At 32.7% G+C, this 288,358-nt stretch overlaps 8 protein-coding genes and 5 long non-coding RNA genes across 13 annotated transcripts; 1 reads left to right on the top strand and 12 right to left on the bottom strand.

Moving 5' to 3' along the window:
- The first annotated feature begins 58,803 nt into the window (after positions 1-58,803).
- Positions 58,804-81,631, top strand: LOC145315636 (uncharacterized). The gene is made up of 4 exons (XR_013878105.1): positions 58,804-58,862; positions 61,378-61,433; positions 67,367-67,427; positions 80,969-81,631. It is a non-coding gene; the product is annotated as an uncharacterized LOC145315636 (long non-coding RNA).
- Positions 81,632-82,827: 1,196 nt separating this feature from the next.
- Positions 82,828-91,629, bottom strand: LOC145328404 (low choriolytic enzyme-like). The gene is made up of 10 exons (XM_080172046.1): positions 91,615-91,629; positions 91,354-91,445; positions 88,996-89,050; positions 88,517-88,597; positions 87,552-87,592; positions 87,006-87,086; positions 84,545-84,627; positions 84,179-84,278; positions 83,664-83,857; positions 82,828-82,979 (listed from the first exon to the last, which is right to left on the bottom strand). Exons 1-10 carry the CDS (start codon positions 91,627-91,629, stop codon positions 82,828-82,830), a joined length of 894 nt encoding a protein of 297 aa, XP_080028172.1.
- Positions 91,630-91,941: 312 nt separating this feature from the next.
- On the bottom strand, positions 91,942-93,140 carry LOC145315574 (uncharacterized). The gene is made up of 3 exons (XR_013878092.1): positions 92,965-93,140; positions 92,449-92,526; positions 91,942-91,984 (listed from the first exon to the last, which is right to left on the bottom strand). It is a non-coding gene; the product is annotated as an uncharacterized LOC145315574 (long non-coding RNA).
- A 7,617-nt stretch (positions 93,141-100,757) lies between these two features.
- On the bottom strand, positions 100,758-102,634 carry LOC145328396 (uncharacterized). The gene is made up of 3 exons (XM_080172035.1): positions 102,523-102,634; positions 101,105-101,280; positions 100,758-100,948 (listed from the first exon to the last, which is right to left on the bottom strand). The coding sequence occupies exons 1-3, from the start codon at positions 102,567-102,569 to the stop codon at positions 100,758-100,760; spliced, it is 414 nt and encodes a 137-aa protein (XP_080028161.1). The 5' UTR covers positions 102,570-102,634.
- Positions 102,635-110,706: 8,072 nt separating this feature from the next.
- Positions 110,707-126,585, bottom strand: LOC145315469 (sarcoplasmic calcium-binding proteins I, III, and IV-like). The gene is made up of 14 exons (XM_080155486.1): positions 126,511-126,585; positions 126,199-126,284; positions 124,618-124,716; positions 123,504-123,580; positions 122,349-122,417; positions 121,787-121,837; positions 120,475-120,567; positions 116,246-116,311; positions 114,264-114,331; positions 113,379-113,427; positions 112,965-113,050; positions 112,232-112,281; positions 111,850-111,958; positions 110,707-111,121 (listed from the first exon to the last, which is right to left on the bottom strand). The coding sequence occupies exons 1-14, from the start codon at positions 126,548-126,550 to the stop codon at positions 111,006-111,008; spliced, it is 1,059 nt and encodes a 352-aa protein (XP_080011612.1). The 5' UTR covers positions 126,551-126,585; the 3' UTR covers positions 110,707-111,005.
- Positions 126,586-129,739: 3,154 nt separating this feature from the next.
- LOC145328386 (uncharacterized) lies at positions 129,740-156,423 on the bottom strand. Its single transcript, XM_080172027.1, has 16 exons — positions 156,370-156,423; positions 146,820-146,883; positions 146,278-146,352; positions 145,897-145,941; positions 144,981-145,082; positions 144,789-144,858; positions 140,861-140,899; positions 140,387-140,451; positions 140,002-140,056; positions 139,185-139,313; positions 138,889-138,937; positions 134,614-134,690; positions 131,448-131,509; positions 131,078-131,136; positions 130,060-130,143; positions 129,740-129,847 (listed from the first exon to the last, which is right to left on the bottom strand). The coding sequence occupies exons 6-16, from the start codon at positions 144,845-144,847 to the stop codon at positions 129,740-129,742; spliced, it is 786 nt and encodes a 261-aa protein (XP_080028153.1). The 5' UTR covers positions 144,848-144,858; positions 144,981-145,082; positions 145,897-145,941; positions 146,278-146,352; positions 146,820-146,883; positions 156,370-156,423.
- A 1,103-nt stretch (positions 156,424-157,526) lies between these two features.
- LOC145315400 (uncharacterized) lies at positions 157,527-159,618 on the bottom strand. The gene is made up of 3 exons (XR_013878076.1): positions 159,511-159,618; positions 158,975-159,094; positions 157,527-157,637 (listed from the first exon to the last, which is right to left on the bottom strand). It is a non-coding gene; the product is annotated as an uncharacterized LOC145315400 (long non-coding RNA).
- A 3,577-nt stretch (positions 159,619-163,195) lies between these two features.
- Positions 163,196-171,825, bottom strand: LOC145328378 (uncharacterized). The gene is made up of 9 exons (XM_080172015.1): positions 171,821-171,825; positions 171,486-171,625; positions 169,005-169,251; positions 168,077-168,186; positions 167,101-167,220; positions 166,567-166,735; positions 164,686-164,814; positions 164,175-164,206; positions 163,196-163,521 (listed from the first exon to the last, which is right to left on the bottom strand). Exons 1-9 carry the CDS (start codon positions 171,823-171,825, stop codon positions 163,196-163,198), a joined length of 1,278 nt encoding a protein of 425 aa, XP_080028141.1.
- A 193-nt stretch (positions 171,826-172,018) lies between these two features.
- Positions 172,019-174,558, bottom strand: LOC145328370 (uncharacterized). Its single transcript, XM_080172004.1, has 3 exons — positions 174,429-174,558; positions 173,708-173,898; positions 172,019-172,114 (listed from the first exon to the last, which is right to left on the bottom strand). The coding sequence occupies exons 1-3, from the start codon at positions 174,541-174,543 to the stop codon at positions 172,019-172,021; spliced, it is 402 nt and encodes a 133-aa protein (XP_080028130.1). The 5' UTR covers positions 174,544-174,558.
- A 2-nt stretch (positions 174,559-174,560) lies between these two features.
- On the bottom strand, positions 174,561-222,365 carry LOC145328362 (uncharacterized). Its single transcript, XM_080171992.1, has 8 exons — positions 222,280-222,365; positions 217,470-217,629; positions 204,027-204,086; positions 203,056-203,163; positions 184,442-185,134; positions 179,863-179,980; positions 175,828-175,950; positions 174,561-174,616 (listed from the first exon to the last, which is right to left on the bottom strand). The coding sequence occupies exons 1-8, from the start codon at positions 222,363-222,365 to the stop codon at positions 174,561-174,563; spliced, it is 1,404 nt and encodes a 467-aa protein (XP_080028118.1).
- On the bottom strand, positions 198,297-202,699 carry LOC145318416 (uncharacterized). The gene is made up of 3 exons (XM_080159725.1): positions 202,694-202,699; positions 201,034-202,476; positions 198,297-200,169 (listed from the first exon to the last, which is right to left on the bottom strand). The coding sequence occupies exons 1-3, from the start codon at positions 202,697-202,699 to the stop codon at positions 200,155-200,157; spliced, it is 1,464 nt and encodes a 487-aa protein (XP_080015851.1). The 3' UTR covers positions 198,297-200,154.
- On the bottom strand, positions 208,034-209,427 carry LOC145315323 (uncharacterized). Its single transcript, XR_013878069.1, has 3 exons — positions 209,317-209,427; positions 208,606-208,787; positions 208,034-208,397 (listed from the first exon to the last, which is right to left on the bottom strand). It is a non-coding gene; the product is annotated as an uncharacterized LOC145315323 (long non-coding RNA).
- Positions 222,366-235,762: 13,397 nt separating the features above from the next.
- On the bottom strand, positions 235,763-249,200 carry LOC145315259 (uncharacterized). Its single transcript, XR_013878009.1, has 3 exons — positions 249,099-249,200; positions 238,282-238,369; positions 235,763-235,871 (listed from the first exon to the last, which is right to left on the bottom strand). It is a non-coding gene; the product is annotated as an uncharacterized LOC145315259 (long non-coding RNA).
- Positions 249,201-288,358: the final 39,158 nt, after the last annotated feature.

The following is a 288,358-nucleotide window of genomic DNA, read 5'->3' as shown; positions in this document are numbered from 1 at the left end:
GGTTGTTAGCCTTAGGGAATTCAACCTTTTACCATTCTAAAAATTATCTGAAAGTCTAAATCTGACAATATGGCAATACAAACCTTTTTACAAAGCATCAAAACGGGTTTAAATTTAAGGCTTATTTCCGACTGACGCGTGGCTGCTGAGCCCTGAATTTTTGTCTTGGAATTTCTGCTGTGGCATTTATTAACACAATGTAGCTGTTGTCATCTAATAAGATATGCACCATTGCACATTTACACAGGTTATACAACTAACATAGCCAGGATATTAACATCCATCAGACAACCAACCCTATGTTTACCTTTATGCTTTATATCAAAGATCTAGAATAAGTTAGAAATGTATCTTTTATCATACAATAAAATATGCACATTTATACAGGTTATACAACTAACATAGCCTTTTGATTGCTTTACCTTTACATCCAAGATCTATTATTTAATAACAAAAAAGTATCTTTTATCATTTAATAAAATGTTAACATCTAACAGACATTTTTTCAATTGATTTTACATAAATTTTTACAAAGGTGGAAGTAGGTTATGCTAAAATTCCGTAAATGTGTGAGTTTTAAGGCTTAAAAACAGTAGTAGAACGCTAATATCCACTAAATAATGTGTATTCCTTATTGAAAAGAACTGTAGTCAAAAAATTCTTTTTAAAGTTAACATAAATGTTGTCGTTTTACTATAGTTTTTAAGCCTTAAAACTCACACCTTTGCGGAATTTAAGCACAACCTACCTCCTCCTTTAAGCTTTTTTTTTTTACATATTTGATTAGACATCAGTATCTTATTTATGTAGCATTCACATAATCATAGACGTCTAGGTATTTAAGTACATGGGTGTTTAACCCCCCCCCCCCCCCCCCGGCCCCCCCCCCTAAAACTTTTAAACCTCTCATTTTACCCCCCTCAAATAAAAAAAAATACATCAGATTACCACCTTTGAAATTCCTCATTTTACCCCTCCTCAAAATAAAAAAAAAGCTTGGACGTGCCTGCACATGATATTCATTATTTAGACAAAATGACGTAATCTGTGTGTAAAATAAGGAAGTGTAAGTCTGATGATGAAAGGATAATTAATTTACATTCTTGTAAATATGTCTAAATCCTATGATGTCATTTTTACACCAGTGTGGATCTAATAACTATGGAAATATAATATTATTTGTTATGCTTCTAAAGGCCTTCAGGAGAATTTTTTAAATTGGGGGGGGGGGGGGGGGGTGGGGAGTGGGAGGGGGTTCGTTGCAACCCTCCACTTGCTACTTATTAAAAAATATACTCTTAAAATTAGGTTTGAGCCGGATATTCGGTTTTGCCGGATGTCCGGCCATTTTCAATATCCGACCGGATACAAGAAATAAAAATTATCCGGATACCGTTTATCCGGCTGATTTCATATGCCGGATATCCGGTAATTTGCCGGATATCGAGCTATTTTCAATATCCTTCAAGTTACTAGATATCCGGCATTAAAAATGGGCCGGATATCCGGTATCCGGTCAACCCTACTTAAAATTTAATATCCATAATTTATAAATCTAATCCTTTTCATTCATTACCTATCTAACTAGAAGCTGACTCTAGATGACTCAACTAACAAAATTGATGGTCATACTTCAACTTTACTGCTAAAATATACTCGGAGGTGTCGGGTTCAAGTCTGGACCATGCCGCGTCATACTAATAACATTAAAAAAGTACCTATTGCTAGTATGTCAGGTGAGTGACACTAATGATGAGTGTAGGGGAAATCCCTTGGCCTTTTTACAGATACAACTCATTAACATGCACTGAACAAAAAAATCCACAAAGGTCCTTAAATACGCAGCTGGACAAAGTGTCTTAAAAATGAGCCATGTGACGTCATAAAAATGAGGTAGATGAGAGGAAAAGTGGGAGAGAAAACCCCTAAAAAAGAGGTGGATGATCCCTCATTTTTATGACGTCACAAGGCTGATTTTTCAGACACTTTGTCCAGCTACTTAAATACTAATCCTTGCAGGGCCTAATTTTGCTGTGCTCAAACCATCTATTGCCCAATAAAATTGTAGGATTTTGTTCTGTAGATACTAATATCTAATTTTGAACGGCCAGACAAAGTCAGTTTTAAAGATGCTTTGCTACTTATACAGATTTTTTTAATATTTCGGACTGAAATTGGATGTCTTCAACCCCCCGTTACTATTTCAAATACTAGCGGCCTCGCCCCTAGCCTCTAGGGGCTTTGCCCCAATAGGTAATTAAAAAATAAAATAAAAAATAAGTACCTTTGGTGCCTAAATCTGCCTAAAAAATAAAAATGGGGGGGGGGATATTTTTTTTTTTTGGGGGGGGGTTGTGGTTATCCTACCCCCCAAGAAAATAGCTTAAACCACCACAGGACCAGTAGGTATATTCCCTGAAGAATAGAATCCAATCGGTTCAGTGGTTACCAAGATCTTAAGGGACAGACAGAAGGACGTACAGACAGAAGGACGTACAGACAGAAGGATGTATAGACAGAAGGATGTATAGACAGACAGACGGACGGACGAACAGACATCAAGCTGCTTAGATAAAAGGTGGATTTTCCTTTAAAAAATCTTGAGGGTAGATATTTTACAAAAAAGTAGAATACGTTTATATTCACGATGCCTAAAAATCACGTGTAGTACGTAAAAGTGAAATATGCATTATAATTTATCATTGCTCAAACATACAAAATTTTCGTTCCTTGCCCGATTAAATTTAGCGATTAAACTGATTTTTATGAAAAACGAATATAATTAGGGTCGGTTTGTCCGTCCGTAACGGATAGATTTTTTCGTTATTTTAGGCATGTTAGAATTGTCCTATCAATTTCAAACTTTGTATGGTGATTCCTGTAGTAGTTAGGTACGATTTAGAAGGCGTAGCAACTCTATAATCATTGCCAAAATGTCCGTACGTCCATTTTAAACATGTTGATTATTTTACTTTTTTAACAACAAATATTTATGTGATCTATTTAAACCTAGTATTAGTGTCGGACTGATTATGACGTAAGAAAAAAAAAATAGCCAATGAGAGGCTATTATTGACCAATGGTAAAATTTATAGTGGCCTCTCATTGGCTAATCTTTTTTCTTACGTCATAATCAGTCCGACACTAATACTAGGTTCGATCTATTTTTCCGATTGATCTGATTTTTTGTATACTGATTCCTGGGAAACAAAGTACAATATTATAAGCGAAGCAACTCTATAATTAATTCCTAAAAATGTTAGTATGTCCATAAACATTATTCTGTATCAAGCAGTTTTTAATAAATCTACTTACAATTTTGCTTCGATTCTTATACATTTATATTCTGATTATATAGTTCTGACACTATACAAGTGTTAATGTCCGTTTGTCCTACCGTTTCTGTGCTTCGCTTTAATGGATGTTGTCATCCTTGTGTTTGTATAAAGTTTATTGTAGTTTTATCTGAACTAAATATTATAGTAACAAGTTCATATCTTTATTTTCATACCCCTTTAATCCACACCCCAAAAATTTTGGCGCTTCGCACCATTTAGTTCGAAGCCCCAGGTTTTTACAAATCAGGTAAAATTTTTGACATTTCAGAGACCTAAATGTCAATTTTTACCTCGCCCCCATAAAATTATGGTTGAGGGTGGAAGGTAAATCTGCCATTCTATACTTGAAACCCTCCCCCCACACCATCGAAAATAAACAGCTTGGACGTCCCTGAAGTACTCTTTATTTTTGGAGAAAATAACATGCGTGGTTTTATTATTAAAATCTCTTGTGATGCATAAAAAATATTCTTTTCATACTAATATTGAAATTATTTTTTGTTTTATAGCCATTATTTAGCTAATGTTTAGAAATATTCATATAAATTTGACTTTTCAAAATCCAAAAATGCATTAATTAGTTAATTGCAAAAGGGTAAGGTATTTTAGCCTATTTTTATATATTATCCTTATAATAGGATGTGTGTTTGTCTGTTTGTCTGTCTGTTTTTCTGTTTGCTTGTAACGAAGGATCTTGCTAACCGCTGAACCGATTGGGTTCTCCTTAACAGGGTAGCTTTTCATAGGTCCCTGGAAGGTTTATAACTATTTTGGGGGAGGGTACCACCACCCTCCCAAGAGAAATCGCCACTAGGAAAAAATTCCCCATCCCTTTTTTTTAACTAAAATTAAATTAAAATTTAGTTTTACTTTTTCTTTTAAAATCTAAAATAATAAATTGAGTTATTAAATTTGACTCTCCCCTCCGTAAGGGCTCCTAGAGTCCTATAGAGTATATAAAACTTTGGGGACTAGAGTAATAAAAAGCCCATTGTCCCCTCCCTCCATTGTTCCTCTTCATGGTGAGTCTTCATTTCCGCTGCAAAATTATTCTTGTTACCACAAAAAAGTGTTTGTCAGTCTGTCTGTTGGTATATATATGGTTGTCTTTTTAGTCCTAGATCTTTGGAATTTCCTTGTAAAATAGCATCAGCTATCAGAGAGATAGGGGACAATGAGCTGTTTATTACACTAGTCCCCAAAGTTTTATAATAACGTTTTATTATTCGTTAGATTAACAACTTTGGGAACTTTAGTGAATTTTTATTGGTTGATTCATTCAAATGTTTCTCAACCACTAATTCTAATCTACAGAAGGGGTAATTTTGTGTATTATCATTGGGAATGTAATTGTAAAGAAACCATTGGCCATTGTCTTATCCCTTTAGAACCCTGACCAGCTATTCAACAATAAGTATTTACGTGAGTATATAAAATCAACTAAACATGAACTTCAATTTGTAAAAATTAAATCAATAGATTGCCTAAAATATGAAAAAATAGTTAGTACCTTCTTAACTGAACTGGTTTTTATCCTCAATAATTTATTTTATAGCTTGCTGCGCTGCTTATAGACAAGTATGATTGTCCTTGTTTAACAAATAAAAAAAAAAACAGAGAACGTAATATATTTTTCATAAAAAAAGAATAATTGAGTGATAAAAAAATTTTCTTGTGAAAAATCAATAATTTTCATTAAAAAAAAGACTTTCTAACATTGTATTTCAAAAAATTATAAAAAGTACCAGAATTATTTAGAATATCAAAAGTGTTTAATAATCAATAAATTAAAAGAAAAAGACAACAAGTTTCAAATTTCAATATATTTTGAATTTATAAAATGATATTATTAGTAGCGAAGCTACTCTCTAATTTGAAATGTCCGTCTGTATGTCTGAAACGTTTTTTGGGAAACGTGATTTTCTCGGCTCCTGTAAAAGATAGACAGCTGAAATTTTTAGTGAAGATTCCCATTATATATGCCCATCTAATATATACATTGTTTTGCCCATCTGTCTGATATTTGGGGTGCTAGATCGATTTCTAGATTTTTACGTTTTCGTGATTTTCTCAACTCGTTTTCAAGTTAGAGGAATCAAGTTCTTAGGGATTAATTATTTTTACATTCTGCATATTTTCACCAAGATTTGTCTATAAATTGGGGTGCTAGATCGATTCCTAGATTTTTAAGGTTTTGTAATTTTCTCTATTCCTTTTCAGTATTGACGGCTGATATTATAAGGGATTGAATTTGCCCATGTTCTACATTTTTCCATCAAGTTTCATTCAGATTTGTTTATTAATTGCGGTGCTAATCGATTCCTAGATTTCATGATTTTAAAGTTTGCGTGATTTTAAAGGTTTCTTGATTTCCCTATTTTATCAAGTTTAATGTTTAATTGGTATGACACTGCTCTATATTAAATTTTCCCCCGGTATCCCTTCATAATTTTTGAGCTTCGCTACTTATGGATGTTGTCAGCCTTGTTTTGTTAAACTCCACTTTAAATAGTTGATAGTTAGATAGAAACAATTTTCAATAGCTTTTAACAAAAAAATACATTAACATAACCAATTAATTTTAATAGTTATTTCCCGTATCGTATTATAAACGGCTTTCCGCGGATATAGAATGTACAATTATAAGATTAAAACTAGTTTTTTTAGCCCCGAGGTGCCGGAGGCACCGGCTAAAAAAACTGGTTTTAATATTATGATTGTACATTTCTATATTCGTAGAAAACTGGATATAATACGATGCTAGACATAGTTTTTACGTATTCATGAGAACCGGTTCCTATCCACCGGATTCAAATGAATACGAGAATATTTATTTCTCGTATCGTATTAAAAATTGCTTTCCGCGGATATAGAATGTACAATTATAAGATTAAAACTAGTTTTTTTAGCCCCGTGGTGCCGAAGGCACCGGCTAAAAAAGCTAGTTTTAATCTTATGATTGTACATTTCTATATTCGTAGAAAACTGGATAAAATACGATGCTAGACATAGTTTTTTTCGTATGGATGAGAACCGGTTCCTATCCACCGGATTCGAATGAAAAAGAATTACAACAATTAGTTTCGTATAAATCAGTTCACATTTGAATCTCAAGGTGGAAACATCTCCAAAGTTGAAGTGAATTAAACCTGTCTATTATATGAGTGTATAATGGAGCTATAAGGTTTAATATTCCCTATACAAATTTACCCCCAACTTATTAAATTTATTTTTAAAGAGAAAGTTATTTGTTTCCTTTTTTTCCAAGCTTGTATTTTTTTCCTCATTTATCTTTTTTTTTTATATAAAATTTTGTTCTAGCTATACACCCCTGCTAATTATTTCACATACCCCTTCCCCACCTCCTCTTTTAAAAAAACCATCCCCCTACCAACATAGACAACCAATATCAAAATGGATCGTGATAGTGAAAACACAAACCCAACGGTGATTACTCTCCAAGCTGAAATAAAATCTCTATCCAGTGAAGTGAAAAAACTATCTAAATCATTACAAGAAACCCAAAATTTAGTTAAAACATTACTAGAAAACGGTAAGGTTAGTGATATATCAGCTGAAGTTAAAAACATTAAACAATTACTTGACATTGACAAAAAGCCAACACCAAATCTAAACCTAAACAGTGACAACCCATCCCCTGATCTTGCCAAAATTGGACGCTCTGTTCATATTGGCAATATAGGTTCTGTCATTGATGTCAACTCCAACACATGGATGTACAAAGACAGCCACTGGGACCAAATTGCAGCTCTATTTGGTAATAATGCTGGAATTGTCAAAATCCAACAGCTGCGCCACAAGCAGTACAATGGAAAGCTTGTCTTTCCAGTCAATGTGTTCTATGCATCTGAAGGACACAGAAAAAGCGCTCTGACAGCTCTGAAATCCCATTGTGAAGCCAATGGAGTTTCCATGCCATCCTGTCAGTTTGCCCTGGCCTCCTATCCAGAACTGCAACACAAGGTTAGGCTTGTGACACAAACATTAAACGAAGCTAAACACCATGGTTTGGTCCAATCCTACTCCATCACAAACTTCACCACAATCAAAGGCGGCATTCTCATTCCCCTTTACCAATTCAAATCACATGGAATCTGGTCAAAAACCAAAGATGCTGCATCTGTGGCAGTGTTCAGTGCTGAGAATGCTCCTGGCATGGCTGATACATTGAAAACAGAAAGAGGCCTTTACCTGAAAGAAGCAATATTCCAACATATTGATGACACTATCCCACAATACCTCCCCCCTCCTCCACCCCCAAAACCAACGCTGAAGGACATGCTGCCAGAATCTATCAAATCTCCTCAATCTAAATCTCCATCTAAACGCTCTATGAATCAGGATTCTCAGGATTTTATTTCAAATAAAATCATGAGAAAAGACTCACAGGTTTCCATCAACACACACACATCCTCCCATCAAAATCAGGATTCTCAGGATTTTATTTCAAATAAAATCATGAGAAAAGACTCACAGGTATCCATCAACACACACACATCCTCCCATCAAAACCACACTCCCCTACCCCCTGCACCTGTAGCACACAGAAATTACAGCCTGCCCCATATAAGTAATACCTTAGAATTCCCCCCCTTCCCCCCTCCAAACTTTCCAACCCCTCTCCTAAATCCCTCATATTGTTTTGATCAAGGAAGTAATTTAAATACAATGGTCTAAACTAAACCCCCAGGAAGAATGTATACAATGCAACTACAAAACATAAACTCTCTACAAGTGTCTTATCCCTGATTGAACTAATGTCTTTTATTGTAGCCTTCTAGTTTCTATGATCAATAAGAACGAAGATTTTCTACAATTAGGCCAACATGTCTGTACATACGTCTGCAATCCTGGCCGTCCGACCGCAAGCAATGGATTACATTTGAAATGTGCTGAACTCAATCTTTTTTTACATCAATTCTACTTATACAATCGTTCTTGAATTTTCAATATATTATTCTAAGAAAAACAAAGAAGTTAATTATCAATTTTTTTAAACAAAGTATTTTGAAAAAGTTACTGCATCTTGCAACAAAGTAAGTATTATAACGCTCAGATCTATGAATTTCTTCTAGTTAGGACTCCGCCTTTAAGAATGTTGTCATCCTTGTGTAATAGTTTTTTTTAGATAGGGGAAACACAAGCCTTTTAATACAATAAATGCGAAGCAGTGACAAGCTAAAAACTTTGTTCATTAACATTTCTCGTTTAACAATTATTAACATAGTAATCTTGATAGTACACCAACTTATTTAATACTAGCGGCTACGCCCCTAGAGGCCTCTAGTGGCACTTAAATGTTTTTTTTTTTATTTAAAATATCTTATTACAGAAATAGTTGGTTTATGTTTCGTTGGAGTCTCTTTTTCGGGAGGGGTAATTTTTTTCTAGGGGCGATTTCTCCTGATAGGGTGGTGGTACCCTCCCCCAAAATAGGTATAAACCTTCCCGGGACTTATGAGAAGCTACCCTGTTAAGGAGAACCCGATCGGTTCAGCGGTAAGCGAGATCCTTTGCTACAAACAGACAGACAAACAGACAGACATCGTTCTACTTTGTATTATAGATATGTAAGGGACCAGAACTATTTAAAGGAAACTTCGCACCTAAAAACAGTTGTATCATTACAAAATTATAAGATAAAGATCGCAGTGGGAGTGTCGAACTATGACGTCGGGGGAAGGTGACAATTGACCAATGAGAGGCCGCTACATATTTTACCACAGTGAATACTGGCTTCTTATTGGTTAGTTGTTGATTTTTTCTGGCGTCATGGTTGGACACTTTTACTGTTTTCTAAGTTAAACCACGGAAAAGGGATCATAAGCACAATTAAACAAAATTTTTAATCTATAAGCACCAACTATTTCTTAATCAAAAGTTAATTTTATTAGTAACACTGCGGAAAAATACAAATATTAATGCACAAAGACAGTATTTATTTTATATTTCAGGGATAAGACACCAGAGTTGCCTTTATTTTAACATTTCAGCATAATTGTAATAAGCTGCTCTCTCTTTAATTGAATGATTAATTCTCAACAGTAAGTTGTTATAGGGAAAAATCTTTCATTTGTTTTTACCTATTTTTGGCCAGAGCCCAAAGCCAAACTTCTATTAGAAATTTGGGCAAATACTTTTCAGAGGTTTTTTTCCTCTGAAACCCCAGTCCCCCATCTCTGTGTTATCAAGCACAACCCCCCCCGTGCCCCCCCCCCCATTCTCTGTTTTATATTAAGCTCTGTAAAAACTTGTATAGTAGTTTAGTGTAAATATTTTTTTATGTCTCTTAAAGAAAATTTTAATATCATTTTTAGCAATGTACGCGGGTTAGGATCTCTATGCACAAACCAAATAGGACATCGAACAAATAGAATCTCCCATAAGATACAAGAACTTGACTTTTCAAGCCAAGGCATTCCCTCCTTATATTGCTTACTTGAAACAAAACTACCGGCAGATAAAAACATACCAAAATTACCAAGGCATTTAAAATTTGTAGGCCAAACTGCAAACAAAAAAGGTGGCATTCTTATTTACATCCATAATAGTCTTGGGTTTGATAATTTTAAAGTTATTTATTCAAAATATGCTGTGTACGTAACAATTAAGATTGGTACTACATTCATTGAAAATATCATTGTATACCTTCCCTGTGAATTAAAGGAATGTTTAGCAGTGTTACATCAAATAGAATTGTTTATTCAGGAAAATTCTATAGAAAACTTTTGTTTCTATGGTGATTTTAATATTTCCGACACTTCACCACACCATCTGACAAAGGCCAAAAGATTAAATAGAATATTAAATAGATTCAACTTGTTTGATTTATCTGAAAAACTAAACTACAACCACGATTATACATGGTGTGCAATCAGAAACGGTAAATTTCATTCTAGCAAAATCGATCATTTTTACTGCAATATTAATATGTTTAATTCAATAAAATTCCAACACAATAGTTTCAGCGATCATAAGCATTGTACTGTGTCTTTTAGAAAGTCCTTTATTTATTGTTCTCCTACATGGAAAAGTCATCTTTTCAAAAAAACAGATTTTGTTGAGCATTTAAAAAAAGAAACTATTTCATTTTTGTATGATTTGTCTGAAATACAACACCTACAAAATACTAAAGAGGTTTATGTTACAAATCCAAACTTATTTGATAATGAAGTGTCATTTGATCATTTAGAATACAAAGAAACCTCAGCATTTTTTGACCTTTTAACACATTTAAAAAAAGCTCATGACAAATTTTTTTCAAAAGACAAGGCAAAAAACTCTATAAAGCTTAAATCGTTTGATGATGAAATTTCTAAACTGTACAAATGTATGAAAAATCAACCCAACATTGACACAGTGGAACAAATACAGAAACTTGTATCAAGTCAACAGGAATATTTTAAGTCTCTTGTGTATTCACAAGCAGAGTTTAAATATTTTCGGAGGCTGCAATATGATGGAGGATACAACAACATGACTTTTAGGCACATACCAAACTTTAAAAAAAACGTCTTATAAAATCAATACAAATGGAGAAACAGTAACATCTCCCCAAAAGTTGGCTGATTTGTTTGCTAACCAACATGCTAAAATTATAAGCCCTGAGTGTGTTCCAAAGTCAACATTGAATAACTTGCTCAATGATTATGATCTTAACATGGAAAAAATTTTTCCTAGAATTAAAAATCTCACTAGTCCATATTCAACTACAAAACAATTCAGGGAGATTATTAATTCTATGAAAAACACAAGTGCGCCAGGAATTTCATCACAACCAAAAGCACTTTTTCTTTTTCTCTTAGATTTATTGCCAACTTTCTTTACTAAAGCATTAAACAAATTATATGATATAGACATTGACAACAGTCCCTTTAGATGGATAAAAGACAGAAATGTCATTTTCATTCCCAAAAAAAACTTTGATCTGACTTTAATTGAACACTTTCGCGCAATAGTACTGTTAGAGATTGTTTACAAAATATTATCTAAAGCCTTAAATAGAAAACTTACGTCATATTTGGACAGAATCGTCCACAGTGGTCAATTTGCCTATGTACCCACAAGATTAATGTCTAATGCAAGTATTAATTTAACTGCCGAAATCAATCACATGGAAAAAGCCCAATCTAATTGCCAAATAATATCATTTGATTTTTCTAAAGCCTTCGACATGGTTTTGGAAGAGGTTTTTAATGTCATTTTATCCTTCATATTCCCTGAAGGCAATTTTGCTCATTGTTTTATTAATTTTACTAATAGGGGTAGATTCAGAGTTGCTGTTAATGGATATTTCTCTAAATGGTTTAAAATTAAAAGGGGCTCGTCACAAGGAGACTCGCCTTCTGGTTCAAAGTTCATTATTGTCAACCATATTTTTATTGCATGCTTAGAAAGTACTAAGATTAAACATATTTATTATAAAATAGGACCCACCCCTGTTAGACCAAAAAGTTTTGCTGATGACACTATTATAAGCACCATTTTAAAAGAAAACAAGGACGTGTTGGAACTTATAAACCTTCTGTCCAAATTAGAAAATAGTATAGGACTGCAAATAAATTTTGACAAAACAAAAATCTTAGTTCAAGGTTCATATCCAAGTGAATTATCAAAATTAGGCCAAATCGTGGAATGCTTTAAACATTTAGGGATATATATTTCCTTTAATCAAACACTAGCTAAAGAAATGACATATAATGAACTTTGTTATAAATTAGAAAAGAAAGCTAAAAGGTTTCCCCTTAAGCCAGGATACAATCTGCTAAAAAGAAGAAATCTATGCTCTGCCCTACTTTCTTCCTCAGCCTATCACATCTACCGAGTTTACAACCCTGACGAGAAAACCCTGCAAAGATTGCAAAAAATTGTGCTGCAATTCCTATGGTCTCAAAGAAAAGAAGATGGTACCATTACTTCAAGAACAAAAATCGCTCGTCCAAGGATTGAATTAGATCTTAGAAGGGGTGGATTAAATTTATTATTACCAAAAAGCCAATCTTTCTCAATATGGATTAATAGTTTTATGAGTTGTCTTAAGTATGCATCTGACCACCCTGACACAAGTATTGGCTTAATTTTCACACACAAACACATGCCTATTAAGTCATTATTAAAGACTTTTAGTTTTCTTACTCTTACTAAATATCAAAAAACTTTCAAAGAACTTTATCCTTGCAAGGGCGGCGATTATTTCGAAAAAGCTTTAGAATTTTTCTACAACCTTGAACATGATAAATCAACATGTCTTTTTTCACCCATTCTGACATCCAATTTTGCAAATATTACTACACCCTTTACTAAAAATGACAAACACATTCTTTCTAATGCAAAAAAATTCACGATAGCTTCAATTTTAGAATGCAAAAAAATTGGTGCCAAAGCTCTATATCTACCAATTCTTGATCTCAATATACATGAATCAATTCATGATCTAATTCTAATTAACAAGTTACAAAAAGTGGTTGATGCGTTCAAGCCCTGCTTCTCTGCTACTAGTTTCAGCCTGCAAAAATCCAAGCTGTTCCTGAACCCACTTAGTTCATTGTTGGTAAAGAACAAGAAACTCTTTTCTTTTCATTTCAAACAAATGTATAAATCTAAAATTGACATAGAATTACCTTCTATAATGACAAGAAAAAGAGACAAACTGTTCTTTCCTGACAAGGAACTTTTTGAAATTACTATTAAGAAACTTTTTAATTTACCAAATTTATTACATTTCAAAAACTTTTATCTAGAACAATTGAATCGCACACTACCAAGCAAAAATAAACTATTTAAATTCAAATTAGTCGATTCAAATATTTGCAACAAATGTAATACAGAAAGCAATACAGATCATGCATTATTCTTTTGTATATTTCCTTCTTATTTTATTCATAAACTAGCTGTCTTTTTAGATATTAAGTATAATAATGGACAACCTCAATTTATTTTTCTAAAAGAAAGCTTTTACCTATTTAATATGTATTATGATGATTTCTCGTTAAATGTATATACTCAACTATCCAATCTTATTTGAGCTGCAAAAGACAAATCACTCAAATTAAGCAAAGAAGACTGTATTTCAAATTGGAATAAAAACAACCTGCATGCCCATACAATTCTCCTAACCCAATTTTCCTTCAAACTGTTACAAAATGCAGGGCAAGAAACTAATTTTATCTCAGATTTTCTTGAGTTTTTAATAACACAGTGATTCCTGTTTTTTTTCTGATTAATTTCCAGCTACTAAGCTATGTTGATGTAAATAAAAGTCTCGTACTATAATATGTAATTCTGTATGTATATGTCTTTTCTTTATGAAATACATATCTTTAAAACAAACAAAGTTTCGTATAAACATTTAACCAGAATTAGGTCACAGAAATAATTTTGTTATTCTTTTTTGTTATTTGTTATCTCTAAAGAATCTAACTTCATTATTTAATCCTAGAAATATCCAAATCTACTTTTAATTTGATAAATCTTAAGTTTGGCAAAATCTACAATCTCTTGTTTAGAAGCCAACCAGTACATAGGCAAACACCATAGCTGGATCTTTAAAAGCGTAGCCGTGGCTGTAGTCGTGGTCAGAGTTACAGCCACCAACCTAATAGCGATCTTTAAATCATATTAACCACGCGTAATCGTGGCCACAAAAAAAAATGCGATCTTTAAATCATATTGACAACGCGTAGTTGTAATCGTAGCGTGGTTAACCACGCTAAAAGTGACCACAGTCTGTTGGTGTGGCTAAAGCGTTGCTAAAGCCACAAAGACAGCTGCTTTTGATAATTTTAACGTAAAACCATTGAAAACGTAAATTATAATTGTTAAATGAATTTATAAATAATTGTACGAGCATGGAATATTTTATTTTAAAACTATCATAAAAATATTTTAATTGTGGTTTTTATAAATAATAAAATAAAAGTAAATTATAAAAGTTAGGATGTAGTTTATTTATATGATGTATAAAATAACGTACAGGCATGGAATGATTAGTTAATATTGAACCGTCACGTACTAATAAAGTATGCTGCCTGTGTTACATAAAGAGACAGTTTTTAGGAAATTAATATGATAAAACTATAAATATACTTAAATTAAATTAAATTCTTTTGGGGATTTATTGCTGCAATATTATTGATAAGGTTGGAATATGATTACATTTTTTAAATTTTAGTAATCGAATGTATTTCTTTATTTATATTGAATTTATTGGACTCTCCCTTTGTCTTGTGTGTAGTGGCTGTCTGTCCAGCCGTGCTGGGCAATTGGCCAGGCGTGCAATGTCGTGCTGTGCCGTGCCCCGGCACGATATAGGCCATACCAGCCGTAGTACCAACTACATTGGATCATGCCCTTAATAATATGTAAATATTACAAACATTTAAAATGTGTTATTAAAATAGTAATTTTGTATAAAATATAATTTCATTTCTTTGATGAAAATAATTAATTTTAGGTGGGCCATAAAAGATTTTAGATATCCATATTTCTAGGATAGCCGGCATTGCATTGCTGTAAAATCATTTAAAAATCCATGTTTTATTAGCAGCACTGTGGCGACGACTACAGCTACAGCTACAACCACAGCTACGCCTACGACAACGACTACAACTACAACTACAGCCATGACTACGGCCACGGCTACAGCCACGCCAACGGCTACACATTTAAAGATCCAGCTCATCTAAAAATTAAACAATAGTTATTAATTACTTTGACCTGTAAAAATGTTATTACATAAGGATGACAACATTCATAAAAGTGAAGCTCTCAAACGGAAGGACAAACGAACATTTGTAGAGTGTCAGAACTGAATTAGCAGAATATAAATGTTTAAGTCTAAACAAAATATTGTGAGCTAAATTTGTTCCAAACTGCTTAAATACAGAATACTGTTTAAGTACATACTAAAATTTTTAGGACTAGATTAAAGAGATGCTTTGCTTATAAAATTGTACCTTGTTGTAATAGGAATCAGTATTTCAAAAATCAAAGAATTGACTGATTACATCATACAAAAATATTATGTCATAAAAGTAAAAAGAAACAGCATGTTTTAAATTGACGTATCGACTTTCTTGTACGCTTCCTAAATTGTTCCTAATTGGTATAGAAATCACCATGCAAAGTTTTAAATCGATAGGACATTTCTAATATGTTTAAATTAACAAAAATAGATAACTGTCCCGGACAGAGGGACAGACCGAGCCTAATTATAGAAAAGCTTCGCTTTAAATTAAAAGACCCCTCTGAAGAAAAAATGCAGGAAATATTTTGAAAACCTACCTAATAAAATCTACCATGAGACTATCAAAGTATCCACTGCTAAAACCTGCTTCAAACCAAGCCAACCATGTTGAAACAACTATGACAAATACCACAGCCACAGAGCCAAGATGATTTTCTGGCTGAGGTGTGCTTTCATTATCGGCGTTCGGTATTTCATCATTGGATGAGGGCAAATTTACTGGAGATATTCTATTGCTTGGTTTTAGACAACCACATTTACCAAGTTTAAATTTCTTTAATTCTCTGAATGATAAGTTCTAATACTACACCAATTATGTTGAAAGAAGCCACCAGATGTCTTTGGGCAAAGTGAAAATTCTCCTTGTATGTTGTTCTTCCAAGTTGATGCAACATGTACATTAACTCCCTCTCATAGCACAATGAATTTTGCATGGCAGTGGTAAGAAATATTGTGCCAGATGACACTGTTACTATTGACAAGTTGATTGGTATAGTCCACACCTCATAATTTAAACTCAATATCAGAAGTGGGCAGATTTCAAACAATAATCTGAACATCTGAAGATGAACTGCAGCAGTTACTACCAAAGCTCTTGGGTAGAGGAATGTCAGCATCGGACAATGAATTGTGCTCGCAACATCAAAGTTTTCAACTACATCTGATTGAAAGGAATCAATAGTAATTGTATAATTAGTTATATGTTCCTCATCATGTATTTGTGTCACATTATCTTCAACATCTTCCAAGATGAAATTACCAGAGATGAGTGATACATATGATAATGAAGCATATACCATATGCCAAGCAATGACAGATTGAACTGTAACTGTAAGAACAGAATACATGGTCTCTGGCATACTGCTGTAATAGCTGTAAGTAAGAGATGCACATGACAAACTTGGTATCATGATTACTGTGTATGCTAACATCCTTAATCCTGCTGGCACTAGTGGAATGTTAACTACACTGAACACTAACAGGCAAACTGTAAGAACTACGTACTTTAAATCCATAACTTTTTTTTGTTATTTTCGGTTGAAAAATTCTCTCTAAACTAAATCATATCTCAGTATTGATATTTAATTTATGTGATATTATTTTATACCTACAGTGTGGACAAAAATTATACATTTGAAATATAAAGTATATTTATTTTTTGTTGTAGTGTGAACAAAAAATATAATTAGGGGTAAATTAATACTAATCCTTATAATAAAGTGACAGTATGTTTGTCTGTTTGTGTGTTTGTATGTTTGTACCGAAGGATCTCGCTAACCGCTGAACCGATCGGGTTCTCCTTATCAGGGTAGCTTCTCATAGGTCCCGGGAAGGTTTATAACTATTTATAACTATACCCCCCCCCCCCAAAAAAAAATCCCCCCCCCCAAATTTTTTTTTACTTTTTCTTTTAAAATCTAAAATAAGAAATTGAATTATTAAATTTGACCCTCTCCTCCTCAAGTGCTCCTAGAGCCCTCTAGGGGGCGTAGCCGCTAGTATGAAATAAGCTACTGATAGTTACAAGCTATGTTTGTTTAGTTTAAAATAATGTTCACAGAATCAATTCGTTAGAAGTTGTAACCTACTGGAAAAAAAACATAAAAAGTAACATGATGTCTATGTTTTTGTTGCTAAAGATCTCGCTAACCAATGGACCTATTTGGTTCTCCTTCAAAGCAAATCATCTGACAGGTCAAGGGAAGGTTGATAAATATTTTAGGAATGGGTACCATCACCAACCCAAGAGAAAATGCCGCTAGAAAATAACTTACCCATTCTCCCCCCAAATAGAAAGCGTTTTTCTTTTAAATACTAAATTTACAGTCCAGGGTCGACTAACCCCTCCCCATATGTCATCGTAGACATCTGCGGGCATAGATGTTAATTATAACAAGGATGACAACATCCATATGAGCGAAGCACTGAAACGGTAGGAAAACGGACATTAACACTTGTATAGTGTCAGAACTGAATAATCATAATATAAATGTATAAGAGTCAAAGCAAAATTGTAAGTAAATTTGTTGAAAAACTGCTTGATTCAAGATAATGTTTATGGACATACTTACATTTTTAGGACTTGATTATAGAGTTGCTTCGCTTACTACATTATACTTTGTTGTCCCAGGAATCAATATACCAAAAATCAGATCAATCGGATGATTAGATCACATAAAATTTAGTTGTTAAAAAAGTAAAAAAATCAACATGTTTAAAAAGGACGTACGGACATTTTGGTGATGATATGGAGTTGCTACGCTTTCTAACTCGTACCTAACTATTAAAGGAATCACCATGCAAAATTTGAAATCGGTAGGACAACTCTAACATACCTAAATTAACGAAAAAAGCTATCCGTTACGGACGTACGGACGGACGGACGTACGGACGGACCGACCCTAATTATAGAAAAGCTTCGCTTTTAAAAATAGTGTCCATTGGTTCATCCATGATTTCTTTGTGATTCTCTACGTATAGATGTTGTCATCCTTTTTAATAGTGAAGCTACTCTATAATTCACTTTGTCTGTCCATTCGTCAGTCTGTAATGCTATAGGGTAAACGTGATTTTCTCGGCTCCTATAAAAGATAGACAGCTGAAATTTTTAGTGAAGATTCCTATGACATCTAATCTATACATTATTTTGTCCATCTGTCTATTAATTTGAGACTAGATTTTCACGTCTTTCTTATTAGCTTAATGCTTTAAAACACCATTAGGTATACATTTTTAAAAGGTGATTTATTTTAGTTTGATGTCTGTTTTTTATGACACTGCTCTGTAGTTAATTTTTTTTTCCGGATGTCCATAACAAAATTGTGAGCTTTGCTACTTATAGATGTTGTCATCCTTATAAAATACATTTTTTTTCATAAAATAGAAGTTATTATTAATTATTATAAAAAGATCAGATCTATAGAAAGAAATTTAAAATACTACTTTAAGAGTCGCACTGTATTACATTGGACTTTTCTTTGAATTCGTATAAAATATAGATTTTTAAACCTGATTAAAAGCTAAATGTTTTTAAAAGCGAAGCTTTTCTATAATTAGGGTCGGCTTTTTTCGTTAATTTAAGCATATTAGAATTGTCCTATCGAATATAAACTTTGCATGGTGATTCCTTTAGTAGTTAGGTACGATTTAGAGAGCGTAGCAACTCTATAATCATTACCAAAATGTCCCACGTCCATTTAAAAATGTTGATTATTTTACTTTTTTAACAAAAATTTTTTATGTGATCTAATTTTACGATTGATCAGATTTTTTGTATACTGATTTCTGGGAAAACAAAGTACAATATTATAAACGAAGCAACTCTATAAATAATTCCTAAAAATGTAAGTATGTCCATACACATTATTCTGTATCAAGCAGTTTTTAACAAATTTACTTACAAATTTGCTTCGACTCTTATACATTTATATTCTGATTATTCAGTTCTGACACTATATAAGTGTTCATGTCCGTTTGTCCTACCGTTTCAGTGCTTCGCTTTTATGAATGTTGTCATCCTTGTGTTTTTTTTTTTAGAAAATATGCTTTTCATATATTTTCCTAGAAAAACCGGCGTTATCCTCTTCAAATTTTTTTTTCTCAATTTTTTTCAATTTTGTACCCCCCGACTACCGACGAACAACTATTTTAGGTTAGGTTAGGTCTTAGGCTAGGGAGCCGAGCGCTGCGGCTAGGCAGGCAAGGGGGCCGAGCGCTGCGGCTAGGCAGGCTAGGGAGCCGAGCGCTGTGGCCAGAGTTCATAGAATAGAATAGAATTTCTAAGAGGATAATACCGAAAAACCATATTAGTCACTTCTATTTATAGAAAAGTTGGATCATGGAAAGAAAACGAAGTAGCGGGTTTTGTTGTATTTTCACAGTAGCTTTTGATAAGTTAAATTAGGTTAGGTAAATGTTAATCCAAAAATTTTATCAACAATACTTTATATCATAGTAGCGGCTTTATCCCCAGCATTTAAGGGACCTATATTTGAAGAAAGTGGAGAAATAAAAAAAAAAAACCACCCAAGGACTATCTATAATACAAAGTAGAACGATGTTTGTCTGTCTGACTGTCCGTCTGGAGCCTAAGATCTTGGTAACCGCTGAACCGAATGGGCTCTACTCTTCAGGGAATATACCTACTGGTGGTTTTAAGCTATTTTCTTGGGGGGTGGGACATCCCAACAACAACCCCAAAAACTAAAAAAACAACCCCCCCAAAAAATTTATTTACATTTTTTGTAAAATCTCAGTAAGGAGAGTTGACTTCCCATTACTTCATAGTGCGAAGCCCCTAAAGGCTAGGGGCGAAGCAAATAGTTATAATAGAAAGGAAAAACAATATTTAAACCTTTAAGATAATTTTCTCGTATTCATTCGAATCCAGTGGATAGGAACCGGTTCTCATCCATACGAAAAAACTATGTCTAGCATCGTATTATAAACGGCTTTCTACGAATATAAAAATGTTCAATCATAAGATTAAAACCAGTTTTTTTAGCCCGTGCCTTCGTTTAGCCCGCGGAAAGCCGTTTATAATACGATGAAATAAATAACAATTATTAGATTTTTATTGGAGGCAGTGATTAATATTAATCTACACAATGGGTAATTTAAATTTGTTTACCATGATTGGGTATATAAATCAATATAACATTGTCTTATCCCTAAAGATCCCTGGAGAAACCTAACCTTGAAATGAGAATTGATTTTAGATAAAAGATGAAGCATATTAAGTTGCCTATACATCACTAATGTCTTATACAGGGATAAAGGGGATAACTAAAGTCATAAAACCAGGAACTTTATAAATATTTATGCTATTGGGGTGGGCTCTAACCCTAACTTAAATAAACCTAAAAAAAGAAGAATCAAAAATACATTTTCTACGTGAAACTAGTTTGTAGTGGTCCAATTGCAATATGAGAGAATTTACTAATTTATTTATTTACTTTACTTTTTGGTTATTGCGCAAAAAATATTTTGACAACCTTTTTCTAAATCCTTGCAATTTCTATCTAACTCGCTGAAAAATTTGCTGAATCTTAGTTTCCGATTGTGTACATAGCACCCTCAGCCTTTCTCAATATTTACTACTAAATAAAAAGGTTCAAACTTCAAAAAAATCAAAATTTTACAAATTAAAATTTTGAATGTACAATATATAAATCGTTTATACATTAAATCGCTTTTCCCTTTGACCGGAGTAGCTGAAAATAGCTTTTGCAATAGTTGAGTTATCTTCTGTACAACTTCGGAGAAGAAATGGTGAATCAATGTTCAGTTGATCCGCTGAAATATATTTGATTTAAAGCCTGTGGGAGGGAAAGGGGATAATAATATTGTAAATTATTTATTCAGTATGGATTCGAAACCGATTAATATCTACTGGATTAGAACTGGTTCTCAGTCCTGCGGAAAAATCATATATAGCATAGTATTTCAGACAATTTCACGGGAATAATAAAATAAAAAAACAATAAAGCTTGTTTTTATCTTATTAATTTTTCATTTTAATATCCGCGGTAAGCTTTCAATGATTTTGTTAATCATAACTAAACAAGGATGACAACATCCATAAAAGCGATGCTTTTAAACTGTATGACGGTCGAACATTAACTCTTGTAGAGTGTCAGAACTGAATTTACAAAATAAAAATATAAAAGTTTTGACAAAATTATACGCATATTTGTTGCAAATATGTTGTTCTTGAAATACAGAATTCTGTTTAAGGACATACTGACATTTTTAGGACTTGATTATAGAGATGCTTCGCTTGTAATCTTTTATCAGTATTCCAAAAATCCAATCAATCGGATGATAACATCACTTAAAAAAATTGTTAATAAAAAGTTAAAAATCAACATGTTTAAAATGGACGTACGTACATTCTGGTAACGATTATAGAGTTGCTACGCTTTCTAAATCGTGCAGGAATCATCATGCAAAGTTTTAAATCGATAGAACACTTCTAATTTGCATAAATTAACGAAAAAGCTCACCATTTCGTAGGGACGGATGTACGGACGGATCGACCCTAATTATAGAAAAGATTCGCTTTTAATAAAGATGTGAGAATAAGTTTTTTGTCCATTGTCCCTTTATCCCTGTTGATATATATCAGTTGTAATATATGATAGATGTCACCTCAAACAAAGCAAATCTCTACACAAAATAATGTGTTTACCAGGAAAGGAGGGGACATAAGTTTTAAATTTTTCTTTTGGGTACTGCAATTGAATTTTAAATGGTGGGTTCCAAATTAGCAGTATCTAAACTATAATTATAAATTTCTAATCCATATTGTCTTATTTCTTTCTTTCTGTAGCCCAGGTCCTTCTAACCGTGATCATCAACATCTGTTGCCAGATTTAGGAATCTGGCAGTTTTGACAGGGTTTTTCCATAGATCTTTAACTGTGAGGCTGGTCGGGTTTTGTTGACAGTTGAATAAATGCGACGTAGTGTGAGAACTGTCACAGTTGGGGCATTTATCCACTATGGAACCAGTCTTATCTATACGGGCCTTGTAACTGTTTAGATAAGTGCTGTATCCAGATCTCAGCTGTGCCAGAGTAGATCTGGTTGTTCTGGGCAGGGAGAGCTCCGTTCTGTTTATCTCTGGAGGACGGGCATTTAGGACCTTGTTGGTGGTGTTGTTGATGACATTTTTCACAGTTTTGGTGTGAATCTGCTTCAACTTGGATTTGTAGTCCTCCTCTGGCAGGTTGGGTCTGGAGATACTCCTTATTTCGTTGCCAAATTTGGACTTCAAGGTCTGTTTCATCTGCCTGGCTGGGGGTGGGGAAATCAGGTCCACTCTATTAGGGTGTCCCGATTTTTGAGTTGCGAGTAGAAATTGCTTGCTCAACATTTCACAATGCTGGCGCACCTGCATAACCTTTGTCTCTGAGTGTAGGTGGTCAGAATCAGACATGGTGTGACAGCCAGTGGCCACTCTGAGGGCTGTGTTCTGGGCTGTCTGGAGGTCTTCCCAGGAGGTTTTGCTGAGGGCTGGTGTCCAGATTGGGCAACAGTAGTTGAGCAAGGATTGACCTGTTGCCTTGTAGGTGTTAACAATGACTTCCTTGTCCTTTCCCCAAGAAGTTCCAGTGAGAGCTTTAAGGATGTTATTCCTGGAATGGATATTGGATTTCAGGTTCTTGGTGTGTTCCCTGAAGGAAAGGAGGCCATCGAAAGTGATCCCAAGGATTTTTGGTTTTTTCACTGTGGGAGCTTTCTCTCCAGCTATTTCAACCCCAAGTTCCATACTTACTTCATTGGAGAATGTAGTAAAAACTGTGGCAGATGATTTTGATGGAGAGATGAACAAATTACGGCTTTTGAACCAGGTGTCCAGGACCGAGAGGTAAGAGTTTATCTCTTTGACAATTGGTTCAATTACCGGGCCAGAGTTGAGAATGTTGCCGTCGTCCGCGTATGTGACGAGTTTGATGTCTCCCGGGGGTTGCGGCATGGAGGCCATGTAAAGGTTAAACAGGACTGGAGACAGGACGCCACCTTGTGGGACACCCTGTTTTACCTTCCTATATTTGCATTTAGAATTTCTAAATACAACATAGGTCTGCCTGCCTCTTAGGTATGCACATAGAAATTTCTTGATGTAGTCATTAAGATGGAGTTGATTGATATCATCAAGGAGGAGCTGGTGATCTACTGTGTCAAATGCCTTGGACAGGTCTATGGCAACTGACACGGTTCTATGTGATGGTTTCTTTCTGTTTAAACCTTTATGTACGTGGTCTATGATTGAAAATAGAGCAGTACATGTGGATCTACCTTTCCTGAAACCGTGTTGGTGGTCAGCAAGTTGGACGGCCTCCGTGACATGGGGGAGGAGTAGAGCTTCGAGAATCTTGATGGCAGGTGACAGTAATGAGACTGGTCTGTAGCTCGGTCCGAGGTTGGATTGCTTGCCTGGTTTCAGTAAAGGTATGATCTTGGCCGTCTTCCAGATGCTTGGGATGATCGATTGCTTCATGCAGTTGTTAAAAATCTCTGTGAGAAACCTGATGCCGTTGGGTCCAAGATGTTTTAAGGTAACAGGTGACAGATCATCCGGGCCAAGAGCTTTTGAGTTCTTGGCTTTCTTGATTGCAGCTAACGTTTGCTCTGGTGTGAAAATAATCTGTTGATGTTTAGATTTTTTCTTCAAGGATCTTAGTGTACGGCGCAGAGCTTGGTTAGGTTTCTTCTTGCATTCTGGAGTGTATTGCCTGTTGAATTAGTCAGCAATTTTCCTGGCGTGAGAGTAAGTTTTGTCATTAAAGCTAATACCTTGGTTGTCTGGTTGATGTGGTTGGTTTCCAAGACTCTTGATGGTTTTCCAGAGTTTCTTGGAACCAGGCTGACAGGTGGCAAGGTGTTCAGTCCACTTCTTCTTTCGATGTTCGTTGATTGTTTTAGTGATTTGTTTGTTCAAATCTTGCAATCTGTTGTCAGCTGGATTAGCTTTTTTGATGTCGTCACGCTGGTTAATAAGTCTAGCAGCTTCTGTTGGGAGAGCATTGAAGGTCTGAGGGATTCTGCCTGCTGGAATGAACTTCTTTGATGCTTTTTGAAGGGTTTTACGGAAAAATTTTTCTGCTTTGTGGACATCACTGACTGGTCTGGCGTTGGTAAAAATATTTTCAGTGAAGGAAGTGAATTTTGGCCAGTCAGCTTTGGAAAAATTTATGTAGGTTTGGTGTTTTGTGTTGGATTTAGAAAGTTCAGCTGTCAGACTTATAGTGATGGGCAGGTGGTCGGAGCTCATCTTATTTTCTACTGTCCAATTCGTTACAGGTATGAGGTTTGACGAGGCTATGCTTACGTCAGGAGCTGTGGATGCTGTGCTGGTAACTCTGGTAGGCATGTCAAGGTTAATGATGGCGCAGTCTTGATTGGCTACAGCATCGGCTAGTTCTTCACCTCTTGTGTCGTTGGTGGCATCTGAATGCCAAAGGATGTTGTGGGCATTAACGTCTCCTAAAATGTAGTAGGAGTCACCGAGACCTGTGAAAAGGTCATTGAGAGGGGGAACATAACCAGTTGTACAGCTGCTCTGTGGTGGTATGTACACATTTCTGATGTAGAGTGGCGAGTCCTTGCTAGGTATAGAGATGGTCAAGGATTCCAAGTGTGGATCCTGTGCAAGTCTTGCTGGAGTTTTTTCGAGATTGAAGCTAACTTCCTTATGAATAAGAAAAGCTAGCCCTCCTCCCTTGTCTTTGCCGCGGTCTTGTCTCACAAATGTGTAGTTTGGTGTTTTCTTTTCTTTAGAAAGACGTGTAAGCTTAGTCTCTTGTATTGCAGCGATGAGGGTCTTGTTCTTCTCCATGTAGTGAAGAAGTTCATCTAGTTTACTCTGGATGCCATTTATATTCCATTGCAATACTTTAGTGTTGTAACCTCTGTTGGGGAGAAGGTTCGCTGTGGGGCGGGGGTTGGGTGGGGGTGGGGGGGAAGAAGGGGGGTTACGTTTACTGGGGGGAGCTTTGAAATGTTTGGGGGAAGATTTAGGGGGTGAAGATATGGGGGGAGAAGATTTAGGGGGTGAAAATTTGGGGGGAAGGGGGGAACCTTTGCAGCATGGTCCAGTCCAGGTTTTTAGTTTTCTCCGTTCGTTGGATGATTTAAGGCCGGAGCATTTGACATGGAGCCATTTGAAGCAGATGGAACATTCTACTGATACTGGTGAAAGCTGTTTGTTGCAGAGTGCGCAGAACCATTTAGGGCCTGGGTTTTGTTCAATTCCAGCTCTGATTAGTAAAAGCCAAATAAGACAGGCTGGTGTCGTCTTATTCTTTGTCAACCATATTAAAAACACTGTTCAGCTGAGGAATGTGCCTCATTGTCGGATTTAATGAAAAACCACTGTTGATGTTGATGATCTCTCCTGAAGGGTGGGAGATTGTGTGTGTTGGTTCTTGGCTCTGCTGCTGCTGCTGATGGTGTTGCTGCTGTAGTAGAGGTGGATGCACGGCGTAGACATGACCAACATAGCACCCATATTGTCTTATCCCTTTAGATCCCGGACAGAAACTATTGTTTTTACCTTCTGAAGTAATCTTTAACAAAGATATTTACAAATTAAAGTCATATATAGTCACAAAAGGAAAACTAATTATAAACAAGGATGACAACATCCATAAATGCATATGTCTATACAAAATTGTTAGTAAATTTGTTGCAAAACTGAGTAAATATATGTTACTGTTTAAGGACATACTGACGTTTTTAGGACTTGATTATAGAGATGCTTCGAATATAATATTGTACCTTGTTGTAATAGGAATCAGTATTCCAAAAATCCAAAACTATTACAGAAATCAGCATGCAAAGTTTGAAATCGATAGGATAATTCTAACATGCCTAAATTAATGAAAAGAGCTAACCGTGACGGATTGACGGACCGACCCTAATTTTAAAAACAAGAATGAGACAATCCTATTAGATATAGTTGTTTATGTTTGTTTGAAGCTTAAGATTTAAATAACTGATAAACTGATTGAGTTCTCCTCTTACATAGGTCTTGTGATTTTGTAAGGCTATTTATTGTTTTAGATTTAAAGCTGAGTACTAATGGTTTTAGGCTATTTTTTCTTAACCCTTTGAATACAGAGCCCATATTGCTCTTTTAACATAATAAGTTTTTAAAAATAAAAAAAAAACTTTTGCTTATTGAATTTTGTTTAATCTTCCAGCTAGGAATTAGCGCTTAAAATTACTGCACTGCTTAAAGAAAATATGTCAAAATAAAGATAACAACATTTATAAAAGCGGAGCTCTAATACTGGACGGTAGGACAAACGAACATTAATACTTGCAGAACTGATATCATTGTAGTCTAAAGTTTTTATGAGGGATGGGAGTTGCTTTAATACCCCTGTCGTGCGCGAACCCTGTGGGGCTACCCAGTACCCAATAAAACCTAACCTTAATTGAACTAAAGTATATTAAACAAACAACAATGCCTGCCTTGTTTTTCATCCTATCCTATTATATAAAGTAGTAAGCTTTTTTTGTCTGCTGAACAGCTGAACCGATATGGTTCTCCTTCACAGTGAAGTTTCCAATAGGTCCAGGAAAGGTTTTTAAATACTTTGGGGGATGGTATCATCACCATCCCAGTAAAAAAATGACGCTCCCCAATTCTCCTAAAACTCAAATCGAAAATTTGGGTGTGGAAAGTCGACTTTACCCCATCTTACCTAAAGTGCCCCTAGAGGCTTCTAAGGATGCAGATAAATCTTAAAATAGGGGGTAAATTTCTTTTGGAATGCCCTCCCCACTTAATAATACTTTCCTGGGGCTTATATACATAGCTTCCTTGTCATGTTAGCGAATTAATATGATAGCGGATATACCTAAATACGCACAGACAGACAGGTACCTCGACATCCCGTTACTTTAATACGTACTAGTTGTCTTGCCCCTTGCCTATAATATAGGGAAAGGTAGAGAAGGGCCGAAAAATAGCCTAAAACAACCTTAAGATATTTGGAAAGCTTCCCTAACAAGTACAATCCCATTCGGTACAGTATTTTCCGAGATCTTTAGCTCAGGACAAAAAACCTTATTGATTCATATAATATGATTTATTGTTACTTTTTTTTATAATTGTGCTTATATATTTTTTGAAGTGCTCTGCGTTTATGAACGTTTTTGTTTTTGTTTAAATAAATTATTGTCTGTATTTTCTTTCCCTCCAAAACTGACATCCTTCCCCTAATCTTTATCAAACAACCACTCTCTCTCGGCCTCAAAGGGGAAAACTTAATTCCAAGATTTTAGTTTTAAAATAATCCGTTAGTCTAGCAATATTTTAAGCTTACAATATTTTATTACATAAATTGACATATAACATATCATGAAATGCAAAAATTTAAACAATTTAATTAAAATTTATTTCAATTAAGAAATTTCTTTGGATAGAATTAATAAAAAAAACTGAGTACACTACGTAGAATTTTCTTTTATTATAGATAGTGAAATATCATCATTTAACATAATGAATAAACATAATTAAACAATACCTATAACATATATATTTAGTTAATTTTTCAATGTGTATGTTGTATTCAAGTCTCTAAGAATATATTTAATAATGTTTATGTTGCGTTCAAGTCTATGTTTATGTTTATGTTTACACTAAAATAGTAAGATAATATGTGATTTCTTTTGGGAAATATTTTTAAACCTTCCAGGACCTAGGAGAACTGTGAAAGTTCAGCGGTTAGCGAGATCCTTCAAATAAACAAATAGACAGAAATACACCCTGCTACTTATTATAAGGATTGTTACTATTCCATTATTTATATTTTTGTTGTGAACTGCGATAATGAACGTTTTTGTTTAAAATAAATTATTGTCTATTTCTTGTTTTACCTTCCATAACAGTATCTCCTCCTCCTTTATCTCTCCATCTATAACTCTTCCCCTTCCCCCCAATCTTCATATTCCAACCACTTTCTCTCCGTCCATCGAACTAAAAAGTTACATCGAAGATTTTAGTTTAAAAACAATCCGCTAGTCTAGCAATTTCTCAAGATTATTATAGTTTATTACATGAGTTTACGTAAATTATGTAATAATGAACAAAAATTCAAATACTTTGTTTTAAATTGATATTAATTAAGAAATTTTATTTTGATAGAAATAATAAACTAAACTGAGTACAATACAGAACATTTTTTTTACAATAATAAATGAAATATCATGTAGTGCACACAGTAGGATTATAAAAGCAAAACTATAATAACTATTGAGGGACTTGCTTATGTCATCTCTAAGTTGACATAGAAATCAAAATTAGAGTGACAATATCCAAAAGTAGCGAAGCTGCAAAATTATGGATATACATCTTGAAAAACGGAGCCATAAAGTGTGTCTTGAAAAAACTTAAATAATATAAAATAGGAAAATGTCAATTTGACAATTGTATCATACAAAAAATTTTGTCAAATAAGTTAAAAATCATCATGTTTAACTGGACATATGGACTTCCTGGCAAAGATTATAGAGTTGGTACGATTTCTGATACATACCTAACTGCTATAGGAATCATTATGCAAAGTTAGAAATCTCTAGTACATTTCATACATGCCTAAATTAATGATTTATTAAGTTGAGTGTTCAAACGTTTCAACACTAATTTTATTCTACAAAAGGGGTAATTTTTTGTATCATAATTGGGGATATACATCAATTTATCTGCCATTGTCTTATCCCTGGTTTATTATACCTTTATTCAACAAATACATCTCCCCTCCCCCCCATTCTACTCTATTCTTTATTTCCCCGACAAAAGTATTTTTTTATTTTAGTTTAAAAATTAACCGCTAGTCTGTACAATTTTACAAAATGGAATTGATTTCAAAGTTATATGTTAGATAAATCTTAATAAAACATTAAAATGTTTGTCTTTATTATCAAAATTTGTTTTTATAAAATTTTTGTAATTTATGTACAGGTTTTTAGTTTAAAGGTGTCCTTTAAAATTAAATCCGACATTCATATCGGCAGGCACAGCTACTAACCATCCTTCTACAAATGGGAACCCATAGGGAATCGTTGTCTGTGTTTGATAAACCTAAACAGGTATACAGAATTGTTGGAGTTATAAATAGTAACCTTGGTAGATAATTCCTCTACAATAATATAGCGCAGCTAGTTTGTAATTGATTCTCGGATCCGTAGGTCCATTTTAAACATGTGTAGTCATTCTATGTTTGTTTTTTCTTTCGATCTGTTGGGTTTCGCTTTTAAGGACCTTCAACGATGCTGCGCAAAATGGTACAAAAAAATTGACGTCATATGATAAAATAACCAATGAGAGGCGAGTATATATTTTACCATTGGTCAATTACAATGTATACTGGCCTCTCATTGGACAACTTTATAGTATGACGTCATTTTTTTGGTACCATTTTGCGCAGCATCACCTTCAACTGCTGGACCATTAGAGTAAAACACTAGAAGGAGAAAGGGTTAAATAACTGTATTACTGTAAGGGTTTAATAACTATTGCAATGACCTTGTGCCGATTCCCAATTGGGTCTTTGAAAATGAAACATTTGTGTCGAGAATATCAACACAGTCAAGTAACAGAAAACATTTTGCTACCAAACGAAAAGGGTAATTGAAAAAAAGGAGGGGGGGGGGTAGATATACCACACTTTTCTGGGATCTTGCTGGGTCAAGTATCAACTGTTGGGAATATCAAAGGATGACTCCATGCAAAATTTGAGCCGGATCCGGCCAAAACCGGCCGTGAATTTTATGAAAAACCGGTTTTTTCCGGTTTTTAGGGGGTATCTGTAAATCGATTCAGCTGGAGCAAAACCGGTTAGAGGTACAAAAAATTTTACTTCACATGAAATTTAGCCAATGCAATTGCCTACAAAATTGTACTTCATCATAAACTTGATTGGACAACTCTTTCCCCTCCTAAATGTTCATTAAAACCTCGGAAACGGCAAAAATCGCCAAAAATCACGCCTTCGGCGGCAAATAACGGCTAAACGGTCAGCCGGAGGCGAATGAAACATAAATAAAGAAATGTCTGCCTCAAAAAGTTGTTCAACATCACAGAGATGCTTGAAGTCTCTAAAACGACTCCTTCCCCTCCTTTAAGGGGAAAAACTGAAAAAACGTGATTTTCAAAAGTATGCCCACTTCGTGGGTGTGGGGGGCACTGAACCCGTCACCCCAGGGTCACCAAATATAAAGTCTAGGCGGCCCACAATGCTGAATTTTCACCAAGTGAAAGTCTTGTGTCATTATCTCTTATGAGAAAAAAGTTATTAATTAATTAAAATTTCAAATTTTAGGCCATTTTTTGCGGTTTTTGGGCCGTCATGCCCAAACGGTTTGAGATAATCTCACGGGACCTTTTGCCCAACCTAAGTCCGGTTATTTGTGAGGTCTAGGAAAAAAAACAGACTTACGCAAAAGATTATAATTATAATCTTTACACAGAAAAATGGCACGAGGTGAGGGTTTGAGGGGGCAAAATGAGCCGACCAGCGATTTTTGACGGCACGCAGCGACGTCGTGCTTTATCAAATCCGGGATTTTTTTTTCTTAGACCTTACAAATAACCAGGCTTAGGTCGGGCAAAAGGTCCCGTGAGATTATCTCAAACCGTTTGGGCGTGGCGGGCCGAAAACAGCAAAAAATGGCCTAAAAATTGACCAGCCTGTCATTTCATCTAAGAAATCCATCAAAAAATCACAATTTGAAATTTTAATTAATTAATAACTTTTTTCTCATAAGAGATAATGACACAAGAGGGATAATCCTAGTTTAGGAGTGGACATACCCGGTATCATGAAAATTAAACCCCCCCCCGGGGGTATGCATCTATTTTGACACCCGGTGTGTATCAAAATGGATACCCCCCGTATGCGTCATTTTAGACCCCCGGTATATGTCAAAATGGACACCCCCCTATATATCAATATGTAGGGGGGTGTCCGTTTAGACATATACCGGGTGTCAAAACCAACACATACAGGGGGGGGGGGTCAAGTCTATTGAGGTCATTCCTCGCGCGAATTTCCTCTAGACTAATAATCATCTTTGACCTCAATTTTATTTCAAATAGGGGAAAGGGTAGGTTGGGAGTGGTTAATACCTTGTTAAGGACTAGATAGAAGTAGCAGGAGGCTCTGATCACATATAAAAGATGATTAAAATGATAAAAGTATAGGATAAAATAGTTTGGCCTTTGTTTATAAGTGTTTGTTATGTGTTTTTTAATGCCTGTATGGTCATATTGTAATTTGGCAAGTCTAAGTTTCCTTAAAACTTGGAGACATCTATGTGTGAATTTTTAAACTAAACAAATATTTTAACTTTTTCTTGATTTTACTCCCAATAGATGTAAGTCCCTAGATAGAGAATTAATACAGACCAATAGGTGAATAAAAAAACGACGGCCTTTTTTGCTGTTTTCAACATTGTTTTAACGTTAAAATCGTCAAATTTAATGCTATTTTTAAGCTAATTTAATAGGTACAGATAAAAACTAGTTTTGAGAGAGTTTATAATGCTGTTTTCTTATTGTTTTTAGTGCCTTTTTTACGAAAGCGATAACTTTTTTCGTATTGCTTCAATATTAATAAAATTTTTTGTGTGTACTAGAAACTACTTAAACTAACTATGTTTAAAATTTCATTGATTTACGATTAAAAACTACCGAGTTAGGGCCATTCAAAGGGGGATCGTGATTTGAGGAGATATTTTTAGTGTCATTTAGTACCTACGGACAAACATCGCATAATTAAAGGATTTTAAAGTTAAAAATCGAGCACAAAGCATAACATAGCGGCGATTTTCATTTGTTTGAGGAATCTACACAAAAATTTTCAGACTCCTATCTTTATTTTATTTGTTTTTTTTGCAAAAAAAAGTTAACGTTAATTTTGTTGAAATTTAATTGATACGAAACGTAAACGTAAATAACCTACGGACAAACATCGCATAATTAAAGGGTTTTAAAGTTAAAAATCGAGCACGAAGCATAAAAGAGCGGCGATTCTAATTTGTTTAAGGAATCTACACAAAACTTTTCAGACTCCTATCTTTATTTTAAATAGTTTTTTTTGAAAGAAAAGTTAACGTTAAAAATGGCTTCGCAACCGATAAATATCCGCTAGATTAGAATCGGTTCTCAGCCATACTGAAATGCATCATATTACAGACAATTTTCTCTCAATTAATAAACCTGTAATGAATAAGGCTAATTATATTAACAGGACTAATTGGTACCCAAACTTTTATAACCATTAGTAACCATTGGACTGTAAGTTATATTTGGTACCCAAAGTTTTATAACCATTAGTAAATTGAACTTTAAATTACATTGGGTACCCAAAGTATTATAACAATTTGTAAACATTGGACTGTATATTACACTTGGTACCCAAAGTTTTATAAACATTAGTAAACATTTCACTGTAAACTACACCTGGTACCCAAAGTTTTATAACTGATATCTTTACACCTAGTCTCATACAGGACTTACTCTAAATACTGGATTTTAAAGAAATATATAAAAGTTTCCTATAAAAAAGTTAAAAGAATTGTATTTAAACTTGTAAAAAAAAGAAAGGGATAATCCTAGTTTAGGAGTGGACATACCCGGTATCCCCCCCTCCCTATCCTGATTTTTTACATCACCACCCGTCAAAAAAAAGATTTTTGTGCTTCGCTACTTGTTGTCATCCTTGTTTTTAATTTTGTTTATCCAATAAAGATATTTGATAAAGATTGTTTGTTTGTGTGTGTGTTTGTGTGTGAGTGTGCGTGTGTGTGTGTGTCTATGTATGTGTGTATATGATAAAGATTTACTAATGGATCTAAAGGGATAAGACAATGGCCGTTAAATTGATGTTCGTACCCATTGATGAAAGACAAAATTACCCCTTGTGTAGATGAAAATTATTGGGTGAAAAATTTGGATACCCATTAATAATTTAAGAGTACTCAAAGTTTTTTGTTGTTATATAATTTTGGGTACCAGTATAATTTAGAGTCCAAAGTCCGGGATTTAAAACTTTGGACAGTAAATTGATGTACGTACCCATTGATGATAGACAAAAATAATATCTTCTGTAGATGTCAATTATTGGTTGGTTAGTTTAGACACTAATATCAGATACTTAAAAGAATCAACCAATGAAAATTTAACAAGAGTACCCAAAGTTTTTTACTAACCTTGTTATATAATTTTGGGTACCAAAGTCCCGATATTTGATGATTGAATAGTCCTATTGAAATAAAATTATTTTACTTTTATTTAAAGGGATTAGTTAAACCTTATCATAAAGAGGATGTCTGTTTGTTTGTTTGTCTGTCTGTACCAAAGGATCTTGCTGAACCGATCGGGTTCTCCTTAACAGGGCCGCTACTCATAGGTCCCGGGAAGGTTTTTAACTATTTTGGGGGAGAGGCCTCTAGGGGCGTGGCCGCTAGTATAAGAAAAATTGATGTACATCCCTTATAATAATAAACAAAATGATCCCTTTTGGTTGAAATATGTGTTTCATTACTGCTAACCAACCAATTAGAATATAATAAAAAGGACAAAGCCCAATCTGTCCTACTTTTGATTCCTGTGACGTCATAAAAATGAGAGATTATCCACCTCTTTTTAAGGGTTTTCTTTCCCACTTCTCCTCTCATCTCCCTCATTTTTATGACGTCATAGGAATCGAAAGTAGGAAAGATTGGGCTTTGTCTAATAAAAGTTTTTTGAGCACATAAATAAAGGAGTATGTATCTAAAACTTTGGGCACCAGTTTAATTTACAGTCCAATGTCCCCTCCCTCCCTGTTTATGATACGGATATACAAAATCATGATAACCGGTGGACCAATTTGTTTTTTTAAATAAAAGAATTTAGATAATCATTTCTTATTTATATAAAATGTAAGGATTTGTGTATGTCTAGGTGTACCGAAGGATCTTGCTAACCATTGAACCGTTATAGTTCTCATTTACAGTGTAGCTTCTCATAGGTCCTGGGAAGGTTTACAACTATTTTGTGTAAGAGTACCACGCACCACTCTTTAAAAAAAACATTTTATTTTCCAAATTCATCTTTTTAAAACTAAAATTCAAATCAGGGGGGAGGGTCAATTTCCCCATCCATCTCAAGTGCCCTTAGAGGCGAAGTCGCTAGTTTATTATAAATTAAAAAGATAAAGTAAAATCTCTTTTTGGAGGGGGGAGGATATGTGTATTTTTTTATTATGTTATTATGTTATGTTTTGATATGAACCTTCCCAGGACCTATGAGAAGCTACACTGTAAAGGAGAAGGATATCGGTTTAGCGGTTATCAAGATCCTTCGGTACACAAAGACAGATATACACTGATTATGTTACTTTTATATAAAGATTTGTTAATTAAGAAAATACTGTTCATAGTTATTTCTCGTATCGTATTATAAATGGCTTTCCGCGGATATAGAATGTACAATTATAAGATTAAAACTAGTTTTTTTAGCCCCGTGGTGCCGAAGGCACCGGCTAAAAAAACTGGTTTTAACTAAAAAAACTAGTTTTAATCTTATGATTGTACATTTCTATATTCGTAGAAAACTGGATATAATACGATGCTAGACATAGTTTTTTCGTATTGATGAGAACTGGTTCATATCCACCGGATTCGAATGAATACGAGAAAAATCTTTATTGAATAAAAAAACCCAATAGGTCCACTGGTTATCAGTATTATAAACAGGGAGGGAGGGGATATTGGACTGTTAATTATACTAGTGCTTAAAGTTTTAAATACATACTCCCTTATTTTTGTATTCAAAAACTTTTGGTACTTTTATAGAAATTGTTTTTAAACAAGGATGACAACATCCATAAAAGCGAAGCTCTGAAACGGTAGGACAAACGGACATTAACACTTGTATAATGTCAGAACTGAATAATCAGAATGCGAATGTATAAGAGTCAAAGCAAAATTGTTAGTAAATTTGTTGAAAAACTGCTTGATACAGGATAATGATTATGGACATACTGACATTTTTAGGACTTGATTATAGAGTTGCTTTGCTTATAATATTGTACTTTGTTGTTCCAGGAATCAGTATACCAAAAATCAGACCAATCGGATAATTAGGTCACATACAAATTTGTTGTTAAAAATGTAAAAAAATTAACATGTTTAAAATGGATGTACGGACATTCTGGTAATGATTATAGAGTTGCTACGCTTTCTAACTAGTACCTAACTATTACAGGAATCCTCATGCAAAATTTGAAATCGATAGGACAATTCTAACATGCCTAAATTAACGGAAAAAGATATTTAAAAAAGTGAAAAAAATCAACATGTTTAAAATAGGCGTACGGACATTTTGGTAATGATTATAGAGTTGCTACGCTTTCTAAATCATACCTAACTACTCAAGGAATCACCATGCAAAATTTGAAATCAATAGGACAATTCTAACATGTCTAAATTAACGAAAAAGCTTTCCGTGACGGACGGATGGACAGATGGACCGACGGACGGACCGACCCTAATTATAGAAAAGCTTCGCTTTTAAATACTCAAAACCAACCCAAAGCTTCAATGAATTAAAGAAACTAAATTGGTCCGCTGATCCTTGCATAGAAAAAAAGTAGGTATATAAAGGGATAAGACAATGTAAAATAAATTAATGTACATGATTCACAAAATTAACCCTTCTTTAGATTACGATTAGTGGTTTAAACTTTGAAAACTCAACTTAATATAAACCAACCAAACAAAATTCTCTCAGGTCCCCAAAACTCTTTAACATTAACATTAAACATTATTAAAAAAAACTTTGGGGACAAGTGTAATAAACAATCCGTTGTCTCATCTCTCTCTGAGAAAAAGAAAGACAGTTAGACATCCTGTTACTTTAATATAAGAATTTATTGCACCAGTAGAAATAGAGAGAGAGGGACAATTGGCTGTTTATTACACTAGTCCCCAAAGTTTTATAATAACATTTTCCTATGACACCAACAAAATTAAGATAGATGGTCAAACATTTACCCCCCCCCCCCCCCCCGGTATGCATCTATTTTGACACCCTGTATGCATCAATTTGGACACCCCGTATGCTTCAATTTAGACCCGGTATGTATCAATTTGGTCACCCCAATTTTTTTGCTTTATTGCAAATAGCTTGCCTCTTTTGTGTCCATCACATGACAAGGGAAGGAGATGGTCCATTTTATTGAGCAGTCTAATCATCTCATAACTCCATTGAGGATGAAGCCTCAGCTATTCCAGGCCAAATTTCAGGCCCTATATATTAGTAACAAAATCTCCCACTAGGAGTCTCAATTTTTAAATAAAACAAGGCACAAACCTACAAACTTTCATCAATGTTAGGTAAAAAAAATGACATATTCTACACCACACACATATTAGAAAACAATTTTATTATACAATAAAGTCAGTTTAATACAAAACAACATATGGATAGTGGCAGTTGTCTAACTATATACCTCCTTATCAATAGAATATCACCTTATTATTCAACCCTTTCCCCTCTTTGAAATAGAATTGGGGTTAAAGATGAATCTCAGTCCAGAGGAAATTCGCGCGTGGAACGACCTCAATGGACACGAGGATTATAAGGGGGGGGGGGGTATCCATTTTGACACTTACCGGGTGTCCAAATTGTTGCATACTAGGGGGGGGGGGGGGGGCTATATGTTTGACCCTTTATCTTTATACCCCGTATCTTTAATTTTAAACCCTGTATGCTTTTATTTTGACCCACTATCCATTGTTCATTACCCATTTGACTGTTTAAGCAAAAAAGTTGAGGTGACCAAATTAATATATACCGGGTCAAAATTGATGCATACCGGGGGGGGGGGGGGGTGTATGTTTGACCCTTTATCTTTTTACCCCCTATCTTTAATTTTGTACCCTGTATGCTTTATTTTTGACCCATTATATATTGTTCATTACCCATTTGTCTGTTTTAAGCAAAAAAAATTGGGGTGACCAAATTAATATATACCGGGTCAAAATTGATGCATACCGGGTGTCAAAATAGATGCATACCCCCGGGGGGGGGGTTTAATTTTCATGATACCGGGTATCTCCACTCCTAAACTAGGATGCTGCCGACACAAGACTTTCACTTGGTGAAAATTCAGCATTGTGGGCCGCCTAGACTTTATATTTGGTGACCCTGGGGTGACGGGTTCAGTGCCCCCCACACCCACGAAGTGGGCATACTTTTGAAAATCACGTTTTTTCAGTTTTTCCCCTTAAAGGAGGGGAAGGAGTCGTTTTAGAGACTTCAAGCATCTCTGTGATGTTGAACAACTTTTTGAGGCAAACATTTCTTTATTTATGTTTCATTCGTCTCCGGCTGACCGTTTAGCCGTTATTTGCCGCCGAAGGCGTGATTTTTGGCGATTTTTGCCGTTTCCGAGGTTTTAATGAACATTTAGGAGGGGAAAGAGTTGTCCAATCAAGTTTATGATGAAGTACAATTTTGTAGGCAATTGCATTGGCTAAATTTCATGTGAAGTAAAATTTTTTGTACCTCTAACCGGTTTTGCTCCAGCTGAATCGATTTACAGATACCCCCTAAAAACCGGAAAAAACCGGTTTTTCATAAAATTCACGGCCGGTTTTGACCGGATCCGGCTCAAATTTTGCATGGAGTCATCCTTTGATATTCCCAACAGTTGATACTTGACCCAGCAAGATCCCAGAAAAGTGTGGTATATCTAGGGGGGGGGGGTGTAGTTATCTGTATATACTTCTATACTATAGACCAGTTGCTGGGCCTAAATGGTTCTCCTTAACAGTAGAGCTGTTCATAGGTCTAGGGAAGGTTTATAGCTATTTTGGGGGAGGGGCGTAGACGATAATATGGAATAAAGGTAACAACTGTTAAGAAGGATTGAGAAATGCTAAGCCATTAGAAAAGATTGCATGTTAGAATCTTAAAATTTAAAATTTGATATATTACTGGCAATTAATATAATTCAACAAGGATGACAACATCCATAAAACACAAACGAACATAAACACTTGTAGAGTGTCAGAACTGAACAAACTGAATATTAATGCATACGTCTATACAAAATTGTAAGTAAATATGTTGCAAAACTGATTAAGGACACTAGCAGCTACGCCCCCTAGAAGCCTCTAGGGGCACTTAAGTTAGAAGGGGGAAAAGTCGACCTCATCCCATATTAAATTTGAGTTTCAAAAGAATAAAAAAAATATTTTTTTGGGGGAGAGGGTTGAAGACACCCTCCCCAAAAATAGTTTAAAACCTTCCCAGGACCCATAAGAAGCTTCACTGTAAAGGAGAACAACATCGGTTCAGCGGTTAGCGAGATCCTTCGTGACAGACAAAAAACGCTTACTACTTTATATAATAGGATACTGGCGCTTTTAGGACTTGATTATAGAGATGCTTCTCTGATAACACTTTACCTTGTTTTAATAGGCATCAGTATTAAAAAAAATCAGATGAATAGGATAATAAAAATATAAAAAATCTGCTTGTTTTAAATGAACGTACGGACCTTCTGGTAACAATTATAGAGTTGCTGAGCTTTCTAAGTGGTACCTAACTGCTATAGGAATCAGCATACAAAGTTTGAAATCGTTAGGACAATTCTAACATGCCTAAATTAACGATAAGAGCAGACTGTAACGAACGGACGGACGGACCGAGCCTAATTATAGAAAAGCTTCGCTTTTAATAATTAACATGCTTCTAACCACAAAGATATACTGCAAAATATCTTTAATTAGGCATATATGAATTTTTTATTGTCCATCTGCCTTTATAAATTGTCTTAATCAAAATTTTAAAAAGTAAGAGGATGTTTTTCTGTCTATCTGTATCAAGATCTCGTTAACCACCATATTAATATTTGCAGTGTAATGTGTTAAATAAGTTTTATAACTGTTTTCGGAGGGAGGGTACCTCAATACTACCAAGATAAACACCCCTAGAAAACATGAGTGTCGTGCCCCCCCCCCCCCCCCCCCATACATTAATTTTTTTTCTAATGTAAGCTTCACTTCACCATGTCGGTTCAGCGGTTAGTGAGATCCTTCGGTACAGACAGAGAGAGATCCTCTTACTTTATTAAAAGTCCTAGAGGCCTCTAAGTGTACTTGAGAATTGGGGGATTTAAATTCGATAACAGATTTAGTTGAGATTGAAAAAGAAAAGTAAAGATTTGTTTTTACTTTTAAAATTTTAGTTTTTAGATTTTTTTATATTCCTTTTTGGTTGGGGGGAGGGAAAATATTTTCTAGATGCGATTTCTCTTAGGAGGGTGGTGGTACCCTCCCCCAAAATATTGACAATTCAAACAATTTTAATCTACAGAAGGGGTATTTGTGATTATCACTAAAATGCACGTACATCAATTTATCATCCATTGTCTTATCCTTTGAGATTTGCCAAGATGGTTATGAAATAATAAGTTGAATTATAAAATAACTAGCGGCTTTGCCCCTATCCTCTAGGGGCTTTGCACTAAAAGATTATTTTTTTTAAAATAAGAAAATATGAAAAATAAAAAAATTGGAGGTGCAACCACTAATTTCGAACAGATTAAACAATAAAAAAAATTTTTTCTTTTCTTTAGGGGGTTGGGGGTGTCCCACTCCCCAAGAAAATAGCCTAAAACCATTACAGGACTAGTAGGTATATTCCCTGAACTGTAGAATCCAATCGTTTCAGTGGTTACTGAGATCTTAAGGGACAGACGGACGGACGGACAAACATACGGACAGATAGACATACGGACGGATATCATTCTACTTTGTATTATATATATTATATATACTTGTATAATGAAAATATAAATTCTCTGTTTTTCAGTATTTTTTAAAAGCAAGGCTTTTCTAAAAAAAGTACGAACGCTACAGTTACCTTTTTTTGTTAATTTATGCATGTTAGAATTTTCCAATTGATTTAAAACATGCTGATTTTTAAACAAAATTCTTTGGAAGATATAATTATCCCATTCATCTGATTTTTGTTACAATGATTCCTAGGAAAACCAGGTAAAATAGTCCTAAAACATAAGCATGTTTAAATCGTTGAATTAATAATTAAGTTTGACACTCTACAAGTTTTCATGTTTGAATTAAAAGCTTCGAATTTCATGTTTTTAAAAGTCGTCTTTACAATTTAAAATTTATAAAGTAGTACTATTTCTTGTCTCTTTGTCTGTTAAGTTTTTTCCTATTAATGAACCGGTTGAGTTCTCTATTTTAGTAAAATGAAATTTTTTTTGTGTTGGGGGGGGGAGGCATAATTTTTTCTATGGTGATATTTCTCTTAGGAGGGTGCAAACCAAAGCCCCCTCCCCTTTTGAGAATCTTCACTGTAAATGAGAACCATATCATTTTAGCAATTTTTGAGACAGACAGACAAACATCCTGTTATTTATGTAAAGATTTATATTGAAAAAACAAAAAAGTAAAAGATTAATCTTAACACTCGAAAAAAAATGTTTATTTAAGGGCTTGACCACACAAAAAAATTGTTTATTTAAATAATTATGTGTAAATAGGTGTTATTAGTTTCAGCCTTAATCTCTTTGCGCAACAATATAATCAATAAATTATTACTTGGATGTTGCATCAAATTTTTATGTACTCTACTAAAGTAATGCTCTCATCTGGCTAACCCCCATCTCCTTCCCTCCTATTGGATGAACGAACTGACCAATAAGTGAGGTTCATATAAGCAACCTAAATTTACGACAATTTTCCCCCTGTTAATATATCCACGTATTGTAAATCCATTGCAACAATTGTTAGATAGAGAGCACCTCCCTCAATGACTAACTCAGTTTACTAATTTCTCAGATTTTTGTAGATTATGACTTTTAGCGTTACTCTTACATAAAAGTAACAGGATGTCTGTCTATCTGGTAAAAAGGATCTCGCTAAACGCTATAACGATTTTGTTTTCCTTTATAGTAAAGTTTCTCATAGGTCCTGGAAAGGTTTATAACAACATTTGAGGAGAGAAAACGCCACTAGAAAAATTAACTGATTTTTTGTATTATTTTACATTATCTTTTCCCCTGTGATATAACCTCCTATTTTTTTCTTTTCTAGCCAGCGACTACGCCCCTTAGAGCAATTTTCTATGGGTGTTTCTTTTAAGAGGGCAGATGTTTTCTCTCCAAAATTGTTTTAAACCTTCTCTGAGGCTATAAGAACCTTCATTGTAAAGAAGAACCATATCGGATCAATGAATAGAGATAACTTTTTTTTATCCTGGCATTTCATTCAGAGAGACATCCTCTTAATTAATTTAGGGATAACTTCCTCGAATTTTAAAAAGCGTAGCTTTTCTATAATTAGGGTCGGTCCGTTCGTCTATAACGGAAAGCTTTTTCATTAATTTAGGCATGTTATAATTGTCCTATCGATTTCAAACTTTGAATGATGATTTCTATAACAGTTAGGTATAATTAGTAGCCACTCTAAAATAGTTACCAGAACGTCCGTGCGTCCATTTTAAACATGTTGAATTTTAACTTTTTTAACAATAAATTTTTATATGATAAAATTATCAGACTGATCTGATTTTTGGAATACTGATTCCTAGGACAACAAAGTATAATGCTATAAGAGAATCATCTCTATAATCAAGTCCTAAAAATGCAAGTATGTCTTTAAACATAATCCTGTATTTAGGCAGTTTTTCAACAAATTTACTTTCAATTTTGTTTTGGCTTTTATACATTTAAATTCAGATTTTTTTGTTCTGTCCTTCCGTTTCAGAGCTTCGCTTTTATAAATGTTGTCATCCTTGTTTAAAATCTGTCCATGCTATGATTCTAATTAATATTTTCATCCTTGTTTTCTAAACACAACACAGCACATTAATTTAGATTTTTTTATTCCTAGTGGCAAATAAAAATTAAGAAACAAGGATGACAACATCCATAAAAGCGAAGCACTGAAACGGTAGGACAAACGGAAAAAGTGTTAGAACTTAATTATCATAATATAAATTTATAAGAGTCAAAGCAAAATTGTAAGTAAATTTGTTGTAAAACTGCTTGATACAGGATAATTTTTATGGACATACTTACATTTTTAGGGCTTGATTATAGAGTTGCTTCGCTTATTACATTATACTTTGTTGTCCAAGGAATCAATATACCAAAAATCAGATCAATCCGATGATTTGATCACATAATAATTTGTTGTTAAAAAAGTAAAAAAATCAACATGTTTAAAATGGACGTACGGACATTTTGGTAATGATTATAGAGTTGCTACGCTTTCTAAATCGTACCTAACTACTTAAGGAATCACCATGCAAAATTTGAAATCGATAGGACAATTTTAACATGCCAAAATTAACGGAAAAAGCTATCCGTTACGGACGTACGGACGGACCGACCCTAATTATAGAAAAGCTTCGCTTTTAAAAAGAAAATATTAATTTTCCCAAATTTACCTAATATTCTAATTTTTATAAAAATTAATTTCAAAGTTTAGGTAACACGAAAAAACTTTAATAAGGAAAACGTGCAAGAAAAAACTTTGAAATTAGTAAAGTGAAAAAATGGTGATTTAGCTTAAAGTGCTTGGCAAGCACAGAAGACCCCCTCTCCCCCTAGGTAAATTTGCATAACCCTAATACAATGGGGCTTATACCTACATAGCCTTTACCCGAAGACTTAACCTTACCTAACTTAAAGTTAAAAAAAACTAAAAAAACTACCCCCCCCCCCCCTTATTGTCAATTTATTCAAAATAAGGGGGGCAGAGGTTCTGTGCTATACTAGGCAGTGTAAGGGAAAGCGCTGAAAAATTCTTTTTAACACAGTAAAAATGTAGAATAAAATTTATTTGCTATTCTGTCAATTAAACAAGTTAAATTGCTTTTTCAAGTCTGTTAACTTAAATAATTATTAAACGAAAAATTTATGTTTTTCGCTTTCTGAAATTGTAAAAAATATGCATCTTTTAAAAATGAATATTATTTGTAATAGAAACAAGGATGAGAACATCCATAAAAGCGAAGCTCTGAAACGTTATTACAGACGAACTTTCTCCCTTGTAGAGTGTCTGAACTGAATATAAGTATGAAATGTAAATTTAAAAGTTTTGACAATATTATACGTATTTTTTTTGCTAAACTTCTTAAATACAGAATTATACAAAAGATTATAGAGTTGCTACGCTTTCTAAGTCGTACCTAACTTCTACAGGAATCACCATGCAAAATTTAAAATCGATAGGACAATTCTAACATGCCTAAATTAACGAAAAAAACTATCCGTTACGTACGGACCGATCCTAATTATAGAAAAGATTCGCTTTTAAAAATAATAGAAAGTACCTAAAGTTTTTTTTGCGAAGGTTTTTAAAACGTTGAGTACCAGTATAATTAATAGTCCAATATCCCCAACCTTCCTGAATAATAAAACGTTGGGTACCAGTGTAATGAACAGTCCAATGTCCTCAACCTTCCTGAATAATAAAACTTTGGGTTCCAGTGTAATTAACAGTCCATTATCCCCAACCTTCCTGAATATTAAAACATTGGGTACCAGTATAATTTTCAGTCCAATGTCCCCAACCTTCCTGAATATTAAAACTTTGGGTACTAGTGTAATTAACAGTCCAATGTCCCCAACCTTCCTGAATAATAAAACATTTGGTACCAGTGTAATTTACAGTCCAAGGCCCCAACCTTGTTGAATATTAAAACATTGGGTACCAGTATAATTTTCAGTCTAATGTCCCCAACCTTCCTGAATATTAAAACTTTGGGTACCTGTGTAATTTACAGTCCAATATCTCCAACCTTCCTGAATATTAAAACATTGGGTACCAGTATAATTTTCAGTCTAATGTCCCCAAACTTCCTGAATATTAAAACTTTGGGTACCTGTGTAATTTACAGTCCAATGTCCCCAACCTTCCTGAATATTAAAGATAAAACGGAAAATCACAAGTTTATGACATCAAAAACTTGGAAGAAAAAATATCTGACAAGAAAAATCAAATGTTCAATTTATCAAGGGAAAAAATGTACAAAGGAGTTAAGAAACAAGGATGAAATCATCCATAGTAACTAATCACATAAATAGACTTTAAAAAATTCGCATTGGTTCAGGGAATGTACAGAGATAATTTCAGATGTCTATCTTTAATAGAAGCAGAGAAATCCATGCTTTCCACTTACAGACGTACAGACGGATGGGCAGAAGACTGAGAAATAGATAGACAGACAAACTGACAAACAGACAGACGGACAGACAGACATACATACATACCTATAGACATACAGAAAGACGGAAAGACAGACTGACAGACAGAAGGACTGATAGACAGACAGACAAACATACAGACAGACTGACAGACTGACTAACTGACAAACAGACAGACGGGCAGGCAGACGGAGAGAGAGAGAGAGAGAGAGAGAGAGACAGACAGACAGACAGACAGACAGACAGACAGACAGACAGACAGACAGACGGACAGACAGACATACATACATACAGAAAGACAGACAGACAGACAGACAGAAGGACTGATAGACAGACAGTCAAACAGACAGACAGACTGACAGACGGACAGACGGACAGACTGACAGACGGACAGACTGACAGACGGACAGACTGACAGACGGACAGACAGACGGACAGACAGACGGACATATAAACAGACAGACAGAAAAACAGACAGACAGACAGACAGACTGACAGACAGACATACGGACAGACAGACATACATACATACAGAAAGACAGACAGACTGACAGAAGGACTGATAGACAGACAGACAGACAGACTGACTGACTGACTGACAAACAGAGAGACGGACAGACATACGGACAGACAGACAGACAGACGGACAGAAGACAAAGAGACAGACAGACCGACGGACAGAAGACAGACAGACATACAGACGAACAGACAGACGGAAAAGGAAGGGGGGTGAAAACACCCTCTCAAAAAATAATTGAAAACCTTCCCAGGACCTATAAAAAGCTTCACTATAATGGAGAACTAATCGGTTCAGCGGTTAGCGAGATCCTTAGGGACAGACGAAAACGCTTACTACTTTATATAACAAACACACAGACAGACAGACGGATTTAGATCAGGGAATCTAAGCATTATACAACAAAATGTAGGACACAGAAAAAGTTGATTTTTAGCATTTTTGTTCCAATGTTATCCGTAATTGCATCTGACAATTACATAATGTAAAAAATGCCAGGGGAATAGGTATACGGCAATAAAGAAGAAATAACCTAGAACATTAGGGAGAAGAAAGGAGGGTAGATTAACGGTCATTTGAGGGAAGGGTTAAATACGACCCTCCACTTTAAGTTAGTTTTGAAAAGAAAAAGTAAATTTAGTATTAGTTTCCTCCCCCTAAAGTGTTAAACTTTTCCTTAACCTATAAGAAGCATCACTATAAAGGAGAACCATATTGGTTCAGCGGTTCTGAAGATCATTTTCTACATACAGACACAATATAAAACGACATTCTTTATATAAAAGAATTTAATTGTCCTCTGCTTCCCTGAAAAAAAATGTTCTATCTATGCAAGTGTTACAACTAATTTTTTTTCTACAACAAATTGCATTTCTTAACCCTGTAGAAAAATCCGCTAAAATAAGTGGTTATCAATTTAAAATCCATATAAAGCGCTTATGCCACTAGAGGCCTCACTCACAGGCACTTAAAGTTAGGGATGTGAAGTCGACCCCCCTTTATTTAATTTTTTTTTATTTTAGGGAGGTGGGGCCTTTTTCCCAGGGGCGTTTCCTCTTGGAACGATTGTGGCACCTTTCACCAAAATTAGTTAAAAATTAGTTAGGACCTATGAGAAACTACATTGTAAGGGAAAACTATATTTATTCAGCGGTTAGCAAGATCCTTCGCTAGAGACAACATTGTTCTGGAAATCGTGCTGTTGTTCCAAAAGGTTTACAAACAGGTTCTGCCACCTGATGGCTTTAGAAATTTGGAGATCAACGTTGATGATGAGAGAAGTGTCAAAACATTTTTTACTAATATTCAATAAAATTAAGACGGTTATTTTTTTGTCTTATGCATAACCCCTGCAGGGCTACCCAGTACTTAATATATAACCTAACCTGACCGAAAGTAACAAACAAACCTATTATTTCCTTTTAGGGAATTCGCCAATGTTATTGTGCAAAGTTTCTATTTTTGCGAGGGTAGAGTGCTTAATTTAACTGTGCTAAATACCAATGTATAAGCACACGGACGGAGGGGTCATTGGTCTCTAAATTACACTGGTACCAAAAGTTTTATAACCTCATATTCTTATTCTTTGGATCAAAGTTTTTGGGTACTTTATTAAATTTTGTTGGTTGATTCTATTATAATAGCTAGCGGTTTCGCTCCTAGCCTCCAGGGGCTTTTTTCCCCATGAGGTAATTAAAAAATAATAATAAAAAAAATTAATAAAAAATTGGAGGTGCACCCACTATTTTCGATTTTTTCAAAAACTTTTTGGGGGATTTTTTTTTTTTTTGGGGGGGGGGTTTGGGGTGTTCCACCCCACAAGGAAATAGCTTAAAACCACCACAGGACCAGTAGGTATACTCCCTGAAGAGTAGAATCCGATCGGTTCAGTGGTTACTGAGATCTTAAGGGACAGACGGACGGACAGACAGACAGACGGACGGACAGACAGACATCGATTTACTTTGTATTATATACTAGAGGCTAGACCCCCAGAAGCATCTAGGAACACTGGTAGGAGGGGGAAAAGTCGAACTCATCCCAAACCTCCAAATCTCCAAAAATAATTGAAAACCTTCCCAGGACCTATAAAAAGCTTCACTATAATGGAGAACTAATCGGTTCAGCGGTTAGCGAGATCCTTAGGGACAGACGAAAACGCTTACTACTTTATATAATAGGATATCAAAACTTTTTAACTTGAAAAGAAGGAGTAATTGGTTTAAGAATAAAGGTACTAAGAAAGAGAGGGAATGTCTGATTGAGCCAATAAATGAATCGCATCGGAGCATACATGAAATCTCATTGGTTGAATTAAACTGAAGTTTTCTAGATTTTTTATTAGAGTTAATTAGAGCTTTTCTTTCAACTTTTACTCGAATCAAGTCCATCACATGAAGTACTGCCTTCATATTGTTGTTTCACATCTATGTTTTATCTGTGCATTAATAATAAATATGCTTCATCTATTGCAATCATTGTAAAATGATAAAAATCCCTTTATGAATTTAAGTTAATAAAATCATATTTTTTTCTTGAGTTTCTATTAAAACAAAAAAAATAATATCTCGGACTTCAAATGTACATGATTTATAATCTTTAATTCGTAATTCGTATCTGTTATAAACATTTGAAATACATAAATTCATAGTTTGTTTCATGTTTACCTCGAAATAAATTATATAAAAATAAAATAATAACAAATAGCAATACAACAGTACGTTCGTTACGTTAGTTTTTTGTCAGCTGGAGGAGTTCCTTTGTCAGATTTACGAAAAAGGGGTTTACACTATAGTTCTTCTCTCCTATTTCTATTGGTTTAAGAGTCAGTACACTAATAAATTTTCCGTTGACTTATCCCTTAAAATCCCTAATAATCACGTAACATAATTTATCTGTGATTTTAATCTAGTTTTTATACAGACAGGGACAAGTATGCTTATATAAAAGTAACAGGATGTTTGTCTGTCTATCTGTAGCTCAAGATCTCGTTAACCGCTGAACTGATATGGTCATCCTTTATAATGGAGATTCCTAGTAGTCAAGGTTTATTTTTTGGGGAAAGGTTCTTCAACTCTTCAAAGAGAAAGCGCCGCTCTAAAAATAATAGCCCCCTCCCTAATTTTTAATTTTTGTTTTTCTTATTAAATATAAAATGGGAAGTGGAGGTCGTCTTTAAGGATGATTGAGATAAACGATAAATTTATAAACAACCCTAACTATAATAAACAAATTACCCCTTCTGTGGATTAAGTTATTGGTTAACCCAATTAGACACAAAATTCAATAAAAAGAGGAAAACTGAATAGAAGTACCCAAATTTAAAACTTTGGGTATCAGTGTTATTTTCTCCCTGAGAATTTATGCAACTTAAATAAGGATTTTAATTCAAAATACTTTTACTTATTTTATAAGTACAATTGCTTGTGTGAAACGTTTTGCAGTAAATAGATTTATACACAATGGTTTAAATGAATTTATTACGAACGATTATTATGTTATGATTTAGAGTAGCTTCGTTGCATTATCTCTTACTGGCGTTGACCCCAACCCCAAATTTTGATACTAGTTTTTTTTTTAAAATTAAACTATTTTTTTTGGGTGGTGGTACCCTCCCCAAAACCTTTCCAGGACCTATGAGAAGCTACCCTGTAAAGGAGAACCTAACCGCTTTAGCGGTTAGCGAGATACTTCGCTACAAATCGATAGACATCCTGTTAATTTAAGGATACAGACAGATGAACCGACAACAAAAAAATAAACATAAATTAATATTTGCAGACAGATGGACAGATATTATGATAAAAAAATAAATAAATATTAGGAGCTACGCTAAAATATAAGAAAAATCAGAAACACTAAACTATGCCCACTAAATTTTTCTAAAAAAAGAGGAGTAAAATATTGTACTGTAAAAATAGACCAACCTAAGAAAAAAAATAACGTTTGATAGCAAACTCTAATTGATAAAAAGAATACTTTTTTTTACATCGGCGATGTTCTGCTTATTAAGTTCTGAAACTCTATCAGAGTGATTGTTCGTTTGTTCTTCCTTTTGCTTCTAGAACTTCGCTTTTATGGATGTTATTATCCTTGTATAATAAATAAAATTTCTGTAAAATTGGAGAATTTTTTTTTTCTTTGGATGAAATTTGTCTTTGTGCTCTCGAAGTGGAAAAGGGTAAAAAGGTAGAAACAAGGATGACAGCATCCATAAGTAGCGAAGCACAAAACAATCCTGGATGGAGACAAGGTGAATTAAAGATGATTTATACGGACAGACATACAAATGGACAGAAATTTGGACAGACAGACAGACATACAGAAAGATGGACAGACAGACAGAAAGACGGACAGACAGACAGACAGACGGACGAAAAGACGGAAAGACAGACAGAAGAAAGACAGACATACAGACAGACAAAGGACAGACGGACAGACAAAGTAAATTATAGAACAGCTACGCTTGACTAAAAAGATGAAATGAAATATATATTATTCTGAAAAAACGCAACACAACAACTAACAATATTTGAGGGCAGCAGAAGAACAGACAGACGGACAGACAAACATTTTGAATTATAGAGTAGCTTCGTGTGACTAAAAAGATGAAATGAAATACATATTCTGAAAGACACGACTACTAACAATATTTGAGGGCAGACAGACGGACAGACAGACAAAGTACATTATAGAGCAGCTACGCTTGACTAAAAAGATGAAATGAAATACATATTCTGAAAGACACGACTCAACTACTAACAATATTTGAGGGCAGCCAGACGAACAGACAGACGGACAGACAGACAAAGTGACTTATAGAATAGCTTTGTGACAAAAAAGATGAAATAAAATACATATTCTGTAAAGACGCGACACAACTACTAACAATATTTGAGGGCAGACAGACGAACAGACAGACGGACAGACAGACAAAGTGACTTATAGAATAGCTTTGTGACTAAAAAGATTAAATGAAATATATATATTCTGTAAAGACGCGACACAACTACTAACAATATTTGAATGGTGGTAATAAAGAGATAAGTAAAATTCCATAAATTATCATACTTATAGTAAAGTAACAGGATGTGTGTTTGTCTGTGTGTCTGTACCAAAGGATCTCGCTAACCGCTGAAACGATCGGGTTCTCATTTACATTGTAGCTTCTCATTGGTTTTATTACCATTTTAGGGAGCGCACACCCACCCTACCAAGAGAAATATCCCCCCCACAAATAAAAAAAAATCCAACCACGTCGGCTTCTGATGGAAGTCGACACTTTAAAGTCAAGTTTAAAAAGAAGAATTGAAACTTTTTGAAGGGAGGGATTGTAACATCCCAAAAATTTAAATATAAATCTTCCCAGGACCTTCGCTTTATTGGTTCAGCCTGATTTTATGCTTCACTTCCTGTTTTATTTTATTACAGCTCATCTACTTACCCCTTTATGTAATACATATGTACATGTACAAATTTGAGGAAAATTTCAAGTAAATATTTCAGTAAAACTACATACAGACATGTCACAAGTATAACTGATAGATAGATACAAACATACAGACATGTCACAAGCATAACTGATAGATAGATACAGACATACAGACATGTCACAAGCATAACTGATAGATAGATACAAACATACAGACATGTCACAAGAATAACTGATAGATAGATACAAACATACAGACATGTCACAAGAATAACTGATAGATAGATACAAACATACAGACATGTCACAAGCATAACTGATAGATAGATACAAACATACAGACATGACACAAGCATAACTGATAGATAAATACAAACATACAGACATGTCACAAGTATAACTGATAGATAAATACAAACATACAGACATGTCACAAGCATAACTGATAGATAGATACAAACATACAGACATGACACAAGCATAACTGATAGATAGATACAAACATACAGACATGTCACAAGTATAACTGATAGATAAATACAAACATACAGACATGTCACAAGCATAACTGATAGATAGATACAAACATACAGACATGTCACAAGTATAACTGATAGATAAATACAAACATACAGACATGTCACAAGTATAACTGATAGATAGATACAAATAATATAATATAACTGATAAATAGATAGATATATATATATATAGATAGATAGATAGAAAGAATGACAGATAGATAGATAGATAGATAGATATAGATACATTGATAGATACATAGATAGATAGATAGATAGATAGATACATAGATAGATACATAGATAGATAGAAAGAATGACAGATAGATAGACAGATAGATAGATATAGATACATTGATAGATACATAGATAGATAGATAGATACATAGATAGAAAGATAGATAGATAGAAAGAATGACAGATAGATAGATAGATAGATAGATATAGATACATTGATAGATACATAGATAGATACATAGATAGATGAAAGAATGACAGATAGATATATAGATAGATGGATGGATTCGCTCAAATTCTCAACTGTTCTTTTTATCAGGGAGTAAGGGAGGGGACAATGGGCAATTAATTCAATATAAGAGTTATCAAAGAAAGGGCATGAAATCCAGTTTAATCCAATAAATTTGTAGGAAATTATAAAGGGATTGTAAATTGAATAATAGATTTCCATAGCGTCATGTAAAGTGAAATCACAACTTGTTTTTGATGAAATATATTGAGGTTTTTTGGTGTGATTTTTATGTTAAAAGATTATTGGACCCGGCCAGCTGCTAGCAAGAATATGACTGCCCCTTTTTATTCTGTTTATTTCCCTTGCCCCTTGCCCCCACCTCCCTTCTCCCTTCTCCCCGTCTGCTACAATCCAAACTAACACAACGAGCGTTTATTTCCCTTCCCCCCACTTCCCTTATCCCTTCTCCCCGTCTGCAATATTCAAAACATACATAACGAGTAGCGGCATTCTATGCGCAAGTCCCCAAACTCAGTCAGAAACTGCTAAATTCTTGCACATTCCCTTTAAGCCAGTCCCCAAAGTCTGAGACTCCTAAAAATTGAATATTCGATCCATTGTCCCCTCCCTTACTCCCTGTCTTTTTATCATTAATTGTAAATCATGTGAAAAAAGGAATTCGTGATAAAAGATAGAAAAGTTTAATATTTATGTCCAACTAAAACAAGGGTGACAACATCCATAACAGCGAAGCTCTAAATTAAGAAGGAAGGACAAACTAACAATAAATCTTGTACATAAGCAGAACTTTTATTTGTAAGCCTAAACAAAATTGTATATAAATTTGTTGCAAAATTGTGTAAATGGACATACTTTTACGTCTAAGATTTGATTAAAGAGATGCCCCACATATAGTATTGTACGTTGTTGTCCTAGGAATCATTATTTAAAAATCAGATGTTTATGATAATTATATCATACAAAAAGTTGTTGTCAAAAAAGTTAAGAATCTGCATGTTTTAAATAGATAAATGCTTAATTGAATTCGATAGGACAATTCTAACATGTAAAATTAACGGAAAGAGCTAACCGTCGAGGACGGACCAACTTTTACTATAGAAAACCTTGGCTTTTAAAAATTATCAGAAGAGGCGAGAAAATTGCGCGAGAGAATCTCTGATAAAAGGAGGAAATTTTTGTGGGCAAATATTTGCTGTGTCTGGTGCGCGCAGCGTGGCGCGGTTACACACAATAGATATAGTGAGTCTAGATGGTTAATCTAGCCCCATACTCCGTCAATCTTAAAAGGGAAATTCAAGTAGACGAAGCACTGGAAAGTGTCATGTGTGACGTCATAAAAATACGTCTAAAAAGGAGGTATGAGGGAAGCATTGGGAAAGGGAACCCCTAAAAAAGAGATTGATAATAGACGCATTTTTATGACACTTTCCAGCGCGATCTAGCAGACAAACACCTTTGTTTATTTCAAGAATAAATGCGACATTATAATCTCCAAAAAGCTAATTTTATCCTAATAAATCAAACTATCTGACTAATTATATATGATTTGTCATTTGATTCACATTATACGAGGAAAGAAATTTTACAAGATATAATATTCCCAAGAAAAGCTATATCCTAATAAATGTGACTATTTAAGATGACTCATTTTGCAAACGAAATAAAAAAAAACTGCCTGTTCGTAACACTATACACTTTAAAAACAATAATATAGCAGTATTGTTCTTCTATTGTTTTCCTATTGGCTGATGTAGAGAGTATGTATCTAGATTTTATCAATTTTAAAAACAAACACAAATAAGGAAGTGAACGATTTTTTGGGGGACGGTACAACTGTACAAATGAAAAAAGGGAAAGGTTTAAAGGGGGAATAAAAAAGAGATGGGGGGAGTAAATGATTTTTTAGCGGTCAGACCAAAGACTTGGAAATTTAAACATTTTAGTTTCTTTACTTCCGTAGGCGATACAACAACTAGATAAAAGTTATCATTCACCTTTTCGTGCTATTTTTTTTATTGAGCTTTAATATAGAATCATAAGTATACATTGAACGATTATGAAACTTAAGTTAACTAAGAATAAGTATTGGGAAGTTGGTATTTCAAAAAATTTTCATTGCAGTTAATAAATTGAATTAAATTTTTAAAATTTTTATGAAAAATGTTTTAAATTTTGCCACGAATATAGAAGTTTTAATTTATTTACCAATAGCATGGGATCTAAATGTATAAGACAATGGATGATAAAATGTTAAAGAATAGTAAGTACACCCCAAATTATGATAAACAAAACTTATCAAAGTCATTAGAAAAAATATATTGGAGGAAAAGTTGAAACACTGTTAGTTTATACAACTCAATCAAGTTTTAATTTTTTTATAATTTTATTCATAGTTTTAAAATAAATCTTTATATTAAAAATATTTATAATTCTAACTTCAAAGATTGTTTAAGATTGACAGATTTCATATTCTTTTAGAAAGGAATTTCGCATAAAATATATATAGACAGAGAATTTTTTAATAAAATTAATTGTAAAAACATAAACAGACAAAAATCCGGGAGATCAAATTGAAATGAAAATTACACTAATACCCAAAGTTGTGCAGAACTACTTCTTATTCATTGGCTCAAAAACTTTGGGAACTTTAATTGAACTTGATTGGTTGGTTGCGGTTTCAAACTTTTCATCAAACAATTTTTTTTTACCGTAGTGGTAATTTTGATTATTATCATTGGAAATATATATAAATTTGTCGTTTTTTTTTGTCTCACCCCTAAAAATTCCTGTTAAAAAAGTTGAGTAAGGTTTTTTTACCTCTATTTTAGCGTTTTCTTTAGGAAAATGGAAGTCATGGCAGGACTAATTTTTTTCCAGTATGGCATCGTATTACAGACAATTTTCCACGAAAATTTAAAAAAAATGATAAATTATTATCAGTTCTGTTGGCATCCGGACCCTCAGGGTTAACAAAAAAGGTTTTGATATTATATTTTTTTATTTTGATATCCGCGGAAAGCTGTCTATACGATACAAAAAATTACTATTCCTATTTAAAAATGATTTTAAAAATGCTATTTTAAATTATTTTGATTTATTGCACTTTTTTGAATAAATATCTTAATCTCTTTTTACGTTTAGTAAATTTTTGTTGTATGCTTTGAAAACCTGAAAGATAAGCCTTACAATTTGAAGACAGTTTGAGTACAATTTTTAGATCTTTTTTTGTTGGATTTCCTTGCTTTTACTTTAAAATTATTCTATCGGATACGCCTCATAATGCTCTCTAGGGGCACTTAGATGAGGGGAGGGGTGTTTGTTGACCCAAGCAAATTTAATTTAGTTTTTAATAGAAAAAGTTAAAAAAAATATTTTTTGGGGATAGCTCTTATTGTTGCTTTTTGGAATATTCCTAATTCCCTATATTTTTTGGCAAGGTGATTAAATACAATTCAGAAAGCAAAGCAACTTTATAACCTTTAAAAGAAAGTCATAATGTGCATTTTAAATATTGTTAAAGGGAGGAGTAGGTTGCGCTAAAAATCCGTAAAGGTTGTGAGTTTTAAGTTGAAAACAGTAGTAGAACGATAAAAATTTATGTTAACTTAACAAAAAAAAAATTCTATAGTTCTATTTCAATAAGAAATACACATATTTAATGAATATTATCGTTCTACTACTATTTTTAAGCCTTAAAACTAACACCTTTACAATTTTTAGCGCAACCTACTCCTCCCTTTGTCAATGTTTTATTTTGAATGTTGTCAACCTTGTTTAATGAAAATGTTGGACTAGAACATATAATTAGGAGCAGAAAAAAATAAATTACATTTTTTAGTCTAGAAAATTTTAAACTTTATCTTATAATTTTGACTTTATCATATTTTTGAATGGCATTTTCAAGTTCATATTTATGTGTCTAAATAAGTTCAAAGCAATATAGATTCAGTTAATACTAGCAGCTAAGCCCCTAGAGGCCCAATAAAGTAGAGGGGGGGGGGGGGGTTGAGTCTACCCTCCCACACTTTCAATTTTAGTCTTAAAAAGAAAAAGAAAAAAATTAATTTTGAAGGGGGTCATTCTTTTCTAGGGGTGATATCTCTTAGGAAGGTGGTTTCTTCCCTTAAATATAGTTATAAATATTCTCAGGATATATGAGAATCTACATTGTGAAGAAATATATCAGTTCAGCAGTTAGGAAGATCCTCCGAATCTTATAAGCAACCAGGATAGGAGGGGACACTAGACTGTAAGTAAAGTTCTTAAAATTTTATATAATAATTTTGTTTATCGTAATTGTGGCTGTACATCAATTTATCGTCCATTGTATTGGCCCTCTATTCAACAATAGTGAAAATTATTTCCTGATATATTTCGCTACTATACTGTACTATAATTTATTGTTCTTTCCTTTCTAACTCGTTTTCAGACAGTTAAGTTAAATTTTTACTATAAATTTAAAGTTTTAGCTTTCATAAATACAACTGAATTAATTATAAGCATAATTTGATTTAAGGGGATATCAAAATTTTGTAATAGCTCCTTTAATTCTATTTATTAAACAAGGATTGCAACATCTGTAGAAGCAAAGTTCAACTAGTTTAGAGTAATATTAAAAGAATAGTTAATATGATATACTTTATAGATTCTTATTTTAAGACTTAATTACATGAATTCTTTATTTAACATTATATGCTTAATCGACCAAGGATTCTTTAATAAAAATAAAAGCGATAAGGCAAGTTTGATACAAATAATCATGTTTGAAATAGACACACGAACTTATGGCTGTACGGACAGACCCTACTTGTATAAAGCTTCGCTTTAAAAATTCAAATAGTACAGAATTAAATTTGTAAGTAAATTGGGAAAAGGATAGAAATAAGAGAAAAAATTATTTTCACAAATATTCATAAATATTCTTAAAATCAAAAAATTTTTTGAACACATTGTTTTATATCACACACGTTATTTTCTTAACTAATCAAATCTTATAAAATGCCATCTAGCCTCTAGGGGAGGGCCTGGGAGGTCTGAAAATAGCTTAATACCATCCTAAGACATATTTTAAGCTCTCCTAAAACGTAACATAACTTTATACAATATAATCAAGCATTCTTAGAATAGTTATCTATCCCATCGTATTATAGACAGCTTTCCGCGGGTTGTAAAATAAAAAAGGCCCAGGATAACAAGACTGGTAATAATTTTATTATTTTATTTACTTTTATTCGATGCTATACATGATGTTTCAGCGGATACTAATCGGTTTCGAATAATCATTATTCAAGAAGAATAATTGTTATTCTCGTATTCATTCGAATACGGTGGATAGGAACCGGTTCTCATCCATGTCTAGCATCGTATTATATCCAGCTTTCTACGAATATAAAAATGTACAATCATAAGATTAAAACCAATTAATAATTGTACATTCTATATCCGCGGAAAGCTGTTTATAATACGATGCGAGAAATAACTTTTCTTTAATCCTAAATTTTGGTGGTAAATTTTATAAATAATTTATATTGTATGTCCCTATCCCTGCAATGTGGACAAGCCTGACGCAATTAAATTCACAGACCTTACTCAGCAGTATGCAATTCAGGGAGACAGGGAGCGATAAGAAAACTAAATATTTGTGTAAATCAGTTTTTTTTATTACGATAGTCCCCACAGTTTTATTATATCGTTTTCATATTTATTAGCTTAAAAACTTTAGGGACTTGGGTTGGATTTTTGATTGTTTAGGTCATTAAGTGGAGTGTCTCAACGTTTCAACCAATAATTGTAATCTACAAAAAGGGTAATTTTATGTATTAACAGTTGGAAATGTATATAAACTTATCAACCAATATTTTATCCCTTTAGATCCCTTATCAGTTATACTTAAAATTGTGATTATTAGAATAGTGTAACAATATAAATATTGATTGGTTAATAGCCAGGTTAAAAGTTACTCAATAATTGGCCCCTTAAACTGCCAATTCCCTAATCCCTGATAGGCAAATACTTATTTTTTTTTTACATTTGACAGACACTTTGATTCTTTACATTTTTCTTCCGTATATATATTTATTTAATAAAATATGAAAATCAATAATAAGTTTAGAAATATGAAATAAGACGATTAAAAAATTATTCTTCAAATCCAAATATTATTGAAATTCAATCAAAACTTTTGCACTCTTTTTACAATGCTTTATTTCTTTACTAGTAGTTGCTCACCTAGCTTTTGCATGTAAAGGGTTAAGGAAAGCAGAAAAATAGCCTAAAACCATCTACATCTACATCTAAAGCTACATTCAAAAAAACCTTACTACTTATATAACAGGAGGATTATTATCTTTGATAAAAAATGGAAAGGAGGAGACAATAAATTTTACTGACCTCTAAACTGCATTGTAAAACTCCCTCTGCTATTTGTTGGCTAAAAATCTTAAATCTAAAATCTTGATTGAGCTGAACTAATTTATCTCAGTTGGGGCTAATTTAGTTTAATATAAATAGGGTAGTAGTAGCGTACCACAAATTATTCCTTTAAATTCCTACTAAAACTTCCTCTAAAGGGTTAGATGAATTAGAGGAATATCCCTTTTTAAAGGACGCCTGCAAGAAATAACACGCTTTAACTGCTGAAAGACTGCCACAAGAAGACCCAATACCCCAAATTTAAAGCCTTCAGCTTCAATAACAAAAAAGTTCTCGGCATTTCAAAATAGCATTTTATGTACAATGGAATTTTTGAAAGATTTCCAATGCTCATAAAAGAAAAAAACAATATTAATTTACGTTGCCTAGACATAAAATTATAACCTTATCTTTGTCAGAAACTTAGATTGCCTGTAACTGATTACATTTTTACAATAAAAACACCACATTTCATAGTCAAAATCTATGAAAAAAATTCGATTTAAATTGCATTTTTAAACGAAAATCATAGCGGAAACAAAGGGGTAAACTAATACAAGCTTAGCTGTGATTGGTTGTTAAGCTGATTCAGCCTTCTGATTGGCTACAGTACATTCGGTACAACGCAAGTAAAACTTATTTTTTTTAATGATTTTGACTATAAAAATGGGTATTTTTATTGTAAAAATATAATAAGTTACTGGAAACCTAAATTTATGACAAAAATAAGCTTATAATTTTGTTTCTAGGCCACGTAGTTTAATTTTAAAGTTTTCAACATGAGCATTGCAATTCTTTCAAAATTTCCATTGTACATAAAATGTCATTTTAAAATGCCTAGAACTTTTTTGTTATAGAAGCTGAAGGCTTAAAAGTTGGGGTATTTGGTCTACTTGTGGCAGTCTTTCAGCAGTTAAAGCGTGGTATTTCTTGCAGGCTTTCTTTAACTGCGAAGCTTTATATAATTAGGGTAGGTCTATAAGTCTATAATTCGCGCGTCGTTCGTCCAGACACGTTAGAAATGTCCTATCGATTTAGAACTTGTTTTATTATCAAATGGTGAATATTTAATTAAAACTTTCAGAAATATCAAAATGAACGGAGATACTACTGGCATGGTTCTCTCACCTATTAAGGTAATTAGTGAATTATAATTCATACTGTCTGTCCGTCCGTCCGTCACTATGTCTGTCTTTATAGGGCAAATGCGATTTCAGGTTCTCTTTATACTAAAAAACATTTGGGTCATGTGAATGAAACGAAGTTGCGGGTTCCGTCGTATTTTCACAGCAGCTTTTGAATAGTTATTTTAGGTTATGTTAGGGGAAGTTAGGTTAGAGCATTTGGCCCCGCAGGGTTAGAGCCCCCCCCCCCGCAGGGACTAGAAAAAGGAGAAAAGCTTTTGTGAAATTATGACGAAACCCGCAACTTCGTTTCCTTCACGTGACTATAACATTTATATATTCAAATGTATTATATTTCGTGATTATTTATCTTAGGTCTAGGTTGCTAACATGGACATAATTTATTGGTCAGTTTGTTCATCCAGTAGGAGGGTTGGGGATGGGGTAGAGTGTAAGGATAGGGGGGTATCGTTATTATAGCCAGCTTCAAGTTTCACTTAATTAGAGTACATGATAATCTGGTATAATATCCCAGTAATAAATATCAACTCTTTTTTATCAGTTTTTCAATTATTTTTCTTTTCTTTCTTGTTTTCCTACAGTTTGATTTAATATTGTAATAACTGCAAGTTGAACTTAAACAAAGCGTTTGATTATCAACATTCCAAAATTTTAGCATCTTCAGAAAACAATAACAACTTCAATATAATATAACCCTTCTCCTTATGATTGTAAGCTACCAAAGTCATAATACTTATACCAGAATTAGAGGAAAGAATATTAAACTTTTATTGTAATATTCTTGTTATATTGTCTGATAAAAACTAAAACCTTTTCTTCATTTAGTGATTTATTGTATTTATTTTATTTTTAGAATATAGATTCTTGCGATGATTAAACATAATGTTAGAGTCTTAAATTTAAATTAAGCATTCTTTATTTAAGTAATTCAGACATCTACTAAGAAAAAATGTTGAATATTAAATTTATTGTTACTCTAAATTTGTAAAGGTCTGTCGGTTGTCTGATTTATTGAGCTTCGCTTCTATGGATGTTGTCATCCTTGTTTAAATGAAACAAAACTGACAGTTCATATTTGCAAAGTATTTCAATATTTTGCTAAACTGGATTAATCAATCATTGAGAAATATCAAAATCACATCTTTTTCCATCAACTACATCATGTCGCTAATACATTCTCAAACAAAAGACCTACTTTTAACTTGGGATAGAGATTAGTTTTCTCTGAAAGTATTAAGGATTGCCCAAAAGACAGTGATAAAATGTGTGTCTGTTTATTACAAAAGGAAACCGTTGAACCGTTATGGTTCTCCCTTAAAATGAAGCTTATTGTACGTCTACAGAAGGTTTTAAACTGGTTTCGGGGAGGTCAACTCCACCCTCCCAAAAAAAATCACTCTAAAAAAATAACCCCCCCCCCCGAAAAAGTTTACTACATAGAGGCCTCTAGGGACGTAACCGTTATCTATCTTTAAAATGATAAATTACAATTATTGGTTATACTACTCTTAATATTTTATTTTTAAAAATCTAATATACTATTAGCTTGTTATTACAGCTTCACTTTCAAACTCATTTACCCTTGTTTGAAGCTCTTTATAGAGCCGAAGTATCTCCTTTTTATATGCACTATAAAGAGCTTCCCATTTTTTTTTCTAAAATCTTAGCCCATTACTTATCTGTGTCTTTGACTTCGACAAGATGGCATTAAGTTTCAGCAAAAAAGGGTCAAAAAAGATAAAGTTTTCCTAATAGATATAGTGGGTCTAGATGCCTAATCAATAAATTAGACCAATAAGAATATAGTGTAGAAACAATCCGGTAAAATAATCACATAAAACGTGTACACATTTTTAGAATAAATCATATGTGGTTAAATAACCAAAAATCTTCTAAAACTTTCTATTTAAGTTGGACAGATTATTGTATCTGACAACCCATCTAGGGTCTTAACTCTACCGTTTTCCTTTCAACTGATATAAAGGGTGTGCAAAAAATGCAGACATTTTTAAAATTGAAATTGCGCGGCTTGTGATAATAGTAGAAAAATGTTACGCATACCGTTAGAACCGCTAAGAAATCTATTTTTTGGCAATACAAGAACAATTACTCTGCTACGTATAGCTACGTGTTAAAATGTCCCAACTGATGTAAAACTTGACTTGCGAGCAAATTTTAAAATATAACTAAAAATTAGAGAAGATATTTTGCAAAAAGAGACGTATTTCTGATTTTCCTTTTATTTTTGCTAAATATATTTGAAACAAGGGTGACAACATCCATGAAAGCGAAGCTTTAAAATCAGAAGGAGGGTCAAATGAACAATAACTCTTGCCAGAACTTAATACGCAGAACATTAATTTGTAAGTCTAAACAAAATTAAATATAAATTTGTTGCAAAATTGCGTAAATACCATAAAAGGACAAACTTACATTTCAGGATGCTTAGCTCATAACTTATTGATCTTGTTTTTGTTATTTAAAAATGATTTAATTTATTGTTTAGGTGATTGTGAACAACCCACCCCGCAAGCCAGCCCCCAAGGATGGAGCATTCGAGGAAAAATATCCAAATTTTAGTTAAAACAAAAACAAATCAAAATTAAAATTACGAATCTACAGTACCAAAGTAAACAATGGTTAATGTATGTTTCTTAAGAATAGTCAATGATAAATGAATGATTTAGAGCCAATACCTGCTAAAAGCTATTTCAAGCTTTAAAAATTGTGTTAGCTTTGAAATAATTCACTCATGGGTATGCTTTTTATTTAAGAAAGATTTAAATTAATAATCTACAACCAAATATTTATTTTTATTCTATTATATAAATTAGTAAGGGTTTTATGTCTGAACCTTAAGATCTTAATACCTACTGAACTGATTGAATTATCTTTTTTTAGGTAGTCTTTTATAGGTACCGTGATGGTTTTAGGCTATTTCATTTTAGGCTTAAATATTGGAATAGTTTTAAGATATTTTACTTGCCCCATTTAAATACAGAGCCCCTAGATAATACGGGCGCAAACGTTAGTAAATAATTAGATATTATTTTTAATTAAAAAAAAACATTATGATTTAAGGTAGAGAAAATGAAGTGTAAATCTATTAATCTTCTTACAAAAAATGTACTAATTTTCCAAGCTTGCTATTAGTAAAACAAATAAGATATATTTTTATGCAAATTTTGAAATTTTGCAATAGTACCATTAGTGTAGAATAACACATATACAGTCACACAGACAATTATATTAAAATATTAAATCTTTAGATATTTAAAAGAACATTATTATTTTAAATCTTAGGTTAGGTAAACAAAAGTTCAGATAAGACTCGTTTGGCTTGGCCTACTACGGCACAAAAGCTGGAATACGTTGAAACAATTGATCATTATTTTATTATCAGATAAACATCCAACCTCTTTTATTCCAAGATAATAAGCAATAATAGTTATTTATCGCATTGTATCATATACAGTTTTCCTCGGATATTAAAATAAAATTTTGATTTCAATATTTGTGGAAAATTGTCTGTAATACTATGTTATACATGATTTTCTAGTATGGCTAAGAACTGGTTCTAATCCAGTGGATAATAATTGCATTGGAAGGCATATTCTGAAATTTTTTGTCTTTTTTTGAGAATACCTACTCCACCCAAAGCACGGGAAGCATATAAAATAATTTATAAGATGTGGTCAATATTTCTGTGTTTATACAACTAATTACTAGCAACAACATTTGTAAAACAGTTTTTTTCTGCCACATTTTTTTCTGTAGTGGCGCAGCTACTCTATAATTTATTAACTGAATCTGTACATAAAAAGGCTAGAAGTCAGTAAAATAACAAACTTTTGCAATAAATGTTGATTAAAGTATAAATGTACATTGTACAAATATAGATGTATAACCCAGACAACTACCTGGAACCAGTGTTGGGAACCATTTTCGTCTACTAGCAAATTTCTTTCTGCTTATTTGTAGCGACTTGGCTCTTTTAATATTTCCAACGTGTTTTGCTGATATGCAAAGACTCAATTGAAAGTCGGCACAAGGTCCATGGGTTGGGAAATACAATTATTTAACTTTCCACTTTTATTGTTTTACTTTAATGATTAAATTATATATATGTATATTATCATACTTGTTATGTAAAATATTTACTAATATTAATGCACAAATATTGCATATATCAACTTTGGCTGACAAATTATATATATATGGATATTATCATTCTTGTTATGTAAAATATTTACTAATATTAATGCACAAATATTGCATATATCAACTTTGGCTGACAAATTATATATATATGGATATTACCATCCTTGTTATGTAAAATGGTTACTAATATTAATGCACAAATATTACATATATCAACTTTAGCTGACAAATTATATATATATGGATATTATCATTCTTGTTATGTAAAATATTTACTAATATTAATGCATAAATATTGCATATATGAACTTTAGCTGACAAATTATATGTATATAAATATTATCATTCTTGTTATGTAAAATATTTACTAATATTAATGCACAAATATTGCATATATCAACTTTGGCTGACAAATTACTTTCTATGTTTTTGCACCTGTAATTTTTCTTAGTGTAGCTACTATATAACTGAAGAATGTCCGTTAGAACGTCAAGTTGTCACATTTGACTGTAACTTTATTCCATTTTTTCTCTTTTTTATGCTTCCTAACATTAAGGGGTTTTTGTAATGCAGAAAAATAACCTAAAACCATCCCAAATCTTTAATCTTAAAAAGTCAATGGCTTTAAAATTTCCCATGACCTATATAAAGCTTTCCTTAAATGATGAACTCATTCGGTTCAGTGTTTGGCAAGATTAATAAAATAAGTATTGCCCCTACTGCATTGTTTATTTGAATCTATTGTTATTTTTTTTATCTTCGCTAATTATTTTTGTTTTTGTTCTTGTTTTTACAATTTTTCATGTAAAATATTCACTTAACACTTACGCAATTTTGTATTTTGGGATCATTTTATGGTGCTGAATCATATTTTAAATTAAATCAAAATTGTACTTTAGAGCAATTTAGCAGCTAAATTAAAGTCTGGAATATGAATGAAAGGTTTTAGGCTATTTTTATACAGGGATAAGACAATGAATGGTTAATTCATAAACATCACCAATTATGACAAACAAAATAAGATAATTGAATGAAAGGTTTGGATATTATTCCTTTTTAACCAAACAAAGAAAATTCAATAGAAGTACCAATAGATTTCTTTATATTAAACTTTGGGTACCAGTCTACTTTACAGTACAATGTTCTCTCCTTCCATGTAATTTAATAGGCAAATAATAAGGTACATAAACATACTCTATCTGCTTCGCCTTTAGGCTCTAGAAGGGGTGTAAGAAAATAGCCTAAACCCAACCACAAGGCAAAAGTACAAAATTATATGACCAGCCATTTCAAAGATCTTTAGCCTCTGAAATAAATGACTTACTACTTTATTGAAGGAAACGTTTCTACTATTGTTATACACTAAGTAATATTTAAAATCTGCTAAGTATCTGGTAAAAAAATATATTTGCAGATTTAGTACACTTTTGAGGCATGATTTTGACAAATGTTCATCTTATCACTTATCATTTTTGCGCCTAACAACCCGAACTAAACAGAAAGGGTTGGAAGCCGCAGCCAGCTGCTTAGAAATATTAGATATCAAATTTTTTACGAGAGAGCCTCTTGAGTGAAAGTGGGAAAGGTGGGAAGGGGTCATTTTTTCTAGGGCGACTTCTCTTGAAAAGATTGTTTTAAATAAATATATCCATCAAAATAGTTATAAACCTTCCTGTTACTATGAAATGTTTCACCTTTAAAGGGGAACATATCGGTTCAGTGGTTGCTACACTCAAAAAATATCCTTTTACTTTTATAAATTAAATAAACCTGTTATCATCAAAGTAACCAGCTGCCATGCACATTAGCTGTTTTAAATATTCTCCAGCTGCCAGCGGCTGCGTATCCCTTACAGGCACGCGGTGTTTGTCAACACAAATGTCAAAATTAAATACGCTTTACTTTCAAGCATCAAGCTTAATTTATTATAATAAAACTATCCGGTACAGCTTCGAAACCGATTAATATCCGCTGGATTAGAACTACGAATATTAAAATAAAAATAATAAAATTGAAACTGATTTTGTTAGCCCGAGCATTTGGACCCTCGGGGCTACCAAAACTGGTTGTAATCATATAATCTTACAATTTATCATTTTACTTTTCGCGGAAAGCTTTCTATAATATGATGCGATATTATTTATTTATGATATAAACTAATAGAACGTCTGTCTACCTTGTCATTGAAACAACCTGGTAAAAAAGGATGTGCTCTTTAGGGAAGCTTTATGTATTTTTTTCGTATAATTCTTTATTAATGATAGACAAGCTTTTTACAGACAAACAAACAGAAAAAAGGAAAAGTACAGACAGACAATTAACATACGCAAAAACTCAACAATGTATAGGCATAGACAGACAGTAATTTAGACAGACAGACAGACATATCATCAGGAATAGACAGCATTAAAAATTTGATATAAAACATCAGACAAACTAACAAACAAACTTACACACAGACAAACAGACAACACTGACAAACAAACTTACATACACACACACACACACACATACACACACACACACACATACACAAACACACAGACAAACAGACAGACATTAGAATACTTAAAGAATGCAAATGGATAATTTCTTGGACAAGAAATGTCAGTTTTCTGGCAATCCATCATGTACACAGCAGCGCTGGGAATACTTTTCAAATAGATAAAGTAAATTAGATACTTACGAAGAGTTTCACACCTAGATTCTTTCGTTGGGGAGGAAGTAGGGTAGAAAAGTAGCATCAAGGCATCCAGTAATTGGAATACTTTTAAAATAGAGATAGTAAATTAGATAATTACTACAAGCTGCGCCCCTAGATTATATTCGTTGGGGAGAAAGTGGGGTAGAAAAATAGCATTGAACCATCGAAAGATTTAAATTTACACTTCCCTGGGAATACTTTTTAAATAGAGATAGTAAATTAGATAAAGATTAAAAGTTAGGACCCTAAAAATAGCATTAAACCATATCAAGACCTAAATTTACACAGCGCTGGGAATACTTTTTAACTAGAGATAGTAAATTAGATACTTGCTGGATTCTATTTGGGGGAGAAAGTAGGCTAGAAAAATAGCATTAAACCAAACCGAGACCTAAATTTACATAGCGCTGGGAATACTTTTTAAAATAGAGATAGTAAAATAGATGCTAAGAGTTGCACCTCTAACATATTTTCAAAAAAGAGAAAATTAGACATAAGTAAAATAGCATAAAACCACCCTAAGACCCAAATTAAACAGCTTTGAAACCTATTATTTACTATTCAATAAAAATATTAGCAATAAATATTACCTACTTTTAGCCCCTTAGTAGGCTCAAATTCTGTATGCAGGGATCTCCCCTAAACCTTATTTTAACCTGACCTAACCTAAACAAGGCATCTTTTTTTAAATAAAATGTCTGTTTTGCGGTCTAGATTCAGTAAAAGGGAAACCACCCATACTATTTCTCTATTTTTGCTATCTCTAAGATCTTATATACCTCAAACGGCTGGGCACTCATGTAAGAATGAATATAAGACATATGGATATTATGAAAGGGGAATTTTTGTCGTCAATTTAGGTTGATTAAATAGTCTCAGATATTAGTAAATACGTTTCTCCATGGTCAGGAGACTGGGGATGCTTTAAAGTAAAGGGGTTGGGGGGTAACTTTAAATTAGCCAGCTGACAGAAACATTTTGTTAGGGTATGCGAGAATCTCTTACAATATCCAATAATGTAAGATAAACAGAACAATTTTTCTTTGCACTTCTGGTGTTAGATGTGTGTGCTTGTTTAAAGCTATGAAAAATTCTTCAACCTCTTCAAATTGTTTTTACTTTTTAATGCGTACTAAAACTTTTTACTTTAAAAGTAAATTTTTAAGTGTCATGTCATTTTATCTGATATAATTAGATTTAATTTTTTTTAATAACCTCTCGGAAGGTATTTTTTTCATGGGTGCTTTCCTTTGTGGAGGTGTACCTTCACCCAAAAAAGTATAAAACGTTCATAAAAAAGCTTCAGTGTAAAGGGGAACCATGTCGGTACAGCAGTTAACGAGATTTTAAGCTACATAAAGACACACTCTAATTTTAAATTCTCAATAAACGTTTCCTTTTATATTTGAAAAATCATGTATAGCATTGTTTAACAGCCATTTTCGCGAATAATAAAATAAAAATCATCAAATAAATACCCTCGGGTCTATGAAAACTGGTATTAATCTATGAATTTTTCATTTTAATATCCGTGGCAAGCTGTCTATAATACGATGCGTTAAATAGCTATTCTATTTAGAAGGCATATAAAATTAAATTGAAATTAGATATTTTATTTATGGATGTAGGACACAATGTTTCTGATTGAGCTGATGAAACAGAAGAAGGAGAAGGAAATCAGATTAGCCAGGGTAAGCCGTTTCATTTCCGCCGGATTAAAACCAGTTCTGCCTGAGCATAAACTAAAAAATCATGTATAGAATCGTATTATAGAGAATTTCCCATAATAATCACAAGGAAGGACAACTTAACAATAACTCTTGTAGAGTGTCAGAACTTAGCATTATACAAAAACTTAGCTTTCTGACTTTATATGTAACACGCAATTTAGTGTCTAAATCTTATAAACACTTTTTAAAAGCGAAGCTTTTCTATAATTAGGGTCGATCCGTCCGTAACGGTTAGCTCTTTTCGTTAATTTAAACAGGTTAGAACTGTCCTATCGATTTCAAACTTTGCATGATGATTTCTATAACAGTTAGGTACTATTTAGAAGATTAGCAACTCTAATCCTTACCAGAAAGTTCGTTTGTCCTTCCATTTCAGAGCTTCGCTTTTATGGATGTTGTCATCCTTGTTTTTTTATATAATACAATACATGTTATTTCTTACTTGGATTAGCTTTAAATTTCAAGTTTGCATTCAACATTTTTTCTCGGGGCTTTTACACATTATAGTGATAGATTTAAGTGCATAAACAAGAAACATATTTTTATTAGCGGGGTAGCTTAGATTATAGCTTAAAACCATCCCGGGACCCATGTAAAGCTTCGATTAAACGAAGAACTCAATCGGTTCAGTGGTTACCAAAAGAAATCTTAAGCAACAGACAAAAAAACCTAACTACTTACAACTAAGAAAGTATCTGAGTTAAAAAAAAAGACTTTAATGGATAATCATAAATGGGGCTTGACCCACCCATTCAATAAATAGCCTTAATCCTGCCTTGTATTAATTTTTCTCTGTAAATTATGTACTAATTGGTCCAGCCGTTTGCAAGATTTTAATGGACAAACACTCTTCCTTTTAATCCTATTATATATTATATAAAGAAGTTAGATTTTTTGTACGTTAAGATCTGGCTAACAACACAAACTAATGAATTCTCCATTTTAAAGAAGTTTCACTTAGGTCCCTGGGTGGATTTAGGCTATTTTGTATTGCCGCAACTTCTTTATTGCAAAATACAAAGCTAAAGAGTAGCGGCGCTACTATTAAAAATTTTGCGACTCAAGGCCACCGTTTGCAAGTTCATTAATTAGTTCAACTTCTCAACTAGCTAAACTCTAAAAATATAGATAAAAATTCTGAAAAATTGAAAATATCTGCAAAAAAATGTTTATTATTTTCACAAAACCTGTTTTACAACATATTATGTACGGGATAATAAAAATTTAAGATACTTAATCGTAACTCCTATGCAAAGAAGAAAATGTCTGAAGAATAAAATCTTGATAACGACAGAATACTTGTAGGCTACAGTGTAGCCTTAATTTTAACGTAAACAGTACTTGCTGGTACTAGATCAGAACCGGTTTTTATTAAACTTAACCGAAGGATATCTTTTGCGTAAGAAATAGCTGAAACAAAATTTAGTTTAAAATTAATTAACTAATTGTCTCTTAATTTTTATATATAACTACATTTATTCTCTTAGAAAAAATAGTTATGTTAAAAATATCATTTCGTAATATAAAAATAATTTTAACAACAGGATTATTTTACTTTCTAATAAAATATTTTCAATTATTTTATGGTCAAGGCATAAACTTTTAAAAATCATTTGAAGTTTTAAAATTGTGAATGACACAATACCCACATACTTTATTAAAAATCTCTCAGTAATAATTATTTTAGATCAATGTGATCTTACTTTAAATACATCATGAATATAGTGTACATTTCCCGCGAGAAACACAATTATCAAATGCATATACAAATTGTATGTAAAATTGTCTTAGTTTAGGAGAATCATTTTTACAATCCTTGAAACTGCCCCTACGGAAATTTATTATGATATCTTTCAGGATTTTAACCAAAATTATGGACAACTCTTTTTCGGCAAATTTTTTTGCCAAATATTGGAAGAAACTATTTTTAAAACTTATATAAAGGTAACAAGATGTCTTTGTTTGACTGTTTGTACCGAAGGATCTTGCTAACTACTAAACCGATATGGCTTTCCTTATCAATGTAGGAACTATTTCGAGGAGGTATCGTCATCCTCCTAAAAGAATTAGGCCATAGACAAAAATCATCCCAAAATTTTGTTCACTTTTTTTTCTTTTCAAAACTAAAATTGAAATTTTTGGGTCAAATTCCTCTCCTTCCTCCCACCTCAAGTGCCCCTAAAGGCCTCTAGGGGCGTAGCCGCTAGTATGAAATAAATTGATGTGATTAACTTGTTGGCAAGACATGACAAGTATCATATACTTAAGATATATGTATGCCGACATGAAATACTACAAATAAAGAGCAGCTACGCTACTAGAAAAGACAAACAGCCGGATGGCATAAAAATGTTTGTGGGCTAAAAACTATCCAGGGTTGTTTAAAAAGTATTTTTTAAAAATTAACACAGTCATGCCTGAGTAAGTTTTTTTCTGCATCAAATACTTGTTCTATGAAGCTTAGGTTTCCTTAGTAGATTTGAATATTATTTATTGTCTATTTTGAATGAATCAATTATATGAAAGTAACCTGATTTCTGTCTGTCTCTGTGTACAGGATCTCACTAACCGCTGAACCAATATGGTTCTCCTTTATTATGTAGCTTCTCATAAGTTCTGGAAAGATTCTTAACTATTTTGGAGGAGGGTACCATCACCATTGCCACGCAGGGTTAGAGCCCCTCGCAGTGCAGTGGTAGAAATAGGATAAAATCTACTGTGAAAATACGACGAAACCCGCTACTTCGTTTTCTTTCCACAATCCGAAAGGTCTGCATGTCTATTAAGTAACTATGAGTTGCTACTCTTAAACTAATATACGCATATGATTAATAAGTTTATTTGATAGGATTGCTTTTATGGATGTTGACATCCTTGTTTTGCAATGCAATTTTATTGTAGACATGTAAGGTCAAACATTTTTTTGTGAGACTTTAAGACTATCAAGTTACCATTAATTATTCTATTTCAGTTTCCTTCAGTTTTATATAAATGCGTATTAAAATACAAGGATGACACCATCCATAAAAGCGAAGCTCTGAGAAACGGTAGGACAAACGAACATTAACACTTGTAAAGTGTCATATCTGAATATACAAAATATAAACATATAAATTTTGACAAAATTGTACGTAAATTTGTTACAAAACTTCTTTAATACAGAAACCTGTTTAAGGACTTACTGACATTTTTAAGAAGTGATTATAGAGATGTTTCGCTTATAATAGTGTGCCTTATTGTAAAAAAGATAAAAATCAACATATTTTAAACGGGCCTATGTACATACTGGTAAAGATTATAGAGTTGCTACGCTTTCTAAATCGTACCTAACTACTACAGGAATCATTATGAGAAGTTTGACATAGATAGAACAGTTCTAACATGTCTAAATTAACGAAAATAGCTAACCGTTACGAACGTATAAACGGACGGACAGATGGACGGACCGACCCTAGTTATAGAAAAGCTTCGCTTTTATCCAAATGTCACATGAATATTTTTTTCATTATACTCTGTATGATAAATGGGGAAATTGGACTGTAAATTAATTTAGTACCCAAAGTTTTTTAACATGTAATGTAATTCATTGGCTCTTAAAGGTTTGGGTACTTTTATAAAATTTTAATCTAACCTAGTAAAGTCCAAACTTTTCATCCAATAAATTGGATCTACATAATTAAAGGGGTAATTTTGAAATCATCATTAGGTCAATGATGTACTATATAAATTAATCGTCAATTGTCATATCCCTTAAGATTTATGTACAATTTTGTCAAAAACTTATGTATTACTCTTTTGCATATTTATGACACTCTACAAGCGTTATTGTTCGTCGGTCATACAGCTTCAGAGATTCGCTTTTATGGATGTTGTCATCCTTGTTTTACTTGATATCGCAACTTAGATTTAATATTACGGAATGTTTGAATGTACTTAAAATACTAATCAGGGCTTTATCGATAGGTTTTTCAACTTTTTACTGATAGTTAATCCTTTTAATTAAGTCATATTATCTGTCAGTTTGTTCTAAAAGATCTAGCTAATAGCTATTCCGATATGACTCTCCTTTACAAGGAGGCTTCACGACTGAGAATCATTAGATTGAACATATAAACTTCTGTCAACTATCCCTGTATGACTGAGAATCATTAGATTGAACATATAAACTTCTGTTAACTATCCCTGTATGACTGAGAATCATTAGATTGAACATATAAACTTCTGTTAACTACCCCTGTATGACTGAGGATCATTAGATTGAACATATAAACTTCTGTTAACTACCCCTGTATGACTGATGATCATTAGATTGATCATATAAACTTCTGTCAACTATCCCTTTATGACTGAGGATCATTAGATTGAACATATAAACTTCTGTTAACTATCCCTGTATGACTGAGGATCATTATATTGAACATATAAACTTCTGTTAACTATCCCTGTATGACTGAGGATCATTAGATTGAACATATAAACTTCTGTTAACTATCCCTGTATGAGTGAGAATCATTAGATTGAACATATAAACTTCTGTCAACTATCCCTGTATGACTGATGATCATTAGATTGAACATATAAACTTCTGTTAACTATCCCTGTATGACTGATGATCATTAGATTGAACATATAAACTTCTGTCAACTATCCCTTTATGACTGATGATCATTAGATTGAACATATAAACTTCTGTCAACTATCCCTGTATGACTGATGATCATTAGATCAAACATATAAACTTCTGTTAACTATCCCTGTATGACTGAGAATCATTAGATTGAACATATAAACTTCTGTTAACTATTCCTGTATGACTGAGGATCATTAGATTGAACATATAAACTTCTGTTAACTATCCCTGTATGACTGAGGATCATTAGATTGAACATATAAACTTCTGTTAACTATTCCTGTATGACTGAGGATCATTAGATTAAACATATAAACTTCTGTTAACTATCCCTGTATGACTGAGAATCATTAGATTGAACATATAAACTTCTGTTAACTATTCCTGTATGACTGAGGATCATTAGATTGAACATATAAATTTCTGTCAACTATCCCTTTATGACTGATGATCATTAGATTGAACATATAAACTTCTGTTAACTATCCCTGTATGACTGAGGATCATTAGATTGAACATATAAACTTCTGTTAACTATTCCTGTATGACTGAGGATCATTAGATTGAACATATAAATTTCTGTCAACTATCCCTATATGACTGAGGATCATTAGATTGAACATATAAACTTCTGTTAACTATCCCTGTATGACTGAGAATCATTAGATTGAACATATAAACTTCTGTTAACTATTCCTGTATGACTGAGAATCATTAGATTGAACATATAAACTTCTGTCAACTATCCATGTATGACTGAGAATCATTAGATTGAACATATAAACTTCTGTTAACTATCCATGTATGACTGAGAATCATTAGATTGAACATATAAACTTCTGTTAACTATCCCTGTATGACTGAGAATCATTAGATTATACATATAAACTTCTGTTAACTATCCCTGTATGACTGAGAATCATTAGATTGAACATATAAACTTCTGTTAACTATCCCTGTATGACAGAGAATCATTAGATTGAACATATAAACTTCTGTTAACTATCCCTGTATGACTGAGGATTATTAGATTGAACATATAAACTTCTGTCAACTATCCCTGTATGACTGAGAATCATTAGATTGAACATATAAACTTCTGTCAACTATCCCTGTACGACTGAGGATTATTAGATTGAACATACAAACTTCTGTTAACTATCCCTGTATGACTGAGGATCATTAGATTGAACATATAAACTTCTGTTAACTATCCCTGTATGACTGAGGATCATTAGATTGAACATATAAACTTCTGTTAACTATCCCTGTATGACTGAGGATCATTAGATTGAACATATAAACTTCTGTTAACTATCCCTGTATGAGTGAGAATCATTAGATTGAACATATAAACTTCTGTCAACTATCCCTGTACGACTGAGGATTATTAGATTGAACATACAAACTTCTGTTAACTATCCCTGTATGACTGAGGATCATTAGATTGAACATATAAACTTCTGTTAACTATCCCTGTATGACTGAGGATCATTAGATTGAACATATAAACTTCTGTCAACTATCCCTGTATGACTGAGAATCATTAGATTGAACATATAAACTTCTGCTAACTATTCCTGTATGACTGAGAATCATTAGATTGAACATATAAACTTCTGTCAACTATCCCTATATGACTGAGGATCATTAGATTGAACATATAAACTTCTGTTAACTATCCCTGTATGACTGAGAATCATTAGATTGGACATATAAACTTCTGTCAACTATCTCTGTATGACTAAGAATCATTAAATTGAACATATAAACTGCAAAATAAAGTGAAAATTGCGTCATTATGTGCAGATAATGTGCAGATTAAAATGTCATCCTACTACATACCAGGGAGGGAGGGGACAGTGGGCTGTAAATTGTACTTGTCCTCAAAGTTTAATAAACAATTTCTTTTATTTATAGAATTTATTGGGTTGTACAAAATAGTAGTGTTAAACCTTATATTCAATAATCTAAATCTACAGAGAAGGTCTTATTTTTCTCATAATGTGGGTTGTACATCAATTTGATGTTCATTGTCTTATCCCTTAAGATCGCTGTCCAATGCCTAAAGCCTATACAGTAAATCTCCTACTTTTTAAAATTCTCTGTATTACTTTATCTGCTTTTCATTTCCTTATATGCATTGATGTTTGCTAAGTATTCTTAAAACACATATTACTTTTGCAGTTACTTTATAATTAAGGAATTGCAGTACACATCCAACGATTTCTATATCTCTTTTTTTCTTTCTCTTTATCTTTCTTTTCTTTCTTTTCTTCTCTCTATCTATCTATCCCATTTCTTTCTCTTTCTTTGTTTCTTTTTCTCCCTCTCTTTCTCTATCTCTTTCTCTATCTAATTATCTATCTCTTTCTCTATCTCTTTATATTTATCTATCTCATTCTCTATCTCATTCTCTATCTCTTTCTCTATCTCTTTCTCTATCTCTTTCTTTATCTCTTTCTCAATCTCTTTCTCTATCTCTTTCTCTATCTAATTATCTATCTCTTTCTCTATCTCTTTCTCTATCTCTTTCTCTATCTCTTTTTCTATCTCTTTCTCTATCTCTTTCTCTATCTCTTTCTCTATCTCTTTCTCTATCTCTTTCTCTATCTCTTTCTCTATCTCTTTCTCTATCTCTTTCTCTATCTCTTTCTCTATCTCTTTCTCTATCTCTTTCTCTATCTCTTTCTCTATCTCTTTCTCTATCTCTTTCTTTATCTCTTTCTCAATCTCTTTCTCTATCTCATTCTCTATCTCTTTCTCTATCTCTTTCTCTATCTCTTTCTTTATCTCTTTCTCTATCTCTTTCTCTATCTCTTTCTCTATCTCTTTCTCTATCTCTTTCTCTATCTCTTTCTCTATCTCTTTCTCTATCTCTTTCTCTATCTCTTTCTCTATCTCTTTCTCTATCTCTTTCTCTATCTCTTTCTCTATCTCTTTCTCTATCTCTTTCTCTATCTCTTTCTCTATCTCTTTCTCTATCTCTTTCTCTATCTCTTTCTCTATCTCTTTCTCTATCTCTATCTCTTTCTCTTTCTCTATCTCTATCTCTTTCTCTATCTCTTTCTCTATCCCTTTCTCTATCTCTTTCTCTATCTCTTTCTCTATCTCTTTCTCTATCTCTTTCTCTATCTCTTTCTCTATCTCTTTCTCTATCTCTTTCTCTATCTCTTTCTCTATCTCTTTCTCTATCTCTTTCTCTATCTCTTTCTCTATCTCTTTCTCTATCTCTTTCTCTATCTCTTTCTCTATCTCTTTCTCTATCTCTTTCTCTATCTCTTTCTCTATCTCTTTCTCTATCTCTTTCTCTATCTCTTTCTCTATCTCTTTCTCTATCTCTTTCTCTATCTCTTTCTCTTTCTCTTTCTCTATCTCTATCTCTTTCTCTTTCTCTTTCTCTATCCCTTTCTCTATCTCTTTCTCTATCTCTTTCTCTATCTCTTTCTCTATCTCTTTCTCTATCTCTTTCTCTATCTCTTTCTCTATCTCTTTCTCTATCTCTTTCTCTATCTCTTTCTCTATCTCTTTCTCTATCTCTTTCTCTATCTCTTTCTCTATCTCTTTCTCTATCTCTTTCTCTATCTCTTTCTCTATCTCTTTCTCTATCTCTTTTTCTATCTCTTTCTCTATCTCTTTCTCTATCTCTTTCTCTATCTCTTTCTCTATCTCTTTCTCTATCTCTTTCTCTATCTCTTTCTCTATCTCTTTCTCTATCTCTTTCTCTATCTCTTTCTCTATCTCTTTCTCTATCTCTTTCTCTATCTCTTTCTCTATCTCTTTCTCTATCTCTTTCTCTATCTCTTTCTCTATCTCTTTCTCTATATCTTTCTCTATCTCTTTCTCTATCTCTTTTTCTATCTCTTTCTCTATCTCTTTTTCTATCTCTTTCTCTATCTCTTTCTCTATCTCTATCTCTTTCTCTATCTATTTCTCTATCTCTTTCTCTATCTCTTTCTCTATCTCTTTCTCTATCTCTTTCTCTATCTCTTTCTCTTTCTCTATCTCTTTCTCTATCATTATCTCTTTCTCTTTCTCGTTCTCTATCTATATGTCTTCGATTTAACTCTATTCTTAAGTACTTTGCTTTTGTGAAAATATATCTCTAATCCTTAAGTAAAAGAAGCATAAAAATTCCTCTATCTTTGTTAGCTTGCAATGAGCCGTCGTTACTGTGTATGTAATTTGGGAAAATTGAAAAAGTAAATAGTTTGAAAAAAAACTTACAACATTTTTAATAAAAAAGTAAAGTTAAATACAGTAGGAATAGATAAATTGCTGTAAACTTTCATTTATGATCAACAAAATAACCTCTTCTTTAAATTAGAATCATTGTTGGAAAAGTATGGACATTGCAGGTTTGTATAAACCAATCAAAAGTCCCTAAAGGTGATAAGCTAACAAATAAAAATAAAACTTTGGGGACCAGTGTAATTTACAGTCCAGTTTTACCTTCTTCCTTGTGTAAAAATGAAATTTAGCAACAATTAACTATTCCCTTAGTGCTTTAGTATAATTGAAAAAGACATATTTTGTTGTAATTTCTCCACAAATAGTTTACAAATTACTAAGGATTATTTCAAGCTCACTTCCTTCAAATGTATTATATGTCATGGAGGAAGGGGACATTGGGCTGTTTATTACACTAGTCCCCAAAGTTTTATAATGGGGTTGTCTTATTCGTTGGATTATAAACTTTAGGAATTTGATTAGTTGGTTCATTAAGTTGAGTGTCCAAACGTTTCAACCACTAATTGTAATCTAGAGAATGGGTGTATCATCATTGGGGATGTACATTCGTTTATCGGCTATTGTCTTATCCCTTTAGATCACTGATTATATGCCCATAGAGTTGAAAAATTAGAATTTTATCATCCTAACGATTCAGCTATTACATGATGATTCCTGTAATAGTTAGGAACAGTTTAGAAGTTATAGAAACTCTCTATATCAGAAAGTTGTATGTCAGTTTTAAAATAAATCTTTTGGCAAAATTATTTTATTTGATTTTTTATCATATAGTCCCTTTCGTGGCAACGCCGCTCAAGGGGCGATTCGTCGTATTTTTAAAATGGCTTTTTATAGGTTATTTTAGGTCAGGTTAGGTTATATTGGGTTAGTTGATTGCCCCAAAGGGTTAGGCAATTGGCCCCGCAGGTTAGAGCCCCCCGCAGGGGCTAGAAATAGGAGAAAAGTTACTGTGAAAAATACGAAGAATCGCCCCTTAAGGTGCGTTGCCACGAAAGTGACTATACCAATATTTCCTTTTATATTTAAATCGTTTTTACACTATGTATGGTTATATTTGTTCGTGTTTATGTCTTATTCGTTGAGCTTCCACTCTTATGGATGTTGTCATCCTTGTTTAAATTCATGCTTTGATCCATTAAAGTTGCTAATTTTATAATTAATTTAATATTCAAATATCTTTTTCTATGAAGGGTTTTTCTTAACTTTTAAGTAAAATATCTTTAAAAATACTTAGCTATTGTGTTTTCTAATTCACCCTTTTGACACGTATTCAATTTTCGTTGATTCACTGTCATTTATTTCAATAACTCAAGTCATATGCATAAACGAGCATAGTCTAAAAGTAGCATTTTATACAGAAAATACATAATAAATATATTTTTTATCGAATCCGTTTTTAATAGTTAATATACGTTTAATCAAGTGCTATTGTGAATTCAAAACACTACCATTTAGAGTAAAATCGTTTATGTTTGTTAGTTTGTTAAAATCTCGCTAACAAATGAACCGATTGGGTTTTCCATTTTAGAGAAGCGTTAAATAAGTCTTAGGTTGATTTTAAGTTTTTTTAATTTGTGGAATCAAAATAATTTTCTTATAAATATTTTTCAAGAATCTTAATAGAAATATTAAAAGTGCATACATATTTATATAATATTGATTTTAATTTTAATCAAAGATGTAAATTTTTATAAAACCATCCTAATAATATAAAATATCCAAGGTATAATACAAAGTAGTAAGTTTTTTTTGTCTAAATCTAACCATTTCGAAAAGTACTGGTCCAAATAGGTTGTTTTTGTAAGGGATTTAATTGTCTTTGGTTGGTTTTAGGCTATTTTTCTGACTTCCACTTGTGACTATAGGGGAAAAGAACTTAGTTACGAATAAAGTAAAATTCTAACCATTTTCTTGTACTTTCTATGAGCTATACTTTCATGAAGGTTATATCCTTGTTTTAATTGAAAGTACTCTTGTTACACAATATACATGGCCTAATAAGTCGTCCTCTGGGAGTAATAAAGTGCATAATTATTGTGGGTAGAAATGATAATTTACAAAGAATTTTCAGTACAAATGTATGCGTCTACGGAAATATGAGAATGGTAAATTGGTAATTTATATTTACATATTTTTCTTTCTCGTTTCATAATACCGCTTCTATTCTTATAAATAAGGCGCTTTCACCTAAACCTATTTCTTAATTATCGAAGACCTTAACATAACCTAATAAAAAAAAAATATTTTTTTGTTTGAAATTTTTTTTTATGAAAATTAATTTGTTATCCATATGCGACATGAGGAAAACAATTCTTAATAACAAAATAGAAGGGGAGGACAAAATTTCACTGTAAATTTCCATTGTACTAACGGTTTTAAAACGTTGGTTATATTGATATCTTGATTTGTTGCTTAAACCAGCAGTTTATATTATTTTAAACTATTACTTTTAACGTCCAATGTATAATATATAAATCAGTCTATTTAATAAATTTTAAAAGCAGGTTTAAGTTTAAGGCTTGTACATAGGTTCCGCTCAACTGCCGAGCCCCGGTGATATTTATTGTTTGTTAGTAGGCAGATTAGAATTTGTAACAACCTTCAGACAAGAATAATATTTAGGCACAATTAATTGTCCAAGCATTTTTGTCAAATACTTGGGAAGTTCTTTGTCAAATTGTTAGAAACCTGAGCTTTAGTTCTTAGTAGCGCAGTTAATCTATAACTAGGGCCCATGTGTAAGTACGTCATTTAGCATCAACATGGATGGCTTAGCTAAATTCATAAAAGCAAACCTAATCAAAGCAGACGGTCACACAAACAAACAATAAAAAACCTTGATAACATTGTGCCTTATAGTTCTAGGAATCATCAATGCAATAATTAAATAAATAGAGTAATTATATCAAGTACATTTTTTACTCCAAAAAGCATGATATTCTTAAAGTTATTATAGAGTTCCTACGTTTTCTAAATTGTACCAAACTGTTACAGGAATCAAAGTTTTACAGAGCTGGATCTTTAAATCATTTCAAGGGTGCGCCAAATCGGGATGCGCCGAATTTCAGCCAATCACAGCGCGGCATTTCGTAAAATGCTGTGCTCTCATTGGTGGAAAGTTGTCTCATCCCGATTTGGCGCACCATTGAAATGATTTAAAGATCCAGCTCTGTTATCTTAATATGCTACTTAAGAGCATAGTTATCCTTGTTTTCTCTTATAAATATTTTCAATTTTGCTATTCTCCATAGCAAAGGAAAATTTACAAGAATTTAAATAGTTTTTTTTTATCTTTTCATGGGAGTAACGTAATGAGTTAAACCAAGCATGCACAACATTCAGAATAGATAATGAGTTGAATCACATAAAATAAGGATGACAACATCCATAAAAGCAAAGCATAAATTATACATAGAAAAGAACTAAATCAGAGTAACATCATTATATCTACTATTTAGGAGGTTAACAAAACTGGTATTAATTTTATGAATTTTATTCTAATATTTGAGGAAAATTGTCTGTGATACGATGCTATACATGATTTTTCAGTGCCGCTGGGAGCCTGTTCTAATCAAGCGTTTATTAATCGTTTTCGAAGCCATACTGGAAATATTTTTAAAATACTATTACAAAAATATTTCATTAATTTATAGATTATGATTATTGGGAACAAGAAAAATGTGTAAATTAATTAATGTGCCATTGTCTTATCCATCCTTCTTTGTACAATTATCGGGAAGGAGGGGATAATTGAGTGTAAATTATACTTGTACCCAAAGTTTTTTTTTATCAAGATCTCTCTGGCTAAATTCTAGCTGTGTCTAAACTTTTTACCAATAATTAAATCAAATTAATATTTTTGTCTATTATCCAACGTCTTATTCCTTAAGATCCCTGATAATTCTCGAAAAGTACTTTCTCCACGTAACGTACTCTGACAAAGAACAATTAAAATAACTGAACATTAATTTGTAAATTGATATTATTGCTATTCTGCTTAATTAAGCTTGAATTTTGAACTCAGGAAATATAAAGCTTATATTTTTTGTTTGTTAGCTTTAAATATTAGATAAATTTTTAAATAAATCAAATTATAAATGGTAACTTTACAAAGTGCCTAAAAATCAGCCTTGTGACGTCACAAAAATGAGAGATTATCCATAACTTTCTTAGGTGTTTTCTTTCTCACTTCTCCTCTCATTTCCCTCATTTTTAGGACGTCATATGGCTGATTTTTCAAACACTTTGTAAAGTTACTTATAAATGTCCTAATTATTGCCGTTTTGAACTTAACAAAGCATTTGAAAGTAATTATATCAGTGAATAATTTAGGGTCTACTTTTATACAGTACATATTTTGGGGGTCTTTGATACTAAAATGTAGGAAAACAAAGATAATTTAAAATAAAATATATAACAAAGCTTTAAGAACAGTACTTTTTACCAATTTAACTAAAGGGATAAGACAATGGACGATAAATTAATGTATATCCACAATTAAGATGAATAAAATTACCACTTCTGTAGATTAAAATTATTTGGTTAGTTTGAACCAACCAATTTAAATTTAATGAAAGTACTCAAAGTTAATAAATACCCACGGTTATACTTTTTTTTTCAGGACCAGAAAATCCAGGCCATGGCCCTTGAGCAGAAGCGTAGGAAGGAACAACAGCAGAGTTTGAGGCTTCATTGATAACACCTGACAGACAACCAGCTCGTAGTTTCTAGAGGCTTATATCTGTGGTGTTACAGTATGGTAGCAGGCTATCCAAGTCAGAAATGTTATTGTAATACTTCTGTTACACATGTCTTTAGGAATCATATTTAAATTTGTAATTTGCTGGGAGAGAGGGAGGGGACATTTGGCTGTTTATTACACTGGTCCCCAAAGTTTTATGATAACGTTTTCTTATTCGATAGCGTAACAACTTTGGGGACTTTTATTTAATTTTGGTTGGTTGGGTCATTAAGTTGAATGTCTCCTACAAAATCTACAAAAGGGGAACTTTTTGTGTATCATAATTTTGGATGTACATCAATTTATCGGCCTTTGTCTTATCCCTTTAATTCCCTGGTAATTTGTAAGGAGAAAGGGAAAAGTAATTAGGTTTTAATAAAGTAGACAATTTTAACCCTTTATCCCTGTTTATTTTGTAAATATTGTAAATAAATTAAAATTATGATGATCATGTTTATAAAGTATTAATATTTACTAATTACTTATATGTGCTTAGAGATTAGATTTATACATTTATTTTCGTAATAAACATTTTTTTTCAATTAGGTTTTTCTCATTTTATCCAATCAGATTCACCCTACTCTTTCTATTAATGTCGTGCATCTGACATAGCAGCAGTAGGAACCACTTTTAGATGCTTTAGTTATAACGTCGAGATTCTAACCAATAAACACCCTGACGACGAGCGGATGCGCTTTATGTTGAGACTGCATTCTGTATCTGTATTTTTAACTAATAAAAACATTTGATTGAAATAATTTATTTAAAATTTTTAAAACATATTTGATTCAATAACAACAATCATAAAAATGTAAAATTTTAAGGTTTACAAACAAATATCTAATGAAAAAATTTGGTCTGTAAAGGAAATAAATGCCTTTTTAAAACGTTTTTTTTTATATTCACTAATAGTTAACATTTAACAAATTTTCACAACTTCTGTTTTTCTTATTTTTTTTTATTGATAAAATCATTTTTTTACTATAATTTGTTTTATGGCTTGGAACAAAATAAACCCCAAGAGCATCGAGAACATTCGCCTACAAAATTATTTAGGATAAACATTTATGTTAATTGGTTAGAATTGTCTAATTGGATTAAAACCTTATATTCAAATTTGGTTAATTAAGAAATACAACTATTCTATAAAGGCTTGTATAGTGATTACTATACCAACTAGGCATGACATTTACATACTTTAGTCGTATAGTAATCAATATAATAGTAAGACTTCTAATGTTAATGACCGATTTAATATTGTGTATAATGCAAAGATTCAAACTTTAAAGGATGTTGTAATACCTAAAAATGTTCGTCCGTCTGTAAGAGACAATATTGGTAAAAAATGCATTTCTCAGCAACTATTCAAGATAAGCAGTTGATTTTTTCTTTTCCTATACCAATGATCATTCAGTATAAAACTTAATTGTCCGTCACTTAGTCATGTAACAAAGAAAAAAATTATGCAAAAAGATTTTGTGATTTTTAATTTTCAGATATACACAGATTGACCCACGTATATTTAGAAATATGGGCTGCAGAATCAGATGCTAAAAAACACTTTTTTGTGGGTCAATCTGTATTTATTTTTCATGACACTGAATATCAGCTCTACAGTGCCTTTTTTCCTCGCTACTTTTAATGTTGTCATCCTTGTTTTTGTATGATTTATTCATCGTATCAAAGACAACATTCCACGGATGTTAAAATGGAAAAAAATGGTCTTAATCCAGCGGATATTAATCGGTTTCAAAGCCAAACTGAAAATATTTATCCTTTCCTTTGCATTGGCCATCAAACAGGCAAAAACCTCCACAGAAACTTGAACATTTATTCTCTATAACTGGGACATACTTGTATGCACAATACTCGTTCTCGTTACATTCAGAATCTTAAATTAAAATCCTTATAATAAAGTAACAGGATGTGTGTCTGTGAGTCTTTATGCACCGAAGGATCTTGCTAACCGCTGAACCGATCGGGTTCTCCTTAACAGGGTAGCTTCTCATAGGTCCCGGGAAGGTTTATAAATATTTTGGGGGAGGGTACCACCACCCTCCCAAGAGAATTCGCCCCCAGAAAAAAATTTGCCCCAACCCAAAAACTTTTTTTTACTTTTTCTTTTGAAATCTAAAATAATAAATTGGGTTATCAAATTCGACTCTCTCCTCCTCTAGTGCCCCTAGAGGCATCTAGGGGAGCCAATATTAGACCGTAAAGCGATTTCTTGATTGTTTAGTTCAAACTAAGCGTGTCCAAACTTTTCCATCAATAATTTGGATCATTATTGTTAATTGTCTTTAAGAAATGTACAACAATGTTCATTAGTTTATCCCTTAAGAGCCATTAGATTACACAAGATTCTAGAAATCTAATAGATCTTAAGGGATAAGACAATGGACGATAAATTTACATCCCCAATGATTATAAACAAATTATCCCTTTTGTAGCTCATAATTATTAAAAGAATAGTACACAGACTTTTTAAGCCAACGAATTCGTTAAAGTGTTAATTAAACCAGTTTTATTTACAGTCAAATCTTCTCTCCCTCCATGAAAAAAATCCACAAATTACCTTCTACACAACTAGAACACACCCCTCCTGAACAGTGTTTAAGACATTCCTGATCAGCCAGGCAAAAAGATCCCTCTGGTAGCCTGGTCCGACATTCTGAGACTAGGGGAGCGCAGTATTCGTTGATACCACATTGTTCGTCTGAACTGCAGGAGGCCTTGTAGTCTCGGAATGGCGAGCATTTGTACATTTTTCTAGAATTTAAAAAAGCATTAATTTCGTGGATAAATAGCTGTCAAATGACCAAAAATTATAATTTTGTTTTTAAATCTATTCAAACTAAAATTTAAAACAACCAATTACATTTAGTAATATGAGGGAGGACACAGAAAAAATTCTAAACCCATTAAAGGACTTTACTTTAGAAAGTAGGCTAAAACCAACTCTGGATATATAAAAAGATCATTTAAAAGTCCTTTACAGAAATGTATTTTATTTTAATGAAACTCTGGGTTTACTGTCAGACTATCGGTCAAACGGAGGTTCGTATATTCAATGATAATGGAGAAACTTACCTAATTTTAGTTTTATCAGTATCACTTAAATCATTCTTGAACCCAATATCATCAACATTTACAGAGGATGACTTGGGGATAATGGTTCGAAGCTCTTTGTCTAAAATAAATATTTTTTGTTGTTCAAGTATAAGCATTGCTCAATTTAACCCATTTACCCTTGATAGAAATTTATCTTTAATATTTTAATTTTTTCAGTGGCTTTAATAGAAGGGTTTTTCAGTTTTTTTTTCTCTTTGGAGGTTACTTTCAAAAACTAGTTATAAACCTTTCCTATATTTAAAAGAAGCGGTTATTGAGATCTTCAGCTGCATACATATATACATCATGTTACTTTTAAATAAGAAAAAAGTAAATTTTTCTTACCATCTCTATTTTTGACAAATGCTCTAGAACTGTAATGCATAATAGATTTATAATCATATTCCTCCCCATAACCAGTTGTCCATCTAAAATAAAATAAAATAAAAAGCTACTCTATAAGTGATGTAGTGTCTGTATGTCTGCTCTAGAGCTATAATGCATAATGGATTTATAATCATATTCCTCTCCTCATCCAGTTGTATTTCTAAAATAAGAGCGCCGGGGTTTTTGTAGTTGTTAAAAATTGGGAGTTTCTGTGTAGTAAAAGTTGTCGTAAATATAGGTATTAAATAAAAAAGATTAGTTACAAAGCTAATCTATAATTCACATAATGTCTGTTTGTCCATTTGTCCGTCTGTCTGCTCTAGAGCTGTAATGCATAATAGATTTATAATTATACTCCTCCCCAAATCCAGATGTCATTTAATATAAAAATCAGCTACTTAGCTACTTTGTATTGTACTCAGAAAACGTCTTTCTGTCTGTCAAGAATTGGATAAAAATAGCATCGAAGCAACCCTACAAGTCTGTACTTGACTCTCTAGTGGGTTTCTATTTGATTTAGTACATTCATTCTATAATATAGAAAAGTAAGTTTTTTTTTAGTCTAAAGCTAAAGCATAATCATAAATAGTATTTCTTAGGATTTCTTTGCTTGGGTAAATTATACTTTAAAAATTATTTTAGCGTATAATTTGAAGCATATGTCAAAACACATATATCGTAAAAAAAATTAAGATTGCAATGAATTACATAAATATAATAAATAAGAGGGTTTGTCTGTTTAATACGGTATTGAGTTTGCTGTTTGACGAACTATAGGGCCATGTTTACCATCTAGATATACTATATCTATTTTTGAAGCATAATTTGTAGTTTTTCTATTCTAGTATAATACGTATTTCATCTGGATCAATTAGTTTTCACAGAAAAAAAAAGTTAATTATTCCTCTCCCCGTCAAATATTTAGAAATTATACAAACTCTGGGATAGTGGGATAAGATAATAGATAGATAATTAATATTCTCCCCATACTTTTATGTGAAACTGTATCGGGAGTTTTTGAGGGAGTTAAAATGATAGGTTTCAAAGGTCTGTTTGGGTCAATCTAATGTTTTTAAAAAATGGGATAAAACGAGAAGAATTTAAGTTTGAGGGGGGTTAACAGCTCTATAATCTCACCCTTGTCTGTAGATTCATTTGTCATTTTCCCCTCTCTCTTCCCTGAAGAAACTATTAGTACATTACATATAGGGCTAGACTAATACTCAGAGTTTTAAGGAAAAGGTATGTTGTTTTAAAAATGTAATTAAAGTTTTTAATTGGTATCTACTGTCAATTGTATGCAAGGATCTAAAGGGACATGGCAATGGATATGGAATTAATGAGCAACCCAATTGCAATAGACAAAATTACCCCTTTTGTAGATACTATTTCTTAAAAACTTTGAACATCATCAAGTTACAATAAAATAAAAATTCCCAAATATTGAATAAGAGGACGTGTTATGTGAATTTGAATTTTGAGGACCAGTGTAATTTAAAGTTCCACGTCTCCTACCTCCCTATAGATGTCTATTAAAACTGTATAAGAGCAAATATGCTGATTACTTTATTCCTGCTAGCCAACCAAGGTCAAGAACACTATAATGCAACTATGTCTATCATTAAGCCCTGAATATTTTCATAATTTTAAACATTTCAAAAATTATTTATCATCTATTATCTAACATTTTTTTCTATCTATCTATCTATCTATCTATCTATCTATCTATCTATCTATCTATCTATCTATGTATCTATCTATCTATCTATCTATCTATCTATCTATCTATCTATCTATGTATCTATATATCTATCTATCTATCTATCTATCTATCTATCTATCTATCTATCTATCTATCTATCTATCTATCTATCTATATATCTATCTATCTATCTATCTATCTATATATCTATCTATCTATCTATCTATCTATCTATCTATCTATCTATCTATCTATCTATCTATCTATCTATCTATCTATCTATCTATCTATCTATCTATCTATCTATCTATCTATCTATCTATCTATCTATCTATCTATCTATCTATCTATCTATCTATCTATCTATCTATCTATCTATCTATCTATATATCTATCTATCTATCTATCTATCTATCTATCTATCTATCTATCTATCTATCTATCTATCTATCTATCTATCTATCTATCTATCTATCTATCTATCTATCTATCTATCTATCTATCTATCTATCTATCTATCTATCTATCTATCTATCTATCTATCTATCTATCTATCTATCTATCTATCTATCTATCTATCTATCTATCTATCTATCTATCTATCTATCTATCTATCTATCTATCTATCTATCTATCTATCTATCTATCTATCTATCTATCTATCTATCTATCTATCTATCTATCTATCTATCTATCTATCTATCTATGTGTGTATACCTATAAGTATCAAACTGAGCATGATACTCCGGGCTGATATTATCCCACATTATTTTAATAAATTCATCTCTATCACTCCTGTATTGTGTTTAAACAGTTCAATTTAAGATTAAGAATTAATTAACAAGGATTACAATTCCATAATCACAAAGCTTTAATCGAAATTTTAAAAATTTTAATTTTTTTTTACAGATAAAAAATGTAAAGCAGGGCTTGACAGCCGCTTGTAAGCCTTACAATTTTTAGCTGGAAGTCTAAACCTGATCTTTGAAAGCATCCAAACGGATTTAGATTTGTAATATTAGACCCGGCTAACGCGCGGCTACCGATCCCGGAGTTAAAGGACACATAACTTACTAACAAAAACTGGCTAAAATATCAATAAGGTTTAATGATTTTTAGATTTATTAAAAGTAATTTATCGCATCTTATTATAGACAGCTTTCTGCGTATATTCATATTGATATTAATGAAAAATTAATACAGATTAAAACCAGTTTTGTTAATTCCTAGGGGCCAAATTTTATTTAATTAGAACTGTTCCTGCTATGTTCATGATAAAATCCAAGGGTATGCATCATCTCATGCTAAAAATAGAAAAACAAATATGACAATAAATATTTCCTTTTATAATTAGAACGAGGATGACAACATCCATAAAAGTGAAGCACTGAAACGATTGGACAAACGGACATTAACACTTGTGAACTGAATAATCAGAATATAAATTTATAAGAGTCGAAGCAAAATTGCTTGATACAGGATAATGTTTATGGACATACTTACGTTTTTAGGACTTGATTATAGAGTTTCTTTGCTTATAATATTGTACTTTGTTGTCCTAGGAATCGGCATACCAAAAATCAGATCAATCGGATAATTAGATCACATAAAAATTTGTTGTTAAAAAAAGTAAAAAAAATCAACATGTTTAAAATGGACGTACGGACATTCTGGTAATGATTATAGAGTTGCTACGCTTTCTAAATCGTACCTAACTACTACAGGAATCACCATGCAAAGTTTGAAATCGATAGAATAATTCTAACATGCCTAAATTAACATAAAAAGCTATCCGTTACAGACGGACGGACCGACCCTAATTATAGAAAAGCTTCGATTTAAAAAAAAACTAAAAGTGTACAATAATACAGGGTGAGTTAAAATAAACTACGCTTTCTCATTTTCAACACAACAAAAATAAAAAAAAATAAATGTAAATCCGTGTTGTCTGTTAAAAGGTACATTTGACTTATTGTACATTTTTTATATCTACTAAAAATACAACGCATTTTAGAGCTAAAATATTTCAGAAAATGTGTATGATTTAAAAAAAAATATTTAGATTTTTTACTTTTACAGAGAACATTTTCAATTCAATTGAAAAACAAAAAATGCAAAATATGTTCTATAATATTTGGCTAGAATTAAATTTGTAGCGATCTCCCTCCAATCAAGCAGGGTTTCAGTGCTCAAAAGTCACTTTAAGGGAAACCACCTACATTGTTTACCTTCACATGTCCAATGCTTGTGGCACATTTGCCCAGCAGGATGGACTGTGCCACTGGGAAGGGGAAATACGCAACTCCCACCTGCAATCAATCAATCACTTAACATATTCTTTAAAATATTCAATTTATAAATAAACATTATGGAATATAATATAATAAGTAATTAGAAATGTGCAGAAGAAAAAAATAAAATAAAAAATCAGCAGAATTAATCCCTCAATTAAAGTGACAGGATGTCTGTATGTGTGTTGCGAACTTGTGTATGGTTCTATTTATCGTGGAAGGATTACACCTATTTTGTGGAAGGGTACCTCCAACCTTCCAAGAGAATTCTCCCCAAGAGAATAAAACCCCAAAAATTCTTTATACTTCATTCCCCTCACCTCCATACCTTCAATTTTCACCTCGGGGGGGGGGGGGGGGGGGGGGGGCTGAGGGATAGCTGTATTATATACAATACCAAAAAATAAATATTATACCTTACTAGAACATCCACCTGTCTTCTCAAAGGTCACGTAGACAACCTCATCTTTCCTAAAACATCAATGTTTTTAATAATTTTAAAAACAAAAGGTTGTATTTAAATACTGGCGGCTACGACCCCTAGAGGCCTCTAAGGGCACTTGAGGAGGGGGAATCAAACTCCTACACATTTTTATTTTATTTTAAAAGTGTCTATTTTGATTAAGCTATTTATCTCTATACAATAATAAAATTTTGGGTACCAGAATAAATTAAAGCCCATATCCTCTCCCTCCGTGTAAATAAGGAAAATAAAGAAATGTTATATCTATCTATCTGTATGCAATTATAAAACTTTGGGTACCAGTATTAATTAAAGCCCATATCATCTCCCTTCGTGTAAATAAGGAAAATAAAGAAATTATAAATCTATTTATTTGTATGTAGCAATAAAACTTTGGGTACCAGTGTAAATCAAAGCCCATATCCTCTCCCTCCGTGTAAATAAGGAAAATAAAGAAATGGTATATCTATGTATCTGTATATAAAAATAAAACTTTAGGTACCAATGTAATTTACAGTCCAATGTCCTCTCTCTCCCTATGAATAAGGAAAAGAATAATATATATAGCAATTTATTTTTATAAAATCATAAAACACTCAAAGCCACAATCTCCATTAGAAATAAATCAAAGAATTTAAAGAGCAGCAACATTGAACGTTTTATATTTGAACAATAATCCTTATATTTTGTAGCCTTATCCTTATATAAAAATAACAGGATGTTCTTCTGTCCGTCATAGTGTATTAAAGGATTGCCAATATAATTTTCCTTTAAAGTTCAGCGTCCTATATGTCAAGGGTAGGTTCGTAATTATATTATGGGAGATTACCCCCAGCCTCTAAATAAAAACCGCCCCCCAAGAATAATTCCTACGATTTTTAAGAACTTATTTTGAATATTAAGTGTTCCTTAAGGCTTTTAGGGGCCTAGCCGCTGGTTATTACATATATTTAGCTAAAGAAATCATTCTGAAGGTTTTTATTTTCTTATTTGCGGACAAATGTCAAGAACATCATTAGATAAATATATAAAAGTTTTTTTTATCTTATTATATAAAGTAGTAAGCATTTTTTGTCTGTCCCGAAGGATCTCGCTAACCGCTGAACCGATACTGTGCTCCTTTACATTGAAGCTTCTTATAGGTCCTGGGAAGGTTTAAAACTATTTTTGGGGAGGGTGTCCTAACCTCCCTCCCCCCAAAAAATATTTTTTTTTACTCTTTTGAAACTCAAATTTAAAAGGGGATGAGGTCGACATTTTCCCCTCCTACCTTAAGTTCCCCTAGTGGCTTCTAGGGGCGTAGTCACTAGTCATTAATAATACATGTCGTTGTTTGTGAATATTAATGAAGGTGATAACATAATGTACAAAAATTCCAGAACCAACTATTATTCACTATAAGATTTAGAAGCGGAATTGCATTTGAATTTGATAAATTGCCCCCCATGCAATTTTATACAAACGCCTTCATAACAAGAATGAGGCAATCCATTGCAATACTGGATGCAAATTAATTAATCATTTTAAAATATAATTACACAGATAGAGCATTCAAGAAGTGGACATAATTTAAAGAGAGTGGACTTTGGATTGGAAATTATAATGTTACCCAATCTATAATACAAAGTAGAACGATGTCTGTCTGTTTGTTTGTCTGTTTGTTTGTAGCAAAGGATCTCGCTAACCGCTGAACCGATCGGGTTCTCCTTTACATGGTAGCTTCTCATAGGTCCAGGGAAGGTTTATAACTATTTTCTAGGGGGATGGGACACCCCAAACCCCCCTAAAAATGAAAAATACCCCCCCCCCAAAAAAAAAAAAAAAAAATTCTCCCCCCCAAATTTTTATTTTATTTTTCATTTTAATTCTAAAATACGAAAAATTGGTTTGATCAAACCTCTTGGGGCAGAGCCCCTAGAGGCTAGGGGCGAAGCCGCTAGTGATTTATAAACAAGATATCTTATTTGGTGGCAAAAAAAAATCTTGAAATCTTGAATTTTGGTGGAAATTAGCAATTCAATGAAAGGTCAAGAACGTGCTATAACACAGCATTTCATTACAACACTATTATCAGAGATCTTTAGAGAAAAGACAATTGACAATGAAATGACATACATCCCTACATGATGATAAGCAAAATTACCCCTTCTTTATATTGAAATTATTGAAAATTAAATAAAAGTACCCAAAGTAAGCGAATAAATAATAAAACTTTAGATAATAATGTATTTTACAGCCCAATGTCTCCTCCCTCACTGCTATTTATGGAAATATTTATACTTGGTACAAATTTTCAAATATCAAAACTAACCTTTCTTGCCATTTAATACATTCATCAAATTCTGAATTATAATAATTGATTGAATCTTGAATGATGGTTTGCTCCTCCTCGTCAAAACCGTCCTTGTTATTTGACCAATAGTAATGGATATAATATATACTTCGATATATTGACAGGGGAAAATTTGTCGTTACTGATATGGATCTTAATCATTGGTCAGTTCGTTCATCAAGTATGCGGGGAGGGGATGGGGTAAAGAGGTGGATGTGGGGTATCGTTATTTAGTATTACTTTATCAGAGTACATTAAATTCGTTGCAACTTCCAAGTTTTAATAAATTGATTTCAATAGTACGCTCAATCAATGCTTATCGTACATTTGAAGGGATCTTAAGAGATAAGACAATGAAAAGTTATTACACTACTTGTTTGTAACCAAGTTTTTCAGCTAAAGTAATAGATAAAATGGTTATAAAATCTTGAACTTTTTTGTAAATCAATAAAATTAAAAGAGACAATGTCTATAAGTAGCACAGAATCCACAAAAAAAGGGTAATTTTGTTCTTTGCATCAAAATTTGGCCAAAATGTCCAAAATCCTAAAATCCGCTATTGTTCATCCCTTGATCATGAAAGGAATTTTTCCCCCAGGCCACAGAAATCCTAAATCAAATCAGTATTAAATTAGTATTATCAGAATTAAACCTATAACCAAAATCATTCTTATTCTAGCTCTGTCTGTCTGTGTGTACTAAAGGATCTCCATAACTGCTGAACCGATATGATTCTCCTTTACAGTGTAGCTTCTTAGGAGTCCCAGGTAGGTTAAAAGTAGTTATGGGGAGTGTACCACCAAATTTCCAAGAGAAATCGTCCCTAGAAAAAATATTCACAAAAAATATTCTTTTAAAGGTTTATAGAAAATATAGGGGAGATATTTTGTGTATATAAGTTTTAGAAAAACCAATAGAATATTTAGGACATGCAGTCAATTAGCCAACCAACACAAAACTTTTGTTATAGATACTTAAAAAGCTTAACTTAGCCCCCGAAAAATTATAGCATTAAAATTTACTATAGAAAATAGAATAGTTTCATTTTGTTTAATTTAGAATAATAAGCTGTACCTGTAGAGCCAAGACCATTTCTGAGCAAGCCAAGATTGGGTACTGTATCACATTCTATCTCTTCTATTTTTATTTTATCTAATAACAGGATAAGGATAGTGATTTTTTTTCTTTTACGTTGCTCATTACAATACACAATTAGGACTTCCAGACAAAGGTCCTACAATCAAAGAGTTTGTTGTATATTTAATATTACTCCACTTAATTAAATATGTTCAGCTCATATAAAGACGCACTTAGATCCTTGAAAGGTCGCTTAGTCAAAGATAAACTCGTTTATTAGCGACTACTCCTCTATCTTCAAGGAGCTATTTATTCGTAGGGTTATAGAGGGGCTAGAAAAACAGAAAATCTTAAATCTGAAAAAATAGCCAAAACATCTAAGGCTCTATGTGAAGCTTACCTAAAATAGAGGACCCAATCGATTCAGTAGTTAATGAGATCTTAAGTTTCAGACAAAAAAACCTTACTACTTTAAACATTAGAATATAAAATTTTATAATCCTTATCCGTTACCTTTATTTTCATTTTTATCTTTAACATTGTCTTTATTGTTATTCTTATCACTCTTTTCATCATTTAATTTGAGATCATTTTCATCACCACCATTATGATTATGATTATCATTGTTAATTATTTTGTCTTCATCACTCTCGAGATTTAATGCTTCACTAGATTCAGCGGGAGTTTCATTACTGTCACAATTTGTGGGATTAGGCAAAATTTTAAAAAAATTAACAAGCAGTTTAATATCTTTAAGAACTACCCAGGTTGCTCTTAGTATAGGTAGAATTTTTTTTTGTATTGTAGAAATTATACAAAACATACAAAAGTACTATTGTATAAATTTTTTAAAAATTTTGTACAGTAAATTTTTTTTGGCAAAGTCCCCTTGTACATGTTGTATCAATTTTGTATACAATAGTATATTTTCTGTTTTTTTTTATTAATTAGTATATTTTTTTTTGTATATGTTGTACACTTTTTTTTTATTTTCGTACTAATACCATTTTCCTGATTGTATATCTTGTATTCATTTTTTGTACAATAGTATTTATTTCAAAAATTTGGCAGAGTCCAAACAATTTTTACTTTACTGAATATTTTAATATGTATACTAAAGTAACAAAAATAATTAGGTTATAATTTGTGGATTTAAAACAGTTTTTTGTTTCATGCTTATTATATTAATTTTTTTATACAATAGTACAAAGTTTTGGAAATTTGGCTAAGTCCAAATTTTAGGACTTTGCCTAAAAATGAACATAGTATTTATTGTATAATTTTTTTTGTATGATAGTATATTTCAAAAATATTTTCCAATATTCCAATATTTTGACTCTAACAAAATTTTAAAAATGTATACAATTGGACAACCAAAAACATACAATAACCTAAATTTTGATAAGTTGCAAAACTGAGGACTTAGGAAATATTTTTAAAAACATTTTTTGAACATAAAAAAAAATTTAGAATTTGACAAAAAAATTGTTTAATTCTACAATTTTAATTTTATTTGTGAGTACAAATTTTTTTAAGTAAAAAATTTTGGGACTTAGCCTGATAATTGAAAAAGTGTACAACATATACAAAAATTAAATATGTTACTATTAAACATAAAAGTACTATTGTAGACAAAATTGATACAACATGTACAAGAAAAAGATTAAGGGACTTAGCCAAAAAAAAGGACAGTACAAAATTACAAAAAATAATACAATAGTACTTTTGTATATTTTGTATAATTTTCATAATAAAAAAAAATTCTACCTGATATAGTTCAAATTTTTGTTGCTAGGTGTCTTTCACTTTTTAGAAATTTTTGTTTTTTTTAAATATTGTCTAACTCTACAATTTCAATTATGTTTCTTGGTTTTTTCTAAGTACAAAAATGGACTGTACAAAATTACAAAAAAATAATACAATAGTACTTATTTATGTTTTGTATAATTTTCATAATACAAAAAAATTCTACCTATACTAAGAACAACCTGGAAAGACTTTTAATCTTATTATATAAAGTAGTAACGATTTTTTTGCCTAAAGCTTAAGATTACATAGACTACTGAACTGATTGAATTCTCCTTTTAAGAGAAGGTTCACATAGGTCCTGTAATGGTTTTATGATATCTTATTTTTAGATTTAAGCCCCTAGATGGTAGAGGCTATTTTTATGTTTCCTTATTACACTAAAAGGGGGGCAGCTGCACATAGACGTCCAAGGGGGGAGGGGGGGGGGGGTGGCAATGGGGTGATTACCCCCCCAAAATGAATTTGGGGGTCACCCCCAAAATTTTGGATTTTCAATTTTTACCCCCCCCCCCCCAAAAAAAAATACCTCTATAAAATAAAGATTACCCCCCCCCCAAAATTTGTATTTTTAAAATTTTACCCCCCCAAATAAAAAAGCTTGAACGCCCCTGCTGCAAGTGAATAATAACAAGGATGACAACAGCCATAAAAGCTAGGCTCTGAAACGGTAGGACAGACGAACATTAACCCTTATAGAGTGTCACAACTTTATTTACAAAATAGAAATATAAAAGTTTTGAAAAAAATATATGTATATTTGTTGCAAAACTTATTAAAATACAGAATTCTGTTTAAGGACATACTGGCATTTTTAGGACTTGATTACAGAATTGCTTTGCTTGAAATCTTGGTACCTTATTGTAATAGGAATCAGTACTCCAAAAATCATATCTATCTGATGATTATATAACATAAATATTTGTTGTTAAAAAAGTTAAAAATCACAATGTTTAAAATGGACATACGGACATTCTGGTAACGATTATAGAGTTGCTACGCTTTCTAAATCGTACCTCCGCAGGTATCATTTTGAAAAGTTTAAAATCAATAGGACTATTATAACTTGCCTAAATTAACATAAAAAGCTATCTGTTACGTACGGACGGATGTATGGACTGACGCTAAATATAGAAAAGCTTCTCTTTTAAAAAGATATACATAGAGAAATATAAAAGAAGAATTCTATTATATAAAGCAGTAAGGCTTTATGTTCTGAAACTTAAGATCTCAATAACTACTGATCAGGCTTTCTATTTCAGGTAAGCCTAATATTTGTCTTGTGATGGTTTTAGGCTATTTTATTTTAAGTCTTAGATTGGTTTTATGCTATTCTATTTTAAGTTTTGGGAAGGTTTTAGGCTTTTTCTCTCCCCTTTAAATACAGAGCCACAAGATTCTAGGGGCGTAACTGCTAGTATTATATAATGGGTTATTATTAAATGGATTTTACACCAGATTATCATGTACTTTAATAAAGTGAAACTTGTTGCTGGCTAAAAGAACAAACAAAGAACCCACTTTACCACACCCCTCCCCTCCTACTGGAAGAACAAACTATCAAATAAATGATATTCAAGTTGTGAACCATCCAATGAAAATTCAATAAAAGTACCCAAAGTTGTTAGGCAAACAAACAATACTAAGACTTTGGGGACTAGTGTAAAAAACAGCCCAAAGTCCCCTCCCTCCCTGTGTATAAAATTGTGGCGAGCTGGCTTTTATTCACTTTTCAATGCACATTTTAAATGGATTGTAACAATTTTCTACCTTATATAGTTAAAATTTTCGCCGCTATATGTCTCTTACTTTTTAGAAAAACTTTATTTTTTTGGGGTTTTTTTAAATATATGGTTGTTTAAAAATGCAAGAAGTAAATCTTATTTAAATTTGTTTCCCTTTTAATTGTTTTTTTTCAATATTTTGAAATATTTTGATTTTAATAGTTACAAAATTTAAACTATAGAGGTAAGTCAATCAAATCTAGTTAAGAGTTAAGTCAAGTCATGATAGAGTTGAAAAATAAAATTATGAAGTACTCTTATTATGCTAAAACAGAGTTAAACACATGGAAATATATCCCTTAACTCAATAATATTTTTTGAGGAAATATAATTCTGTTCAAACTGTCTGGATGGCATCACATAAAAATTACAAAATTGGTAGTACTTTTGGATAGAAATGTTAACAATTTGGGCTTACTTTTGCATCCCTTCGTATCAATTTTTTAAATGTCGTACGAAATTTGCAAGGGGTCCTAAATTTTTTCTTTTAAATTTGTCGTAGACATTTTTTGTGCTTTGTACTAATTTTTATTCGTATCAATTTTTACCGCCTCGTACTAATTTTCTAACCCACTGGATCACGGCCGAAAAATGGTTTTTGTATATAATATATGTCTCTAGTACTAACAAAATTTCTCGTACCCTCGTAAGAATTATTGCATAACGATGGTATACTTTCGTAGAACCAACAAATTTTCTATACTATAGTATAACAAAATTGATACAATTTTAGAGTAAGACCATATATACAATTGTAAACAAAATGATATACGAAAAAAAATTTCCACCTATACAACCTTTAAACCGTTCATTAGTCTGTAATCCTGTAAAAGTAACAAGATGTCCATCTGTGTGTGTGTGTGCATCTCGCTAATCACTGGACCGATATGGTTCTCCTTTATAATGGTCCTGGGAAGGTTAATAATTATTTTTGGCACGGGTAACTCAACTTTTCTAAGTAAAATAAACCCTGCAAAAAGATACAATCCCAATAATATGTTTTTAACTGAAAAATTGAATGTAGAGTGGAGGGTAAACCTTTTTCCTAAAGTGCCCCTAGAGGCCCTAACTGCTTTTGAACTGCTTTTAGACATTGCTAACCTGTTGATCTTTTGTTTAAGCTGAATTAATTAATCAATTTGCTTTAATCATAAACTTTTTTCAACTACATGCATATTTCTAAAACTTTTATTGAAATGCCTAATCGCCAAATGCCTGGTATTATTGATAAAATTATTTTCATCACTTTCTCTTGTGCTTGGCTCTGTGACAGTTTTTCTGTCAAACAAAGCTTGGTCATTTGTAACACACCCAGGAATAGAGGGATGGGGACAATGATCTGTAAATTTTACTAGTCCCCAAAGTTTTATCTAAGATTGGTTGGTTCAAACTAGAAGTGTCCAAACTGTCCAACCAATTTTTTAATCAAAAGTAGGGTTAATTTTGTTTATAATAATTGGGGATGTATGTACATGAAATTATAGTCCATACATTTTGGGATCTGTAATTGAATTTCACTAATAATTTTGATCTATACAAGAGGTTTATCATTTGGGAAGCATATAAAAGATTACGCCCATTGTCTTATCCCTTAAGATCCCTGTTTTAGAAATGACCATATCCCTAGTAGTTGATGTAGTAGTAGCAGTAGTGGTAGAAATATCCGGAGTAATATACTCATATTCTGTTGATACTTCTGATTTAGCAGTTACATCTGAAATTAAAATAATATTTTTAGTAGCGAAGCTACTCTATAATTCACTTTGTCCGTCCGTCAGTCAGTCAGTCCGTCAGTCAGTCCGTCAGTCCGTAACGCTATGGGGGAAATGGGATTTACTCAGCTCCTATAAAAGATAGAATTCTGAAATTTTTTGACAACATTCCTATCATTAAGGAGCACAATTAACTATAAAACATCACTGGCGGTCGGACGGCTTTTTAGCAGGTTTTAGGCTATTTTTAGATTTTCCACATTTTCCCCCATATCTTTGGTGTTTATGGTCCGATTTTCAAAATTCTTTCAGTTAAAGATATCAAAATTAAATTTTCCGTCGTTTGGAGAAAACAACAATAACGGTCAGACTGCCTTTTTGCAGGTTTTTAGCTATTTTTACATTTTCCACAATATCTTTGGTGTTTATAAACCGATTTTCAAAATTTTTTCAGTTATAGATATCAAAATCAAATTTCCCGTCGTTTGAAGAAAACAACTATGAAGGTCAGACTGCCTTTTTTGCAGGTTTTTGGCTATTTTATATTTTTTTTACATTTTCCCCCATATCTTTGGTGTTTTTAGTCCAATTTTCAAATTTTTTTCAGTTAAAGATGTTAAAATTAAATTTCCCGTCGTTTGAAGAAAACAACAATAATGGTCAGACTGCCTTTTTGCAGGGTTTTGGCTATTTTCAAATTTTTTATATTTTTCCCAAATATCTTTGGTGTTTATGATCCGATTTTCAAAATTTTTTCTGTTTTAGATATCAAAATTAAATTTCCCGTTGTTTGAAGAAAACAACCATGACGGTCATTCCCATCCACGAAATTTTGTGCTTCGCTACTTATGGATGTTGTCATCCTTGTTTCACTATGGCTTCGAAACCGAATAATATTCGCTGAATTAGAACCGGTTCTCAGCCATACAGAAAAGTTTTGTATAGCATCGCATTATATCCAGTTTTCTAAGAAAATTTAAATGTAAAAATGTAATATTAAAACCAGTTTTTTTAGCCCCAAGATCCACGGAAACTATTCCAGTATCGCTTCGAAACCTATTAATATCCGTTAAATTAGAAACGGTTTTTATAGCAACGCATTATATCCAGTTTTCTACGAATATAATTGTACATTTTTATAACTACAGAGAGCCGTTTATAAAACTTTGCGATAAATAACTATTTCAGTATGATTTCGAAACCTATATGTCCACTGGATTAGAACAGGTTCATAAACATACTGAAAAAGGTTCCTATAACTTTTTATGTTATTCTACGATACAACTAATAACTATTATGTTTGAAAATACTTTTCCTTCCCCCTTCATGTGAATTAATTCATGCATATAAATTTCTTTTGGTAATGAAAAATTATAAAGTTTAACCTAGGGTAGGGTAGGGTCAATGACAATAAAATTGATCCTTAACCCAGAAGGGGACATATTGGGCTGTTTATTACACTTATCCCCAAAGTTTTATAATAATGTTTTCTTATTCGTTGGCTCATCAACTTTGGGGACTTTAATTGGAATTTTATTGTGTCCAAACGTGTTCAAAACGTTTAAAAGTAATCTACAGAAGGGGTAATTTTGTGATGTAATCATTTGGAATGTACATCAATTTATCGGCCATTATCCTATCCCTGTAGACCTGAGTTTGAAGCCCTTTTTATCACTTTACCATTCACCCTTGAAAATCATATACTTTGCATGAGTGGAAGTAAAATACTTTAGAAGCGTAGCATCTCTACATGGAGTTGCGTGTACAGGATTTCAGTGTGGGGGGGGGGGGTCAAAAGCTTCAGGAGAAGAAGAAGAACAGTCGAAAGCTGCTGGTCTTTCAAATTTTAATTTTAATGGGGATGTGGAGTGGACACCTTCCTTCTATCGCCCCTGGTTACATGTCAATCATTTTGTTACGATTTCTTACAAATTTTGTATTATCTTAATAAATGACAATATAGTAAGTTACTAAAATGTAAATTTTAAGATTAGTATTTTCTTCTCTTTAAATTACATAATTGTTCTTGTTATATATTATTTTTCTATTCAACTATTGTATTTTATACCTTTTCAAATTTTTTAAAAGTTTTTATCTAAAACGTAAGGGTAGATTTTTGGCAATTGTTTACATATTCATTTTAATATGACAAATTGTTTTTCTATATCAAATTTACATGGAGGGAAGGGACATTGGACTCTAAATAAACAAACTCACAATGCCAATAAACAGGTTCTGCCTGTTGGTGGCTTAAAAATTGATTTATAATTGGATTGTACATAGATTCTAATAAAAATAAAGATGATTTTGTTTACATTCCATTATTGTTCATTGTCTTATCCCAAAAGATATGATTCTTTTTGTAAATTTTTTTTTAATATACCAGAATTAATCTTAAACTATGATTCCTAGGATAATAAGTAATAATGTTAGCTTTAAATGGATGTTTGTTCTATATCACTGCTAACACAAAAAGCATTTTCATACTCAGGGTTTTGTCATTGGAGTGTATTTTTTTGGATCAAATTTTGATTTAAAGGGGGGTGTCGGCACTCCCCTTCAGGACTGCAAGGTTACCTTTAAATTTATCAATATTTAACAAATCCACAAAAGGATTAAGTCCGGCCTCAGGCCTCACTGTACTTCTATACTTCTGTCTCTTTATTTCTTCTGGTGTTAATGGACCTGGGTCAGTTGGATACTTAAATTTATAATTTCATCAAGATTTGTCCACTCAATCTTAAAATTAAACAATTATAAGTTTTAAAAACTATTGTCACTTTGTCAGGCAAATGAAAATAACCAAACTATGGAGGGTTGTCTTGGTTTTTAAACAGGTACAACTCATTCATAGATGTCCAAAGAGGGGGTGGGTGGGGGATAAGGCAGTGTTCACCCATTAAATTTTTAAACCCCGCATTTCAATAAACTTGTATGCCCACAGTGAGATCTTGAAGACAAAGGATCTATAATCAAATAACCCTTCCGTTAACAGTTATTATTTTTAAGTATCCATCCCTAATGTCGTCGTTGATAATGATAACAGCTGATTATCATTGTACTCATCAAATCTGACGGTGCTCTGGTAAGGCTTTGTTTTGGGGGCACTTGTTGTTATTGGCACTTTGTAATTAAAATAACTAGGCTTTGAATTGTCTTTTAGTAACGAGGATGTTTTAAAGTCTGATCCCGTATCTGAAAACAGTAAAATTAGTATTTTTGTGATTTAAGATCTCAAATAAATTAAACTTTATAACTGAAAAACCAATGAAATTGTATTATTAGTGCATTAGTATTTAATTCTTTGTTTGCATTACCTTTATTGGCAAGTTTTAGGCTGTTTTATTATACCTGAACTGATATTATTTGGCTGGTTAATCTGATACTTAGTCTCATTGAGTAGTCCATAGATCATACTAATGATGACGTCAGACTTTCTATCCACTAGCCTCGGCTGTGTCATTGATTTAGTTCTGTTTGTATCCGCTAGTCGTCGCTCCACTGGCGTACTCGTACAAATATTTAGACTAGATAAATAATATAAATCAAATGTTAGTTTTAAAATAATTTTACTATTTTTTCACTGCACATAACAACTCGAAATATACTTGGGCAAAGTATATATTTCTATGTTAGCTTTTTTAATTTTTCTGAACAGTTTTTAGTCTATTTTTGTTAGTAAAATCTTTCCAACCCTCTTTTCAATCAATAACCTACGTTCTAAAGGCGAAAATTAGGCCAAAAAAATATATTTTTTTAGAGTTTAACAAATTTTGGGAGATAATTTATTGCTTGTAAAATCTAACAAAATATGTAAAATCTAACAAAATATGTAAAATCATTGAAAATCTTCGCTTAAGAAATGAAAGAAGTTAAGAGTTACCAAGCATGAATATTTAATTATTCAAGGGTTAGGAAAACACCTTAAATATTGTTAGGAATAAAAGGATGAACAGATGTGAATAATATTCATGGGGAAAACGGAAAGGAATGAAACGGACAAAATACAAAAGTTAATACTAGCTCGAATCTACTTCATAAGCATAAGCAGAAGGGGGGTGTAGAATTTCAACACTCCCTATAAATTAAAAATTTGGGAAGACCGTCTCAAGGCTTGGCAACAATCTGCTGAAGCACTTTCTAGAATGAATCTAACCATGCATATTGACATCCCTCTTACTGAATTATTTACAAAACAAAACCAAAACCTTTAACCCTTTAAAATGTTTAAAGAAACAAGGCCGTTGAGAAATCATTGAAAGGAAATTTTAAAAAGACAAGGACAGAAAAACTGTTTATGATTATTAAATTTATGTGCTACTTTATCTCGGTAACAATAACAGCATACTTAGATGAAAGGGAAAGGACTGCAGATATAAAAGTAATCTTCATTTCATTCTATCACATAGCATTTGTTATCTACATAAGACATAAATTCACTAAAAAATTTGTTGTTGATTACCATATCGTCCTTGTACTTGCCATATTTTTAATTCATTTTGAAAATAAAGGATGTGGAGGTTTCAGTGATCTTAGACACTTTGAGGTAAACATTTAAAAAACAAACCTGTCACAAACAAAAAGAATGAATAATGCCAATTTTATTTCCTTCATTTTTTCTCATTATTATCTCACCCTTTAGCAGGGTAAATATTCTTTAATAACTTAAGTAGTAGCATAGAAAATCACATTTCCCTCCACATCTTTACGTACTGACGGACGTACAGTAAAAGATAATTATTGAGTAGGTTCACTTCTTAAAAACAAACCTGTTACAAGAAAGAAGAATAAATAATGCCACTTTTATTTCCTTCATTTTTTCTCATATTTATTTCACCCTTTAACAGGGCAAATATTCTTTCTACACTAAAGGAATCATTTCAATCTGAAAAAAAATATTTCTAAAATATTATTAAGATTATTGTTGACTAAGATTTATTTCGGTATATGTAAAGCTAATTAACAGAACAAGGTGTTCTGACAGGATGTCTGTTGGATGTGTTTTTCTTTTTAAAACTAAAATATAAAACGGAGAGTCAACCCTTCCCTTAGGTGCCCCTAGAGGCGTCTAGGGGGCGTAGCCGCTAGTTCTTATATGAAAGTAATAGAATGTCTGTGTCTGGTGTGGGGGGCGGGGTTACGACATCCCCATTTAAAGATTTTTGGTTTACAACAAATAAAAAATGTTATGTAGTACCCCATCCACCTCTTGAAGCAAAACCTTAGGGCTATGAGCAAAGTCTCCTCATATATAAAAATTTTATTGGCCTGATTGATAGTTAGTTTATTTCAACAAAAATTTACATTTCAATAAATACTTATTCACATAAAAAATACATTAATGAATTGAAAAAAAGCAAAACTGTGGGAAATATATGTATAATTGTTTATTGGTTAACCATATACAAAAACTTTATACATATACTTGATACATATATTACATGATTTGTGTTTAAAATTTCAGAGACTAATTAGAATAGTCCAATCATTAAACAAGGATATATGTATTTTGTGGTTGTTTTATCAGGATTAGTCTGGTACCCAAAGTTTTTTCAATGGCTTAAAAACTTTGGGTACTTCCATCATATTTTGAGCTACGAGACAATAAGGTGGTATTAATAACTAGCGGGTACGCCACTAGATGCCTCTAGGGGCACTTGAGGTGAAAAAGTAAAAAAGCGGCGATTTCTCTTCGGAGGGTTCTAGTAACCTCCCCCAAAATGGTTATAAACCTTCCCAGGAACTATGTATACAGACCTTTCTATACGCACAGGCATACATCCTGTTACTTTTATAAAAGGATATTACAAAATCAGTCTGTACCATATACGTCTAATATGAATGTACATATTTGTAAGCAAATAAGGAAGTGAACTGTATTTGACCAACTATGTATTCAAGATTACTTAATCTAGTTTTAACAGCTAAGGAGTTGATAATAGTTCTCTTCTCTTAAAATGTGCGAACTCAGGGTTAGTATTCTAAATAAATAACCACATGTCCATTTTATGAAATTTATTCTGAATAAGCAAGGTCATAAAAAAGCCATACTCAGTGTTTTATTGCCAGTTACTTTTCTGTTTTTTTTTCATAGAGGCCTCTAGGTACACTTGAGCGAGGGGAGAGGGATGGAAGTAAGTCGACCCTCCAATTTAAATTTTAGTTTTAAAAAGAAGATTAATTACATAATCATTTTTTTTTTCGAGAGAGAAAGGAGAGGAGATGGGGCTTTATTTTCTAGGGGCGATAATATTACATTAGTATTCCCATTCACTGAACTGTGGAGAGCTTAATGATAAGTGTTTAAGACATTTAGTGGCTAATAGTTAATGTTTTACAGTTCAACTTTGCAAAATAAGTGTATTTTGTTTTACGTTAGAATTTCAATTAATTAATCCTATAATATAAAGCAGTAAGCTTTTTTTGTCTTTAACGAAGGATCTCATTAACTGCTGAACTAAGATGGTTATACTTTACAGTAATGCTTTTTATGGGTCATGAGATGGTTTTTGGCTATTTTATTTTTATAAAGAAATCTTGTATGGTTTTGGGCTATTTTTCTGCCTTTCCATACCCCATCGAATAAAGAGCCACTATATTCTAGGGAGTGCAGCCCCTAGTATATTTAAAGTAGAGACAATTCTTGTAAAACCTTCTTAAATTCTTTGTGAAAGTATATTCTTTAATTATATTTTTTCAATATGATTTGAAGGATGATTTATTTACTTGCATAAACATTTGCATTTTTTGAACGCATTAAAAACTGCTAAAGGTTAAGTTGTGTGTTCATATAGTGCAATTTATATAATTGCTTGAGGAAAAAACATTATGAAACGTATAGTATTACCAAAGGGGCCAGTGGCGTGCGAATCGAAGGGGGCATTTGGGGCAATCGCCCCCCCCTAGCGACCAAAACGCCCCCCCCCCCCCTGCCCCCCCCCTAGCCACCGCCCCCCCTGCCCCCCCCTAAATGTTGAAAAATGCCCCATTTTGCCCCCCCCCCCTGGTCAACAAAAATGCCCCTTTTTGCCCCCTACCCTACAAAAAGCAAAACTATCCCAGTTTCCAAAAAAAAAGATCAAGAAATACTCAAAAAAAAAAAATTTGGCGCTTCGCGCCAAGCAACAGTTACTATTTATTTAACCTTACCAAATTTTTTAATTAGTGTAGAAATTAGGTTATAAACTTTTTTCACTGAACATAACAAACCAGGTAATAGGAAGTATTTTATTCCCCGGGGCACTTTGATTTAGGGGGGGGCAAAATTTTAGAAAATCTTCAAAATGCCCCCCCCTAGACAAAGTGCTTCGCACGCCACTGAAAGGGGCCAGTAAAAAACTTTAACTCTTATATAAACTTATTGTTTAATTACATCATCAAGAAGTTAATTATCCTTTTGAAATATAAATCTTTTAAACGACACAAATTTTTATCTAAAATAGGTCTGTATTCAATTACAGACATGAAATGTATTTTTTATTAACAAGACTTTTTCTTTATATAACTTTTCTTTCTATAGCAAAGCTACTCTTTAATCTAAAATGTGTATTTGTCCGTCTATCTATCTGTCAGCTGCAGAAATGAAAATTAAAAGAGAAATGTTAATTCTCAGATAGATATATAATACGTAAAAATATTTCCCTGACGTAACTGGACGTAAGTGTCTCAAAAATCAGCCATGTGACGTCATAAAAAAACTTACTCCTTGATCAATAAGCATCTACACTAAATTGAACTTTGTCAGCCCGTCTAATAATTAATTACACTGCATGTAGAAGAAAAATAAGAACCGTAGGGAAGTGTAATCAGTCTTCACCCCTCTTAATTTTTGACAGGGGTTGAAAAAAAAACACTTTTCTTCACACCATTGTTATTATATTCCAAAGTTGAACAACGATGAATTTTATTGTCCTTATTTAGTTAAAATTTGAGTTTAATGATGTCAACAAAATGTGTTTTACTTTTATTTAATTTAGGTCTTTTTCTTTTTTAATTAACCCAAGTCATTGTTGTAACAAGGATGACAACATCCATAAAAGCGAAGCTCTGAAACGGTAGGACAAACGGACATTAACACTTGTATAATGTCAGAACTGAATAATCAGAATGCGAATGTATAAGAGTCAAAGCAAAATTGGAAGTAAATTTGTTGAAAAACTGCTTGATACAGGATAATGATTATGGACATACATACATACATTTTTAGGACTTGATTATAGAGTTGCTTCGCTTATAAAATTGTACTTTGTTGTCCCAGGAATCAGTATACCAAAAATCAGACCGATCGGATAATTAGGTCACATACAAATTTGTTGTTAAAAATGTAAAAAAAATCAACATGTTTAAAATGGACGTACGGACATTCTGTTAATGATTATAGAGTTGCTACGCTTTCTAACTCGTACCTTACTATTACAGGAATCACCATGCAAAATTTGAAATCGATAGGACAATTCTAACATGCCTAAATTAACGAAAAAAAGCTATTTAAAAAAGTAAAAGAATCAACATGTTTAAAATGGACGTACGGACATTTTGGTAATGATTATAGAGTTGCTACGCTTTCTAAATCGTACCTAACTACTAAAGGAATTACCATGCAAAATTTGAAATCGATAGGACAATTCTAACATGTCTAAATTAACGAAAAAAGCTATCCGTGACGGACGGACGGACGGACGTACGGACGGACGTACGGACGGACGGACGGACCGACCCTAATTATAGAAAAGCTTCGCTTTTAAAAAATGAATTTCTCTAGATAAAAATGTTGTCTTACTTTCTCAGGGAGTGGGGGGACATTGGTCTGTTAATTATGCAACTACCAACAGATTTTGGGGTACTTTAATTAAGTTTTTATTGGTTTGTTAATGAAGTTGATTGTCCAAACCTTTCTTAAAACAATAATTTTAATATACAAAAGGAGTAATTTTATTGATCATCATTGGGGATTGACATTGAATTATCGTTCATTGTGTTATACCTTAAGTCCCTGCCTTTTCCTCCGACTTTCTTAATTTAAAAAATGACGTCTTTAGGTTTATTTTAAGTATTTTAAGATACTCAGCTATTGAAAAACTATAGCCCTTACCAGCTGTTAAAACTTAAAAAAATTATGACGTTCGTTCTTATCATTATAAAATTAAATTATTGGTATTAATTTCGAAAGTAAGTCATCAAATTAAAGTTTTCATAGTTATTAAACATAGCTAGTGACCTTGCCCTTAGCATTAGATATAAAATAGCCTAAAACCATCCCTTTATTTATATAAAGCTTTTGTAATATGTAGAACTAAATTGAACTGTTGTACACACATAAATTAAAGGACAGACTAAAACATTATATGATATAATATCACATCAATTTTAACTTTCATTTGAAACACACAAAATCACATAATAATGTACCATTAGATAACTTTATACATATTTCCATATGGTCTCGTAACTGATTAGTATCCGCTGGATTAGAACCGATTCTCAGTCATACTGAAAAATCATGTATAGCATCATAAAATTTTCCACGAAAATATATATCATAAAATTAATTCCAATTTTGTTCATTTTAGAATTTTTCATTTTAATATCCACGGAAAGTTGTCTATAACACGATGCAATAAATAACTATTAAAATCACAAACATATAAAGTGTACGCAAGACGCGCGTACATACGCAACTGTTTCCGTAACGTGCGTAGCGCTTACGTTCATTCAAGTTGCTACGCCGCGCCGTCTAAGCGTTTATAAGATTTTAATACTTATTTAGGGATAGAAACATTGAATGTCAAAAATAAAATATTTATTATATTGAATGTGTAATCCTTATTAAAAATCAGCCGTCTATCTGTCTGTCTGTGTGTAGCAAATGATCTCTTTAACCGCTGAACCTTTATGGTTCTTCTTTGCATAAAGGTCCAGGGAAGGTTTCTAAATATTTGGGCTCCTAAGAGAAATCTCTCGTGAAAAAAATCCTCCTCTCCCCCGCTCCCCCCCCCCCCCCCCCCCAAAAAAAAAATGAAGTTAAGTATCGACCTATCCAAAATTTCTTGTTTATGTTTATCCCTTGCTTAGATATAAATAGGATGACTTGCTTTTTTTATGGGTTGTACTCTCTTCAAAATAAGCTGTTTCCAAACTTTTCAACCAATATTTAACTATACAAAATGGGTAACTGTGAATGTGCATTAATGTATAGTCCATTGTCTTATCCCTTAGGATCCCAAATTTGATTGGAGCTGATTTAGCCTCCAATTTTAGCCTAAAACTTGCCTACTACATGTATAATATTGCCCTAGGAGCACATTTCTACTTATAATATGAGAACATACTTCTTGTTGATATGTATAAACATCTACCTATTAAGGATTAAAACAAGATAATAAGAGCAGATTCTAATAGAGATTTCAGTATCAATATAACAATAAAGTTTCTGCCTTTGATAGTTTCAACTTCTGCTGTGACAGATCTAATTAAGGATTCAATTATATGATAAGTAGTTTCAGGAAATACTTCTACGATTTTAACAAGGAAAATTTTGTAACAGAGTAGCGAAACTGTTTCATAAGAATTTTCATGCTTATTAGTAGAATTTTTAATGGTAGATTTTTTATAATAGATGGTTTAAGGAATAAATTTATGTAAGTTAAATAAATCTCACATGTAGATATAAAAAATACTGTTTTGCTTAACAATTTCGCAATTTTAGCTTAGTTGCAAATTACATATATAAGGATTAATCGAGCATATAAGCTATAATTAAAAGTCTGATTTAATATAATTACTTCTATCTGTTACTAGTGGCTGCGCCCTTTCAGATTGAGGATCTGTAATTCTAAAGTGGAAAGTGAGTGTGCAGAAAAATATTTAGAATCCATACCAAAAATATATTTTTAACATAAAACAGCTCAAAAACATCCCGGAAACTGTTTAGAATTGTTTGTGAACTGTGTTTGTTTAGAATTGAAAAATTCTTTTTGTTTCAATATTTATTTGGACACCCAGAATCTAAAACTTTCACTAAACGTTATGACAAACTTACAATTCTGTAATTCTTAATCTAACATAAAGTTTTTAGTCACTTTACTTATAATTCAAAGTGTAAATTATAGTTTAATTCAAATATCTATCTAAACATCCTATTCCTGTAGATATGACACTTTAACTATTAGGACATACTAATAATTATATCCTTTCACGTGTAATATCTTGATTTTATGTCCAGAGGGTAAATTTAAGCTTAAATCTACTATTTATTTGGACACCATGTGTATATTTAAAACTTTCACTCTTATGACACAGTATATAATAATTATGTCATGCTTATAATCACAGCACACGTAAGTAACTACTAACCATATTACGACAATACCGCTTGGTAATGATAGATTTACAATGTTTTAGAATGCTTGATAAAGAGGTAAAGTGTCAAAATACATGCTTATAATCACACATGTAGCTAACTACTAACCATATTACGACAATACCGCTTAGAAATAATAGATTTACAATGTTTTAGAATGCTTGATAAAGAGGTAGGGGGTCAAAATACATATGTTTCTTTGTTATAATCACACATGTAACTAACTACTAACCATATTACGACAATACCGCTTGGAAATAATAGATATACAAAGTTTTAGAATGCTTTGATAGTAGGTAGGGTGTCAAAATACATATGTTTCTTTGTTATAATCACACATGTAACTAACTACTAACCATATTACGACAATACCGCTTGGAAATAATAGATAAACAATGTTTTGGAATGCTTGATAAAGAGGTAGAGTGTCGAAATACCAACGTTTCATTTCTTATAATCACACATGTAACTAACTACTAACCATATTACAACAATACCGCTTGGAAATAATAGATTTACAATGTTTTAGAATGCATGATAAAGAAGTAGTTGGAAATTCTTACATTATATTTCTTATAATCACTACACATGTAACTATAACTACTAACCATACTACGACAATACCGCTTGGGAACTATAGATAATAATGTTTTAGAATGCTTGATAAAGAGGCAAAGGGTCGAAATACGTACGTTCCAACTTTTATAATCACAGCACATGTAACTAACTACTAACCATATTACGACAATACCGCTTGAAATAATAGATAAATAATGTTTTAGAATGTTTGATAAAGCGGTGAAGGGTAGAAATTCTTACGTTATATATCATATATATAGCGACAATGCTCCTAGCATGTATGCTTAAAATAGCCTAAAATCATCCTCAAAATAGGATAAAAGAATAGCTTTAAACAAACTAGATATCTTTACAAATCTTACTTAAAATAGACAACTTAATTGGTTCAGTTGTTAGCAACAAATAAAACCTTACTACTTTATATATAGGATTCTTAATGGAACGATAAAGCAATTGCTATAATTAATTTAATTATTAGGTTTCAGACAATCTATTCAATTATGTTACCTTCTACTACTACTTAGCTTTATAGGAAAATTTTTAACGATTTGATTACAATACAGCATAAAATTATCAAATCTTAATCTTAATCAATATATATTATAAGTCAAGCCATTATCCAAATATATAAGAAACAGGATGTCTTTAGCTAACCACTGTACTGGAAAGTTTCTCCTTTACAGTAAATCTTCTTACAGGTCTATTTTGGAGGGGGTACCCCCGACTTTCCAATATCCAAGGCAAAACAAAATGTGCTTATTAAGAGGAACACTTTCTTTCTTTACCATATGTGGAAAACAGATTTAAATGTCCCGTACATACAAAAAAAAACAAGGATAGTTAAGTCCACTAATAGAACAGCAACATAAGGTTAATATATATTTGATAAAAAAAAGGGGTGTTAATGATAATACATTAAGACACAGGAACTATATGTACTATTTTCTAAGGAATTGTGACAGAAAAACATACTTCAGTTTTAGAGTAGCTGCGCTAAAAAAAAATATTTTACATATACATTGAACATACGCTTTATCATTGATAAACATATTTGTTGAAAATATTTATAATAAAATTGATTTGCTTTTATATAATATATTTAGTCAATCTTATAAAATTACATATACAGCGACCGAAGAATGTAACGAAATTTAACAATTAAGTAAACTTTGTTTGTATTTATAATAAATACCAAAATATTCCTTGCCCTTACTTGAAAACAATCAATATTAAAAATTTATCAATTCGAACGAATAAACCCAAGTTAAAAAGTAGCTAAGTTTCTTAAAATTATTATTTACAAATTATAAATAGTTATATGCTAGATATAAATTGAATAAACTGCAGTTTAATTCTTTTCCAAAGTTTCTTGAAACTGTTTTTCATTTTCTGGGCATCCAAGCATTTCTTCATCATGGTGCCATCATTGTCTAGATAGATAGATAGATAAATAGATAGATAGATAGATAGATAGATAGATAGATAGATAGATAAATAGATAGATAGATAGATAGATAGATAGATAGATAGATAGATAGATAGATAGATAGATAGATAGATAGATAGATAGATAGATAGATAGATAGATAGATAGATAGTTAGATAGATAGATAGATAGATAGATAGATAGATAGTTAGATAGATAGATAGATAGATAGATAGATAGATAGATAGATAGATAGATAGATAGATAGATAGATAGATAGATAGATAGATAGATAGATAAATAGATAGATAGATAGATAGATAGATAGATAGATAGATAGATAGTTAGATAGATAGATAGATAGATAGATAGATAGATAGATAGATAGTTAGATAGTTAGATAGATAGATAGATAGATATATATATAGATAGATAAATAGATAGATAGATAGATAGATAGATAGATAGATAGATAGATAGATAGATAGATAGATAGATAGATAGATAGATAGATAGATAGATAGATAGATAGATAGATAGATAGATAGATAGATAGATAGATAGATAGATAGATAGATAGATAGATAGATAGATAGATAGATAGCTAGATAGATAGATAGATAGATAGATAGATAGATAGATAGATAGATAGATAGATAGATAGATAGATAGATAGATAGATAGATAGATAGATAGAACGATGAATGAATAGATAAATCTAATACTCTATACCTTCAGTCTTTGCTGTAGGAAGTTCATTGTTCATAAGATCATCATTCTTAAGAGTCTCGTATATTTCAATCATTTCATCTACAGATCTCGGTCCTTCCTCGTTCATTTCCTGAAGGGATAATTTGATTACTTTTAACTAATATTTTTTTTAATGAACCAGCTTTATAGTTGTCTATCTTTAACACAATTAAAATAATAGGACGAACCAACCCTCCCCTTCCCCTTGGAATAAGGTTACAGCCCAACATAATCTAATAAAGATCCCAGAGGATGCTTGATAAAAAAAATGGCTGAATTGGTTAAGATTTTATTGATTCAGTTTTACTGCAACTGTCTGTCAAGATATTTTTGTAAATCATATCAATTTAAATGTACAATCTACCTGTTGAGTTGGTCCACTTCTAAATTCCAGGACTCCGTTTACAAAGTTACCTTATTATTATAGGCTATATTTTTACTCTACAGGTAAGAAATAAGATTAAAACCCTATCCTCTAAAGCTCCATCGCAGGGCGCTAAACCTGTAGTAACTTATAACTAGCGAATATTATACCTAGTGTCTCCTTACACTTATCCTAATCGAACAAAAAAATAAACGTGAAAGACATGTTTTATAAAGTTTGTTCGTGGTCCTTTGTGATGTGCAGAAAACTGCTAATAAAAAGAAATAATTATCAAACTGCAGAGAGGCTTTTGACGCAATAAACAAATTTCTTTGTTTTTGTTTTACATAATTATTATTTTTCAAGGTGTTATTGACGATCGGGCATACCTTGATACCTTTTCAGTTTAGAGACAGCATATAGTGGCACCAAAAATATGACGTCATACAATAAAGTTGACCAATGAGAGGCCAGTATACACTGCAAATGACCAATATTAGAATTTAAACTGGCCTCTCATTGGTTATTTTATCATATGACGTCATCTTTTTGGTGCCACTTTACGCTGTCTCCTCATTTTACCCCCCGCAATTTTTTTCCAATGCACTAGATTTCCCAATTAAACCATGAAACCCCTTCTTATTTAACCGTCAAAAAACTGGGACGTCCTCATATTTTATCTATGTTAAATTACTGTTAAATTAAATATCAAAAGTAAAAATATAGCTCCTGCCTAAATCAGCTGGGTTATCCGATAGATAATACTCTTCGAATAATCCAACAAATGTGGAAAAATCTATTGGATCCATCGAATACTGTTGGTAGAATAAATTATCTTATTACAGAATTTAGTAAGATATCGCTTTTTACAGAAAACAAGGATGAAAACATCCATAAGTAGAAAAGCACAAAATAATAAAGTTTGGATAAACAGTCAGTATAAAGAATTACGAAACCTTTATTTACAAGAAAATGTATGTCTTTTGTAGAATGATCAATAGAACAACGGCCCAAATAAATTATATACTCAATGCTCATTTGTTTTTATATTGAATATCACGTTTCCTCAATACCGTTTCTTAAGGACAGGCGGACGGACTTTTCAATTAATTTAGTGGTTTTGCTCCTAACAAGATAATTTTCCTGTGTAAAAATTCTAAAAGCTTGTTGTGCGTCTTTCTCTTTGATTCCAAATTCTGAAATTTTAAAAATAATAAGTTAGACTGGTACCCAAAGTTTAAAATACACGAAATCTTATTTTTGGTTGGCTTAAAAACTGTGGGGTCTTTTATAAAATCGTTATTTGGTTATATATATAAACCTTCAAACCTGATTTTATTCAGAAGGGTGACTTATGTTTAGTTATTTTGGGGGTGTACACATACTCCATTGTTTTATTCATGATAATTTTTTGCCTATTGCCCCATCTCTATATAATTTTTTTAATGATACCATTACCAATAAATATAATAGATCTAGATCCATAATTAGAAAATTGGACTCAATAAGAACACAGTTTAGGAACTATTTGTCCACATTATTGGTTAAAGCTGAATTTCTAATGATATAATGTTAGCTTTATATCATTCTATAACTTCCTCGCTCATATTAATATAATTAAGCATACGTTAATTAATTCAAATAGACTACTTTATTACTTTATTTCGTACTAGTGCTACGCCCATAGCCTCTAGGGGCTTTGCCGAAAGAGGTATTAAAAAATATTAAGTACCTCTGGTGCTGCCACCACTAATTTCAAATTAATTTTTTTTAAAGAATTGAGTGAGATTTTTTTTGGGGGGGGGGGCCGGGGGGGTTGGGGGTGTCCTACCCCCAAGAAAATAGCCTATAACCACCACAGGACCAATAGGTATATTTCCTGAAGAGTAGAATCCAATAGGTTCAGTGGATCTTAAGGGACTGACGGACGGACAGACATCAAGCTACTTTGTATTATAGATAAATTTCTTTTTGAGATGCACAAATTATTTTGTCTCACGGTCCATGAAGGGTAATACACCTAATACTGTACCTGACAAAACATATTGAAACTCTTCAAAATCAATCCATCCATCCCCAGTTCTGTCTAACAGATCAAACCTACGGACAATCAAACAAGGATGCGAACAACTAATAAACTGCGAAGGTTGACTTATTTAGAGGTCAGACAATCGGAAACTGAAAAATATAGAATGTCAACGCATTTTATATTCGATATTCTAAAGTATTATTTCTCCAAAATTACTTTAATGCATGATTCTTGGTGCATATTTACATTTTTGAATTAAAGGTTTTAATAACATTTATAAAAGCTAAAAATTATCATCCTTAAAATTAACTGGTAATGTTTTAGATTTGTCAATCTTTCTTAATCGTTGAAAATTGCACGAATAGTAGCTTTAAATCTAAAGGACAATTCTAACATACTTAAATTAACGATAAGAGTTATCTGATACGGATGGACGTAGCTAGGTATAATAAAGCTTCACTATTTAAAATCTATTATAAAAGACTTTAAACTTAAATAAAAGGAAAAATGGTAAAAATTAAACTTTCTACAAAACCCAGGGTGGTATAGGGACACTGTTTTAACATATTCTGATTTGTTGAAATAATAACTTTAGTACTTTTAGTTCATTTTGATTGTTTTCTAAAGCGAAGCTTTTCTATAATTAGGGTCAGTCCGTCCATACGTCCGTCCGTCTGAAATAGATAGCTTTTTTCGTTAATTTAGGCATGTTAGAATTGTCCTATTGATTTCAAACTTTGCATGGTGATTCCTGTAGTAGTTAGGTACGATTTAGAAAGCGTAGCAACTCTATAATCATTACCAGAATATCCGTACGTCCATTTGAAATATGTTGATTTTTTACTTTTTTAACAACAAATCTTTATGTGATCTAATTATCCGTTTGATCTTATTTTTGGTATACTGATTCCTGGGACCACAAAGTACAATATTATAAGCGAAGCAACTCTATAATCAAGTCCTAAAAATGTAAGTGTGTCCATAAACATTATCCTGTATCAAGCAGTTTTTCAACAAATTTACTTACAATTTTGCTTCGAATATTATACATTTATATTCTAATTATTAATATAACACTATACAAGTGTTAATGTCTGTTTGTCCCACCATTTCAGTGCTTCGATTTTATGGATGTTGTCATCCTTTTTTTTTTACTAACTTGCAGAGTCCAAATATGTTATCAAATAATTGTTTTCTACAGAAGAAGTAAGTTTGTTTACCATCATTGGGTAATGGGTATGTATATCAATTTTTCGTCTATTGTCTTATCCTTAAGATCTCTGAAAAAAACTTTAACTTGAAGATTAATTATAATGGATTTAAACATGCTGAATAATGTATTTAATGTGGGTCAGACCGTTTAAATCCCACAAATGTTTAAACTTTTAGATTGATTATATTCAATAAATAGTTTTAATCTTTCAATAGGTCTGTTCATCTGTACAATTTAATGGTTAGATAGACTTTTTTGTACTAATTGGAAAAAAAGTATAACAACAGACATCGTTCGTTCTTATATAAAAGTAAAAGGATGTCTATGTATCTTTCTGGCTGCTTCTTTCTTTGTACTGAAAGATCTAGCTAACCACTGAACCGATATGGTTATTATTTACAGTGAAGTGTCTCATAGGTCAAGGAACGGTTTATAAATAATTTATTATTAATAGGATCTTACACCAGATTATCTTGTACTCTATTTTAACTATTTTGGGTAACACCCTCCTAAGAGAAATAGCCCCTAGAAAAAAAACCATTCTCCAAAAAAATACTTTTTCTTCTAAAGTGAAGGGTCGACTGCCGCACCCCTCCCGTCTCCCTCAAGTACTTCTTTTGGCCTCAAGGGGCGTAGCCGCTAGTAAGAATTAAAAAATAACAGCAAATTTCATCTCATTTTCAATTTTAGCAGCCAAATAAATAATATACCTTCTATGAGGGACAAACAGACAGTAAGACAAAGTGAGTTATAGAGTAGCAAAGTAAAATACCTGAAAACCAAGTACTCATGTAGCCAGTGGGGTAAAATAGTATCCATATAGTCAAGCATACAATCTCTAAATATATAGATATTAGCCTGTCCCGGATTTGAAAAATTTTGTTAAAATTTTTGCCCCCAGCCATAATATAGTTGATTTATGCAAAATATTGACCCATGCAAAATATTTTTTCTGTAATGCAAAAATTGCGATGGTACAAGCACTGCAAAGTTTTTAAAATTTGCAAAAAAGACCTGTTTTTAAAGCTCTTGTACCATCTCAATTTTAAAGATTTTTACAAAATTTCAATTCTAGTGTGTCTATATAAACCTGAAATTTACCAAAAAAAATGGGGGCAGTCTCAATTCTAACATATAATGGAAGAAGGTGTAGCAAGTAATTTTCCAAAGTAAAAATTGCCAGATTTCATTCATAAATAATGGGGTTGGGCTGGAATCGATAGATACAGATATCCGGCTGATTCATAATTCTGGATATCAAGTATTTAGGGTTATATTGACACACTAGAATTGAAATTTCGTAAAAATCTTTAAAATTGAGATGTTACAAACTTTTTAAAATCTGCAAAAAGACCATTTTTAAAGCTTTTGTTTCATCTCAATTTTAAAGATTTTTATGAAATTTCAATTCTAGTGTGTCAATATAACCCTAAATACTTGATATCCAGAATTATAGATCAGCCGGATATCTGTATCCATCCAATCCGGCCTAACCCTATTACTTGTGTATGAAATCTGGCAATTTTTACTTTGAAAGATTACTTGCTACACCTTTGTCCTTCATATGTTAGAATTGAGACTGCCCCCATTTTTTTTGGTAAATTTCAGGTTTATTTCGACACACTAGAATTGAAATTTTTAAAAATTGAGATGGTACAAGAGCTTTAAAAACAGGTCTTTTTGCAAATTTTAAAAATTTTGCAGTGCTTGTACCATCGCAATTTTTGCATTACAGAAAAAATATTTTGCATGGGTCATTATTTTGCATAAATCAACCATATTATGGCTGGGGGCAAAAATTTTAACAAAATTTTTCTAAAACGGGACAGGGTAATAGATATAATAATTATATTAGTGGACTATGTACAAGCTTCTCTGAAAACTAGATATTTACACAGTGGGGTAAAATAGTATCCATATAGTCAAGCATACAATCTCTAAATATATAGATATAATAATTATATATGTGGACTATGGACAAGCTTCTCTGAAAAATATTTACATATAATCAATATAGATATTAAACAGATACTAATTACTTTTACAAAAATTTATATGCTAAAAATCACGAAACTTATCTGAGTTGAAAATGAAGGAAAATATTGAACATAAACATAATAAATAAATATTTATTAAACATTAAAAATATTGTAATCGAAAGGACAATTTTAGCATATCTAAATCAACAGCAGAGTTTACCGCTACGTACCTACCCTAATTATAGAAAAGCTTCGCTTTAAAAAATAAACAAACAAAAATCCTATTCAAAGTGAAATCCACAATATTTAAAGAAAACATATCTGTAGTTCTTACAATAGCAAACCAAAATAAATATTATCAAAAATTTAGAATTTGAAAACATCTATATATTTATATCTTGCATTTAAAACAAGTAGAAACTTGTCCATATAAGGTAAATGTAAATAAAATACAAAATTGATTGGAATAATTGTAATGTACATTCAGAAATTCATTACAAGACAACCCTTATTACCTCTCACGAGATTGTTTAGTCCTTTGACACTGTACATAATTATTATATGAATGATCTGTCCTTAAATTTTTTTTTTTCTTCATATTCAATTAATACCTATAAAATATTACACCCAATATCTCTTTTATAGCCAGTGAAAAAAACAAAGAAAAACTGCCTCTTGAATCCGGAAAAAGTTAGCTGCAACTCAAATATGTTGGATTTTCTAAACTAAAAATAATAACATGAAACAGTAGATGTTTAAGAAATATAAATGGGTGCTTTCCCTTCAAGTGCATGTTAAGACCTGAAACTCCCCTCCCTTTTTATTAAAAAATGTAATTTGTCAAAAAAGGTTGAGTGATTAATCTTTAAAAAAAAGTTTTTGGTATGGATGTTGTTAACTTTGTTAGTTTTAGTCTTAGTTTACAATCTTATTATCTTATAATATATTTTTAGAAACTGTCGAATCATTTTCTGTTATTAGATTCTGAAATTAATCGTTAAAGTCCGACGCTCCTAATTTAATGTCTAATGGCTCAATTAATTTTGTTAAGAAGCCTTAAGTGTTTTAACTTATTGGCCTTAAATAAGCACTGAGTACAAAACTAACAATCACAAAAGTTATAATATTTAATTACTGATTTCAATTATATAATTCATTATCAAAATTATTAAATTTATTGCCTCTTATATTATTCATTTAATTTTCTATACATAACTCAAAATTATATTTAAAAATAATCTTTTTTTTATATTTTTATATTTAAAACAGCAAATATTAATTAAATGAAGCTGATTTAATTTATTTTTAATTGAAGCTTAGACATCTAATGGCAAATTTCAAAACTATTTAGACAATAAAAGCAAGTTCAGCATTGCATTTATTTTGCAAACAAATACATAAATATTGTTTACATAATAATAATTTGACTAAGTATTTTTTATTATTATACATTCAGGAGAGGTTATTTCACCCAAAGAAAGACAATTTTGCCTCCAACATTTACCTCAGTCAAGAAATACACTCCTTGGCAAAATCCTGTGCACGCCAAGAACCCCCATATTCCTCAAATTATCTTTTTTCTTAATAAAAAGATTTTAAGAGAGGTGTAGTAAGGCTTAACTTACAGATGATGAAATTATAACCAAATATTTTTTTACTTTTGACATTAATCTTTATATGTGATATAATTATCCTATAAATCTGATTTTTGGAATATTGATTCCTAGAATAACAACGTACAGTATTATATAGCGAAGCATCTCTATAATTAAGTTATAAAATTGTAAGTATGTTCTTTTAACAGTATCCTGTATTTCACAGTTTTGCAACAAATTTATGCGCAATTTTGTTTAAACTTTTATATTGACATTCTGTTTATTCAGTTATCACACTCTAAAAGAGTTAATGTTTGTTTGTCCTACCATTTTAAAGCTTCTATTCTATGGATGTTGTCATCCTTTTTTTAAGTCATTCCTAGTTACAATCTTTATTATTAGAAACTGTCGAACCATTTCAATTTTTTTTCTCGATTCTGAAATTAATCGACCCTTTTAATTTATTGTCCTCTGTCACAAGATAAAGCCGTAAGTATGTTGACTTAATGGCCTTCAATAAAATCAAACTTCTATCAAACTTCTCAAAACTACAACTTAATCCGTGATAAAATTTGATTTAAATCATATATTGAATTATCAAAATTATTTGATATGTTTCCTCTCAATATTATTTAGTTTTCTACAAATAACTCAAAATTGTGTTTAAAAATGCATTTTTTATGTTTACAAAAATAAACTAGCAAAAATTAAATAAAATGAAGCTGATTTAATTTATTTTTAATTGAAGCCTAGACATCTAATGGCAAATTTCAAAACTAATAAGACAATAAAAGCAAGTTCAGCATTGCATTTATTTTGCAAACGAATACATAATTTTTGTTTACAAAATAATAATTTGATTAAGTATTTTTAATTATTATACATTCAAGAGTGGAGGTTATTTCATCAAAAGAAAGAAAATTTTGCCTCTAAGATGACGGTTATGTTTCAGTTTTTTTAAATGAGCAATGTCGATGAGCGTGCAAAAGGGGTGTGTAAACATCCTATTAATAAAATCTAATTTGGGCAGAAATACACCCCTCTGTCACAACCCTGTGTACGCCAGTGAGTGGCTAGACACCCATACCCCCTCAAATTTTTTTGTTAAATGAAAACATTATAAGGATAATGATTTTAAGAGGTAAGGTGTAGGAATAAGGTATAACCAACAAGCAAAATAAATCCAAAATAATATTTGGGGGGCAAATGGAGAGGTCGTCAATTTTACGATGTGTTTCCCCCAAACGACAGCTAAAAAACACGTATAGGTTTCGTGATTTTCTTCCGAATTAATTTCGTTATTGGTATGAGCTGGGTAAGGTGTAGTAAGGCTTAACCTACAGAGGATGAAGTTCTTCTGTCATAAAGAAAACACCGAACATCTTAGTTATAGAGTAGAAGCAAAACTTCTCAACAATTTAACTTACTCATCCACTACGTTGGTGGCCAAAGCATTGAGATCATGGCTTTCCACACCCAACTTTTGTCCGTCACTCTTCAACTTCTTGTAATCCAGAAATCTAAAATAGTTATTTCTCGTATTCATTCGAATCCGGTGGATAGGAACCGGTTCTAATCCATACGAAAAAACTATGTATAGCACCGTATTATATCCAGCTTTCTACGAATATAAAAATGTACAATGATAAGATTTAAACTAGTTTTTTTAGCCGGTGCCTCCGGCACATCGGGGCTAAAAAAAAAAACTAGTTTTAATCTTATAATTGTACATTTTATATCCGCGGAAAGCCGTTTATAATACGATGCGAGAAATAACTATTATCGCATCTTATAATAGACAGCTTTCAGCGAATATTAAAATGAATAATCATGAGATTTAAATAAGTTTTGACAACGAGGTGACGAGGGCCCGGCGTAACAAAACTGATTTTAATTTCATAATATATTTAATATTTGTGAAAATTGTCTGTAATACGATACTTTGTATGATTATTCATTATGACTGAGAACCGGTTCTAATCCAGCTGATATGAACCGCTTTCGAAACCTTACTAAAAGATTGTTAAAAGTTCCTTAAATGAATTAAAAATTAAGAAAAAAGTTTTTTAAAGTTGGCAAATATTGATAACAATTTATATTAAAAATGATCAACTGAATATTAAAAATGATCAACTGAATATTGATTGCCCATTTACTTCCTAATTTCCGAAGTTGTACGACATATAACCCAACTATTGCAAAAGCTATTTTCAGCTTACATTAATAAAGTAAGTTTTAATTTGTGAAAACAAAGCTATTTGTACATTACACATTCAAAATTTTAATTTTTCAAACTTTGATTTTTTCAGGGGTAAGTTTGGAGCTTTTTTAGCTAGTAGTAAATATTGAGGTAGGAAGAGGTGATACGTACACAATCGGAAACTCAAATTCAGCTGACCGTAAAACTCATTGATAGACAAACGGACAAAATTAGTATATGTTAAGTGATCATAAAAAAAGTGATATGAATATGTGATAGATAATAGAAAAATACGAAACGTCTTAAAGAATTAAATATGTGTACTTTGTAGCATGACTGAAAAATGGACAGACAAAGTAAGATTGTATGCTGGTAGCAAAGAAGATATCATTCTATGTTTTAAACTAGTAGTGTTTAAACTTTTCAACCAATACTATTTAATCTACAGGGGGAGTAGTTATTTTATTATCATCAGTGTTGTAGATTTGTTAGACTCCTTTGTCTTATCCCTAATGATATCTGTAATTAAAAATGCTTACTTGTCTATAGCTTTCTTGTCCTTTTTACCACCATTTACTCCACTCATTGTACTGAAAATTATTTTAATGAAATTTTGAACAAGAAAATTAATAATGCCTATAATTAAAGATAAAAAATGAATGTCAACATCATGGAGCAAACGTTCTGTGGTCATAAAATAGAAGAAAGAGAATATATGAAGAAGATATTGAAACCTTTATAGAAATAAGTATTTATTTCTTTTTGAACACGAATCTTTATCAAAAATTTTAGCTGTTTATCCTAAATAGCAGCCAAGAAAATCACATTTTACCTATAGCGTTGCGGACGGAAGGACAGAAAAAGTTAAGATATCGTCGCTTCGCATCAAGCGAGTAAAAAAGCTAGAGGGAGAAGGGGTTAAATAACTGTATCCCCCATCACAATGTCCTTGTGCTGACTCTCAATTGGGTCATTAAAAATCTACCAATGTTGTCGGGGATATTGACAATGCCAAGTAGCAGACGAAAAAGGCCATTGAAAAAGGAGGGAGGTAGTTATCTGTATATACATCTATACTATAGATCTGTTAGTTAAACTTACTTATTCTCATAGAATTCCTTCAAGTAGTTTTCAGATTCAAGTGCTTTTTCGTACAGTTCCTTTTTGTACCTAAACAAATTTATAATAGTACATTGGTGTAACTTTGAATTTAACAATGTGGTTCCTTTCCTCAAAGTGTCTGTCGAGCACTTTTGACAGGACTCTACCGAATATCATAACATAAAAATTTCTTAAATCTTTATTTTACATTTAATTAATTTTTAAGATTCTTTTACTTTATTTTAAAAAAATTAATTTTATTTAATTTATCAAGTTCTTACATTTTATATTCTTTCATTATTTCAATTTTTTTTGTTCAATTAGCTTTTCATATGAAATATTACAGACGCTATTACAGACGCTATAATTAACATGAACATACAGACTTTTCCATAAACAAGGATGACAACATCAATAAAAGCGAAGCACTGAAACGGTAGGACAAACGGACATTAACACTTGTATAGTGTCTGAACTGAATAATCAGAATATAAAAGTATAAGAGTCGAAGCCAAATTGTAAGTAAATTTGTTGAAAAACTGCTTGATACAGGATAATGTTTATGGAGATGGACATACTTACATTTTTAGGACTTGATTATAGAGTTGCTTAGCTTATGATATTGTTCATTGTTGTCACAGGAATAAATATACGAAAAAACGGATAATTAGATTACATAAAAATTTGTTGTTAAAAAGTAGAAAAATCAACATGTTTAAAATGGACGTAAGGACATTCTGGTAATGATTATAGAGTTGCTACGCTTTCTAAATCGTACCTAACTACTACAGGAATCACTATGCAAAGTTTGAAATCGATAGGACAATTCTAACATGCATAAATTAACGAATAAAAGCTATCTGTCTCGGACGGACGGACGGACCGACCCTAATTATAGAAAAGCTTCGCTTTAAAATATTATAAATATATATAAGTCTCACAACTGAAAGGAAAAATATAATGTACAAAATTATGTCTATTCAAAGAGAGTTAAGCTTTAAATAAAATAACATAACATCTATCAATCTACAAGTTCCATTTATCTAAGTTATAACCTATTATATGATTTGAAAAAGTTATATTCATATATGTATTTTAACTTGCTGTCACAGCGCAGCAACAATAGATAAGTATAAAACAAGAACGCGTCTGTACCTAGTCCACATAGCCAACCATTCAGCAATAGTAATTTTTCCATCCTTGTCTTCGTCTCCTACGTCTAACAGACTTGTCTATATAAATAAATAATTTAGTGAGATATTTGTCATATTTTTAGTTTATAAGCTACTTTATAATTCACTTTGTATGTACGTCTGTCTGTAAGTTAGTAACACTGTGGTTGTTTATTTCATCTCTTTTTTATGGCTACGAAACATCAGCTCTGAATGTCACCTTGTCTGTTTGTCCTTCAATGATTTTTTTGTGTGATTTACACTAAAAAGATGTTGTCATCGTTGTTCTTTATACAAAACTGGTATTAATTTTATGATTTTTATCTTAATATTCATGGAAAATTGTCTGTGAAACGAGGCTATAAATACAAGTATGGATGAAAACCGGTTATAATCCAGCGGATAATCCTCGGTTTCAAAGCTGTACTGGTACAGATATTATTACATAATCCTAGTAAAAAAATTATAATAAAGAAAATTAAGAAGGGTTTACTACAGATCCCTCCAAAAATCAACGAACCTCGGGCTTTCCTGAAAAGAACAACTAAATATTAAAGTTTAGCAAACCAATGAAGATTTTTATAAACAAGGATGACAACATCCATAAAAGCGAAGCACTGAAACGGTAGGACAAACGGACATTAACACTTATATAGTGTCTGAACTGAATAATTAGAATATAAAAGTATAATAGTCGAAGCAAAATTGTAAGTAAATTTGTTGAAAAACTGCTTGATATAGGTTAATGTTTATTACATACTTACATTCTTAGGACTTGATTATAGAGTTGTTTCGCTGAAAAATCAGATCAAACGAATATTTAGATCACATAAAAATTTGTAGTTAAAAAAGTAGAAAAATCAACATGTTTATAATGGACGTACGGACATTCTGGTAATGATTATAGAGTTGCTACGCTTTCTAAATCGTACCTAACTACTAGAGGAATCATCATGCAAAGTTTGAAATCGATAGGACTATTATAACATACCTAAAATAACGCAAAAAGCTATCCGTTACGGACGGACGTACGGACGGACCGATCCTAATTATAGAAAAGCTTCGCTTTTAAAAATGTCGTAAAAAAGTAAACTTACCCAAATATGAGAAAACAGCCTTTCAGTCCGTTTATATTTTTCTGAATCTATTTTCCATCCTGACATGTAACATATCTTGTCTTTGGCCCATTGGAAATCCTGTAAAAAATATTGGATCTACTGCAGTTTACGGTAAAATATTGCTGGTAACGAATATTGCCAAAAAATATTGCCAAAAATCTATGAATTTTAAAGGCTACTAGCTGCCAAACGGCTGAACGTACAGATCATGCCCTCACACTTTTAAGCAGCATAAGAAGGCCTACAAATAATCTGGAATAGCCATAAATCAATAATGTATAATTATCTCGCAGTGCAGAGAAATGCGCGAAAAAGGCCTATTTTACGCAATTTTTCTTCAGTGAAGCTTTCCCTGTGCATCATTGGATCTTGGCCATTTTCAGATTATTTGTAGGCCTTCCTATACCGCTTAAAATGGTGTGCGGGTATGATCTGTACGTTTAGCCGTTTTGCAGCTAGCCTTTAAAATTCATAGATTTTTAGCAATATTCGTTACCAGCAATATTTTACCGTGAACTGCAGTAGATCTAAAATATTTATATCAGCATTTAAAATTGGATATTCAGACTTTATTGCATCGATTATACAGTTGCTACGCTTCCTAAATTTTAACTATTTTAAACCGACGCGATGGGACAATTCTAACATTCAACATTCAACGCCCCCCCTCTATTATCTCAGTTCCTATTAGAGCTAGAGGGCTACATTTTTTGGTGCAAGTCCCCTGTTTGATAATGAATTTCCGACCTTTTATAAGTATAAGTCAATTTTCGCTTCCTACACCCTTTTATTTAACAACCTTTGTTTTTAGGTCTTTTTTTACTTAAAAATTTCAAACGGCTGTAATTTTCTTATTTTTGAAGCTAGAAGAATTTTTTTTCTAGAAAATATTTATCTTTATGTAAATTTTACATTAGAAATATCAAAATATAAATTTCAGAGGCCGCAGCTGTACTTGGCAGCTGCCAGCCGCCGCAGTCGGTGGTCGGTAGGAAAACGGCGGCGAATCTTCATGAAATTTTAATACGTTATGTAGACATGTAAGAAAAGCTTATGTTTAAAATTTGAAGTCTCTAAGTCAAAAATTGCGGCCACAGGAGCCTTTTAAAGATTTCTGAAGACCTTGAGGATCAGGACCTGCAGGATCATACCTGGAACCTGAAAATGACTTGAACACCTGTATTTCATATAAGGATGTACTACTAGAGGGTTTTTAGTATTTTGGTATGATAAAATGCTTTGTTTTAGTAAAAAAATATTTTTGCTCTTTACCTGGATGACCCTGCCAGGTTTGCTGGCATCTTGTGCCCGCCAGGATGAAGATATTCAAAAAATTCCAACTCTCAGTTATGTGTCATACCCATATTTAAAAAGTCAAGCAGTTTGGGCTTTTTATCTTTCACACACAGAAAATGAGATAGAAAAAACCGGATGGGGGGGCGTTCAACGCCCCCCCCCCTCCCGACCGTTAAGGGTTAAGCTTCAGTAAAAAAAAATCATCTTCTTTATACATATATCTTGAATAATAGTATTTCAAGACTCTAACATTCAACAACTTACCTTATATGACAAATACCCGTCCTTGTTGAGGTCAAAAAAAGTTTGAAAATCATAGGTCAGCTTCGCTACTTGGAAATCACTGAGACCTTGCGCGTGGATATATCATTACTTGGATGGTACTTCAGATTTTCATGTTCTCTGATAAGTGAAACTTGTAGCGGGCTAAAATAACAATAACCTCCGTCCACTCCATGCTCCCTCCCCTTCTACTGAATGAACAAACTGTTCAATAAAAAATTTCCAAGTTAGCAACCTAAATTGACAACAATTTTTCAACTGTCATAATATCCACGTATATTCTATATCCATTGCCTTGCGGTCGTAACTGGTCCTTCACGTTCACATTACCCATTTTTATTCGCGGTTTTTCACATGTGAATCTATAAAAACTTTATGTAGTTATTACTGAAGAACTAGCGGTTGTGCCACTAGCTTCTTAGTTTAATAGGGGTAGGTATTATAGGATAAGAAATATTTTAAAATAATATTATAGATTTATACATGTTATATTAAGTTATGAAAAATCTAAATACATAAAATAGACTATAAATTCAGATTTTCCCACAAAAATCCTGGCCAGCAACGAACCTCATCCCACCCACCCCTTTTAAATCTTTTTAAAGGCTGCATATCACATGAGTAACTATATTTTTGACATCATCACTTCTTAAATGTAAACTATGTAACTAAAAGCAATATACATCAAACGCTTTGCTAAAATCAAACCACCATAAATAATCAAAAGTGATAGTACATAGCTAATAAAGGTAAATACGTGATTTTTAAGATAGAAACATTTGAACACAGACATTTAATATGAATATAAAAATAATATGTCAAAAAGTGGCAAAGACATAGAAGAACACATCGAATTATAGACAGCTTTTCGCGGTTATCATAATGAAAAATCATAAGTTTAAAACCAGTTTTACTTTTGTTAACCCCGAGGGGAAAAGGCTACCAAAATTATTAATTCTATGATTTTTATTTTAATATTCGTGGTAAGTTGTTTACAATACGATACAATACATGATTTCAAGTTTGGCCCGAAACTGGTTTAATCCAGCGGATATTAATCGGTTTCGAAGCCATACTGTAATATGATTTTGGTTATTTTAACTAGGATTGAATAATAATAAATTTGATAATTGTATATCCTAATATCTGCTTATGTAATATTAATTAACAAATCTAACTAAATTGTTTTGTATGTATGTGTCAAGGCCTCCAGGAGAAAGGCAAAGAACTGTGGCGCTTTGTGGTATATATATACAGGGATCTTAAGGGATAAGACAATGGACGATTAATTGATGTACATCCCAAGTAATGATAAACAAAATTACACTTTCTTTAGAAAATATTTGTTGCACAAATTAGACACTTCTGAGGTGGATTCTTAAAAAAAAATTTGCCCCACTAATCGCTTAGTGGGGCAAAATGGTTTTCGTGAAAAATCCACCAAAAACACATTAAAAATCTACAAAAATTAAACAAAATCATAGAAGGGTTATGAACATAAGATTTTATTTAATTTTTGTAGATTTTTTATGTGATTTTGGAGGATTTTTCACGAAAATAATTTTGACCCACTAAGCGATTAGTGGGGCAATTTTTTTTAAGAATCCACCTCTCTGGTTTGAACCATGGAATCAAAGTTTTAGCATAGTAGAAGGCGTGATTATAAAACTTTGGATACCATATTACTTGACTGTTCAATGCTCCCTCCCTCCCTGGGTAAAAATCTGCTTTACACTTATTGTGAATGTATCGTTCATTAGGTTATGATATCAAAAGTTAGATAAAATAGAGATTTAATCTCAATAACTCATTAGTGAAATTTTTGTTTTTTTTAAAGAATTTTTGTTTACATTCTTCATGACTGAAATTAAAAAAAACAATCTTTTTAAAAAGATTATCATTCCTAGCATATATTTTTCTTTCTATCACATTGTATTAGGTATACTTTACCGTTTATCTTAAGTTATTTCATTTATTAACATTATCCTAAATATAATTATTATTTTATAAACTTTATAAATTCTCTCCTTGACTATTAGATGTACATATGTGGACAAATTATTGATTTCTACATGTGAATACCTTCCACTGTTACTACATCTTTAGTTGTGGTCTTAGGGTTTTATTTACAATATAATCACAATAGATTTTTAGTAATTGGAAGCCTTATAATGTGCTGTAATATATTCCATATTAAGTTTAAAGAAACTTCTTCAAATAAAATACGTAAATCATTAATAAAGATGCGCTTCTTTGTAGGATGTTATTGTATAGTTAAATGGAAAAAAAGGATGACAACATCCATAAAAGGCGAAGCAAAAAAGAACATGAAATGGACAAAGTGAGATATGGAACAGATATAAGGAAAGAAACATACAGTATATGTAAAAAAAGATAGACTATATAATTCCGCTTTGAAAAGGATCAAAACACCTCTAATACACGTCCAAAAACAGTCAAGGATGTGTTAAGGTAAAAAAGTTAACCTCCTCTCTCTTAAATATAGGTATAAAATTTTCGAATGCGCTTCGCGCACCTTTTTGGCAAAATCCTGTGCACGTCACTGATTTTATATCTAAATATTCTTTAATATTGAGAGTGTATCTTTGAGAGGTAGATGAATGTTGTTTGTTTGTTCTACTGTGCTATGCAATGCATTGTATCTTTTTATATTTTTCTTCATTCAAAATATTATTTTTCTAGCTTTCTACATCGATATTTAACTTTAATCTTTCTTTTAGAAATCTTGCTTATCTGAATTTTTTTTTTTTTAAGAACCTGTACATTATAATTCACCTTGTCTATTCCTCTGTCAGCAATTTTACTGGTAATTATAGAAGTTTTCATCCTTATTTCATCTTATTTTTTAAAAGCGAAGCTTTTCTATAATTAGGGTCGGTCCGTCCGTATGTCCGTCCGAGATAGATAGCTTTTTTGTTAATTTAGGCACGTTAGAATTGTCCTATCGATTTCAAACTTTGCATGGTGATTCCTGTAGTAGTTAGGTACGATTTAGAAAGCGTAGCAACTCTATTATTATTACCATTTTAAACATGTTGATATTTCATCTTTTTTAACAACAAATATTTATGTGATCTAATTATCCGTTTAATCTGATTTTTTGTATATTTATTCCTTGGACAACAAAGTACAATATTATAAGCGAAGCAACTCTATAAACAAGTCCTAAAAATGTAAATATGTCTATAAACATTATCCTGTATCAAGCAGTTTTTCAACCAATTTACTTACAATTCTGCTTCGACTCTTACACTTTTATATTCTGATTATTCAGTTCTGACACTATTGTTAATGTTAATGTCCGTTTCTCCTGCCATTTCATTGCTTTTATGGATGTTGTCATCCTTGTTTTCGTTTGTATTTCTGAAATCTCTACAAAATATAAAAAGAAAAACGAAATTACAAAAAAATATATTTATTACTTATTAACTAACATACAAAAAAAGGGCTAACGGCTATAAATATTAATAAATAAGGCAAAATATTATTCAAATATTTTCTATTATAGTACACAATAATCTTTAACTAGATTAAATCCATTTTGAATAGTTACAGAGCTGCTTAACTCTCGTCTTGTATTCATTGTTCCATAGTTTGACAAACCTTCCGCCTAAAATATATATCAAAAATACAAGGATGACAACATCCAGCAAAGTAAATTATAAAGAAGAAACCAAAGATAACGAGAGTATTCTGTAATTCACAGAAAATTGCTCAACCTTTGTAAAGGATAAACAAGCATGACCAACAGACAGACGGACTAAGTAAATTATATGCTGGAAACTCATTTATACAGGGAATTAAAGTGCATCAAAATCTTACTTGATTGAGAATCTGTAGAGCAGAGGATGCTGTATTATTTTGTCTACCACCTGCTACAAGTATTTTTCCATCCAGCATTCCAATCTAAAACAGAAGAAGTTTTTTTTTTAGAAAAAAAGGATAAGACAAATCTAAATTTATCTTAAGTGATTAAAAACAAAATATTCCATTTTGAAATTTAAATTAAGATTCATTTTTCGAGACAACCAATGAAATAACGGGGTTTAAAACTTTGGGAACTAGTGTAATTTACTGAAGGTATCTTATTCATCCAAAATGACGATGAACAAAACTACGCCTTGTGTATGTATATTAAATATATACATTCAAGAATCCCAAAGTTTTTAGGCCAACAAATAAGATAATGTGATTTAAAAACTTTGGGTACCAGTGTAATACCAATGCCTACCCCCACTCTCAATGTATATGACAGATGACCTAAGTTGATTTATTAAGAGAACCCAATATTCTTTTGAACAAACAAATAATATAATGTGATCAAACAACTTTGGGTACCAGTGTAATTCAAAGTCTGGATCTACTGCAGTTCACGGTAAAATATTGCTGGTAAGCAATATTTCCAAAAAATCTATGAATTTTAAAGGCTGCTAGCTGTTAAACGGCTGAACGTACAGATCATACCCGCACACCATTTTAAGCGGCATAAGAAGGCCTACAAATAATCTGGAATAGCCAAGATCCAATTATGCACAGGGAAAGCTTAACCTAAGAAAAAAAACGCGTAAAATAGGCCCTTTTGCTCATTTCTCTGCACTGCGAGATAATTATGCATTATTGATTTATGGCTATTTCAGATTGTTTGTAGGCCTTCTTAGGCCGCTTGAAACAGTGTGCGGGCATGATCTGTATGATCAGCCGTTTGTCAGCTAGCAGCCTTTAAAATTCATAGATTTTTGGAAATATTGCTTAGTAGCAATATTTTACCGTAAACTGCAGTAGATCCCAAGGTCTAATATCCCCATCCTTCCTGGTCATAAGAAACAGACAAAGGTGCTACCTGTGGTAAATGAGAGATGGGAGCTTTGATATCCAATGATTTGTGGGTCACTACACCACCTAAATATATCATCTTTGGTTTTATATCTCCTATAAATCCATATGTAAAAGTAACAGGATGGCTATCTGTGTGTATCTGTGTCTGTCTGTTTGTCTAGCCAACTGCTGGGTCGCTGGTTCTTCTATACATTGAAGTTTATCATTGGTATATGGAAGGATTAATAGTTTTTGGAGAGGATACCTCCAACCACATGAGAGATATATAACAGGGTCGACTTAACCTTATTCCCTTTCCTCAAAAGACCCTAAAGGTCTCTAGGGGCCTAGTATTATAATATGAAGTGGTAAGGTTGTTTGTTTTAAAATATTACCTTTAAGAAATTGTATACTATTTACCAATCTATCTGAAGTACCACCAACCAAAAGAATATCTCTAAATAAAAACAGAAATCTTAAGAGTTAAGATAATTGACGATAAATTGATGTACATCCTGTTTGAGCCAACCAATAAAGAATTGATAAAATCATTCAAAGCCAATTAATACGAAAAAACTATGTCTAGCATCGTATTATATCCATCTTTCTACGAATACAAAAAGGTACAATCACAAGATTAAAACCAGTTTTTTAGGCAATGCATTTGGCACCTCGGGGCTAAAAAAACTGGTTTTATTCTTATAATTGGACATTCTATATCCACGGAAAGCTGTTTATAATACGCTGCGAGAAATAACTATTATAAAACTTTGGAAACTATTCTGATTTACATTCCAATTCATCTCCTTCCAAAAATAGTAAAAAAATCTTTATAACTGTAGTTATACTAAAAGTACAGGGATAAGGGATAGGAAACCTGGCCATTAATTAGGTCCCGGCCTAGATTCTAAAGGGATATTGCAACTATTAAAAATTACTATCAAACTGGCGGACGCTCCCAAGTAGCTATAGCTCTAAACCAATAAGAATCGGCCTGTTTTTAACAACCAATCACCAATTGGCGAAAATTTTAAAAGCAGACAATTCTAGAAAAAATAATGATTTCGTCTGCTACTAAAAAATAAATATAAATGGTGTTAGATCACATTAGCTTAATTATTAAATCTGCTTAGAGTTAAACATTAAAAAAGGGCCATATAGAAAAAACAAAAATAACGGGATTATTTTTTGGAAAGGAGGTAGCTACGAATTTTCATTTGGTAGTTTATAAATTAGATGTTGTATTTTGAATTTTAAAAATCTAATACGGAATTGATACAACACTTTAACCCTAATATATGTACAATACACAATAGAATACAGTACAAATATATCACTACTTAATAGTATCCAAAGAATACTTGATAGAATGTTACCCAAGTGCATATTAATTTATTTATTTTGAATTTTAATTAGCAATGAAATTTTCAAATAAAATTTTTACTCATTAATAAAAATGCAAATAATACAAACTAAAATCTGTCTGAGGGAAACCCAACGATAGCTTTCTGACAGTTAAAATTACCAAAGTAAAAGATAAAAAAATTTTGGGAGAGAAAAAACTTCATTTTAACAAAAGCCATAAATATATAGGTTTATAAAAAGTTATGTTTTTTACTTTAAACTAGCTACCTGAATTTGATTCTATACTTTATCTACACACACACACACAGCTTTTTTATTAGCGTTTTATACGAAGCACTGCGCCATCCCAAAACTGGTATATTAGGCTAGAAATAGGCCTAGGCTTGAAATAGGCCTGAAATAATATTTTCCTACGTTTCCCATCCCTTATCCCTGTAAAAGTATAATAGTAGTAGTATTTTTTAAAATCTGTGTTATTTACCAAAAATATTATTTTTGCCGCTAGATTGTGTTAGTTATGTATTATGTATTATGATAGCTAATTGCAAATTTGTCCGAAGGGCGGCGTTTTTTTTTATATTTGTCGATTTCTCTGGGGAGAACTACAACTACCCTCCCCCAAAATAGTTATAATCCTTCCTAAGACCTATATGAAGCTACTCTGTTAAGGAGAACCCGATCGAATCAGCAGTTAGCGAGATCATTCGGTACAAACATACAGACACAAAAAGACGGACAAACACACATCATGTTACCTTATTATAAGGATAATCTAAATGAGACAAGAAGGTAAAAAATTGCTGACAGTATAAAGAAATAGTAAAAAATTGCATAAAATTTAATAAAATTTTTTTTTGATTTCATACACCAATCCTTTAATATGATGAACTTCTTTTGTCTGCAGTTTGCTAGCTTGCACAAAGTTTTAATTGATTTTCTGCACTTCAAAAATATACTTATCCAGCATTTTTTTTTATCATTTATTGAAGTTTTACAGGTAAAAAATACATTCATGTAGACAAGAATAAAATCATCTACATTAGCGCATAAAAAGTCAAATGACAATTCTTTTTAAATGTAGAAGAAATGAGAAAATATGTTGATAAAATTTTAAGGCTAAGTATAAATTACAATCCAATGTACCTTCTTTCCTGATTTTAATAGAGTAGCCATTCTTATGGACAGAAAAAATCGCTTAAACTTAAAATGCTTTAACTTCACTTTTAAATGCTCCTTCAAAAATATTATTAGAATTAGAAAAAGAATACATCAGCAGAAAATCAGTGGAACTACATAATATCTACTATATACAGTATGCGTTACGAAAAATGACCGGTTTTTAAAATGGTCTAGTCCCCCCTGTAATGAAGTTGTAACTCTATTTTTTGTATGTGTGATCTTTATATACATGTATAATGGTGTTTGTTGCGGTAAATTAGATCAAAGAACATTTTCCGACATTCAGCAGGCTATAAAAGAAGAAATTAAAAATGAAAAAATTCCGACCCTTATTTTTTAAAGTAAATTTTACTTAAGCCGAAAAATCACATAGTAAAATTGAATTAGGCATAGGGGTTGTGTCGAGTTTTATCTTTAGCATAAAATTCTGCTTCCATAAACACCCTACCCGACTTCCTAGCTCTCATACAAGTCATCTGAGCCCAAAAAGTATGTATCAAACCTCAAAATCTATGATTCTTTTGGCTTAACCAAAATTCAATTAAAATACATTAGGGTCGGATTTTTTTCATTTTGAATATTTTCTTTCATAGCCTGCTGAATGTCGGAAAATGTTCTTTGATCTATTTTACCCCAACAAACACCATTATACATGTATATAAAGATCACACATACAAAAAATAGGGTTACAACTTCATTACAGGGGGAGCTAGACCATTTTAAAAACCGGTCATTTTTTGTAACGTATACTGTAGGTATATCTATAATTATATAATATGCTGGGTGAAAATTAATAGGTCCATGGACGTCCAAGCATTTTATTTATTTGGGAGGGGGGGGGGGGGGGGTAAAAGGGAGGATTTTAGAGTTTGAAGTAGAAAAAAAACAATCATTTGTTTCTTTGTTTGCCCTTTTTATAAGGACTGTTAGAACTCTTAGAAATAGGTCATACAATCAATGATTGATAAAAATCATAAGGTGTCCAAATTTTGGGCGCCCCCGTGGCAAAACCTGTACCTGGATTTATCATTAGTTTGAATACATGCTCCATTATTCATACCACCAAAACTTGCGGGGCTTTTCAAAACTCTCCACTACAATAAACAAAAATAAGATTACTATTTAGGTATATAATTAAGTTTTCAGTATTCACTCCAATAATAAATATTTAATGGATAACCTAAAAGTAAGATTAAATAAGTACATGTCTTCTAAACTAGTATTTTCTGAATTATATTATTTCCATAATTATCATTCTTTATTTATACTATTCATGCATAATATTTTTGGTTTTGATATGCATATTATTTATATGCATGCCTGCATATAAATATAATTAATGTATAAGATGTACTATCTTTATAAAAATAACAGGTTCCATGAAAAATAAGAGAAAGAAACCAACAAAATATGGTTTGTAGGATAAAGGACAATATGCTTTATTATAAATTCTTTTTCTTATGCTTCTATTTAATATAAATTGCGGATTTTTTAAATATATACAACTTTCTTTGTCTGTCGATTTTTTTGCAACATAAGACATATCAGCGTTTTATGTAAGTTTCTTGTTTTCTATCATTCGAAATAACTGTTATACTTTTGTCTTTTTTCTTTCTTTTAGCCAATCGTTTTTTATTAACTTTTTATTGATTTTTTGTCAATATACGAGTTTTTTTTGTGTTTAGTTAATTATGGATGTTTTCAGTCATGTTTCTGTACTCCAACCTGGCAAATTCCGTGGTTACTCTTCCATCAATCTATACACATGTAAATATAACCGGCAGACACTGGTTTTGGAAAATAATAAACAAAAGAAAAGAAATAGATAGATACTCTAAAAAAGCCAAAAACTGCAAAATTCTGCATTTTGCATACAATGTGAATATTGGGGAAATAAATGGATGAAGATTAATTTAATATTATTATCCTCCTATATCCCTGTGGAAAGGGTAAATAAGAGCAAATATAATTTATACAGGGTGTTTTATCTTAGGCTTCTCAAGTGGCATTATTTTCAGTGAAACTGGAATTATATATAACGCAAAGTTTAAAATCGATAAGACGATTATATCATGCCCTAATTAAAGATATAACAAGAAATAAAAAAGGGACTTCAATGTAGAAATCTATATTATAATCATAGCCTCATAGGTGCTTTAACTGTAAGTGCCTATCGAGCACTGAAACCTTTGAAATAAATTAAATTATTTATTACTAGGCCCAACACTAGCAGGGGTTTCTAAACCTACAGGGCCAATACCTGGGGTGCCCTAACCGACCCACCTCATTTCAATTTATTTCATAATAAGGGGAACCGCAAAAATATTTGTAGTAATATTTGTACTATCCGCATACATGTGTAAATATTATCTGAGTATACCATGTGTAGCATCCTGTATAATCTGTATATCCGCATACATGTGTAAACATTATCTGAGTATACCATGTGTAGCATCCTGTATAATCTGTATATCCGCATACATGTGTAAATATTATCTGAGTATACCATGTGTAGCACCCTGTATAATCTGTATATCCGCATACATGTGTAAATATTATCTGAGTATACCATGTGTAGCACCCTGTATAATCTGTATATCCGCATACATGTGTAAATATTATCTGAGTATACCATGTGTAGCACCCTGTATAATCTGTATATCCGCATACATGTGTAAATATTATCTGAGTATACCATGTGTAGCACCCTGTATAATCTGTATATCCGCATACATGTGTAAATATTATCTGAGTATACCATGTGTAGCACCCTGTATAATCTGTATATCCGCATACATGTGTAAATATTATCTGAGTATACCATGTGTAGCACCCTGTATAATCTGTATATCCGCATACATGTGTAAATATTATCTGAGTATACCATGTGTAGCACCCTGTATAATCTGTATATCCGCATACATGTGTAAATATTATCTGAGTATACCATGTGTAGCACCCTGTATAATCTGTATATCCGCATACATGTGTAAATATTATCTGAGTATACCATGTGTAGCATCCTGTATAATCTGTATATCCGCATACATGTGTAAATATTATCTGAGTATACCATGTGTAGCATCCTGTATAATCTGTATATCCGCATACATGTGTAAATATTATCTGAGTATACCATGTGTAGCACCCTGTATAATCTGTATATCTGTATACATGTGTAAATATTATCTGAGTATACCATGTGTAGCATCCTGTATAATCTGTATATCCGCATACATGTGTAAATATTATCTGAGTATACCATGTGTAGCACCCTGTATAATCTGTATATCCGCATACATGTGTAAATATTATCTGAGTATACCATGTGTAGCATCCTGTATAATCTGTATATCCGCATACATGTGTAAATATTATCTGAGTATACCATGTGTAGCACCCTGTATAATCTGTATATCTGTATACATGTGTAAATATTATCTGAGTATACCATGTGTAGCACCCTGTATAATCTGTATATCCGCATACATGTGTAAATATTATCTGAGTATACCATGTGTAGCACCCTGTATAATCTGTATATCTGTATACATGTGTAAATATTATCTGAGTATACCATGTGTAGCACCCTGTATAATCTGTATATCCGCATACATGTGTAAATATTATCTGAGTATACCATGTGTAGCATCCTGTATAATCTGTATATCTGTATACATGTGTAAATATTATCTGAGTATACCATGTGTAGCACCCTGTATAATCTGTATATCCGCATACATGTGTAAATATTATCTGAGTATACCATGTGTAGCACCCTGTATAATCTGTATATCTGTATACATGTGTAAATATTATCTGAGTATACCATGTGTAGCACCCTGTATAATCTGTATATCTGTATACATGTGTAAATATTATCTGAGTATACCATGTGTAGCACCCTGTATAATCTGTATATCCGCATACATGTGTAAATATTATCTGAGTATACCATGTGTAGCACCCTGTATAATCTGTATACATGTGTAAATATTATCTGAGTATACCATGTGTAGCACCCTGTATAATCTGTATATCTGTATACATGTGTAAATATTATCTGAGTATACCATGTGTAGCACCCTGTATAATCTGTATATCCGCATACATGTGTAAATATTATCTGAGTATACCATGTGTAGCACCCTGTATAATCTGTATACATGTGTAAATATTATCTGAGTATACCATGTGTAGCACCCTGTATAATCTGTATATCCGCATACATGTGTAAATATTATCTGAGTATACCATGTGTAGCACCCTGTATAATCTGTATATCCGCATACATGTGTAAATATTATCTGAGTATACCATGTGTAGCACCCTGTATAATCTGTATATCCGCATACATGTGTAAATATTATCTGAGTATACCATGTTTAGCACCCTGTATAATCTGTATATCCGCATACATGTGTAAATATTATCTGAGTGTACCATGTCAAAGTAAACAAATATAATTGATTGCGGCATTCTACACAATATACATGGTGGTTTCCTGTACGCATTTGTACGCAAAAGAGGAAATGGTTGAAAGAAAATGAAATAAGAGTTGTATTGTAACTTGAAATAGACAGTTAGGAACATTTTACTGTATCAAAAGATTTAACAACATGTATTCAATATTTATTGGCTTAAAAAATTTACATTCTTTGATTGAATCTTTTTTGACTAGTTCAAATTTGCAGTGTGCAAACTTTTTAACTATATATTATCTTGAGATAAGCAATTTGATTAACATTCCATTTAATGACAGAAAAGATTATCATTGGGGATGTACATAAATTTATTGGCCATTGCCTTCTCCATTGAACTGCTTAAAATGGGGTTTAGTGATTTTAATTTTTTGTCCATATTACTTTAACTCTTCTAAATATTGATATATATCGATCTAATATAAGTACGCTTGAGTGAAAGGAAATATTACCAAACCAATTTGGTTTTGTAAAGACAAAATATACATAAATATATGTATTGGTCATAAAGATGTATAACAAGCATAGCAGTTTTTCGAAGATTCGCAGTAATTTGGAGCTAGGGAATTCTATAATCCGTTCGTCTGTATGTTCGTGTGTCACAATGTATACTTAAGTTTAGTTACACATGGACTTAATTAATCTTGTTAATCAGCTGAAGTTTATACAATTATCACAAAATTTTATATAATGTATGAAGAATCCATGTTCAATTATCAAATCAAAACTTTGCAGGTGGACAATTGAACGTCAGTCAGTCGGACATTTCCTAATTATATATAATGCTGTGCTTACACTAAATCTATAATACCTGATCATGCTTTAAACTGTAGACTTGTATTGTTGTGTACGTCTTATCACTAAAACAAATTTAATAATCTTTATAAAAAGTAACAGGATGTTTGTTTGTCTGTCTGTTTAATTGTACCGAAGGATCTTGCTACCCACTGGGTCAATATTGTTCCTCTACCCTCCCAAGACAAATTGTCCTAAGAAAAATAACCCCCATAAAATAAATTTTCTCAATGCCTTATAAAACTTGTCCCGTTCAGAATTTTAATGGACACATATGCATTTTATCTCTTTTCTTAAATATAAAAGATTGACCTGTAAATAGAGTTAGTGCCCCCACCAATGCTGACAAAGTATCCTAACCACTGAACCCCGCAGGCACCTGCCCGTGGGGCTACCATGCGGGATACCTCCTTCCACCCACCATCAGAGAATATCTGAACCCTAAACATTCATTTCAACATTAGAAATATATTTTCAATTCTTTTATTAAAATAAAAAAGAATTAAAAGAAATTGTTATATGGTATACAGTTATCTATAATACAAAGTAGAACGATGTCTGTCTGTCTGTCCGTCCGTCCGTCCGTCTGTCTGTCTGTCCGTCCGTCCGTCCGTCCGTCCCTTAAGATCTCGGTAGCCACTAAACCGATCGAATTCTACTCTTCAGGGAATATACCTACAGATCCTGTGGTGGTCTTAGGCTATTTTCTTGGGGGGTGGGACACTCCCAACCCCCCCAAAAACAAAAAAAAACTATTTTTTTTCTTCTTTTTTTGTAGGGGATTTCCTTGGTCCTTTTACGTATTTCGCCCAAATTACCTATTGGGGCAAAGCCCCTAGAGGCTAGGAGCGAAGCCGCTAGTACACATAAGCTGACAGAGTTTTTAATTATGTAAAAATACGTCTGTCCTTTACTTTTTGCTAGTGGCTACGCCCCTAAAAGATTCTAGTGGCGGTTTAGGAAATATCATTTCCATTTAACCAAAAAAAAATACCATGTCGATCCAGCGGTTATCGAGATCTTAAGCTACACTCTGCACATATTCAGAGTAACAGGCAGACATCCTGTTACTTCCTATAAAAAGGGTGGTTTAACTTAAATATATCATGTGTAAAATATAAATTCTCACCTATCCAAGGTTTGTAAGGATTGTCCGTTCAAGCCACCAGCTATTAAAAACTTTCCTAAATCATAAAAATATTTTTAAAATGTAATGTATATAATATTTTATTGTGTTCATAAAAATAGAGAATTTAATCCAAAAATTTATGGTCTCCAACTTTTCAATGTGGTTCTATTACTCTTTAGTTTATTAAGAAGTTGGTTATAAAATTGTAGGTCTTCAGATAAGATATCCCTCTCATTATATCTAACAAAATTTTTTGGTGGAGAGGTTTCGTGATATTTTTTTAAAAACAGAAAATCTTTTAAAGTAAATGCCAATAATACAAACTTTATTCTTAAGAATTATTAGAGTTAGAGAGTAGATTTGCACATGTGATGATAATATATACCTTCAATAGTTTGATAAGCAGGATAGGCAGTCTCCCAAAGTAAGCTAGGAAACACTTTCCATATCCTAAGAATATCATATAGGGATAATAAACCTTGTCTATTGTATGAAGATTCTTTAGACGATAAGGTATAAACAAGTTAGTGTTGCATAGTCATGTTATACTAGTTGAAAGTAAGTAAGTTTGTTTTAAAGATGTGATTTCAAGGATGATTAACAAAGGTGTTATAGGAAGACGAAGAAATTACGTCATAAAAAGAGATAAGTGGGAAATAAAACCTTTAAAAAAGAGATGGATAATCCCTCGTTTTTATGACGTTACATACTGATTTTTTGAGGGACTTTCTTCGTCTTCTGTTATATGCTTAAGTTTTCTAAATACAATTTTATATAATAATTTCCCTTTTTTCAAATTTTGTTAGCTTCTCTTTTATGTATTTTGTCATCCTTGTTTTAAAAAGTAAAATTGCTTTACCTTTCTTCAAACAAAAATGCAAAGCAAGTTTTCTGTATCCTAAAAATAAATCAAATAATTATATTAGTAATAAACTTTTTTTCTCAATACAAGAATCAAAGATACCAGCCATGGAACAATACATACAAAGAAATTATATTGGTCCCCAAAGTTATGTTGGCCTACACATGATGGGGACTATTTTAAAAATCTAGATTTGATTGTACAAACAAACAGTGTCCAAGCTTTTCAACTAATAAAAACTGTCTGAGGGTATAGTCCCTTTCGTGGCAACGCCTCTCAGGGGGCGTTTCTTCGTATTTTCACAGTAGCTTTTCTCCTATTTCTAGCCCCTGCGGGGGGCTCTAACCCTACGGGGCCAATTGCCTAGCCCTACTGGGCAATCACCTAACTTAATATAAACTAACCTAACATAAAATAACCTATCGAAGGCCATTGTGAAAATAGGACGAAACGCCCCTTAAGAGGCGTTGCCACGAAATGTACTATACCCATATCTACAGAAGAGGATTTTTTATATACAAATAGTGGTTTGGATAAAGTTTTTCTCGTCCATTGTCTTATCCCTAAAGATCCTTTTGTAGAGATGCTATGCATTCAGTGAATACATGTTTGATTAGGAAACATTGTAATAAATCAAATTATTCGTTTGACTTATTCACACATACTAACATTAATATATATTTGTAGAAAACTTCCTATAACTATATAAAATGACATTTCTGGATGTCATGTCACATTATAAAGTTTTGTACGGCTTATCATATACTAGTGGATCACCCCTAGCCTCTAAGGGCTTCGTCCCAAAGGTATTTGGAAGTACTCCTCTTATAAATTATGGAGGATTTTTATGTTTTGGGGGGTGGGGGTGTCCAACCCCCCGAGAAAATAGCCTCATACCATCCAAAGACCACTTGGTATATTCTCTGAAGAGTAGAATCATATCGGTTTAGAGGTTACCGAGAACTTAAGCTTTAGAAAGATAGACGGACAGACAGACATTACAGATAGCTGCAGATGAAGTATTAAACGACAGCGTATTAACAGCAAGGCTGCGGTGGTTGTGGTGTTCATAAACATGATAGTAAAACTAAAAAGTAGTAGGATTTTTTCAATAGCTAAATAAAGCTTCAGACTATCTAAAATTTATTTGTAAATTAAAATCTTGGTATAGTTTTAGGCTTTTTAACCCTCCCCTCCACGCTTCAAGTATAGAGAAACTTTTGTGCTATGAGCAAAGATAATAATACGAAATAGAACAATTTTTGTTGTACAAATCTTAATAAAGATCCACGTCGATCTCTATTTGATTTCATATATTGCAGAAACTTTGTTAGATGAATCACAAACAAGTTTCATATTCATTGTCACAAATCACAGATTCTATATTAAGCAATGAATATAGAATAATCAGGAAAGGAAAGGACATTGAATTGTAAATTACACTGGTACCCAAAGTTGTATGTATAGCATTATCTTATTGTTGGCATTGATAAAACTAGGGTCGGTCCGGATACTTTTTGGCCGGATATCCGGCTGATTTATAATGCCGGGTATCCGGTTCCGGCCAGATATCTTGCCAACGTTCGATATTCGGCAAATTACCGGATATCCGGCCGGATATTTGACGTCAAAAATCAGCCGGATATCCTGTAACCGGATTGTTTTAATATCCGGTATGCGGCCGGATATTGAAAATGGCCGGATATCCGGCCCAACCCTAGTTTCAACCAACAGTTTTAATCTACTAAAGGGGTAATTTTTATACTCATCATTGGTGATGTGGAGATAAATTTATCGTGTGTTGTCTTATCACTTTTGACACTGAGATCGACAGATCCTTAAATTTTACCTTACATAAAAATTTAAAATTTCCCAAAAGTTTAATTGTGGGTGGACGTGTTTTCGTCACATTTATCTGACATTAAACTTCAAATAAAATTATTACACTTGTATAAATGAAAACAAAACAATCTTTCAGTTGAAATTTTCATAAAAAATAGGATTTTAATATTGCTAGAAATGCTGGAAAGCATTTAATACTTAAAAGTTAAAGGAAGTTATAAAGTTAATAGGTATTATCTCAATATTTCACCTTGATCACAGGAATCACAAAATCATCAAAGAAGTATGTTTCTTTATAGTTATACATTCTTTGGCATAAAAAACTTATCTGAGATTAATATGGTTCAATTTAGACCTTTAAATTCAACAATTTAAATTATTCAATGTGTAAGACTAGAATAAATGTGCATTCTCGAGTTTTAAAAGTTTGCAGATTGATGAGAGGAAAATAAATTAATTCAAATTACACAATTTATTTTCCTGCATTTGTTCAGAGGTGGATTCTTTAAAAAAATGCCTTAGTGGGAAAAATTGTTTTCGTGAAAAATCCTCCAAAATCACATTAAAAATCTACAAAAATTAAACAAAATCATAGAAGGGTTATTAACATATGATTTTGTTAAATTTTTGTAGATTTTTAATGTGATTTTGGAGGATTTTTCACGAAAACAATTTTTCCCCACTAAGCGATTAGTGGGGCAATTCTTTTTTTAAGAATCCACCTCAGGAAGGAAAGGGGGGAGGAGTTAGGACATTTCTTCAGAAGAAAATGTCTTTCAAATATTGAATCTTCGTGGTTTAAATTATTGAATCGACCTATTACTTGTATCGTTAACTTGTCTTATTTAATTAAACATTTTTTAAACTGTGTTGGCTTTTTTAAAACCTATTAAATTGATTAAGATTTTGGGTACTACGAAAATGATTATGTTTTAGCTTTCGGCATGGTTTCAGGCTATTCTATTTTTTAATTCAAGGCTTTCGATCGGTGGTAGGCTATTTTCTGCCCGATAAAATACAGGGCTCCGTAATGATATTGGAATTATTATTTGCAACAATTAATATAATATTACTTTGATGTTGCACCAGATTTTAATTTACTCTAATATAGTGATACTAGCAGCTGGGCAAATAACGATACCCCACAATTACACCCTTTACCCTTCCTCTCCTTTCCAACTGGATGAACGAACTGATCAATACATGAGGTCCATGTAACCTACATTTTCCCCTGTCAATATATCCACGCATATTCTAGATCCATTTTTGTAGCTCATTTTATGTAAAACTAGGATGACAACATCCATAAAAGCGAAGCTCTGAAAAGATAGCACAAACGGACAATAACACTTGTATAGTGTCAGAACTGAATAATCAGAATACAAATAAATAAGAGTCAAAGCAAAATTGTGAGTAAATTGGTTGAAAAACTGCTTGATACAGGATAATGTTTATGGACATACTTAGGTACATTTTTAGGACTTGATTATATAGTTGCTTTGCTTATGATATTGTACTTTGTTGTCCCATGAATCAGTATACCAAAAATGGTAATGATTATAGAGTTGCTACGCTTTCTAAATCATACTTTACTACTACAGGAATCACCATGCAAAGTTTGAAATCGATAGGACAATTCTAACATGCCTAAATTAACGAAAAAAGCTATCTGTCTCAGACGTACGGACGTACAGACCGACCCTACTTATAGAAAAGCTTCGCTTTTAGAGATACTTGCTGGTACCTTACTCGCTGAAATACTTTATAGTTATTGTACAAATTTAATTTCGTCGTGTTCATTAGTTACACTCAGGGAATAAGGGACAAGACAATAGACAATATACTTATCCTCCTACTTTAAAAGCTACACTTTGAAGAATAATCATGTCGGTACATCAGTTAGCGAGATCCTTTACTACAAGCAGACATTTTGGGAGGTTTGGAGATTGTACGTGTTTGGCTTCTTGGCTTCCCCCCGGCCCCAGCTACTGCTAGAAGGTGGATCCGCAACGTAGACACGGCAAACATAGGATCCAAGAGGAGAGACAGACAGACACCCTGATACTTTAAAATAATGATTTACCTTCCAGTGTTATCCATACCCCCACAGTAGATTAGAAACTCTCTCTCAAAACTCAACATTCCATATTCTTCTACAAATATACAAAGATAGTTAATAGTATCACATCTCATCGTTTTATAGACAGCTTTCTGCGGATATTAAAAAGAAAAAAATTAGTTTAAAACCAGGCCGAAAACTTTTAAAAATACATACCCGGATAAATCTGATTTAAGTTGACTGTGATTACTGAGCTGGCACCAGCGTAGCGCCCTTCTGGCAGGTCAGGTATACTTCCAGGTTTACAGATACCATTTTCTAAAATAGGATTAAAAAAAGTTTCCACCTTTCAAGTGCCTATCAAGCAAGGCCTTAACCCCACCTCCCCTCCCCTACCCAGCTTTTTTATAGTTAGGGTCGGTCCGTCCGTACCTCCGTCCGAGATATATAGCTTATTAGATAGAATTTAGGCATGTTAGAATTGTCCTATCAATTTCAAACTTTGCATGGTGATTCCTGTAGTGTTAGGTACGATTTAGAAAGCGTAGCAACTCTATAATCATTACCAGAATGTCCGTACGTCCATTTTAAACATGTTGATTTTTCTACTTTTTAACAACAAATTTTTATGTGATCTAATTATCCGTTTACAATATTATAAGCGAAGCAACTCTATAATCAAGTCCTAAAAATGTAATTATGTCCATAAACATTATCCTGTATCAAGCAGTTTTTCAACAAAACATAAAATTTTGCTTCGACTCGCATTCTTTTATATTCTGATTATTCAGTTCTGACACTATACAAGTGTTAATGTCCGTTTGTTCTACCGTTTCAGTGGTTCGCTTTTATGGATGTTGTCATCCTTGTTTTGTTTGGGATTATGTAGAAAAGGCGTGATTTCTCTGCCCAATCAGTGTGGAGGCAACTAACCCTACGGGAACTAATACCTATGCTCTACTAACCTACCCATTACCCAATATAACCTAACCTAACCTGACCAAGGAAATAAATAAACAGAAGAAATTAAACTATTCTATTATTTCAAACTAATGGAGAGATGGTTTCTGTGATAGACTAAGAAATTTTAGGGTAACGCAACAAAATTAAGTTCTTATAATGTGTTTAATACCTGTTATAACTTCAATGCTTTTGTTTTGTATTCCATCAATTCCTCCTAATACAAAGATATTTAATATACAATATATGCTAGAAAGTAGTAGGATGTTTATCTGTCTGTTAAGCCATGAACACTTTTTATTAAAGCCATTTAGTGGACAACATAAACTTTTAAAATTACATATATCGTCGAAAGAATGTCATTAGTGGTGCTTTCCTACAAAGTGCTCTTCGAGCATTGAACTCCCACCCCCCTTCCTATTTTTAACATTGAAAACTTACTTATCAATACAAATAAACCACTGATTGGTATTCTAATATTAGATGCTTTGCGGTGCCATAAACCTGTATCCAATATAACTTAACCTAACCTAATGATAATAAAAAGAATTACCTATTAATACAAATATACTGCTTGCAGGTGTCTTTAGTGTAGATAAAACATACACTATAAAACCTAACAGACCACCTGAATAAAGTTTTGTTGAATATAATAATGATAATTAGATAATGTATATTTATAAGCTTGAAAACGTTGCTACTCTATAATCATAATAAATATGGCTGTACGTTTATTTTAACCAGATATTATTCAAGTGCTGCTTTTCATTAAAGCTTATCGCGCAATGAACCCCTCTTTCCTTTCAATTTTAATAACAAATTAAGGGGGAGAGTATTTTTTCCTATGCTTAATTACTACGGGGTTCCTAACCCTGCAGGGCATAAGCTTGCAGTGCTCTTACCCCACTGCGTAACCCAGTACCCAATAAAGGATAACTTAAAGTAATAATCAATCAAACTAAAAAAAAAGCTACCCACCCCCTGTTTTATTTCCAAAATATGGAGGGGTGTGTTCTGTGCTATTGACCCTACATCTAATTTATTATGCTACGCTTTTATGGATGTTGTTATCTTTGTTCAATAAGCAAAGCTTACCTGTTAAAACTAATAATGAAATTAAAAGGACCAATAGTGTATTTCTCTTTGAATTTATCTCAACCTAAGAAGTAGAGAGGTTACCATATAAGTATATTTGGCTGTCAGTCTGGTTTTTGATCGGTAATGATATAAGCAATACTGTCAGATTAGGACATTGAACTGTAAATTATGCTTGAACCCAAATACCAAAGAAATTAAAGCATTTTTTCGACCATTACTTTTGATTTACAGATATAAAATTGTTTTTATCATCCTTGGGAATGTACTCAAATTTATCTTCCATTGTCTTTTTCCTTTAGATCCCTGTATTTTCCAGGGATAAGGGATAGGAAACCTGGCCATAAATTAGGTCTCGGCCTGGTTTTGAAAGGGATCATGCAACTTTTACCATTTGCCTAATTTAATGACCTTACTGGCGGACGGCTCATATTGGCTACCGCTCTAAACCAATAGTGTTCTGTGATTTGGGCTTGTTTTGTATCAACCAATCAACAATTGACGGAGCCAATTGGTGATTGGTTGATACAAAACAAGCCCAAATCACAGATGGCGGAAATTTTACAAGCAGACAATTCTAGAAAAAATAATGATTTCGTCTGCTACGAAAAAATAAATATAAATGGTGTTAGTGTGGTAAGCCGAACGTGTCAGCTCACAGGGTTGCGAGTTCGAATCCAACGAGCCTTAGCCTTGAATTATTCTACCAAAACAAACTAGCAGGATTTAGTCATACAGAAATTATATATTTAACTGAATAATATTTACAATGAATGTTTACTATTTATATACAACAGATTATAACAATGGTTAGGTTTGAAGGGGGTGTGGGGCACAAGGGCTTAGCCCCACGGTGGTAGACAGGCTGAGGGGGCAGCTGTGGTAAAAGGGGAGGCAGCGCCTCCCGGTTATATAATTGCGTGAGGGGCGTGTGATAGCTGCGTGTTCGTGCCCCTCCCCATATTTAGGCAGGCCAGTTTGACCGCTGGATAGCGGGGTCACCGTCGGTCATGAGGTGCATGGTGATATAATGGGGATAAGTGCAGAGGGCTTGTTGTGATAAGTCACAGCGTAGCAATTCTGTAAACTGCCCGTCCGTCTGGTTGTCGTATTACCACAACCTCCCCTTCAAGGGTTGCGGGGCTCTCGAGCCACCAGGCCTTGAACCTGGGGATACGACAACCTATGTCTGCGCAGGACAGGCTCTTCCTGGGGCACAGCTCGGTGGAGGAAAGCTCTGGCTATACAGGCTCCGCGGGACACTCGCTGCTCTGTCTGGCTGTGGTTGGATATCAGCATTGTCAACTCCCGGTTGGCTTCCAGCCGTGGGTTAGCGACGGCCAAGCCCCGTCGCTGGAAATTTTGCCTCGTCTGCAGGACTAACTCTGTCTCGGCGGGTAACTGGACACGGAGGCCTAGGCCAACTCTGGAGGCTCCCAAGGGGGGAATAACGATGGAGGAAGGCGCATAAAACTCCATGGGGGCGCCTGCTTGGTCCAGGTTACTTGGCCTCCTAGCTCCTACTCGGATGGGGATGGCTGTCATCAACAGGGGGCACATTGCTTCAGCTTCGTCCTCTGGGGCTGCCTCTTCCATCGCAGTGGCCGCCTCTCCTCCTACAGGCTCGCTGCTGGCCGGCAGGTTCTCCATGTCAGTATCAGGGTTCCAGATGGCATCTCTGGGTGGCTCTGGAGCTGGCGGCGGCGGCGGTGGTTCGTTGGGTTGATGCTGCAGGTTCTCTTCTACCGGGTCACGATCCTGGCCGCTAGGCTGTGGGGCGGCGGCGGCTGGCTGGTACACTGGGAACTGTCCTGGGTCACTAGCTGGCGGCGCCGCAGCTCCGGCAGGCAGCTCGGTGGCATCCTCGTCGCCGTCCAGGTCGCCTTGAATGTCTGTTGGAATCTGATGGGCAGTTACATCTCCAGTGTATTTGCGCAGTCGGCCTACATGCGCGGTGACTTCCGAGATCCTGGCTGTTGGAGAGGCAGGTTTGATGACATAATGGATGTCTGTAGCTTGCCGCACTATCTTCCAGGGGCCAGTCCACCTCTTGGTAATCTTGGCTGCCTTCCCTGGCACCAGGCGGGGGGCCAGGTACCAGACCAAGTCTCCAACCTCGTACTTGGCCGTGCCTTCGTAGGCGGCCGCGCTCCTCCGGATGGTTCCCTCCTCTCGCTGCTGGATGGCGTCATACACGGCATGGTAGCGTTGCAGGAGAGCTTGGACGTTGGCTGGAACCGAGGCATACTCTGTGTCTGGCAGCCGGAGCACCATGTCCACCGGAAGTTTGGCCTCTCTCCCAAAGTAGGCCAGGAACGGGGTCACGCCCGTGGATCTGCAGGCCTTGGTGTTGTAGGCGAAGGCAATGGCAGGCAAGTGTGGCTCCCAGTTGTTGTCGTCTCTGTCTAGGAACAGACGCATGCCTGTGTTGAGCGTCCGATGGAACCTTTCCACTCGGTTGGACTGCGGGTTGTAGGGCGGTGGATGTGTCAGGCCAATCTCAAGCTTAGAGGCCAGCTCCTTGAATACCTGGCCGGTAAACTCCATCCCGTTGTCGGAATGGATCTTCAGGGGGCATCCGAACGTGGCCAGGTGGCGGTGCAGCAGAGCTTCAGCCACCGTGAGGGTGCGCTTGTTGGGGATGGCGTAGAGGCTGACAAACCGGCTGAACCCATCCTGACAGGTGAGGATATAGCGATTTCCAGCTGGGGTCTCTGGCAGCGGCCCCACCAGGTCAATAAACAGGACTTGCTGTGGATACCCCTGGCGGGAGGGCACATGTATTCCTAACTTCAACCTTTCCTTGGTAACCTTCTGGACACACTCCGGGCAAGTCTGAACCATCAGGCGGACGTCACGGGACAGGTTGGGCCACCAGAAATGCATGGCGATGCGGGCAATAGTAGCGTCCATTCCAAAGTGCCCGGCCATGGGGGTCCCATGGGCTAAAAAGAACGCGTCCTGCTGGAGGGCCGAAGGCAGCAGGTATCTTGTTCTTTCTCCTGTCAGGGTCTGGTCAGTGGTGGTGAGGCAGCCATGCTCGTCAAGTCCCAGGGCTGCGAAGCGGCTGGCGTACTGCTGCTCGTCTCGTTCCTTGCCGCGCAGCTCAGCCTTAGTTGGGGCTTTGCCGCTCGGATGGGGGCTTGGCGGAACTTGTCCTTGAGCTGTAGCAGCTGGGCTTCCATCTCAGGCGTCCAGGCCAGGGTCTTGGCCGTTTTCTGCCGATTCATCTCGTAGGTGAGGTCGGCATACTCTGGGATGAACAGGCGGTAGTATCCAAAGAACCCCAGGAGCGCCAGTAATTCCTTGGGGGTGCTGGGGGCCGGCCAGTCCAGGATACGGTCAATATAATCCTCTTGCATGGCTATCCCCTCACGGCTGAGGGTGTGGCCCAGATAATCCACCTTGGCTCGAAACAGCTTGGTCTTGGCTGGCTTGAGGCGGATTCCTCCCCTGCGGTGGGCTTCCAAGACTTCCCGGAGCCTAGCCAGGTGGGCCCAGGTATCCTGGTGAAAGGTCAGGACGTCGTCAAGATATGACTGGAGGTTGGCCGTACCTAATGGGTTTAGGACCCCTGCAATAAATCTGGAGTAGACAGACGGTGCCGTAGCAAGGCCAAAGGGCATCCTTTTCCATTGGTACAAGCCCCTGGGGGTGGTGAAGGCGGTGCAGGGCCGGCTGTCCTCGGACACACGGATGGTGTAGTACGCGGCCACCGCGTCTAAGGCACTATAGACGCGGTGTCCTCCCGCTCGCTCTACCAACTGCTGGATCCTGGGCAAAGGGTAGCTATCCAGTTCCAGGCACTTGTTGAGGGCTCTGTAGTCGACGGCCCAGCGGGTGCTCCCGTCCTTCTTCTTGATGGGCACCAGGGGGCTACTCCAGGCGGAGTCTGAAGGCTCTATGACTCCCTCTTGTAGCCAGGTGTCCAGTTGCTTCTCCAGCTCAGCCTCCTGCCGCGGGTTCAGATCCCTAAATCTCTGGCGGATCGGCTGGGTCCCTGGTTTGAGGCGCAGCTGCAGCTCTACTACGTCAGTGCAGCCAGGGGTAGAGTTGGAGAAGACGTCCCTGTACTCTGATAACATGGTCCAGACCTCCTTCTTGAGCAGGGGGTCCTTGCGCAGGAACTCGTTCTCCTCCATCTCAAGGGCCTCCCACAGCTCCTGCATATCTGGGGGCTCAACAGGCTCTAAAATGTCAGGCTTGACCAGCTCCCCAGCCACGGGGAGGCCAGCGTCCAGCAGGAGGGGCGTCTCCCCTTCATTTACCACCAGCACTCGAAACACGCTGGCGGAGCCAGGCCTGTGGGCATACAGGCCTTCTGGGATGACAAGATCCTCCCCAAACCTCTGTTCTGGGGCAGCTAGTTGGATGGCATCCTTAGTACGGTGCCCCACTAATTCAACAGGGACAGCCATGACGCCGCGGCCAGGCAAGACCACCTGCTTGGCCGTGCGAAGTTGGGGTGGTTGGCCATCAGTTGGAGTGACAGCGCTTAGCCTATACGTGGCTGGCGCGGGGTCAGCTTCGGCTCCGGGTCCCACCGGCCGCGACTTGACGGGCTCGGCCTCGGGAGGGGCTAGCGTGTCGGAGCCAGGTGTGGCTCCGAGGGCGTCCGGCCACGATTTGACGGGCTCGGCGCTGGGAGAGGCCGGGGCGCTGGGACCAGCCTGGGCTCCGTGGGCGTCCGGCCGCGACTTGACGGGCTCGGCGCTAGGAGAGGCTGAGTCAGCGGAGCCATGCGTGGCTCCGGAGGCGGCCGGCCACGACTTGACGGGCACGGCGCCGGGAGAGGCTGATTCCTGGGAGTTGCGTGTGGCTCCGGGTGCATCAGACCGCGACTTGACGGGTCTGGACTCGGACTCGGCTGGCTGAATGGCTGGGGGTCCCAGGTAGAGGGGGCCAGGTGGACACGGCTGGCCGTTGATGAAGGTGTCGGCGGAGAAGATCGGTTCTGGAGGGCTGGCAATCTCAGGAAACGTCGTTGGCAGGTTCTCCAGCGGCACCTTGGGCACTTGGGGCAACCCCATGGCTAGCAGGTTGGTCCCCCTATGGGCGTTTAGTGCAGTGTCCACTAGGGTTGGGCCGGATACTTTTTTGGCCGGATACCGGATACCGGATATCCGGCTTATTTCAAACGCCGGATATCCGGTAACCGGCCGGATATCCGGCTAACGCCGGATATCCGGCAAATATCCGGTTATCCGGCAAAATTACCGGATATCCGGCCGGATAACCGGCCAAATTACCAGATACTAAAGTAGCAAAAAAAAATTTCTTCAGAAATCTTTTATAAATTTACATAAAGTTAAACTTGTTCAGAAAAAATGTTCTTCTAGCTTCAATAATAAGAAAATTATAGCCATTTAAAATTTTAAAAAGCAGAGATTTTTGGTGTAAAGTATAAAAAATTATAGAGCCGGATATCCAGCCGGATAGTTTCAATATCCGGTATCCGGCCGGATATTGAAAATGGCCGGATATCCGGCCGGATATCCGGCCACACCGGATATCCGGCCCAACCCTAGTGTCCACCCAGTGCGTGCCTTTCTCGACCACACGCGGCTGCTCTGGCAGTGGGCCTGGCAGAGGCCCCTCGTAACTCAACTCTCTCTCGGCGGTCTCCCGGTCGATGGGGACGCCACGGAGTGGGATGAACTCCCCACGCACCCACAAGCAGGGGGGTTGCATGTCGAAACAGAGCCTAGTTCCGAACTCCTTGAGAAAATACCCTCCTAGGTTCAGAGGGTGTGAGAGATTCCGTACCACAGTCACGTGGTACAGATGGAGTATAAGGGTGTGTGAAACTGCCATATATAATTCTTTTAATTTTCCTATTACCTGGAGGGGCTGGCCTTCCTCGTTAGCAGTCAGGATTTGGGTGTTGTCTGGAATCAACATGCGTTGCACGCCCATTGCGTGCATGAGGTGTTCAGAAATTACAGCAGACCCTGGTACACGGTTGCCAGAATCGACCATGGCATCAACCTGTACGTGCTGGGCAGGGTCAGGAGTGGGAAACCTCACCCTGATATGGCAGGGGAAGTGGAGGTCCTGCCCTTGAGACAAGGGGGCCTCCCGTTCGGCTGGGGTTGGCAGAAACTTCGGTGGTGGCCGAACCGCAGCTATGGTAGTATCGCTTACCATGGTGGCTTAGACTGTAGCTTCGAATCACTAGAGCTTATCAATTATCACTGGGTCAACAATTTTATATTTCTTTTTATCACTTGGTTGACATTTATACACACTTATGTGTTGTTATCACTAGGAGCTCTAGGTGTGATTCTGGAAGCACTGGCAGCAGGGAATGTCCGTCCTGCAAGGTTCAGAGGGGTGACGGCGGCAGGGAATGTCCCGTCCTGCAGCGCCGCTGGTTCGAATCCCGAAAGATGACGGCAGGGAATGGCCCGTCCTGCAGCGCCTCGGGTTCGAATCCTGGAAGGCAGCGGCAGGGAATGTCCCGTCCTGCCGTGCCTGTGGCTCAAATTCTGCTATCCGTCGCAGTGGTAGGCCTTACTTGTGTGCTGAAGCTTCGCAGCCACACATTGCCTTCTCAGGGAGACCAGCACCTAGCTGTCCGTCTCGTAGGTTTGGCCTGGGTGTCCTGGGGCTTGTCCCAGCTACACTTGCCAATTTAGACTCAGTTTTGTAGCCGTTTGAGCTAAATTATCCGATTACCGTGGCTGCGCACCTAGCGCTACTCCTACACGGTACGGAAAAAGCGCCGTAACTGGCGCTTTTAGCAGGCTAAATCTGCTTGCCGTAGGCCAAAGGCCCACATATTGCGTTCAAAATGATGGAAATTCGACCTAAAAAGGCCAACTCACAGGTCAGTTGGCTTCTCAGTTGGCGGCTGACTGTTCCCTTACTTGCCAAAGGGTCCAATCAGAGGTAGAATAGGCTAATTTCTGTAAGGCTCGATTGAAACATGCTGACACCAAGATGTGGTAAGCCGAACGTTTCAGCTCACAGGGTTGCGAGTGCGAATCCAACGAGCCTTAGCCTTGAATTATTCTACCAAAACAAACTAGCAGGATTTAGTCATACAGAAATTATATATTTAACTGAATAATATTTACAATGAATGTTTACTATTTATATACAACAGATTATAACAATGGTTAGGTTTGAAGGGGGTGTGGGGCACAAGGGCTTAGCCCCACGGTGGTAGACAGGCTGAGGGGGCAGCTGTGGTAAAAGGGGAGGCAGCGCCTCCCGGTTATATAATTGTGTGAGGGGCGCGTGATAGCTGCGTGTTCGTGCCCCTCCCCATATTTAGGCAGGCCAGTTTGACTGCTGGATAGCGGGGTCACCGTCGGTCATGAGGTGCATGGTGATATAATGGGGATTAGTGCAGAGGGCTTGTTGTGATAAGTCACAGCGTAGCAATTCTGTAAACTGCCCGTCCGTCTGGTTGTCGTATTACCACATTAGATCACATTAGTTTAATTATTAAATCTGCTTAGAGTTAAACATTAAAAAAGGGCCACATAGAAAAAACAAAAATAACGGGATTATTTTTTTGGAAAGAAGGTAGCTACGAATTTTCATTTGGTAGTTTATAAATTAGATGTTGTATTTTGCATTTTAAAAATTTAATACGGAGTTGATACAACACCTTAACCCTAATTTTTGTACAATACAACACAGTACAGATATATCATTACATTATATCCAGTATAGTATCCAAAGAACTTGATAGAATGTTACCCAAGTGCATATTTATTTATTTATTTTGAATTTTAATTAGCAATGAAATTTTCAAATAAAATTTTTACTCATTAATAAAAATGCAAATAATACAAACTAAAATCTGTCTGAGGGAAACCCAACGATAGCTTTCTGACAGTTCAAATTACCAAAGTAAAAGATAAAAAGTTTTGGGAGAGAAAAAACTTCATTTTAACAAAAGCCATTAATATATAGGTTTATAAAAAGTTATGTTTTTTACTTTAAACTAGCTACCTGAATTTGATTCTATACTTTATCTACACACACACACACACAGCTTTTTCATTAGCATTTTATACGAACCACTGCGCTATCCCAAAACTGGTTTATTAGGCTAGAAATAGGCCTAGGCTTGAAATAGGCCTGAAATAATATTTTCCTACGTTTCCCATCCCTTATCCCTGGTATTTTCTATTTTTATGGACGTGATTCTATTCACAACATAGTACAAACTGTATTACATATACTATACAATAAACGTATAAATATCTTAATAAGATTTTATGACAGGCATCTTCAGGGTCTAATATTGTACAGCACATATCAAGTACATATGGGTTTTCTAGAGTTAAACATGCATTGTACAGGGTGTTTAGGACAATAGTATTGCTGAATATAACCCACTTGCCATTGACAGAAATTAATAATCTATATCTTAATTTCTTTATTGGGTTGTGGCAATTTGGATAAGAAAAAAATATTTGGCGATTTTCAACAAATTATGCCTTAAAAACCGGTTTTTCCAAAGTACCTATTTTTGGATGATTTTTGGATCATGACCAATTTAAACATTCTCGGACTACTGAGTATCTATCATCCCTTATGAATGTCTCATAAAAGCTTATGCATAATATCTTTATCAACCTAATTATTGGTATTTGGCGCAGCAACTATTTAAGAAGGATATATTTTAAAAACATAAAACATAACCATAAATCCCATGAAATTTAAATAGCATCTCGAACGCTTCGTTGACTGTTAAACGGTGATGACAAATAAACAGTACTACAAAGATGTATGCAAGTTTTAAAAGTACAAGGGCAAATGTTTCTTAAAGTTTACTTAATATTTTTTTCTCGTATTCATTCGAATCCGGTGGATAGGAACCGGTTCTCATCCATATGAAAAAATTATGTCTAGCATCGAATTATATCCAGCTTTCTACGAATATAAAAATGTACAATCATAAGATTAAAACCAGTTTTTTTAAATCTTATAATTTTTTTAGCCCGTGCCTTCGGCACCTCGGGGCTAAAATACTGGTTTTAATCTTATAATTGTTCATTCTATATCCGCGGAAAGCCGTTTATAATACGATGAAAGAAATAACTATTATAAACTTTTATACATGCTTGAAAAAATATACACATAATTTTACTGTACAAAATTGGACCCTGAATTTGCCGGTCACCATTATTGCTATAATATATTATACTGAACAAGTTTACGTATTGTCCGTTCATCGCCCTGAATTACAGAGGTGTTCTTGTTTTATGAATATTTCATTAGCATATGGATATTAACGTAAAAAACAAGAATATGTTTTTCCAAAATAGCAAAACTAATGCTTAAATCAGAGAGGGAGGGGACATTGGACTTGTACCCAAAGTTTTATTTCTCTCATCTGTCGACTTATATAAAGTTCTAATGTTCCAACTTTTTAACCATTAATCTCAATCTACTGAAGTTGCCATTTAGTTTTTCATAATTGAACAGTGTACATTAACTTATCATCCATTGCCTTATCTCTTAAGATCCCTTAATAGAAGGACAGACTTACAGACAAAGCAAATTATAGAGTAGCTATGGATCTAATTACCAATGGACCCAATTTGCCAACCAATTTCTTCTTTTTATTATTCGTTATTGGTTCCCTGGGGTTATCAAAAAAAAGATTTTCCTTGTTATTAGCGAGACTGCTCTAAAAACTTTTAAGTATGTATGTTACGTACTTCTCTAATAATTATACAAAAATATATTTGCTTTTACTCTGTGAATAATGCCAAACTTGCAGCTGGCTAAAATAACGATACTCACCATTAGCCCCTTTTACCTTATCCCCTCCCATCCAACTGGTAAACAAAATGACAAATAAATTAGCAAGCAAAATTGACCACTAATTTTCCCCTTTTTAAATATATCCACGTATGTTCTAAATTCATTACTCTGTGAAACAATAATATCTTTTATTACTATAAATATTGTTGAATATAGTTATTGCTTCGCCATTTATGAGATTTATATATATATTTTTGAATTATCTTTTACCTATTTTTAAAATTTATCTAGTTTCTTTGCTCCTAGAATCTAAGGGATTGAACAGGGAAAAATAATAGCAGATAAATATCCTAAAATGATCCAAAGATTATATTGAGTGGTCAGTGAGATCTTAGTGGACAGACAAAAAACCTTACTACTATATTTAATAGAATTGAAAAAAAAAATGTTTAAGGAAAAGCTTTTGCCTAGGAAGAGATTTACTTGAATAAAATGCACTGTCTCGAACATTGGTTTCAAAAACCTCATTTTCTTCATTGTCTATACAGTCTGTGATATCTTCAAAGTGCCGATTAATTACTTATAACCCCCTTTTTAAAATCAAATAGAAAATACAAGAGGATGGGTTGTTTTATCCCATATTGCAAACCCTTTTTGGAAGACTTGACCATGCAGAATCCCAGAATCTGAAATGACCTAACCTGACCAAAACTAAAGCAGTAATCAAACAATTGAAGAACTACCATACGTCCATACCCCCCTTATTTTCAATTTATTTCAATATAATCAGGGGGAGGGGGTTTTCAATGCTCAAGAGGGTACTTTGTGTAATTTTACGTACTTTTGAAGAAGAAAAAATGTGAAAAGTTTTCTGGTCTTAGTTCAATACAAAAATAATCAAAATAGTTTCTTTGCACTTGTTAGTCAGTTTGATTTATTTTCAATTTTCCTTATTTGCAAATGGTTAAGAAATAAGACTTGGCCTTCCTTGTGAATCATTATGATGTTCAGAATCATTTTTAACAACATTGTTGTCATCCTTTGAAGGTTTAAGAATCGGTGTCAGATTTCCAATGTTGTTTTTCAGTTCTACAATATGAAATGTATAAATACAATACAGGAATTTTCATACTACAGATCCGTGAAACCTTACCAGGCCAGGACAATTTTATCATAGCAGTTACAAGCTATGGATTATTTTTTGATACAAATAGTTCACAGACGTCCAGGGGGGGGGGTGTAATGTGGTGTTTACCCCCTAAAGCTTTGAAAGCCTTCATTTTAGGCCTTTAAAATTTTAAAAAACAATAGATTAAATTGCCCCTCTTTAACATTTGAAACTTTTTCTTTTACCCCCATATAAAAGTTTGAAAGTTCTTGAAATGGATGTTGTCATCCTTGTTTATATTTAAACAGTTTTCTGTTTAATCCTTTTAATAAAGTAACAGGATGTTTGTGTGTTTGTGTGTGTGTTTGTATGTTTGTACCGAAGGTTGTCGCTAACCGCTGAACCGATCGGGTTCTCCTTAACAGGGAAAAAATGAAAAATCCCCCCCCCAAAAAAAATTTTTATTAATTTTTTTAACTAAAATTTAAAATAGGGGGGGGGGGGGAAGGCACCAGCTCATACCAATAACGAAATTAATTCGGAAAAAAATCACGAAACCTATACGTGTTTTTCAGCTGTCGTTGGGGGGCAACACATCGTAAAATTAACGACCTCTCCATTTGCCCCCCAAATATTATTTTGGATCTACTGCAGTTCACGGTAAAATATTGCTGGTAACGAATATTGCCAAAAATCTATGAATTTTAAAGGCTGCTAGCTGCCAAACGGCTGAACGTACAGATCATACCCGCACACCATTTTAAGCGGTATAAGAAGGCCTACAAATAATCTGGAATAGCCAAGATCCAATGATGCACAGGGAAATCTTTACAAAAGAAAAAACGCGTAAAATAGACCTTTTTCGCGCATTTCTCTGCACTGCGAGATAATTATGCATTATTGATTTATGGCTATTCCAGATTATTTTTGGGCCTTCTTATGCCGCTTAAAACAGTGTGCGGGCATGATCTGTACGTTCAGCCGTTTGGCAGCTAGTAGCCTTAAGAATTCATAGATTTTTGGCAATATTCGTTACCAGCAATATTTTACCGTGAACTGCAGTAGATCCATTATTTTAGATTTAATTCCCTTGTTGGTTATACCTTATTCCTCTCTCCCCCCACCAAAATTTTTTTTTTCGCCCTTCCCCCCCCCTAAAATTTTTTTTTACTTTTTCTTTTAAAATCTAAAATAAGAAATTCAATTATTAAATTCGACTCTCTCCTCCTCAAGTGCCCCTTGAGGCCTCTAGGGGCGTAGCCGCTAGTAAAGTCATACAGTGAATACAAATTCGTCCTAATAATAAAAACAAAATTACCTTGAAATCCATCATCAGCATCCAACCTAGTGGTAGGGGGCGGAGACGTAGGGGGAGGAGGAGGAGCTTTGCGCTTCTTTCTTGTGGATTTTAGGGTGGAGGACTCAATTCTTGTAAAGTCTAGATAATATATAACTGCATCGTATATTAAAGACAATTTTCCACAGATAAGAAAATATGAAAAAATATTTAAGTCTTGAGCAAACTAACAAGTAATTAAATGTTTTATATTTTATTTTCCCTGAAAAATTCCCCCCAACATTACGTTGTAGACGGACAATGTAAATTAAAGAAATCTTACCAATTAATGTAGGATATATGTATGTGTATATATTATGAGAAGGGAAAAATTGTCGTCAATTTAGGTTGCTAACATGGGCATCCATTTTTGATCAATTCGTTCATTCAATAGGAGGGGAGGGAATGGGTAAAGGGGGATGATGGAGGTAATCGTTATTCTAGCCAGCTTCAAGTTTCACTCTATTAAAATACTTTAATCTTGTGTAAGATCGATCCAAAAAAATAAACCCACTTACCATTCTCTGGTAAATTATGAATGTTATCGCTAAAACAGATATCATTATCTTCCACCACTGATTTTTAAAAGACAAATTTATGTAATATATTAGTCAAATAAATATAAGGCTTACCTCAGCGCATTTCGATAGAAACCTACCGAAAAATAGCAGCTTTTCCATTCTAATGAAATTATGACCACTTACTTTTGTTGTTAAAATGACTACACCTTTTTTTGCAAGGCCGACAGACATGCTTTGACTTACAAGTAAAGCAAAACTGCTTAAAATAATACTTGATTATGATTTTATTTACTTGTTATTTTTTAATATTTATCAATATACAAAAAATGTTCTAAATTCTCGTAGTAACAACAGATCTATAGTATAGATGTATAAACAGACAACTACCTCCCTTCATTGACCTCTTTCTTCTGTTTCCAAATAATTTTCTGCTACTTGGCTGTGTTAATTTAAGCCACACCATTTTGGTTGAATTTCAATGACCCAATAGAAAGGTTGCACAAGGTAGTTACGATGGGGAGATACAGTTATATAACCCTTTCTTCCTTTAGTGTTTTACTCTAATGTAGTAACCAATACAAAGCATCTCTAGAAATTTATGTCAAGTAAGTTACGAGATCTCATTGAACAAACATCCAAACATACACAACTTGTTACTTTGTAATGTTTCTACATAAAATACTAAAATTTAGTGTTGTTTATATAAATTTGTCAATATGCCTATATAATTAACATCTCTGTATAGATCACAAAGTTCTGATCCCATTATTATAACATATATACACAGTCTTATAATATCAACAGTTTACTAACGATACATTTTTGGGACAAACGCGAGCACAAGGACAGGTTTATGCATAAGTAAGGCAGCTATTGAAGGTTAATAAAGACATTTTAATGACTAAAGTGCAGGAAAGTTATTTTGAAGATATTTTACCAATAGTGAGGGAGGGGACATTGGATTGCAAATTACACTAATACCTAAAGTTTTATATTATTCATTGGCTCAAAAACTGTAGGCACTTTTATCAGTTGGTTCCAAACTTTTATAGTTCAAACATTTCAACTAATATTTTTAATCTACATAAGGGAAATTTTGTTACTTAACATTTTATAAATTTACTAGCGGCTTCGCCCCTAGCCTCTAGGGGCTTTGCCCCAAGAGGTATAATTACATCTTCTATTACTTACCCAGCAGAACGGATTGCAAATTTTCGCACCTACCCAGCAGGAAAACATTTTCTCGTTTAAATAACGAATTCGCAAAATTCGTAAAAAAATAGTCTAATATGTTCTCAAGAAAATTACTACTGGTGCTGCTCATAGTCTAATGTGTTCTCAAGAAATTTTTTTTTTGAGGGGGGGTAAATTTTCATTTTTGGGGGGGTTGGGGGTGTCCCACCCCCCAAGAAAATAGCTTAAAACCACCACAGGACCGATAGAAATATACCCTGAAGAGTAGAATCCAATCGGTTTAGTGGTAACCGAGATCTTAAGCTTCAGACGGACGGACAGACAGACGGACAGACAGACGGACGGACGGACGGACAGACATCAAGCTACTTTGTATTGTAGATAATTCATTGTCTTAACCATGGTTAAACAGCTTATTTGATAATAAGCAATTATTTTTTTAAATGCATAATCTAGTATCTTTTATATAAGACTTAATTTTAAAGGCATGATTTATTTGTTCAAAATGCTGTACCCTATTTCTTGCTGACAAAAACAATAGCTATACAAAGTAACTGGTTGGTTCCTTTTATTTAATTAAATGTGTATAAAAAAGAAAAATGCATATAGACATTGTTTATGAGTAGCTCCGCTCTTATGTGTTTAATTATTGTTTAGTTTATCCTATAACATGTTGATATCTTTTAATATAGTTTAAATTGATGAGCAATATGTGGAAATAACTGTTTATACATTTTATGTTTTTATTTATTTCTTTATAATCAATATTTAGTGTAAATAATAAATTCCATGGTAGAGCAACTATAACAGGCTAACAATGTAGGATGAATAACCTTTCACGGTCCTAAGACAAACGCAGGAGTCCCGAACGTCGGAGTGGACAAACGCAGGAGTGAAAACTAAACCTAAACAAACCTATTTTAGACCATATTATAGGTTTTTTTAAATGCCTAACCCTGAGGGGGGCATATTTGTACATTCATATCTTAACCTAACCTAATATGTATAGAAATACTTGATTAAATTAATATTTTAACACTCCTGCGTTTGTTCACTCTTACGTTTGGGACTCCTGCGTTTGTCCTGGAACCCCTTTCACGAAACCTTGATATTAAATACATATATGTATATGTCTTTTGTATCATGATCAACAGACCGACGAACAAAGATCTTTGAATCAGCAGCCTATCTTAGATAGGAGCCAAGAAAATCACATTATATTAACTTTCTATAAACAAGAGACTATATATGCGGTAGAATTGATATAAAAATACAAATATTTATTATTATGTTAATCATTGATCATTTCTTTATTATAGTTTCAACAAGATTCCCTATAGTAATAAATTTTATTAGATTGTTAGAAAATCTGAAATAATGTATCTTTAAAAAGATGAAAATATATATAAAAAAAATTCTTTTGGAGTTACACTTCTGACACAACAGCAGTTGGGAATATAGTTATAGTCTTTAGTTATGACGCCATCGAACTATTGTTACAGTCTTTAGTTATGACGCGATGTATAAAATAACTTCCCTATTTTAAAAGTCTAGGTAATTCACTCTGCTATTTTGATAACTAACGTTTTGTTTATATAAATAAAACAAAACAAGGATGACAATATCCATAAAAGCTCAGCTGAATAAACCAGACGGACAAAGAAAAGAGCAAACATTATAGAGATAATTTCTTACATGTCTACACTAATGACCAGAGAACAGAAGGAAGTGTAAAGTTTTCGAGTGTAAAAAGAGAGATAATATCTCCATTTAGTAAAACTAACTAGCTTTTTTTTATATTTTGTTACTCTAAGCTTACATGGATGTTAAAATTTAAAAAAAATGTATTTTATTTAATGTTATATTTTTATTAAATAATAAATTAAATATTATTTACAATTATATGACTAGAAATTGATTATTACTTATAATGCTTGGAAAGTTAAGTTTACTTTTGTTCTCAAAATATTTATATTATATATTATTAAAAGCTCTTTTTGAATGCTAACTGTCATTTTTCTAAAGACATCGGAGAGATATAATTTCTAAAAGGAAGGTTTTCTTATATTATTAAACATACTTTTTAAATAGATTTTTATGATTTTAGTTTTTATTTTACAGTTTCAAGGTAATTTTGAAATTTTAATGAAAGAAAAATGGTGTTTTTGATTTAGTTAGATTATTATTGTATTTTCAAAATGAATAGTTTTCAAATTTGAGATTCTATAGAAATAAATAAATTAAATTAAATAAATAGGCATTTTTAAAAAAATTAATAAATAAAACTTTTAATACTGTGTTTCAAAGTCAAATGTCTTTTTTTAATTTGTACATCTTACATAGCTGTCTTTTATGCCAAACAAGTAATCACAAAAAATTACGTAAACATTAGATATCTAATAAGATTAAACATCTTATTCTTCAGGCTTTTAAAAAGTTTTTTTTGTGATTACTAGGCAAAATTATAATAATCTATAATAATATTTTTTTAGACTTTATAAAATATATTTTCATCATAGACATCCTCATAATTTTGTCTAATATTTGCTTGGATATCCGCTAGGATAGCCTCATTAGCTGTAAACATTTGCAACTCAGGCGCATCTTCATCCTCGGTGGTAGCATCATCTGATTTGCCCGCCAACTGCTGGCCTATTACAACCGGTTTTTCCAGGTTGAAGTTGGGGTAGGCAAGGACTCGGTGGTTGGGACGGGAGGTGGAGGGGTTGATTGTCTGGGTGATTGTGTTGTAGATCTTTGGTTTGGGTGCTTCTGGTTCTTCCTCATCTACTATTTCCTCTGATATCTCATTTTCTAGAAGAAAAAAATAAAACATTTTCATTATATAGAGAGGTTTGTTTAGGTAAAGAATGCTCTGCTATTCCTGTGAGTTTCAGAGCTTCAAAATTATGGTAGTTAACAAAAATAAATGGTTAATATAATTTTCTCGTATTCATTCGAATCCGGTGGATAGGAACCGGTTCTCATCCATACGAAAAAACTATGTCTAGCATCATATTATATCCAGTTTTCTACGAATATAGAAATGTACAATCATAAGATTAAAACCAGTTTTTTTTGGCCGGTGCCTCCGGCACCTTGGGGCTAAAAAAACTAGTTTTAATCTTATAATTGTACATTCTATATCCGCGGAAAGCCGTTTATAACTCTTATAACCATTAACTCTTATCCCCGCCATAGATATGTTTGTTCGTTTGTCTATCTTTCTATGTTTTCCTATAATTAGAGCAAGAGAGATATACTTTACAGATAAGCTTTATAAAGGTCATGGCCGGATGTTTTGGGGAGGGTATATCAACTTCCTAATCGAATACATAAAAAATAGTATTCCTTTTCAACTGAGATATAGATTCCGTAAAGTTGGGGAAACCTAAATATGTTTTTTTCCAAAAACAGCAAACTATATCATAGAGTAGCTGCGCTACAAATAATATAAATAACTGTACCTGACACCTGTGATTTGTTTCTTTGCTTCAGTCTAAAAATATATTCATAATTAATATTTTCTCCTTAATTGGTTGAGAGCAGAAAATAATGATTAGTATTTCATTAATGTTATTCATGAAATATTTTTTTTATTTCTATATAATTTTTCCTTTTCAACTTTATGAAATGAACTATAACTGCACGTTATAACTTATGGAGGTATGTAAATTAAACCTAAATAATGTTTTTAGTTAATAAGATGTTTTCTACGAAAAAATCTATTCCAAATGATAACTTTACTATCTTTTGTGATAGCTGCGCAACTACTGGACATCACTGTACTGATTAGTCTTAAATTTCCAAACTCAGTTAATTTTTTCACTATTTAACACAATTTAACACTTTTAAGTTAATCAAATTACTAGTGGCTGCGCCTCTGGCACCTATGAAAGGGAGGATATATGTATATGGACTTTAAAAATAAAGCTTAGGTGTGTATGATTTTTTTTTACTTCTGTTAATAAATATTACCTAAGCCATGCTGGTAGCTTGCTTCTGCCCTTGTTATTTCTTCTCACTTTGATTTCATTCAGACTGGTCAAATTATCAGATTCAGATGATTCTGACTCAGATAGACTAGGAATCTGGGATGGTTTCCTTCTGAATAAAAAAGTTAGATTAGTCAGATTATAAAATTCAGATTTGTCAGACTATGCCAGATTTGGAATCTTTAAAGGTTTTCTTCTAAAAAAAATTAAGAAAAGTCAGATTTTCAGGTTCAGTTGTGTCAGACAATGCCAGATTTAGAATCGTGAAAGTTTTTTTTTCTGAAAAACGAATTAAGAATGGTCAGATGATCAGATTCAGATAAGTCGGACTCAGCATTAGGATATATAAGTTGGAAGGAATTTTAATGTTAGAGGGAGATTTGAAAACTGCATCAAACTTTAAGGATTTTTATAAAATTCGTTTTTTTGTATAATTCTTTATCTAAAAGCGGAAATACAATTTAAGTTCATAAATTTTGACCAATAGGATAGGTGGATTGGAAACTACCTGCGCTCTAATTGGTTGAATGATGTGCGACACTTAAGCTTCTCTTATCAAAGCGAAGATAATATTCAATCCACCAATCACAGATGTCAAAATTAATTAACTAATTAAGATAAAGAATTATACAAAAAACGAATTTTATCAAGAATCCTTAAAATTTGATGCAGATTTCAAATCTCCCTCTAACATTAAAATTCCTTCCAACTTATATATCCTACTCAGCATGTTATACTGTAGTATAAAATGGAGACTTTTATAAAATCTTGATTTAGCAGTGTTTAAACTTTCAAACAAACATTTTTAAACTGCAGAAGAAGTAATTTTGTTTATCATCATTTAAAATGTGCATTAAATAATCATTCATTAATTTATCCCTTAAATATCAGCTATTCTAATATATCTAAAGTTTTGTATTCTTGTGTTTTTATGTGATGTAGATATCATCCCTTTTTGTTTGTTCTTTACTAATTTTTGGGTAATAAAATATACTTAACCCTTAACGCTCGGGGGGGGGGGGGGCTTAGACTTATAAAAGGTCGGATATTCATTATCAAACAGGGGACTTGCACAAAAAAATTAGCCCTGTAGCTCTAACAGGAACTGAGATAATCCCCCCACCCCCGACCGATTAAGGTGCGGCAAGGGGCCCGACTGTAAAGGGTTAAGATAGGACTTGGATTATCAATTTTGAATTAAAATGCTGAATATCGATCTCATGTTTGTACCTTGACACATTAAAATCTGAATTTAGTTTCTTTATTTTTTATAACCTTAACTTTTGAAATAGGTTATTTTTTGATCACATGAAAGAGTAATCAATTTAGGTATTGCCCAACATTTCTTTGTAAATGTCTCAATTATGTTATTTTCCCCCATCTTGTAGAAAAATAAAGGCTTTTGTGTGTCAACCTAGGTTAAGGAAAGTGTGTTAAATCAATTTACAATTTATACAGAAGTTTTTGCATACTATTAGAATAATTAATTTTTGCATAACATGTTTCATAACCCAAAGAAAGTGGTGAAAACGTTAGCTTAAAATATAGAAACCAGATAATTAGTTAAAATTATTCAATATTTTATGATTAGTTTTCAAAGGTCGATTGGAAACACTGGTTTTAGATTTTGTCTACAAAATTGTTTGTTAAAATTCCTCTGGCCAATAGCAATACATAAACTTCTAAAATTGCTTTAATTATTTCTCTGAACAAGCTAATCACCTTGTAACACATAGTTTCATCCTTCTATTTTAGAATTTATATTTATTATCTGTATTCTGTAAGTTTAGACTTATATATCCCTAAGTTTTGCTATTTAAGGATGCTTTCATCATTGTTCATCTATTTTACATCTAATGTTTACCTTTTACTATTCCAATAAGTCTTAGTGTATGGAATGACGCTTTGAGAGGCTTCAGTTGTCAAAATGCTTCCAGGTTTTATAGTTGTTGGTGTCTCAAAATTCTCGTTTGGTTCATCAATTTTATTCTGAAGTTTGGTACTGAAGAATTCTTTCAATGGTGATAGGTTGCCTAGAATACGAAAAAGATATGAAAGAAATATGATATTTATTTGTCTATTAGTGTTAACTGTTCTATCTGGAACTTGCTAGGCTAGGTGTTATTTACAAAACTATTTATATACATATTTTTACCTTTTATTTTAGGCTTAAATTTTAATTTTCTTTTTGTGGGGGGAGGGGGAAATGTATTCTTAATTATAATCTACTAGTGGGTATATTTCTTGGGGCTATGCATTCATAACAAGATCTTTTTTAAAAAATACTTTTTTTTACATAATATGATTTTTTACATCTGTTAAAAAAAACAATAATTCTTAATTTGTTTAAATTGTATTTCTCATCCAACTATCCACTGTCATCTTAACATCATCTAACCTTTATAAGCATAATGCTTGCCTGTAGTTACTATTTCTGATTTTATTTCATTGAGTAGTTTGTCAGGTAGTTGAGTTGGTTGCTGGGTTGGTGGTCGCCAGGGGGGCAGAGTTGTGCTTCCTAAATTACAAATAGTTATTAACCCTTAACGGTCGGGGGGGGGGGGGGGGGGGAGCGTTGAACGCCCCCCGTTCCGGTTTTTTCTATCTCATTTTCTCTGTGTGAAAGATAAAGAGCCCAAACTGCTTGACTTTTTAAGTATGGGTATGACACATAACTCAGAGTTAGATTTTTTTATTATCTCCATCCTGGCGGGCACAGGATGGCAGCAAACCTGGCAGGGTCATGCAGGTAAAGAGCAAACATATTTTTTTGACTAAAACAAAGCATTTTATTTTACCAAACAAAATACTAAAATATCATCTAGTATTACATCCTCATATGAAATACAGGTGTATAAGTCAATTTCAGGTTCAAGGTATGATCCTGCAGGTCCTGATCCTCCAGGTCTCCAGAAATCTTTAAAAGGCTCCTGTGGTCGCAATTTTTTATTTAGAGACGTCAAAATTTAAACTTAGGCTTTTCTTATATGTCTGCATAAAGTAATATTTCATAAAGATCCGCCGCCGTTTTCCTGCCGACTGCCGACTGCGGCGGCTTGCAGCTGCCAAGTACAGCTGCGGTCGCTAAAATTTATATTTTTATATTTCTAATATAAAATTTACATAAAGATAAACCTTTTTCTGGAAAAAAATAGTATAGAAGGAAAACTATAAAACATACCTTGCAGGGTCCTAAAACCTACCCATAGTTTGAGAACCCTTCCTCTTAGCATTATGCAATATGACTGAGGGTCAATTCCTTTTGCAATTGTTTGAAAACTTGATACAAGAATATCATAAATACTGAGATGGAGTAGGTATGCAACGAGCATCTTTGCAAAGTTATTATTTTTTAGATTATTAAAAACACATACCTATTGCTGATCTAATTTCTTCATTCCAGTCTTTGATGATTGGTGGAGAATTTCCCTGATCTATAAAGTCTTCTTCGTTACTTTCATCTACTCGAGTCTCCTCTACTAATCTAAAATAAGATTATAATGATCAAAAAAGTGTTCTTCGCTAATTTCATCTACTCGAATCTCCTCAACTAATCTAAAATTAAAATCATCCTGATCTATAGAGTCTTCTTCCCTACTTTTATCTACTCAAGTCTCCTCTACTAATCTACTAATATACATAAAAAAAACTCTATAAATCAGCCATACATTTTTATAACATAAATTCAGGGTTCGGAAGCCGCCCGTAAGCCGCGTGTAAGCCTCAGTGAAATCTTTATTTTATCACTATAAAATTCAGCTGGATGTATAAAACTGCTCTTTAGCAGACAATCCATCTTTCTGAAATTTTTTTTCTGCTCACAACCAGGTTTAAAACTGAGGCTTATGCGGGGCTGAGGCGCGGCTTCCGAACCCTGCATAAATTTGATAAATAGAAAACAAACTGCAATATATTTCCTTTGTTTATAAATATTCAATGTTTGAACTTTAATATAGACGATTGTTAAAAAACTTTAAAAACTAGACTACATATTAACTGAATAGATATAATAATTAAGTAGCAAAGAGACAGACAGACATACTCCGATCTATACTTTATTAATATATTTGCACCAGTACTGAAAAACTATTCCTGAAATTGACTCAGTTATTTAGAAATAAAATAAAATAACTATAGGATTTTTAAAAACCGGTTCTAAGCCATAATGAAAAGTCATGCATAGGATTGTATCAAAGACAATTTCCCACGAATATCAAAATTAAAAACCATAAAATCAAAACTAGCTTTGATATCCGCAGAAAGCTGTCTATGATACTATGCTATGAATAACTATTCTTGTACCTAAAAGGAGAGTCTCCAGCAGCCTGTGTTGGATCCAGATGGAAACTTCTGGAGATGGAAAACTTGGATCTGGAAGGTTGGACATGATTATGGCCCACTGGGCCCAGGGTGGTGGTCACATAGGGTCGTCTCGTGGTGGTTGAGGCACGGAATATTTGTGGGGGCAGATTGGTTGTCTGCAGGGGGATAATTGGGGTGATTTCTGAGGCCTGTGGTGTCTCTATGTCTACTTCCACTTTGAAGGGAGCTGAAATTAGATAAGGTTAATTTCTATTACAGTCTAAACCACAATTCCAGATTTTAAAACCAGTTGTATTTTACAGTTGATAAAATGAGATATAAAAATTAAGTTTTTTATATAAAAAGCAATTTTAGCTGTGGATTTTTTATTTTTCCCTCTAATTATAATTATAATATTGAAGTGTCCTAACTTTTCAACCAATAATTTTAATATGCAGCAGAAGGAGTAATTTTTTATTAGTTTAAAATTAAATAAAACAAAACTAAGCTACCCTGAAATTGTTGATCCTATAATATCCAGCCGGTTGTAAGATCTTACTGGATATAAACACAAGATTAACTAATTAATTTGAGGGTGCTTTCAATAATTGTAGCGTAATGAAGATTTTTCCAACCTCTATTTAGTAACCTTGAAAAGGCAGGGTATCAAATATCAAAGTGCTCTTCAATTGTCATTAGGAAACAATTATAACACTTACATAAGTCACAGAAAGATAAAGATATGCTATAAAATAATGACAATCATTGCAATATCATAATATAGGCAAATTGAAGTAAAATAAAGAGCTGGATCTTTAAATCGTTTTGATGGTGCGCTGAATCGGGGTGATTCAGAGGTGAACTGGAGGTGCGCTGATGGTGCACCACAGCCACTGCGATCTTTAAAAAGATTTTCGGCGCAGTGTTGCTAGATCGCTGGCGACACTCATTAACATATCCATATGTGCCGGTACAATTTTATAACTTAAAGCGGGTCAGTACGGTGTTTTATATGAAATGATATATAATTTATTTTAAAAATAACTCTAAAAATGTTTTCACGATAGTTTTGCAATAAAATATTAAACTAATTTTTAAAAAATATTTATTTATTAAATATGATTCACCACGATTTGGCGCGGTAATGCCACTAGTTGAGTACCGTTGGCGCGCCGGTACCGCGCAACTGACCGCGCTGAATCGCCCATGCCATTTCAATTTAAAGATTGGTATTAATAATCTGATGGTGCGCTGAAATAAATCGCCCCGGTTCAGCGCACCTATAAACTATTTAAAGATACAGCTAAGATAAAATTTAGTCATAATGCAAATAAATCTATGGGTTAAATTTTGTAAATGTTATGTCATTTATTGTCATTATTATGAAAGGCAGTTTTCCTCAAAGTTCCCAGTCGAGCATAACAATTTAAAGTAAGTGTGTTTACTAAAAAAACTGATTTTCTCCTAATTACGATTCTTTAAATAAGGGGAGTGGGTGTTCTTTGCTCGTTCATGTTTTATTTTACTTTATTTAAGTTTTTTTTCTCATTCGTTTAAAAATCTGTGTTTCTTTATCGAATATTTATCTCTAAAGAGTTTTGTAATAAGTGGTTATATAAGAGGAATTGGACTCATAATTTTTGATGATTTTCCTATTTGTAAATTATATATTTGGCTTTTATTCTCTAACAATAATGAAATTAGTCTTCTCATAATATATAGGTGGAAAATTATATAAAGAACTAAGATTTTTCAAAAATAACACTAAATAAAATAATCTTCTTAGAATGGCTTCAAAACCGAGTAATATTCGCTGGATTAACACCGGTTCTCAGCAATTCTGAAAAATCATGTATAGCATCGCATTACAGACTTTTTTCCACGAATATTGAAATAACAGTCATAAAATTAATACCAGTTTTATTAGCTCGGGCCATTCGGGGCTAAAAAACGGAAAGTTGTCTTTAATACGATGCGATAAATAACTATTAAAGAATAAAATCATGATTTTTTTGAAAGTCCATACCTTTAAAAGATATCTTGTTAAAATATAAAAATGGAAATTGTTATTTTGATTATAGCAAAGCATTTGATAGTTTAAGTCGCCAGTGTCTTAAGAAAGCAATTTTGTTTTGCCATAAACCTACGTAAATTATATAACCCTAGTATTTACAATTCTAACATAACATGTTGTTGTTGCTTTACCTCAAAAATACATCGTTTTCAAGACTTTTTTTATATTGTAAACAGGGCTCGTCAACCATTATATTTTTATGTTGGCTCTGCTTTCATTTATGAATGCGGATTCGTATTTATAGAATTTAAAAGAATTTGTTTTAAAAGCTAAAGCTTTCACAATTTACAAATTAAATGGCTATGAACTGTCTGAAATATAAATGGCGGCTTTGAACATGTTTAATGATGCTACTTAATGAGACTACAACTGCTGAGCCCTGATTGTAAATAAAAATATGTTCGTACCTAATGACTCATAGTAATCATTTGTCTTGTCTGGATATTCAATATTTGGGGCATGCGTTGACTTGTATGGTTTGTACTCTGATGTAGCACTGGTGGGCTTGTATGGTTTGTACTCTGTGTCCTGAAAGAATAGATATAGTCTATATAGATCCCTAATTAGGAAATTTGACCAATAAGAATTCAGTGAAAGGAGCAATCCGGCTTTATTATTGGTTAGAATGTGTACTTATTTTTTTCATCTCATCTAATATTAGGTCAGCTATGAATAGTTGAATTTCTTTGAATAAAGCTAGTTTTTGAGAATATATGGAGGTATGGAAAGTGTCAAGTGTAACGTCATAAAAATACGTCTAAATCCTTCTCTTTATTAGAGGTTTCCTTTTCCACTTCTCGTCTCATCCTTCCTTTTTAGACTTATTTTATGACGTCACACATGACACTTTTTGCTGTCCCAAGAAAATTTTCGTCTGCTAGAAACTTATTTTTTAGTTGGACGGATTATAATGTCTGACAGCCCATCTAGGGTAATAGATCTATTCCTGAGAGGTTGTGGGACTTTCTGGTTTATATTCTACATCAGCTGTAAAGTTGTACACGTAGCTGTCGTGCTTGGAACTCTCGTTAGAATCCTGAAATTAAAAATGTTAATTAGATATTTTAAGATTTATCTGTTCATGCAATATTACTTTAAAGCCCACTCTGTCTGTATATTTATTCCTTTTTATGCAATTTTCTTGGTTGATATAAAAGGTAGACACTTGAAATCTATTTTCTTTACTTTTTTTGCTCAATATCAGATTTTAATTGCGTTTTATGTAGTTTCTAGTGTATTCTACTACACTCTGGCATCTAGGGGCTTTCTATATGGAAGGGAGGGGACTAAAACCATTTAAGTCTTTAACAATAAATAAAATATTTAATTCCGTGAGCTAAGTGAGTCTTAGGGTTAGTCAGATCATACCAAAAAAAATCTTACTATATATTTTACTTTTTAAAAGCGAAACTTTTCTATAATTAGGGTCGGTCCGTCCGTCCGTACGTCCGTCCGTCCGTCCGTCACGGATAGCTTTTTTCGTTAATTTAGACATGTTAGAATTGTCCTATTGATTTCAAATTTTGCATGGTGATTACTTTAGTAGTTAGGTACGATTTAGAAAGCGTAGCAACTCTATAACAATTACCAGAATGTCCGTACGTCCATTTTAAACATGTTGATTTTTTTACTTTTTTTAAATAGCTTTTTTTTGTTAATTTAGGCATGTTAGAATTGTCCTATCGATTTCAAATTTTGCATGGTGATTCCTGTAATAGTTAGGTACGAGTTACAAAGCGTAGCAACTCTATAACAATTACCAGAATGTCCGTACGTCCATTTTAAACATGTTGATTTTTTTTACATTTTTAACAACAAATTTGTATGTGACCTAATTATCCGATTGGTCTGATTTTTGGTATACTGATTCCTGGGACAACAAAGTACAATATTATAAGCGAAGCAACTCTATAATCAAGTCCTTAAAATGTAAGTATGTCCATAATCATTATCCTGTATCAAGCAGTTTTTCAACAAATTTATTTACAATTTTGCTTTGACTCTTATACATTCGCATTCTGATTATTCAGTTCTGACATTATACAAGTGTTAATGTCCGTTTGTCCTAGCGTTTCAGAGCTTCGCTTTTATGGATGTTGTCATCCTTGTTTTAAAGATTATCCATTCAATTCAATGAAATATATTTGTTTTCTTTATTGTATATCAAAAGAATAGGTTAAGTTACATAAGCATTTGAATCTAATGCAATATTAAAATTTAAAAGTCACATATGAATATTATCTTTAAAAAATATTGTATTCTTATGTAAAACTAACACAATGTCTGCTCGTGTGTTTGTAGCAAAGAATCTAACTAACCGCCGGAACAACAGGGTTTTACTTAACAGTGAAGTTTCTAATAGGTCCCGGAAAGGCAAGAACTATTTTGGAGGAAAAATATCAACAAACCAAATTTTTTTTTCTCTTTTTCTTTTTACAACTTAAATTGGAAGTAAAGGGTTGACTTGAACTCAAATGAAATATGATTTTAAATAAAATAATAAATACCTTTCTTTTAGGACCCAACTTCTGTTTTTTTTATCTCATAGTTAAGTGCCATCAATGAGAAGATAAAAAATAACAAAAATATGTTATGTTGAAATATCATTATCAATAAAAATAATAAATACCTTTCTTTTAGGACCCAACTTCTGTCTTTTCCTAAAGTTTCTCTTGGTGGTAGATCTCGTGTATTGAGGAGTGGTGACAGCTGGCCAGAGACTGGAGGGGGTGGAGCTGGGCCATAGGGACCCTAGGGGCGTGGTCATCACTGGGCGGGGCGTTGTTGGAATGAATGGGCGTTTTGTTGTCTTGAATATGTCTAAACAAAATATTAGTATTTTTTTAGGAGCTTTTTTACAATCTAAATCAAGATACCTATGTATGTATAACCGGTTTTTTACTCTGATACTAACTGCCAAAAGTAGAAACTACAAAGAATGTTTTTCTTTAATTATACTATTCCTGTTTTTTTTAGATTGGAGGTTTTAGGGTCGTAATTTTAAGAAAAATACAATATGTTTCAATTCATAACAATATTTGCAAACGAGTTTTCATTCCTATGACGTCATACAATGAGGGAGATGAGAGGAGAAGTGGGAAAGAAAACCTCTAAAAAAGAGATGGATAATATGACGTCAAAAGTGGTACAGATATAATAATTATATTCATACTTTAAATTATATTCATACTTTCATAATTAGCTTTTAGCCCTGAAACAACCCTTTACCCCCCTCAAAAAAATTCGATTTAAACTAAAATTGATCTCTCATCCCTTTCCCTTCAGTGCTCCAAGAGTCATGTCATAAGTTTTTGACTTTACTTTTAGAGAAGCATTTTATTAATCCCTACCTGATCTATCTTCCTCAAAATCTAGAACAGGATGTTTGAGACCAGCACTGTCGTTTGTACCACGCTCCCATATCCAGGCATGGTGCTTCCATGTATTTTGTCCACCTGGAAACATAGATAGATAGATATGTATTAGTTTGTACTACGCTCCCATATCCAGGCATGGTGCTTCCATGCATTTTGTCCACCTGGAAACATAGATAGATGAATTGCATCGTGTTATAGTCAGCTTTCAGCGGATATTAAAATAAAAAAAAATAATATTAAAACTAAGCCGAGGTGACGAAATCCTGGTCTAACAAAACTGGTAGTAATCTTTATTTTTTTTTAATATTCGTCGACTATTGTTTGTAATAAGATACGATACTTAATTTTTCAATTTGGCTGTGAATTAGTTCTAATCCAATAGATATATATCGGTTTTGAAGCCATACTGAAAATATATATTTTAAACAAAAATAATTGTATACATTATATGATTATTTCATAAATTGGCATGATCGTTGCTTAAGCTAAACATTATACCATCAAAAACATTAAATTCAAGGTTTACGATTTCTGGCTCAAATGTTTTACAAAGTCACAAAAGAAAAAGCAATGAATGCATACAAACATCCCATTACTTCTAGTGATAAATTGCATAGGAAAGTTTGTTTGGCTATAGTTTATTCTGCAATATCAATACATTAACATATTTTGCCAGGGAATGGGAATCAAATTCTTTAAAACAATTGGAGTTAAAAAAAAGTTTTTGATGTTTGTCAAAGTAGGGACCGTATTATTTATTCCTTTTACAGCCAAGAAAGTTTTTAAATTAACAATTTTTAATAAGCTTATTATGATTATAGGCTCATTTCCCATCTCATAATACCAATGTCAATAATTTGACATAGCAGCAGTAGGCAAAACTTTATAAAACTCCAGTATTCAGCCGATATGTGTAAATATTTTAATACAGTTCAGTCGCAGTTGTCTAACAAATTATCAATACTTTAATTTTATATTTAAAGCATCACTAAAATTTATTTTTATTTATAAAACAGATCTATGTTCAGGATTTGCACTTCTTGAAGTACTTAAAGAAAGTGTAGAAATCAGTTTCAGTATTACCATTAGAGCAAAACAAAAATTAAGCTTACAAATAGGGATATGAAAGTAACTGGATGACTGTGTGTCTGTTTGTAATGAAGGATCACACTAACCATAGACAGATATGGTTCTCCTAATAGGTCCTGTGGGAGAGGGTACGACAGAAATAGCCCCTAGAAAAAAAGACCCTAAAAATATTTTCGTTCTAAAATCTAATGTTGAAAGTAGAAAGTGGGTTGACTTCCCCCTCTCCACCTAAAAAGTCCGACGAGGCCTCTAGGGGTGTAGCCGTTAGTAACTAAATTAATACCTGAATTATGATAATTGCTATCATGATTTGAATATCCATCAGTATCAATTAAATTCTTCCTATCTGCCACATCATCAGTAACTACTTCATTGGTGGTTGGTTTATTAGGTTGAGCATTAGGGCCTATAGTTACAAAGAAAATATAATATTATTGATAATAAAAAAAAAAACTAAGTAGCCAATAGTGTTTTCTGGTATATATTATTTTAAAATATAATTGTAAAATATTTTTTTTTCGGAGGGGGAGGGGGGTATAAGGTTGTATTAAAATTGTGAACTAAAACATTGCACAGCAACTCTGATAGGAAATTGACAACATATTCATATGTGCTGTACTAAATCAATCATTACTTGGACTAATTTAACCAAAATAGGTTTTTTTAAGGTTTTTGATAATTCATACAACCCCCTTAAGTTATTCATTACAATAAAATACAATTTTAAAATTTATTTACTGTGTAAATATGCATAAATATGACGTTTTTACTGACAATTAGGTTGATTTTTACTCAAAGCATATTTCTTGTAGACAATAAAATGATTATAACTTTCGTTCTATTTAAGATAAATTGATGAAATAAAAAGTATATTCAATTTTATTATGCTGTGAAGTCACTTATTGATTTTAAGAAATAATAAACCCCTTTGAGTGGGGGAGGGGGGGGGGGCGTTGAGTATCGAAAAAAGAAACTAATGTAAATTTCTTTTCTATTGTGGGTTTTAATGATTCATATAGCAGCCAAACTGTTTTAAGGCAATACCCATTTGTCTGTCTGTCCCTCTGTCTGTCTGTCCTTTTGTCTGTCTTTCCCACAACTTGTCTGTCTATCTGTCTAACTGTCTCTCTTTTGGATTTCAATGAATCATCTAGCATAGCCTAATTGTAATTTGTTAATGCCTCAAAGACTGTCTATTACTATTTACCTGTCCCTCTGTCTGTCCGTCTGTCTGATCATTCACAGGTTCTCTATTGGATTTTATCTAATTGTCTATTAAAGTCAAACTTTGATAATTCTTCTTGCCTGTCTGTCTGTCTATCTGTTGAGTTTCTACCCTTGGTCTAACAGACTGATTCACTTAATTTATAAAAAGTTAGATTTAACTAATAATATGGTGGTATCTTGTACCAAGAGATACACAAAAAACCTTGTGTTGAAAAAAAAACAAATAAAAAAATTATTCAATTTCTTCTATGAAAAAAAGTGTAATACATGTTCCTTTAATCTCTTTGTACATCAAAAATATGTTCCAAATTTATAATATCAGGTTATATTCCATTAATTTATTAACAACTAAATTTTTTGACACCCCACTTATGACTTTTAACAGCCCCCTTAAACTAAAATCAAGGGTGATTTTATTAAGATTTTACTAAAACTACTTTACATAAGAAATTTATTACATTTCAAAATTTTTTTATAAAAAGAGGATTGGGATATATCTCCCTCCCAACATTAACTTTGAGCACTATTGTAAAATATATAAAAAGTTATAAACATATATCTATCAAGATCATTAAAGGAATTAATTCAAGTTTAGGGGGAGAGGGTTAATGCAACCATCTCATAATCAATGCGCAAATTGCACTTAGAATTCGCATTTCATTACAAAACTTGGCATGAGTAATCCTTGGTATATCTATTTTCCCAAAATGAAACAAAAAGTTGGAAAAGTGACGGCTAACAGCTGGCAGCTTAGTCGTTTAGCCGTTTTTGGGCTATATTCAGGGCAAAACTATCATTAATTACATAGGAATCAACTTTTTGAAACATATTTTTGCTTTAAATATCCATTTTTAAAATTTCTTGCCATAATTTACTATAAATATTAACACTATCTGTGTAAAAACTTTGAGGGAAACCCCAAATAAAATTAATGGTCTTCTTATCAATAAAGGGGGGGGGGGTTAGTGCTGGAAGGTGAGCAAAATTGATTGAATATTGAGCTAAAATTTTGAAACTGCCTGGTCCAGTAGTTACTGCATTTAAATGAAAAACAAAATTAAAATTTTTCTTTTAAAGTTAAGGTAAGAAAAACTCTGCAAAAATGGAATTTGAATTTGCAGATAACTTGCTACACCTTCATATGTTATAATTGAGACTGCTCCATTTTTTTGGTAAATTTCAGGTTTATATTGACATACTAGAATTGAAATTTTGTAAAAATCTTTAAAATTGAGATCACACAAAAGAACTAAAAAAACATTTTTTTGCAGATTTCAAAAACTATGCAGTGCTCATGAGGTCACAATTATTGCATCACAGAAAAAATATTTAGCATGGGTCATTTTTTTGCTTAAATCAACCAATTTTTACTGGGGGCAAAACTTTTATCAAAATTTTTCAGGGTGGGATGATTTAATCTACAATATATACTTTTGGCTGTTGACAGCTGTTCTCAGAAATTTTTGGCAGTTTTCATCTGTTATGGCAGCGAAATCTAGAAATTAAAAAAAGTGTTTTTAGTAATATGTCCAGGACATAAAGTTATAATGTTAATTAAGAAAAGTTTAATTCCATGGAAATATTAAATTTTTTTATATCCTTATAAGCCATTACCCAGCTGCCACTATTTTTGGTAGTATTTTTCAGCTCAGCACCCATTAAAACCGATCCCTAATGGATGATTCCTACATAATTATTGATGGATTTGCCCTGAAAATAGCCCAAAAACGGCTAAACAGCTGAGCAAACAGCCATTAGCCATTACTTTTCCAACTTTTTGTTCCATTTCGGGAAAATAGGATTACTCATGCCAAGTTTTGTAATGAAATTCGAATTCTAAGTGCCATTTGTGCATTGATTACATGATGGTTGCCTTAACCCCCCCCCCCCCTTAAGCTTAACTTTTTGTTAAATTTTGAAAAACAGACCTACCAAGGATTACACATGCCCATTTTCATAACAAAATTTAGATTAATTGATTATGGGATGGTTGCATTAACTCCCCCCCCCCCCACATATGTATCAGAGCTTCCTCATGTCTCAATTTACTAATAAAAAGTTGTACAGTACAGTTGTACAGAATATTGCAAGATTTTTTTTAGTAAAGTCTGGTAATTAATTTATCTAAAAAAAGATAGCATAGAATTATCTGAATCTGTGACTTGCTTATATACACCCTCCTTAAACACCCCCAACCCCACTTTATTTTAAGGGGTGTAAATTTATTTCCTTTACACCCCCTTGGAATTTATAGAGGGGTGTATGCTCTTGTCAAGAGGGTGGACATGGGTGGACACCTAGGGAGGTGTATCCATCCCCCTTAATTTTACAAGGGTGGTGTAAACAACCCCTATACCAACCTTTTGCACGCCTTTGATCTTAACTATACTTTCAGAGTACATAAAGTTGTAAATTCTGTAATTATTCTACAAAAATTATCTTCCTAAAGAGATATATAATTTTTGGGGTGACGTGGGGTGGACTAAACATTAAAATTTTATGGAAAAAAAGATATCTTTAGAACATTCATGACTTGAAATTATCCCCCCTTTGTACTCAATACGCATTTTTTATTCTAAGTGCGTCAATTTTGCGTCTAAAGATACCCTTAGTTTAAGCATTAATTTCTTCAAAAAATGATGAAAAAAGATCAATTTTTTTTGATAAAATGATAAAAGTATATGTAAAATAAAATAACCAGCAAAAAAAATTCTAAAATTACGTTAAATAGAACGAAAAATAGAGCGTTTTGTATGCCTTGTAAAATGCGTATTCTTCTTAAAAATTGTTACGATTTCGTGTGTTGAGTAAAACTTTTATAAGTTTCCCATTTCTATGAGTGAGCGAGCCGCGGTGATTGTCCTAAATTAAACTTTCAAAAAATAGGCAAAAGATCAATTCATCTGTTGTGGGATTTTACTTAACATATCACATGTAGTAGGTTAACTGCCAATGTTAAATTATGCTTTATTGTACCTAAAATCTGTAACAAAATTGGGATATCTTTTTTACATATAAGCAAAGTAAATCATATTTTTGTTCAAAATGGACATTTCTCATGTTTATTATTATCAAATATGAATTTCTTTGCCTATGAAAAAGTAGTTTGATCCGGCCAAGTTTGGAAGAGTTGTTGATTCTTCTGTTGTTGTTGTTGTAGTAGTGGTTGATGGGGTGGTTATAGGCTGTGGCGTTGTTGATGTCGTGCTCTAAAATATACAAAATATTAGGAATTAAAGGGATAACACAATGGACGATAAATTGATTTGTATATTTCCAATGATGCTATTAAAATTACCCTCTTTTATATTGAAATTATTGGTTGAAAAGTTTGAACACCTCTCGTATAAATTTACAATTTTACGCCACAACTAATGCTGTAAAAACCTGTTAAAAACTTTGGGTACCTCATGCATAAAATTTGTAAAGGATTCATAATTATATTATTAAATAATAGATTTTAAAAATATTGGTTGAATATCTTGGACACTTCTATTTGAATAAACCAACAAATTAAGATTCAATAAAAGTATTCAAAGATTTTAAGCAAACCAATAAGAAAATATGTTTTAAAACATTGGTTACCCCTGTTATTTACAGTCCAATGTCCCCTCTCCCTGAATGCATAATTATAGTATGGATATATTGCTTATAATTTGCTCACTAATAAAAAGAAAATATATTTTCCAATATTGCTTCGAAACCTATTGATATCCGCTGGGTTATAACCGGTTCTCAGCTATACTGAAATCTTCTAAGAATGATAAAATAAAATAGCATTTGTTTTCTTGGGCCTACTTATATCTTGTAATTTCTCATTTTAATATCCGCGGAATGCAATATGTAATACGATGCGATAAATAACTATTACCCACTATTTCACTATTTACATAAACAAGCCTTATCAATTTCCTTATAAAATATTAGATTAAAAAAATGTCAAACTTAAAGCATAATTCTTATGAGCTCTGTTGCAAAAAAATGGTGCAATAAATAACAAAACTTGCAAAGGCTTATGTAAACATGGTTCACCAACTAATTTCCCCCCGCATTTTTGCAACTGGAAAGCAATTTAATGGATATATTTATTACTAAACGTTTTTAAAAAAGTAAATAATACATAATATTATGGATCTTTACTATTTCTAATAGTGAATATTTAGGTGTTAAATGTTTAGGGCTCAAGTTCCAGATATAAATAGGTGCATAAAAAACGCGGCAAATATTTTGACGTGCGGATGTGTAACTTTTTGTGTATATAGCACCACATATTGTTGGTTAAAGTGTGGCCATACAACAAATATAGGGAACAGTAATTGAGTAAAAGAATACATGAACAAAAAAATTTTTGCTTTTTAAATGCATTTTATTTACCTCTTCCACCCGACCCCTTCACCCTATAAAAAAGTATTAATTTAGAGGAAAACACATAGCTGTCTAAGATGTTTCTAAATGTACTTCTAAAAACTTGAATTTACGGAATTAGGTCAAGTTAGGTAATGGGTAGCCTGACAAGGTTCAGCACCGAAGGTACTGACCATGCAGGCTTATGACCCATCGCATTAGAAAAAAAGAACAAAACTCCCCTTCCTTTAATATATTTTAAAAATAAGTTGTGTGTTCACAACTTTGAAGAAAAGCACCTGTGATTTTTTAAAAAAAGAGGTATTCTAATATTTTCTCCTTCTCCGTGAACTGTGGCTAGGCAAAAGCAGATAACAACTTTCCTAATTTATTGTATTCACAAAGTTACCACGGATTTATTTCAAGGTGCCTTTATCAAGGTTTAAAAATTAGCAGTGTTAAGACAATAGACGATACATTGATATATATTCCATCGATGATAAACAAAACTATTCATCAAAAAAATTTAATTAGTTTTCAACAAACCAATTAAGATTATAAAAAATACGAAAAAAATAACGTGGTTAAACAACTTTTTGTGCAGAATTTTCAGTTGATACTCCCCTCCTTTTCTAAAAAGCTAGATATTTTTATTGCTAAAAATGATTGCAGTATCTTTTTTAAAATTAAAATGATATATAAGAAGGAAGGAGACATTGGAATGTCAATTACACTGATCCCTAAAGTTTAATGACGAAGCCCAAAATACATAACTTTTACACCATGTCGTCTTCCTGTGACGTCATAAAATGAGTGAGATAAGAGGAGAAGTAGGAAAGAAAATCCTTAAAAAAGAGATGAAGAATATGACGTCACAGGAAGACGACGTGGTGGCGGTCCAAAAGTTATGTATTTTGGGCTTCTTCAAGTTTAATAATCACATTTTATAATTCGTTATCTTGAAAAATTTCGGGACTTGTAATGCAATCTTTATTGTGTTGTATTAACAAGCAAAATACAAACTTTTTGACAAATAATTCTCATCTATTGGACTAATCTAATTGTATATAACACTTTTTCTTTCCTTGCAGAAGGCTTTGTTTGTCCAACCTGTATGTTAGAACCTTGAAATAGATAAATCCCGCGGAAATAGTTTCTCATAATGGACAAAGTTTCAACTATCTCAGTCGGGGATGGGGCAATGACGGTCAAATTAATTTCCATCCCCCACTTTTCCCCCAAATCAATGCAATTCAAATAGTAGTGAGAAATAAACTTAACATACAATTTCCAATCCAGTATCCTTATTTTACCCAAAGACTGTCTTACTGATTACTTTTTAGTGATATTCAGGGCCGAAGGGAGTATACATTTTGGGCTGTTGATTATTTGATACCCAAAGATTTATAAGCATTAAAAAAAACTGGGTACTTTTTAAAAATCCTGATTCATTGATACACATCTTGAGTGTATTTCTGCCAATAATCCTAATTTAAAGAAGGAAAGCTTTGTTTATCATAATTGGAGATGCATAGTACATCAATACATCGTCCATTGTCTTATCCCTTAAGATCCTTAATAATCTTAAATACAATTACCTAAAAACTAAAAATAATGTTTGATTTGAAGAAAATACTCTTATATATCTTTACTTACTTCAATAAATCACAACTAACTGGAACCTGTGTTTCGACTTACTAATGTTATTACATACGTAGGGATTCAAGGGGGATAATACAATGGGCGATAAAGTGATTTACACACTACACACCCAATCATGATAAACAAATTAAAGATATTAGTGGAAAAATTTAAAAAACACTTTAACTGTTTTCAACTGTATTAAAATTTAAAGCCAACAATCAAAACAACATATTTATAAAACTTTGGGGACTTATTTAATATGCAGTCCACTTTTTGACATTTAGTTATGTACTTCAATATTTTTCAAACACATATTCCTTGAAGGAGTGAACTGTCTGATAAATCCTATACTTTTGATTTCTTACTTTTGTAAAAAGTTTTAGATAATAGAAATACAAAGGAAAGGTATAAAAGTTTTTAGACATTGCAAATCATGTCTGCGAGAACAAATCTTAAAATTAGTTTGTCAGCCCAGGAGATTGACAAATATTACTTGCTGCTTTTTATTGGGTATAGTCCCTTTCGTGGCAACGCTCAATAAGGGGTGACTCTTCCTTTTTTTTTACAGTAGCTTTTCTCCTATTTCTAGCCTCTGCGGGGGGCTCTAACCCTGCGGGGCCAATTGCCTAACCCTCTAGGTCAATCACCTAACCCAATATAACCTAACCTAACCTAAAATAAACTATCAAAAGCCATTTTAAAAATACGACGAATCGCCTCTCAAGGGGCGTTGCCACGAAAGGGACTTTTCCCCTTTTTTGTTATAATTGAATAGGTTTTAAAAAGGGTAAAATAGCAGGAAAGGAGGGGATATTAGACTCTAAATTTAAAAGCAAAACTTGATTGGTTGACTTAATACTTTGGCTACTCAATTTAAACCAACCGTTAGTGTACAACCTTTCCCGCCAATAATTTTAATCAATCTTAATTAAAAGATAATTTGTTTTTGTAATCGGGGCATTTAAAATTATGATAAACAAAAACATCCCTTATGTAGATAGAATGATTTAACCACTTCCCCTCCTTCCATGATGCTAAGTCAACCCAACCTAATCTCAATTATGAATAGGATTTGGGTAATTAAACTCCACAAACGAAATAAAGTATTTTACCACAAAACTTTTTCTTTTTCTTGGAAAGCATAATTAAAATTCTAAAAATATGGTTCTTAATTAAATGTTACCTAATTGCATTTTTATTACATTAATTTTTAGAATCATTGCTAGTAAATTAACTCTTTTTGCATTTTTTAATTAATTTTATTTTTAAGGTTTTAGTAATGATTTCATTCTAAAAAAGTATAGGGCGACGTTTAGAATTTAGCAAACGTCTTGACTTTTAAGCATGAAATGTAGAAAAGCAAGCAAAATAAATAGTAAAAAAGTTTAATGAAAATAATCTTCCAATAAATGAGGATTAATTTACTTTTAACTTTAACTTCGGAAGAAATCACGCAACCTATTCACATAAATTTTATTATTTGTAAAAAAAAACTTTTAAAAGACTTGGTGATTTCCCTTAAAGGGAAAATTGAGCACTGAATCACCTTACCCTTTGCCTTACCCCTGTGGAGTCTCTATCCTTATTTTGCGACCCAGCACACAATATAACCCTATATTTCTTTAATTTATTTGCCCATAATCTTAAACCAAAATGGAGTGAAGAAAAATTTATATTTTTACCTTTTCAGTTGTAAATAGAGGGGGAGGAACTGTGGGCCTTGGTGGGGGATATGGCCTGACCTTTGTTTCTCTAGCATCCATCCTTTCTGTCAGCTGAATATCCTGCACTTTAAATGTTTTCCTAACATCATTCTGTCCATTGTTGTCCGGTATTGAGTTGGATAGAATGTCGGCGTCTGATGGTTTAAAGTCGTCTTCAATGTTGGAATTTACAATGTCGTCGTCGTTTTCATATTGATAAACTAGATTGTAGCCAGGTGTGGTAACTTCATACGGATATGGGGCTGTTAGGGTTTCACTGATAGCTTGCTGGTCAATACGCTGATTTGAATTGTCCTCATGTTGGGGTTGAGGGATTGTGTACTCTCCAGGTGCATTTACTTGTGGTTGGTTTGTAGGTTTGACTAAGTTTACTTTAGGACTGTTAATGCTTGCAAAATCATCCTGTCTACGCACTCCAGTATTAGTCACAGGTACAAATTGTCCATGTTGGACTAGAGGCTTCACCCTACTCCCAGTTGTCAGAACCATTTCAGTACCCTCCCTGGCAGGAGTATCCTGGGGAGCTATCACCAGCACTAGTTTAGGGCCGTCGGGGTCTGTTTGGGGTGTTGGAACTACATAGGGGCGGTTGGCGTCCCCAGAGTAAATTATCATCTGCTTGTGTGGGGCTTCTGATGCTCTGGTACGTGCCTAAAATGGATATAGGATATATGCTGATATATTGAAAGGGGCAAATTTGTTGTCAATTTATCTGCTAATATGGACCATATAGAATGTGATTTTTAAAATGCGTCATACTGTGCATTTTTGTGTTGATTTTGTGGAAAAAAATATTTATCAAATTTGATCAAAAATTCATTCTGTATAAATCCTTATAAGCTAAATGTCTTGAAAGCTATTCAGTTTTCTAAATTAAAAATTATCAAAGAAGATATTTAATCAGAAAATGATGAATTATTAAATTCATTATATTTATAAAACTATTGACAATGACTGGTTTTTTTATTAGATCCGGTTGGGTTAGGTTATATTGAGTACTGGGTAGCCCCCCAGGGTTAGGGTCCCAAACAGGGTTTTGCAAGAAATACCTCCCTTATTTTTTAACTATTTCGTTTATAATTGCTCAACATGCAAAGTTATTTCTGTGTCACCTATGTACAAACCTCACCTTGTTTTTATATTTGAGAATGCAATTTCTTAGGAAATCCAGCAATAAAACTTTTAACTGCAAAATTATTGATGGGTTTTCTAGAATAGAAAATATAGAAGTTTTCATTCTAAATTTATTTCCTCCACCCCATCCCCCCAGTCCTTTAATTGGTGTAAAAAACGTCTTTGCGATGTTTTAGTATAATAATTGTTAAGATATCTTTAGAGTTAGACTTCAAGGTAGTGTCTAGAAAAATGTTTTTAAAAGATTAATTTAATGGGGTGGGAAGGCTCTATTATCCAATCCATTATTAAAGAAACTATTTTGTGTATTCTAACTTGACGCATTATAAAAAATTTTATAAAAAAAAAATTTTTATGAATCATCAATTCAGAGGGGGTGTTAACATTGGACTATAAATTACACTGTTCCCCAAAGTTTATAACCACGTAATCTATTTCTTTGGCTTCCTAACTTTTATTAAATTTGATTGGTTAGTTCCAAACTTTTGAAACAATAATTTAATCTATGTAAAAGGTTATTTGGATCTACTGCAGTTCACGGTAAAATATTGCTGGTAACGAATATTGCCAAAAATCTATGAATTTAAAGGCTGCTAGCTGTCAAACGGCTGAACGTACAGATCATGCCCGCACACTGTTTTAAGCGGCATGAGAAGGCCTACAAATAATCTGAAATAACCATAAATCAATAATGCACAATTATCTCGCAGTGCAGAGAAATGCGCAAAAAGGCCTATTTTACGCGTTTTTTCTTCAGTGAAGCTTTCCCTGTGCATCATTGGATCTTGGCTATTCCAGATTAGTTGTAGGCCTTCTTATACCGCTTAAAATGGTGTGCGGGTATGATTCTACGTTTAGCCGTTTGGCAGCTAGCAGCCTTTAAAATTCATAGATTTTTGGCAATATTCGTTACCAGCAATGTTTTACCATGAGCTGCAGTAGATCCGGTTATTTTCTTTAGCTTTATTGGTAATGTATATCAATTTATCATCCACTATCTTAAACACTAAAAAAATAATAAAGAGAAATATTTTGTCCTTTTCGTTTTGTTTTTATCGAATAGTAAATTAATTACTAAAGAAAAAGTTTACTCAACGGAAATACCATTCTAATAATATTTAGGTTAGAATGATAACAACAATATTGGTTATGATAATGGATGGAAAATATACATTGATATTATGACAAGGGAATAACTTGCAACAGGGAACTCGTTATTGGTCAGATCCAGTAGAAGTGGGGATGGGGTAAAGGGGGAATAAGGGGGTCCTTGTCATTTCAGCTCGCTGCTAGCTTTACTTTATTAGAGAACATGAAATCCATTTAATAGTATTTCCATTTTCATTATGCATTTTGGGGAATCCCCACAAAAATTATGAAGCTTTTTGTTTTTTTCATTAAACAGTGATAAAGATTGTTAAAAAAGGGTTACTTAGAATCTTTATAATGGCTTAACTAAAAGGTATTTTCCTAGTAAGCTTAGTACTGTTTCTAGGTAGGATTTTGGCTATGTTATGAAAATTCCTTTTAAAAAGTATTGCGTTAAGACTTTTTTAAAGCGAAGCTTTTCTATAATGAGGGCCGGTTCGTCCGTAAGTCCGTCTGTCCGTACGTCCGAGATGGATAGCTTTTTTCATAAATTTAGGCATGTTAGAATTGTCCTATAGATTTCAAACTTTGCATGGTGATTCCTTTAGTAGTTAGGTACGATTTAGAAAGCGTAGCAACTCTATAATCATTACCAGAATTTACTCTTATTCATTTATATTCTGATTTTTAAGTTCTGACACTATACAAGTGTTAATGTCCGTTTATCCTACCGTTTTAGAGCTTCGCTTTTATTGATGTTGTCATCCTTGTTAAAATATGAACAGTCATAAATATATATAAGCGGCGGCCGGAGCTTTGTTTTAATTAGCAGTTACTACTGCTACAGATACGGCTGCAGGTCCCTGGCCCTTCAATATTTTTTCTATGAGGGCTATCGCACCCCCCCCCCCCCTCCAAACCTACTAATTCAAAATCTAAACACTAAATAATTTTGGATACTGTATATGCTCCAATCCTTATTCCAATCCATATTTTGTTTGCAACGATTACAAAATATTGCAAAGAAGTGGCCTTTTTGCTGATGATGCATAAACTTTTTCTATTAATTTATTTGTTGAAATTATTTAGACATATATTATATCGTAGGGTCTAACCGTTAAAAAAAACATTTTGGTCTTGTTAGAATCATCCTTTCCATATAAAACTTTGTATTAAGACTTAAGTAGTATTCAACTATTATCTCTTGTAATTCTAAGAAAGTTGTTACTCGCTTATAAATTTAGTATTCAAGCACTTTTACAGTAATTTACATGTGATATACTTGTGAATTTATATTTATTTCATTTTGGGCTTTGCTCTTATAGATGTTGTTATCCTTGTTTAACAATGTTTTAGTAAAAGGTTTAAAATTTACAGTAATCTTAATATGAACCTCCATATTAATTAATCGGTTTACTAAACAAACTTTTTAGTAGTGAAACTATACGGGATAAAGGAATTGTTGCGTGTTTCACTTTATTAGAGAACATAAAAATCTGGTGTAAGATCCAGGTAATAATATATCCATTTACATAATACATATAAATTAACCAAACTTTTCACTGATTTACACGTTAAACCAAATCTACTGTTACATATACTTCAACAATCTTAAAAGGTTTTATATCAAGGTAGACTAATTAAAACTTTATGGATTAAAGTCAAAGTAATTAATAAATATGCGAATTAGTAGTGAAGTAATAACACATTTTGGTAGGTATATCCTATTATATAAAGTAGTAAACGTTTTTTGTCTGTCTCGAAGGATCTCGCTAACCGCTGAACCGATATTGTTCTCCTTTACAGTGAAGCTTCTTATAGGTTCTGGGAAGGTTTTAAACTATTTTTTGTTGTACCCTTAAGTGCCCCTAGAGGCTTCTAGGGGGCGTAGACGCTAGTGAATGTTTAAAGTAGTGAGGATTTTGTTTGTTTGTTTGTCCGTTAAGATCTTTTTAACTACTAGCGGTTTAACCCCTAGCACAAAGAAAATAGTTATAAACCTTCCCGGGACCCATTAGAAGCTTCCCTGTAAAGGAGAACCCGATTGATTCAGCAGTTAGCGAGATCCTTTGGTACAAACAAACAAACAGACAGCAGACATCGTTCTACTTTGTATTATACATAGATAACCCCATTGCGTTTTATTCTTTATTATTAGGAAAGCTTCACAAAGGCCACATGATAATTTTAGACTTTTAACCTATAAATTAAAGGTTTGGGAGGGTTTAATGCTATCTATATACTCCCCCTCCCCCTACATATTTAGAATAGAGCGCAGTCAGTAGTTCTCAATAAAGCACTAAATATGACATTTCTATTTTACTTGCATTTACTTTGTCTATAAAAAAGGAAGTACGGACGACGTACAGGCAAGCCTTGATTAAAGAGTAGCTACTCTATACATGTATATATTTGTCATCAATTTAGCTTGCTAATATGAACCTCATTTCTTGGTCAGTTTGTGCATCTAGTAGGAGAGGAGGGGATGGGGTACACTGGATGGATGGGAGGTATCGTTATATTATAAACAGATCCGGTTATTACTATACCAGAGTACATGAAAATCTGGTGCAACATCCAAGTAATAAAATACACAGATATTTTATTTGTCTACCACATTCTACAACCTTATCTAATTTGATTATATTTTAATTGGTTCTTATTTGGAAGGATGAACCGTTTTCATATTCACGAACATGGATAAATATTCACAAAAATACGGAAAGGATATTGGACTGTAAATTATCTTGGTACCCGATGGTTTCTAAACGCGTTCGCTCATTCGTTTGCCTAAAAACTTTGGGGACATTTATTAGCTCTTATTTGGCTGGTTCAAATATAATTTTGTTCTAATGAAGGTGCAATTTTGTTTATCATCATTCGGGATTTACATCGTTTATCGTCCATAGTCTTAATAAGCGATAGAAGACCTCTAAAACGACCTTTAAAATTATTTACAGAATAATTATTCATTTACTTATTTACATTATTTACTGTTACCTTTGTTAATATTGATTTACAAATAATTTACTAAAATATTACATTTACAAATTTTCTCTGCAGTAGGTAAAAAATGTTCGTTGAAACAGTTGGACACTTAACTTAATGAACTAACCAATCAAAATTTACTATAAGTACCCAACGTTATTTAAGACAACGGATAAGAAAAACCGATTTAAAAACGCTGGGTACTAGTATACTAAACTGACCTATCTCTCTCCTAGGAAAATAGTTTAAGTTACAACTAAAAGACAATCCACTCTTTAATTTCACGACCTTTGATTGTAATAAGTTCTGCCTGTTTAATGGCCAAGGCATTATTGATAGCACACGATATACATTAAAGCAGTAGGCACCATTTTAAAATCTCTTAAATAATGCAGTATGGCATAGATTCTAACCTGAAACCCAATTAGCAAGAATTCACGCTAATAACACATGTGTATTGCCATATATGTTCATGTTATTATAGCAAGCAGCAATTAAGTAAAGCCATTGTGTGGTAATCTGTTATGCGTACGTACCAAAACAAAACATGAAAATTAAAATACAATACAACAAGGATGACAACATTCATATGATTGCAACTTTTAATTACATTCTCAACTATGTTTGTATTTTTTCTATGTTTCATTTAAATATGCACTCTCTTAAAATTAGATTCTATTTACTTTTTAATTTAGCTCTATTCTTTTACACATATTATTGCATTGTGCCTTTTGGAGAAACTCTCTGGCTAACTTTGAGTACTTCTTATTAAAGCTTAATTGGGCTGTACAAACCTTTAGCGTCTCAGTTTTCTATTGATAATTCTAATTTACAAAAGGATTAATTTTGTGTGTCATTATCGGGGGATTTACATCAATCTTCTCCATTGTCTTATCCCTAAAGATCAGTAATCAAATTCCTTTCTTCTTATTTAAGAGTAATTTAAATAGTAGCTACGCTAAAAGAAAGACAAAAAGCAGACGGTTTTAAGGAAAATATAAAACATAAATTCTATATAAATTAAATAATCCTTTATTTTCAATTTCATGTAAGTCTGTTACTCGCTTAGCAATTGACTTTAGAAAATAGACAGTTGTTTAATGCTAGTAATGTGCTTTTAGCCAATGACCCTTTTAAAGATTAAGTTAAAGAGAGAAAATTAACAAATTAGAAAAGGCACAATTATCCTATTATATAAAATAGTAAGGTTTTTTTTGTCTATAGTTTTTTTTTATTTTGATAGCTACTGAACCGATTAAAATTTCCATTTTAGAAAAGCTCATCCGTTTAATATTTTAAAATAGTTTTATGTTAATTTTTGCCTCAATAATCCTTCAAATACTGTGCCTCCGCTAGTTTCATTAAAAAGTACGTAATACAATATTGATATTATGGGAAGAAAATGTGTAATTATTTTAATCTATAAACAATACAATAAAAATGTAAAATATTCGTTGAGATTCTTTATTGGACCCTAAGGGATAAGACAATTTATAGTAAATTTATGTACACACTTAATTAGGATAAATTAAATTACTTTTCTTGATGTTTGGACAGTTGACATCCAAGTTTTTAAGGCAAACGAGTAAAATAAAGTGATCTAGAACAAAATAGATATTGAAATTAGTTATCTAATTGTAAATATCTAAAGGCACCATGTTTTATATTCAACAAGTGTGAGTATATAATAGTAACGCGTGTTTAACATCAAATTACTGTTTTAATAGATTTATTACCCTAGATGAACTGTCAGGAACAATAACTTAAAAAGGGATTTCCAAAAGACGAAAATTTTTATTTGTTTTTAGTCATATTAGAATGTAAAATCTACACCGTAAAAACAGATTACTTTAAGATTTCGCTTTTTTAGCAGCCGACTGCTAAAAAAGAGCTGATTTGAAGCCGGCTGCCGAATTCATATTGTATGCTTTATCATAAGGAACTCATTTATAGCTGATAGTTAAAAGAAGTTTGAAGTTAAGAAATAACCTCCCTTTTGTACCAAAATGTGTATACAATCTAACTAATAATATCGCCAGATTGCTCCAATATACTGATTGGGGATCTAAGCATAATATTTATTATGTGTTTCTTTAAATTTGCTTTACAAAACTCAGACTTATAACAATAAATGTCTAGCAACGCTAGGGATCATAGGGGATAAGATAATGGATGATAAAGAAATTAACATCCCCAATAATTATAAACAAAATTATACCTCCTTTAAATTAAAACTATTAGTTGAAATGTTTGGTCATTTCTAGTTCAAACCAAATAATTAAAAACCTTACCCCCACCCTTTGACGTATATAGCTGAATGCTTTTTGAAAAAGGGCATCTTTCCAGTAATTTTCAGAAATAGCAGCCGAGAAATCATATTCCTTCAAAGCGAAACAGACTGACTGACGGTCAGACAATGCAAATTATAGAGTATCTTCGCTGCTTATTAATATAAGGGGAAATATGAAATTATATATTCTTTTTTTCTTGTACTATTTTCATGTTATGTATTATAAAAAGGAATATGTTAAATAAGGGGATAAGAAAATAAATCTTTAAAAGTGGCCAGAGATGAAACCGATATTTGAATTAAATTGGTCAAAACCATAAGGCCTACTGCTGCTTTGTTAAATACCCTTTAGTCAATATAAACAGGAGAAATTTACACAGTTTTACTTCCAGACAAAGGCGACAAAATAAAAATGGTTCTTTCACCAAAAAGAATTTTAAATTTTTAAGCAATTTATATATATTTATATATTTTTATAACTTTTAAATGATAATATTCTATTCCTTTGTCAATGTACTGGACTTATCATATACAATCCCAGATGATAGGATTATTGTCTTAATATTTATATAAAAAGTTACCTAAAAGAACAATGAAATGCATAGGTAGCGTTGTAATAATTTCTATAAACAAGGATGTTAACATCAATAACGGTGAAGCTTAGCAAATCAGACAGACAAACGAATATTGACTAATATAAAAAATAAAACAATTTATAAGTCTGAACAAAAAATACGTGTATATATATATCGCATACACAATGCAAAGTATGGACATACTTATACATTAAGACTTAATTATAGAAATACATTGCTTATATTACTTGTGCTTAATTATCTTAGGTATTACAGTTCCAAAAATCAAGTAAATAAAATAGATATACCATGAAAAAGTATTTTAAATTATTTTCTGGTTATGATTGGAGTTGCTATGATTTCTAAACTGTAGCATAAGATCATTAAAAATACTGGTTCGAATTGGTTGCACTTTGCAAGAAGGCTTTATAAATGTCTTATAAAGTGGTTTTAGTCTATTTACCTAATCTAACCCGTCCTTCCCTAGATGCTAGGGATGCAGTCGCTAGCCAGTAACTATATGAATTATAATAAATTGATTATAATTATGAATTGATGCGTTATTCATAAACATAATTGTCATGATTCTAATATTATAGCTCTAATTGCTGCAAATGATCTTGAAATAATGTAAATTTGAATACTTTAATGAATAATATTAATAACATAACTAACTACAATAATTAATCACTTCTCCTGTGAAAATTATAATCTTGGATTGTGGCCACTATTAAAAGGAACCTCCTTGGTTAGAAACCATACCTTGCTAAAAATAACTTAGTTTTAATTAATATTCATAAATGCGAAGTAATTTTATGGCTATTTCACTCACCAACAAATCATCGTTCAGGGCCATCAATAATCAATTCTAGAAACGTTATAGTCTACCACATGAACCAATAAATTAAATTGTATTGACATTTTACATCGACAAATTGCTGTAATAATTCAACGTGTAGCCGTTCTCTAGATCTTACTGATTGCACAAAATACTTGTATCTGAAACCTCTAGTGTCCATTCAAATTAACATATATATATTTTCTTATTATGATGATTAAAATAACAGTTAGTCCTGTGAATATATCATTTTCATTACCGCAGCTTCTTCATAACTAAGACATGTCCGTAATTCTTTCGTAGAAGTAGGTTAATAATATGTAGATTTTATGACATTTTCAACTAAGTTTATGCGTCTCAAATAAACTGTGGATTCACCTAATAGTTTAGATTCTAAAGTCAAAATCTCTTCTGCTTTTTTTACTTTTAAAAAGGTAATATGAAGTAAAGTCTTTATATTAAAAAAATCATTAACTTTTTGGTATTTACATTTATGACTTACAGAAAGGTTTTAGATAGTTGTAGAAAAGCTGCACATTTAGATATACAAAATATGTACTTTACAAGGTATAGCCAGATTTTACTCGTTGAAATTTATGACATTTCAGATAAGTAGTCAAATGCATGTTATCAATAATGTTTGTAAAGAATAACTTTTTATTTCAGTCTAGAATTATCTAACAAATAACAATGTTGGTAGAATTTAAACATACTCAGTTTTGACCTACGGAAATGATCTAAGCAACTAAAATACCTCTATACTATTTTTTTGTTAGTGGTCCATTTGCGATTTGAGTGAAACCACCAAGTTAATTCAATTGACAATCCCTGTTTCCCAGATTAGTAACAAGCTAAGAATTTGTAGGTTAATTTTCACAGGAGCAAAACTGATATCCCCAGGCATTTAGGGACAGGACAGTTGACCATACAGTAATCTTCCCCCAGATACTGTGTGTGTAGATTTTTTTATATTTGGGTAAAAGAATGGGTTGTAGATTTATTTTTATGTGAATAGTCCCTTTCGGGGCAACGCACCTTAAGGGGCGATTCGTCGTATTTTTAAAATGGCTTTTTATAGGTTATTTTAGGTTAGATTAGGTTATATTGGGTTAGGTGATTGCCCCACAGGGGTAGGCAATTGGTCCCGCAGGGGCTAGAAATAGAAGAAAAACTACTATGAAAAATACGAAGAATCGCCCCTTAAGATTCGTTGCCACGAGAGGGACTATACCCATTTTTATTATTTAATAGAAAAGTGGCTGGGACAACAGCATCATTTAAGAACAATGTAACCAAAGGGATAAAAAGGGAAGAAAATATCATAAAACCATCTCAAGGTTAATAAAAACATTACAAAAACGAAGATCTTAATCAAGTTAGTAGTTATCGAAATATTACGACATACCTTGTATAAAAGTATATAGCCCAAATATAAATTTACAAGGGAGGGAGATGACATTGAAGATTAAATAATAAAGAGTTCTTCTAATCATCTACTTAATCCTTGATGCCTGTATAGTTTTCACAGGGGGAAAACTATCTTTCTCCCACTTCCTGAAATTTTCTCAGGGGTTGTAATATGATAAATTCTATATCAAGGATAATTTAACTAAAGTTTGAAAAGAACAGGATTTTGTAATACAGCAATACTACTATTATGAAAATATTCGGCAATTTTCATTTTAAAGACTTGTCGATCAAATAACCCCCTACTCCTTTATTTTGATTTATTTTTTTCTGTTTTTTTTTTCCTTTATGTAAGGTTAGGTAAGGTTATATTGAGTTCTACACAACCCTGCAGTGTTAGGGCACTACAGGTATAGGAACCCCAAGGAAAAAATTTCCTCCAAACCCCATATTTTAAATTTTTTTAGTAGCGAAGCTACTCTATAATTCACTATGTCCGTCCGTCCGTCCGTCCGTCAGTCAGTCCGTCAGTCAGTCCGTCCGTAACGCTATGGGGGAAATGGGATTTACTCAGCTCCTATAAAAGATAGAATGCTGAAACTTTTTGACAACATTCCCATCATTAAAGAGCACAATTAAGTATAAAACATCGATGACGATAGGACCGCTTTTAAGCAGGTTTTAGGCTATTTTTGTATTTTTCACATTTTTCTTCATATCTTCAGTGTTTATGGTCCGATTTTCAAATTTTTTTCAGTTATAGATATCAAAATTAAATTTCCTGTCGTTTAAAGAAAACAACTATGGGGTCAGACTGCCTTTAAGCAGGTTTTAGGCTATTTTTGTATTTTTCACATTTTTCTCCATATCTTTGGTGTTTATGGTCCGATTTCCAAAATTTTTTCAGTTATACATATCAAAATTAAATTTTCTGTCCTTTAAAGAAAACAACTATAACGGCCAGACTGGCTTTCAGCAGGTTTTAGGCTATTTTTGTTTTTTCTCCATATCTTTTGTATTTATGGTCCGATTTCCAAAATTTTTTCAGTTATACATATCAAACTCAAATTTCCCTGTTGTTTAGAGAAAACAACCATGACGGTCAAACTGCTTTTTTGCAGGTTTTTGGCTATTTTTAAATTTTTTCCCTTATTTTCCATATCTCTGATGCATTTTGGGATATCAGTATCAAAATAATTTTTCCCATTGTTATGAGCATCTTTTATGTAATTTTCTTTGACCGACTTCGTTATACAAAATAAAACAAGGTTTCGTGTTTATTTTCTCCAATAAATCTATTCCTGATTTTAATAAATAAACTTTAAATCTACTTTTACGTATTTCCATCCATGATTTTTTGTGCTTCGCTACTTATGGATGTTGTCATCCTTGTTTAAATAGGAGGAGGGATTATATGATTGCGAGAGACTTTGAGGAAAAGCACCATAAGACAAATGAATTTCAGTTCTTAGTCATTAGATGATAAATAAAAGAGAGGTATTGTCAATAAATCTATTATTTTGCTAACTTTAAGTACAAACACAGCATACACAGGACAACGCCGCCAATATGATTAGTAATTCTGGAAAAAAAATATCACTTACTTACTTCCGTGTTTTGATAGTAACAGCGAAGCAAAGCTTTTCTATAATTTGTCCTTACTGGTGTTTTATCATAAAAATTTACTTTTCTTTAGAACATTATTACAAATATTTAACCCTCACGGTCGGGCCCCTTGACGCACCTTAATCGATCGTTCAACGCCCCCCCCCCCCCCCCCTGTTATCTCAGTTAAATGAGTCAAATTTCGATGTGCTGAAAATGGATTGCCTATTTCTTTTCTAATTTCCAAAGTTGTACAGCAAATAACCCAATTATTGCAAACGCTATTTTTAGCTACTCCGGTCAAAGGGAAAATCGGTATAATGTATAAACGATTTATACATTGTATATTCAAAATTTAAATTTTTCAAATTTTGATTTTTTTGAAAGTTTGAAGTTTTTTTAGCTAGTAGTAAATATTGAGATAGGACGCAGAAGCTAGATACACTTTCGGAAACTAAAATTCAGTACATCCAAATGTTGCTTCCTTAACTCTTTTATGTAACAACCTTTGTTTTAAGGTTCTTTTTTACTTAAAAATTTGAAGTTGCTGTAATTTTCTTAATTTTGAAGCTAGAAGAACATTTTTTCTCAGAAAAAAAATATATCAGACCCTGTAAACTTTCCATAAAATGATAATATAATAAATTCTGATCCTATCGGACAAACAATTAACTTGAATAATTTTAAAAACAGGATTTCGTTAGGTTAGCCATGTATAGTAAATAGGCTTCTGCTAGGGTTAATCTTCCCAGTTTAAAGTTTTTGGCTTCTTGTATATTTTCCTGTTTTCAGCTAGAAATTTTTGTGTCTAATTGTCATTGTGTACTTTATACGTGATTGCATCGTTGTCGCTTTGTATTGGTTAGAAACATTGTAGCGAACCTACTTTATACTTTATTTGTCAGTCTATTACGAGGGAAATATGATTTTCTCAGCTGTTACTTAAGATAAAGTTATAAAATTTTTGGAATAGATTGCCTGTAACAATGAGCATCGATTTTTAAATTTACTTGACCAGTCATGCTTCAAAAGTACTTATTTTCTATAAAGTTTTCGTGATTTGCGATGATCTTGTGTAATCTAAAAATGGAATGATCAAAGTATTAGCATGTGCGTGTGCGATGGTGTGTGTGTGAGTGAGTGCATTTTCACTCAAGATCTCGGAAACTTAATTCTGCAAGCAAAGCCTCAAGTGCTTATTAGTAATCTGAAATAAAAAAGCAAAGAGGGAGAAGACAATGGAGTTAATGAAAAGAGGAAATTCAATAATGAGAATATGAGCAAACAATTATCACCATTGTTCTATCCCTAAATAGAATGAAAATATCAAATAAACAATAACTTTATTAATAACTTTTATAACAAACAATTTCTTATTTTGGTATATTCTCTTGACTAGAATATAAAGTGGCACTTAAATAAATGAATAACAAAAATAAATAACAACTAAATAATAAGAAAAAGGAATCTGAAAAAAATAATTAGTTTAGAAAATAGCATCTTAAGATTTTTATAAACAATAGTTTCATTTTTTAGTGTTAAATACGAGGGAGGGAGGGGACAATGGAATATAAATTACCCTGGTACCCAAAGTTTTATAAACCGTTAATCTTAACCGTTGGCTTTAAAACTTTGGGTACTTAAATAGAATTATGATTGTTTGGTTCCAAACTGATTGTGTTTAAACTTTTCAACCGATAATTGTAATGTACAGAAGGGTTAATTAAGTTTATAATCATTGGGGATGTACAGCAATTTCCTTCCATTGTCTTATCCCTTAAGATCCCTGATTTAATACTTATACTTTTAAATCTTTGGATGCTTTCATATACAAATTATTTATCAGAATCCTTAAGCCATTTCTATTTACAATAACAATTATAATAACGTAGCAAAGCTTTTTAAAAATGACAATGAAATATATGGGGTAAATTTTTTACATTGGTCTCTATATTATACTGTACTATAAACATGGTGCAGCATTCGTTGGCTTAAAAACTTTAAGTACTTTATCAAATATTGGTTGGTAGATATACTTCTTCTGTGTCCAAACTCAAAGTATAATTTTCATCTACAAAAGGGTAATTTTATTCATAATAATTTAATTGTCTTATTCATTAAGATCCCTCACTTCAAAAATAACAGACACGTTAGACTTGCATAGTTTGTAGTTCCTTCGCTACTAAAATCAACAACAAAAAATAACAAGACCAAATTGAGATAAATAATAACAATTTAAGAAAATGGTATAATAAGAGGGTAAATGGTTATAATTTCAAATATTTTCTATATAACATTTAAAGCTCCATTTGTTTTAAAGTTTTTTTTGTCTAGCCTAAGATAAGGAAAAATTTCATAAAATAAATTTAGAAGTAAGTAGTTATAATTAAATAAATTTAAATTTTTCTATTCTTAAAATTTTTTTACGAAGGATTAAATATGTTTTATTTAGGTTGAAAAAGATTAATTTATTTTCCAATAAACTATCCCTAACAGTGGTGTGCACTGGCTGTTTATAGGAAGGGGTAGGGTATATTTTTGGGGGATTAAAAAATGGAAAGGCATTACTTCCCAATTTCAATTTAAAAGGGTCGTTGACACCCCCTCTACACCCCTTTCGCTCGCTTATGGTTTGCTATATTTAACTTGAATACAAAAAAATATTCGGATAAAATCTATGAGAAAAATCATAATTAAATTGACCTTGAACAAAACAAAAATATGAATGTCCTTTTTGATCAAAAATAATTCCTTAAACCTTACAACGTGTAATTTAATTGTGCTTTGGAAAGGAACAAACATTTTGAAAAAAAATAATGATCGAAAATAAATGAATAAAAAGAAATACAATTGAAATAAATATGATTATTAAATAATAATTTTAATCTATAGGAATGGTAATTTGGGATGTATTTTGACATGTCATTTATTGTCTTATTAATTAAAATCCTGGTTATTGCATGAACGTTTTGTTCTAAATTTATTTCTCAAAATGTTTGTCTCTTTCCTCGATTCTGATTGAAAAATTTGATTTTACAAGAGATTCAAAATTCCATACAAAAAAAAAAATTAACATCCAGGGAATAAAAAAATACTAGTGGCGCAATTACTCTATAACTGTGGCATGTACGGCTGTCTGTTTATCGCCTCCCAGTTATGTAATTTCTTTGTTTGTTGATTAAATTTAAAATTATATTTTGTATTAAACAATTCAACTTTCTTTTTAAAAAATTATTTTTGCTATATGATTTTTTTATGACGAAGACCAAACTGCATTACTTTTGTGTCACATTAGATTCCTGTGACGTCATAAAATGAGGAAGATGAGAGGAGAAGTGGAAAAGAAAACCCCTAAAAAAAGAGATGGAGAATATGACGTCAAAAGTGGTGCAAAAGTAATGCAGTTTGGTCTTCGTCATTCTTTATTATTCTTTTTTTACATAAAAAATAGTTGTAATTTGTTATGACTGTGGATGTAATATTTTTCAGATTTTTAACTTAATCTTAGAGCTCATTAACATTCACATCTTTATACAAAGAAAACGAGTATTACTATAAGTGATAAAAGGCATATATTGCAATGTGAAACAGCCAAACAAGTGTTTTTGTGCTTCATGCTTTTCTCTTTTCTTAGTTAAAAAAAATCTCCAAAAACTAGAGTGTAGTGATTTGTTTTAGAAGATTTTTAAAAGAAATTTTGACACATTTCTTCAAGATGACATTTGATTTCTACATCTGTAAAGTCTCACGGGGTAGTTGCCTGAAATTAAAATAATTATATCATTATTATTTTCTAATTCTATCATTTTTAAGAAACATATTTGACATCAATATTTTGTAATAATTTGTAAATTTCTGATGGAAAATTTGACAGTTTCAATCAAGATTTGGGAAAATTTTAAATAATTTTTTGAAAAATTTAAATTGTGAAATTTTTCTTCTTTCATAGATTTATTTTACATAGATTTTAAAAAAGAACAAGATGTTTTAATTTCAGCTTTTAATATTTTGTTACTGGGCAGCCCCGCAGGGTTAGGTCAACACTGGTATACCCCCCCCCCCCCTCCTCTTTGCAAAGGTTAAGCATAGGTGGGAAAACTAACCCCTCCCTTTATTTTCAATTTATTTTTAAAAAGGAGGGGGGTTTCATAGCTTTAATGGCATTCTAAAGGAAAGCACCAAACTTTTAAGACCTCTATCCCACATATCAAATGTATAAACATACTTAGGCGTTATCCCCTTAGAAATTTTTTTTTCAATTTTTTTCATTTTTGTACCCCCCCCCCCCCCCCCCCCTCCCGACTACCGACTTACAACTATTTTAGGTTAGGTTAGGTTTTAGGCTAGGGAGCCGAGCGCTGCGGCTAGGCAGGCAAGGGGGCCGAGCGTTGCGGCTAGGCAGGCAAGGGGGCAAAGCGCTGCGGCTAGGCAGGCTAGGGAGCCGAGCGCTGCGGCCAGAGTTCATAGTTCGCTGTCGGGGGGGGGGGGGGGGGGGGGGGTACTCAAATTTTCAATATTGAAAAAAAAATTTCTAAGAGGATAATACCCATACTTGTACATACGGACTAACGGACATACCCTCGGTATGTAGTAGCTTCGCTACTTAATGATAAAAAATACTCACTTTTTCAAGATAATCAATGACAACTTCTATATTTGTTTCCTCAGGATCTGAAACTCTTCGCTTCATATCATCGCCAACCTCTAGCAGGGCCATCTGTAGAGTGTCCAGAGGCTCTACATACTCTATAATATCATTATCATCCACTCTGTCGTCAAGAGTATCAATCTCTTCTGAGACAATGTACCGTGGTACATTGACAAAAGAGTTTGATCCAACCAAGTCAATTATGATCCCGTCATCTTCAACGTAGTTTGGATAATTTTGTATGCTTTTAATATCTCTTTTCTTGGTAAATATATCGCTGACATCCTCGTCCTTAAGTATCTCATTGACTATATCATTGCTAACTGAATTAATCTCAATATCAAGTAGAGAATCCAGGGCTTGCAGCTCGGAGTTGTCAATCTCAAAATCGTCGATTTCGGGAAATTTAAAATCTTTCGGCGGCTTCTGATTGGATAGATCGGGGGCGGGCAGATAGTATAAAACGTCACGGGTAACGTCATAAGGCTTGTCGGCGGCGTTGGGCAGGACTATCAACGGTGGTGGGGAGCGGGTTGGCGGTGTTTTGACGGCAAAATTATGAACTGGCGGTAACGGGGCCCGTACAACACTTTGAGTTGAAGCAACGGCGGCAATTTGTTGTTGGGGTGGAGATGGCGGGCGTATGATATTTTCGCCTGTGGCGACAGCAACCGGTTGTTTGGGCGGTAACGGTGGTCTTGCAATTATTTGGTTTGAAGTTAAAACAGGCGGACGGGGCAGTTTGCCTTCAATTGGACGTTTGATATCACCAATGTTATAAGGGGTTCTTACATAAGCAAAGGGGATTTTGCTAAATTTGGAATGATAGCTTTTCAGTTCATTGCTCAGTTTCTTGTACTGGTCTGGAGGGTAGACTGGCGGCTTAATGTTCAGCTTCTTTGGATTGCGTTCATCTTGCTGGCTGTAGGCAATTCTTAGTGGCGCATTTCTTTGCTGCTTTAAACTTTGCTTCTTAACATGCTTGTTCCATTTTTGGGGATAGGGCTTTGGCGGTTTGGGCAGGTTGAATATTTTAACAGGTCTTCTGACAGAGGTAGGGGCTGGATTTCTAGCTGGTTGTTGTTTTAATGATTGTCCTGGAGGTTTGGGTAGAGGATTATTCAGATGAACTTTACCCTCATTGTCTTTCTTAGTAGATTTGACTGGTTTGGTATAATTTTTAGGAGGCTTAGCAGTAACAATAAAAATTTCAGAGTCGTCACTGGCTGACAGAGGATCTTCCCAAGCATGAGCATGCTGTTTTACTGATGGTTCCTGATGTCCTTGTTCATGTTGGAAGCTGCGCTGTTTACGTTGCCTTTGATACTGTTGTGCTTGCTGTGAAATTTGTGGTGGTTGGTGGTGATAATAAGGTGCGGCGCGATTTTGTGCATAGGTGCGTTCTTGGTGGTGGTGCACCTAAAAGTGAGTGCAACAGTTTAGTGATTAGAAGTACTTCAATTGGTGGTTAATAAATTTTTCAAAAAATATAGTGAAAAGCTTTCTTAAAAATATGTTTTTTTTTATTATTACTTCAGCGCATAATTTAAACTTATGTATAAAAAGAAAACTTATAAAAATATTATAATTTTTAAACTTTAAATACATTTTCAAAGCCATAAAAGCATTAACATGCCAGCATTGTGGTAGCTACCAGCAAAAACAGCTGATTGATCAGCTGACCTACATCATGTGACCTAGATACCTATGGTGAATGAGGGGCATGTCAGCTGTTATGTGATAGCTACCTGCCAAACAGCTGATTGATCAGCTGATTATACAGACTGACCTACATCATGTGGCCTATCTACCTATGGGAAAGATGAGGCATGTCACCTGTTTTGTGGTAGCTACCTGCCAAACAGCTGATTGATCAGCTGACTAACAAAACATGACCTAATTTTCTGTGGGGGAGGAGGGGCATAACAGCTGTTTTGTGGTAGCTACCTGCCAAACAGCTGATTAATCAGCTGACCTACATCACGTGACCTAATCTACCTGTGGAGGAGAAGGGATAAACTTCTTTGGTTCAATCTTGCTGGCCAGTCCTTGCAGAAGCTCTCCAGGGTTAGACCACAACTTAATGTTCCTCTTTATGCTCGGTAGCTAGAAAATATATATTTCAATTAATTGTCTTTATTTGTGCTTTACCTGAGCTGGATCTTTAAATCATTTTAGTGGTGAACCAGATCGGGGTGCGCCAAAATGCAGCTAATCACAGCCCGGCATTTCAAAAATTTGGAAATGTCTCGCCTTGCGGGGCTTAAACCTGCGATTTTTTAACCCTGCAAGGCACATATATACCCAATATAACATAACCTATGGTAAAACACTAACATCAGAAATAACTACTCATTACCCCTTCCTCTTATTTCCAATTCATTTCTGGGGGTTTCTGCAATATTTTGCATCAAAAAAGAAGTTAATATCTTAAAGAATAGCTCAACTCCATCAAACTTAAGGAAATTATTAAATTTACATATAGAATTTTGAGTACTTGAAAAAATTAAATGCTGAATGAAATTTTAAGTACAAAAATTCATGCATTTTTTTCTCTCAACAATAGTACGTTTAAAGTAATTTCCAGTAGAATTGGAAACAAGGACAATACTTTTAAAAATAGCGAAACATACACAAGCAATATTGGAGCTAAAAATGTGTAGGCAAAATGAAAATTACATAAAAACAGACGTTAATATACAACCTATTCATACAGTAACAGAGCTTTCTTATATGTTATGAAGTTTTTTGAATACAGGTATATTAAAGGATAATACAATGAAAATAAATTGATTTACACCACCAATTATGATAAACAATTTTACCCCTTCTGTAGATTAAATTATTGATAAAAGTTTGGGCATGGTACAACCCAATTAAGTCCCAAAAGTTATAACCCAACGAATAGAAGAATTAAAAAAAAAAAATGTTTTATGCTCCATCCCTCCATTACTAATTATATATCTTACCCCAATAGGAGTTCTGGGTTGGGTCAAAGTCTTCCAGGCAGATCTAAACTTCTCATTCACCTTAACAAAAAAAGTATTATTAAAAAAGGTAAAAATGTTGATAGCTGTACCTTTTTTATAATTACACCTGTTTGTAGACAACGGCCATTCATCTTTCTTAGTATAACTAAAGCAATTTGATTTTAACGTCTTTTGTATGATAATTGTAGTTTTTACTTTATCTTGTATCTTGCACAAAACAATAAGTACAAGTACATCATCATGTTAAAAATATTCTTTTGATATTCAAAAATATTTAAATACAATTTTAGTAGCGAAGCTACTTCACACTATATCTTTTGCTAGAATGAGAAACTGATATTATTACCAATTATCAGGCTTTTTAAATAAGATAGGCATTTCTTATATAAAAGTAACAGAATGTCTATAGATCTATCCGTCTGTGTGTACCGAAGGATCTATCTCGCTAACCACTGAACCTACATGGCTCTCCTTTACTGGGAAGGTTTATAATTTCTTTGTGGGAGGGCACCATGATTTTAAAATTTTTTGAAAACTTTTTCTTTCAAAAAATATAAAGTAAAGTGATTCCAACTACCCCCAACCCCTTCCCTCAAGTGCCCCTAAAGGCCTCTAGGGGCGTAGCCGCTTGCTAAAATAATTTATAAAACGTATTAAAAAATAAGTCTAAGTTATTCCTAAAATGTAAAGGGTTCCCATGAAGTATAATAAAAAGAAGCAAAAAGCCCTTCTTAATCTAAATAATTACATATATTTCAATTTTAGATCCGTTATTTAGGGAAATAAAACTATTTATTTTGGAAGATTTCTTTAGTTACATGAAACTACACTATTACATTACATTAATAGTGCAACATGTTCCAAATCAGAATTGTAATAATTAGGGTTATGTTAGTCTTAGAACCTGCTACCATTTGGTAATCATAAAATAATTATCAAAGAAAGTTCACACGTAAATAAAACAAGGATGACAACATACATAAAAGCTCAGCTCAGCTGTTCAGTCAAACGAACATTAAAGCGAATAAGCTCTAGGCATATTCGATGGGAGGGGGAGATAGTTAAAATAGTCTAAAACCATCAAGAACTAGATATAAAAATAGAAATGCCTGATAATCATAAGACATGCGTAAAGCTTATTTATATGGATCAGTGGCGTGCGAACCGAAGGGGGCATTTGGGGCAATCGCCCCCCCCCCCTAGCGACCAAAACGCCCCCCCTGCCCCCCCCCCTAAATGTTGAAAAATGCCCCATTTTGCCCCCCCCCCTGGTCAACAAAAATGCCCCTTTTTGCCCCCTACCCTACAAAAAGCAAAACTATCCCAGTTTCAAAAAAAAATTTTGGCGCTTCGCACCAAAAAGACGGTTACTATTCATTTAACCTTACCAAATTTTTTAATTCGTGTAGAAATTTGGTTATAATCTTTTTTCACTGAACATAACAAACCAGGTAATAGGAAGTATTTTATTTTGTATAATATAAACTTTTTACCAAAGAAATTTTGTACATCCCCAATAATGATACACAAAATTACCCCTTATATAGATTACAATTAGTGGATGAAATGTATGGGAACTCAACTTAATTAACCAACCAATCAAAACTCCATTAAAGTCCCCAAAGTTGTTGAGCCAACGAATAAGAAAATTTTATATGAAATATTGGGGACTAGTGTAATAAATAGCCCAAAAACCCCTGCCTCACTGCATATTTGAAGAAAAAAAAATTTTGCTTCTTCTTCCAAATGGTTTTTGCTTTTTATCACATTGTATATTTTGTTTTTATTTCTATAAAAACATGTGTAAACAACAAATATTTAATCAAAAAGTTATTTTATATAACTGCTTTTCAGGACGTTTTTCATGACGTTTTTGGCTATTTTTGTATCTTTTAAATTTCAAGTATAGTCCCTTTAGTGACATTGCCTCTTAAGGTGCATTTCGTCGTATTTTCACAGTAGCTTTTCACCTATTTATAGCTCCTGTGGGGCCAATTGCCTAACCCTGCGGGGAAATCACCTGACCTAACTTAACCTAACTTATTCTATTAAAAGCTACTATGAAAATACAATGAAATGCCCCTTAAGAGGCGTTGCCACAAAAGAGACTATACCCCAAAGTTTTCCATATTTCTAAGAGATTTTGTGGATTATAATATTAAAAAAAATAAAATTTCTCGCTGTTTCGAGCATCCAGTATGTAATTTACTTTGACTGTCATCACACAACATACAGGGAAAAGGATTTGTGACTTTTTCTACCTAAAATATATATTTATTTCAACAGATGCTCTTTAAATCTGCTTGTCTGTATTCTTATTAATGATCGATTTTTTGTGCTTTGCTACATCCTTATCCTTGTCATCCTTGTTGTCATACAATAAAGAAATATTTAAAATCAGTTATACATATTAGGTTAATTTTTGGTTAAATATTTCCAAAATGAGTGTTTTTATCTCCCCCCCAAAAAAAATTTTGTAATGGGGTTATTCATCCTGCTGAGATTTTAAAACATCCCCTTCCACCCATAAAAAATGTTTTGTGGTGGGGGGGGGGGGGGGGGGAATAAATTATCTTCTGTACTTTTTTGTTGAAGATGCTTTCTAGCTCCCTTCCCTTCGGTCATTGCAGGGTGGGGAGAAGGGATGGGGGAGAAAAGATGGGGGGGGGGAAGAGATGGGGGATACAAATGGGAAATAGGGATGGGGGAAGGGATGGGGAAGAAGGGATAAGGACTAGAAGGACCATAATCAAATAATCCCACCCCTTAAAACGCCCTTATTTAAAATTAGTATATATAATCAAAATGCCCCCCCCCCCCCCCCTAAAGCAAAGTGCCCCCCCGGGGCACTTTGATTTAGGGGGGGGGGCAAAATTTTACAAAATCTTCAAAATCCCCCCCCCCCCTAGACAAAGTGCTTCGCACGCCACTGATATGGATAACTCAATTGTTTCAGTGATTAAAGATAACTTCAAAAAATGGACAGACATTCAAATACTTAAATAAAAAAAGTAACATTACAAGCAGTAAGTTTTTTAACATCTACATTTTATTGGTTACACGCATCTTAATTTCATTGCAAGTATCATATTCCTGTTAATGAAATCCAAGATAATTGTCTGTAGTAATTACAGACATAGAAAAAAGTAAATTAAGCTTATAGCTTCATTTTATTAATACTTAATACTTAATATAGAATAGAGATATAGATTCTTAAAAACAAGGATGACAACATCCATAAAAGCGAAGCACCGAAACGGTAGGAAAAACGGACATTAACACTTGTATAGTGTCAGAACTGAATAATCAGAATATAAATGTATAAGAGTCGATGCAAAATTGTAAGTAAATTTGTTGAAAAACTGCTTGATACAGGATAATGTTACGGACATACTTACATTTTTAAGGACTTAATTATTCAAAGTTTGAAATCGATAGGACAGTTCTAACATGCCTAAATTAACGAAAAAAAGCTTTCCGTTACGGACGTACGGACGGACCGACCCTAATTATAGAAAAGCTTCGCTTTTAAAAAGGTTATGTCCATAAGAGGCACATAAATTTTAAATCTAACATTTTTAGTTGAAAAACTACTTGTTCACAACGAACGATGTTATTATGATAATAGAACATTAAAGTAAAAGAATAGAGAAGGCAGGGCTTAAATAACTGTATGTTCATGGAGTGGGGTTTCTGTGCCGACTTTCAATTTGGTTCTTTAAATTACAGCCAATAGAGTCGGAAATATCAAAAAAGCCAAGTCGCTACAAAAGAGCATATAGAAATTTGGGGGACTGCCATTTACACATCCAGCAAATTTACAGTGGATGTGTTTTTGCCAGTGCATTGGATGTATTTATGACAAACTGAATTTTTACTGTATAAATGACAGTAAAATCGATTCTCATGCCATAAATACATCCAACACTGGCAAAAATACATCCCATATTTTTATACATATGTCAAAAATACATCCGACACTGGCATTTACACATCCATACTTTTTCATTTATATGTCATAAATACATCCAACACTGGCATTTATACATCCATAGCAATTTAACACAAAATAATAAGAAAACACACTTGTATATTATTTGAGTTATAAATATTTGTCAGGTTAAAATAAAAAGCATTTTAAAGATTTAAATTAAAATATATTTGTCAGGTTAAAATAAAAAAAAACATCATGTGATGGATTGTTGTGACGATCTTGACCTTTTCACAATTCTATATTATGGTCTACCAAAATCATCAACCAACAAGTCAGACATATCCCCACTTCCATATTGATTGTGGGGTCTTGGAGGTCCTGTCCCTTGAATACCTGTACTTCTATTGTTAAATCTCCTTAATAAATAAAAAAAGATTAGTTTTTATTGTTTATTGAATTTGATTATAAACCCTAAAACTTATTTTATACCAATTAAATATTCTCTTTTTTAAGAAGCGTCGATACATTTATGATGAGAATACATGATTATATATCCTATATCTACATATTTTATTCTTATTTTATACAAAGTAGCTTCGCTACATATAAAATGAAAATACTCACCAGATGTTCTGATAGAATTCAGTGTGGTCGCGACTCAGGCTTCGTAAACTTGGGTGATGAAGGAGAGCGGATCGGATTCTATAGCTTCCCGGATGGCAAATTTGGTCTCGGTGACTTTTGATTCAGCAGGGCTAGGTAGATGTAATCTCCCATCACTCATTTATATATGCACAGTTGGAATACTAAAAAAACAAAACGCAATTTACAATTTGCAAATGAATAATATATATTTTACAAATAAATAACAAGATCTAATGTAATTGTTTATAACCCCCAACTGTTTTGATATATACATATATTGTATATATTAATTAAAATACAAAACGTAAATTACAATTATTTTAATCCCAATATTATATATTTTAAAGGATAACAAGATCTAATGTAATTGTTTATAACCCCCAACTGTTTTGATATATACATTTTACATATCTATAATACAAAGTAGAACGATGTCTGTCTGTTTGTTTGTAACAAAGGATCTCGCTAACCGCTTAACCGATCGGGTTCTCCTTTACAGGGTAGCTTCTCATAGTTCCCGGGAAGGTTTATAACTATTTTCTTGGGGGGTGGGACACCCCTAACCCCCCAAAAATGAAAAAATTGGTTTGATCAAACCTCTTGGGCAAAGCCCCTAGAGGCTAGGGGCGAAGCCGCTAGTTTATATATATACAAATATAAATTAAACATAAAAATGTAGTAAACTTTTACCTAATAATTTGAGGTTCTCCATCAGTCACAAAAAAAATAGGCTCTGGCTCTGCCATAATAAAACAATGAACTAACAATAAATATCTAAATTATAATATTATATAGCAATAATTTGACCACCTGCGGTAATGTATTGATGTTTTGTAGGGAGCATCTTGAGAAAAAAGGGAAGTAAATAGAGGAGGGTAAAAAGTTTAAGACCTATACATACTGTACAAAATATAATTAATTGTAAATAAATATTCATATAAATTAATCTAGATGTGTATTTGCCAGTGTTTGATGTATTTATGACATATTATCGAAAAAGTATGGATGTGTAAATGCCAGTGTTGGATGTATTTATGACATATAATTGAAAAAGTATGAATGTGTAAATGCCAGTGTTGGATGTATTTATGGCATGAGAAAAAGTAAGAAAACATTTTGCCAAAAATACATCAACTGTAAATTTGCTGGATGTGTAAGTGCTATAGCCCCAGAAATTTGCCAGCAGACGATAAAGGTCCCCACCAATGGAACCAAGTTGTTGTCTGGGTTATACAAATATATCAATATTTTCAATTTTAAATAATTTAAAGTAATTCATGGTTATACATATAAATTATGTCGATAGACAAGGTAGTTACTACAGTCATTTTAGCAATAATTATTGCAATTAACTCAAATAGGAGGGAATGAACAAACGAACATATTTTAAGATTATTTTTCTCTATCCAGGCAATTAATCTAAAATATTCTTAAGGTAGTCTTGAATGATATTTAATTTACTTACCAGGGCTAATTACATTATCACTTAGGTTATTTTGTCTACATAAAGCATACTAGCGGCTTGACTCCTATCATCAAAGGGACTAGAAAAATAGCCTAAAACAACCCCTAAGCTTAAATCCAAACTATTATAGCCTTAACCACCCCAGATTCTTTCTTAGTTCAGATGTTATTGAAATCTTAAGCTTTAGACAAATACAAACATAAAATTAAAATAAAATATCTCAAAATTTATATTTCATGTCTTATTTTACTTAAAATATCCGGATCAAGTGGGGCTAAACTAGGAAATGATATATTAGCAGTAGTAAATTATAATTTGTAACAAGTCCTATTAGCCTACAGGCACTAGATGTCGTCAATAAGGCAATAATTAAATCAAATAAACAATACTAAATAGTAATGGAAATATCAATGATACGCGGACAAATATTTAGCAGGGAGAGAGGGGATATTGGACTGTAATTTATTATCGTACACAAAGTTTTATAATCAATATCTCGCATTCACTAACTTAAAACTTTAGGTACATTTATGTAATTGAATGGTTGTTCAAACTAGCAGTGTTCAAACTTTTCAACCAAGAGTTCAGTCTACATACAATAAGGGTAATTTTGTTTATCATCGATCCTATAGTTTATCCCTTAAAATATCCTATTCAAGAACTCATGTCTATCAGTAACGCAGTTACAAAAGCTGACCAAAAAAATTAAACAATCTAAAACTTTTTCTCGTATTCATTCGAATCCGGTGTATAAGAACCGGTTCTCATCCATACGAAAAAACTATGGTTAGCATCATATAATATCCAGCTTTCTACGGATATATAACTGGTTTTAATCTTATAATTGTACATTCTATATCCGCGGAAAGCTGTTTATAATACGATGCGAGAAATAACTATTAAAATTCCATCCTTTTAATATTTACCATCTTTATTCTTAATCCATATGACAAATTTGTTGTTGATATTTCCATATATTTGTTACATAATTAACATGTATTGTTTCTGATTGTTATAGATATTAATACTAAAAATGTAATATTGTTTGATATTTACTAATATGTCATGCAAATTATAAATTTACATTTTAAATAAATACCTAATTTTAAGATTTTAGCTTTAAATTATTGCCTACTACAATGAAAAGGATAACTTAGCTATTAGTAGGAATAGGAGGATCTTAAAATACTTTTGAAATACCCCATCGGGTATTCTAAGTACCTAATAAAACTTAAAGTATTTGACAAACAAACGGAAAACTATCCACCCTTCCTTTATTTTCAACTAGCGGCTACGCCCCCTTGTTGAAGTCTCTACGATAATTCTTTATGTTACGATACCTCTTTATGTTACGTTGAAGTCTCCCACATATTACAAAAAAATCATTTCTCTTGGAAGGGTGGTGGTACCCTCCCCCAAAATAGTTAAAAATCTTCCCGGGACCTATGAGAATATACCCTGTTAAGAAGAACCCGATCGGTTCAGCAGTTAGCGAGATCCTTCAATACAGACACACAGACACACAGACAAACAGACAGACAAACAGACAAACATCCTGTTACTTTAGTATAAGGATTTATTTTCAAAATAATGGGGTTGGGTTTTGTGCTCAAGAAGGTACTCTGTGTGGAAGCGCCTTTATTATTCATTGATACCAAAATTTAAAATATCATTTTCTAACTTGAATCCTTTTCGTTTCAATATCTTTCAATATCAAGCAGCTGCGCCCCTAGAGAACTCTAGGTGAGAAAGATAAGATTACAATTCACTTTCCACTTTTCAAGTTTACTTATAAACATAAAATAGACAGACAGACATCCTGTTACTTTTAAATAAGGCATATGTACTAGGTTAAACAATAAAAATTGTTAAAAACAGTTATATTTTTGCCGCAGTACAATACCATAAAAAAAAATTAAATTAAATAAACACTTTTTTTTCACACACAAACATGCAAAAATTGAATTTAAGTAATTACGTTTGAAAAGGATATATGTATTAAGTATTTACTGTGATTTGTTTTCTGTCGGTTTAATGTTAATTTGTGGAGCGTAACTCCTCTTCTATTCACTCTGATGTATGTTGGTCAAACTGTATTTTATAAACAGCTATTAAAGCCTTTTATTGTGAGTAAATAACCAAAGAATGTACACATACTTAAAAAGGGCTAATAACCACTAAAATAATTTCTTTAAAAGTTGAATTTAAAAAAAAAACTTTTTGGTAGTTTCTTACAATAAATTACCTAAAATTATTTTATTAGTTAAAAACATCCCATACATTTTTGTTGTAGCATAATTGTTTTTTCTTTTTTTATACAGATATTTTTTTAAATGAACAATTTTCTTGTCCTTGTTTTTAAGTACATAATCCTTCTCTATCGTGTTTACTATTTACATGTTCTGTTGCCAGTTTAATTATAATCAATTTTAAATATCGTTATTAAAAGCGAAGCCTTTCTTTAATTAGGGTTGTCCGTACGTCCGTAACGGAAAGCTTTGCATGATGATACCTGTAGTAGTTAGGTACGACTTAGTAAGGGTAGCAACTTTATAATCGTTACTAGAATTTACGTACGTCCATTTTAAACATGTTGATTTTTTAACAACAATTTTTGTGTGATATAATCATCCGATTGATCTGATTTTTGGAGTACTGATTCCTTTTACAATAGGGTAGAATATCTTAAGCGAAGCATCTCTATAATTAAGTCCTAAAAATGTCAGTATGTCTTTAAACAGTATTCTGTATTTAAAAAGTTTTGCATCAAATTTTTGTATAATTTTGTCAAAACTTATATATTTATATTTTTTATATCAAGTTCTGACACTCTACTATAGTTAATGTCCGTTTGTCCAACCGTTTCAGAGCTTTGCTTTTATGGATATTGTCGTCCTTGTTTTTAGGCAACATTTATATATTCAGGGAGGAAGGGGACATTGGTCTGTAAATTATACTTATTCTTAAAATTTTATAATCAAAATCTGCCAACATCTTCTTTGCAACACAAATTATTATTATATAAAATTAAAATTATCTGTGTGTATGTATATTAAGAAATATAAGTTTTCCGGAATTTTAATGTAGGGAGTAGATTTGAAATCTGCATCAAATTTTAAGGATTTTTTATAAAATTCGTTTTTTGTAAAATTCTTTATCTACAAGCGAAAATACATTTTAAGTTAATTAATTTTGACCAATAGGATAGGTGGATTTTAAACTACCTGCGCTTTAATTGGTTGAATGATGTACGACATCCAATCAGAGCGCAGATTTTTTAAATCCACCAATCACAGATGCCAAAATTAATTAACTTAATTTGTATTTCCGCTTTTAGATAAAGAATTATACAAAAAACGAATTTTATAAAAAATCCTTAAAATTTGATGCAGATTTCAAATCTACTCCCTACATTACAATTCCGGAAAACTTATATCTCTTAATGTATATAGCTTAAAATCTCGCTAAACGCTGGACTGATAGGTTCTTCTTTACAGTGGAGCTTCTAAGGGGTCTAGGATTGGTCAAATATGACTATTTTGGGGGATTTTACCGAAAGCTTCCCAAGAAATATAGCTACTGTAAAAAAAATCATTCTTGTTAATTAACACCTTTTGTGTTTCTTAAAGAGAGAATCATAATGAACGTGTTACTGTTACATGTTATGCAATATTAATTTTTTTTTCAACAAGAATAGTTATTTCTCGCATCGTATTATAAACATCTTTCCGCGAATATAGAATGTTTTTAAAAAACTGTTTTTAATCTTATGATTGTACATTTTTATATTTGTAGAAAGCTGGATATAATACGATGCTAGACATAGTTTTTTCAATCTGTACGTGTAGTTCCCAGGGAGGAGGGAACATTGCCTAAATTTTATAAACACGTCCTCCCATTGATTGGCGTAAACACAGTCATTAAATTCTGATAATTATAAGTGGGTTAAAATTGCTTTGAAAAAAGTTCTCATAAAAAACCACAGTGTATTATTTTATTTAATGTTTTTGAAAAAGCATAATTTCTAAATATGCAATACTAATATATATATTTCCTATAAAAATGAAAATAAATGATCAAATTCAATTTTGCCAAAGGATAGTTTTATTTTTGCATTGTTAATGAGATTATAATGGTTATAAAAGGGATAAACATGTACAAAAGTAGCGGAGCAAACACAATGCAATTGTTTTATCGACTATCCCCTAGAGACTACTATGGAGTGAAAGTGAACCATCCAATTTTAGTTTTATCATAAAAAAATGTAAAGAAAAAATATTTTCGGGGGATGCATTTTTCTAAAGATGATTTCTTGTTGGAGGGTGGCAATAAACTTTCTCGTATTCATTTGAATCCGGTGGATAGGAACCTGTTCTCATGAATACGAAAAAACTATGTCTAGCATCGTATTATATCCAGTTTTCTACGAATATAGAAATGTACAATCATAAGATTAAAACTAGTTTTTTTAGCCGGTGCCTTCGGCACCACGGGGCTATATCCGCGGAAAGCCATTTATAATACTATGCGAGAAATAACTATTATCTCGTCCTAAGAATTAGAATTATCACTGTAAAGAAAAACCTTATCGGTATAGCGGTTACCGAGTCCCTTAGCTACAGAGAGACAGACTGAGACGTCCCTTTATTTTTGTGTAATATGTTAATGGCTAAAATTTTTGCCAGCTAATGTCAATAAATGGCTAATTTTTAATTTGAAGTTTTTTACTTAAATACTTACAATCGGGCATACTTACATATTTTACTTAAAGGGTAGCTACGCTGCTAACTATAAATGATATGATTTTATATTATTGGTTTTGGCTTATGTTTATTATGTTTTTAGCATTAATGCAATTTTGTATTTTGCCAGTTAAATTTTCAATCAATCAATATTCATTTTATTATAACTAGGTCTTATTTTGGTGTATATCTAAACCAAAATTTTCTAACAAAGTGCTTGATTACGTGTCTTAACGTCTTATAGACAACCAACCATTTGATTGCACGACCTTTGTTCTGAAGTCCTAATAGTGTATTGTAAGGAGTTGCGCCTGTCTTTGATCAAGGCATTCCCCTCTTTGTTAACATTATCACTGTAGCGCAAAAAAGTATAAAGAAATGTACTATGCAGTGTATAAAAAAATCTACTAAAAGATTGTAATAATATTTCATATTTTACATTTATGAGATTATGTACAAGTACTCCTTTTTATGTTTATAAAGCTACTCTATAAATATGCTATTTGTATATTGGTCAGCTTGTATTTTTATTTGTAAAGCTTAATTTACATAATTATTTTTTCATATTACTTTTTAATTTGTATAGTACTAGCAGCAACGCCCCTAGCATCTAGGGGCTTTGAACTAAAAAAGAGAGGGTAAGGCATAAAAATAGCTTAAAATCATCCCAAGACTTACATCTTATTAATGAAATGGCCTAAAACCATCCCAAGACTGATTTAAGGCTTCCCTAAAATGAAGAACTCGGTTCAATAGTTAAAAAAATCTTGCTACAGAAAACTATCCTTAATGCTTTATATTCTGAATCAGGAACTTTATATATAAACTTAATTATTAATAAGAGAACAATAAAACCTTTAGGTACCAGTTACATTTACAGTCTATTAAATTAAAATAATATTGTGATTGTCATACTTCTTTGCATATTTATATTTTTGATGTACTATGAGTCTATGTTTATTTAATATTTTGTCTTTTTTTCTTTTTTTCAGTAACAAAAATGTTTTCTTGTAATCCTTTTATAAAAGTAACAGGATGTCTGCTGTTTGTGTATAGCTTAAGATCTCACTAACTGCTGGACAGATATGGTTTTCCTTTACTACTAATAGATCATGTTTTGTTAATTTTTCCTATTTTGAGGGAGGGTACCTCCATCCTCCTGTAAGAACTCCTCCCACAAAAAAGTTTCAGAATGTTTGTGTGACTGTATCTGAAACGAATTGGATATCTTATACAAATAAGCTCCTTTCTCTCTCTTTTTTTTGGGATATTTTACCTAAAATTTTCAATTTTTCGCGAAAGAAAAAGTCTATTTAAATCATAATGTAAATGTTTAGGGGAAAAGCCAAGGTATGAAAAAAAGACTTAATATGCAACTGCACCTGTCGAGCCCTGGCTTAGATAGATTTATGTATTCTAAACCTGAACATAGGATATAATATTATAGTTCCTTAGATGTTATCAGAAAGTTAGGAATACACATTATTATTCAAACTTAGATATTTAAAAGAAATTCTTATTATTAATATACCAAATTATATCTAACAAGCTATGCTATATCTTTATTTTGTCATTAAAACTTCTCATGCTTCTTATGATACTGAAAACTGCAAATATCTTTTTCATGTTTTTTATTTATGCCTATGCCTATATGCCATGTTTCCTATAGGTCATCAAAGAAATGGCATTTCAGACAATTCCAATAGACAATAAATACAATAATTTCACAGTAACATTAGCAGTATATTTAACTGCAACTAAATTGTTAATATACTGTAATTAAATGTTTTTAGGAGTGGATTTAACATTGCAAAATTTTGCATTTCCTACCAAGCCTACAATTTTACTTATTTAAAACTCAGTGCTTTCCCTCAATGTACAATGTCGAACACTGAATCCCCTACCCCGATATTTTGAAATATATTTATAATGAGGAGGGGGAGCTTTTTTCCTTTGCCTAACCCCTTAACTTAAGATACTTAACCTTGCGGGGCTAGTAAGCAGTACCACATTAACCTATCACAACCAGTTTTAAAGAAATTTAAAAAAATTATTTGAAATTGTCTTTATAAACAAAGTATGGGGGGAAGGGGGAGTACTATGATCGACATAACACTATAAGGTAAACGCCTAAAATTCTTTAAGGTATTGCCAGTAAAATCAAATTTATATATTTATTTAATAAGGAAAAAGACCCAACAAAATTTAATTTTTGTTTTATTTTAATTTAAAACAAGGAATATCACTTGCATTAATAATGCAGTAACAAAAAGTTAACAAGTTGATATTAAATGCCAAGATGACAAAATATTTAAAAGCAGACGGTACAGAACATCATATTATTAAAGAATCTAAGCCAATAATAAAATTTATCTAAGTTACCGTAAATAGCTTAGAAACAGCGTAGCTGCTATCGTCGCGCTCACGAAAAGGGGGCATTTTTCCGTAGGTTATTTTCTCTTTAAAAGGTGGAGTTACCCATCCCTATAATAAACATAATCTGGACCTATAAGAAGCTCAACTGTAATAAAACACCATATCGTTCTAGTGGTTACCGAGATCTTAAGATAATTACACAAAACAGTCAGACATTCTGCTGCTTTTTTATAAGGATAAGAAACACGAGATTCTCTTACCTGCTTGCCCAAATCAAAATTTTGTGGATTTTTCTTCTTAGGGGCTTGATGGTGTGCGCCATAGGATTGTTGACCACCATGATGAGGGGCAGCATGGTGAGGGGCTTGTTTATGATGCGGGGCTGCATGGTGGCCATTGTGGTGGGTGCTTTCTCGCTTGCTAAAAAAAAGTTTATTTCAAACAATGAGTCACGATTAGATTTGCAGAGAGAACATAGGACTGTAAAATTAAACTGATTTAAATTTCAGAAACTCGTTCTTCTATTCGTTGGATTTAAAAAGTTATGGGGTTTATATAAAAACTTTGCCTTTTGATTTGAAATGCCCAAACTTTTTAACTAAACAAGGATGACAATATCCATAAAAGCGAAGCACGGTAGGACAAACGGACATTAACATTTGTATAGTGTCCGAACTGAATAATCAGAATATAAATGTATAAGAGTCAAACAAAAATTGTAAGTAAATTTGTTGAAAAACTGCTGGATACAGGATAATGTTTATGGACATACTTATATTTTTAGGACTTGATTATAGAGTTGCTTCGCTTATAACATTATACTTTGTTGTCCAAGGAAATAATATACCAAAATTCAGATCAATCTGATAATTCTGGTAATGATTATTGAGTTGCTACGCTTTGAAATCGTACCTAGCTATTAAAGGAATCACTATGCAAAGTTTAAAACGATAGGACAATTCTAACATGCCTAAATTAACGAAAAAAGCTATCCGTTACGGACGGACGGACAGACGTACGGACGAACGGACGGACGGACGGACGGACGGACGGACGGACGGACCCTAATTATAGAAAAGCTTCGCTTTTAATAATTTTAATTTACACGTGAGGTAATTACGTTTAATATGTTAAGAAGGGTACATTGTCTTACTCCTTAAGCTCTCTTTATCAAAAGCATTTAAATCACATATTGTCAGCAGTGGATTGCACAGAAGACTGTATATCCATTAGGCCTTTCCTATTTTAATTAAAAGGGGTGATTCCACTGTTTGAAATTATTAAAAAGTTACCTGGCCAAAGCTTGTTGCCTCTCTAGTATTCTAGCAGACTCAGGACCTCTGTATAACATGCAAATTTTCAATGGAACATTTCTTTGCAACTTTTTTGCAACAATTTCAGATATCTTTAAAAAAATAACACTTCTTAAATAGTTAGAAACCTTCCCTGGAATATTGAGAAGTTACATTGGAAAGAAGAACCATAACGGCTAGGGTGATCTTTCAGTATAGACAGACAAACATCCTATTACTTTTATATAAGGATTATGATTATATATTCACAGATGGAATTTTTGCATCATTTTTCCTAACGTGAAAACCATTGTAAATATAACCAAGGCTAGGAAGTCCATAGCTTACATCTTGCAGAAATTTTGTGTTTGTTGTTACAAGTGATTTTAAACATGAAATAATTTATTTTTAACAGTGTAAATATGTATGTATTAATCTAAATATTCCCAAACAGTAAGTGTCATGACATTGACCTTGTTTCCAAGTTCATAGCTACATCAAATTGTCTCTAATTCACAGGGATAAAAGGAATTATTAAGTCTTCAATCAATTATTTTTTTAAAAATTGTTCTTAAAGCTTTCTATTACTTAAGATGACAAAAAAATCTTATGTAATTGCAAAGATAAAATTTACATTGCTTTATGTACCTAACTTTTTTTTATTTATGATTTTTGTTTATTTTTATTTTTTTGTTTATCAAAATATTATAAAATAATTTTTTAAAAAAGGTTTAGATTTTTTTCCAAAAAGATTTGGTCTTTTTTCTGATTACTTTATGCTAGCAGCTACCAATCATAAAAAAAGCATTTTCATATTCATATCAATCTTCTCGGAGGGGGGGGGGGGGGGGGGTGGTGGACGTCAAGGGTGTAAAAAAAGGGAAGTAAAACTTGGCAACAAAAAAGAAATGAATTTAGATAAAAGGGGAAATAATTAAAAGGGGGTAAGGGTTGCCCCAAACAGGGGGAAAGTGTATGGAAATGTTTTGGCATAAATAATGTGTATGCGCCACCTAATTTTTTTAGTAGCGTAGCTACTCTATAGCTAGGTTATGTCCATCCGTCATTAGGTCAGGTACTTTACGTTTTTGTGTAGATTCACCTTATTTGTTCTTTCCAAAGATCTAAAGGGAAAAGACAATAGCCGATAAATTGATGTAAATCCCCAATGATGATACACAAAATAACCCCTTATAAAGATTACAATTAGTTGTTGAAACGTTTCGACACTCAACATAATGAACCAGCCAAACAAAATTCCTTTTAAAAGTGCCCAAAGTCGTTGAACCAACGAATAAGAAAACGTTATTTCAAAACTTTGGGGACTAGTGTTTCTTACTTATAAATATTATTTATCATCCTTGTTAATTTTTTGCCATAATGATCGCTACACATTTTATACATGACTGGGCATACAGCGCGTTACACTTGACAATATTTTAATTTGTATATGTTTTATACTATAATTAACAAAAAAAAATAATAATATTCAACACTGTTGTATTCGGATGATAATTAACAACAATATTAATATAGAATATACGTGGTTTTAAGACTGAAGAAAAATTGTCGTCAATTTAGGTTGCTAACATCGACATCATTTATTGGTCAGTTTGTTCATTCGGTAAGAGGGGAGAGGATGGAGTAATAAGGAGTGGATCGTTGTTTTAGCCAGCTACAAGGTGAGTATCTTGTGATCCAATGAATCAATTATAATAAGTTAATGTTTTACAAATTGTGAAATTCTGCATTTTGTAAATGGTAAATATTTGAAGAAAGGTTTTATATTATTTTTGATAAAATAACTAAAAGACTAAAAAAAGGTATATACATAAATCCAGGGCTAAGACAATTGTGTAGTTCTTAACAAATAACAAAACAAGGATTACAACATCCATAAGTAGCGAAGCACAAAAACGTGAACTGGAATGTGTACAAGTAGATTTAAAGTGTATTTTTTAAAATCAAGAATATATTTATCGGAGAAAATAAACAAGAAACCTTGTTTTATTTTGTATGATGACGACATAAAAGATGCCCATAACAATTGGAAAAATTATTTTGATACTAATATCCCAAAAAAGTTTGAAAATTGAACCAAAAACACCAAAGATGTGGGAAAATTTGTAAAACATATAAAAATAGCCCAAAACCTGCTAAAAGGCAGTCTGACTGCCATGTTTGTTTTCTTAAAACTACAGGAAATTTAATTTTGATATTTATAACTGAAAAAAATTTTAAAATCGGACCATAAACACCAAAGATATGAAGAAAAATGTGAAAATATAAAATAGCCTAAAACCTGCAAAAAGGCAGTCGAACCGTCATTCTTGTTTTCTTTAACCGACAGGAAATTTAATTTTGATATCTATAACTGAAAAAAAAATTGAAAATCGGACCATAAACACCAAAGATATGGAGAAAAATTAGAAAAATATAAAAATAGTCTAAAACCTGCTAAAAAGGGGTCCGACTGGCATCCATGTTTTATACTTAATTATGCTCCATATTCATGGGAATGTTGTCAAGAAATTTCAGCCTTCTATCTTAAACAGGAGCCGAGAAAATCACGTTTCCCCTATTCTGTCTCAGACGGACGGACGGACATTTCGAATTATAGAGTAGCTTCGCTACTAAAAAGTAAAAGGATCATAAGTGTTTTAGTTTCTAAGAACTAAATATCTTAAAACTTAAATCAAACATTGATTTTCAATATTTGATATCGAGAAAATGATAAAATATCTTATATTGCTAATTTCATTAGATTCAAAACTAAGAGTTTTTGTCTGTAAGAGTTAAATTTTTGCTTCAAATAACTCAATTTCAAATTAATGAGTTAATATTTAGATTACTAGCGTCTACGCCCCTATCATCTAAGAGCTAAGTAATTGAAGGTGCAGCAAGGGGATAAAAATAGCTTAAAATCATCCCAAGACTTAAATCTGAAAAAAAAATACCATAAAATCATCACAAGACCTATGTGAAGCATACCTTAAATAGAGAACCCAATCGATTCAGTAGTTATTGAGATCTTAAGCTTCAGACAAAAAAGATTTAGTACTTAATATAATAGGATATGACACAGCTAATCTATAGCTAGGGCATGTCCTTACGTCCGTCTGTCATAATTCTCACACAGTGGCTCTAGTACTGCGCGACTAATTAAGTAAAATAAACTGAGCAAATTAAAAATGATTATTCTTATCAAATCTGTTTACATTAACTTTTAAAAACTGATCAGCTTAGTTAAGCTTCGTTACATTTGGGCATAGATGATCTTGATTATTATAGTTTTTACAGGAATTATACAATATTTTATTAATACGTGAAATTAATTTGTATTGCAAAATTTGTGGGGATTATGCTTGCATTTGTGGAAGGGGAGAGTTAGAATAGTAAACAAACGCTCTGCTTTCTTTTAAGCAGTGTTGCGGAGCCGGAGCCGGGAGCCATGGAGCCGCCATATTTTGCTGGAGCCGGAGCTGGAGTCGTAATTTTCGTTAAAAAATGGCTCCGGCTCCGGACTAGATAAATAAAGAGATTTTTTATAAGTTATAATTTGGTAACTCTGTTTTGTCATATGCAAATGCCCATTTTAAGTTTTTCAAGTCCATTTATATCAAAAATTTAACTTTTAAAACCTTCAAAAGTCAAAAATAGACGTGGGAAAAAAAATATTTCGAGTTTTTCTTGATTATAGGTCGAAGCCGGAGCCGCACCAAAATCAAACGGCTCCGCAACGCTGCTTTTAAGAATGTAATTATAAATAGCAACAAACATGCCTAATGAGAAGTCAATGAAAGGATCAGGTTCAGCGATTCTCTGATCACTCTTGGTAGCTCCGCCACTAGATTTAAGGTTCATTGTCGTTGGAAACTCAATGTACATGAAATTAAATCAGACTTGAACTTACAATAAATTAGAAATATAAAAAAATTACAGTAAAAATAGCAGGTATTGTTAATGTATCACTAATAATGATAATTTCTTGAGATATATAACTTACTGTATAGTAATTTTTTTCTCAAAATCAAATATTTGTCAATAAAATAGGGTTTTTAAAGTAATTTTAATTTTAGTATCGGTTGGATAGACGTACATACAATTTATAGAGTGGCAGTTCGACGTACAGACTTTCTGTAAAGATTGAAGTGTGGGTACGCTTCCTAAATCTTAAACAGGTTTGAAAACGATAGAATAATTATAAATGTGCTTTTAAATATCAACTCGTTTATATAAAATGGCAACTTTTTGCTAAACATTTACCTATATGTCACAGAAATCATCAACGTATCCAAATCAGAGCTATCCTTATGTACGGATGTAAAATTAGTGAGAAGATAAATTTATCATACATTGCACTATCCCTGTCTCCCTGTGTTTACCTAGCACTGTCTGAAAACTTGAAAACTGTGTGTGAAATTCTTTCAAAAGAAATTTATAATTTCATAAAATTTTCTACTTTTTCATCTTTTAATGGAGTAATTTTTCTTAACTTTTTATCCAATTCTTTTGTGAAATTGAAATAATTTAATTTTTTTCATAACATTACTTTTTCCATTTTTTAAATTCTAAATTATTTTTATGACAACATCCATAGGTAGCGATGTACTAAAAAGGGGCGTCGTAGCTCAGTGGTAACGCACTGAGTTACGGTGATGTGAGTTCGAGTTCTAGTCCCCATGTGGCAACTCGAATTTCTCAGTTGAATACATTCACGCAACTTCCCCTGGTTGTGTAAGAAGGGGATTATTGAGTAAGTTTGGATACTTAATAGTCAAGTACATAATATCAATACTACCCTTATCCCAAGCTCCTCTGCAGAGAGCGGCATTCATTACGGTGACTTAATTTGGGACACCTGTCATACTCAGCGAGGGTGAGGTAATAATGAGTAGCTCTCATGAGATAGCGGGTCAAGTCATAATGTGCTTGAACGTGGAGCATGATAGCCCTAGTGGCTATACAAAAGTGTCTCAGACTACTCCATGACTACTTAGACTATGGCTAATCAATCAATCAATCAATGCATAAAAAAAGTCATGGAATAACAACGGACAAAGTAATTTATAGAGCAAACTCTTATTAGTCGATCACGAAGACGAGGGGACAGGGGCGTCCAAGCTTTTTTATTTGGGGGGGGGGGTAAAATTTTGAAAATAAAAAGTTTGGGGGGGGGTAATCTTTATTTCATAGAGGCATTTTTTTTATTTGAGGGGGGGGGGTAAAAATTAAAAATTCATTTTTGGGGGGAGGGGTAATCGCCCCTTTAACACCCCCCCCCCCTAAGGACGTCTATGCGAGGGGAAGAAAAAGAAGGATATTTCCCCCTATAGCTTTACTGACTGACGATTGGACAGACTGACAGAGTAATTTATAAAGTAGCTTCGCTACTTAAATAAGAGTTCCATAGCAGAAAAATGGTTGCCCTTCTAAAACTGTGTAAAGTTTATCCATTAAAGTTGTGGAAAACGCATTGATGGGATGCAGACCTTAGATAGCAAGGAATATTAACAATTAGGTAGTAGAATTATCCTTTTAAAAAATAACATGATGTTTGTGTCTGTCTGTTTGTTATTACAAAAAGGAACTCGCTAACCCCAAAACCGATATGGTTCTCCTTTACAATGTAGCTTCTCATAGGTACTGGGAAGATTTATAACTGTTTTGGGAGAGGGTACGACCAACCTCTACAGAAAAATCGCCCCTAAATAAAATGACTCTATCTACATATCAAGTACACTCCTATTGACAAAATTTCGTGTCATTTTTCCGTACGACAAATAAAACATCAACTTTTAAAATGTAATAATCTTGAACTTTACATTTGAAGCAAAATAAAATTTGTAAACTTATTTTACCATAAAGCAATAACCAGCAGTTTTAACAAATATTTTTTGGTTTAAATGTTTGTTTAGCTTTTTATAGCAAATTAATCAAATTTACAAGCTAAAATAATGACGGCATTGTTTATTAGAAAAAAATTCCAACAATAAAGAATACTATGTTAAGTTTTTGCTAAATTTGACAGTTGTCATTCTTGTCTCTTAAACTAAAAATCCGGCCTACCAAAGGCAGAAACAAGGTTTTGAGTTGGAAAATTAATTTGTATTCTTTGTATAAACTTAATTACATACACTACAGATTTTTTCTGCATTTTGAAAGTTTACTTGAATAAAAGTAAACCTTTCTTAATAGAGCTAGATTTGACCAATAAGTAACAATTTAATTGAAAACAAAAACCAAAGCAATCCAGACTATTTAAAAAAGGTTGAAACACACAACTTTTAATTATTTGTACGCCCTTAAAAAGGGTTGCTGTTAGCTTAAAAACTTTCAAGAATATTAATAATATTTATTGGGCTGTATCAGTGTATATATCATCAGTGTCTAAACTTATCAACCAATAATTCTAGTCTTTAAAGAAGTATTGTTTACAATTTGGTTTAAATGTTGTATTATTATTGAAAATAATTTATCAAATGAAGAAGTTTTATTACAATTTTATGATATCTTATTTTCAATTAAAAAATTCTACCTTTTCGTTATCAAACAAATTGTCCGAAATAATAAGTAAGGCTTTCTAAAATACAAATTAATAAAGTTAGTATGTGATGGTATTTAAAAAGCAAAAAGCCACGAATGTAGATCATTTAAACCAGACGTCCATTCAATATTCAAATTTTCACACAAAACAACTAAAAAGTGGTATTTATCATAGCGAATGTTTTATTCTCAAGTCTGTCTGGCAGTTTATAACAGATAGTTCTAAATCTGAATTTGATAATGTTAAAATCAATGTATTGATTTAAAATTGATATGATATATTAAGGCATAATCATAATAACAGATCTATAGTATAGATATATGTACAGATAACTACTTTCATCCCTTTTCCAATGACCTTTTTCGTCTGCTAGCAAATTGTTTTCTGCTACTTGGCTGTGTTAATATTCCCGACATCATTGGTTGATTTTCAAAAACCAAATTGAGAGTCGGCAAAAGGTCATTGCAATGGGGAGATACAGTCATTTACCCCTTCCCCTCTGGTGTTTACTCTAATATCATAATTAGCATCTTATATTTTGAACACTTTTGCTGTATAACTCCTCTCTGCTACATTCTATGAGCACTAACTATTACATGATATATAACTTGAAAATGTTGAAAACCAACTATAATTGTAAAATATTATTATTACCCCTTCCGTTTATTATGTATTAAAATTGCGGTTATACTTTAAAGTATTGTTCTGCAAGACTGTATTCATGTTTTTTTTAGTAGCGAAGCTACTCTAATACTTACTTTGTCTGTCCGTTCAATCGTCAAATAGTTAGTAAACTATTTAGTAATGTGATTGTCTCGTTTGCTATTCAAGATAGACTATTATGCTATAAACATATACAAATTGTAAAAAACAGATGAGAATTCATTCTAGATTTATGGATACAGTACAACTGCTTTTTAAATCACTTTGTCCGTATTTCCATCCATTACTTCTTGTGCTTCGCTACTTAAGGATATTGTCATCCTTGTATTTTTTACAATGAACAAGAATGTGTATAGTTATATGCAGCGAAATAATGGAAAGCAATCAGGGATCTTAAGGGATAAGACAAAGGTTAATAACTTTATATAAATGCTCATTTTAATATACAAAATTGCTCATTCTTTATCTAAATTCAAATGATAAGTGAAAATGTTTGAAAAATCCAATTAATAATTAATAAGAGTCTCCTAAGTCAAAGAACAAGGAGAAGAATATAAAACCTTGGGTCTGACATAGCAGCCGTACCAAGTATTTTTTAGAGAAGTTTTAGCGTTTAAAAATTAAAGTTAGATTAATGAAAAAATCTCAATTACCTTTGATTAGCACGATATAAATCAATAAAGGCAAGATTTAATTATCATATCTAAGCAAAGTATTGTATCATTCTTTTGTCTATTTTTATTATAAGATACTTCCATATTAGCAAAAAGCGACGTACTTCTACATTTAGGTTAGGTCTGGCAGTTCGTTCGTCGGTCTGTCTGTTTGACTGATTCAGGGAACGATTGCGAGGTACATTGGACTCTAAATTATAATAATGGCTTAAAACTTTCTGTTCCTTTATTTAACCTTATTGATTTTTAACAACTAGCAGTGTCCAAGCTTTTGAACCAATAATCTAGTCCAAAGAAGTAATTTTGTTTATTACAATGGAGGTGTACAGATTTGTTGAGCTTTGCTTGGATGTTGTCATCCTTGTTTTAAAATGAATTATCTGAAGTTTGCAATTAAATTTTCCATAAACCAAAAAAAGCGAGCAAAACCAACAAGTGAAATATAATTCTTTTAAACATTTTATTATTAAAATCACAGCAGAGAAGCAGGGAAAATTTAGCTATGATTGTAATGTGATTCTAGAAGTATAAATATTCTTTGAAATCGGCCTAAGGTCGTCACAAGTCATTAGCAGAAACTATTTGTCATTTTGTCAACAAAAATGATTATTAAAATTGCGGATTTTTCAGATTATAGCAAACTTATCTTTAATTATAAATTCTCTTTATTTGGGTTTTGAATTAACTTATTATATGAATAAAATTTAACAATTTTTGAAATCAAACCACTTGTTCCATTGAATTTTCCATTTTTGATTCGCAAAGGTTTTTTGGGGTTGCTTTAAATTTTAAGTCTTTAGGGGGTTTTATGCTATATTTATATCCCTTTCTTTACCATTACCATACAAATTCTCTAAATGCTAAGGACACATTCAAGCTTAAGAACAAAAAGTTAATCTTGTTTTGAATTTTATTTACTTTTTATTAATATAAAAAGATCATAAATCAATTATCTTTTTTTGTTATTATTGTTTCGCTAACCAAAAAGCTTCTAAAGTCTTAAATTTCAACCAAAATAAATCAATTTAGTAACTTGAAAATGACCAGTTATAAAATAATTTGACCAACTACATACATATAACTATAAAATAAACACGGATAATTTTAATAAAAAGTTAAAATTGAATTTAGAAGTTAAGCATTAGACATTTGACTGTAAAATTTTAAGCCAACAAATAAGAGAAAGTGTTATAAAACTTTAGGTACCAGTATAATTAATAGTCCAATATCATTTGCCTCCTAATTGCACAGTATTCTTGAAGAAATAACAGTCTCCGCGGTCAAGAGATCTTTCACACGTACATAAAACTTCCGCGAGTAAGCTTTTTAGCATTGTTATGTGTATGTTGCTTGTGTGTGTGTGTGTGTGTTTCTGTCTGTGTAGGCTTTTTGGAGGCAAGGGTACTATATAACTGTAGTATAACAATGTGTCCGCCAATGAACAAAATATTCACAGTATTATACAGGGATGTAGGAGACTTTAGACTGTAAATTACACTGGTACACAAAGTTTAAAACCCACATTAAGTGTCACAGCTTTTCAATCTGCAATAATTGAATTCAACAGAAGGAGTAATTTGGGGCAAATTTAAAAATATTTTGGGATGTATATTAATTTATTGTTCATTGTCTTATCCCTTTTGATCCCTAATATTGTCCAATTTAAAAAAAAAATCAACGTATTTTCAGGGAAGTTTTTTCAAAATGCACTCTAAAAATATCAAGCTTTTAAGAATTGCCATAGATTTTATATTCATATAGTTAAAAAATAAATTTTTTAAAAAGGTTTGTCCTTTTGAAAATGATATTATTTCTATTTGCCAGATTTTTTCCCATACGTTCATACAATGCCAAAAAAAGAAATTTGGTAAATTTTTTTGAGGTATTTTGAACACATATTAAATTTAATTAATGATAAATTCATTTTATTTTCATAATATTCATTTGGGGTAAAACAGTTTTTCTTTATTATTTTTTTGCAACTAAAATATCCAACTTTGTAAATCGTTGAAGGTATAGATGTTGTTTTGTTTACTTTAAAATCGCAATGATTTACTATGTTTCATTCTTCTTAGTGGCTTACCAAAGTCTGATCTTTAAAACTTTAAAATCGAGCATTTTCAGTTTTCAATATCTTTTTGATTTGAGACACCCAATATGACACAAATTATAGGATGAAAAAGTTACCAATTCTTTGGAAAAAATATTGATAGAAAAGTTTGGGTTAACCCATGGAAAATTAGAATGACCCAAAAGTTTTAAGCTAACAACCTTGAGGACCGGTATGATTTACAGTTAAATATCCAATAAAATTTCAAATAGATAAGCACTCTATGTATCACAATGCGAACCATACAAAATATATATAAGAATTCATATGTATCATCTTGTAATTTCAACAATGTAAATCATTTTAAGAATTGGTCTCAGCACCCTATCTATAAGTTTTAAATTTCAATAATGTAAAATATATTTAAGAATTGGTCCCAGCACTCTATTTATCATTTTGTAATTTAAACATTGTAAAATATATTTAAGAATCGGTCTCAGCACTCTATTATCATCTTGTGATTTAAACAATGTATAATATATCTAAGAATTAGACTCAACACTCTATTTATCATCTTGTAATTTCAACAATAAAAAACATATTTAAGAATCAGACTCAAAACTCTATTTATCATCTTGCTATTTCCATAATGAAAAACATATTTACGAATTGGTCTCAGAACTCTATTTATCATCTTGTAATTTAAATAATCCTAAACATATTTAAGAATCGGTCTCAGCACCCTATTTATCATCATGTTATTTCAACAATGTAAAATATATTTAAGAATCATACTCAAAACTCTATTTATCATTTTGTAATTTCAACAATGCTAAACAAACAAAATTACATTAATACTTTGGTCGCCTGAATGACTTACTATTTTTGTACAAGCTTTATAAAGCAAAGGATATTAATACTAAGGTCGCACAGAATGACTTACTAGATGTGTACAGCTGTTATAAAACTATATGACAATAATACTGTAGTCGCACACACTGATTTACTAGATTTATAAACTTTTTTAAACGCCTTATACTTAAACAGTTAAGAACATTTTTTTTTTAAATATCTAATATAGATGCATAAGAAAGTAAAAGCCAATCAAATTATAAATGTATGTTACTTTATATTTTTGCAAGCCTTTTGGTTAAAATTATCTTCATATAATTATTTTCAAAAACTATGCTAAAGTACACTATACAAAAAGTACAAGTCCTGCTAATAAATTGTGTAATCTAAAGACTGAGAAAGATTGAACAAACATTAATTTTAATAAATTTTCTTTAAATTATTTAGCTAAAATAAATGAAGTTAATTGATTACCAATGCAATGACAATACACAATGAAAATAAAAAAAAACTTTAATACGTAAAGTACTTGTTCCATCAATAATTTCAATCTACAAAAAGGGTAAGTTTGTTTTCAATGATTGAAAATGAACATCAATTAATCGTTCATTGTCTTATCTCTTAAGATCCTGACTATAATAATGCACCTATCATATAATATCAGGCTTTGCTTTATGAGTGCCTATGGGGGTGTAATTTTAAGTCTTTTACGTCTGCTTACTACTTATAAAGGTACAATATTTGGGTTTTTTTTTTCGTTTCATTATATGTAGTTATTTCATAATAGATACTAAAATGAAAAACCATGAGCTAAAAACCAGTTTTGTTAGCTTCAAGGGGCTAAACATTATTTTTATTTTAATATTTATGGAAAATTGTCTGTAATACGATGCTATAAATGATTTTTCAGTATGGCTAAGAACTGATTCAAATCCAGCGGGTATCAATCGATTTCGAAGCAATACTAGACAATACACGGTTGATCGCTCAGATGTCAAAACTTTATTTTAGTGTTTGGCCAAAATGACTTAGCAATTGTATCTGTAAGTACGTCTAATAACACCCTTTGCTATTTTTAAAATCCTAGAAAATTTTTTTTGCAAGAAAATTGCATAAATTCGCAACCTTTTTTAGAACCATTACATAACTCGAGTTTTAAAACTTTTTATATAAAATCCTTTTTACAAAAAATATCAATAATTACTTAAAATTAAACCTGAAAGAAAAAAAATCTCATTACACGTGTTAATTTGCATGTTTTAGGTCTTTTTTTGAGGAAAGTATAACTTCCACATTTTTGACAATAATATATTTTTTTAACATTTCAAAGTAAAATATAATAAAACTTAAACGATTTTTCTTGAATTATCAGTTGAAAATTTCATCAAACATGCAATTTAAGTGATGAAAATTTAATAAAATCATTTTTTGAATGTTTAGAATTAAAAATTTTCTACATTTAAAACAAAATGTTAACAAAATTTAAAAACATTCTAATATATAACTTTAAAAATCAATAACATTTTATAAAATGATGTTTTAAAAAATAAATCATTAAAAGGTATTACAATGCATTTTAAGTTGCTTAAAATTAAAACGAGAATATCTTTTTACACTTTATTCTTTGTAATAGAGATTAATCGTCATTTGCTGAAAATGAAACATTTAATAAACTAATTGAATCTTTTTGTGACCATGTTTAAACTTTTTAATTTTTACACTAAGGTGTTTTTTAATGAAAATCTTTGTTGAATTCTCTTTTGCGACAAAAAAAGAAAGGGAATTTTTAACTATTTCTAGGTTATCTTATGTAATTTAAACTATATAATATGAAATAATTTTTAATTGTCTTTCTTTTGAGCCACAAAACACTGTAAAATGTAACATATATGCAAAAATAACAATTTTTCTAATGAATATTATAATATCCTTATATGACATTGCGTCAGAGCTTATTCTTTAGATCATATGTTTATGAAAAGTAGTCATAAACTTGGAGGGTTGCGCTATTTATTAGAATATTAAATAAACTTGAATGGTAAAAATATAAGCATAGTCTTTGTCAATTTAAATGCTTTAGGTATATTATTCGGAAAGTTAGTTAAAAAAGAGAGAATTTGCTGTGTATACTGTTGAAAGACTTTCAAAAATGTAAATTACAAAGCAATCCTAAAAGATCGGGTCGTAGGCGAGTCTTAGTCGGGGGTTTTCTGATAGCAAATATTGCGTTATTGGTATACAATGTAAAAAAAAAAACATTTTAAAGAAATTCTTTAAATAAAACCCAACGTGTATTGGCAGTACAAACATCTTAATGCTAGCAGACATATGTTTATCAACATTTGCAGAAAACTATTTCCACAAGAAAAATTATTCAGGTTTCTACTTCACAATTTTAAATATTTCTTTCTGATAAAATGTTTGACATATATCGTATAATCATTTACCAAAAAAAATATTTTGATAATTTAGATTTCAGAGAAGATTAATCCTTTCAAAAAACTAAGACGACATTTTGCATCTTCTGTCATGACATTTTAGAAAAAAATATAAAAAACCTAAATTTAGTATGAAAACTATTTTTATCGATTTTTCTGAAGGTATTATCGTATTCTGTGGCTTTGTTATTATCATTTACTTATATCGAAAGTGCCAAACATTGTACCCTAACTTATTCATTTAATAAAAAACCAGCCGTGAATATTATACATATATTTACAAGGATAACAATGTCCATGAGTAGCGAAACACAAAAACCCAAATCATGGATGGTTATAGAGCAGATATCTGTGTTTATAAAAGGACCAGAGCTGGATCTTTAAATCGTTTAATGGTGCGCTAAATCGGGGCGATCCAGTTCACCCCGGTTTGGCGCGGCAATGACACTTGTTAAGTGCCACTGCCACGCCAGTACCGCGCCACTGGGCGCGCTGGTTCGCCCATTCCATTTTGATTTAAAGATTGAAATCTAATAATATCTAGGTGCGCCGAACTGGATTGCCCCGATTTAGCGCACCACTAAACAATTTAAAGATCCAGCTCAGGTAAGTTGTATACTGGGTTCTTTTTGGCAAAGGGTATCTTTAAGGGTAAAAAATCTACTATATAACACCATCCATGATTGTATGTGCTACGCTATTTATGGATGTTGTCATCCTTGTTTTAAAATCAATATGGAATCAAAGAAATAGACTGTCCTTTAAGTAAAAATATTAGTACTTCTTGTTAAAATTATAGGGACTTTTTAGAAGTTTTAGTAATCACACTGAAACTTGACGGATCTATGCTAAATGTTTATGGACGTAATTGCCATTGAATTTAAAGAATGGAAATTTTTAGGGATAATACAATAAACGATAAATTGATGTACATCCCCAACGATAATAAACAAAATAACCTCTTATGTATATTGGTTGAAAAGTTTAAACACTACTAAGTAGTTTGGAACCAACTGACAAATATTCAATGTGTTCATGAGAAAAGAAGAATTTAAAGTCCAATGTGCTTTCCCACTCTGGTACAATTAGGATTTATATTTTAGTAAAACCACCATCTGATAATCTTTATAAAATGCCTATGGAACAATTTACTTGCTTCTCTGGTTGCTTGAAAAGTACTATTATATTTAACTTTTATGTGTCTGAAAAAATAAAATAGTTGTCTAGAAGTAGAAAAATGATGGTGATTTAAAAAAAAATATTCATATACTAATCCTTATACTAAAGTAACAGGATGTTTGTCTGTCTGTGTGTCTGTACCGAAGGATCTCGCTAACCGCTGAACCGATCGGGTTCTCCTTAACAGGGTAGCTTCTCATAAGTTCCGGGAAGGTTTATAACTATTTTCTTAGGGGGTGGGACACCCCCAACCCCCCCAAAAATGAAAAATACCCCCCCCCCCAAAAAAAAAAAAATTTTTGTTCGTTTTTTAACTAAAATTACAAATGATGTGTGGGGGGGCACCCCCCCTAAAAAAAAAAAAAATTTCAACCCCCAAAAATATTTTTAAAATTTTTCTTTTAAATTCTAAAATAAGAAATTGGGTTATCAAATTCGACTCCCCCCTCCTCAAGTGCCCCTAGAGGCCTCTAGGGGGCGTAGCCGCTAGTATGTATATAAAATAGTAAGGTTTTGTTGTCTGTTTATTAGGATCTCGAGAACCACTGAACCAACTGAGTTTTCTTATTTCAGAGCCACATACATATTGGTCCTAGAATGGAATTTCATTTTTCAAATTCTATTATTAGGAAAAGGTTAAGTCTATTGTGCTAGCCTTCCCTTGAATTATAAAATCAAAGAGTAGCTTCGCTTTCGACACCATTTGTTTCCGTAAAATAGGTCTGCTTTATAAAAAGCTAAACTATTTATTGCTCCTAAAAATCTGTTAACCTATGACACTGTATAAATAGGGAAATAATAGATGTAAGGAAATGTATGTTATGTTTAAATTGAAAAAAGTAAGATTTTTTCTGGTTATAAAGATCCCAAAATAAGTAAAACATAAGATGTTTTTTAGAGGCTAGGTACGCAGTCTCTAGTAACAAATAGAGGTCTTCTGTATGTCTAGGGTTAAATCTAAGCATTATTTTATGTTTCGACTGTTCATAGGCCAATGCATTTCCAATAATTTTCGAACCATTATCCAATCTCATGTCTGAAATGCATAGCTCGTCGTGCGATTTAGAATAGTTTAATGTTGACTATATGGCATTAATAATAGCTGACATTATATCAACATATCGTAGTGTCTCCAAAAATCATCCATGTGACGTCATAAAAATGAGTGATTATTCATCTCTTTCTTAGGGTTTATCATTTCCACTTCTCCTCTCATCTCCCTCATTTTTATGACGTCTTATGGCTGATTTTTGAGACACTTGACATATTAATAGTTCGACAGGAATTGCAATATACGTGCAATATAGCAAAAACCTTTAAGTTAATATAACTTTCAATTTATCCCTGTTTTTAAAAAGGGGGAAGTTAATGTTTGAAAAATAAAAAAAGTATTTCCTGGACATTTTTTGACCAATTCGCGGCTGTAATAAAAAAGCACGTACATTTACGCTCATAATATTGGTGTTTACTCATTGAAGTAAAAAAAATTACTTAAATCTACATATAAAAATTCATAAATACATAGTGAGCTTCATGTTTACCTTGAAATAAACTAACTAAAAACATATCTTAATTTATAATAAACGTTTTTTATCTTAAAGGGAGGGGTTTATTTAATCTTTTTGGTGATTCCTTTTCGGAGGGTGTCTTTACCCTCCCCAAAAATATTTTAAACATTTTATAGAAGTTTTAGGTTAAAGAAGAACCATATAAGTTCAACTGTGATAGAGATTTTTTAGTAAAAACACATAGACAAACAGACATCTAATATTAAAGGAATGCTTTTAATTCCTTATACCGTTATAATTTAGCATATTATAAATGGTTTTCTGTATGATCAATTAATATTAAATCTTACAAAAAATTTTGCTGTTTTTGTAGAAATTCAATAGTCATAAACATTGGGTTCAAAATGTCGAGTCATTCAACAATATAATGCAGGGAGTAAGGGAGGGGACAATGGATCGAATATTCAATTTTTTAGTCTCAGACTTTGGGTACTGGCCTTAAGGGAATGTGCACGAATTCTGCAGTTTCTGACTGACTTTGGGTACTCCCTTACTCCCTGAATAGAGTGTCTACAATTTACAGGAACAATGATGATGATAAACAAATTTATCCCTTTAGTAAATTAAAGTTTGTACAAAACTAGTTTGACACCAACCAATCAAAATTGATTTTAAGTATGAACAGTTTATAAACTAATGAATAATTTATCTTTATGATTTTAAAACTATACATTTTATATATTCTTGAGTAATTTGGAACCGTAAAAGGTCTATATTATGCAGGGAGCGAAGGAGGGGACACTGGAATGTAAATAATAAAAGTATCCAAAGAATTTAAAGAGAATATGTATGCCCTAAAACTTTTGTTCTTTATTGGTATATTTTAATCAAAAAAAGGGGTAATTTTGTTATACCTTTGTATCCCTGATAATAGGACATAAGTGAAAAAATACAGCCTTTAATTTTCTGATGATTTTGCTTTTTAAGTTTATCTTGAGCGTGAGAAGGTATGTATTTTTTAGGAAGGAAAAGCATAAAGGGGAAAAACTTTGAAACCCCTCATTTTACCCCCCTCAAAATTTATAAAACCATTGACAACTTGAAAAAAAAGGTTTTACGTCTCAGGGACAGTATTAATCCACATCTCTTTCTCCCCCTGGTATAATTTACACACATGGATTGTAGGAAGATTAATTCATTAATCATTATCTTAGTCAGTACCTTTTGAGTTGACTACAACCTAATAAAGCTTTGGATTGTTTTAAGCTATTTTCTACCAACCATTAACTTATAAAATTGATTCAAAACATTTAAATTCTCTAAAAAATATATCCACTTACCTATTAAACCTAACAAAAAACATACAAAAAAATTAAATAATTTCCAACGAAAATATTCCTGAGTTGGTTGGTTGGGCCGCCATGCACGAGATTCAGAGCTTGGTTCAATACTGATTGGCCTGATATATAGTCAGCGTTATACGGATATGTAATATTTTTTCTCGTATTCATTCGAATCCGGTGGATAGGAACCGGTTCTCATCCATACGAAAAAACTATGTCTAGCATCGTATTATATCCGGCTTTCTACGAATATAAAAATGTACAATCATAAGATTAAAACCAGTTTTTTTAGCTGGTGCCTTCGGCACCTCGGGGCCAAAAAAACTGGTTTTAATTTTATAATTGTACATTCTATATCCGCGGAAAGCTGTTTATAATACGATGCGAGAAATAACTATTCTAATTATTCTTGTATAAAAGTAACAGGATGTCTGTTTGTCTTAATGTAGCTTAAACTAACGCTAGCCGTTATGTTTCTTCTGTACTTGAAGTCTAGAAAAGATGTATAATTGTGTTTTTGAAAAAAAATCCCCCCCCCCCAAAAAAAAGTCCCTGAAAATTTTAGATCCCTTCCCTTTTCCCCAAGTGCCCCTAGGGTAGATATACCACACTTTTCTGGGATCTTGCTGCGTCAAGTATCAACTGTTGGGAATATCAAAGGATGACTCCATGCAAAATTTGAGCCGGATCCGGCCAAAACCGGCCGTGAATTTTATAAAAAACCGGTTTTTTCCGGTTTTTAGGGGGTATCTGTAAATCGATTCAGCTGGAGCAAAACCGGTTGGAGGTACAAAAAATTTTACTTCACATGAAATTTAGCCAATGCAATTGCCTACAAAAATGTACTTCATCATCAACTTGATTGGACAACTCTTTCCCCTCCTAAATGTCCATTAAAACCTCGGAAACGGCAAAAATCGCCAAAAATCACGCCTTTGGCGGCGAATAATGGCTAAACGGTCAGTCGGAGGCGAATGAAACATAAATAAAGAAATGTCCGCCTCAAAAAGTTGTTCAATATCATAGAGATGCTTGAAGTCTCTAAAACGACTCCTTCCCCTCCTTTAAGGGGAAAAACTGAAGAAACGTGATTTTCAAAAGTATGCCCACTTCGTGGGTGTGGGGGGCACTGAACCCGTCACCCCTGGGTCACCAAATATAAAGTCTAGGCGGCTCACATTGCTGAAATTTCACCAAGTGAAAGTCTTGTGTCATTATCTCTTATGAGAAAAAAGTTATTAATGAATTAAAATTTCAAATTGTGATTTTTTGATGGATTTCTTTGATGAAATGACAGGCCGGTCAATTTTTAGGCCATTTTTTGCGGTTTTTGGGCTGTCACGCCCAAACGGTTTGAGATAATCTCACGGGACCTTTTGCCCAACCTAAGTCTGGTTATTTGTGAGGTCTAGGAAAAAAAATCAGACTTACGCAAAAGATTATAATTATAATCTTTACACAGAAAAATGGCACGAGGTGAGGGTTTGAGGGGGCAAAATGAGCCGACCAGCGATTTTTGACGGCGCGCTGCGACGTCGTGCTTCATCCAATCCGGGATTTTTTTTTCTTAGACCTCACAAATAACCAGACTTAGGTCGGGCAAAAGGTCCCGTGAGATTATCTCAAACCGTTTGGGCGTGACGGCCCAAAAACCGCAAAAAATGGCCTAAAAATTGACCGGCCTGTCATTTCATCAAAGAAATCCATCAAAAAATCACAATTTGAAATTTTAATTCATTAATAACTTTTTTCTCATAAGAGATAATGACACAAGACTTTCACTTGGTGAAAATTCAGCAATGTGAGCCGCCTAGCCTTTATATTTGGTGACCCAGGGGTGACGGGTTCAGTGCCCCCCACACCCACGAAGTGGGCATACTTTTGAAAATGACGTTTTTTCAGTTTTTCCCCTTAAAGGAGGGGAAGGAGTCGTTTTAGAGACTTCAAACATCACTTTGATGTTGAACAACTTTTTGAGGCGGACATTTCTTTATTTATGTTTCATTCGCCTCCGACTGACCGTTTAGCCGTTATTCGCCGCCGAAGGCGTGATTTTTGGCGATTTTTGCCGTTTCCGAGGTTTTAATGGACATTTAGGAGGGGAAAGAGTTGTCCAATCAAGTTGATGATGAAGTACATTTTTGTAGGCAATTGCATTGGCTAAATTTCATGTGAAGTAAAATTTTTTGTACCTCCAACCGGTTTTGCTCCAGCTGAATCGATTTACTGATACCCCCTAAAAACCGGAAAAAACCGGTTTTTTATAAAATTCACGGTCGGTTTTGGCCGGATCCGGCTCAAATTTTGCATGGAGTCATCCTTTGATATTCCCAACAGTTGATACTTGACGCAGCAAGATCCCAGAAAAGTGTGGTATATCTACCCTAGGGGCCTCCAGGGGCGCAAAAGAGCTTAAAACATGTAAAATATAATTTAATCATATATTAAACTATATTCTTAGCTTATCATTGTTGCGCTAATTATGAACAAAAGTATCATTGTTAAACTTATCCGTATAACGCTGACCTAAACCGACGACATTATCCTTGACATCCTGCACAGTGTCGCCCAGGGTTTCTAGTAGACTTTCTGATTCACGAGCTTCTGCTTCCAACTAAAAATAAAAAAGAATTTTTCAAAATATGTGCTGATGTTTTATCAACATAAGATGAGGATGTCCCATAGAGTATTGGTTAGCGCACTACGCTGTGGTTGGGAAAATCCGAGTTCAAGTCCCCTCATAGATATTGCACTCAGATGACAAATGCTGTTGCAATTTCTCAGAATATGATCACGCAACCTTCCCTGTGATGCCCTTAGGTTGTAAGGAGGGAGATTTGTAGGAAGTTATGATCCCACCTATCAAGCAACTGTATCCGTGTTTTCTCTTGTCCATGCTCCTCATTCATATGAGAGTGCCATTAATTAGGGTAGCATAATATGGAACACCTGCCAAAACTCTAGGCCAGGGGGATGTAATAATTGAGTAGCTTCCACGAGAATTGCGGGTCAGCTTGAAATGTAACATAGAATACACCCAGTTGTACGCGAAGCTTACCAATCTAGGATTGGCCAAAGGATTCTCACCTCCAATCTCCTCGTGCATCTGAATCCTAACTTCAGAGAATCAAGGCTACATATAAACATACATCAACATAAGATTGTAGTCAAAGTGTATTCTTTTTAGTCGATTATAATTATAGGGATCTTTAGGGATAAGACAATAATGGATGAAAAATGTATAAAATGTAAACCCATATTTAACAAAATAACCCCTAAAAATGACTAAAATTATTATTGGATTAGTTAGTACACAACTTATTAGTTAAGTTAAGGAAGTAAGAAGGTCGACCAGCCTCTTCATTTTAATTTTGGTTTTAAAAAGAAAAAGTAAAGCAATATCGTTTCAACAATTATAATTCGGTATAAACAGACAGACTGTTCATTGAAAACCAACAGACAGACAGACAAAAATAAATTGACGAGTAGCTTCGCCATCAAAAAAAAGGCCACCAGCCTAAATATGACCTTGATTAACAAATATGTAATAATACATCAAAATATGTCAGGGACTATGGGGTATAAGACAATGGGAACTAAATTATTCTGTAACTCCCCCACCTCCTAATACATGCAAACTACTTACTAACTCAGAAAATGGGGGGGAATATTTTTTCCCATTGTCTTATCCCGTAATCCCTGTGAATAAGCACATATGCATATTATTATTATTATTTAGAAATTTTAATTATAAATTTGGATTTTGACACGGTGTAGGTAATTTTTTATGCGTGAAAAATAGACAAATGAATATAATATAATGATAAATGGCAAAAAAGTAACAGCGGTTTAATACTTTTGTTTAAAGTAGTAAGGATTTATGTAAGATCTCGCTTAACGATAAATTAATTGAGTTCTCAATTTTTAAGAAGCTTTACTTAGGTCCCGAGTTGGTTTACTTTGACAGTTTTTATAGTAAAAAAGACTTTCTGTATATCCATATAATCCAAAATATCTCACTAGCCGCTGGACCAATTTGGTCATCCTATTATATAAAGTAGTAAGCGTTTTTTGTCTGTCCCGAAGGATCTTGCTAAGCGCTGAACCTATATTGTTCTCCTTTACAATGAAGCTTCTTATAGGTCCTGGGGAGGTTTTAAACTATTTTTGGGGAGTGTGTCTTCATCCCCCTTACCGCCCTCCCCCCCCCCCAAAAAAAAAATATTTTATTTACTCTTTTAAAACCAAAATTTAAAATGAGATGAGGTCGAGCGTTAAGTGCCCCTAGATGCTACTAGGGGTGTAGCCGCTAGTTCTGTACAAGGAAGCACCCCAAGACCTTAAACATTAGTACGAAATACTAGTTTCTTTTTCCCTAGTGAAGGCGGGGAGGTAAAAAAAAGCCTAAAACTACATTAAAAGACATCTATAAAGCTTCCCTAAAAAGTAAAACAAAATATGACGCGTATTTTTAGATATCTTGGGTTAGGTTAATGTTTAGCTCTGTAGATATAATGCCCCGCGGGGTTAAAGCCTCGAACAGGGGCTCAAAAATCTTTTAAAAGTTTAGATAGCCAAGAAAAAGGTTTGAGCGAAAGAACTTAATCAGAATTATTAACATTATTTGTCGAATATCAAATCTTTATAATACTTTACTATTATTACGTTATTTCTTACATTGTTACGCTATCTATGAATATAATTGTTTTAACTGCATTTAATTATATTTCTATACAATCAAGCCCCTTTCACATATTTCTTGTTATTTTAAGTAAAGTACAAATTTTTTGTAAAAACTTTTACAATAAAATAAAAATAAAAACTTGTTATGTTTGGTAATTTTCCGAATATTTTGTTTACTTCTTAAAGTATTTTTTAGCAGCGAAGCTACGTTATAATTCGAAATTTAAGTTAGTATATATTTCTGAAAACTTTTTGAGAATCGTTTAGCTGATTTAATGAGTACCTAGATTATATCTTTAATTACCTCTAGTTTTTAAAAATATTGTTACCCTTTTAGAATTAATACTTCCTTGTTATAGATATACTGTTATTAAATCTACGTAAACAATTAAAAAACAAACAAAAGTATAGGGTTATATAACAAACAAGGATAAAAAGATTAATAATAGCGATGCACATGAATTAAATTTTACAAAAAAAAAAAGTAGATAAAATTCATTACACTTTGGTTATAATGCGTCCAGAGACGATACCAACCTAGAGCTAGACCTTTATAGTATTTTCTAACATCCCAACTAATGCAGACAACCTACTCTTTGATTGTAATCCCTGTGCAAAAAAATAACAGTTAATGCCTTATGTAAAGACTAGCGTCTACGCCCCTAGAGGCCTCTAGGGGCTTTTGAGGAGGGGAGAGTCGAATTTGATAACCCAATTTCTTATTTTAGATTTTAATCGAAAAAGTAAAAAAAAATTGGGGGGGGGGGGAATTTTTCATTTTTTGGGGGGGTTGGGAGTGTCCCACCCCCCAAGAAAATATTTATAAACCTTCCCGGGACCTATGAGAAGCTACCCTGTTAATGAGAACCCGATCGGTTCAGCGGTTAGCGAGATCCTTCGGTACAGACACACAGATACACAGACACACAAACAAACAGACAAACATCCTGTTACTTTAGTATAAGAATTTAATCAAGTTTATCAAAGATTCAAACCCATCAAATTCAAAACGACAAAATTGTCTATATCTAATCCATTAGAAAACCCTGTTCAAAACTGAGATAAACCTTATCCTACAGACGTACAATGTACATACTCAAACAAAATAGAAGCTTCGCTTCAACTAAATAAAGGATGTAAATTAAAAGGTTATGTTAATAAGTTTAATTTATGCTATTAGTTGCTGGCACTCATAACTACCATAATATATTTTAATTAATTGATAATCATATTAATTCTATCATTACAGATTATATCTGTTTTATAAAGAGCAACACAAAGTTGTTGAGCTTTTTAAAAAGCAAGGGTTAGTTGCAGAAGGCTTACTACGAAAGTAAATTATTATGCATAATCGTTATAGGAATGCCTATATTAACAATCAAGTTCATAGAATAATTTTTACCTTTAGAAGTTGGTTATAGCAAAAACAAAATTAATTGGATATGATTGTAGAAATGCTACGCTTATACCTCATTGTCAGAGGAATCGTAACAACAACGACCCCCCCACCCTCTCCCTCAAGGCTAGAGGCGCAGCCACTAGTGTTTAATGAACAACAGTAACAATTATGATTAGCACAATCACGTGGTTAACTTAATCATTAATATCTTTATTTACCCAGGGATAAATTCATAAGCAAAATAATTTAATAATAATGTTTATCTGTCTGTAGCTAAAGATCTCGCAAATCGCTGGACCTATTTGGTTCTCCTTTACAGTGAAGATTCTTATCCGTAGTTTGTGGAGGGTTTATAACTATTTTGGGAGAGTAACTTAATATTAAACTTTATCCTATTATATAAAGTAGTAAGGTTTTTTGACTGTTAAGATCATTACCAAAAAAACCGATTGAGTTCTCCATTTTTCGAAATCTTTGCATAGGTTTTAGGATGACTTTTGGCTATTTCATTTTCAAATTCAGGTCTTTGGATAATTTTAAGCTATTTTTGTGACTCTCCTTCTCATTTCGAATACATTTATTATACCTAAAATGTTTCTACTTAAAGATGTAATTATAAACATTTCCCTTAATCCCCGCATTTAATATAATTTAAATATATTACACATATAATGATATGTCTCTGGTTTTAGCTAGTTCAATATGTACCAACAAGTGATTTGATTTTTAATCAATTTATGTTTACTAATGGCATTGTCTCTAGCGTTTAGGTGCTCGGCATTCAAAGGACGCCATTCAAAACCATTTAAAGACATTAATTAGAAATTTAAAGGAGCCAAACAAATATTTACTTCTTTTAAACTTGGTAGATCTAAAAGTACACAAAAAAAACTTACTACTTTAGATAATGCTAACGATATCTCCCCTAGCTTCTAGGGGCCCTGTACTCGGAAGAAAATGACCTAAAACGTCCGAAGACCTATTTTGTAAAATAAAATTGAAATTATTATTGGACCTAAAAACTTCCAAAGCCTTTGTTTGTTAACTGAATGGCTATGTAAAATTTTGATAATTGAAGAATTTAATCGGCTTTGTACATAAAAGTGACCTACAATCTTTCAAAGATGAATTGAATCAAAATGATTTATATTTTTAAATGAAACAGCTTGAAATCGTTCCTTGGCCAATATGAAACTTTCCTTAAATTGATAATTTAATCCACTTAGTTATTTGCGAGATCTTAAAGGACATACCACAGATGCTTTTATTATTAAATTATTGATGTTGTCGTCCTTTTTTAAATTTAATTTTAAGGATAAATTGTATCAAATCAAAAGTTATTTCTTTAAGAAAACCAAGGATAAATAAATTAAGAAATCAATGAAATATGTCAAACAGATTTCTTAATACAATGTCAATACTAAAATTAAATGTTTTTTATGAAACAGAATTACACAATACTGTATTAAATAATTTTTATAATAAGTTGGAGATTTAAAATGGGATAAAGGTATAATTAGATAAGTTCTGATTATATTTTTTAACTAAAGAACTGATTGAGTTATCAATTTTAGGACCCTTTACTTTAGGTCCCGGGAAGGTTTTAGGTTATTTGAGTCAAGTGATAGTCTAAGATATTTATCTACCAATCCATCCTTTGCAGGTATTTACAAGGCTGCTATATTAGATAGACTTCCTATTTTTCTTGAGAAGATTTCACTCATCAATGAGCATCTAATTTAATTTGTATGTTAGCCCGTCTGTTTTGAGATTATTGTAATGTTATTGATATAACTTTAATTGACTTAACATATTTTTAAGTATAGTTTTGTTTACTTTATTCCATGTCATAATTGACTAATAAATGTTAAGATATAATAATGTATATTATTTAAACAAATAAATTTGAAGTAATATGATGATGTGAACTTGAGAAATATTGTTCACATTTCAAATATCAACAATTCAAGTAGCTTTCAGGGATTGGGATAATAATTCAAAATCATAACTATGACTTTTTTTTATTGAATGATGCACAAAAGCCTTTTCGCACATTTTACTTAATTTTGTCATTCTATTATATTTATTACTGTTGATTACGCCCCTAAAGGCCTCTAGGGACACTTTAGGGATAGAGGAAAGTTGACGATCCATTTTTTTTTTTTTGGGGGGGGGATAAAAATAGTTATAAACCTTCCCTAGATCAATAAGAAGCTTCTAGGTAAAAGAAAACAATATCTGTTCAGCAGTAAGTGAGATCCTTCGCCAAAGACAAAAAAGCTTACTACTTTATATAATAGGATTCTATTTGTCTGAAGCTAATGATTTCAATAACTACTGAACTGATTAAGAAACCCCTTTTTAAAGAAGCATCACTTAGGTTAGGTAAGAGGATGGTTTTAGGCTATTTTCTTCTTCCCCCCCCCCCCTTTTAATACAGAGCTCTTAGATGCTAGGGACACTGTCAATAGTAGTGATCATATTTAATAGAAAAACTTGTATCAAACTTTACTTTTCTTAAATTAAAATATTTTAATCTTAAATAAAATTTCGTTAATAAATTTGTTACATCGTACAAGCACTTATTATCTTCTAGTTATTTAGCCTAATAATTATGTTAATATTATGTAATTGCTATACAATCTACAACTTATATTACATGCATAGTGTTCTATAAAGCTTAACGTCTCTGTTTTTCTATACTAGTATTTTTAAGGGAGTTTTTTTAAGGGAGAAACGTTATCTCATTCTTTATAAAACAATTTGATGCATGTATACTTTTTTCTTATTGTTGTTTTTCCTTATTCAATCATATATCTTGTTATCTTTTAATACTCTTTTGTACTTAGTACTCAATCCCTGATTTAAAATGATACATTAAAAGCCGAGACTATTTACACTATTTTAAATCTTAGAATACCTTTCCCTCTATCCCTTATTTAAAATGATTCATTAAAATCCGAGACTATTAACCCCATTGGGGTATTTCATATCTTAGAATACCTTTTCCTTTATACCTGATTTAAAATGATTTATTAAAAGCCGAGACTATTTACCCCATTGGGGTATTTTTAATCTTAGAATACCTTTCCCTCTATCCATGATTTAAAATGATTTATTAAAATCCGAGACTATTTACCCCATTGGGGTATTTTAAATCTTAGAATACCTTTCCCTCTATCCCTAATTTAAAATGATTCATTAAAATCCGAGACTATTTTCCCTTTGGGGGTATTTTTAACCCTAAAATACCCTTCCCTCTATCCCTGATTTTAAAATGATTCATTAAAATCTGAGACTATTTACACCTTGGGTTTTTTTTTAATCTGGAATACCTTTCCCTCTATCCCTAATTTAAATTGATTCATTAAAATCCGAGACTATTTCCATTTTGGGGTAATTTTAACCCTAAAATACCCTTCCCTCTAACCCTGATTTAAAATGATTCATTAAAATCTGAGACTATTTACCCCATTGGGGTATTTTTAACCCTAAAATACCCTTTACTCTAACCCTGATTTTAAAATGATTCATTGAAATCCGAGACTATTTACCCCTTGGGGGTATTTTTAACCCTAAAATATCCTTCCCTCTAACTCTGATTTAAAATGATTCATTAAAATCCGAGACTATTTACCCCATTGGGGTATTTTATATCTTAGAATACCTTTCCCTCTATACCTGATTTAAAAAGATTCATTAAAATCCGAGACTGTTTACCCTATGGGGGTATTTTTAACCCTATATACCCTTCCCTCTATCCCTAATTTAAAATGATTCATCAAAATCCGAGACTATTTACCCTTTGGGGGTATTTTAAATCTTAGAATACCTTTTCCTCTATCCCTCATTTAAAATGATTCATTAAAATCCGAGACTATTTACCCCATTGGGGTATTTTTAATCTTAGAATACCCTTCCCTCTATCCCTGATTTAAAATAATTCATTAAAATCCGAGACTATTTACTCCATTGGATTAGTTTTAACCCTAAAATACCCTTCCCTCTAACCCTGATTTAAAATGATTCATTAAAATCCGAGACTATTTACCCCATTAGGGTATTTTAAATCTTAAAATATCATTCCCTCTAACCCTGATTTAAAATGATTAAAAGCCGAAACTATTTACCCTTTGGGGTTGTTTTTAACCCTAAAATACCCTTCCCTCTAACCCTTATTTAAAATAATTCATTAAAATCCGAGACTATTTACCCCATTGGGGTATTTTAAATCTTAGAATACCTTTCCCTCTATCTCTGATTTAAAATGATTCATTAAAATCCTAGAATATTTACCCCATTTGGGTATTTTATATCTTAGAATACCTTTCCCTCTAACCCTGATTTAAAATGATTCATTAAAATCCTAGAATATTTACCCCATTTGGGTATTTTAAATCTTAGAATATTTATCCCTCTTTCCCTGATTTAATATGATTAATTAAAATCTGAGACTAATTACCCCTTGGGTTATTTTTTAACCTGGAATACCCTTCCCTCTATCCTTGATTTTAAAATGATACATTAAAATCTTGTTACCCTTTGGAATATTTTAAATCTTAGAATATCTTTCCCTCTATCCTTGATTTTAAAATGATTCATTAAAATCTGAGACTGTTTACTCCTTGGGGCATTAATGCATTTATCTGGTATAAACTACAATAACAATTATGACATTTTCCGCAAATTTACAGAGATCCTAAAGGGATAGGACAATAGACGATAAATTGATGTATTGTATACCTTCAATTATGATAAACTAAATTACCCTATCTAATGAACAAAAATATTATTGAAAAAGTTTGGACACAAGTAGTTTTTACCAACCAATCAAGTTCTCAAAGTTTTTAAGCCAAAGAAGTAGATAACAAGTTTTTAAAACTTTGGGGAAAAGTATAATTTACAGTCCAATATCCTTTCCCTCCCTGGTGTTTGATAAATTAATCCTTAAGTTAATATTTCAATATTTGTTTAGTTTTTCAATAAATAATACAGGATTATAGGGATGGGATAATGGGCGGTAAATCAATTTTATCCAGTCATGGAGGGCAGGAACATTGGTCTGTAGACTAAACTGGTACTTACTTACAAATCATATTATTTTATTCATTTTGGCTTAAACATCGTGTACTTTCATAAATCTTGATTTTATTTGGAGGAAAAACAGTACTTTCAAACCTTTCCAGACATAATTTAATTTAAAAAGCAGTAATTGGTTTATTATAATTGGGGATGTATAGAAATTAATCTCCCATAGTCTTATCCCTGCAGATTCCATGGGTTTAATCATGATAATCTATAATACAAAGCAGAATGATGTCTGTCTCTCCGTCCGTCTGTCCCTTAAGATCTCGGTAACCACTGAACTGATCGAATTCTACTCTTCGAATATACCTACTGGTCCTGTGGTGGTTTTAGGCTATTTTCTTTGGACGTGTGACACCCCCAACCCCCCCCAAAAAAAACCACCCCCCAATTTTTTTAAAGTTACATCTTGGAGCAATGCCCCTAGAGGCTAGGGTCGAAGCCACTAGTAACACAATATACTAAAAAGCAACACTTATTTGGTTAAATGTATAACTAGGTATCTTAACCCTTATGTAGATTTAAATCATTGGTGGAAACGTTTAGACACTTTTTGTTTGGAACCAACCAATTCAGATTCAAATAAAACTAACCCAAAGTTTTAAGCCAACAAATACGATAACTAGGTTATAAACTTTGGGTACAGATGTAATTCATAGTCCAATGTCCCCTCCCTCCAAAACCTGCCAAACATTTATTTTCCAGTATGACTTCGAAACCGACTAATACCTGCTGGATTAGAACCGGCCATAGTGAAAAATCATGAATAGCATCGTGTTACAGACAATTTTCCACGAATAATAAAATAAAAATAATATAAATAATACCAGTTTGTTAGTCTTAGGCCACTTAACAAAACTGGTTTTAATTTTTAAACGTTTCATTTAATATCCGCGGAAAGCTGCCTGTTATACGATGCGATAAATAACTATTCAAAATCTATTGCCAATGTAAAAGGATGAATGGAAATATAGAAAGATGAAACGTTTAGATTTAAACTCTGATTGCTTGGGATTACGTGTTCGGAAAAGTAGAATAATAAAAACTGGATACATCATTGCAGGCGATAGATCTATCCAAGTATTATAAAAGTTCTGGAACACAAGATTTCCACACAAAAAACGAAGAATAAGGATGAAAACATCACTAGTTAGCAAAGCATAAAAAATAATGAAATGGACAAACGGACAAAGTGAGTTATATAGTAGATAGTAGTAGGTAATTAATATAAAATCATAAAACAAAAATTATATATAAATTTAACATTGCCGACAAACTGAAGGACGACCCTAGATGGTAGGAAGTTTTTTTTTTAAAAAACAGCAGTTTATCTTCAATAGCAGCCAAGAAAATCACATTTCTCCATGGCCTTTTAAACAAACGATATGATAGACTATAAACAAAGTACCTTATAGAGTAGCTTTACAACTAAAAAGCTATGTCAAAAGAATTTCTCCATAGAATTAGATCCAATGGCATGGTATATCTTTGTGGTAAATTGAGCGAGAGTAAAAGACAAATGGATACTATTTCTTTTTCAATACAGACATATACCAAGCTTGGAAATAATCAATAATAGAATAGATTAGAAAAGAGTAGTAGGTTGCGCTAAAAATCCGTAAAGGTTGTGAGTTTTAATTTAAAAACAGTAGCAGAACGCTAAAAGTTTAAGTTAACTTTTAAAAAAAATTCTATAGTTCTTTTCAATAAGAAATACACATATTTATTGAATATTACCGTTCTACTTCTACACCTTTACGGATTTTTAGCGCAACATACTCCTCCCTTTATCAATAATAAAAAAAAGGTGATTTTGTTTAGAAAAGTTTGCAACTTTAAATAATTCTAGTATTCAAAGAAGCTTCGCTTATGTCAATTTAGGATATTTTATTTATATTTTAAGGTCTTGCTCTGGTTTTAGGCTATTATCCTACCCCCTTTTTATCCCTTAAAAATATGCAAGGGGCGAACCCTTTCAAATTTTTGGCATTCCAACGATATTTAAATTTAAAAGTGTTTGTTGGTTATTTGGCTCTTTAAAAAGTGACCGTGGCGTACTAAAAATAACCTAAACCTGAATCTATTTCAAAATAAGTACAAGGGGGTTCTTTGCTTTACTAGGCACTTTGAAAGAAACTGCCCTCTAGCATGTACAAAAATGGGACTAAAACCGTACCTTTTGTACCTGGGCTGGGTAGCTGTTGAACCAGTCCCCAGACCTGGATTCTGGATTCAGGGGGAATGCCGTCACCTGCTCTGCGGATACTTGCGCGTCACTGCATCAGTTTTCATTATTTCATTTATCAAAATATTGTATACTACATTGGAGTGGATGGGTTAAAATGGATCAAACTGCTGCAATATAAGGCGCTTGAAATTTGTTTGTAGTAAAATTATAAAAATGTAACATGTAAATAGTTTAAATGGAAAGGTTGTCCAATGAAAGGTTTTACTTTTCCCTACTAGTTGTTTTTCCCCTAGCCTCTAAAAAGAGGCATGAAAGTTCAGAAAAATATCCTAATACCTATCCTAATAAATCCTTATAAATATTCCCTAAAAAGTTTAACTTATTCGGACCTGAACTTTACGAGATCTTAATCATTAAACAAAAAGCCTTACTATTTTATAATACATGGTATAGGATAAAATTGTCATTTTTCTAAAATTGTAAGGCTTTATAAAGCTAAAATAAAATAATTTCCTTTTATAAACAGAATTCCAATTTGAAGAGGCAGTTTTATCCTTCTGTTGAACTAAATCTGCCGCTGTGCAGGAACTCAAACTGGCAACCGCCAGGAACACTACCCATAACGCCATCTTATGGCAGCTGTCCCACATATTTTTGTTTTGTCCTTTATTGATTTAATACTTCCTTTATAATGATTATCACTTATTATTGTTGTTTGTTGACATTAGAATTAATTTTATCTTGTGTCTAAAAACCGCTGGAGCTTATCCAAGCAAAATTAATTTTTTTTGCCCGCAAAAAAAATCACATTCGCGCACGCACACTCATACACACGTATGGTCAGAGATTGTGTGTTTTCTGTGCGGTGTCCCGTGCCTAACTGAGTAATTATTTTGTCTGAATGGGAGTGTAAGGGGACACTGAGAGTTTATGCTTTAATGCTTCCACAGATTCTAAAGCCCTTAGGATTCAATAAATCACAACAACTTAACATGCTAACGTAGGTTTAAATCTAATTGTTACACTTTTAACTAAAACACTACGGAAATCACTTATGTTTTACGTGTTGTTCGTTGGTTTAAAAGCAAAGGATATAGACATACATACGGCGCTCCTTGGATACAACTAAAATTATATTTTAGCAAAATAAATTGGTCTTTTATACAAAGTAGTTAGTTTTTTTACAAAGGTTCAAGAATGGTTTTAATCTATTTTCTGCCTCCTTTAAATAGAAAGCCCCAATATGCTAGGGTTGCAGTCTAACAATTTAAATATCATCAAATTTAATATTTTAATATATGTTAATTTAGATGTTTTTAACGCATACCATTGCCGAATAAAATGCGTCAACGCGCCTCGCGGAGATTTAAAAATACGCAAATAGGAGTGGACATTCAGAGGGGGGGGGGAGTGTTAGGGTCAAGCAGAATGATTAATTAGATATCAACTTAGTGGTGAGGGGGGGGGGGAAACAAACGGGGGCGACATTAAAAGGTGTCACATGTAGGAGTATGGTTTTGGACAGCAATTTCAATGTAAAGGGGGTAAGGATTGTTTGATTTTGGATAGCTGCTTTATAACTATACTAGCAGCTACTCCCCTAGAGGCCTCTAGGGGCACTTGAAGAGGAGAGAGTTGAATTTAATAACCCAATTTCTTATTTTAGATTTTAAAAGAAAATTTTTTTTGGGGGGGGGGTGCCCGGTGCCCCCCCTTCATTTTTAAATTTTAGATAAAAAAAATTTTTAAAAAAAATTATTGGGGGAGGGGATTTTTTCATTTTTTTTTTGAGTTGGGGGTGTCCCACCCCCCAAGAAAATAGTTATAAACCTTCCCGGGACCTATGAGAAGCTACCCTGTAAAGGAGAACCCGATCGGTTTAGCAGTTAGCGAGATCCTTCGGTACAGACAAACATACAGATATACAGACACACATACAAACATCCTATTACTTTAGTATAAGGATACCGCAACAGTGTAATTTAAAGACAAATAAGTTTTTTAAGCCTTTTATTTCTAAAAATCATAGAAAAAAAAACTATTGGGAGAGATAGAAAAAGATATAAAAATAAAAATAATTTTAACAAACAACAAAACAAAACAAACAGAAAAGGTCTTTAATTTAATTAGTCAAATTAGATTTATGTTTTGATTTATTTGTATGGCAGAAAAATTGCTTAGATTGTGGACTTTTTGGAAAAGGAGATTTAGTTCATAGGTACTTTAAGATTTGAAAGAAAATAATAAAATGAATAAAAATTATTGTGTTGATTAAATTATCAGATCTATTTTTGATTATAAAAATGGCTTGAAACTATCCTAAAACTTAAATCTATCAATAAATGGACCTGTTTGAAGCTTCCTTGAAATGAATAACTAAATCAGCTCAGACATGTCTATGCTTTAAAAACTAGCCTTAAACCATCCAAAGCCTTAATAATTAGCATATTTGGTGGTGTTCTGTACTCTATAGTTATAGAAATCTATTGTTGTTTAATTATTATTTACTAATTTAAATACTCAAATATGTTTAACTAAGTGACTATATGTATATTTGTTAGCCTGTGGTGTTATTAACTCTATAGTTATAGAAATCTATTATCTATGTAATTATTCTCTAATTTAGATGTACAAACATCTATGACTAGGCTACTACATGTATAATTGTTAGCTGGTAGTGTTATTCACTCTATAGTTATAGTAATCTATTATCTATGTAATTATTCTCTAATTTAGATGCACAAACATCTATGACTAAGCAACAATATTTATAGTGTCGCTGCTCTATAATTTACTTTTGTCTCTTAATAAATAATACATTTATTGTTAAATCCCATATTTATATAACCCCCTCTTCTCCCCATTCCTTTGCTATACTACATCAGAAGTGTCAGCTAAAATGAGAACACCTTTTTGAAAAGAGACTTTCGAATGTAATAGCTGTTGGCTGTTTCTGTTCTTTCAGTAAAAGAGAAATTAATTTTGATCATGGAAAGAAAACGAAGTAGGGGGTTTCATCGTATTTTCACAGTAGCATTTAGTTGATTTAGGTTAGGTAAAAGTTAATGATGCCCCGCAGTGTTAGGAACTTGGACCCATTTTAATTGGCTACTATTAAAATAGGTACACCGACAAACCTCCTAATGTGACAAACGTCCTAATGCGACAAACGTCCTAAACCTCATAATGCGACATCTCTTAAGTAACACCTCCTAAAAAAATTTCAAGTAAAATCATATTTATTAAGTGTGAGGTAAGGGTCGATTTTTTAATGCAAGGTTGTATTGGGTTTAAAACCAAGCCGTTGGGTAGCCAGCACAGACTTTAGACGATCTGTCAGACAGACATTTAAATTTCACCCTGGACAAAGTTATTCAAGAAAGAAATTTCGGTTTGATTATTGGATAATATTGGATTGGAATTTTACATTGTTTCAATGTTAATACATAATTTTGATAAGTTTTTTTTTGAATTTTGGAAGATTTAAAAATTTAAATTTTTTAGAAGGTTTTACTTAAGAGATTTTTACTTGTCGCATTGGGACGTTTGTCGCATTATGAGGTTTAGTACATTTGTCGCATTAGGACGTTCATCGTATTAGGACGTTTGTAGGACGGTGTACCTTAAAATACGACGAAACCCGTTTTATTTTCATGATCCATTAATTTTATCAGATTATACCATTGTCTATGAACATAAGTGTCCTTATCAACTCACAAATTGAATTTTATTGAAAAAATTGAAAAAATATGAACAAGCATCTTTGAAACAAATTGGAAAAATGGAACCAGCAAAGATTTTTTTTCTATGAACGCTACATTGTAAAGGAGAACCATATTGGTTCAATGGTAAACAGGATTCTGTTACCTTTAAAAAAGAATAAATTATAGACACCTAAATTTGTTGACAAGGTTTATAAAAAATTTGCTTATTTTTTGTGCGTTAATTTTTTATATTATTCAATTATATTTAAAAAAAAAACGAGTCCTTATCCTTAGTAAAATTGACATTAGCTTGACAAAAATCAAACATTTCAACAACAATATTAAAGTCATACCATTAAAATGTTATTAATTAGAAATTTTTTCCGGCTTTTTTTATCAAGCCTTTTTTATTTGCTCACAAAATAATTTGATAAATTCGTGTAAATCAAACGAATTCATTACAAATTTGTTTTAAATAGCAAAAAAGGAATAGGAATAGCAATTGGGGGAAAATTTATGAATAAAAATTTAAGGCACTTTAACCTTTTGAAAAATTCCTAATTTGCTACGCTTATTACATACAAATTTACCTAATGTTTTGGTCATTTTTAAAAACTTTCTTTTGAAAAATATTAAATAAATTTTCTCGGGTCAAACACATTAACATTCATTTGTTAAAGCTTAAAAGTTTCTAAACTTACTCACAGATATAGGACTATGCAGGGACAAGGGAAAGTGCTTCTGAGCTGGATCTTTAAAACATTTTAGTGGTGAGCCAGATCAGGGTGAGCCAACTTTCCACCAATGAGAGCACAGCATTTTATGAAATGCCTCGCTGTGATTGGCTGAAATTCGGCGCACCCCGATCTGGCTCACCACAAAAATGATTCAAAGATCCAGCTCTGGAAAACAATTTTAAGTGAAAGTTTTCCCTCATCCCACCACCCCCCTCTCCCTATTCTTATCCACTTCCCTTTAGTTTCAGAACAAAAATATTTTACGCCAACAATACGTCACACAAATAGCCAAATTTTCAATCATTTCAAATGGAGTTAGTTTGCTGAATCACGGCTAGATTTGAATTTTTACCGAAAACTGCTCAATTTATAAATTAGGTTTACCTTGTAAAAATTTCAATTTTCAAATAGTGTTTATGAGTACAGATAAAATGAAAAGGGAAGAGTTGGAATGATCACCAACAGACAGACAGAAGAACCCTTACATATATAGAGTATCTTTACTTCTTAAAAAACAAACACCATAATATCGTTTAAAATGAAAAAACATATATATATATATTTTTAAAGATAAAGTACATTTAGTTGAAAAACAAAAAGATATCTAAATTGCATGGTTAGTATTCTCTATCTCTATATAAAAGTAACAGGATGTCTACTGTCTATTTGCACTGAATGATCTTGCTTACCGCAGAACCAGTAGGATTTTACTTTACAGTTAACTTCTAATAGTTCCTGGTAAGGTTTTAAATTATTCTGTGGAAGGGTACCACCAATCTTCTAAGAGAAAATGCACTTAGAAAAAAGTGACCTTATAAAGAATTAACTTTTTCTTTATAAATAAAAAATTGAAAATTGGGGATGGTTGATTTACCCCACTCTCATTCAACCCCAGAGGCCTTTAGGTGCGTAACCGCTAGTAATGTACAGTTGAAAAATAAAAAGATATCTAAATTACATGGTTTGTTTTTCTCTAACAAACTTTTATCTGCATCTTAAAAAGGTAGCGTTGTATTTTTTTGTAAAATTTAATATACTAGCGGCTTCGCCCCTATCCTCTCTCAACCCCCAAGAAAATAGTCTAAAACCACCACAGGACCAGTAGGTATATTCCCTGAAGAATAAAATCCAATAGGTTCAGTGATTTCCGAGATCTTATGATACAGACGGACGGACGGACATCATTCTACTTTGTATCTATTGATCGTATTATAAATGGAATTACCAATCTAATTATATTCCTTTATTTCTATTTATTCCAATAGAACTTTCTAACACTAAGGATGATGTATAATTATACATCTTTTATGCTTTCTAAATGTACTAATTACTAAGTTTTACGGTATCAATAAGCAAACACATTTTCTTAGATCAGATATATTTGAAGTTTATGATTTACAATGACAAGGATTTAAATATACATAAAAGCCAGCTTAAAGCGAAGCACTGAAACAGTAGGACAAACGGACAATAACATTTGTATAGTTTCAGAACTGAATAATCAGAATATAAATGTATAAGAGTCGAACCAAACTTGTAATTAAATTTGTTGAAAAACTGCTTGATACAGGATAATGTTAATGGACATACTTATATTTTTAGGACTTGATTATAGAGTTGCTTCGCTTATAACATTATACTTTGTTGTCCCAGGAATTAATATATCAAAAAGCAGATCAATCAGATGATTAGATCACATGAAAATTTGTTGTTAAAAAAGTAAAAAAATCTACATGTTTAAAATGGATGTACGGACATTCTAGTAATGATTATAGAGTTGCTACGCTTTCTAAATCGTGCTTAACTACTAAAAGAATCACCATGCAAAGTTTGAAATCGATAGGACAATTCTAACATGCCTAAATTAACGAAAAAAGCTATCCGTTACGGACGGACGGACGTACGGACAGACCGACCCTAATTATAGAAAAGCTTCGCTTTTAAAAAATTAGGTTTTTGCAATACCAAGGGGGCTTAATATTGTAGACCAATTTTCTTGTGAGATTATGTTATTACTGTTGTCTACTCCCTGCTAAACTTAGAGTCATTACAGTGACATAAAAACAAAGATTGCATGAAATTAGTTTTTAATGCTCACGTCCAATCACACCTTGAATATTGCTGTAATATTCTAGGTATGGCACCTGAAAAATATTTAAAACCAATAAAAATTGTTCAAAAAAAAGCCATACGCATTATTAGTGGAGCTTCATACAATGAACACACTCCACCCTTGTTTAAAGAAAATAAAATTCTTCCTCTAGCTGAACTTATCAATTATAATATATTCAAATTTATGCTTGATTTTAAATTAGAAAGACTCCCAATTTCTTTCTCTGGCACATGGATTCAAAACAATCAACGTGGAACTTATGCTCTGCGCAATGCAGATGATTTCTACATCCCCAATGTTCGATGCATTTCATTTTTTAAACACCCTTTGTTTAATTTTCCTCGTATTTATAACGAGTTACCTAATGATTTTAAAAATCTTGAAACTAATAGAATTCTAAACTTGAAAAAAGTAAAGGATTACCTGTTAAATTCGATATAAATTTTTGTACTTTTGTTAAAGATAGAGAACACGATACTAAATTTTTTACCAACAAATATTAATATTAACATCATACGTGACTACTATAGTTTAATACTTCTATACCTGAACCAACCCACCTTGTCCTGCTTGGGCCACCACCGAGCCACCACTCCTGACAACAACATCACCATTTTACTATTAATATTAATTACTCTATTCCGGAACCAGCTTTACAGGCAAGCTTTCCTTGTAACAGTGGATAGCTTACATGCCTTCTTGGAATCTGGATCACATGGATCATACCTTTTATGAACCCGACCATAATCATCATGATTTACAATATACAACAATAGTAATAATTAATAAAATATTTTATTTGTAAACATATTGTCAATTTGATCTCATGTAATAAATATTTTAGTATTTAGTATTAGTACATACAAGTTTATCCCCTAAATGCGGCATACATACCCGCGTCGTCGGGTTCGAGTCTTTTCCATGCAGCGTCATATTAGAGACGTTAAAAATAGTATATACTGCTGCTATTTCAGGCACTTTTCACTAATAATGAGAGTAGGAGGAATGCATTGGCCCAAAAACAGGCACAACTCAAAGAATCAAAACTTTGCAGTTAGGACTTCCTGACAAAGGTTGTGCAATCAAAGGGTTTGTTGTCTGTTGAATGTAATTTGACCTAATATCCTTAGAGTATCGCTTTCTAAGTGATACAAGCGGATGATGCTTTGACCTCTCTAGATGATCACTTAAAATTGTATCCCGTCCTAACGAGGTTATTAACTAGATAACCTCAAAAAACTGCAGCTTTTTATTGCTCCGCACTTTACAATATAGAAATGCTTAATTTATATTTCACTTTATTATGGAATATATCAGGGAGTAAGGGAGGGGACAATGGGCAATTAATTCAATATAAGAGTTATCAAAGAAAGGGCATGAAATCCAGTTTAATCCAATAAATTTGTATAAAGGGATTGTTAATTGAATAATAGATTTCCATAGTGTCATGTAAAGTGAAATCACAACTTGTTTTTGATGAAATATATTGAGGTTTTTTGGTGTGATTTTTATATTAAAAGATTATTAGACCCGGCCAGCTGCTAGCAAGAATATGACTGCCCCTTTTTATTCTGTTTATTTACCTTGCCCCCACCTCCCTTCTCCCCGTCTGCTACATTCCCAACTAACACAACGAGTGTTTATATCCCTTCCCCCCACTTCCCTTATCCCCGTCTGCAATATTCAAAACATACATAACGAGTAGCGGCATTCTATGCGCAAGTCCCCAAACTCAGTCAGAAACTGCTAAATTCTTGCACATTCCCTTTAAGCCAGTCCCCAAAGTCTGAGACTCCTAAAAATTGAATATTCGATCCATTGTCCCCTCCCTTACTCCCTGGGAATATATAGATTAATAGTGTTCATAACTGACTTCATAGTTCTTCTTTCATAATCGAGGCTTTGACAATTGATAGGTATTACACCGTATATATGAGGCTGTATTCAGCCCTCAAGAAAAATCAACTTTATAGTTGAAAAGCTTCGTTTTAATTATATAAATTATTAGATGATTTCAACATCCATAAAAGCAAAGCTGTACTAAAAATATCCTATTTTTAAGAATTAATGAAAATTTAATTTTAGTTTAAAATGCCTGTTTTTATTTTATAAGTTTTGTTAATTTTTTAAATAAAAAAAATATTTAAACTTGATTTCCCAGTTAAAATTAAACAGGTTTTTAAAATAATTAATCTAAAAGTATAGAAAAGTCAAACAAAGAAATAACAAAACATCACCTAGCGGCAAAATTTTGCACTACATATAATACAACTTTCATAAAAATATATATAATGCTATTGATGTAATTAGTCTTAAAAGTACCCTTAATTAAAAACTTAATCACAGTGATTTCCTTTACTCAGAAACTAGCGGCTGTGCCACTAGAATCTATGGGGTCTGTATTCAAAGAGATAATAGGGTAAAAAAAAGCAGCCTAAAACCCTCCCAAAGGCTTTAATTTAAATGAAAGACCTAAGGAAGTTGTTTTTAGGGTATTTTTTTTTAAATTGTGAAATATTTTTTTGGGATACAAAACTCCAAAATCCAATGAGCAAAATAAGATATGACATATTAATTTCTGTCAATGGTAAGTGGGTAAAATTATGCAATACATCTATAATACAAAGTAGAACGATGTCTGTCTGTTTGTTTGTCTGACTGTTTGTTTGTCTATCTGTTCTGTTTGTTTGTAGCGAAGGATCTCGCTAACCGCTGAACCGATCGGGTTCTCCTTTACAGGGTAGCTTCTCACAGGTCCCGGGAAGGTTTATAACTATTTTCTTGGGGGGTTGGACACCCCTAACCCCCCCCCCCCCCCAATTTTATTTTCTTTTTAAAACTAAAATTAAAATAGTGGGGTCGACTACCCCCCCCCCCTCAAAAAAAAATCCCTCCCAAAAAAATCTTTTTTTAAATATATGTTTGATCAAACCTCTTGGGGCAAAGCCCCTAGAGGCTAAGGGTGAAGCCGCTGGTAATAGGATAAAAAAATAACTACATTCTTTTGTACAGAAATATGTACACTTTCTAACCAATGAGTAGGATTGTTCCTTCACTGTGTTCTACATGGTCCAATCAACCAAGGGATTGAGGATTTTTTTTGAAAGGGGGGGGGGATTGACCCTCTCCCCTCGACCCTGATTTTTATTTAGTTAAAAATTAATTTTTTTGGTGGTTGATTTTTTTCTGGGCGATTACACTTGGAAGGGAGGTGTTACCCTCCCCCAAAATAGTTATAAAATTAAGGAGAACCCAATCGGTTCAGCGGTTAGCGAGATCCTTCGGTACAAACAAACAAACAGACAGACAGAAAGACATTGTTCTACTTTGTATTATAGTTATTTAGAGTTTAAAACAATGGCGTGCACCGCGATTCAGCAAAAGGGTGTGAAACCATTAGAGGGTGAAAAGGGGAATACAGACCATCCTAATTTTAATTTTAGTGCTGTGTTAATACCCCCTACTTAACGCCACTAGTTTTAAAGATGTTAAATCTTAGTCTGTCTGACTTTAGAGACACCATAGACGTCCAAGGGGGGGGGGGTGTAAAGGGGTGATTACCCCTCCCCCAAAAAATTAAAAAATGCCTCTATGAAATAAAGATTACCCCCCCAAAAAAAAAAATTTGATTCTCAAAATTTTACCCCCCCCCCCCCCAAATAAAAAAGCTTGGACGCCCCTGAGAGACACTATCTTTCTATTTTAGTTATTGACACACTATGAAAGTATTTTCCTGCCAAAAATAGTTTATTGACATTAAGTCAATAAATTTGAATAATATACTATCTGGAAAACCTATTTTTTCTGGATTTTCAAATTTATTTAGGAATGAAAAATGTATGTTTTAACCTCTTTAGAAAAGAAAAAAATCTTAGTAAGGGGGTTCGGTTTTTTTCTGGTTTTAATTTTAACCTAAGGCTAGGTTAGGTCAGATTATATTCTGTAAATGACATACCAGGAGGGTTACAACTGTACAACACCCTGCAGCGGTTAGGCACAATGCAAAATCCCCCTCCTCATTTTTTCAATTAAAAAAATAGATGGATTCCTTAGTTTTTTTAGGGAAATTACCCAAAGTTTTCAAACATAGTAGATTATCCTATCCTGTTGTATAGATATCTACGATACCAAAAACATGTTCAATATGGAATCGGAATTTCTATATGAACAAATTTCTGTGTGCAAAGTTATTTACATTATTAATTTGTAAGATATTTTTCATTATTCTTGATATTTTTTTTATAAAGTTGAGTTTGTACTAGGGTCTGAATTGTGTATTCTTTTTCTTTAAAGCAGAGATCTTCAGGAATAAGACAATTGATGTACATTCCAAATTCTGATAAACAAAATTACCCTTTCTGAAAAGAGTTGACTGTCTTATACATATTTAACAAAAGTTCTAACAGTTTTTAAGCCAGCAAATGAGAGCACATGTTCTTAATACTTTCAGTTCCAGCATGATTTTATAGTCAAATGTCCCCATCAACCCGGATACACAGAAACAGCTATGGACAGCGTTGCGGAGCCGTTTGATTTTAATGCGGCTCCGGCTCCGACCTAAAATTAAGAAAAACTCGACATATTTTTTTTCCCGACATATTTTTGATAAAATCAACAAGTTCAGAGGAATCATCACAAGAAATTCGATTTGCAAAAAAAACCATTGTTAACTACCTCATGGGAAGATGGACAAAGCAAGTTTGAAAGCAGATGATCTTTTTTTAGAGAAATATTCACCAAAAACTTAAAAGGATCATAAGACTAAAAGACAATCCTATTACATAAAGTAGCAAGCGTTTTATGTCTGTCCCGAAGGATCTCACTAAGTGCTAAACCGATATTGTTCTTCTTTACAGTGAAGCTTCTTATATGTCCTGGGAAGTGTTTGAACTATTTTTGAGGAGGGTGTCTACACCGACCCTCCTCCAAAAAAATATTTTTTTCTCTTTTGGAACTCAAATTTAAAATGGGATGAGGTCGACTTTTCCTCTCATTTCTTAAGTGCCCTTACACGCTTCTAGGGGTAGCCGCTAGTGAGAAACAAAAAGTACTTTTAAAATATTACATTTTAGCGATAAGCATTTTTTATAAAACTACACAAACAAATTGTGAGAAAAAAAGACATAAATATTGTTTTCTTGATATATCATACATATTGGCAGCAACATGATAGTTTTTTAATTTGAGGGGGAAAAGGATTAAATCAGCAAATGTATAGTTAATTGATTGTCCATGTACCTTGTTATTTAAAATTTATCATTGAATTTAGAATCTCTCAAAAAAATCTTGTTTTAAAACAAAAATATAAATTTGATTTCTTCATTTTTCAAGAATGTAATTTGAGTTACAGTTTAAAGTTAGTTTTTAAAAGCGAAGCTTTTCTATGATGAAGTTTCGTTTTTAACAAGGACAATATAAATAAAAATTCTTGAAAGATGTATGGTTATGAGTTCCAACAATATAGAGATCATATAAATCATTCTTATTCTGATAGTTAAGCCCAATATATATCAGTATTAGATCAGATTATATGCCAATGTATTCATTTTAGAGAAGTATGGTTATACACATTGTAAAATTATACTTTATACGACGTTTTTGAAGAAAAAAAGTAAAAGCTTATTTTAGGTTAGGTTGAGTTAGAAGAGGTTACGAAGAAAGCTCCCAAGGGATATAGTACTCCGGATGTATATTATATATGCCCGCAAGGCTAGATGCCACAGCAAGGGTTTTTAAAATAGGTTATTGTTTTCAAAATTGAAATATTGGGGGGAGGAGGGATATGAACGAAGGGTTGCGAGGGTAAAAATAGGTTTCAGTTAAAGCTTCAATAAAAGTGAATCTAAATTTTAAATTTGGTGAATATTTTCTTGAAGAAAAAATTGTAAAGTCAAATTTTTTATATTTATTTCAAAGGGGTTCTGGTAATTTCCACGTACAGAAATTTTTAGCTTTACTTATACAGTAGTTGCGCCAGAAATAAACGATTTATAACATTTTATAATGCAAATAGTTTTATGAATTAAAAAAATGCATAGAATGAACTTTTGATCAGGGATTTAAAGAGATAAAAAAAGGAGCGATTAATTGGTGTAAATCCCTTAGGATGATAAACATAATTAACCATTATTTGAATAAAAATTATTTGTTGAAAAGGTTGGACAGTACTATTTTAGAAATAACCAATCAAAGTTCACTGAAGTATAGTCTCCTCCTTCCCTGATATAGGACTAGGTACACCGACAAACGTCCTACTGCGACAAACGTCCTAATGCGACAAACCTCCTAAATGGAGATGCGATCCTCAATTTTCAAATTCTTTGAACGTACATATGAGACTTTTACAGAAATGCTTCGCATCCACAACTATCTATCTATGCTTGATATAAAGTCAACACTTTATAGATCATATTATGAACCTTTGATTGACACGTGCCCTGCAATTAACTAGTAGCACTCAGGGGCAAGACACAATTACTTTAGCTAGGCCCAAGGCATTATTTGTATCAATTTATGCATTCATAGGCCTATCTTTACCTATATGACACCATATATGGGTAACGCTAGCCTATTCATGGTAATCTGTATGTGATTTGCTAATAGTATATGTTTATTAAAGATATTATGTTTATAGTTAATGTAATCATATAAACAACCAGTTCAAATATGTATGCCTACAACCATGCCTGATTTACGTCACATATTAACACACAGATATTTAATTGCACAGACAAACACTAAAATCCTGGTCCAGAGCTAATGTTATAGCATGTACCTCTTGAATTTATTCAGTTATTTATTAACTCTCCTACCATCAACTTCTCTTTCTGGCTTTAAAAGGTAATGACTTAGTTGTTTGGCATGCATTGTAGTTTAAATTTAGGCCCCTTAGTACTTAGCATGAATTGAGCTCAGGCCTTATGTTAGAACTCTAACACTTAGCACAATTCACTGCTTGGGACTTAGGGCACATTTCTGTCCTACTCTACTTATAATTTTAACACTTATCCTGTAAATATTTTCATACTTAACTTATGCACTTGTGATATAAATACACTTTATAAAAACATTTTCCTTCCTTAATACTTAATATACTTATATAATTCTGATCGAATATCAAAACCAACCATTTATTCTTAGGTTAAAGCAACATAATACTTCGCGTGGGTCTTTTGTTGAGCTTCCACCAGCTCAACCAAATTCGTATTATACTTGTGGGAATAGAGGGTTAAGCATTCTAAACAAACGAACCGACGATGAGAATGTCTATGTGTATTGCATTAAAATTAGGTTTTAGTAGTACTCATAGAAGAGCGGTCTCCATACCTAAATATGGACAAACGCCCCATTCGCACACACAATGGTGCAACTTACCGGTTGTATCTTGGAAAAATTTTACTTCATAAATTTTTTTCTTTTTTTTCTTACCGTACCCGAACCGCCTAAGGCAGGTATTTTTACCAAAATCGAATAATTGTAGTTATGGCAAAATCGGATTTACCAAAACCTGTGAAACTATTTGAGAGCAAGGTTAGGACTATGAGGCGTTTGAAGAGATAGGGACTGAAAGGCACGACACAAATGCAATTGAGAGCCTCGTGTACGAGCAGTTGCACTAGCTGACACTCTAGAGGCCCTAGAGAATGCTAGCATATTTGTGGCCATTGGTCGCCGCCCTATAAGGACACTCGCACTGGTTGACACTCTAGAGGCCCTAGAGAATACCAGCACACCGGCACCTCCATGTCCGCCTCTCTTTAGTAAAACACTTGGGTTGGAACAATCTATGATTGAGCTATGTGCAAAATTTTGATTTTTGGACTTAGTCAGAATTTTGAAATTTAGGAGTTGTGCTAGGTGGCGGAGCATATATATAAATCTTCGGACTTAGTATGATTTTTACTTATTCGGAAATTCTCTAAGTGTTGAAATACTTGAATCTTTGATACTTAAACCAGAACTTATTAAGAATCAAGCATGGAGTAACTTTTCATTTATAAGCTATCAAAATACTATTTGTAAAGGACCATTTTGAACTGTCTTATTAAATGAAAACTTAGGAGCAAATCCTATAGAACACGGGAAACGCTGTTAGTTGGGATACATATTGTCTTTGGAGCCATGTTTCTGAAACAATATGCCGAAAGCAGTTAGTACTCTTGAGTCGTAGTAAAGGGCCAAAAGATTATTACAAACTTGTAGCATTTATACTCAAGTTAAATTGTACTAATACTTTGGTGCCGTTAGAACCGATTTTCTGAGATTTGCACTTACTTATACATGCCTAGGACTTATATTCTTAATGCAATTCTGATTTATATGCGGATGTATCAAAATAACTATCGCCTCTAAAATTTTGAGTTAAACAAAATATTTCAAAGTCTCAAAGATATTCTCAACATCGATCGGTTGGAATGATATAAGTGTAGACAAATTGCTGTATGCAATCAGAGAAATAACTCCAGAGACTTCCTGAGACTCTGAGCAAAATATTCCACTTTTGGACTTAGCACCGTTTCTATTTCTTTTGTTACAGAGAGAATCTCGAATTTCTGGACTTATAGTAATTTTTATGAAATTGTGAACTTGGTTGGAAATTTACCAAAATTCGGACTTGTAATAATTGCAATTTTTCCAACTAGATTAACAAATTTCGTTTTCCACACCTTTTTGTTTTAGAGTACTTTTGTCTTAGCCAAAATATTCCAATTATGGACTTAGAGAGATTCTATTTCTTTTGGTGAAGGATAATTCTAACGCTCTAATACTTTATAATTTTAAAATCCTTAACTTAGCGAGATTTGCATTTAGTCAAAATACTCCAACATTGGACTTAGAGTGATTCTATTTCTTTTGACTTATAAGCAATCTCTAAAAGTAGCTTTATGAATGAACTGTTAGGAAATTTCATCTCGGACAAAATATTCCACATCTGGACTTAGAGTGATTCTATTTCTTTTGTCCTAAGATAAATTCACTAATTTTTGTACTTAGTATAATTTCATTGAAAGGAAATTTTTTTTTGGACTCAGTCAAAATTCACTAACTTTGTACTTAGGATAATTTCAATAAAATTTTTTTTTTGACTTAGTCAAAATTTATTAATTTTGCACTTAAGATATTTTCAGAATTTTTTTTTCCCTAAGCCGAAATTTATTGATTTTGTACTTAGAATAATTTCATTAGAAACTTTTTGGACTTAGTCAAAATTTTCCAACCTTGGACTTAGAGTGATTCTATTTTATTTTGACTTAGAAAGTTTTAATTCAATCTTAACTTAGAAAACTTTTGTTTGTATGCTCCTTACAAATACATACATAAATACAATAAACAGTTCACTCAACAATAAGTAGGACATGAAAACTAAATTTTTACTTACTTTGTTAATGCTAACATTTCTATTTCATGTACCACCAGGATTCAGCAGTGAAAGTGAAGACAAGTTAATTACTAGTGATAGTGACCATTAGTGATATAAAAGTATAGTCAACAATATAGGCCCTATATGTACTGAATAGCACACTTTAAGAGACAAAGTTCTATAAACCAAACGCAGCAGGAGGTTGCAGCAGCCTACCTTGGGAGAGTAGGACGTCTCTAAAAGAAGTAGCAGAAGTACTACGGAAAAGTACCCTACTGTCTTTAAATATCCGGAATCATAAAATTTTTTTTATATCGAGAAACGTATGTTTACTTAGGCTTACTAGCACATAGACTATAACCAAGTAACATAAAAGTGTGTCTACATATAGCCCAGAGTTTTTATAACCTAACAGATTACTTTTAGATAAGTTAGAAAAAAAGTGCACTAAAATCAGTTAGATTAGTTTTCAAAAAAGTATAAGTATTGTTTAATTCAAAGTTGATAGGCTCCTTTGAAGTTTGATTGACAACCTCCACATTATAGGTTGGCCACCTAGTGTAGGATCTCACACTTCCTCAGAGTAAACTTGCACTTGAATACTGTATTACTACTAATTATAATTAGATTACATCCGGTCAGATAATTTTGAAAACAATCTTTACATATATAAATATAGGTATATCTAAATTGTATATCTTACTACAGTTATAAGAATTGAAGTCATAAGTGAAGCCCCAATTTTGCGCAAATTACGTTATAGGATTGGAAGGAAACCCCTAATACAACTATAAGTAAGAGGTGGCGAGATCTTTGACATTCAGGCAAAATTGTTGCAATATTATTAGAATATAGACGATCCTTTGGGAGTGAACCTTAGTAAGTTATATTCATAATAGCCTTACAGGAATAAGTAGATCGTAGGCTATAAACACATATCCTTAGAGTGAAGTAAGAGTTCAACAAGGATTATAAATTGCTGTTTCTTTTCTCGACAACCATAATTTGCTAGGAAAGTCGACTCCTGAGCAAACTAAAAGTTAATTTGCGATAGTATATAAGCATACCCAAATTAACTCCGCTGCAAACATTACTTAACTTAATAACCAATTTGAATAGCTAACTAGCTCAAATTGACTCCATAAATAAACCTATATAAAAGTTAAGTAGGAGTGTTTCTACAGTTGAGCTTAATTAAGGATAAGGGTGCATTAGCGCACATTTTTAGAATATCAATCAAAAGCTCACACACACGTATATACGACGTAGAAACAACTATAGGTGAAGCATATATCACACCCATCTATAGCTAAACACATTTTAAAGCAAAGAATTGTTAACTTAAACAGATTCTTGATTGTTTTTAAACTATACCCATTATTTGTACTCCTCTCGAACTTCCGCTATTTTTATCATAAAAATAGTACAACATTCCACTGGCATCTAAAAGAACTTACAATTAGTTCTAAGACTTTACAACTATTATCATGTCATCTGCCCGCAAGCAAGGCCAGCATGATGATGAAGCTGGTAAGGAAACCACTCCTTGTCGGGGACGCTCGACAACACCTGGTATAAACACCCCTTCAGCTAATACAGACATTAGAGACTCCGATGCTTATGAGGAAATACAAATATCCAATTTAGAAGAATCAGAACAAATTGGCAAGAGGAATATGAGCCCTGAATTGAATGCGATATCTCTGGCCTCACTATCAACTCAAGCTAACTTATCAGACTCATGGAAAACTGATTCCCGCAGGCGGACAAAAGTAGCAGAACCAGCAGAAGAACTTCTACTCTCGCAGAAACTGAACACAATACAACTTGGTAGACCTAACACGAGTGGCTCACTTGAAGTTGGAAGGAATCTCTGCACAAACTGTACAACAAGTGTAGAACACAAGAGAATCCACACCACCAACACTTCGAAATCTAAAGAGAGAAGAGCTAACTACAGAGACAGACAAATTGCCAAAATAGAGGCCATCTCAAATTATCATAGAAGAAAATCCACCGTTAAAGAAATGGCTACAAAATCACCCAATCCCAAACCTCATCACAGGGATAACAGGGACAGGCACTTTCAAAGGAATACCAAGCGGGATTATCAGGCTTCTTATAGGTTATCACCTGGACGCTACTGTGTAGCATGTGGACAATATTCTCACAACATATCTGATGGATGTAGATTATTATGTGATGATACAGGGCGGTTATACCCAACTGTATTGACATCAGCTTTCTGTACAAACTGTTATAAGACATATGGTAAAGAGTTATACCATTCTCGACACTTATGTCCTGGAAGGCCAGCCATGATGGAATTATACCATAGTGGTAAGGTGAAACCTAGTGGTGTCTTCAGGCAAACATATGAAGACTGGGCTAAAGCCAATGCTGAGGAATCATCCAGAGATTGTAACCTCAGTGGAATCAAAGCTGCCACAGCGGAAATAATTCCCAATGAGCCTAAAGATCAAGTAAGAGATAACATTACACCAGCAAAGGAGGAAGAAAGAAAATTGTACCTTCATTGCTCTGGTTGTATGCCAGAAGAAATAGATTGTAAATATGACTATGATGTACGCATGACAGCTTTACTTGACTCAGCAACAGATAAAAACATCATATCAGCCAGGTACTATAGCAAGTTGTTTGGCATAGTAATGAACGATGATAAAAATCAGCTGGAAGAAAGTCATGATCTACCAGTTACATGTGCAGATCACAAGATCCCCGAACCCAGAGAAGTAACTCTCATGATTCGCCCCACATCATTTTCAAGCCGTCATTACCCAATTCTCTTTTCAATTGTAACTGAAGACCATGAGGATGTCGCACCTATGATAATTGGACTGAATGGTATTGGAAGCCTACAGCTAACATGGACGCCTGTCACAGACAAATACCGGTTAGCACCGTGTTTGTATTCTATTCTTCACCCTGAAGGACCGCTGAGCAGTATCTTCTGTTCTGAACTTGAGCTCCAGCTCTGTACAGGAGTAGTTAAAAAGATCAAAGCTAAAGAAACCCAAGTGATAGTAATGAATATCAACCACTTTTTTAACCTAGCACCTGGAACACAAGTGATCCTCAGCGACGATCATATTTCAAACGAAAATGCAGGAATTAAGATCTTACCTGGACAAACACAACTCATTATCAATGATGATGGACAACTCAGTGGCAGAGCTTTAATAATCAACAACTCCAATCACACTATCACCAACACAGTTATCACTGGTTACATAGAGTCCAGCGACCAATCTATTGTCAGAGAGGTAGTCGTTGATTTTGACTTCTCAGGATCATTCATATATGGACTACCTATGCTACCAGAAGTAGACGAATCTGATGACGAATTGGATCAACTTGCCATAGCACGAAACACACCAGCTATTAATTAGATCACTCTAATTACTAGTAACCAACCCAATAATACTCTTATACCAATCTGAAACACAAAATCAATAATTACATTGATTAACTTATTAAGCTGATAGATACACTTTAATTCATACAGCTATCGAACAGGGCACTCACATATCATGAGTGATCTTAATCTGATTACCATCTTAATGCTAAATAAAAATTCCAGTCTCATCTACTCCTGAATACAGTAAATTCATTGAACACATAGATGATATTGTAGAAATTAGGTTAAGGTGTATGGTCAAGATTGAAAATTTCACACACTACTATTTCAAAAAAAAAAGAAACTTGAATAGTAATATAGCTAATGTTTTATGGCATAATTCTAAAATCTTCATACATTCACATGTAGACAGAAAAGTCCTGAACAATCAACAGTGCCAAAATACCACTGGGACTTTGCCTAAAGACTATCATTACTTGTGAAGCAAATCTTACACTAAAACTCAACCTAAGACAGACAAGACAAAATTGTATAAAACAAAAATATATATATTAGGACATGACCTAGATAGTACACTCCACCCCAGGAGCCCAGTATATTTAGGGAGTATCATTAAATTGATTGAACTATCTAAAACCGAAGTCAGAATTACTGAACATACATTTTGAATATTCTGAAGAAAGTTGTGGAGAATACGCACATAAAAGATAGAAAATTTAGTTTGAGAAAATTTCAGTTACCTTGAAAAGTTGTAACTTTTCCTTGGTTCTAGGTTTACATGTCTATCGCAGTATAAATTGAAAACAAGCATAGCAGTTTTCAAAAGATATATGGACTTACAGATTTTACTGAAAGAAGACTTTTTATGTGCATATTCACAACAATAGGCATAAATGAACCAATAGCACATTCAATCTCACTTATACTTTCGGGTTGGATGAACTTTTGTCTCAATCCTAGCACAACGGTGAAACTTAGAGGACACTAAGAAAGTTTGGCAATTGGACCAATTTTGGTAGAATTAGCTAGCACATTGACATGTAAAATAACCCTGTCAAATAAAGCTAGTACCACCTCTAGCTTTTATGTAATAATCTTATTATAAACTGCATTATCAGAACTCACAGACCAATTTTATCACCTGATCTAATCTTTATATGAGCATACAATACTATATCACTCCTGGTGATAAGATACCAAGCTTATCGTTGCATTTGCAAGCTAGGGAAAACAGTATTGAATCGCTTGAATTTAATTCTTGATTATCTCGAAAACCCTATGAATTATAATTCTTAAGTAACCTTGCAGTTAACATTAAGTCTAAGAAACACATCTCGGATACTTAACCCATCAGCCTTTAATAATGCCTGAAACATGTACCCAAAACCATGCTGCGGCAAAAGTGCATCTAATTTGTATATAATTGTGATAAAGACAAAAACTATCGATTAGGATCTGTACGAACAAAACTATATCTTTAATGCTCTTATTTAAGAACACAGCAACAGTATACATTGTGATATGCCACAATTTCACCCATCAATGATTTTATTTAAAAATCTAGTAATTAAGCAAAAACCATTGCCTACCCTCAAAGAAAATTTCAATCAAAACAAGATTAAGTTTTCTTTCTTGGATATTGTACTCAGACTTCTTTAAAAACTTTAAACTTCAGAACTATAATATAACCCAAATACCAATGCATCTTGTCAACAAATGATTAACAGGTATATTACAGTTCTAACCAAATTAGATTTGAACTGCTATAACAACAACACAACTAATAATAATGCCATAAAATATTTAAGTTATAAACCATATGAACTAATTATAGCTCATACTATAAGACGGGAACACTTTTGCTCTTTTTTCCTTACGCGATATTATATGCTGTACGCAATTTTTGATAAAACAGGGATATCTAAAAGTTTAAATAATAAAACTCCCCTATATCTATTTTAAAAGATGCCAAAACCTGCTTTAATTGCTAATTAAAGATAAGATTACAACTAAAAAAAAAAACACATAAAAATAAAAGGTAAACTTACAGAAAATTCATGGAATTAATTAAATACTTTCCACGTAAGACCAATCCTAACATCACACATATCCTCTCACAATATTAATAAATTGCAAGTTTTCAAAATAAACATGGTTGAAAGGAGATCTGATATAAATACAGACAAGTTAAATACCCTTTCAAAATCAAAGAGTTTCAAACCAATTGGCTAATATTTTGACACTTTCATAGAGAATACAAAAGAGTAATTATAAAGTCTTACAATAAAGTCATGGACTAAAGATAATTAACTAAACGAGACGTTTCCGCTTATAATTTTGGCCAAAGCAAAATCTACGACCAGAAATATGTGCACAGTCATCTCTTTATGCACAAATAAGCAGCAGAATGACTACCATTATAACAAAATGCAAATTTAATTAATACAAAACCTATAATTCTGCACACGTACAGAATTCATATCTATAAAACATTAAACATAAATTATAATATCAGATTTCGAGAGATATAAATCAAGTCCAATAACAATCACTTGCATTTCCGTTTACCCTGTAAACTCGGGAACAATATAATAGTATGTTATTCTAATCTGATAACAGAGATATCATAATTTATGTAGAATTTTCCCACTCAAGGTTATATATCCAGTGGTAAAATTTACGTCTTCTCTCTTGACAGGGGGAGACCAACCATATACAATACACGTCGACTAAATAAGTCGATCCCTTCAAAAATATTTATACACAAAAATATATAAAAGGAAAATTGTATATGTATAAGTTTTGAATCTGTATAATCTAAACAGAGTCAAACGTGTAATACAAACTGTACAAATATACGCATGTCACTGCGTAACCCAATATATACAAAATTGAGTTAAAAGTTAAAATATCTAATACAAACTATGTAAATCACACAAGCATAAAAATATTATTAGACAACCTATATATATATGCCTTGAATTGAGATGAACTTGATTAGTTATTAAGCTTATAACCAATCTACATACAAAAAAAATATGTCAAAAACTTTAATTATAGTTAGAAACCGGAAACGCCCACTCAGGATCTAGCAGTAGCGAAAGTGGGATAATAAATAGATTTTGGAAAAATAAGTTAGTTTATCATAGAACTCCAAGCAGTGAAGACCTTAACTATTAGTGTAAGTGTATCAGTCAGAAAAGTAACTTTTGATTGTGGATATAAGCATCTATTAAATAAACTTAACTGTTTAACAATGTATTCTAAGATAATATTAATAATACTAAGTACGTACTACTATAGTACAACAGCAGACACAATGACAGACTTGATACCCACTCACTATCAAAGTGGAGAATATATAGGCTACACGGCTGTAGCAATTCAATCCATTCAAGTTGATATATCTGTAGGCAATACAGTGCCTGAAATAGCAATCTATGATGGCCTGAAGACTCAATTAGACATTAGCTACGATGGACGCACATTCACTTCAGCACAAACTAAACTTATAGGCAAGTTATATACCAAAAAGATTAAGGACTTGCTTATTGAAGTAATAAAACTTATTCGCAAAATCAAGGAAGCTATTGAAACAGTAACTCCTTTAATAAGTTCTAACCGCATTGAAGTGACTAATAACGTAAATAAACTTTCTTATAAGCTAGATCATGATAAGTTTGATTTTACACAGTTATTGCTTGCGGAGATAGTACCACAAATTGTAAGTGGTATAACTCTTCATGCCAAAGCAGCTAACTTTGTGCAAACAGCAGAATACTCTTATGTTGATAGCTTGAGCAACTTAGCCATCACGAACTTAGAAGAGCTTAAAGCAGACTTAAACTTCAGACTTACTCTAGTTCAAGATCTTGCAAAGACGGACATCACAGACTCTATTAAAACTTTTGTAAGGCAAGAGCTTAACTTGGACTATACTCATAATCTTGGATTGGAAATCCAAAGCCGTTTAAGTGGTGGCACAACATCATTCACCACTATCCTATCCATGGAATTAAGTTCTGAGCCAATAAAAATCTACAGATACGCACCGATTCCTTTTGATGAATGCTATATCGATTCCATTTATTACTTGGATAAAACCAAAAGAGTATACAGACAATCTTACTATAACGCTTATCTACCGGTTGAAGCTGACCAGTGCCTTAAGGGACTACTTAGCGTTAATGAAACATTGATAACCAAGCACTGCCCTTTGGCAAAACAGACTTATCCCTACGCTCATGTGCAAGATGGAATTGTCTTTACTAGCTTGAGTGAGAATACTAATCGCAGTTTAGAGAATGCATCAATAACTATTACATCCACTCCTTTTATTATAACAGGAGGATCATATAATCTCACATTGGGAGATACGATCACACAGTTCGCATTAGGATATGACCGACAGACCACGGCACGAACTTTACCATTTGCGTCAGAATCACTGTGCCCACCTAAACCTAAAGAACCATTGACCATTAGAACTATCTTCGCTCATATAGAAGAAATAGCTATATACGTGTCGATAACAATTATCATGGTCATAATATTAGACAGGATCACTACATTCCTAGTCAGACTCTTGAAAAGAATATTAAGAGTATTTCAGAGGAGTTTGCGTATACGCGGTAGAACGCTTATCCCTCAACGACCAGATGCACATCATCATAACCTAACGGTAATCTACGGCAGGAGAGGTCACCCCGCCGCGACTACCGCTAGTTATCGACCTAGAAACTCAAACAGAATAGTTAGATAAATATACAAGTCAACATGATTCCTATGACTTGATCTCTAATGTATCCAGATGGAAAGACTTACGGACATTCCCAATGATATAAAAGACTTTGCCAAACGGAAAATATAATACTCTCGTACTTACCTATACAATATTGTACTTATATTCTTGTACGTTCTTATAAAAATCTCCACGTTATTATTATATGATTTATCTAAAAGGGTAATGATAGAAACGGTAAGAAAATAAACCACATATATAGTAACTATGATACCAAAAGAACATAGTAGGTAATGTTATTACTCATTTAATCGTTATAAAATAAGCGAACTTTAAAACTAGGCTAAACGCTTCATAAAGGTAACAATTTAATTTAATTATTATCACTACTAACGTGACAAACGAACAAGTAACGCTTATAGAGTAGCTACGTAAATAGAATATTACACAACATATATTAAACCAGTAATTAACAAGTATATATGTAACTTAAAATCTCTATATTTATTTTAACAAAAGTAGATAATCTTTAGAAAAAGGTATAAAAATTTGACAAATATTTCTCTTTGGTGAAAATTATAAAGTTAAGACAATTTCGAAAACAGAATATAAACTTTCATTTAACAAAATCTTTGGAAAACAAAAATTGTGATAATAAGAAAGATTTCTGACAAGTTTTAACAAATTTAGTTAATATATTTCTTTTTTGGACTTAAGCTGTATACTGGCACATAAGAAAAATTCCGAGATCATTAAAAACAATTGAGCAATAAAATGCAAAAACTTATATATATATATAGGCACACAGCCTATCAACGACTCTACTTGAATCAGGAAAATTCTATTTGGTGGAAATAAAAATTTAGATTTAACTTTAATGACAGGCCTAAGAAAATTTTACCCCGAAACTTAAGTTTTACGGTTATTGTAGTAAGAATTAAAGGGATGTAAAGTTCTATAGTTTTGAAGAGGAATGATATATACTCTAAACCTTAATAAGTTAAATAATTTTTCCTTAATGAAGTTACCCGATCAATGAAACTACTTTAATTGCTCAAATATTAAAATTTACAAACAGTCTTTACATATCTCTCTTACAAGTACTTGAATAAGCATATTTAAATAGCTTTGTCTAACGTCAGTCCTTCAGTCTACTTAGATATTGGTTACAAAAAAAAATATATATGCTATTTACAGGTCCTCTATATATATCACAGCACAATTAAAATTCACGATTAATGCACAGGGATGGATATAAATGAAAGATCAGAGAAAAGGTACTGAGGCGCAAGTTCGATTAAATATCTATATACATAACCCTTAAAAGCTAACAAGAATGAATAAATTGTGATATAAGGCTGAAAATTAAAATTGTTAATATAATATTGAGAAAAGAAATTTAGTTCAACTATAACGAAAGTAATTGAGATTACACGAAGTTTTAAATTAGGGGAAAAGAAAATACAACCTTATACCATTATCTCCTTACATACTAAGTTCCTTACAAGCTAACATGTAATGATATAACAAAATAACAATGGTGTAAATTATTTGGTCTTGTACAGTATGAAAGTCATAACGTCTAATATTTTACTAAATAGTAATCACTATTTTGACTAGTTACATAGATTAAGAATTTTGTCACACGTGTCTGAGCAGTCTTTGTCTAATAAAAATTACAATGTCTATGACCAAGCTAACATTCGCCACTTCAACGCGTACGCTTAGGGCCGGCAGAACCCCGTCGCCGAGGAATACCTTCAGCATCGGACTCCTCCCTGCTGTTATCCGACGAACGCGCAACTGAAGTCAGGCTAGCCGTCTCTGAGGCAGTCTCTGGTGGAAGAGATGGGGTGGGAGTCTCGACTGTAAGACACAGCCGCTCTAAACCTCCAACAATTCTCTCCGGCACTGGGAACCGAATCTCACTACCCATAGAACCGAACTGGCTGGATGGTATATCGATCTCGAACACGTTCACCAGAGGAAGTGTATTTTCGGCTTCCTAAAATAGGGAAGTAAATATTAGTTAACACAGAAAATCTTAACAAATAATCAGGGAGAAATATAATAATGCTTACCCATATAGATAATCGAGCAGCCCTGATACTTTTAGAACATTTTTATTAACTCCGCCAAAGTCATAATGCTAACCATTGGAAAGGGAATAGCACCATGGTTAAAATAACTTATTGTATATACGCATAGCTAAAGTCACCAAATTCTTTACCTCAAGTCACGTAGTTTTGGCGACTAATAATATTAAACGAATGTAGCAAACTTACCGCTGAAAGGTCCGCTGCAGATGGGGAATCAATGCGACTAAGGCATAGAGATGAACTGTAACTGGATCCTTCTGCAGACTCTCCAGTACTGGGCGGGCTAAACCTTAGCATGTTTGTATAGTGTTCCTCCAGATTGATTGAGTTGGTCGCCTAAAATATAATAGATCTTATTAGTTTAATCGCAACGCCAACAAAGAATCTAGGAAAATCAGGAAATGAGAATGCCTAAAATCCTGTAAAGCTATATGATTAGGTAGCAATTCAACCCACTTTATACTAGAATTAAAATCTTAGATCGGTTCAAAAATGCTTATGCAACCATACATTTTAAGATTAATATTCTACCAATAAAAGAATTTTAGTTGCAAATACCTCTAGATACGTGTACAAAGGTACGGCCTCTTTCTGAAAATTAATAGAAAACTAAAGCATGGATACTTACATGTAGACGCTCTGTTTGATCAAAGATCAACGGACGGAAGCCAGGACTTCCCGACGAGGTGTCCAATCCCGCAGGCACATTACTTCCAGTAACTCGATCCTCAGTGGCAGACAGACGGTGTACGGCAAACAGCCCAACTCTGGATCTCACTTCGGCTGGAGTCGATGGACTAGCAAAGGGAGCCTAAAACAAAAGAAAACATTAAAGTCTTGATCTAACATTTAAACCCCCAATGAGAAACGTGCGGCACGAGCAAACTCTTAACCTTCCCAGAGGGAAATAATATTAGGTTGCTAATTAAGATTTTAGTAAAGGTTAACTGGTATCTCAATTTAATTGCGGTAACCGAGCGGATTTCTCTGGCGACATAAACGACGATAAACGGTGAGCGATATATATGGAAGAGCCGAAAGTCAATGTTGAGGAAGTGAGAATAGGACAGAACAACCCTGCAACAACATGATGCTTTATTAGACAAAACGGGTGGCTAGAAAAAAAATTATACAAAACAGAAAAGAAATATACAACAGAAGAAAACTCACCTGTGTATCTGACAGAATATCATCCATCACAGAGGACGCGGCTTCATACATGGTGTCCGACGGCTCCACAGTTGGCGACATAACCCCTGATCTAGTCCTGTTGGTCCTGTTACCGCAGTGAAGAAGCTCAATGGTCCTGACGCCTATGTTTCGGAGGCGCGTACATACATCTCTTATCCAGCGAGCCAGCGACCTGTCTGAGGTGTTGTCTAATCTTGTTAGAGTCTCAAGCCCTACAGCACCGAAGAAGACCACTATGAGAGCACATGAAAATAAGCCTAAACCCAACAACATGTTAATTAAGCCATCCATGTTGAATGTGTCCAGACTCGTCTTCTGGTCTCTCCTCGACTCGGCAGACCCAGAATCACCTCCGGCAACATCGTCACCAATGTCACCGCAGGAGTTCTGCATCACCGAATTGAGGAGAGACCAGATGATTTGTATCGTTCTACTAAGCATCAGTGAGAGATGCTCGTTGCCAAACATCTCCCCTTGATCCCTTTCGGACTCTACAGTATCAAAAGTACTTGTACTCCCATAGTCATCGACATCAGCAAGGCTTGGCATCCCAGACTGGTCGCTGTACACTGAACTCGAGTCGTCTAAGGAGTTTTCAAGAAACGAGGAATTGGCAAGAGTGGCCGCAGCCGCTCTCATTGATTCCTCGAATCTTTCCTTAATATTCTGATGCGCGTCCAGGCTGTCAGGTATATACATTATGAGCGAATGTAAATTTAAAATAGAGGACTAGTGATTCTGAAAGGCAATATAGTAAAGTTAATTTTATGAAAAAGACTGTACACACGAATATTTTTTTTTGTATTCTAAGCAACTATGGTTGAACCTCCTAACCATTAAAACTTTGATTTATCATCTAAAAGTAAAATTCTTTAAGTTAAAGAATATGTAATTAATCTTACATGATTCAACGCTTAAAAATAGCTATCGTTAAGCTATTCAAACATTAAAACTTTGTTTTATTAGATTCAATTAAGTTAAAGAATATGTAATTAATTTTACATGATTCAACGCTTAAAAATAGCTATCGCTGAGCTATCAAAAACATATTCATTATGATGTATCAAGCAATTAAAAACTTATGTACTAGCTAAATCTGAATATTTTCAATGACGTTTTAAAAACACTTTCGATAAAGCTAGCTAAATATAATTTTTGTAAGCGACCATTTTTAAATATGGTTGAGTTACTCGTAACGAAAATAACCTATCAATTAGCGTCGTTATAATTGAATTAAGTAAAAAGAAAATCTTATTTTAAAACCTATAGTAAAACTGTCCTAGGAGATTTGAATCAGGACTCCATAAATTTTGATTATAAAAAGGGGATGCTGTAATCAAAAGTTAAATCGAATAGAATGATGGAACATATCTGTGTCAATATAAGTTTTGTTTACGATGAACGAATTTAACTTTTGCAGACGGAAAACGTAAACAAAACAAGGTACGTCAATTTACCTGATGACTCAGATATGTCCTATCAAAACTACAAATATTATATAAAACAAAAGTGTCATATATTGAAGATATACCCATATTGCTTCTAACCCACTTTCGATCAAAAATACAGTGATAAAGGCCTTATCGACGAAGAAAATAAGATTCTTGAGTCTTAAATAGCGGCTAACAAATGCAATAATGGGCATATCAACAATCTATAACATAAAAACATTCATATAAAACAAACGGGTTACTATATTTTATCACTTTTATATAAATTCTCTTGGAATTTAGCGGTAAAATTAAACACTCGAACGCAAGCTCCGCTCGCAAAGACAATTATTAATAAAATGAGCATAATTACTGGGCCGCCAGCTTTTTATAACCTCGCTCAAATCCAACCCCTATCACTTTTGACCGCCCAAACATAAACAAAGGGTTGACAACTTATTGTTACGTAAAATTTAATTACGGACGTCGAACGATATATTTTGTAGATATTAAGTCTAAAAGGTACACTTGACAGCGACGTAATGTAAGATATTAGTCTTTAAAATGATTAAAATTTATTCATGTTAAAAATAACATAAATACAGCTAATGCCAACAATGGTATAAACCATATGTACATATACAAAATATACAAACAAAGGGTTACCAACTATTGTTAGTAAAATCTTATATTTTTACATACATACGAGTAATGTAACCAAAGAAATTAATACGATATGTAAATACTAATTGTACTTATACATTTTTATATAAAATATTGTTTATATTCAGGAAACAGTTATATTTAACAGAAATAGAGATAACTAACCAATCCATTATAGGTCTATCTGTAACGAAAAGAATTTCTAGAATATCCCAGGGATAAAAGGATTAATAAAAGATTATTAAAACTTCTTTTGTTTAGATTACCATAGCCAGGATACCCCAAGGAACCGGTTGGAGCACGCGCACTAACTCTTTTTAGGATCTACCATGGACCCGCCTGGAGATAACCTAGATGAGCATGGAGTATTGGAGCCCTACCACCACCCTACCTTGGACGGATTGCGGTTGTGTTCCTGTCAACACCTTGACACTATAGACGAGAACAACAACATTATCACCACACCAGAGTACGATGGATTCTCAGAGAACCTGTCCATCACCATCAGGAATTTCTTGTTAAATACAGCCCTGAATACCACAGAAGATAGTAGAGTGGAGACCGATAGTGACATCAGCTCCAGCAGCACACTATCCCTCTCTACAAATGACCTCAACCAACTCTACTATGACCTGGAAAATCACTCAATCACCTTGGACGAGAATGGTAACGAGGTAGCACAAGTGGACGCCCTTGGCTACATATCTACCTCACCCCCAACCTCAACCTACACTTCGAACGAGAGCACTTCACCACCTAGTTCATCATCAGAAGAAGCTGAACTATCCAGAACAACCAACGCAAAAACATTTATTGATGTGACAATGTTAGATAAAACTAAACCCCTCAAGAAAAGAATGTATTCTATTTGGGAGGTTTATCATCTTGTATACCCAGCTATGAAAATACGCAAAGCATACTTTCTTAATGGAAAGCGTATTTAACTTAGCTTGGAATACATTTATAGTTTATTATATATGCCTATATACTGGGACTACTAAACTTTTTCTTTTTCTCTTTTTTCTTTTTTAACAACTTACCCCCATTGGAGATGCGATCCTCAATTTTCAAATTCTTTGAACGTACATATGAGACTTTTACAGAAATGCTTCGCATCCACAACTATCTATCTATGCTTGATATAAAGTCAACACTTTATAGATCATATTATGAACCTTTGATTGACACGTGCCCTGCAATTAACTAGTAGCACTCAGGGGCAAGACACAATTACTTTAGCTAGGCCCAAGGCATTATTTGTATCAATTTATGCATTCATAGGCATATCTTTACCTATATGACACCATATATGGGTAACGCTAGCCTATTCATGGTAATCTGTATGTGATTTGCTAATAGTATATGTTTATTAAAGATATTATGTTTATAGTTAATGTAATCATATAAACAACCAGTTCAAATATGTATGCCTACAACCATGCCTGATTTACGTCACATATTAACACACAGATATTTAATTGCACAGACAAACACTAAAATCCTGGTCCAGAGCTAATGTTATAGCATGTACCTCTTGAATTTATTCAGTTATTTATTAACTCTCCTACCATCAACTTCTCTTTCTGGCTTTAAAAGGTAATGACTTAGTTGTTTGGCATGCATTGTAGTTTAAATTTAGGCCCCTTAGTACTTAGCATGAATTGAGCTCAGGCCTTATGTTAGAACTCTAACACTTAGCACAATTCACTGCTTGGGACTTAGGGCACATTTCTGTCCTACTCTACTTATAATTTTAACACTTATCCTGTAAATATTTTCATACTTAACTTATGCACTTGTGATATAAATACACTTTATAAAAACATTTTCCTTCCTTAATACTTAATATACTTATATAATTCTGATCGAATATCAAAACCAACCATTTATTCTTAGGTTAAAGCAACATAATACTTCGCGTGGGTCTTTTGTTGAGCTTCCACCAGCTCAACCAAATTCGTATTATACTTGTGGGAATAGAGGGTTAAGCATTCTAAACAAACGAACCGACGATGAGAATGTCTATGTGTATTGCATTAAAATTAGGTTTTAGTAGTACTCATAGAAGAGCGGTCTCCATACCTAAATATGGACAAACGCCCCATTCGCACACACATAAACGACAATCCTCCTAAATGACAAATGTCCTAATGCGACATCTCTTTAGTAAAACCTCCTAATTTTTTTTTAAATTAAATCTTCAAAATTTGATTTTAAAATATTCTAAAATAAGAGGAAATATATATTTTTTTTATTTAAAAAATCTAAGATCTATTTTTGTAATGCACGGTTGTATCGGGTTCGAAACCTTTCCGTTTGTGATAGCCAACACAGACTTTGGGAAAACTGTCGGACAGATTTTTAAAATTTATTTTTAAAGTTATTAAAAAAATATTTTTCAGTTATAAATTTTTTCCTGTGTTTTATCGCAATTTTGAATTTTATATTGTTAAATATTTTTACAATTAAAGGGTTTTGTCCTTTTTGGAGGATTTTTTTTATTTCATAATTTTTGAAAAAATTTAGGATGTTTTACTAAAGAGATGTTGCATTAGGACGTTTGTCCCTTTAGGAGGTTTGTCACATTAGGATGTTTGTCGCATTATGAGGTTTAGGACGTTTGTCGGTGTACCAATTAAACAAACCTCAGAAAAGTAAAGATGAAATATTTACTATTGCTTCTCCCTTTATTCCTGCCACAATATTCATAATATTTTTAGTATGGAGATAAAGTTATTGTGTAAAAAATATGTAAAATCTATGGCTTTATCTTTTAGATCATAGAATAAAAGGGGTTTGAAAGATTGAGATAGAGTGAAAAGTCGTTTTTGTGAATTTTTTTATGTTTTCATAATCACAGCTGTCATGTTAAGGATGTTAAAAATATTCCTATATGTACCAGGATTATAATCGGCTTCGGAAGCCTCAAGGTCGGATTTATGCAAAAAAATCTATATTAACCCTCCCCCTGAAATAGGAATAACGTACAAACAACAGTATTAAATTAGACAATACTTCCGGTTGAGCTCTATAGAGGCCACTAGTGTCACTTGAGTTGACCTCAGGGGCGTCCAAGCTTTATATTTGGGGGGAGTAAAATTTTGAAAATAAAAATTTTGGGGGGGTAATCTTTATTTCATAGAGACATTTTTTTTTATTTGGGGGGGGGGTAAAAATTGAAAATCCAAAATTTTGGGGGTGCCTACGGCACCTCCAAATTCATTTGGGGGGGGGGGGGTAATCACCCCTTTAACCCCCCCGCCTTGGACGTCTATGGTTGACCTCCCCTGCCACTTTAAATTTTAGTTTTAAAAATGAGAAAGTGAATAAACCTTTCCAGGACCTATAAGAAGCTACATTGTTAATGAGAACCGTAACCGTATAGGTTCTGCGGTCAGCGCGATACTTTGGTACAAACAAATAGGCATACTGTTACTTTTATTAATAGGTTGTAAGTTTTTAAAAAATTAAATAGATACTTTATCCGTGATTTGTATACTGTTGATGCAGTAAAAATTTATCAAGATTTTAAAATATTTTTCATCAAAAGAAACGGCTAAGGTAAAGACTTAAAAGTACAAAAAGCACAAGATGAATATATTTTCGATAGATGACAAGCAAATTCAGGATCCAATTTTTTAAAGTTTATTTTTTACCAAGCACAAAACTAAGATATTATAAATTTATAAAACCAATATACATTCAACCTTTAGAAGCAGTATTTTAGTGGTTAATTGCCTTAGTACTTTTTAAAATGCGTACATTCAATACTAAAAGTATCAAATTGAATTGGCATTAATATGATATAACCAAAGCATTTGACTGAAAGGTTGTTTTCTAAAATCCTATTGGCAGCTATTGAAAACGGAAAATGCTTACCTTACTTTGAAAACAAGAATGACAACGTCCAAAAAACGAACCAGTTTGTCACAAGAGATATTTACATATTTATTCATATACAATCAATTATCATATTTTCTTCTGCCCTCTATATAAGTCCGTTTGTTCATCCATAATTTTTTTGTGTTTTGCTACTACTAGATGTTGTCACCCTTGCTTAAAGTAAAATATTTCTTTATTATTTGTACAAGATTTAGATTATGTGGTCGTATTCAGGGATATAAAGGGATAAGACAAATGGACATTATATATCCCCAATAATGATAAACAAATTTACCCAATCTGAAGTGTAAAATTAATGGATGAAACATTTCGACACTTTTAGTTTGAAACTAACTAATAAAAATTTATTAAAACTACCCAAAGTTTTTAAAAACAGTCCAATGTCCTTTGCCTCCCCTGGGTTGTTGTCTCAAATCCTGCACATATGTATAGTTCCAATGGGAATAATATTTCTACTTTTCTTTCCTAGATAAACATGTATGTAAATATACATATGTTAGAAACAAAACAAGGATGACAACATCCATAAAAGCGAAGCTCTGAAACGGTAGGTCAAACGAATATTAACACTTGTAGAGTGTCAGAACTGATTATTCAGAATATAAATTTTTAATGTAATGCATAATGTTTAGGGACATACTTGCATGTATAGTACTTGATTATAGAGTTGCTTCGCTTTGTCGTCTTATGAATCAGTATTTCAAAGATCAGATTAATCAGATTATCATATCACATGAAAATTTATTGTTAAAAAAGTTAAAAATCAACATGTTTAAAATGGACGTACGGACATTCTGGTAATGATTTTAGAGTTGCTACGCTTTCTAAATCGTACCTAACTACAACATTAATTACCATGCAAACATTGAAATCGTTAGGACAGTTCTAACTTTCCCAAAAAACGAAAAAAGCTATTCGTTCCAGACGGACGGACGTACGGGCCGCTCCTTATTATAAAAATATCAATACCACAAAACAGACTATGGACGATAAATTGGTACACAACCCCGATTTTATTAAACAAAATAAAACCTCTGTATATATTTAAATCATTGGTAGAAAAGTTAGGACACTGTGTGTTTGTACAACTAAATCAAGATTAAATATATCACAGTGGGATCTTTTGAAAAAACTCGGGACATCCAAAAAATCTAAAATCGACTTGTATCTATCCTAGGACCTAATAATGGCTGTAAGTAGACAGCTAGAAAAGAAATTTTTAAAAATATTAATTTTTGGCGGGTTTATGCCATTTTTAAAAAAGGTAGTGAAAAATTTCTTTTCAGTTTTGATGATTTTTCAGATTTTTTTACACAATTTTTTCAAAGCAACAAAAAATACATTTATGTTCATCTTATGAAAAAAAAATTTATTGAGGTACTTTTCAGATACCTGTACCAATGTCTAATTAAAGAAAAAATTTAAAAAAATATGTTTTTGGTAGTGTAAATTGACATTTTGTGAGAAAATTTCACCAAAAATATTAAGATTTTTAACCCCAAAAAATCAATTTTCTCCATTTTACCCAAAAACGGACAGGAGGCCCGGGTTTTGCAATAATAATATCAATATACAACATGTATTGTGTATAAAACAGTTTTCACAACCTGGGGCCTCTTGTCCGTTTTTGAGTAATTGAGCATTTTACATTGCATGGTTTGAACAATTTCGTTCTTGTTAATTTCAAATTTTCCCCCGTTAGAGGGGGAAGGAGTCATTTTAGAGCCCAAAGTCATCTCTGCAATATTTTCAAACTATTTAAGGCGGATCTTTCTTGACTTATGCATCATTTGCCTCTGGCGAACCGTTTCGCCGTTATTTGCCGCCATTGGCGTGATTTTTAACGATTTTCGCCGTTCTCGCGGTTTAAATGGACATTTAAGGGATAAAGGAGTCGTTAAATAAAGATGACTTAAAAATACTTTTATTTTAGCAATTAAATTTGCTAAATTTCATGTGTTCTAAAAAAATTTGTAGTTCTAACTGGTTTTGGTCCAGCAGAAATTCAAATTTGGAGATTAATTATAATATTGCAAAAACAATATATACGCATCAGAGCGAGAGAGAGAAATATACGTTTGAGAGAGAATATAATTTAAGTAATTATGCTTATATTCTTATACAAACTTTAAATGAAGATAGCTAGACCTAGAATAAAGGTATTAACACAAAATCAAAAGTGTTTTGAAAATTATGTTATTGTTGTTTATATCTGTAAAAAAAATATTTAAAAACATGCCTTATAAGTGTCCTATTTTACTTATACTGGACCTACCTAAAAATGCCGGGACTCGAAATGGGTGCACCTGACGCTATATTCTTGTTCACAAACATTGTTTGCATGAAGAAATATTTACATAGACGTTGATTTTGTTAAAATATTCCTATCCTAACTAAAGTTATGAAGTTTTGTAGATTTTTTAAAAATAGGGTAGCTTCGCTCCTCCAAAACAGCAAAACGTACTTACCAAATGCACATTAGTGGAGATGCGATCCTCAATTTTCAAATTCTTTGAACGTACATATGAGACTTTTACAGAAATGCTTCGCATCCACAACTATCTATCTATGCTTGATATAAAATCAACACTATATAGATCATATTATGAACCTTTGATTGACACGTGCCCTGCAATTAACTAGTAGCACTCAGGGGCAAGACACAATTACTTTAGCTAGGCCCAAGGCATTATTTGTATCAATTTATGCATTCATAGGCCTGTTTCTACCTATATGACACCATATATGGGTAACGAAAGCCTATTCATGGTAATCTATATGTGATTTGCTAATAGTATATGTTTATTAAAGATATTATGTTTATAGTTAATGTAATCATATAAACAACCAGTACATATATGTATGCCTACAACTATGCCTGATTTACGTCACATATTAACACACAGATATTTAATTGCACAGACAAACACTAAAATCCTGGTCCAGAGCTAATGTTATAGCATGTACCTCTTGAATTTATTCAGTTATTTACTAACTCTCCTACCATCAACTTCTCTTTCTGGCTTTGAAAAGGTAATGACTTAGTTGTTTGGCATGCATTGTAGTTTAAATTTAGGCCCCTTAGTACTTAGCATGAATTGAGCTCAGGCCTTATGTTAGAACTCTAACACTTAGCACAATTCACTGCTTGGGACTTAGGGCACGTTTCTGTCCTACTCTACTTATAATTTTAACACTTATCCTGTAAATATTTTCATACTTAACTTATGCACTTGTGATATAAATACACTTTATAAAAACATTTTCCTTCCTTAATACTTAATATACTTATATGATTCTGATCGAATATCAAAACCAACCATTTATTCTTAGGTTAAAGCAACATAATACTTCGCGTGGGTCTTTTGTTGAGCTTCCACCAGCTCAACCAAATTCGTATTATACTTGTGGGAATAGAAGGTCAAGCATTCTAAATAAGCGAACCGACGATGAGAATGTCTATGTGTATTGCATTAAAATTAGGTTTTAGCAGTACTCATAGAAGAGCGGTCTCCATACCTAAATATGGACAAACGCCCCATTCGCACACACAATGGTGCAACTTACCGGTTGTATCTTAGAAAAATTTTACTTCATAAATTTTTTTTTCTTTTTTCCCTTACCGTACCCGAACCGCCTAAGGCAGGTATTTTTACCAAAATCGAATAATTGTAGCTATGGCAAAATCGGATTTACCAAAACCTGTGATACTATTTGAGAGCAAGGTTAGGACTATGAGGCGTTTGAAGAGATAGGGACTGAAAGGCACGACACAAATGCAATTGAGAGCCTCGTGTACGAGCAGTTGCACTAGCCGACACTCTAGAGGCCCTAGAGAATGCTAGCATATTTGTGGCCATTGGTCGCCGCCCTATAAGGACACTCGCACTGGTTGACACTCTAGAGGCCCTAGAGAATACCAGCACACCGGCACCTCCATGTCCGCCTCTCTTTAGTAAAACACTTGGGTTGGAATGATCTATGATTGAGCTATGTGCAAAATTTTGATTTCTGGACTTAGTCAGAATTTTGAAATTTGGGAGTTGTGCTAGGTGGCGGAGTATATATATAAATCTTCGGACTTAGTATGATTTTTACTTATTCGAAAATTCTCTAAGTGTTGAAATACTTGAATCTTTGATACTTAAACCAGAACTTATTAAGAATCAAGCATGGAGTAACTTTTCATTTATAAGCTATCAAAATACTATTTGTAAAGGACCATTTTGAACTGTCTTATTAAATGAAAACTTAGGAGCAAATCCTATAGAACACGGGAAACGCTGTTAGTTGGGATACATATTGTCTTTGGAGCCATGTTTCTGAAACAATATGCCGAAAGCAGTTAGTACTCTTGAGTCGTAGTAAAGGGCCAAAAGATTATTACAAACTTGTAGCATTTATACTCAAGTTAAAACTGTACTAATACTTTGGTGCCGTTAGAACCGATTTTCTGAGATTTGCACTTACTTATACATGCCTAGGACTTATATTCTTAATGCAATTCTGATTTATACGCGGATGTATCAAAATAAAACTATTGCCCCTAAAATTTTGAGTTAAACAAAATATTTCAAAGTCTCAAAGATATTCTCAACATCGATCGGTTGGAATGATATAAGTGTAGACAAATTGCTGTATGTAATCAGAGAAATAATTCCTGAGACTCTGAACAAAATATTCCACTTTTGGACTTAGCACCGTTTCTATTTCTTTTGTTACAGAGAGAATCTCGAATTTCTGGACTTATAGTAATTTTTATGAAATTGTGAATTTGGTTGGAAATTTACAAAAATTTCGGACTTGTAATAATTACGATTTTTCCCAACTAGATTAACAAATTTCATTTTCCACACTTAAAAGAAAATTTTGTCTTAGAGTATTTTTGTCTTAGCCAAAATATTCCAATTATGGACTTAGAGAGATTCTACTTCTTTTGGTGAAGGATAATTCTAAAACTCTAATACTTTATAATTTTAAAATCCTTAACTTAGCGAGATTTGCATTTAGTCAAAATATTCCAATAGTGGACTTAGAGTGATTCTACTTCTCTTGACTTATAGGCAATCTCTAAAGTAGCTTTGTGAATGAACTGTTAGGAAATTTCATCTCGGACAAAATATTCCACGTCTGGACTTAGAGTAATTCTATTTCTTTTGTCTCAAGAAAATTCCACTATTTTTGTACTTAGCATAATTTCATTGAAAGATTTTTGGACTTAGTCAAAATTCACAAATTCTGTACTTGGTATAATTTCAAAAAAAAAAAAAATCTTTTTGACTTAGTCAAAATTTGCTAACTTTTTGTACTTAAGATAATTTTTGATTTTTTTTTCAAGCCGAAATTTGTTGATTTTGTACTTAGAATAATTTCATTAAGGACTTTTTGGACTTAGTCAAAATTTTCCAACTTTGGACTTAGAATGATTCTATTTTATTTTGACTTAGAAAGTTTTTAATTCAATCTTAACTTAGAAAATTTTTGTTTGTATATTCCTTACAAACACATACATAAATATAATAAGCAGTTCACTCAACAATAAGTAGGACATGAAAACTAAATTTTTACTCACTTTGCTAATGCTAACATTTCTATTTCATGTACCACCAGGATTCAGCAGTGAAAGTGAAGACAAGTTAATTACTAGTGATAGTGACCATTAGTGATATAAAAGTATAGTCAACAATATAGGCCCTATATGTACTGAATAGCACACTTTAAGAGACAAAGTTCTATACACCAAACGCAGCAGGAGGTTGCAGCAGCCTACCTTGGGAGAGTAGGACGTCTCTAAAAGAAGTAGCAGAAGTACTACGGAAAAGTACCCTACTGTCTTTAAATATCCGGAATCATAAAATTTTATATCGAGAAACGTATGTTTACTTAGGCTTACTAGCACATAGACTATAACCAAGTAACATAAAAGT

Source organism: Acartia tonsa, chromosome 1, assembly GCF_053477335.1.
Source record: "Acartia tonsa isolate MP-2025a chromosome 1, ASM5347733v1, whole genome shotgun sequence".
Taxonomy (NCBI): domain Eukaryota; kingdom Metazoa; phylum Arthropoda; class Copepoda; order Calanoida; family Acartiidae; genus Acartia; species Acartia tonsa.
The sequence above is the reverse complement of the archived record's forward strand: the minus strand, read 5'-3'. Positions and strand labels throughout refer to the sequence as shown.

Bases quoted from the DNA above. Each gene is read 5' to 3' on its own strand.
- LOC145328404 (XM_080172046.1), bottom strand. The intron at 87,593-88,516 runs GTAAACAATGTA...TTCTATTTTTAG, and splicing joins CAAGCATTGGACATGTGAAG to CATGAGATGATGCATACCCT. The intron at 82,980-83,663 runs GTAATTTGTGGA...TTTTAATTTAAG, and splicing joins GTGTTCTAGTTGTGTAGAAG to ATTCTGAATGTAACGAGAAC.
- LOC145328396 (XM_080172035.1), bottom strand. From the start codon at position 102,569: ATGAAGGAAATAAAAGTGGCATTATTTATTCTTCTTTCTTGTAACAG. The intron at 101,281-102,522 runs GTTTGTTTTTAA...TTATTTATCTAG, and splicing joins ATTCTTCTTTCTTGTAACAG to TCTAAATATTTGTACGAGTA. The intron at 100,949-101,104 runs GTATAATAAAAC...TACTGTTTTCAG, and splicing joins GCCAAATAATATCAGTTCAG to ATACGGGATCAGACTTTAAA.
- LOC145315469 (XM_080155486.1), bottom strand. From the start codon at position 126,550: ATGGGTAATGTGAACGTGAAGGACCAGTTACGACCGCAAG. The intron at 113,428-114,263 runs GTACAGTATTAG...TTAAAATTTCAG, and splicing joins GTTTCAATATGTTTTGTCAG to AATTTGGAATCAAAGAGAAA. The intron at 113,051-113,378 runs ACAGGAAAATTA...TTTATTCTACCA, and splicing joins CAAGCTTTTAGAATTTTTAC to ACAGTATTCGATGGATCCAA.
- LOC145328386 (XM_080172027.1), bottom strand. From the start codon at position 144,847: ATGTTGAGTTTTGAGAGAGAGTTTCTAATCTACTGTGGGGGTATGGAT. The intron at 140,452-140,860 runs GTAAAGCAATTT...TGATATTCTTAG, and splicing joins GCATTTTTGTTTGAAGAAAG to GATATGGAAAGTGTTTCCTA. The intron at 139,314-140,001 runs GTGAGAATTTAT...ATGAATGTTTAG, and splicing joins TCCTTACAAACCTTGGATAG to GGTTCAGATATTCTCTGATG.
- LOC145328378 (XM_080172015.1), bottom strand. The intron at 168,187-169,004 runs GTACAAGAATAG...ATCTTATTTTAG, and splicing joins GCTGGAGACTCTCCTTTTAG to ATTAGTAGAGGAGACTCGAG. The intron at 164,207-164,685 runs GTAATATTTATT...ATATATTTTTAG, and splicing joins AAGCTACCAGCATGGCTTAG to ACTGAAGCAAAGAAACAAAT.
- LOC145328370 (XM_080172004.1), bottom strand. From the start codon at position 174,543: ATGTTTCCAGGTGGACAAAATACATGGAAGCACCATGCCTGGATATGG. The intron at 173,899-174,428 runs GTAGGGATTAAT...TATTTTGTTTAG, and splicing joins TTTTGAGGAAGATAGATCAG to ACATATTCAAGACAACAAAA. The intron at 172,115-173,707 runs GTATTTATTATT...TTTTAATTTCAG, and splicing joins AGTTGGGTCCTAAAAGAAAG to GATTCTAACGAGAGTTCCAA.
- LOC145328362 (XM_080171992.1), bottom strand. From the start codon at position 222,365: ATGAACCTTAAATCTAGTGGCGGAGCTACCAAGAGTGATCAGAGAATC. The intron at 203,164-204,026 runs GTAAGATATATA...TATATTTTCTAG, and splicing joins AACCCAGAACTCCTATTGGG to CTACCGAGCATAAAGAGGAA. The intron at 185,135-203,055 runs GTAGATTAGGTC...TATCCATTTTAG, and splicing joins TTATCCCTTCTCCTCCACAG to GCACGTACCAGAGCATCAGA.